Raw genomic sequence first — 288,358 nt, 5'->3', positions numbered from 1 at the left:
AAACTAAGGTGTATCAACATCCAATGTTTACATTCACAACCACAACAGCTTCAAGTCGTCCACACGCCTAGTTTAATGTTTATTAGAGGTTCACACCTTGTCAGATGGCCAGTGACCAGCTAGCTGATGTGTAATAATGCTATATTTGTAAGCGTGACAGCTATGGTTAGCACAGCCCAACTAGCGTGATAATCATTACCTGTTTCGGAAGCTGACTGATTTCCCGAGGCAGGCGTTTCTACAACAAAACAGCAGGGACTATAGAGACAAACACCTACTTTTCTGCTAGTAGATTGATATTTACATCTATTAATTTGTGTAAAATATGAAAGACATAAATAATAGTAGTTGGGTGAATGTTAAAGAGAAAGTCCATTAGTAGTTGCATAACAATATGTATGTATATAATAGATTATAATAATTCATGCAGATTAAGGAAATGAATCGAAGAAAGCAAAATCTACAATTATGTAAAAAATGATGCATGACATTTCTTCACACAAATCGGTGATAATAGTCCACATGTTTTTTACTAGAGATTTCTAAAGCCTGGTTCCCATATACGCCGCTAGCACCGGCGACAGCACTGCAGGGCTATCAGCGGTAAAATTTGAACCTGCGCGCCGAATGCCACGGGTAGTTGCCGGCGGTCAACGCAAGAGTTCAGCGCTGTTCAACTCTCGCGAAGAGCCGCAGGTAAAGCCTTCCCAAAATGCACTGTACAGGTGAAGGTTTGCATTTTCGAGACGGCATGGCTAGCGGCCGTTGTTACGCCATCACCAGCGATGCAGCTTTATGTGAACATTAGCCCCCAACTAGCCAAGCTAAGTGTTTTGCTGCGCGAGATTACCATTGGGGTCTCGTATTCGATATAGGAACAAGGCTTTAGCTGTTTAAATTGTTTGTCACAAACTTTTCTTGCCTTTTGCTGAGTGTGCTGCCACTGAACTAAGTATGTTGATCAGAGTTATTACACTATCCGCCATATTGGATACTATGCACGCCGGCTACAATGCGTAGGTTCCATGGAAGTAATAACTAACAAGTACATTGAGAAAGGCTCAGAAAGCTGCTCTCAGCGTCATACAGGAAATACACTAATTATTCTAGAGTAAACTGTCTCACCTGACCGGGATGTATAAACAGAAAAGGCTCGTCCTCCAACTCCTTTGCTAGCTCCAAGAAGAAAACCAGGGCTATTTGGCTTGGGACTTTGAATACCGGCAGGGCTATGAATCCCTCTGACAAATGAGTCCTTTGGCTTGACTACTTTTACCGAGTCATCTAGAGCAAAAACAATTTGCATTCGCTCATCCACAGACCCCAGATCAAAGGATAAAGTTTGAAGAAGAATACAGGAGTGATAGCAGTGCATTCAGAAAGGAGGCAAAAGAATTAACAACAGAGAAATTCATTGCATTGTTGACATGCCAGAAGTAGCAACAATGAAAGTTCCAATCAGATCGATAGACGTAAGAATCACCAACCTTTGGAGCGTGGCGAAGGAAGGAGTGGCATAGACTGAGCGGCTGGAGCGGAGGCAGCTTGTTGAAGATACATCTGCTGATACGCGGGATGGTAGGATATGGCTGCCTGCCACTGAGCCGGCGGCCAAAACATCTGTTGCGGCCACTGCCCAAAATCTACAAAAAAAAATTAGACTTTAACAGTCTGACAAAATGAAGCGTTAAGAATTTACCCCAACAGCTAGTATAAAAGTACACGCAGCGATGGATTTACTGACAGCTTCTGCCGACATTAGTTAATTAATAGGCATCTTGTCTGCTCTTAGAATTTTCCCTCTGGCTCGCTGGATCATAGCGGGCCTAATTGGATTACATTTGAGAAAAACAAGATAGAGGATCTTGGGAAATCATTCTCAGACTTGTTTGCTACACTAATTGAAAGAATGATTTGTTTTCTTACTTTACACTCTCAGCATTGTGCATTGTTATCTTGAGCGATACATATCCTGACGTACGCTTACTGAAATGCCATATTTAGCAGTCTACGCAAACGAATTTATCTTATGTAATATGACGGTAAAACAGTACAATCCTGACAGTATGCTAATAGTAGTACACATCCATAGAGTAGTACACATCCATAGAGTAGTACACATCCATAGAGTAGTACACATCCATAGAGTCGTACACATCCATAGAGTAGTACACATCCATAGAGTAGTACACATCCATAGAGTAGTACACATCCATAGAGTAGCACACATCCATAGAGTAGTACACATCCATAGAAATAATCAAATACCAACAGAAGCCAAGTGAGGCTATTTCACACTCGTTTGGTGTTCAGCAATCGTTCATAGGCTGCGGAGCATATTTTTAAATTCCCATTTTAACTTAGCATGCCCATTTTTGAAATAAATTTAGTAATTTGAAACAAAAACCTGATTTCTCAAAAATAATAACATAACAATAACGAAAATAATAAAAATGTTAATAAAAGAATTATGCCAATTATTTTTTTAATTAAACACGGTTCAAGTAGCATTTTGTTTTCGTAATTTTATATATTACACACTTTCTAACGAATACTACAGGTACACAGATAGAGAACGTAACATTATTGTAGCTGCTATGACGAACAACGCAAACGCGACATTGTCATCGCAGCTACTTGATTCAAATGTTTGTTTCGCGACAAGAAGATTATCTCCTTCGTCATGGAAATCTTTTGCTTGTTCTGATGAAATTCTCCTAAAGAGCTTTAATCAAACACGCTCAGTTTTTGTAATCAACTCAAGCTTATCTAAATATATCATTACTAGTGTAACCGATAGGCCTACTAGTATAACTTGAACCACGAGATTTTATGGAAGACACAACTGAGTCATGTGAAGGCTGGTTCAAGCCATGCACTGTATATGACTTGACATAAGCAAATAGAAATGTATGTGGTTTGATGATAAGTGTATAGATTGTTATCTTTAACCAATAAAAAATAAAAATTCAGAATTTATCCTACATAAAAATTCAAAAACAGGATTTTACAGCTGCTAGGTTTACATTTTTGAAATCAAGGACAAAATGAGGGCTTATTTAATATATATAATTTATGGTTATTGACCAAATTCACAATGAGTAATAATGTGATAAATGATAATTTAAGTTTTATTTATTTCAGTTTATTTATTTTATTTCAGTTTATTTATTTATTTAAGTTTATTTCGCTCACTACTGTATAAGATGCATTGCTCAAAAATTTCATGAGCATGTGATGCAGAAATATATCGTGAGTATTGTGTAGGCTATTTCCTTCTACTTACTCTGACTACAAATACAAAATTTGAAGAATTTTATTGTGAATTTTAAATAAAAAGGAAAGCAATTGGCGGAATGATAATCCAACATCTTAGCTTCGTTATGGCACAATTTTGAAAAATGACATTTTTCAAAATTTTTCTAAAATGGTTAGCACAAGCCAAGTACCGTGATCTGTCTAATGGGCAACAATAGCTAAAAGCCTATTGTTCCGCATCAGTTCCCCTTCTTAAGCTGTGATATTCTATGTTCAGACTAGGCTGTACACATTTAAGCAATTCGATGATGAAATGTTTTTGTTAATTAAAATGGGCTCCTAAGTATTTCTTTCATTAGCTGCCAATGTAATAAAGCTAAAAGGCTTGGATAACGAGATCGTTCATCAAAATCCAACTTTAAAATTGAAAAAAAGTTTGTTAAATATGTAAAAAATTTAAACAAAAAATTAGTAAGTTAAAAAAAGGATCTTAACTACACTCTGATATGTGAGAGTCAACTGAGAGCCCTGCTGTCAACAAAGGGTATGTTGGGAGTGGAGCGTAAAACACCACTCACACAGTACACACCAACTGAGCTTACCTATCTATCGCTTTTTTTACATCATCAAGTCGATTGCACATGGGCTCGTTCACGAAAAAGCCGCCATATTTGTAGAAAACGATTGTTTTTCTTTTATTTAATAGTACTTTTTGGTACTATAATAAAAAAATTGCAAAGCATCGTTTTCAAAAATTCATTGCAAAAGCTTCGTGCTTTTAACGATAAAATTGTCTATAAAGATGGGCGACAACGATAAAATGACGTCACGAAAAAACGAAGGATATATTTAGCTAATGTTTCAAATTTGTATTCCTTGAACATTTGAGTGTTACAACCATGATTATGCCATTTTAAAACTTTCATTACATTTTTGCAAATACAATAAAATACTGCTGACAATAAAATACTACTGAAATACTACCAATCACATAACTATATGTATTATAATTAATATTAATTATAATACATATAATTAATATGTAATTATATGCATAAATTTAAGTCTGAAAAATTTATATCGATGCATTATTTAATATACTTGAACACAGAAAGGGATGAATATTTAATGGAAACATCCATTTTATTACAACCACTAAATGTAAGAATACAACAAAGACTCCGTTAAGTGACATAATAATAATAATAAGAGACAGCCCCACTTGGTAATAATAATTAATAACCATGGTCCATGCATAATAATATAGTTGCCATAAAAGTCAAGAAAAACCACCTCAAAATTGTACAACCCTAATACTTAGCATATTTCATGGCACTTTTATCATTTAGTAGTGCAGTATATTTCAACAGAGATGATGACAGATGAAGTGTCAAAAACGCATAAAAATTAAAAGAGTCATTACATAGGCAATATATAAAAACTGTCATAGGCAATATATAAAAACTGTCATAGGCAATATATAAAAACTGTCATAGGCAATATATAAAAACTGATTACAATGTTTACTTAAAATACCATCAAATAGCCTAATGCAATAAATCTATGTAAGCGCAAGGAGAAAACTGAAAATATTTGTACACAAACCTTAACTTACATATCTATATCATTACATGATCTGCTACGCGTGTTAAAGATGTTGGATGCCGTATCAAATATTCCCGCAAGAGTATACTACAATTAACCCAAGTCGTTCTACAACCTTAAAACCTGCTCCTTAAGAAATAATGCTGATAATTATACAGAACAATAAAACTAACACATAATATTATCAAATAACAAAGTAGTCAATGCCAAAGCTTTAATTGTTACTTTACCTAAGGGACGGATATGAGATAAAAATATAACTTACTCTGACCTAGTTAATATCTACATTAATTTAAGCTTATCGATTGAAATTTTACTCTTAACCTTTTTACTTTAATGGACCATTTCATCAGGTTTCACCAAAGTGTGTGCTCGCTCATCACAGATTGTTTCAAAACTAGTTCCAGCTTAAAGAGCATGTCAAGTTTGGTACAAATCGAAGTTTTTAGGTTCCTACGCCGAAACGGTTGCCGGCTACGGCCCTTCAAAGTTGCTAGACAGGGGAGACAACTGAGTTTCTCTTGTTTTTCAGGTGTTTGGGAGTTCAATTTGTAAATTAATTTACAAATTGTAGAATCACGTTATTCACGTATGTTCAAAATTACTTTGCGTCAAACATCTGCTCAAATGTTACTTTATAAAATTTGTATTTTATAAAATTTGGAAACTTTCTTTTTAAGAATTTTTGGTTTAAATAGTGTTTTACTAGTCCTTACTAACTAGGACACAGATCTTTGATTTGCATGACAAGCATTGAGTCTGCGAAAATTATTCTCCAAGGTTATAATCATTCTCACAGTAGTGGTTAGAATGTTGCTAAATTATTTATAATGATTTGAAATGTTATTTAAATTATTATTAAAAATCAGCATACATTTTTGTAAAATTCTTTTGAAACAAAAATAAAAAATTTTCAACCAGATCATTTGTGGCCTATTTGATTTCCATGACGGTAAATTTAAATTTTATAGGATCTAAGAATATGCATTACCAAAAGTTTAAACACATTACTGCAGTCAGAAAACAATTTGAAGAGTTTCCTTTATACAGAGCCAATGATGACTAGAGGTGCAGTTTAATAGAACAAACTGATGCTTCCGATGCTAGCCATAAGAACCAAGCTTTTGTTGGAAGTGTAGCCAAGGGTGTGACCGACCTCTGACAATGTGAAGGTTAAGCTATGCAGTGGTCAACAGAAAACTCTTAAGAAAAAGCTCAGATAAGCAGCAGTGCTGACACAACACAAACAAATAACTTACAGCAATAAAATTCTGAGTGAATTTTGGATGGTTCTTTATCATCGTGTTGTGGCAGATCATTAGTTATTTTGCACTGGAGCAGTCATAATGCTCATACCATGGCCAAACTGTTGCTACATTATGGCCAATGGCCATAACGTAGCAACAGATTAAAACACTTGAACATTTTCATAGAAGATATGTCAACACGAAACTGCGTCGCCGAGGTGATGCCGCTTTATTGAAAGACACTGAAAGACGTTTATCAAACGAGGCTCGTGATACAGCATGAGACAGGGAGATGATAATAATACGAGAAAGATTCTTGCAGCCATTAGTCACAGCTGAACAGATACAGCTTACTGTCAACAGGCCTAGTTGTGGTCTGGCAGTGACAAAGCTGAGCTACTTTGTTAACCGCAAGCTAACCAAATGGTAGTTCAATACTAAAAGAACTAAGCCGTGAAATATTCTTGCATTCAATGCCTATTCGAACACGCGCACACAAAAATACAATTGAAAAACAGTAGATTATATCACGGTGTAGCTTAGGCTGCTTAGCTTGTAAAAACATTGAGTCCACACACCTATGATCCAGACAATAATAATAATGACATTGATAACAATCATGGTGACAATCTATATATATATTTCTGAAAGTTGGTCGTATGTCGTCTGTGGGTGCGGTCTCGCTAACGCTATTGAAATAATGAATTCGTATCACTGAAGATTTGATCACGGACCCTCCTATTCGCCGAACCGACTTCTTGCTAAGTTACAGAGCTTGATCTATGTCGGCGATATCTTGATCTGAGCGGTGATATGTCGGTATATGGCTACAAAAAGGCTGGCGCTTTCGGTTATGATGCCAAGTCATGGCGCAGCTCTGTAAAATTAGAAGCTCTTAATAGTAAGCTTACTAAAATTTTCCATTGGCACTGTGCCAGACTAATCGCAAGTGGTAGGCAACTCTCATTACCTCTCATTGTTTATAAGCCGATTTTTAATACCCGAGCAACGCCGGTAGCGCAGCTAGTCTACAATAATAAAAGCCTGTCCATCCGCCTGCAACCATGCTTAGAGCGTTAGAAAAGAAGCATGAATCTAACTCAGGTATTCAGCTTTGCAGCCAGACACACTACCAACTGAGCCAGTACACCACCTTGCAGCGTAATGGAATAATTGTATGCATAGTTATTACAGGTGGTCTCTCACGGCGCACAGGACTGACAGCGTAGCAGTAATGATAACAATGAGAATGCATAGTATCTTTAGTTTTATTATCCATTTTAAATATTTAAGTTTTTATTGTTATTTCGTCATGGAGACTTACTTACTTAGCAGACAATTTGCAGTATTTTCCATGTTCGCCAAGTTATAAAAGTTCAGTTCTCATAACAATAATACTAGGCTCCGTGTTAACTTCTGTACTTTGAAATGCCAGAGAATTTCAAAGTACAAAAGTTAACAAATTTTACATACCATGTAAAATTTGAACATACATTAATCCCGACATGCAAAGTAATTTCCAACATCCACAATTTCTCAAAACTCTACAGTTTGGGGAGTAATTGTAAAAAAAAAAGCAGAAATGAAACGCAAAAATGATAGAAAATATGTAAAGCCGGTTAAACTATATCAAGTATAAGCAAAAGCAAATTAATTGCATTGAGTAGGAGCACGGGCTATCCTAATGATCATCAATTAGTCTTCAAATCAATGATCCTTGGATTTTTAAGAGTAGCCTGTGTAACTAGCAATTGGATTTAGTCTAACTTGCTTTTTAACATTGGTCGAAGCAACTCAATCTATTAGACTAGCTTCATTCATTTTGCATTGCAGTGAACTGCAGTCTAGTGTCACAGCATGTTCCGGGATGTTAGTTGATAGCTAGAGTTGATAGCTAGAGTGAGAAATCGAGGCAGAACAGAATACGTAATATGCAGACTCGGTGTAATGAGTTGGTGTACAATAGTTAGTGAGCTGAGACTAGAGGAGAATATAGATATATTAGTCGGCTATAGAGTAGTAGTTATTAGTAAAAATGATAGCCTAGTAACTTCGATATTTTTAAAGTTCTTAATTCAGTTTCTATTCTGCCAGCTGACCACAAGAGACTCCTTTTTATGGCAACTCTCTTAAAGAATGATTAACTTTCATAAAATCTTATCAACAAACAGTACTTGGACAACAATATCTAACTTTAAAAAGTTGTTTAAAGACATGTTTATTGAATCTAAAAACGCCGTATATAAAATAACATAAAATATAATATATATAATAAGAAATATAAATCATATTGGAAACTGTCGTTTCATTGGATTACCTTTAGCATATGATTCCTGAAAGCAGTCCTGTACACTCATGCACACTTCATACCTCATGTAAACATGTAACCACAGCAGCAAGTCCAATAGTTACTCAGTAATGCTACGGTATGTAAAACCTTGTGAGCCAAGGAAGGTGTTTAACAATGGATAGTAGAATGGAATTTGTAGTAAATATTGATAAGCAATAGACTATCAGAGTCCCAGCGATGAATAGCAAACATGAGCCGCCTTTAACAGTTCGCTTTAAATGACATAAAATCGCTTCCAATTGACAAAGTATATTACTAAAAGTGAAAAGACAGTCATTTAGAATTTAGTGATGACGCCAAGCAAGAGTTAACAGCCAAGCGAGGAGAGCTTGAAGCTTCATTTGTAGGCTAGTTGTTGAAAGGCTTAACATTCCACATTTTAAAGCATAGCTAAGAGTTAACGATTAACACAAATGATGATTTCAAATTCCCTAAGCAAAGGGTGTGAGTGATTGACTACACATGAAGCTTGTTCGAAACATGCCTGATTGCAAGCCTGTACCACTAACTACCCTACAGGATGAAATTATTTGCGGAGTTAAATTTCGCGAAAATTGTCTTTTCAAGCATATTCGCGGACCAAATTATTCGCGGATGGACACATTCGCGAATAAATTAATCCGTGAAAGCAGCTAGCAATAGAGTAAAACCTTCACATGCGTATACCACGTGTTTAGGTTTCTATTTAGCTGGGAAATTTATATCGATCATGCTAAGCTATAAATTTTTGGCTGCATCCAAAGGTTTTCATGAATGTTCATCGATTTGGAGGCCTTTGGTGAACCAACAACTTGTGGTAAGTTATGAGTTTTCCAACGTAAAGAACTGCAGATTTTTTTACGATGATGATGATGCCTTGCCGAATTCCGAATAACTTGTGACAACCTTGAACATTTTTGTAAAGAAGTGTGATGCATAGGCAATGGGCTCAACTTAAAGCACCGGCGAAGATTTTAAAAGAGTTTGGAACTCAGTTACGTTTACTAACTCTGCCTAGCGGCTAGTTTTTAATTTGGGGCAGTAGTCACTTTCCCTTGTGTTAAAAATAAAACTAATTGTTCGCGAACTTTAATAATTCACGGATTTGACTGTACGCGAACTCACGAATTTTTAAATCCATCGAATATTTTCATCCTGTGAAATGATATGATTAACGATAAGTAACTACAAAAAAACTTCAAGGTGCTTTTCTTTAACAGTGATATTTTAACAGTATTTTGTGAAAGCAAATAATTTCATAATTAAAAAAAAATTATCATATTCAATTGGCATGTAACGATTCAATACCGGTGTTCTTAATGAGATAGGCTAAAGGGGTGGTCACACGAGAGACGAAACGAACTAAACGACATAAAACGACGCCGCTGTCAGTTGTAAACTGTTCGGCCGAAGACATTTCTGGCCAAAACGAACCAGTTCGGTCCTGCTCGAAATTTCGTGACTAAACCCTTGCTCTTATTGGCTGGTTAAAATTCTAGCGAGCACGCGTCCCATTTCTCTTTACGTGCGTGTGAGCAAAGTTAAAAAAGAAATGGGACGATATTTTTATTTCGTTAAATAAACAACATGAAGCAATTTATGACAAGGCTCACCCGGACTTGTGATTTGTGTTGCATAAATGTAAGATGCAGCATTGAGTTTTGCATAAATGTAGGAGAATTTTTGTGGTTTTCTTTCGTGTAGAATAGAAGTAATGTGTCATACTCATCCTGATGAAGTATCGTTGACTGATTTTTTTATGTAAAACCACAGTACTATGATAAAGACTGTTTTGTTTGTTATGTACTCAGAATAGAAAAACATTCATATGTTAACAAAAAATATAATTTTGTTGATGGGAAGGGTTGGCAAAATCTTTGTATCGAGTGATTTATTTTGAGCAGCTGAACGATCTTCTGAAAAATCTGCTGCGTAATTATAATTAATAGTTGTTCCTCAAAGTTTTTTGTTTACAATAGAAATATTTAGCTCAAATACATAAAAACTACCAATGAAACAGTGTCCTGTCTCCATGCGTATGGTACCTAGGAAACGAAGTGACTTCGGATGCCGTGTGACATGTGGCTTAGCCGAACCGAAGTAAAACAACCTCCGAACCAAACCTAACTCGGTTTGGCCATCGTGTGACCACAGCTTAGGAATTCCATTCCAGAAACCCCTATATTACTACGTTTTTATTCGAAGTAGGGACTTCTATTGTTTTTAGTCTTTGAAGTGTTGAAAATTATTTCTAAATGTTAAAAGTTAAATGTTAAAGGTCTGTAAGCTAGTTTAACTAATAGTATTAGCTACTTTCAAAGCGAGAGCCAAAATACCCGAAACATTTTTACACGTTGTAACAAATCTCCAACAATAATTTGTCTAAAATCATCATACGATTATTTGCCATAATAATTGCATCACGCGATTGTCATGAAATTCTAGGACATTATGTGTTTTCCTTAGAACTCGGGCTTAACTTAATTAGATTGCCAAATATTGCATATATATATGACAATACTTGTTGTTAAAAGTAAAGTTAAAAATAGGCTGCTCACCAGACTTTGGAAATTATGAAACGCTTGGTAAGCTTGGGAGAGTCGTTTGGTTGCACGGTTAGTTGCTTGCAGAATTAATCCAGTTCTTAGAAGCAAAAAAACTGTTTGATTCACGGCGGATTGTGAGTCTCTGTGGTTGTATTGAGCTACTTTATTTAACAATGGCCATTGTTAAATAAAGTAGCTCTAATATTGTCCGTAGTTTTACAAACAAACAGTTTCTACACAATAGGCTATGTTTTCATTTTGACAGTTGGTTCTGGAACTACAACTTTGTTAAATCAAGTCAAATAATAAGGCAATTGCGTCTCAACTGCTTCTAAAGCATTTATAATGAATTAAAAATTTTTGTGGTATTTTTTATTTTTATTTCAGAAGCAACTTTAGCGAAATCCCGAAAAAAATTCAACAGACTCCGACGGACACTTTTTGTATCAATAAATATGAACTAATCTGATTCTCTGTAATTGGATCAGAACTAAAACTCAAGTTATATAAGGTTTTTGTTCATAGCATTTTATGCAACAAATTTTTTGCATAAAAAACCTACGCAGTTCAAGCTGTTCATTCATGTGGATCCTGTAGCTAATGTATTTATTTAACCTCTCATCTTTGGCAACATCGTCAACTTGTTACTATGAGGAAACTCATCAACGCAAAACAAATGAACTTTGCACCTTATTACTGACACGATGTACAACCCCAAGCGAGTCCTTTCAGTGGCAAGCTGTTTCACATATCACTAGCAATATTCATGCCAATGATATGCGTCACCTATCAACATTGTGTTAGACTAGCCAAGATGCAAGAAGTTATTTAAAGGTACGGCGTGCCTGCTGAATGTTTCGGCCAAATACACGAAAACATTCAGAAACACGAAAATATTCGGCCGAAACTCACAGGATTGTCAAAGCTGTGAATGCATGCCAAAATCATCAATGAAACGCTTTCAATTAGCTGAACAAATTATTAGCGATATAATTATTAAATAAACTGATATAACACGTAATTTTAAATCTTTTCGAGTTTGAAAACTATCATAACTCATATCTCTAATATTTATCTGATGTTAAACAAACTCTGAATATCGCATAAGATGAAGAAAAAGTTTGAACCTCATTTACTTTACCTTTCCTTGATGAGACACAACAATCTAACACAAATACCAGCTTGAGTATTTTTTCCACTTTTTATCAATTTCTTTCAAGACAAGAATTACCTGTGTTCTATTTCTGACAGTGAATCAATGCATACCTTTGATTGTATATAAAATTATGTGAGCATGTTTTAAATAGGTGGAATAAGTAGAATGCAAACCAGACAACCCGAGACAAGTGCTTTAGGTTTTATATAATCAATAAACTACATAAGTCACCCACCAGGTATTGGTCCAGGCAATGGCCAAGTAGCCTGAGGCTGAGCTGGTCGGGTTACTCCAGGATTTGGAGGTTTCTGCTTGTCACCCTCACTCATCGTAGTGCACTAGAATATACCATCGAAAGTATTTCATTTTGGAAAGTAATAAGCCATACAGTAATGAAAAGTGTGAAAGGAAATGCATACAAAGAATAAGAAACTGCTATAACAAGCCATTTCTAACTATGAACCTGCAAGACTGTATAAAAACGTGACACTTTCATATGTGCAAAGTTAAAAACAGCTCAGTTCCGTAAGGCAAGCTTATTAAATACAAGTGCAGACAGAGTTGAAAAGAGATTAATGGAGTTTGCGTTAACAAAACACTTTTTTGTAAATCTCTTCTGCCACTAACTTCAGCGATTCTTCTCAACAACAACCTACTTGAAGAGATTAGTCATTTCTCTTCTCTGCGCCCAGCCATTTAGTAAATTACCATATTTGTAAGTTGCACAGATCGTATGAAATCACATTATTTGTGACATTTAATTGGAAGTTTAAAGGTCAAAAATCGAAGATCGGCATGAAATATTCTGGTAAACAGGTCTGATGATAATCTTTACCAACAGTGCAAATACTTTCATACGGTTATGGACAGACTGTAGAGAACTATGATTGGTTTCCTGTAATCATGGTGGTGCCGATGACAGAGCTGATCTTTGCGTTCCCTACACTTTGTACTACACCAACAACATGCAATACCAACGCCTTGAGGAAAAATAAACCCCCTTTAGCAACTAAGGCAGGAAAAAGGTAAATGGCAAGCTTGCATAACATTTATTCTTTCACTTCTGGAGGCTCCACTGCCACAAGGAAGTCAAATGAATTGTGCATATACCCCAGTATTAATATATATCGGCATTAATATATATCAGTATTAATATGTATCAGTAATAATATATATTAATATATATATATATTAATACTTGCACATTAATGACAATAGCAATACAGCTAATGTTTATTTAAAACAATTCACAACTCGTCAAAGTCAGCTGCATATGATAACTTTTAAATCTTATCCCAAGTTAAAACGACTGCTTTGTCATTACAAATGTGTTTTTAGACCAAGGAAGATAACAGATAAAAAAGCTTATTTGAAAAAAAAAATCAATTTATTACTTATTTGAGCACGAATAAACAGATTACCTTCTTGGCAGAATTTGTTTTACAGAAGTCAACGATTTTGAATGGCTTAAAGTGCAAGTTGGGGTGATTTCGCAGTTTCATGTTTTATGTAATAAAATAACCTATGTGAACCTGGACAATCTGAGGCTGTAATAATTGGCTTATTTATCTGCGTTAGATTGGATCAACTGTTCGATGCCTAACTACACATAACTCATTTGTCAGCGATTACTAAATTAATAATGTTGCCATGTAACCATCACACTATATGAGAACTTTGGCTTTGAAATCATTAATTATTAAAAGGAAGTGAATAAGACAAGAATTAATAGGCTACTATCTTGAGGCGCTCGGCGATGAGCCCATTTAACATAGCTATATATGCCATAGTAAACTTTGGTGTAAATAAGCAAGTTGCGTGCATAGTTCGGTTTCATGCTAACCATTTCCTCATGTAAACATGTAAACCTTTAGATGTAAGGGACGAAACATTGAGTGTATTCATTTGTAGTAATACTAGGGCAGACATAGTTGTGGGCAACGTGAGTTTGGATGCATTCAGCAGTGTTAGATATCTCTGTTGCCAAGCAACCAGTATTGATTTAAAATAATGGCGCATTTTGTTACTTTACAAATAACAGCTTACAGCAAATACCTCAATTTAATTGTAATAAGTAGGAATGTTGACTAGACACCAACGAATAATGATGAACAACTCTATAGATAATAATCCTGCAAATGATAGGGTGTTTATTAGGAAGCCGTAGTTGCTTTTAGAGCTTCACAGATATGCCTTAAATCAATATTAATCATACGACTCGAATGTCGCCCGGCTTAAAAAGGTTCGCGCTGCGGTGCTTCCACTCCAGCACCCACTGGAAAATAAGCTAGAAAAAACAGAAGAGTGAGAGAGTTGCTTTTAGTTGGCTTAGTAAATGATTTACTAAAATTGAATTAAAGCAATTTGTATAAACAAATATCGACATACAAAGTTAATTTGTTTTCGATATCTGTTTAATATATTAAGGTCATTATATGCTGAAGCTACGCTCCTATTCACTGTAATTTATTCCATACAATAAAAACCAGTGATCACTCATCCTTAAAAACTGCAGATGATGATGAACAGCATGACAGCGTAATAGAAAACTGTAAATTCGTCAAAAAGCAAATCATATGACATAAATTAGTTAGATAACAATTCGTCTAAAAAGCCTTCTATCACGACTTTACCATAGAGACAAACAGAAGATTTGGAGGCACATGCATAGGTTCAGAGGTAGAGGTGGTCAAATAGAGGTAATAGAAGAGACAGGCAATATAACTTACTTTTGCATTAAAAGAAGAATAAACTGACAGCCCAGTTTTTTATCAACTTTTGTGTTTTAAATTATCTAATTTTTATGTCATTCTTTATATTCAACTATGAAACAATGTTACAGAAAGCTTTTTATGTCATAAAATGACTTTTGGGTGTAAAGGTAAAAAATTATAGTATTTGAATGTCAAAAATTTGAAATATTTGACATTGGAAAATTAAGCATTTTTCAATGTTCAATCTGAATATTGAAAAGTGCTCAAATTTTTAGTCATTTATTCAAAAACCTGTAAGTTGCGGCAATCCTCTGAAGATTTACTGTGTTTCATCTATTTACAGGGTTATATTTTTGTTCAAAGAAAAAATAAGTCAACAAAAAGGGATACTTCAGGTATATTAGATAACGTAAAACAGTAAAAACTTGCGATGATAAACTTTAACCAGAACTATTTTGAAACGTTTTGATCGCTGTTATTATGATTCACTTAAGGGGACTCATTATAAGAATATATTTATTCAAATGAAAAAAACAGCAGTTTATGTGAAGCCCTATCGTAGTCAGTCGAAACCAGATCATCAATACAATCAACCGTACAACTGAATAAGCTGTAACCAGGCATACGCTATTATGGTCGTTAGGATTAACTCTTTCTGAGAATCGCTAATGCGTCAGTTTCGACTCATAAACCAGCGTGTTCTTTTAGACGCGACTTATTGGCAACACGTTGGCCAAGCATGTGACATATTTTGTTGTAAAGCTACAACTTACGAGAGCCAATAACCTGATCGAGAGAACTTTGTTCAAGCAAATACCAGATCAATAGTGGCAACTAAAAGCTTTAATATAGTGTGATGGTCTCTCAGTTTCTTTATGACCAGTAAATAGAGGTAGTCTCTCAGTAAAATAACTATGAGTCAAAAATATGCTTTACTTTATTTAATGACATTGTCAAACCAATTTCAACATAAAATTAAGTCACATAAGAAATTGCCTTCAACAGCTGTTGAAGATGGTCAAAGGTTGAGCAGAACCGACAAAGCATTTGTGTATAATAATTGGCGTATTAAGTTTTGATGAAGAATTACTACTGTAGAGGTTTCAGCAAAGTATATAAGTTTTTAAATTAATGAGCCTAATTTACCATATTTTGATATTCTAAATTCAGAAAAGTAACCATGATGACTAGCTTATATAAATACGGTTAGTCGCCTATAACCAAGGGCTAAATTCATTAAGGTCATCCTCTAAGCTAAATCAATATTGTTTAGTTGTTTTAAAAAAGCTCTTTGAGCAGTTGTTTGTAAGTATAACAGGTTTTTAGCGAAACATTCGGACAAAATGCTAAATTCTAAAAGTATTGTTTATAATTTAGAGACTGGTAACTTTAGAATCTTGATAAATTTTAATCAATTTCAAGCGTCAGTAGCAACTCACGCATCACCAAGGGGCATTTCTAGTCGCAGATAGGTAACACAGCCTCACATTAAAATTGATCAAATTATAACGACACAACAGATATTTAACAAAAGCCAGCCACGAAACTTGCAACACATGAATTTACTAATGAACTTGAATTCTAGTGAAACGAGGAAGTAGTATCCGACAAAGCTTATTCATAAGTCAATGATGAAATGAGGCAGCTGTCTTGACTTTGGCATATCTTTACTCGACGACGGTACTAAAACGACTTCCCCTTTCTGTTTAAAATCCTCATATATATATAAATGTATATATACAAATGTATATATATATATATATAAATGTATATATATATATATATATAAATGTATATATACAAATGTACATATATATATTGGCAAAATTATTGCAAATAGAGTACTATATAGGCCTATATATATAGTACCCTATTGGCAATAATTTCATTTCACAAATAGAAATGTTTTTCAAATTAGGCCATACAACAATAGTAAAACAAAAAAGGAAAAATATGAATAGCCACTCTCTAGACGACTATTCCTGCCCAGCATCATATCAACTGCATAGGGGAAAAAGTGCTGCTTTTTACTTATGTATTTAGGCCTAATCTATGAATGGATTATCTTATACAATGTAGATTTTATACCGTTTTTGTGTGAATTATTTGATTGTCCATCACAAGAAAAAGAAAATCGTCTTCTTTTTATGACTCTAAAGATATATCAGCAGGAGTTTAAAGAGAACCATATTGGAATTTTTAGTCTTTGCATATATACGAGTTATTTATGTAAGTTATATTCAGTCTCTGTTTGAATATAATGTAAGCCATGAGGGGAAAGAAATTCATCATACTGATAATCCTTCATGTGCAAAGAAATGCTCAAAACCTCATGATTACAAGAAAAATGTTTTATTAAAGGCAACTTGATCGACGCACAATGACAGCACCACCTAAATAGCCTTATTCAAGATAATCCAAAGCTTTCCCAAAAAGTTTTTTTAGATAGTAACAAAAGCAAAACAATTCTATGGAGTCTATAATTATCATGATCATCAACTTATGGTCGCAAAGTGAGTATCTACTCTATCAGTAACAGTGTTAATACATAAACATCTCCGATGGTAGACGATAACCTTATACAGAACAGACGAATCCCAGAATTCGGCAGGCAATGGAATAAAATTGCCTAGCAACCTTCTTGGGTGCAAACTATGCCCTGTAAACTGTCAACTAAACTGTAAACTATGCCCGTAGCCTTTCACTGCGTAAATTAATCACCAGTCTATTAAATGTTGAATTTTGCAGTGTAATCCGCAAATAAACTGAGTGAACATCTAGCACAAATTTCAGCAAACTTTTAGAGGTTCAAATGGAGTACTCTGGTGTTATATTTAGATGAGACTTAACTTTTAAATGTACATACAAAGAAGAGTGTATAAGTAAGTATAAGAAGGTAAGTATATTCGCACAGTCAGTTCAAGAATAACACCTCTTTCTGAATGGCTAGTCTTGTTTAATACCCATTTTATGAAACCAAACATATCAACATACAGTGAATTATTTAGTTGCTTGCACAAAAACAAAAGATTAAGCATTCGTCATTCATTGAATCTAATACAGCCATGGTTATAACTTACAAAACTTTGGTTGAACATCTGTATGTTTCTAACGTATGTCTAACATATTATTACTCTGCGCTGCCTAAATAACCTAATCAAACTTTTCATGTGCGTATCAAATATTTGGAGAGACAAACCATTCAACAGTGTTGTAGAACCAAAATAGCAAAGCACAAGCAGCAATGTGCGATTACCACTGTAGCTAACGATTTTCTTTTGCATTTTTGGGCAGTAACAATGTAGTTGTACTAGCAATCAATCACTAAATTCTTGCATTCTGGTACGCATTTATTGTGCCTTTCATTACATAAACACAATTAGCCCCATTCCAAAGTTCAGTTTACTTCAGCAAAGCATGTTTGTGGTACTTACATTGTATTTAGAATAAAGTATAAATCCGATAGATAAGTAATTAAACTAAGATAATCCCATAATAGTTTTTCCAGACGCTCCCACAATAACAGCGAGGACACTTGCTGAACACGTCAAATTACCGAACAGTAACGAGCAAATCTGAAACAAGCGAAATAAGGCGCACCCTAAACGCCTAGATACAATTGGACAGTTTTGGATATACCCGTAAAAGGTTAATATTGTTAAAATTATTAAAATATGTTAAAAAAAATATTATTTTTTGTATGCAAATCACAAATATTAAAATATTAGCCGTTTTGTGTTAACTATTTTTTGGGAGTGTTAAAGTCCAAGTCACAAATCTCAGCGCGCTAGTATGTGCTAAAGCTGATAGCATGTTCCACAGATTATTTAGCGTGCTTATTGTATAGTGGCATCGGACTATCATTTGCGATAAAGATAGTACTATTTGCGTAACATTTCCATTTTGTAATAAAATTAGTCGACGACTGTTTTTCCTTTTCCGTAATAACTAGAGGGACAAAGATTATTAATTTTTAATAAGGAAAATATTTGCTACTAAAACTAGGTGATATTTTATAATGGGCAGGAAAAAGAAAAAGCAATCAAAACCCTGGTGTTGGTATCCTTGAACTCGCCCTTTGGCTACATTAAAAGTCTATCCCTTTTTCTATTTGTAATAAATTATATTCAATATTTTATATGTAGTACTAACGCTTTGGTAATACTGTTTTGCAATCCTTTATTCAGATGAAGTTTTACGTTAAGAAATACAGCTACCATTAAGTTAGACTATTTTAATATTAAATTAGCTTTTATGAATTGAAAACGATGAGTTAAGCTTTGGATTTATTGTTTTTATGGTTTAGAAAAACTAATTTTATCATCTGTACTCGGTGTAGAGAAGTCTGCCCACAGCAAATGTATGGTAGGTAGTTTTGCTCCTCAAAAGTCGTCACTTGGAATTTTTAGGTTTCCGATTGTCTTTCATTCATTTCATCATTGTTTTATCCCAACTTGTGTATTTTTGCAACTGCTGATACTTTTTAAATATGTTTGTACGGCCTACTTTAGATATTTTGTTTCCCTTGATCAAGCATTTATCAGGTACTGCAACAGAGAGTTTGAAGATGAAAAAATACTCATCCAACACCAGAAGGCGAAGCATTTTAAATGTCATATTTGCCACAAGAAGTTGTATACAGGCCCAGGACTACAGATTCATTGTGCTCAGGTATATATTGGACATTTTGGTATTCGTGTAACAGTTTGCATTCTGTACAGTAAAATATAGACATGTGATTTGCTACGTTTGTTCAAACTGTCAAAAGTTGAGGCAAATATTTTTATAAGAAATACTGCATTGAGTTTAATCTATTTTAAAAACTTGAAATGATTTAAAAAACTGAATGTGAGAAGTAAAATTATGTATGAGAAACTAATGAAGTATTAACCAATTTAAAAGGTTTTTTGTTATCCCCCAGCCTTTACATCAAAGACAGGCAAATGGAGGTACATCTTCGTGGCTATGCACATAGTCGATGGTGGATAAATAGAGGTGTCGATATGCAGTCGTGGCCAAAAGTATTAACACCCCTGCGTTTGTTGCCTAGTCCATTTAGCAAAATTATTCCAACTTTGAATAGACATTACTTACTCCATAAGTATTGCGCATCAAAGCTGAGAATCAAATCTTTGTAATAAAATTAAAACTTCTAACAAAACAATTTTTACCCAGGAATTGGCTTCAGTGATAGATTGACCCAAATTTTGCCAAAAAAATTCCAGTCTAACATGCCCTCACAGACTCCTGGGCTAGTTTTTGTTTTACATAAATGTTTTTAAAGGATAGAAAATCTTTTGAAGAATCCTTTGATATGTACAGTCAAACATGGATAACTCGGCCACGGATAGCTCGAAAACATGGTTAATTCGAACGGTTTCTTTGGTCCGTTCCCACGTAATGATAAATTGCTATAGATAACTCGAACTCAACACTGTTAATTCGAACTGTTTTTTTGCCCAACGGCTACTGAAACGGTTGTTATCGCTTTAGAAAATCACTTTATTCAAAGCCATAGAGGTAAACCTCATCTTTTCGTAATTCATAAGCGTTGTTATTACCACCATCGGCAAAATAATTTTGTCAACGACTTTTCTAAAGGTTTGGTCAAATTTGATTTATACTGCTATACGATTAATAGCATGGGCTTGCCGGGTCACGCATGCAAGGATTTTCGCCACGCACATACAAAACAAAAACAGCATGTTGTTTTGTATGTGCGTGGCGAAAATCCTTGAGTGCGTGACCCGGCTAGCCCGTGACGAATAGTTTTCCGACGTTGATTCCGTGTTGAATCAACGTCGGAGTGTTGAATGTTTAAAACGTCTTAAAATTGTTTTTATTAAACGTATACGTTGTCATAGCTAAAAAACTATTCATCGTTTGACCTAAACACAGAATACGTGTGTACATTCAATAACTATCCATTAAAAAAGCGTGAGTGATATAGAATGTACCGTTAAACCTCGTAAAACTTTTAATTGAACTGCCTCGGAGTGTTGCTCTTAACGAATCCCAGGTAAAGTAAGGGATTTTTCTTTGGTAACTTTTTCTTGAAGTTGCATAAACTTCAAGAAAACTCGGCAAAATTGATCGTGGGTAAAACGCTCAAAAGAAAAAGTTGTCTTTTCTTTTGAGCATTTCAACAACGATCAAGTTTTGCCAATGTCAATCTAAAAAAACGTCCTGGCAATAACATCACCTCAAACAACAAACCAATCTCAAGTGATAGAAAAATTTCTATACTTTTTGATAAAAACGTTTTAAACTTTACATTAGAAGCATTTAATTCGAAACAAGCCATTTGTGCTTTTGATTTATATTATAGTTTGCATATGTACATGTATCTACTAATAAATAAGTAAATACATGGACTTGTGACAGTGCTCTGATAACTTGAATGCTCTGATAATTCGAACACTTTTGCTCGGTCCCTTGAAGTTCGAGTTATCCATGTTTGACTGTATATCGTCTGGTAAAAGTGTGTGGTGTGGTGAGTCGTGGTAAGAAAGCAAAATTTTTATTGATCACAAAATGATAAGAAAGTTAAATACTTTTGGCCACGACTGTAGAAATAGCGGTAGTTTCTTCATTTACACACAGCCAATTTCAAATGAACATAAACTATTTACATTTAGTTTGCATATAGCTGACATATTTTACATTTTGCCTGTTACTACTATGATTAAAGGTTTGCTTGCAACAAAATTCACATTACAGTTATTTGGCATCAAAAGGTTCACTATGTCTTATTCTGCTGTGTTTTAGGTGCAAAATTTGTGGAAATGTAATTACAAGCTCTTGAAAGCTAAAAATGAACAGTTAATCGCAGCTATCACGAAAACGTCATAGTTTGAAAACTCTTTATTTCGATGACGTACTCAAACATTGTCGTTATTGTTTCGACACATGATGTTATCACTTGAAATAAAAGGCTCAATATAAAATGTCTCGTAGCACTAGTTTATGACAAACATTTGGGGTTCTACCGGAAAGCCTTTATCAAATGTAGATGCTCGCTACTTTACAGTTTCGCTTCAGTTTGATGTAATCATCTAATCGTAATCTGATCATGTGACCTATACTTCCTGCCAAATAGTGAGAACAATTTTTGCGGCATTTTTCGACTATCGCAGGTGACCGACAGGCTCGTCATGTTTATCAGAGGATGATATGCACTTCGAGCTAAGATTAAAAATTGAACCAATTTTTACAGTGGGTTTTGAAATATCAGTGCTCAAAGTGACAGTATTACAATGTTGATGAAATAGACGCGTAAGGACAATAGATATGGCTTTATTGAATACGTGAAGTATATTTGTGAAAATATTTCGATGAATGAGGTTGCGTGAAAGTGTAAACGGAAGCCATTGTGTTCAACTACGTCCCATTTGAGCTGTTTTGGAAAAAAGATTCCAATCTACGGCGTCTTTGTGATGGCTGCGATTAACTGTTAGTTTTTGAGCTTTTAAGAGCTTGTAATCTCATTTCCACCTATTTTGCACTTACAACACAGCCGAGTATGACATGGTGAATTTTTTGGTATCAAATAATTATGATGTGAATTTTGTTGCAAGTCAACCTTTAAGCAGGCCAGCAAGATAGGCTACACAATGAGGCTGGATTTCAACTAAAAACCTTTAAGCAACTGCAATTTTACTTGTTTCAAACTTCTTTTATCATTGCTTTTACCTTTTTCTTCATCATTGCCACAAAATAACTTCATCACTTTTTTATTAAAAAATGAGACCAAATACATTTTCTCATGTTTTCCTACAACTTTATTCTTTAATTCTAAGGAAAGCATTGCATGATTTCTTTTTTGTCACTCCTACCACTGGTTCTAGTCTTCATGAGCATTTCATTGAGCACAATAACATACAAAAGGGTGTATAAACCTTTTAAAAGAAATTGATTTTCCGGAAAATTAGTTCACCCAGGGGGTCTGATATAGTCCTGAAAATTCGTCCGCGAAAGGGTTAAAACTAAAAGAGGAAAGTATTAAGCGATGTATAATACTATAGAAAGGGAAACTGAGCATAATTGATGCTTTACTGTTCTGCACTGTTTCGGGATACTTTAGTCATCGCATGTTGCAAATTAATTCATGCTTAGTTAGATATTTTTTCAAATTAAGATGTGTTGAAAATTTTCTATGTTGTATGTTACTATAATCATAAATAAAATTGTAACTACCATAAAACCTCTAATTGAACGCCACCTCTATTTGACCAACACTATAAAAGAAGAGTGGAAAAATAGAACGCCACCCTCTATTTAACACCATTTCCATTTGAATGCCACTTTGACAATTTTTGATCTTAATGGACCCATAATATCAGGGAATCATTAGAAAAGTGTCCACAAAATGGTATTAATAATAATCGTTTACATCAATAACAATTTCTCTTGCTGTCACTCTCCAAATCTTTTAGCTTGTTTTTCGTTAAAACTTTGAAAGCAACACCTTAGAAACAATTAATAACTGCCTCAGGCTAATAGTAGTTTCTTGTTTAAGTGGTTCTTGATACTTCAAAGTACATGTATATAAAAATGGTTTACATTTGCGATGGTACAAAGGTTACGCTTAACGAGCAAAACTTTTACGCATTGCATTTAGCACAAATGCAACGCGTAAAAGTTTTGCTCTACCAAAAAATTATTTGGACGCTAATATCGACTAGTTATGCAGTGCAGAAGAAGAGTGGAGGTCCGAAGACATTGTGGAAGGTATTGGACAACCAGAAGATGTTTGTTCCATCGAAAGCAACAATTAACGCAGCTATCCGAGAACATGATGCAAATAGCTTGTTTTAAAAATGTTAATTTTTGTTTCTGCATGTAATATAAGTATGGTTCATTTATGTCACTTGTTCATGAATATATCTTTGTAGCATTTGCTTGATTATCCTTATATAACTTATACATTTGCAGATTTATAGCATATTATTTGATAGCATTATTGCGGTAATCTGATCTTACAATTGATAGACACTCGTAACTCCTCATTTATTGCACATAAACAGCTAGTTTTGGCTGCAAATTGTATCAAACATACCAACGAGTGTAATGGGCTTTTATGCAATATTGGTGAATATAGACAAAATCAATATATATCTTCAAATTTTGAATGACATTAAAATTGAAAGCTTGAACAAATTGCAAAGCAGGACACAGGCTATAATATCGTCGTAAGTTACTTGCAAGCAATAGATATCAACTGGTAGAGATATTTCTCAGTTTCTCAATGCATATTTATTAAGAGATCTTTGACAAGTGAAGGTGAGTTAGCTGAGTTATTGCATCCAAAAGATTTAATATTGCTCCATCGAAAAAAGAGGACAAAATATAGGCGACATTCGCTATGCCTGTAAAAGGGCTAAATTTATCTTCCCGAAATTCTGACGCGCCATTTGAAAAATACAACGCCAGCCTCTATTTGAACACCACCTCCAATTGACCGCCACTATAGAGGAAGGATTAAAAAAATAGAGCGCCATGGAGTTCAATCAGAAAATTTACGATATATTCTAAATATTTTTTCAAATTATCGAAATCATGTGCAACCAGCTTGCCTTTTCTAAAATGGCTACCAAAATGTCATTTTGTATTTGATTGTAGTGATAGCATTATTACACTGGTGGATTGCATTTCTATCCTTGTCACACTGGTGGGTTGCATTTCTATCCTTGTCACAGGTTCATAAGGAAAAGCTCGAAAAGGTGCACAATGCTCTCCCAGGTCGAGACAGCACAGAGGTAGAGATTTATGGCATGGAAGGCATTCCTGAAGAAGATGTAATTGCTCACGAGAAGAAGGGCGCAAGTCAGCAACCATCTTCAAGTTCTGGTTGGTTGGAAATTGTGGGGATATCAATATTGTGGTGCTATATGTTTCGATTATACAATTGTCTACTGTGAGTTCTTGTTGCGATGTGTTACATTATTTCATTAGCTGATATGAACATCTTCCAATCTATTCTTTAAAACTTTTTTGTAATCATTTTAATCAACAAAACTTTTTACGTAGTTTTATGTTGTGCCTTACCAAGCTTCATAAAACTAGCTTCGCTGGCAGTGTGTGAACTACATTAATGGCAGCATCTCTCACACTTTAAACAATGCTACTGGCATGTCAGCCATGTTGAGTCTCATTAATTATTACCTATTCTAGATAGGATGAAACAATTTTAAAGATGTGTGACAGATGTCAAATCCTACCCAGTGCTCTATATTGATCAGGAGTATTTTTTCTGTAATCATTCTTCATCATTTCTCCCAATTATTGTTATTATAATTAGCTGGCTATCTACTTGGGAAACTAAGGAATTTAATTTTATGGGCGCTGCATTGTGACCGCATTATTTTCGTTTTTCAAGGTTTTTTTGTAGGCCAATTGTTGACCTTGTCACTAGCGGGCAATCATGTTTACCGTGTTCTTTTGTTGAATATCAACCAAATTAGTGCTTAAAATTATTTGAAGGTTATGTTTTAACTTTCGAACGTCATAAATCCTGTAAACTTCCAGTGTGTCATCTGTGAAGTCCTATAACAAATCAACAATCTAATTAAAAACCTATTTCACATAATTTGTGAGAACAGCTGTGATGCAAACACGCTTCTTACTTTTAATTTTTTTATTTGTTATTAAAATTTGTTAGAAACAGTTTATCGACTGTTTAAACCCAACTACATTCTGATGGCAGTGGTTACTACTCTAAAATATATAGATGCACTATTGATTTCTATAGATCGCACTATAGATATCGCTATAGATATAGCTATTGCAATAGCTCCAAAATCAGCAATGTCTAATTTTACTTACATTAGTTTTTATGATCAAATATGTTTTGGTATTATAATATTAGTGCAAGAAATATAATTAATATCGTATTATAGTACTGTAATATAAAGTATCACTCATGCAGGATTACAATGTGTAGTTGACAGCATTTAAATGTGCTCATTCGTAAAGGGTAGAGCAAAGTCGATCACCGCTTGTTTTTAGCAATTACAATATAAAAAAGTTTTTGCTTTATAATCTTTGTAAAACTTCATGTCAGACCTTGTTTACTTTATAAGTGTTTGAGTACCCCGTGATTATTGTTTAAAGTTGTGCTTATAGTCAAGTTACGAATATGAAACAAATCCTCTTCATGTAGCTTCTGGAACTTCTAGCTTTAACCATTGTGTATTGAAGCTGTCAAATTCTCCAAACGCTCGGTTTGCTTCATGTAGTATTACAGACAATCTTCAAACATTTGGCATCGCATTTAACATTTGTCATCACATTTAGCATGTGATGACAAATAATGAATTTGAAATTGTGAAATCATTAGTCTATCCAACAGTTTTAAGGGAGCTAGTCAGCTCCTCAAAGGTGTGATGTAACGCAATTCTGGTGCTGTAATAAGGCATGTATCTCCTCAGTATTACAATAAGCCTGGTTTTCACCCCACCGTGAACAGCCGATGATGTGCCTACAGTCTTTGGTGATACCCGAAGTGGTTGTATGTTTCCCGCGCCCACGATACTAGCGGTGATCACGCTATTAAGAAATTGTCTGCTCCTCGACAACGCTATCTTTTATGCTTGGAGTTAAGATATAACACGTGTTTTCATGTCAGGGTGCTATTAATTCCTTTACCATAATTAAAAATATAGATTAATCGGAAAATCGACATTGCAGAAATCGTTCGCACAATGTATTCTGAGTGCGCAGGCTGCCTTTGCATAGTTCTCATCGAGGAAATCCTGCAATCTACTCTGAGGACCGTAGAAAAGTTCAACTTGTTAAGTTTTGTCGGTGGCAACTGCCGGCAAAAACAATTGGCGCAGACTCTCACCGATCTGCTGATTCTCAACAAAGACCGGTTGCATCACCGCCGCTGCTCGTTACGATAGGTGAGAACCAGGCTATATAGATCCCCGGATATGTGATTATGTGCGCCTTGTTTGTGAATCTTCCAGGTGAGACGAGTACTAGTAGCAGCAATAGTGGCAGCACTGCTCCACTGCAACCACCACCATTATATAATCAGCCAGGAATGAGGCCCCCAGGGTTTGGTCCTCCTAACATGGGTGGTCCTGGGTTTGGACCCCCTAATATGTTTGGTCCCCCAGGTTTCGGTGGTCCAGGTATGGCTGGTCCGAATATGGGAGGCCAAAACTTTGGACCAAATATGGGAGGGCCTAACATGGGTAAGTTTCGCTTCTTCTGTAAATTTATGAAAATGGTCAAGTTACTAACGTGTATGATATGCTTGTGTCAACAGCACATTCAGTGTGCTTCTTCCGAGGCATATGTGAACATTGAATAATAATTCTTTAAAGCTGAACATCAGTTATTGGTGTTTACATGAATATAATAATTCAGATTGTTTGTGTACATACATTGGGAAGAGTTCTATTGTTTTTATCTTGCAGTTTCTGTAAGTGATTTTGTGACCTGTAGCATGGTAATTATTATGATTTAAAGATAAGTTAAACTATAACAAAACTGATGATTTTTTATCACACCAAAACCTGTCATTGGCTAGAACATATCACATTCACTTTCATAAAATTGTTCGGTACAAAATAGAATCAAGATACTATTTGCATTACTAAACTCATTACTATACTCATTACTATACTCATTACTATACTCATTACTATACTCATTACTATACTCATTACTATACTCATTACTATACTCATTACTATACTCATTACTATACTCATTACTATACTCATTACTATACTCATTACTATACTCATTACTATACTCATTACTATACTCATTACTATACTCATTACTATACTCATTACTATACTCATTACTATACTCATTACTATACTCATTACTATACTCATTACTATACTCATTACTAAACTCATCACTATACTCATTACTATACTCATTACTAAACTCATCACTATACTCATCACTATACTCATTACTATACTCATTACTATACTCATTACTATACTCATTACTAAACTCATTACTAAACTCATTACTATACTCATTACTAAACTCATTACTAAACTCATTACTATACTCATTACTATACTCATTACTATACTCATTACTATACTCATTACTATACTCATCACTATACTCATCACTAAACTCATTACTATACTCATTACTATACTCATTACTATACTCATCACTATACTCATTACTATACTCATTACTATACTCATTACTATACTCATTACTATACTCATTACTATACTCATTACTATACTCATTACTATACTCATTACTATACTCATCACTATACTCATTACTATACTCATTACTAAACTCATCACTATACTCATCACTATACTCATTACTATACTCATTACTATACTCATTACTATACTCATTACTAAACTCATTACTAAACTCATTACTATACTCATTACTATACTCATTACTATACTCATCACTATACTCATCACTATACTCATCACTATACTCATCACTATACTCATCACTATCCTCATCACTATACTCATCACTATACTCATTACTATACTCATTACTATACTCATTACTATACTCATTACTATACTCATTACTATACTCATTACTATACTCATTACTATACTCATTACTATACTCATTACTATACTCATTACTATACTCATTACTATACTCATTACTATACTCATTACTATACTCATTACTATACTCATTACTATACTCATTACTATACTCATTACTATACTCATTACTATACTCATTACTATACTCATTACTAAACTCATTACTAAACTCATCACTATACTCATTACTATACTCATTACTAAACTCATCACTATACTCATCACTATACTCATTACTATACTCATTACTATACTCATTACTATACTCATTACTAAACTCATTACTAAACTCATTACTATACTCATTACTAAACTCATTACTAAACTCATTACTATACTCATTACTATACTCATTACTATACTCATTACTATACTCATTACTATACTCATCACTATACTCATCACTAAACTCATCACTATACTCATTACTATACTCATTACTATACTCATCACTATACTCATTACTATACTCATTACTATACTCATTACTATACTCATTACTATACTCATTACTATACTCATTACTATACTCATTACTATACTCATTACTATACTCATCACTATACTCATTACTATACTCATTACTAAACTCATCACTATACTCATCACTATACTCATTACTATACTCATTACTATACTCATTACTATACTCATTACTAAACTCATTACTAAACTCATTACTATACTCATTACTATACTCATTACTATACTCATTACTATACTCATCACTATACTCATCACTATACTCATCACTATACTCATTACTATACTCATCACTATCCTCATCACTATACTCATTACTATACTCATTACTATACTCATTACTATACTCATCACTATACTCATTACTATACTCATTACTATACTCATTACTATACTCATTACTATACTCATTACTATACTCATTACTATACTCATTACTATACTCATTACTATACTCATTACTAAACTCATTACTAAACTCATTACTATACTCATTACTATACTCATTACTATACTCATTACTATACTCATTACTATACTCATCACTATACTCATCACTATACTCATCACTATACTCATCACTATACTCATTACTATCCTCATCACTATACTCATTACTATACTCATTACTATACTCATCACTATACTCATTACTATACTCATTACTATACTCATTACTATACTCATTACTATACTCATTACTATACTCATTACTATACTCATTACTATACTCATTACTATACTCATCACTATACTCATTACTATACTCATTACTAAACTCATCACTATACTCATCACTATACTCATCACTATACTCATTACTATACTCATTACTAAACTCATTACTAAACTCATTACTATACTCATTACTATACTCATTACTAAACTCATTACTATACTCATTACTATACTCATCACTATACTTATCACTATACTCATCACTATACTCATCACTATACTCATTACTATACTCATTACTATACTCATTACTATACTCATTACTATACTCATTACTATACTCATTACTATACTCATCACTATACTCATTACTATACTCATTACTAAACTCATCACTATACTCATCACTATACTCATCACTATACTCATTACTATACTCATTACTATACTCATTACTAAACTCATTACTAAACTCATTACTATACTCATTACTATACTCATTACTATACTCATTACTATACTCATTACTATACTCATTACTATACTCATTACTATACTCATTACTATACTCATTACTATACTCATTACTATACTCATTACTAAACTCATTACTATACTCATTACTATACTCATTACTATACTCATCACTATACTCATTACTATACTCATTACTATACTCATTACTATACTCATTACTATACTCATTACTATACTCATTACTATACTCATTACTATACTCATTACTATACTCATTACTATACTCATTACTATACTCATTACTATACTCATTACTATACTCATCACTATACTCATCACTATACTCATCACTATACTCATCACTATACTCATCACTATACTCATCACTATACTCATTACTATACTCATTACTATACTCATTACTATACTCATCACTATACTCATTACTATACTCATTACTATACTCATTACTATACTCATTACTATACTCATTACTATACTCATTACTATACTCATTACTATACTCATTACTATACTCATTACTATACTCATTACTATACTCATCACTATACTCATCACTATACTCATTACTATACTCATTACTATACTCATCACTATACTCATTACTATACTCATTACTATACTCATTACTATACTCATTACTATACTCATTACTATACTCATTACTATACACACAAATGCCAAAATTTTTGTGCCATATCTTCTCTTACCACATATCACTTACCTACATCTGACACCATGCTATTCTCCCCCTTGAGACACCATGCCAGTCAGCTACGTGTGACACCATGCCACTAACTTACCTGTTGTGACATGCCAGTCACCTACTTGTGATGTCATGGCAATCAACTAGCTGTGACACGATGCTACTCAGTTACCTTTGGCACCATGCCATTCGGCTACCTGTTGCTCCCATGCCACTCAGCTATCTGCTGCTCCCATGCCACTCAGCTACCTTTTGCTTCCATGCCAGTCACTCACTATGTTTCCATGGTGCGCAGTACTTCGAAGCAGCCCCCTCCGAAGTCGAGGGGATTGTACGTTTCCATGCTGCGCAGTGGTTTTCAGCAAATACCGCAAATTAGCCAGAGAATGAGAAATTGTATAAATCGAATCGCCTGATGGAGAAATAGAATCGATCACAGATACCGAACGTCATAAACGGTCTTTTTATGATTCTGTCGTCATACTTTTATTTACAATAAACATTCACAAGGTTTTACAAACCTTAACACACTTTTTACATAGTAATATATTTTTAATTAGTATTTCAAGTATATTATTTAAACGTTAATTTAGGACTTGCCACCTATTTTTCGAAAAAGTGTTGGCATCGATAACAAAGTCCAGGAAAGTAATCACCTCATCATCCTCGTGAATGCAGACCATAATTAAATTTAGGTGAAAGAAGATCAGAAGAATAGTAAAAAACAAGATTAGCAGGACAACCTTTGTACTAGTTTATGGCCCTCGAAGAATCCGTCTCCACGGCATGAGAGCTATGCGCAGCCACTGCGCAGTCGCTGTTTCCTTGCTGCGAATTTGCACTGGCTTCGCACTGATCAGTGCGCAGTGATTTCAGTGCGAAGACGCCGTTTCCATGATTCGGAGATAGCGCAACTCCGAAGCACTGCGCATCATGGAAACATAGTGACTCACTTATGAAATTAAGGACCTTTCATGTTCTAAAAATACCAGCTCCCTGAAACATTGAATATGCCTGTTCATTTCAATTGTTTTCACTTACCATCTGTTGTTGCAGGTCCAATGGGACCAATGAGGCCAATGGGATTTGCCCCTCCTGGCATGGCTCCACCTGGTATGGGAGGACCACCTGGTGAGTTGGTAACTTTTAACAATCATCGTCTCTAAATTTGTGGTTGGCAGTAAATTGTTTAGAAAGACTCTTTGCTGATTTGCTATATGTTCAGGTATGGGTGGCCCTCCTCGAATGGGTGCCCCACCCCGTGTAGCAGCCCCTCCACCGCCAGGAGCTATGTGGACACCTCCGGGGACAAATGGTGAAGGATCGAATCAAATTGGTCCCCAGCCACCTCCGAGCATAGGGCCCATTAGGCCACCTCTTTTCCCTGCAGCCACGTCACAGGTAGATGATGGCCTTTCCATTCATGAGAAATTGCAACTTCGTATGAAGTATATATTAAAAATCATTTTTTTAAACTGGCTGCTAGCTGGAAATTTTAATCTAGCAGTTGTAGTAGTAGCCATTTTGCTTGTTAGTAAAGGATTTGCTGCAGAATTGTTTAATGCAACTAATGTGGCTTATAACAAGTTCTAAAATATGACCGAGACAAAACCATCCAGTGCAGCATGTTGCTCTATGTAATTCCTAACTATTGTTAACCTACAGAATGCCTACTTGTCATCATCTCTACCTACAGGTTTTTTAACATTTGATGTCCAATTTGAACAAGTATTCTGTTCTATACCCCAAATAATCTCCAACATACAGTGTTCAGACTTTTTGGTAAAAATTAAAAATGAATCACAGAAATATAGAAATAATAAAAGGGTAGAAACTCAGTTACTTTGAATGTTGTCTAATTTCAGTTGAAATAGTTTCTTATCCGTCATAACCTACACATCACTGAATCCCTACTTCCTACCCTTCAAAGCAAATAATAATAAAAATATCTTTCTAATGAGTATTATTGTAGTGTTTTACATAGTTTCATATAATGCCTTGATTAATTCTAATGCTATACAGTGTGTAGTAAGGAGCTAAGGTTATTTAGTGTTCTATTATAAGATTACTAACATACTTGGTATAGTCATACCGTGTAGAGGGCTGAATATATTTCATTTGACTCGCTATAAAGACACACAATGCTGTTATATAGCTGATATGAAGCTGAAAGTTGCTAGGTAAGTCAACATAATTAACTCATTTCCTGGTTGTCAGTCTTCCAGAACACGTTGGCAGGTGGCTAAAATCTCAATATTGATGGGACTGTCGATCCTCGCGTCGTGCTTGGTTGATTGGACATGCTTTCATTTTTTTACGCACTACTGAAATTTTACTTTACCTGTTAGAATATTTTTATACCAAGTTTGCAGTGATGTTTCTAAAGTATCGTATGGCAATCAACTACTGTGCTTTAAATGAGCAACTGTGCCACATTTGGCCAATACCCATTTTAACTAGAAGACATACTCTCTTGAACAACCCGTTGTAGGCCCCTCCACAACCTTCTCTCTCAGCATCAGCTGAAACTACAAAGGGTGAGCCGACTGGTTCATTCAATACTGTCGGGGGCCCTCCACCAGCCTCACAACCCGCTCCAGCAGGTGATGGAGATAGTCGCGAGCTTCCTCTCATCGGTATGAAGAAACTGGACGCATCTGGTTCAGGTCAGGTTATAGTTCATCCTGAGGAAGATATATCACTGGTAAGTTGTCCTTAACATTTTGTCATCTCCGTGCGTCCTCGGTTTCCTGCTTGTCTGGTTGCAGGTAGAGCGCGGATGCTGACTGAAATAAGAGTACTAGGGCTCTTGCGACCACCTGTCTGTGGCCATCGATGAGTAAAATTTAGTAATATCTGTCTAGTGTGAATAAAGTACTTACTCATGTGTTCCATTACGTCTTTTGTTTCTGTGAATATATTAAATATCACCGGAATGAGTACATTTGCATGCTGTAACAAGGTCGGTGCTAAGAAGGCTTTTTGACATTTTACAGGAAGAGATGAGAGCAAAACTACCGAAATACTCGGGAGCACCTCCTAATATCCACTACTCGTCCGGAATGGTGCGCTATTAGGTGTGATAGCTAGTAGGTAGGTGCTGTGGCATGCAGTAAGTACACTCGCATGCGTTATGTTGGCAGTATTGTGTGTACAAATGTAAATAGCCCACAAGGCGATGTATGCCGCAGGTAGGGAAATAGGACACTATCGCTATCCGTCATAGTTAATTGTGATCAGGTGCTGCAAGTATGATTTGACTGGAGCCTGGATGTAGGTGTTGTCTGTTGACACTGACATGGACTCCTATTGATGCAGGCAAGTACTGTGTTGCGGCTTATAAGCTCTAATAGGCTCCTGTTTGTGACTTTTATCCACATTTGACCTGTCACATGTTCTCTTGTATTCTTGTACATTATTCATGAAAATATACCATGGCTGCTGCATCCATTCACGCTGTTATTCTTATTTTTGAACAGTGGTGGCATTCCCTCCGTTGGTCAATATAAAGGTAGGCTCTTTTCTCATTGCTCGACTCAAAATCCAGGCAAGTCAGTTTCAGCATCCCATTATGTTATGATAACTGTAATGTGTTGTGCAATGCAGTGCCGGTCGCAGTGTGTGAGGTTGTGGCAATACATGTATTATGTAAAGTCACAGCCTAGGCTGTTGGGTCTGTATACAAGTGCGGCCATTTCTCTTTGCGCAAATAGTGGGGAAGTAAAGCAAATCTGGCGAGGATTGATGAAGTTTAGTCTGTAAATGAGGCTAAAGTCCATCACTTTTGGCAATGGGTAATAGTGGCATCTGGCGATGACATGAGGAATGGCAGCATCTGTAGCCAGTCCCCCACTCTTTAGTGGTGACAGATTTGTATCCCATCGCAGTTGTTGCAGGTTAAATAATAATAAAATGTCTCTCATCAGTGATTTCACCTGTTTATTCATCACACGCTGCTTCCATTGTGCATATTCTATTGATTTGTCCTATGCTTCATGATATATCTCATTCATACTGCACCATGCAAGCTATCTGCTAAAGCTTGTCACGTCCCTTTCACATATAACCACTCATACATTTGCTTGATTTCTACAATTATCTATATAGTTCTCCTGGCCTGTCGATCATCGATCTTCCTCTTCAGTTATCTTCTTCCTATGCTCTCTCATTGGAGTATTCCATATCTTTACGCACCGAACTCTATATTCTTCAATTATTCACCAATCTATTAGAAGAAGCCATTTTATTAGGTTTAATCACTCTGTTCCAACACACTTGATATGCTCAATGTCAAGCAATGTGTTGGATGACATTTTTATAAATTAGTTCTGGCTGCCTCTTGCAAACCATCTTCACTGTGGTTTTTAGACTGCCGTTTACTTTTTTGGTTGTTGTAACTTACTCCTTGTGTCCGAGTTAGAATGATGTGTTCATACTTGAGGTGATTGCGAAGGTTGTGCTCCTCTGAGCTGTCCCATCTTTTAAGAAGTCTTATTCTGGTTTTTTGGGTGTTTATAGCATGTTGGTGCTTTTTGACCTCTTCGCTACCTTCTGTCTTGATGTTGGAGACCAATTGAAATATAGTCTCAGTCAATTATTCATGTTTGCCAATTTCTTATTCGGTTTCTCTTTACTTTTCGGTTTCTGTGATCCGAAAAAGTATGTATATTTGTGCATGGTGCAGCTTGTATGGCTTGTTGCGAACAGGTCTGGTCTTTTTCTTTTTACAGCCAGGTTTTTCTAGTAACTATCAGAGGAGAACTGATAGATTTTGCGTAAGGGTTTCCCATATCACCAACTGCATCTAAAGCCTCATTCCTTAAAAAGAAACCAAGTCATAAGTTGATCATGTGTTTACCTCACCCTACTTGGGGTGGTCAAGCTGTTCTCTTGTGAGTGTTGGATATAACGAAGTAGCAATATAAGCAAACCTTAATTGTTACCATTTTGAACCATAGTAATATCAGTAATTCTTCATATATTAAATTCCATTTGTTTGGCGTAATGAAAGATATCTGGGGTGTTTAACTCGGAGTTGTCATTGTCTGAAGTCAATTGTTTAATCTCAAATACTCAAGTTATCAAGACTTGTGTCCTCCTTGCTAAAGAGGTGCATGAATGGAAGTGCAATTCCAAAGGTGATGATAATGCGCATTAAAGAAATGTGAAAATAACTCCAAATTTCAAACTGAACAGTTAAAACTTGCTGACCAATACCAGTTTTACAGAGTAACACAAACATCTATAACACAATATTTACATCGGCATATTGGTTGCTTGTCACCTGCAGTTCACAATAACTAACCAAATTTCATTGTGTCTAGCCCGTAATGCTTTGTGGTAAATCACCCCTTCACTTTAAAAGTTTTGAATCCTGGATGTAGATTTCAGCTGTTATTGCATCTCCTTTAGCTAAATGGGTAAACTCTCATATGCTTTCAAGTGCAAAACACAGTTATCAAGAACAAAAATTCCTGTATGTAACCATGTGTCTCGACATTATTGTCAAGTTAGTGTTTTACCTTTACAAATTATGTTGTACTTTGGTTGCTATGGTTGATAACAATTGCTGTTTGAACCATTATTAGTATGGCACAATCAATTTTATTTGGCTTGTGCGGGTCTGTGCCCACATTTACTGCATTATGGATGCTTCGGTAAATATTTGTTAAAGTATATCAAGTACTCTTATCTAATTGAGTCATTTGGAACCAGTGAGGTCCAAGCTTTGATTACTATCTAGCATAGGGCTCACTCCCAAGTCTTGGCTTTGTAATTAGGCCTACTCAGCGATCAATTATAGCTTATGATAAGTTATTCAATATTTTCTGTTTATTACAGTCAAGGGACACATTTATTGTTAATGGCCAAAGTATTAAACAGTACAAACAAATATTACTGATGATAAGAATTTTCTAAAATGGTACTATCTTGTATAGAACAGTGGAGTATCAAGTATTGGCTGAGGCACATTCAAGGACAAATCCACGCTTCCACCTTTGCGATTTGAAACCAGTGATTTGAACCCTTTCAGTTGGCTACTCTTTCTTTTGGAAATAGCTCTTCGAACCCTTTGGGTCAGGCTTGATGGTGTCATTCCCGGGTCGCCATCCTGCTGGGCATACTTCTCCATGTTTATCTGTAAACTGGAAAGCTTGTACTAATCGGAGTGTTTCATCGACTGATCTTCCAACCGGCAGATCATTTATTGTGATCTGTCGCAGGTTCCCGCTGCTGTCGATAATGAAAAGTCCTCGAAAAGCTACACCTGTAAAACAATAAATGAGGGGCTGCAGATTTTATGGTGGGATAGATCTTCCTGAGACTGAGTTGTTACGTAGCAACATTTATATTTAGCAACTGAACGATAGGTGTATTTTTTAAGTTTTAATTCCATAAGTAATACTTATGAATATTTTGTCTAGAAAAGGCAATTTGATACAACATGAATGACAGTTGTAAAGTTTTTGTCCACTATGTGATTGCTGAAGTCACAATTGAACAGCATTTGAACAATGTCACAATTGAACAGCAATACAGTATAACAAAGTTGTACTAAAGAAATAATCAGTTAATTATAATTTTAATGTACATATTGGCAATGACTGGTCCATAGCACAGCCTAAAGCAGTGCAATTGGCTTGTCCATTATGTTAACTAATTGTGCTATCAGTTTCTGACATCCAAGCCTAGTAGCCTTATCTTTTAATAAGTAAACTGTCATACGATTCACAAGCACTTAGTTTTATAATAGTTGTGACATATCAGAAAAGGGGAGTGCTCAACTTGTTGAACTGAAATCGATTCACAAGTTCAAAGTTATAAATGCATCAGACCGATTTGGAGCTTGCTTGATAGGAATAAATATTCCTCATAAGATACTTGGATAGTTAATCGATTACCTTCATCCTCCTTGTATACTCCATAGGTTTTAGCTATCTCACAAGTTTTATCTGCCAAAATTGGGATTTTCATGTTTCCCAGCCCGCCTTGTTTTCTTGGAGTGTTAGTCCATGCTAAGTGACTGAATTGAGAGTCTGTTGAACACGCTAGAACCTAAAACATTAACAGTAACAAAGAGTGTAAAGCAGTAATGATAGTGACTTGAGCTCAATGCGTTTGTTACTGTTATTATTTTCATGGTTAGTCTTACCCTTTGCATAAGGTGATCTTGATAAAGCTAGATAAGTTATATCTGCATACAGGTGTTCCTCTGACTACCACACAACACCTAATGTATTTACAGTGTGGGCATGAAAAAAATCAAATGAGTCAAGTCACAATTTTTTTCATGACTATCAAAAACCATTGTTTTTTTACACTTGTGTGTATAACAAATCTGTAAACACCCCCTATCATGAATTAGCATAGCAAGTTATATGGAGATAATTAACTAAATGTGTAGTACATGCTACAGAGGGATCTTTGAAGACAACTTAAAAGTTTATTTAGAGATACAGCATATAGTTGTAGTGTGGAAACAGTTAAAAGCAAGTCACAAGATGAACTTACTAGCGTGTAGTTGAGAAAATTAAATAGACGAGCAGATGCCAATCAAATGCCCAGATCAGTATCTAGCTTATGAGGTCGTACTAAAATATCATGAAAATATCATGGTCGTACTAAACTCAACTGAACTCAACAGGTGGTCAGTAAACCCAAAAATTTCTGCTGTTCTTGATAGCTTCTCTTAAGAGTTTTTACTTGAAACACAAAACTAATGAAACTGATGAAACTCATGTGCAAGCATTAAAAGCGTATTCTCCATTTTTTGTTTCATTCGAATGTAAGAAACAGGTTGAGCACTGAAAAAATCAGAACGCTTGTATTTATATTTCAAGATAAAATGTTTAAGATATTTAGATAAAATGTGCTCAATTATGTTGTGGAGCCTTTCTCATGTCGTATGCTCTTATTCTTACATTGTGTGAAGCTGTTTCTTGCTCTCCTCCAGCAACTTACATATAGTTTGCAGATAATTTTATATGACTGTTGAATGCAAGAAGTATAAGAATTTATCAAATTAATTAAGGTAGGTCACTAATAGTGAACAGTGGGTTCATCGGCATTCTGATGTGCAATGCAATACATAGACAATTTACATAAGCAAAATGAACGAAAAAATAAAAACCTATCGTCAACTCAAACAAAAAAATTGATCTAAACAAAAAAGCGAATTTTTTCCAAACTTGGCTTAATAGTCTTGCAGCGATGAGCATTGAAGGTATTATGTCATGTTCATAAATACATCAAATTCTGAAAGAATCTTTTCTGTTAGACTACCAAAAAAGAAAGTTGTCGGTGCGCAATTATGGGTTTTGAGTTTGATCAATAAACATCAGCTTTCTTGCTATATATCACCAAGGCTCACACCTTGGCCCAAGTATGTTCTTCAATAAAAGTAGATCATTTCAGTCTATTGTGATAATACGTTTATTTCGTGAGTTTCAATTGAAGTTAATCTACAGATCACTTCATTGAAAAATCATGTGGAGAATAGCCGTAATAAAAGCAGTGAGCAGTTTTTGACTTATCAGCTATTAGACAGCAATACCCTAACTCTCAGTTCTTTGCAATTGTTGAGCTTGAAAGCTATCAAACAGGTTGATGTGAAAAGTGAGACATAAAGAAGTTGTGGTAAATGGGAAACCATGTGACATTCATTTGTAACCAGCTAATGTCTATCATGGTGGCAATAGTGTACTGTTGCTTTTATATTTCATAGTAATTTTTTAACTGTCAAATGCTTGTGTTCTAATTAAAGATACTGATTCTGTGACCAAGTAGAAGCTACAAAAATTCAACTTTTTTAAAACCTCAGACATTTTATTGCTTGCAGTTTTAAATTACATTTATTTAATTGTTAGTTCATTAAATAGAAATGATTATATAAATGTATTTTTTGCTGCTTACAAATGATCTACTTTGCTACATTCCCATCTTGTGACTGTTATCAATTATATACATTGTGTAGGAACTGTGGTCACATTCCGACTAAAACAACAAAATTATTCGTTGATTGCACCTGCTATGCGCTCAAGTTTAAATGAAAGCGTATTGCTGGTATTGAATTTTTGTTGGGCCTTGACATCTATTTGATAAATGATTTTATTTGGTAATTTGGTAGACTGAGGTATGACTTATGATGAATAGCAAATTTGTAGAAAATATAAAGATCGGTTAGGCAGCATTAGCAAGACATTGCTTCAATTACAAAAAAATCATTTTTTCTACGTAATACAGTGTAACTGTCACATTTTTATTTTAAATTCAATCAGTCGAAAACTTATTTAAGTAAATAAAATTACCCGTGCGTAGCAAATAGTATCCAACTCAACTAATGTATTGTAATTCAATTAGTAGCTATTAATACTGTATCTTGATATTTTCAAAAACAAAATATAATACATGAAATGAAAATGCGTAAACTGTTGGCGGTCAAGAAAGGGAACCTGCTACTTCTGCACACAGTTTCATTGGTTGCTGACTGCCATGGTGCAATCGAGACCTGTTAGGCATGTGCCTTTTGCCTGGAAACACATTGTCAGAGCACAGAGTATGACGGGCTAAATTATTTTATGACCCACTCTACCCTCGGAGGTAATTTCACGATGCTAGGGTTATGCTGACTTGACTGTCGCTTTTGTTTTATGTCCAAGAAATTATCTATTAATACCGGTACATGGAGATAGGATTTTAAAATTAATTTCCTTGGTAGAATAACATTCTAAATCGCTTTATTTGCTTCCCAAATCTCTCAACCATTTCTCAACTTCAAATCTCTTTCAATAGGGTTTGTGTAAAATATTTGAGCAGTAAAACTTAAATCCCCGCTGACCTAACCATAGCTCTGATATTAGTCAAAAACAACATCAACTGCTTACGCAGTTTCATTCTATGCAGATTTGCTGTTCTGTCAAATTACGAACAGCAGTGTGAAATCGCCATAGCTGTTTTCATAAGACTGACCGATAGACCTGCCATCCCGATTCTGGAACAAAGTTTATTCATTTAAAGATTTTCCATTGCTAAGCATAATAATGTAGAAAAGTTACCACCAAATGTTGATACATTGAGTGCCCCAATCATCACGACTAATCTTAATGTACTGTATATCAAATATTTTATTTCAACCTATTTTTCTAAACTAGAACAGGTAAAACTAAAACTAGAACATGGTTGCCGGAATTACGTTAAATAATTTAGGTGCTTCAAAATATTAATCGTCTTAGTAACCGGTCTAATAATATACATTGCCAAAGAAATATCGAACTCCTCACAAATGCTGGAAAGCTGATTTACAGCTTTTTTACAGTAGTTGGCTTCAGGATATGTTTAGGTGTCACTTGGTGTTGGTTTGGTCTAAATTTACATTGATAGCTATAAGAAATGAAACGTCACAAATGTTGGTGAAATCCCAATGGTAAAACCAAAAAATACCACTAAAAGTTACAGTAAACTTAAAATGTAATATGCGCTATTCAAATACCATGTTACAAAGTTTTTCCAATTTGCATGTTTATTAACCCTGAGCATTTTACAATACTTAGTTTTAGGATAATTGCCGCTTTTAGTTGGCACATGTTTGGCATACCTCACAGTTGATAGAATGGAACTCCGACACTCGGTCACTAAAAGCGATGATTTCTGTTGGACACACGAATGTGCTGCAACATAGCAAGCATACTGTGAGTTATGGCTAAATAAACAGTTAAGTGCTGGTAACCTCATTCGCTAAGAAAATCAATAAATTTAAAAGAATTAATCAATAGCACCAAGCAGTAAATAGAGAGAACATGGTAGTTAAGTCCTTCAAGGCTTAATGCATAACTAACTTGCAGAGTATGATAGGTCATAGCTGGTAAAATGCTACTTGAAACAACTTCAGTTTGACACTAGATAAGTTATATGTGTTTAAACCCACAAGGTTTAGCATTATAGCTGTGGCAGAATGCTAAGGATGATATTGTAACATACATAATGCATATGCTGTCTGTAACTCCTTAGCAGATGTGAAGCTAATAGCAAGAGTTGTTCTCAACTTACAAGTCAAGAGGATAGAAAAACAAAACCACGTATTTCCCTTTATAATCGGACAGCTTGACGGTTTTGAAATTTCCATCAACCACGGCTGTGCTGGAGAAATAAGGTGCGGGTTTGGTAATTCGCAGCTGTCCTATCTCTGCCGTCATGATGCCTTCCCTAGCCAAGTATCTGCTAACAGTTTTGGTTATCAAGTTGTGATTACTAATATGAAATTAATAATCCAGTTATAATGTTATAATATAATGTTCACAGACCCAAAAAGAATACTGTTACGAATGAACACCAAACAGATCTAAAGCGAGTAGTGATGCGTATGAAAGTAAACTGGCAGAAACAAACCAAGCTTTTACTGACTTACTTTTCTTTTATGTAGCCTACCAGAAATGTTTAGCTTCCGTTCAAAGCCTAAAATGTGCATTTGCTATATCATATTTTTAATATATAGTCGCGGCTGACATGTTTTAGCACTTGTAAAAACCAAAGAGCTAGTTGTACTTTGTTGAGGCAGTTTATAGCAGCATAATACCAATGCCATAACATTGATGGTGTGGTTTTTCAGATTGAAACTTTTTTCACAGTTGATGGTTGGTAGCAAGACAATTTCATTGTTATGGCAACTTATTACACCTTCATAATGATGGGCGTCTGTATATCTGCGCATGAGAGATGTCTGTGTCCATGATAATTAGCATCTATGTCTCTAGAGAACTTAGCATGTGTCTAATATAATTAGCATCTGCATTGCTCGAGAAGTATGTATCCATAATATTGACATATTATCAGTGTTTAGCCACATATTGGTTTGGCTCAGAGTTATGTCACCTTGGGCCGCTGAAATCCTGCATAAACTGACTAGCATTGAAAGTCAACCTATCTTCTACTCCAATTTGCATCACAAGTAGAATTGCTCAAAACAAAAACACAATGTTTTATGGTTGCATACTTTACAATGACTTTGTGATTAAATATGTATGTGGTACAAGCACACTTGAGGCACTTGCATTCATGATGCTAAGTATGAGTAGAGAAAAAAGCTTAGCGACCACCAATATACTTTATAGGCTGAATCTGGATTGAAGGTCTACAGTAGTGAAATTGTCATAATGATATGACAGTAGGGTACATTGCAGCTAAGATAATTTTACCCTATTTAACATCAAGTATTTGTCCGTTTTCGTGAGCATCTGCACATACCTACCAACTCTCACACAATCACTCCCAAAAAAATTTAAATGCGGGAGATTTTTGCCCCAATTTCCACAATTTTATATATACTATCATTGATACATCAATTGCTCCAAAACCAAATCTCAAGCATTGTCCCACTCTTAGGTTAGCAGGTCTGCATCTCCAGAAAAGCCACGTTTTATTGACGAACAACAGAATTTTAACAATATATAAGTGATTAAATTAAAAATTCTATTGTGGCAATTATTAGCAAATATAAATTAAAATATATGCCAATAGAGCCGCCTAACAATCGACTTTGATAGCAATAGCCGATGTAATGCGAGCGAGAGACGGGCAGTCTCGCGGCTATATGCATGCACATATTTTTCTTCTGAGCGTTTTAGCAGCAATAATTTTTTGTCAATTTTAATAATGAAGCATCTTAGCAGTCAGGCCACCTCAAACATCAAAAAACAACAGCAAATGACAGAATAATACCTATACTTTTTGATAGAATCAACTAAAAGGTGTTGCAAATACGTCTTTAAACAATTGGACTCATACTAGCCATACATAGATTAGTGAAACGATTGCACAACGCTGAATTTGTGTTTTACAAGTATTAAAACAACGGTATTTCCAAAAAGATTAAAATAGAAAACCCCTACAGCTAGTAGTTCTTATGCACACTCACCGCACGATTTGTTGTTACCACAACTACATAAAATAAATATAATGGAACCACGTCTTATAGAAGCGGTTGCGAGTATAGGAAGTTTGAGACCCTATAATAGACCCGCCTTAACACAAATCACGACTAGCATTGAATGTGATTCGATAACTACTTAACCAATTAACTGACCGAGAACGACGTTCTAACCAATAGCTACTAGATTTTCTTGTTGAAAAGGTATGGTAATATTTAGCCGGTTCCGGTTGCTACAAATGCTGCCGTCTCGTTGGTTTATTGTTTGTGAAAGAAGCCTAAATTCGCTGTTGGTTGCTGATGTATGTCAAATACTAACATAATGAACTTTACAATGAAAAATTGTTAGCGTGTGTGCTAGCGACTCTTGTTTAATAGGAAATCTACCTTGTAGAAATTAAATCTATGACTGCTGTAATTGTGGAGATAGGATCATTACATTCGCATTCTATTGCAGTGTTCATCGAAGAATTGCACCACAACGAACTGTTTGCAGTATATTGACATGTTTTAAATGAAGGTCTACATATTTTATCCAAACCAGATTATAGGCAGTTCTCCAATTTGTCCGTTGAAATATTAAACAATTTTTATAAGTCTCATTTGGAAAACAACATTCACGACTTTAATCCAAGCCATTCGAAATATCGCTTGCTATTTTCCCATTGCAACTTCATTACGTGAGTTTCCAGTTTGTATGTGTGTAAGGAGTCATTCGAGATAATAGTCCTAATAATTGCAAGTACTTGGGTTTTTACTGTAAATGAAAAGAATAAACCAACAAGGCAGTACTAAGGATAAATTTTTACAAGGCACGTTACAGTAAGTTCTTTTTAAGACACTTTAAAAGAGCCTATATTTAAACATTTTTGAGAGAATGTCTTCGGCCTAGATTCCGTGTTTTCTGAATCAATGCTGCTTTGGAGATGGTACATAACAAGGCAGTATGGTTTAGATGTAATCTAATAAATTTGTCATGTGACCAACTGTTAAATTGCTTGTAGTATGTATCATATATGAGACAGGTGAGAGTTCAGGATGTGTATGTTTGGATGACTAAACAACAACTGAATATAAAATAGAATCAGCTATGCAGAATAATGACAGGATAATAGACCATAGCTATACAGAATAATACCGGATAATAGACTAGTTATACAGGATAATACATGAAAATCACTTTAGTGGTATTGGTCGCCCAAATATGTAAAATATAGTTCGCGCGGAATACAACATGTGATGACTTTATAACACCAACGTTCCTTATAGGTTTGTAGACTCTAGGTGATAGTAGATACATGTACAGGATTTATTCTTTTAAATGTATTAGCTAGGGCAAAATTTCATACATAATGAAACAAGGATAAAAAGAGTTTAGAATTTTCACAGTGGGAGTCAATAAAATGGAAAAGCAAACACACTGGCGCAGGTGCTTTGTAATCTGAGACATAAGAGAAATTAGATTACTATTCTCTATTCAAATTCTGTGTTCTACTTCATTCACTAACTAATAAGATGATGAATTAATAATAATTAATGAAAATAACTCATTTTATTAGGGTAGATTTTAATATTATTCCAAGTCAAACTAATTTTTTTTTTCTTCATTTGAGCATCTTTTTTGCTGACTCACATATTATGGTAACGGATGATAGCCCATGGTTTTGATTAACAGTTTAAAGTAGGAAGTACTACTAAATTATTACTAGTATGTCATTTTAATGTTATCTTACATTTATCTTATTAGTAGTGGGCTCAACATTATAACTGCGAGTTTTTTTAGATCTTTTACGGAGAAAGACCAATAAGCTGTTGTAAAAATTTAGAGCAAGTGGCCATTATTAAGTTCACGTGGTTGCAATTATTAAAAGCTCATGGTGGCAATTATTAAAAGCTCATGGTAGCAATTATTAAAAGCTCATGGTTGCAATTATTAAAAGCTCATGGTGGCAATTATTAAAAGCTATTGGTGGCAATTATTAAAAGCTCATGGTGGCAATTATTAAAAGCTCATGGTGACAACTCAAAATCTTAATCACCTAAGCAAAAATTAGTATTGATGCCATTTATGTTTTGTGTGAACATTTTAGAATGTTAAAAAGCGTTGAAGTTGTCACAAGCACGTATTGCAGTATTTTTTAAAATTTATGTAATGTATAACAGAAGCAAAAATACCTCAACTGTTCCAAGAATCTGGTGAAGTCTATTTGAGTCTGAACCTACAATTTAAAGCTGACTTGTAACATGATCCAAAGCTGATGGGTTTTTATGTTTGCTTGTCAGTAAACACTCAAAGTATTACATTAACCGATAGACCTGCTGGCTCATTCATGGAGCCGATTGAAATTTGAGTTCAATAGCTATTATTTTCATTAATTTAAATATTCTTTACATAGTGCAAAATAAAGCCATTAATTTCATTCTATTTGCTTTAATATTAGGTTGTCTTGCTGGCTTACCAGCGATTAGGCACTATGCTGATTTTTGCAGCCCGCTGTTTGGTACCAAGTGATCCTAGAAACTCCTAGATAGACTCGTTCGATAAATTGCATGCAAATTCATAAAATGTTGGTTTTATTTTGCTTAACATGTTCTTGGAGTAGCATCTAGTCTTGAGTGTATATTGAGAGATAAGTTTGCCCAAAAGTAGATGGCTTATCTGCCTTTTTTTGTAAGTTTTCAGGATTGGCTACCCAGTTCGATGTCTAAAAATCCACATCATTTCGATAGCCTAGTCTGTAAACAAGCTAATCTACTAGTGTGCACATAGACCGGTATTCTAGTTGGCTATACTATAAGACGATATATAATACAATATGCGTATCCATCGTTTTTCTGACGTCATCACCGTTTGCTCATGCTCTCGTCCACGACAAAGCCGCCATCTTTGTAGAAAATGATCGTTATTCCCTTGGTTAATTGTATTTTTCGGTGTTGTTTTGATACTAAAATAAAAAACTTGTAAACGCAAGCATTGTTTGCAATAATTAATTGCAAAAGCTTCGTGTTTTTAATGATAAAAGTTGTCCATAAAGATGGCAGACGACGATAGAATGACGTCACGAAAAAACGAAGGATATTGTCCATTCAGGCCAATATTTTAGTGTCTACACAGGTCAATATACTAGTAGCTACTCTGGCTAAATATGATTGTTTTTTTTCTCCATACATAATGACCATTTTTTATTCATTCTCATGCTGGTTGTATAATGACCTAACTCTATATATATAAATCTTAAAGTTTGTCTGTACATTCGTATGTCCAGCTATAGCGATAAGGTTTAAAGATTGAAATTCCGCCGTGACCTGAATTTGAACTCACAACCTCTGGTTCTGCGAACATCCGTTTATCCAATACACTACACTATCTGACTGGCTATAGCATGGAATAAATTTGGCGCATACTTGGAGCACATGTCAATCTTTCATGGCTTCACATTAAACGCTGCAGCTAGTTATGCGTAAAACCATAGCAGAAGAAAAAATCATGCTCTTGAAGAAAAATGTTTAAACTCATATAGCCAACAAGACTTGCAATCAGTATAGATATGTAGTAGGCACAGCAGCCGATACGGCATGAATTACACAGAAATAAACACAGTAACAGAAATAGCACAGTACACAAAAATAAACACCTTCATTCAAAAGTTTGATTAGTAAATCTTGTATAATGTACATTGATTTAAAGTAATTTTCTGTACAAAACATTTTTTATTACCCGTGCAATGCCAGGCATTCATCTAGTACATTAAGTATTGAAAGCTATTTTGCGTAACCTTCTTATTTGTCAGTCACAAAAATCATTATCAAAACGTTGAGCTCATTCGCTCCTGATAACATTGCAAAACAGCATTGCCGCTAAGAGATTTCATCAATGACTCGGAAGCGATGCAAAAGAGCTGTGAACAAACAGAAGCATGCTAGACCTTTCGGTGGCTAAGTTCTTTGGAGTGTGTGCGTTTGTGGGTGCCGGGAATTAGCCTATGAGGCTAATTCCCGGCACCCTAAAACTCTGTTAGATCACTTCTTAACATCACTACACCCTTTCTCACTCTAAGTTTAGTTTCTTACTCTAAGTTTAGTCAAATACATGATGTTTGGAGCGTTTCTGTCTTTATCTGTCGTCACATGCACGCATGGGCGGAAGAGGTGGCAAGTGTCCAATGAGTGTTATCACCTCTGTGGGGGATGTGTTATGCCATCAACAAATTACTCTACAGTAAACAAGTAACTAATCAGCCAGGACATTTTGTAACACATGTCATCGAGCAGGTCGAAATAAAACGCCAATTTAAATTTCAAGATGTGAATGTAGTTTTGGAAACTACCAACCGAAATGCTGCCGCAGTTTTTGCATTAATAAAAAGCAACCTAATGAATGGAATCCAGCGCTGGAGATGTCACATGGCAGGGACTAGTACTAATGATATCATTGTGTCAGTAGAAGTACTCGATATTTTTAGCGTCTTATTGTTGAATAAATTATTTTCACGGTCGATTCGAATTATATTAATAGTTATTATAAAACTCTTATTTAAATTTATTAATATTTTATATACAGTTAAAATTTTGTATGAACACCATGAAGCTCTATTTTCAACTCTTCCCCTACAGTGGTGCTTTATTAGAGGTGACGTTCATATAAAGGGGACGGTGTATTTTTCAAATAGCTTATCAGCATTTTTTGGAGGATAAATTTAACCTTGTTAAGGGCGAAGCGAATGTCGCTTACATTTTGCACTCTCTTTGGGGCTGAGCAACATTAACCCTTTCGATTGCAAGAAATCTACTGTAACTTACCTTCAACTTGTCGTAGATCTCTAAAGCAATATGCATTGAGAAGCTGAGAAATATCTCTACCAGTTGATCTCTATTGCTTGCATATTACTTTTGATGATCTTATTGCCTGCATTGCAATTTGGTGAAGCTTTTAATTTTATTTCATTCAAAATTTGAAAGCATTTTTTTATTTTATAATGATATTTAACATTTTTGCATAAATGCTCATTGCGCTCATCAATATGTTTGCTACAGTTTGCCAGTAGAACCTGGCTTTTTATGTTCAATAGAATAACATTTATGAACGTCGATCCATTGTAAGCCGAGTTTAGATATGATGCTATCAAATAGCATGCTATAAATTTGCAATTTTATAAGTTATATAATAATAATAATCTATCAAATGCTGCAAATATATATTTAGGAACAAGGGTCATAAACAAATCATATTTATAATACATGCAGGAACAAAAATGAACATTTTTGAAACAAAAATATTTATATCCTTTGCATGGCCAGTTGCGTTCTGATCGTTGCTTTTGTTTGGAACCATTACATTTTCTTGTGACTATTCAATATTTTCCAGTGTCTTCTGATCTCAGCTCTTCTTCTGCACTGCTGAACTAGTTGATATTAGCATCCAAACAATTTGTTTGCAGTTCGAAGCATTTACGCATTGCAATTTAGAATACTGTTCGCAACAATAATGATAATTTTTAACCGCATGTGCAAGCAAAGGTTTTAGCCTCAAATAGTAGAACAGACTCCGTCGTAGTTGCTAAACTGTTTTTTCACGTACGTCCAAGTATCAAGACCGAATTAAACAGGGAACTACTATTAGCTTAATACAGTTAGTAATTATTTTTATGGTGCTGCTTTCAAAGTTATAACAAAACAACTGGAATGCTTTGGAGTTAGAAAATGGACTTCGATACGAACAGAAACAACAAAAGAATTAATTGTGGACATGTTTCTACTGATCACCTGCTATTATGGGTTCATAATGATCAAAGAATGTCGAAGAGGCAGTCAAATTAAGGTGACGTTCAATTAAAGGGTGGCGCTCTATTTTTAACCCTTCTATAGTGGAAGTCAAATAAAGGTCGTGGTTAAATGAAGGTTTTATGGCAATTCTTTTATATAGTTATAAATACATGTATCTTTTTCTGATATGTAACATTAAGTTTCTCGCCAGACAGTTCTTTAATTAACCCCGAACGTAAAGAGGAGTTTACAGGTATAATCTGTAGATTGTGTGCATCAGCCCAAACCACAAAATTTTAAGCTCATAGGTGTGGCTTATACATGGGAATTTACTGTAATAGATACTATTGGCTGAGTAGATGCCATCATACTACATATCAATCCGCTAAAGCTACATGTAAGCAAGTCGTTTCAAGGCAGTCCAGAATGCAACGGCTGCCTAATTAATTCTCAGTATACCATGATTTATACCTGTATCATCAACGCAATTGTAAAGTTGTAAAATAATGATTTTGCTGCATTTAATAGATATTTGTGTAACTTATACATATTGCTAGTCAACTGGAGTAACAGCTCGCTGGTGATCGTGTGTGTGTTGACAATCAATTATCATGGGAGTTACCCTTTCACACCTGTGTCTCCTTTTATTATTTTAGCTATGTTGGCTAGAAACCAGACTGTTAATCAATGACGATTATAAGCTATGAAGATTTCTACTAGAGTTACTGATATTCACTCTCTTCGGAGGTTTGTCCTTTACGAGGTAACTGATTGCTTTGTTGTATCATACTAACAACTTTAGGTTACTCCACTTTTTGGTACCACTGTTGTAGTGTTCTTTGACGCTCTATCTTTGGAGGTTGTGTAGATATTGATGACATGAGATAGAGAAGTTTGGTTGGTTTTAAAAATAATTAGAATTGTTAAATTTGTAAAATACAGTAATTGCAGCATGATTTGACTTTAGCCTCATCAAGTAGAACATTTGTCTAGGTCTAGGACTCTAGGTAATAAGCAGCACACTTGCTAGGCACAGGTATTTGCTTAACTCTTTTACTATAGAATTTTTTGGCTCCTTCCGATGCAATTTATTAATGCCCAAACCTCTCTGCTGACTAGCTCTGGATATTTCTGCTGTCAAAGCTAGATTTTCTGTCATAGAGTTTTTATCTATTATTTGTTAGAATCAGCCAAAAATTCTGCACAAGAATCAATGCATTTGACAAACAAAAGCCGTGTTTAATTTTTTTTAGCTTAGTGAAACTGGATGCAAAAGGAAAACGTTTTTTGTTTTCAAAGTTTTCCCAAAGGGCTGACCCGCATTTTCTAATATAAAAGTATAGTTATCAGTAATATTTGAGCCCAAATGTTGAGGAATTTGCTAGCAGAAATATGCATAGGTCGCTGTTCACAATTTGTCTTTTTATTCATTCTAAATGAGAAAACAAAAAATTGGCAGATATCGATATTATGCTGTGACGTCTGAGTAAAAAGAAAACAGACTGGCACATTTTGGTGGTAAAATAATAACCCAATATCATAAATTTATTGTGCGAAATTTTTGGTTCATCTGTTAATTTTTAGTCTGTGATCAATGTTTTTGTATAGGTACTAAGGCAAGGTGTTGTAAAGGTCTGTGATCAATGTTTTGGTATAGGTACTAAGGCAAGGCCTTGTAAAGGTCTGTGATCAATGTTTTTGTATAGGTACTAAGGCAAGGCCTTGTAAAGGTCTGTGATCAATGTTTTGGTATAGGTACTAAGGCAAGGCCTTGTAAAGGTCTGTGATCAATGTTTTTGTATAGGTACTAAGGCAAGGCCTTGTAAAGGTCTGTGATCAATGTTTTGGTATAGGTACTAAGGCAAGGCCTTGTAAAGGTCTGTGATCAATGTTTTTGTATAGGTACTAAGGCAAGGCCTTGTAAAGGTCTGTGATCAATGTTTTTGTATAGGTACTAAGGCAAGGCCTTGTAAAGGTCTGTGATCAATGTTTTTGTATAGGTACTAAGGCAAGGCCTTGTAAAGCTCTGTGATCAATGTTTTTGTATAGGTACTAAGGCAAGGCCTTGTAAAGGTCTGTGATCAATGTTTTGGTATAGGTACTAAGGCAAGGCCTTGTAAAGGTCTGTGATCAATGTTTTTGTATAGGTACTAAGGCAAGGCCTTGTAAAGGTCTGTGATCAATGTTTTGGTATAGGTACTAAGGCAAGGCCTTGTAAAGGTCTGTGATCAATGTTTTTGTATAGGTACTAAGGCAAGGCCTTGTAAAGGTCTGTGATCAATGTTTTTGTATAGGTACTAAGGCAAGGCCTTGTAAAGCTCTGTGATCAATGTTTTAGTATAGGTACTAAGGCAAGGCCTTGTAAAGCTTTCTCATAGTATAAGAGTAAGATGACGGTAGGAATTTGACCTGAACAATCAACTTATATTCACATCTAACTGTGACTCATCCAACTCATGCTTTACATTTATGGAGTAATACATGGATAATCTCAACATGCTGGCCATGGCTGACATTAATTCTCCAACTAAAGGTTACAAATGATAAATGATTACGTAACTTTGTATTTATCAAGGCCACTGTTGATTAACCAATTTACATTTTGGCTCATCAATGTAACCAAGTAATTTAAAAAGTATGCCTTACTATAATTTGTCTAAGTGTAATATAGAAAGTAATAAGTGTAATATAAAAAGTAATAAGTGTGATATAAAAAGTAGTAAGTGTTATATAGAGAGTAATAAGTGTAATATAGAGAGTAATAAGTGTAATATAGAGAGTAATAAGTGTAATAGAGAGTAATAAGTGTGGTATAGAGAGTAATAAGTGTAATATAGAGAGTAATAAGTGTAATATAGAGAGTAAAAAGTGTGATATAAAAAGTAATGAGTGTGATATAGAGAGTAATTAGTGTAATATAAAGGGTAATAAGTGTAATATAGAGAGTAATACGTGTAATATAGAGAGTAATACGTGTAATATAGAGAATAATAAGTGTAATATAGAGAGTAATAAGTGTGATATAGAGAGTAATAAGTGTAATATAGAGAGTAATAAGTGTAATATAAAGAGTAATAAGTGTAATAGAGAGTAATAAGTGTAATAGAGAGTAATAAGTGTAATATAGAGAGTAATACGTGTAATATAGAGAGTAATACGTGTAATATAGAGAATAATAAGTGTAATATAGAGAGTAATAAGTGTAATATAGAGAGCAATATGTGTAATATAGAGAGTAATAAGTGTAATATAGAGAGTAATAAGTGTGATATAGAGAGTAATAAGTGTAATATAGAGAGTAATAAGTGTAATATAGAGAGTAATAAGTGTAATATAGAGAGTAATAAGTGTAATATAGAGAGTAATACGTGTAATGTAGTCTTGTGTTTATTGTAGGTTCTACAGGATCACTGCCTTGCTGAGAAATTTGCCCACTTGTGCACATTTCAACTTCCTCCAAAGAACAAAAGGTAGTCGGTAAAGGAAACTGCCGGTTTTCCTAACTGCTCCATAAGAATTAAGCCTCTGTGTGAAAGGCAATAAGATGGATATATATTTCACAAATATATATAAATGCATATGATCAATGTGTTCGCATTACAACAGAACAACATGCAGGAGACTGCCAGCGATCTCGGTCTTTAGCGTTTTTCTGGCCTCTTTTTATATGCATGGTCTTTAGCTTGGCTCCACCCATCGATCGTCTCGGTCTTTCGGTAGTCTCTGCTATTTTCTCACAGAATGCTGAGTTAGCTCATCTATGGCCAATTCTCCTGCTGTGCCGGGGCGTCGGCCCTAGGGTCGTCACCATAGTCGTTTAGACAATCGAGTCTGTTCTCGGCGCTCTGCCATTACAAGTCCATGTTTTTATAGGTTAACTCTTATATCTTCTATACGTACCGTAAAACCTCTATTTGAAAGCCATATTTTGGACGCTGTATTTTTCGCCCTTTTCCTTATATTGGCGTTTTATTAAAGGTGATGTTCAAATAGAGAGTGACTCTGCATTTTTCTACCCTTTTCCCTATAATTGCACTTTATTAAAAGTGACGTTAGAATAGAGGCTTTCCTTGTGCTATGCTATGTAATCCTTTCACCAGTTTTACATTTTTTGTTCACCTTCATACACCTGTAAACACCTCTATAAGTATGCCAGTGTATCTAGGCTTTCAAGCATCTGTATTCTTGTATAGTTTTATACAAATCTAAACATCCTTATATCCTCCTACACATTTGTAGGCAATTTACTGAATACTTAATCATTCGGTCTCATGCTTCATCCTATATATCACATAGTATGTTAGAGATCTTCATGTGTATCTTTATACATCTTTATATGCAGTCGCTCATTTTAAAAACAAGTGTACTTATTTCTATTTACTCTGATATACTCTGTAAATTCTTTGTCATCTCTTGATAGAGAGGTCTCTAAATTATCATACAAGACCATATGACCTGTAGTATGGTTATTCCAACAACTTTCTAATGTGTATGGTTGGCTCTTTTACATGTCATCTTTCGTGCTGTTGTAGTCAGGCTTCGGCAGCGTGTCTTACCCTTCAGCATCCTCAGCAGGAAACTGAGATAACTCCTTTATTGCATAGCCTCTGTACTCGGCCTAGCTCTACCTGGCCTCATAGTCATGCCCTCAAGTATGTCTCTACGGAAATGGTTCCCAAGCTAGGGACTACATCTAAGTTTCACTTGAATCTCGACCTCTATAAGTCAACTATACTCAACACAGTGCTGACTACCTTTGGAGGTCACGGTATTGCTAGCGATATCCATACATGGAACTTGGAAACAGATGGAAAAATCTATAAAAAGAAAAGCAAATCATTAGTCATTGATTTTAGGTATGTCATTGGTTAATTTGGTCTATTGTGAGTCTGTCTGTCTTTGCAGCTCTTTGGTTGTCTCACTGAGAAAATCATGACTTTTTGCAAAAAATCGCTATTTCTTAATTTAAATTAATTTTTTCAAAAAGATCAATTCTAAGAAAAAAAATTTCTTGTTTTGAAAATCAATTAAAATCAAAAAAATTGATTTGTTTTGAAAATCAATTTTTTTAATGCTTACAATTCTTTCAATAAATTTGGTTTCCATCATTATGTAGTTTAGCCCATTATTTCTAAGCATTGGAGTGACGAATTCTCTTTAATTTAAAACTATATATGGGAGTTTCATCCAATAACCAATGGTAACATGCTTTGCTTCATCAGATTCAAAGGAAATGTGCCATTACTTGATACAGTAAAACCTTTTTTAATTGGCTCTCAATCGTAAAAGTTAATGCTAGTTAGAAGCAGAGACTCACCTATACACTTGTCGTGAAACAAAGAGGAGTTGATGAACAGCCCATGCAGATAGAAAAATATCGTCTATCGTGAAAAACGCCATAAAATAAGCAGTTTTTTCCAATGTGGCATACTTAATGAATGAATACGTATAAAACTTTTCCAAACTTAGTAAGTAAATCTGTCAATTCATCCGACAACAGTCAGAAATGATCTATTACATGTATCTCCAAAACCTCTATAGTTTTTATCTATATTTAAATGCGTGTTAATGTTTTGAATAATGTGCATTGTTCTGCTGACTTAATGTGAAAATTTGTACTCGAAAATATAAAAAGCATATCAGTGATCTATAAATACAAAAAACTAAGTTGTCTTTATTGTAGTATTAAAGCGTGTGAGCATAACTCTTAATCAAGCACTAACTTCAAATTTTTGACGATTTTAAATTGTGATAAGCAGTTGTTAGAAATTTGAGACCATACTCTTCCATTCTATGACGATCTCTAACAATGACAAAATGCACATTTCAGAGACTGTCTATATATAGTTTCTAAAGGTAACAGAAATACGTAGGATTTGATAGAGGTATATAGGTGTTTGTATGGCAGTATATAAGAGTATGTATACCAGTTTATAAGGTTGTAAATCAGCATACGTATAAGGGTATGTCTAACAGCATGTAATATATAGCAGTATATAGCTGTATATAACAGTGTGTAGGTATATATCCCAGTATGTAGGTGTATATAACAGTATGTAGGTGTTTATAACAGTATGAAGGTGTGTATAACAGTATGTAGGTGTGTATAACAGTATGTAGGTATGTATAACAGTATGTTGGTATGTATAACAGTATGTAGGTGTGTATAACAGTATATAGAGTGTGTATAACAGTATGTAGGTGTGTAGAACAGCATGTAGGTGTGTATATGAGTGTGTATACCAGTATGTAGGTGTGTATAACAGTATACAGGTGTGTATAACAGTATGTAGGTGTGTATAACAGTATATAGAGTGTGTATAACAGTATGTAGGTATGTATAACAGTATGTAGGTATGTATAACAGTATGTAGGTGTGTATAACAGTATATAGAGTGTGTATAATGGTATGTAGCTGTGTAGAACAGTATGTAGGTGTATATAACAGTAGGTAGGTGTATATAACAGTATATATGTGTGTATAAGAGTGTGTATAACAGTATGTAGGTGTGCATAACAGTAAATAGGTGTGTATAACAGTATGTAGGTATGTATAACATTATATAGGTGTGTATAACAGTATGTAGGTATGTATAACAGTATGTAGGTATGTATAACAGTATGTAGGTATGTATAACAGTATGTAGGTGTGTATAACAGTATATAGAATGTGTATAACAGTATGTAGGTGTGTATAACAGTATGTAGGTGTATATAACAGTAGGTAGGTGTATATAAGAGTATATAGGTGTGTATACGAGTGTGTATAACAGTATGTAGGTGTGTATAACAGTATACAGATGTGTATAACAGTATGTAGGTGTGTATAACAGTATATAGAGTGTGTATAACAGTATGTAGGTGTGTAGAACGGTATGTAGGTGTATATAACAGTAGGTAGGTGTATATAAGAGTATATAGGTGTGTATACGAGTGTGTATAACAGTATGTAGGTGTGTATAACAGTATACAGGTGTGTATAACAGTATGTAGGTGTGTATAACAGTATGTAGGTATGTATAACAGTATATACAAGTAGCTACGAGCATAAACAACATTGTAACTGATTGTAAGTATCACCTTTATTAGTTCCCAGATGTCTCATTCGTTCATTCTCATCCTTGTTTCATAGTTGTCACGTATTTGTTCTCATGTGAATCAATTTCTCATTTTTATTTTTTACAAACTGATGATCTTAATTTTAACCCAATTTTAATCATGTAAACATTCACAAAGTTACAAAATACTTCAATTATAAAAAAATCACCAGTATTTCTATGAATTGTTGTTTACATGCTTAAACTTCTCAGATGCATGTAGACTGTATGCAAGTTTGTTAGTAAGTTTGTTATTTGTACATACTGAAACCGGTATTTTGCTCATGCCTGTTTTATTTATTGTAGGAAATTTTATGTGCCTAACTATCTTCTTAGAAGCAAACAGCTGTACATAAAGTGAAAGCAAAAATAACTATTATTACATCATGTAACAGTACAATGAGTGCATACTGGGTTAGCAGCATTCTTATTACATCATGTAATAGTACAATGAGTGCAGTACAATGAGTGCATACTGGGTTAGCAGCATTGTTTATTACATCATGTAACAGTACAATGAGTGCAGTACAATGAGTGCATACTGGGTTAGCAGCATTGTTTATTACATCATGTAACAGTACAATGAGTGCATACTGGGTTAGCAGCATTGTTTATTACATCATGTAACAGTACAATGAGTGCATACTGGGTTAGCAACATTGTTTATTACATCATGTAACAGTACAATGAGTGCATACTGGGTTAGCAGCATTGTTTATTACATCATGTAATAGTACAATGAGTGCATACTGGGTTAGCAGCATTGTTTATTACATCATGTAACAGTACAATGAGTGCATACTGGGTTAGCAGCATTGTTTATTACATCATGTAACAGTACAATGAGTGCATACTGGGTTAGCAGCATTGTTATTCGTTTATATTTTAAAATCAGGCAGACAAATTATTTTTGATAATCGTTGATAAGAGAGATGACTCCTAAAATTATTGTCTAGTGTTCGGTGAAACGTTTCAATTACTGTCACTCAAACAAGTTTATAATCATTGTATCTCTTCGTAGGAAGTTAAATAGGAAATTTCTTCTTTATTTATAAAGCCGTGTCCTATGTACTGTGGTCATCAACAGGTATGTTCATGATTTATGATGACTGTAGTTCTCCAAACATAGCGAAGCCATTTCACGCTGGTCATCTGCGCTCGACTATGATTGGCAGCTATATATCCAACATTCGCTCAGCTCTAGGGGACCGTGTTCTGAGGCTTAATTATCTTGGAGACTGGGGCACCCAGTTTGGTACGTATTGGACACATCTAATCGGGTAGTTTATGTACACTTACACCTTTTGCATTAAACTTTTTCACTCATTATTGTTTTGTATGTATTTGATGATGTCTCAGCTCTGGTTATAAACTGGCTGATAATTGGCGGGGAACAATATATTAGTGAATCCCGTGGTTGGACACTGGCTGGATTAGAATCTGACTGTAGATTCAATGCATGGAGTTTAATCCATAAATTTCAACATTATCAATAGACATGATTATCAGACTGCTTCTTTATACATATTTCAAAAATTGATAGGAGTTACTCAATTACATAGTTAAGTTTGTTAACTTGTCAGTGTCCCCATTCATTGATTTTTTATTATGAACTGGTTTGCACACTAGTGTAATGTTTCCACGGACTGAGGTTATGGTTTCAAATTAGTCATACAAAAAGATGCCGCAAAGCTACTTTACAATTAGCGTGATTTTATCTATGTTGTTTGGTTATTATGTTGTTTTAAGTGAAAAAGCATGCAGTGAATGCAAAAAAATGTACAAATGTTATGCTGGTGGCTCCTAAATACTCGAAGTTATCGAGTAGGTGTGTGTTTTAAATGCTGCGTGGTAGCCATATTTATAGCATTCAGATGGTCTGTGTTTCTAAAGTGACTTTGGGCAGTAATATGCTAATACTCTTCAGGTCTGGTGACAGCTGGCTACAGGCTATATGGGGACAGTGCGGAGTTAGAGACTAACGCAGTTCAACACTTGTACGAAATTTATGTTAAAATCAACAGACTGCTTGACAAGGATCCTAGTTTGGCTGAAGAGGCTGAGCGGGCGTGTTTAGACTTGGAAAGGGGTTAGTATGAATCGGATAATATCACTCTGGGGAAAATTTTACAAAAATAATGTTTGTTATCTTCTCTTGATTCTATTTACCTGATGAGTCAATCGCTGTCAGTTCTCTCTATTGCTTTCTATAGAATTGAAAGATGAGTTGATTGAAATGTGTTAGAGCTCATTATGTCTTCTCTCATGTCAGTACTGATAGATTGTTGCTTGCTTGGCAGGAGAGCCTCGTATAAGAGAGCTATGGCAGCGGGTGAGAGAAGCAAGTGTAGACAACTACAGGCAACTCTACCAGGTATTCTACCCACGCTCCTTTATTTTGGTCTTGGTAAGAGGAGGGGAGAGTATTGTATTTCCTCTGCCTTAGTAGAACTAGTCTTTAAAACAGCTTAGTATTATTAGCTTTAGTTCTTCGATGAACAGCAAAAGTCATGGACAACTAAAACTAGCCTAGGTATGTGATTTGATCACGTTGCTGCAGACCCCTGGCTAAAAATTGTTTGCTCAAATAATGTCAATATCATTATGGTGTTATTATGGTGATGGGTCAATCTAGAAATATTTATCCCATGATTTGTTTAGCAAAAGCTTTCATGAAGGGTGCATCTCTGTCTGTGTTAATAGTTACAATGATGTGAGACTTAAGGCATTTCTATCAAGGCTCTGCTTTTTTCGTTAGACCCATGAAGCTCATATTTAACCTGTATATTTCCTGTAGAGTTCTCGTGACTATTTTCTGAAGATATTCTCTCAAGTCTATGGCTATTATAGTTAGTACCAAGTCTATGGCTATTATAGTTAGTACCAAGTCTATGGCTATTATAGTTAGTACCAAGTTTATGGCTATTATAGTTAGTACCAAATCTATGGCTATTATAGTTAGTACCAAGTCTATGGCTATTATAGTTAGTACCAAGTTTATGGCTATTATAGTTAGTACCAAGTCTATGGCTATTATAGTTAGTACCAAGTCTATGGCTATTATAGTTAGTACCAAGTCTATGGCTATTATAGTTAGTACCAAGTCTATGGCTATTATAGTTAGTACCAAATCTATGGCTATTATAGTTAGTACCAAGTCTATGGCTATTATAGTTAGTACCAAGTTTATGGCTATTATAGTTAGTACCAAGTCTATGGCTATTATAGTTAGTACCAAGTCTATGGCTATTATAGTTAGTACCAAGTCTATGGCTATTATAGTTAGTACCAAGTTTATGGCTATTATAGTTAGTACCAAATCTATGGCTATTATAGTTAGTACTGAGTCTATGGCTATTATAGTTAGTACCAAGTCTATGGCTATTATAGTTAGTACCAAGTCTATGGCTATTATAGTTAGTACCAAGTCTATGGCTATTATAGTTAGTACCAAGTCTATGGCTATTATAGTTAGTACCAAGTCTATGGCTATTATAGTTAGTACCAAGTTTATGGCTATTATAGTTAGGACCAAGTCTATGGCTATTATAGTTAGTACCAAGTTTATGGCTATTATAGTTAGTACCAAATCTATGGCTATTATAGTTAGTACTGAGTCTATGGCTATTATAGTTAGTACCAAGTCTATGGCTATTATAGTTAGTACCAAGTCTATGGCTATTATAGTTAGTACCAAGTCTATGGCTATTATAGTTAGTACCAAGTCTATGGCTATTATAGTTAGTACCAAGTCTATGGCTATTATAGTTAGTACCAAGTTTATGGCTATTATAGTTAGGACCAAGTCTATGGCTATTATAGTTAGTACCAAGTCTCACCTACTGGTCTATCTTTTTATCAAATAAAAAAGATGTATTTCCTTTGTAAGCACTGTACACGTGCATCCATATTAGATCACATCCTGCATGTCTGTTGGCAGTGTCCGTATTACATCACATCCTGTCTGTTGGCAGTGTCTCGGCGTACAGTTCGATGTTTACGAGTGGGAATCTGAACAACATGTGACTGGCAAGAGACTGATGGAAAGGTTGAAAGAAGAGGGTGTGCTCATTGAACAGTGAGTCCGGCTTGTCTCCTCACCCTTGGTCCAGTGTGAATTCATGTTATACTCTGTTCCATGCACCGCATGTGCTACCTTGTAGAGATGGTGCTTACTGTGTAGATGTGACCGACAGAGGCAAGGAGCAGAAAGTTGTGCTTCTCAAGAGTAATGGATCAACTTTGTATATCAGCAGGTAAGACAACTCCCTGGATGGTCCTATTCTACGGTCAGACCTTGACGTAGGAATGTCCCAACATGTGAGAAAATTGAGATACAAGCAAAATATAGAGCTAATTTCTGCCTTGAAATGCGAGAAAACTTTGAGATTACAAGAGCATGCGAGCTCTCGATAGCTACTAGATGGCTGAGTATGCGAGAGACCACTTTACAAGATCAGCATCGCTTGCTCTTTTTCGGTAAATCAATTTTAAAAAGTTTTAAAAAGACTAGCTAAAAGTTAGTGAGGCAAAAAGCGTTAAGCCAAAAACGGATAATAAAAATTTTTGGGGAAAACAAAATTAAAATTAAGGTTAGTAAAAGGTTAAAACTTACCTTTTTTCAAGTGTAAGTGTTTAAGTGTATGTGTTTAGTAAACTAATTTCATTGTAGTTAAATTCAAAGTTCATGTTATCTTACCTAGCGTCACAAAATTCTAGTGTGCTGAATGCATTGCTGTCACGTCTCTTCCACTGTCGTTAGCCACTACGTCTGTCTCGAAGGTAAGAGCTCTACACAGTACTGTACATAGTCAAAAACTTTATACGGTACTGTACATGGTAATGTTGCATTTTATTGGAGATCATAACCACTAAATAGGTATTGGTTACTTTGTGAGTGTAGGTACTGAATTGCAACAATTAAAAACATGTTTTTTTCAACGTAACACCCTGTTTTAGGTGGTTTTTTCATAGTATAGGAATGTATCAATTTGTTTTTATTTATTTTATGTAAGACGTTTTGCATTGAGATGCAAGCACATTAGCATGCAAGCTCAGTTCCAAAACTCATTAAGCTCGTATGTCCAGGTATGACAGTATATTGCAATCATTCATTTATTGGTCACACCCAATAATTTTGACTTAGCACTTCAGCTATTGGATCAGAAGTTGTCTAATCTTTTGAAGCTATCGATAAACTCACAACTCTGAGTATACAGTTGCGCATTGCTAAATAAATATTGAGAGGCTGATACCAACGATATTGCTGTTTATAGAGTTATAGATAGTAGTTCACCTCTAGCGTGTCTCCTACCTCCCATCTTCATCATTTGAAGCTTTATTGATGTTGCAGAGATGTGGCAGCCTTCCTCTCTAGACATGATGCCTATAAGTTTGACAAGATGATTTATGTGGTAAGGTGTTGACTCTAACTCACTTATTTGGTTGCCTTATCATGTTTAAGTGTTAATGCTTGAGGCATGCGATTGGTTAGCTGGAAGTCTTCAACACAGAGTTTCTCTTTCTATTTCACTCTCATTCTGCGTTAGGCCGTACTATTATTTTATGAGACTCTGCCATGTCTGATATGAGACTCTGCCATGTCTGATATGAGACTCTGCCATGGCTGATATGAGACTGTCATGGCTGATATGAGACTCTGTCATGGCTTGTATGAGACTCTGCCATGGCTGCTATGAGACTCTGTCATGGCTGCTATGAGTGTCTGCCTGGCTGATATGAGACTTTGTCATGGCTGGTATGAGACTGCCATGGCTGATATGAGACTCTGCCATGGCTGCTATGAGACTCTGCCTGGCTGATATGAGACTCTGTCATGGCTGATATGAGACTTTGTCATGGCTGGTATGAGACTATGCCATGGCTGTTATGAGACTCTGTCATGGCTAATATGAGTGTCTGCCTGGCTGATATGAGACTCTGTCATGGCTGGTATGAGACTCTGCCATGGCTGATATGAGACTCTGCCATGGCTGCTATGAGACTCTGTCATGGCTGATATGAGACTGTCATGGCTGATATGAGACTCTGTCATGGCTGGTATGAGACTCTGCCATGGCTGCTATGAGACTCTGCCTGGCTGATATGAGACTGTCATGGCTGATATGAGACTCTGTCATGGCTGGTATGAGCTGGCTTCCTTTGTATATACTATCCACAGATGTTTAATGATTGCTGTGTTCTATTTTCTCTATTGCAGGTAGAGCACGGGCAACAGTCTCATATAACTAACATCGGGGCTATCGTTGATAAACTAAAACTACTTCCACACTCCTCACAATCAGCAACTGAGCTGTAAGTGTCAGTGGTGTGAGTTATAGTTGGAAGACTTCTAATCTAGTTGAAGCTGTTCTCAATACGGTGCTAGATACAGATATGGAAATTTTCGCTGCTAAGATATACAATTGATTATAAAAAATATATCATTGGACAGATAAAACCATTTCATACTGCCAGGTGTAACCCATGGTTCTTGTGTGTTGAGTTTACTGTTTATTATGTCTACAGAAACAACAAAAAAGCTGAACGATCTGTACAGTATACGAGAGTAGATAACTCCTTTACCAGTTGCTTATGATTTGAGTGTAACTACAACTCATGTACATTTGGTAGGATGACAAATTATAGTTCATGCGTGTGGTGTGCATATCTAATACTAAACCTCAATCGTGATTATTATATATTAAGTTCATTAAGAAGGAATATGCATGTTATGTTAGTACAACCACATATGCGTGTATATTAGCATAGGTAGTGTAGGTTTAAAATGGTATATATTTTGTGAGTTTATAAATATACACGAATGCACCTGGCGAACCATAGCAGTTTCTTCACTTCATCAAAATTATGTAAACTATATACAGTATACATAGTTCATATAATTTTGATGAAGGGAAGAAACTACTATGGTTTGTTAGGTTCATAAACATCTAATATATTTTCTCTCAGATGTTTATATTTGCTGTTCTTAATCTTACAAAGTTTAAGTTATTTTACATGTAAGCATTTTCTTTAGTTTTTTTTCACAGAGTTACTAAATACTCTATTGTAGCCGTAATGTATAGTTTGTGTACAATTCTTTTATTTTGAGACAAACCGTGTGCCGGTGCGAACCCGTTGTTAACTCTGTAACTCCTTAATGAGTACCTTAAAGCTAGCCTTACCTTTCTATCGTTTTTATTGAACTCAACACTAGCAACGGCTCCATGTTTTGTATTTAATCTAACACTCGCTCTGTAAACACTCTTTAAAAGGATTTCAATATTTTGATAGCAAATTCAAGTGAAAGCACAAATTGCAAACGCATGTTTTTGGAGGAATGTCTTAGTTATTGTGAGAAAAAACAAATTTTAGCTTACAGCACCGACAACTGTATTGCTGCTAACTTCACCTCATGTCATTGCAGGATTGAGCATGTCAAGTTTGGCAGAGTGAATGGTATGAGCACACGCAAGGGTACAACAGTCCTGCTCGCTGACATCTTGGAAGAGGCAAAGCATAAAATGCTGCTCAAGATGAAACATGCTCAAAGTTAGCTACTATCCATCTGTTAAACCCTGTCGCAACTAACAACCGATCAGCTTGTTTTACCTTTAAAGATAAGCTTGCACAGAGTCTTGATAGACTTTATCAGAAACTATCGGTATTTTTCTATCATTTGCTATTGTTTTTTATATTTGAGGTGATATGACTGCCAAGATATTTCAAGATTGAAATTGACCAAACTTGGTCGGGATTAAAACGCTCAGCTCAAATGAAGTGTGATTATGACGTCTATAATTGCAAAGAGACTGACAGAATAGAGACACTTAACGCTGCAACTTGAACACAATAGCTGATATCAACTATCGCGATGATAGCAACTAGTGACGTCATTTCACATGTATTTTTCTTCCGAGTGTATTAACCGCGATCAAGTTTTGTCGATTTTTATCTTAAAACATCTTGACAGTTAGACCACCTCAAACATCAAAAACAATCACAAATGATAAAAAAATTCCGATACATTCTGATTAAATCTACTCAAATTTTGTGGAAGTTCATCTTTAACACTCTGCACACTGCTGCCTTCTATTCCTATTCCGTCTCTTGGTTTCTCTCAAACCTCTGTCTTTTTCCTTTTCTTTCAGATCGTGTTTTACGTTAACTTTGCAACTCGGAGAAAATAAACAGTATCATTGAAGCCTCTTTGTATTTGAGCCAAGATTAATTACAGCTATCTTACAGTCTTCCATAATTTATGTAAATCTTTAAACCGATTCTTGTGGCTTGAATGTTGGTTCTTTAAAAATTTACAGCATTGTCGAAGCAGGAAAACAGGAAAATGTTACACCACGTATATTCTGTTATTCAAAGTGAGATTAGTTTTTGTGGAATTGATTTATGAGTCATACCTTATCAATTTATTTTAGTTGATTTTGGATAAATTGAATCAATTTGTCAACATTTGCATTAGCACTGTAGGAAGAGCTAGTATACGGTAGTAAATATGATAGACTAGTATACAGTAGTAAATATGATAGACTAGTACACAGTAGTAAATATGATAAGACTAGTACACAGTAGTAAATATGATATACTAGTATACAGTAGTAAATATGATAGACTAGTACACAGTAGTAAATATGATAGCCTAGTATACAGTAGTAAATATGATAGACTAGTACACAGTAGTAAATATGATAGACTAGTATACAGTAGTAAATATGATAGACTAGTACACAGTAGTAAATATGACAGACTAGTATACAGTAGTAAATATGATAGACTAGTATACAGTAGTAAATATGATAGACTAGTATACAGTAGTAAATATGATAGACTAGTACACAGTAGTAAATATGGTAGACTAGTATACAGTAGTAAGTTAAACTAGTACTAGACCAAGTTTCGCACTTGCCTATTTACCTTTCTAGCCACGAAAACTACGGGTGAGGAGTTGGAAAGAGTAGCAGAGATTCTTGGCATCAGTGCTGTCATTATATATGATCTCAGGCTAAGTAGAATGAAGGGCTACACCTTTAGCTGGGAAGAGATTCTAAGCTTCACAGGCATGTCTGGTCCTTACCTACAGATTACGCATGCAAGACTATGCAGGTAGCACCTATTATAGTCCTAGTGAACTGATGATTTCTCTCTGCAAATCTGGCATTAAAATCAGGCATATTACAGCCCTGTTATTACATGCATATTACATACATATTACAGTCCTGTTATTACATGCATATTACCTACATATTACAGCCCTGTTATTACATGCATATTACCTACATATTACAGCCCTGTTATCACATACATATTACTTACATATTACAGCCCTGTTATTACATACATATTACCTACATATTACAGTCCTGTTATCACTTACATATTACAGCCCGGTTATTACATACATATTAGCTACATATTACAGCCCTGGTATTACATGCATATTACTTACATATTACAGTCCTGTTATTACATGCATATTACTTACATATTACAGCCCTGTTATTACATACATATTACCTACATATTACAGCCCTGTTATTACATGCATATTACCTACATATTACAGCCCTGTTATCATATACATATTACTTACATATTACAGCCCTGTTATTACATACATATTACCTACATATTACAGTCCTGTTATCACTTACATATTACAGCCCGGTTATTACATACATATTAGCTACATATTACAGCCCTGTTATTACATGCATATTACTTACATATTACAGCCCTGTTATTACATGCATATTACCTACATATCACAGCCCTGTTGTTACATGCATATTACCTACATATTACAGTCCTGTTATTACATACATATTACTGACATATTACAGCCCTGTTATTACATGCATATTACCTACATATCACAGCCCTGTTGTTACATGCATATTACCTACATATTACAGTCCTGTTATTACATACATATTACTTACATATTACAGCCCGGTTATTACATACATTACTTACATATTACAGCCCTGTTATTACATGCATATTACCTACATATTACAGGCCTGTTATTACATGCATATTACTTACATATTACAGCCCTGTTATTACATGCATATTACATACATATTACAGCCCTGTTATTACATCCATATTACCTACATATTACAGTCCTGTTATCACTTACATATTACAGCCCTGTTATTACATACATATTACCTACATATTACAGTCCTGTTATCACTTACATATTACAGCCCGGTTATTACATACATATTAGCTACATATTACAGCCCTGGTATTACATGCATATTACTTACATATTACAGTCCTGTTATTACATGCATATTACTTACATACTACAGCCCTGTTATTACATGCATATTACATACATATTACAGCCCTGTTATTACATCCATATTACCTACATATTACAGTCCTGTTATCACTTACATATTACAGCCCTGTTATTACATACATATTACCTACATATTACAGTCCTGTTATCACTTACATATTACAGCCCGGTTATTACATACATATTAGCTACATATTACAGCCCTGGTATTACATGCATATTACTTACATATTACAGTCCTGTTATTACATGCATATTACTTACATATTACAGCCCGGTTATTACATACATATTACCTACATATTACAGCCCTGTTATCACATACATATTACTTACATATTACAGCCCTGTTATTACATGCATATTACCTACATATTACAGCCCTGTTATCACATACATATTACTTACATATTACAGCCCTGTTATTACATACATATTACCTACATATTACAGTCCTGTTATCACTTACATATTACAGCCCAGTTATTACATGCATATTACTTACATATTACAGCCCGGTTATTACATACATATTACCTACATATTACAGCCCTGTTATCACATACATATTACTTACATATTACAGCCCTGTTATTACATGCATATTACTTGCATATTACAGGCCTGTTATTACATAAAGCACTTGAACGTTTGACATTTCTGCAACTTGACTCCTGTGATAAAACAAACACGACTGTTTTTTGTCTGAATAATGTCATGTGAATCTATGGCTTTTTTGAATTTATCGTTTCATATGTTTTGGCTAGTCCAGATCAACCTATTTTCCTTGCCATTGCTTTGAGTATTTTACTCAGACGTCTCTTTACTGAAAAATTCTAAGGTTACGTGTCAATTCCTGATGATATTGATAATCTTATCAATGTATCTGATGATGCAATAGCTGTTAGGAAAGTCCAAAAATGGCAATTTATTAAGTTGTTTCCAAACATGATGAATGGTATTAAAGCAACTATCTATGAATGAGATTAATTCTAATACGGTGTGCTTTGATCACAACATTGTGATGGAGAATGCACAGAGAACTGATGTGATGTAAGGATACTTCATATTGATGGGACAGCTATTATGTCCAATGTTAGCTCATAGTTTGTTTGAATGGTCAAATTTTTTAAGAGTAACATGGAAAATAATGACTGTGAACTATGAGTTGATTGTGTAGCAAGTATAAATTTGAAAAGCCGGCATCTACAGTAACAAATAGATAAAGGATGTAAAATTATTTAGAAGAATCCATCTCTTTTTATCTGCTACTTGGTCTTCTATACAGTTAAACCTTTACATAGAAAACTAATCTGTTGCAAGCTGTACTCTGTATGTTAAACTTGTCATATACTACAGCCAAGGTGTACTTTGTACGTTAGACTTGTCATATACTAGAGCCAAGGTGTACTTTGTATGTCGGAGTTGTCATATACTAGAGTTAAGGTGTACTTTGTATGTTGGAGTTGTCATATACTAGAGCAAAGGTGTACTTTGTATGCTAGACTTGTCATATACTAGAGCAAAGGTGTACTTTGTATGTTAGACTTGTTATATACTAGAGCCAAGGTGTACTTTGTATGTTAGACTTGTTATATACTAGAGCCAAGGCGTACTTTGTATGTCGGAGTTGTCATATACTAGAGCAAAGGTGTACTTTGTTCGTTGGAGTTGTCCATAGATATATATACCTAGATTGGCCAATAGGGAAAAAGCCTGTCAGACCTAAATAGCACGACGCAACGTCACTGTATTGTACCTCACGCTTGACTGCACTGCTGTTTACAATGAATCTAATGGGAAGAAGGTAGCAAAATTACATTTATTTTCACATAAAAACCTTCTTGTATACATAATCCAGTAAACTAAAGCAATTCTGTGATAATATCTGATAACCACCATAGATTAAAACTATAAAAGCTATGAATTGTTGCACACAAATCATGAGCCATCATGGCTTTATTTGCAACCCTCTCTTATCCCCATTCTCTCTTTTCCCCTTCTCCAAAGAATAAGTTAGAAGGGGAAAAGAGAGAAGGGGAATGGAGAGGGGAGGGGAAATAGCCCACCCACTCAAAGAGCCAGACCTTGGCTAGGTAAATCGACTAATATGCTGTACTAAACATGACTAAATATGATGAGTATGCAAGTATGTCTGAAGTCAAAAATGAGACAGAATGATTATTTTACAGCTGGCTAGGTCACCAAAACTGAAGTGTAATGATTGTATCACTAGCATCGTGGATGTTACCAACGTTGATGTAAACCAAGCAACGAATTCCCTAATTACAGTTAAGAATCAGGGTGGCTTGACTTTGTCTTCGCCTGTGGTGATTGAGGTTTGCAACCACAGCGAGAAAGCGACTAGAGTGTTGCTTAGTTGTGCTGGATTGATGAAAAACTTTGCCAGGCTAGCACTAATTGCCACCACTAAGAAGCCAGTCACGAAAGGACAATACCAAGTTATTTGTACAATATGCATAAGCAAGTTAAAGTTTGACTTGCAACAAAATTCACATTGCAGTTATTTGGTGTCATAAGATTCACCATGCCTTACTCTGTTGTGTTGTAGGTGTGAAATATATTAGAAGGTGATTACAAGCTCTTAAAAGCTAAAAACTTATACAGTCAACTTCAACTTACGAGCTTAATGCGTTCCGAGACTGAGCTCGTATGTTAATATACTTGCATGTTGGTGCAATTTATTTATATATCGAACAATTAAATATATATTGCTTGGTTTCCATACTCTAAAAATGCAAATAAAACACTCAAAACAAGATATTGAAACAGAAAGAAGATGTTGGTTATTGTCATAATTTACCACATGCTTTCAAAAAGCAACAATCAAAAAATAATACAAGGAAATGTGATTATTTAAAATGTAAAATTAAATACATACAATAGCAGCTAATGCTAGCATTTGCGAGAGAGGGAGATATAAGTTATCCTTCATTACAACAGTTGTCTTTGATAAATTTGAATTTTATCAATGTCTTAAAAGACAAACTCTAATGTTGGTATGGTATTGGCCTTCAATCTAGCTTTTTTCCCAATACCAGGTGATACTTGGTAGCTGTCACTAGTGAAGTGGTCTGAACAAAGTACAGAAGATTTACTTGGGGTCCACTGTTCTCGTCTCACTGCTTTAATCCAGGCATCCTTGCGATCAGCAGCAGTAGGAAAACTTAACAAGTAATAAAAGATACATACAATTAGTGGTGTTTTTTGCTCATTGGATTATTGACTTTTTGCCTTTGAGAAGTGTAGCATTAACCTTGTCAAATAATGGAAACTTTTAAGCCTGATTATAGCCAAAGATAACCATGCTCCAAGCCATGCTCATGTAGTATGTTCATGAATTCTCCCAACGATTAGCAGGGTGAATGTTTGTTATATTGTCCTACCTGTGGAAGCTTTTCTCTGGGCATTTTCTTGGATAATTGGAACATCCAAAAGCAACGCAGCAATTCTTACTAGTCCTCTCAGATGACTGTGAGCTTGATGAATAATGGTGAGATCGCTGCCAAAATAGCAATGAATATGAATTCCATTCTGACTAGTGATTTATAGCAAGATGGTATCCAAATTAATGACTCAAGCATCACAAAGTAGCAGTATTACACAAGCAGCTCCTTGGGCAAAGTTAAGGAAACCTTCCAAGAGAGAGTCAATCAGTTAATGAATCAAACAAGTTGAAGTTGATAGTAACTTGACAAACAATGATGTCTGCTGATTTGATTGTCTTCAATAATTTTTTCAAAGTGTCAAATATGGGGAAAATATGTCCACTATTGGTATGAAAACTGTTCTAGTTTTTACTATAAAGCCTTACAGCTGATATTTAGGAGTTCCAAGCCTATCTTTGATATTAAAAGTAGTAAAAAACTCACCTTAGTAGCAGCTGACACACTCTTCTCAGCTTCAGCCATTGTAAACTAATGATGAATCTTGCGGTCAGTCAAGCGTAAGGTACAATACAGTGACGTTGCGTCATGGCATTTAAGTCTGACAAGGCCACCAATGGGACTAGCTATTATTGGCCAATCTAGGTATATATATCTATGGAGTTGTCATATACTAGAGCCAAGGTGTACTTTGTATGCTAGACTTGTCATATACTAGAACCAAGGTGTACTTTGTTTGTTGGAGTTGTCATATACTAGAGCGAGTACCATAATAAGAAGGCGCTGTAATTCCTTTAATTTGTACCACATCCCAAAAATCTACAATAACTTTAATAAACACTGAGGTTATAATACTTTGTATAAAAACAGATACATTATATAAAACTATTTAAAAATAAGTGTTACAAACTAATTCCTAGGTAAAAACAATAAATTATACGTACCCTAGACATTGCTGATCATCACCTCACATTTTCTGTAAATTACCTTTTTGAGGACAACAAAAACTAATGATTTGTTTATTGTCACCTACAAGGGAACCGTTGTACTCTAAGCGAGCTTTCAGATGAATTTGAACTGGTCAAGATACGACGCCTAACATCAATAACATAATAATCATTACTCTAACTAGTCACGAGTTGCTGCCATTTTTCTACGAGTTTATAGATTTTTCTTTTAGTTTGTTTGAGAATTGTGGAGTTGCACTAAACCCGACTGTCTCATTAGATAACCTTATAGAAGTTGAAGCTATGCGTCTCATCTCACATCTATCCAGGTATACTGCTGCTATTACGCTACTCAGGCTATGGCAACCTGCCTCAACAGGCAATGGTTTCACATGCTGATTTGAGTTGTGGACAACTCAGGAGTGGTCTCTATGTATTTGTTCTAATAATGAAATGTTTGTAGTGCAGTGTTAGCTCAGGCTGTTAAATTGATGTGAGTTGGTGCTGTCAAAGAGGGTTTCAGAGTAAGGGATGGAGAGGGTGTCAGATAGGGTGTAGGAGAGTGCATCAGAGAATGTGTTGGAGAGGGTATTGAAAAGATTGTTTCAGAGGGCATCGCAGAGGTGTTGGAGAGGGCATCAGAAAGGGTGTTGAAGGGAACTTGACACAGAGTGTCAGGTTACCTAGGTTGACACTCTGTGTCAGGTCACTTAGTGGAACCTGACACAAAGTGTCAGGTTACACCAAGTGACCAGTGTTGGAAGTCTGAGGTTGCAATAGACCGATAGAAAATAATTAAGTGGGGTAGCCTATATAGACACGACTGGACATGGTTTTTCTTATGCCTTATTTGCACCTTTGATTTTTAAAGACTAGGTTTTAGCCTCAGAATTAGAATGTATCTCTGTTTGAAGTCGGGACAACTCTAGCCATAACCTAGCCAAAGGTTATTGCCCCTAGGTTAGACCAGCCTATCTGTTTCTTGCAGATATGATGAAGTTATCAGGATCTCTGGCCTGCAGCTTGAGTCACACCTGCTTGTACGCTATCTCTATGAGCTCTGGTTAGTGTTAGTTTTCACTAGGGCAATCTAGCTTTCAGTGAGTCGCACGTACTTGTACGCTACCTCTATGAGCTCGGGTCAGTGTTAGTTACTACTAGGGCAGGTCAATTAGCTTTAATATTATTACATGCATTTTTATATTCAATATCAGTTCGCCTTTTCAGTCATTTCGCCATGTGCAAGTATTTCTGAAGATGGAGTCGTCTATACTGCTTTAGCATTTATATTTACCATGTTAACCCTCAGTACCTTAGCGTCACATCACTACTCCCTTCATTCTCTACTCTACTGAATTGTCAAATAAAGCTCGTGATTTATAAATATAGTTTTAGTTACTTTCGATTGAATTTTTGTTATGGTGAAATTCTCAAATAACGCCAGTTCCACAATGAAATTTTTTAAACAATTTTTAAAAAGTTTGTATCATTTGACATTATTCTTTGGTTAAGTGCAGTTGAATAAAAAATATTTTCAGAAAGCTTATATTCACAAAAATTTAAAGCTTATTAATATAAATTGTTTTTATGGGTAAAATTTTGCCCTCATCTTGTGCACCAACCAATGCGAGCTTGTGAGACAGGCTGATCACCTGCAACTGGAATAAAAAAATCTGGTGCTGTTACCAGGAGTAGCTATCAAGTATTTTAAGTTGTAATTATTAGGCTATTATTGCTATTTTCAAGTTATTATAAAAGTAATCTTTTAGTTTCAGGTTTTTAATTTTTTCTGTTAAAAAGTTTCATCTTTAATAGTAATTCTCTGGTAACTGCTACCCTTGCATTTCTACCTTGATGATGCTCAATATATATTGATAATACTAGGTGAATGCCCGTCGTAGTTGTGTAATAAAAAAGTCTTTGAACAGAAAATTTATTTTTATTTAACATATACTACATTTACCATTCTAACTTTCAGACTACATATCATTGGAAAAGTGTTTTTGGTGTAGTTCAAATGAATTAGGAGAAAATTAATTAAATTAAAGGAAAAAGGATTAAAATCTTATCCTGAGGGCGCACTGTATTATGTTGTACGTTATTATAAAAATAATCTTTTACTTGCAGGGTTTTATTTTTTCTGTTGAAACCTAATCCTTAATAGTACTCCTCTGGTAACTGCAACCCTTGCATTTCTACCTTGGTGATGCGCAATCCAGCATTTGTTTCCTTGTCACCTTGTAGTCAGTTATCTAACTCGGCCCTGAAGAAGCTTGCGGTAAAGGGATCAGAGGCAGTCACCGCGGAGTCACGACTCCTTCTCTTTCACTGCGCCCGTCTCACCCTGACCGATGGTCTCAAGTTGCTAGGCATTCAGCCACTCCACTCCATCTAATCATGCAAGTGAGCATAGGTGAGACAACTTCAGTGGCCGTCTACAGAGCAGTTATGTTGACCCAATCATCACTTGGGTTTGTAAAAACGAACTATAATAATGTTGGGCTCATAAAATTTCTCCAAGGTCGACTACATCAAACCAGAAATGCTCGGTCTTGATTTCAACGATGCAATTTGGCTGGTCAGTTCGTCATCTAACTTTTGCATGTATTAAACACTGCCTAAGAGGAAGGTCTGGACAGTGGAAAGGCTTTAAGAGACATTTCTAAAGACATGGATTTTAGAATATCGAGCAGTTTTCAAATGTTACGCAGATGTTTACGTGGTTACTGTTCCAAATGCGAAAATCATGCTAGGTCACGATCAAGATGATATGATACTATAAAATGGTGGTATAAACAGCATTGGTAACCACAACTCATAGAAAAAGAAGAAATTCCTGGTAAAACTATCAGCCACTCTTGACCATAGTAATATGACACTGTTGCCAAGGTTACACCTACTGCCGCCGTCTGGCATCGGGCAAAAAATGTTTTACTGCTTTTGTCACGTGTCGTCATCATTGTGTCACATGTCGTCATCATTGTGTCACGTGTCATCATCATTGTGTCACGTGTCATCATTATTGTGTCACGTTTTGTCATCATTGTGTCGCGTGTCGTCATTATTGTGTCATGTATCATCATCATTGTGTCACGTATTGTCATCATTGTGTCGCGTTTCATCATCATTGTGTCACGTGCCGTCATCGTTGGCAACTAGACTTCTCCGAAACATGAACGCCTCAGAAATTTGGCTCTCAAACCTGCGGTCGTTTTTACCTAACCTTTAATCAACATGTTTAGCATTACGTGTAATGGTACAAGGGCTGTGAGTCTACACCTCCTATAACCTTTAGTATGAGAGTCAGCACCTCCTATGACCTCAAGCTAGAGAGTCAGCACCTCCTATGACCCCAAGCTAGAGAGTCAGCACCTCCTATGACCCCAAGCTAGAGAGTCAGCACCTCCTATAACCTTTAGTATGAGAGCCAGCACCTCCTATGACCTTTAATATAAGAGTCAGCACCTCCTATGACTTTTAGTATGAGAGTCAGCACCTCCTATAACCTTTAGTATGAGAGTCAGCACCTCCTATGACCTTTAGTATGAGAGTCAGCACCTCCTATAACCTTTAGTATGAGAGTCAGCACCTCCTATGACCTTTAGTATGAGAGTCAGCACCTCCTATGACCTTTAGTATGAGAGTCAGCACCTCCTATGACCTTTAGTATGAGAGTCAGCACCTCCTATAACCTTTAGTATGAAAGTCAGCACTTCCTATGACCTTTGGTATGAGAGTCGGCAACTCCTATGACCTTTAGTATGAGAGTCAGCACTTCCTATAACCTTTAGTATGAGAGTCAGCACCTCCTATAACCCCAAGTAAGCAGACAAAGAATTGGCATACGATCCAGCCATGATGACAATAATTAATGTAAGGAAAGAATTCAGCAAGAAACAGATATTTAAGCTTTTGTGATGCCTGGTCATAGCCATTGATGACACAATGCTCTGCTAGTGAAACACTCCAGTTACACGGTAGTATGCTCCCCGTCTTGCTTTGCCAAGATCCCCAGTAGGACTCTTGGTGACAAAAGGAAAGAGTTCCAACTGAATGACCATCATCTGCTTTTTACTACTAAGTTTGAGGGGTCTGTTCTTGGGCTGCACCATTTTAGGATTGTTAGTATATACTTTTTTATATAATCGGTGACTGTAAAGAGATTTCTAGGTTGCTGCTATTCTAATAAATATTTTGTCAACTAACAGTAGTATGTAATTATTTGTTGCAAATGTTACTTTCTATATTGTTTATTAGACCAGTTAATTTCAAGTTTTAGATTACAGTGACAGTCAATCACAAAAGTTTTAATATCAGGTGAATGCAGACTCATTTCATCCCGCACAGCAAATAACAACCAGTTTGATTTTTCAAACGGCTAATTTAGCATTTTTTAATAGCCAAAATTTATTTGCAAGCAAACATTGTAGCAATCTTTTTAAAAAAATTTAGAAATATAGTTGCAGAGATATTTTGTTACCCATTTTGTATACTACTTTTGATATTAACTGCATGTTACCTGTTCGCTGTTAACCGTGACATACATGTGACAGTAAATAGATTACAATTGTAACATTTGCAAACTGATTAGAAAAAGCATTGAAACATTCAAAGTGACTAATTTTGTCAGAAGCGTGCATGTAGCTCTGCTGTCAGCACCAGAGGTTAAAGGTTCACAATGCTGCTAAATAACCTGGTTTACCATAGTTTACCAGTTTTTCTTTGTCCAGCTTCTTTTCTCAAAAGAAATCATAAGATATAAGAGTGGTTACTGGTTACCATGGTTACCGCTGTTTAAACCTAGCTCGTGTTTTACATGGTTCATAAAATACTAATACTTGATTTGGCACAATTTCTCTATTTCTTGGTATGGCTGACAGTGTGTGTTGAGTTGCTCCCAATTGTACAACATCAGAAGAGCACATCTAATGAAGTTGCATTGCTGTGAGAATATACATGTAGTAGAAATAACATAGCTATTTTAATAGTCAGTGAGCTTCTGAACTATTCCTGAATTATTCATTGGCCGCTGCTGGAACTTCACATCATGTCTACAGCAAGTATTCAACCCTTCATACAAGCAACTGCGTCTGTCAATCATTTAATGGAATTAATGACCGCCCTTCCCTGCCATCTCTCTCGGAAGAAAGCAGAATCTGTTTTAACACAGTAGCTGATTGGTCAAATTTCCTTTTATTTATGGTTTGTTTTATATTATACACAAATCAAAACTGAGACTCACAAGAAGTGTTACTGCTGATTCCATTCATTCTGTCTTATAACCTTACTAGCACCCCGGCAGTTCAGTCCGCCATTAGAGATCGCCAGGTGACAGAACTATCTGCACACTAAATTTAACCCTTTTACAAGCGATGCTAATGATACCTATATTTTGCAATCTTCTTCAGATCGAATGACATTTAGGCCATCAGTCTCAGTATTTTTGTTAAACCATTTTTTACTGAGTTAAACGAGGAACTACTTTGATTAGCTAAATATAATTGTTAATTATTTCCATGGTGTTGCTTTCAAAATTTTAAAGAAAAAACTGTAAAACATTGAAGTTAGGAAATGGACTCGGATGTGCAATACGTTCCTGATTAGTTTTCTCATTGCTTATCAAAACTCTTTAAAGTTTTAGGTCAGATTGTTAACCACGATAGAGACGAATCTCAAAACAATGGATTGGATTTAGACCTTATTGACTTGAAATCAAAGTGTAGTTCTGATGGTTGTGACGATCGATCTTTCCAGGTACACCATGGCTAAAACCATGACAACCACTGCAGCAGCAACGACAGAATTGTTATTTATGTAATCAGTAGATATTAGTACCATTTGTGGCCACTTTTCTACTAATTGCTTTCTATTATGGGTTCATAACGATCAAAAGATGTCAAAGTGGTGGGAAAATACAGGTGGCATTCAATTAAAGCGTGGTGCTGCATTTTTACAACTCTTTCACTATAATACCATTTTATTAGAGGTAGCGCTCAAATAGAGGTTTTACAGTATTTTACTTGACATTTTTAAGCATTTCTTTTCTTGCATAGCCCCTCATGTTCATGCTCAATCTATAAACTTTTCATCCACCTGTAAAAGACTGTCAATGTCACGTATCTGATATTTTTGTTTTGCACCAGCATCATTATTTAAGGAAAGACAACTGCTCACTTTTCCACCTTACTGACACACTAAACGGTTGACTTGCAACAAAATTCACATTACAGTTATTTGGTATCAAAAGATTCACCATGTTTTACTCTGTTGTGATGTAGGTGCCAAATGTGTGGAAAAGTGATTACAAGCTCTTAAAAGCTCAAATATGAAAAGCCGCCGTAGATTGGAATCTATTTATTTCTCTGACGTAGCCATGACAGTTTGGTTATTGTCTTGTCACGTGATGTTCTCACGTGAATTGAAAGGCCAATAAAAAGCTCAATATAAACTTATCGTAGCACTAGTTTATGACAAACACTTCGGGTTTCACCGAAGACCCCGTATCAAATATAGATGCTACTTTACAGTTTTGTTTCAGGTTGGTCTAATTGGCAAGTCGTAATCTGATCATGTGACCCAATACTTCGCAAATAATTTTTGCGGCACTTTTCGATTATCACAGATGACCAACAGGCTCGTCATGATTATTAGACAATGATATGTATTCCTTCGAGGTAAGGTTAAAACATTAAATTAATTTTTGCGGTAAGTTATAAGATCTCAGTGCTAAAAGTGACAGCATTACAATGACGATAAAACAGACGCGTAAGAACAATAGACATAGCTTTATTGAATGCGTGAAGTATATTTGTGAAAATATTTCGACGAATAAGGTTGCATGAAAGTGTAAACAAAAACCGTCTTGTACAACTCGTCACATTTGAGCCGTTTTGGAAAAAGAATCTAAACTACGGCGGTCTCGTGTGGCTTTTAAGAGCCTGTAATCACATTCCCACATATTTGGCACCTACAACACAACAGAGTAAGACATGGTGAATCTTTTGATATCAAATAACTGTAATGTGAATTTTGCTGCAAGTCAACCTTTAAGGTAATAATACCACTACAACTACTGTATATTTAACTCACTAGTGAAAATGATATTTTGATGCAAAAATCCAAAATGATATTTTTGTTGAACAAGGTTAGGTAAAATGAATAGCCTAAAGAACAAGCGGTAGGAAGTGGTGATGCACACCATCAGATGGCAGCACGCATGTATCTCCATACACTGTTCGGCTGTGGCTATGATATTCTGGGTCTATTGCAAATAGACCCTGAAGGCTGTTCATATCAACTCTGCACTCTCACATTCTCCCAGTGTAGACAGTGCTCGCTATAAAAGTTTGAAAAACCCCAATGTTGTCAATTTGAATGCATGTTAACTGGTTAGCATGAGAGTCAATTAGGACAGTCTAATTAGGACGGCTATACTTATGCTCCAAGGCTTGGTGTTGACCAGGCTTTTTGAAACTAAGGTTGTGTCTCACTCAGCAAATTCCAAGAACCATTCAACTCAAACCTCATCTTCAATCTGGATATTTCAATCGTGACCAGTGCCCAAACAGGTCCAGTTTCCTGTCATCATCGCTAATAGATGCCTGTGCTATACTATTATCTACTACTACGCTAGCAGTCTGGTGCGCTGTGAGTAATCGTCCTGTGTAATAAGTATGCACACAGTTATTGTTGCATGTGGCGAGATGGTTGGGCAGCTCAGTGGTATCGTGCTAGTCTTCAAACAGAATAACCGGGTTTGGCTCCATGTGGAGCAATTTTTCTTAACGCATTTAGCATGGATTCGGACGGACACAACTCTTATTATAGTAAAGACTAACGGAATGCCCGGTGTTACACGGGTATTAAAAAACAGCTTATAAGCAGTGGCGGGTAATGTAGTTGCCTGCTATTAGACTGGCACATTTCCAGTGACTAATTTGAGCAAGCTAGTATCCGTATTTGTAAACTTACTAATGAGAGACGTGCGAGCAAGCTTTAGTGACATTTCGCTGCGCCTAAGACAGAGTCGCTATGAGTATTTTAACCCAGATAGCGACTTATATTGCCCAATGATTTCATGCATCTTGTGTAGCTCAATGGGTTAGTTTATCACTGTGTGAACGAGAAGTTCCGATATCAAATATTCTGCGATAGCGGATTCTTCATTCCAAGATTTTAATAGCTATAACTGGACAGACCAAGTCACAGACAGACAGACACTAAGATGCCAGGCTAATAGCAAGTGGTAGACAACTTTCATTACTTTTCATTGTTTATAAGCTGATTTTTAATACCTGGACAACGCCAGGAGGCACAGCTAATACATTTATAATATATACATATATACTTGCTGTGCCTCTTGGCGTTGCCCGGGCATTAAAAATCCGCTTATAAACAATGAGAAGTAATGAGAGTGTATATATATACGTGTACATCTAGATTATTCATCTCCTAGGCCATGAACAGCCATGACTTGGTGGTCTAGCGAACCTGACCTGAAAACGACAGGTTGGGGTCCAATTTCCTGAAAAGGCCATCAGCGGTGACAGGAATGTCATCGAACCATAAATTGCTCTCCGCAACTGGGCATGTCTCTAGTCATTAAGGTTCCCTTGCTACTGGACTCAGACATGTTCATCCAAGATCACAGATCCAAATGTTTGTGTAACAGGGTTCTTAAAAAGCACTGCACAATAAGGTGGGCAGACAGCATACTTCATTTTCGAGGGATCGGATTTGGGTAATCCATAGATATAGTAAACCCTTTTACTATATACTATAAAGGGCTTACTAAATCTATTTGAGTAACCCAGAAAATTCAAACATAAAACATCTTCACTTTTATGTCATAACAATGTATTTTATTGATAAATGTACATGTATATGGATAACACCAAATTGCATGCTCCTTTATAGTCACAGTCACTGAGTAATAAGAACTTGATAACCCTCTTGAGTTCTATAGTTTTCCTACATACTTTCCAATACAGTTATATTGGATTAAGTGTCTTGCACGACATGAACAGTTGGTTTGATGATAGAGTTATTATACATCTTTAACCTTGACACAACGTATCGCGCTCCGATGGCCACAGCAGCTATGCATGCCAACGATGAGACACAATTGGTTACTAGAACGCATTGGATAAAGGTTCGTACCGCCTTGTCAGATCTGCAGAACCTAAATACATCGAGCCGCACATATCTGCCAGGCTGGCATTGATACGCAAGGATACCGAAAAGTGAAGTTGGAAGCAGAGTAGCAATGGTGGCCATAGTATTCAATATCATGCAGACTACCTGAAAAACGCTGCCGCAGTACTCCGATATTATTCCAAGAATAGCTGACAGGATCGGAACCATAGCCATCAGTATAGCGTAAATGATGATCACCTGGTGAGCGTAGTCGAAAACTAGCGTTAGTAACCTGCCGAGAAATCCGCAGGTTACGATTCCACTGATGAGCTCTACAATCGCTATTAATGGCAACTTTGTCTTCATCATTTTGAACGGCTTTTTGTACTGTTTGCTGGGAACTCGCTATTTCTATGGCCTTAAATTCCATTCATGACTTTAACTTGGCCAAACATTTTTCATGCATTCTTTGTAAGTTACTAGGTGAATGCTCGACGTTGCATGGGTTATAAACATTGAGATTTATATATTAAATTATAAGCATGTTTTAGTTGTCTAAATTATCTTTATGTTGAGTTGAATTTCAAATAATGCTATGCTTGGAAATTGACCTCTTGGTAAACGCCTTGAAGATATTTTTACACAAGTTTTTAAAATTTTGTTTCAAATTTATACTTTACGATGGAATTAATTTTAGTTTAATTACAATGGCATTTAAGAAAAAACTGCAGTTTTGTATAATTTATTCTCAGTTGAAATATCACAAAGAATAATTACCATTTGCCGCCATTTTAAATTTTTATGAATACATTTAGTAACGAACTTCAACGACTGATATTGCTATGTGGAGTTCACTACTAGCTTTAAAAATATACTAAATAATTGCAAATTTTAGTAAATTTTCCGACCCGATTAGTTCTTCTACTATAACCAGTACCCTGTGCATCATAAGAGATCATTATGTACAGTAAGTATGTGCACAATTATTCCATGATGCTAAGAGGTGGTCCAGTGGTGCAGATGTTGTAGTGCACTTGGCTGCAAAGTTAGATATGCGAGTTTAATTCCTGTGCAAGACAATCTTTTTTTTTAACGCTCATAGCATGGCGTCGGACAAGCATGAAAATGTACATGACTTTCGCTATAGTAACGATTGTCAGTTTTAAATTTTAGCAAAAAAATTAACATTTAATATTTTTGTGATTCACAGCATTTTCTAATTGTAGTATAAATTTATTCAAACATTTTAAATTAGTCAGCTGTAGTAGTTCTTTACCATTGATACTGTTTTCTTAGTTGCTCATATCTATAAAACTCCTTGAACATATACAGAACCTACACAGATCTGTTGTGAAGAATGTACATCTATTTATTCCTCTGTCACCACAACTTTTTACTACAGTTTGATTTGGTGTTTAGTGAAGGAAGGTTAATCGGCAATAATTTTTTCCTACCAATAACAGGCCTGCAAAGTTGTTGTATAATTCACATTTTTTCTCTTTGTACATTTGTGTTTATTGCTTTTTTTTTTGTAATATTTTTGCTCTGAACTTTCGTGAATTGTTTATTCTTTAGGTTAGTCTTTTGTGTCAAACTCTTGTGTAAACCTTGGCTTATTACAAAGATATTTGTTCTCTCACTCTAACCACAGTTTTTTATTTCTTCTGGTTTAAGTGGTTATGGGTATGCATCTGTCAATATACAAATTGATCTCATAATATATAACAATATGCTTACATGTACATGTGTATTAATAGATCCCATTCTGTTATTGCGAATGTGCAAAAGTACACCCATTGGTGAACACTTTCCATCATTTTTGCCCGAATTTATTTGAACTTCCCAAAGATCTGCTTCATGCCGCCTGATGGTTTGCTAAACTATTTGGTTTCAAAACTATGTCTAACTCCAGACAAAATGTCTCATAAACTTTTACTCGCTGTACACCTGATTGACAATAGATGAAATCCCGGGTATCGCTGAGGGTACTGCTAGTCCATCATATGAGATAGATTAGATGATAGAAACATAAAAAGGAAAAAGCAGAGATGAAAAAAGTTTATGACAAAACCTAGCAGAACAAGGACTGGTAGTTTGTCTAGTATACGATAATATTCCAGACACTTGCTAGACGCTGTCATATGTTAATTTTATTGACTAATTACTAATTAAACCTCATGAATCATTATATGACTAATTAAACTATGCTACACAAGTTTTGAGTTCCGTGTTCGCTATAAATTTTTAAAATGGAATTTTTTTTCAGATGTCTTAGAAATCAGTAAAATCAGTTTCCAACCATTTTATCAGTGTTTTATTTAAGAGACTACTTTCGGTTAAAACTTACAGGTTATGTTTCGGCAGCCATGTTTAATTTAATGCCATAAAAATCAAATAGTGGACTAAGAATTTTAATGAAAAGACATCATTATCTCCAAATTTTTGTTCAAAACAACAGTACTTTTTACCTCCAGTATACTATAATATAATATAATATTTTATAAATAATATAGAGAAAGATTGCACACAATTACATTTATGCTGCAAATGCTAAGCCATTTATTTGAGATGTTGATCTGTAGCACAATGTAAATTGTTTGAAATGGCAATAATATTTGCTAGGAAGCAAGTAAATAGACTCAATAAAATTTCATAGCACTAACGCTAGAAGAAAGTGACCTTTGAACTGTGCCTTATATAAAAATTCTTAGAATCAAACCAGAATGACTCTAAGATTATTGTTGAAGGCTAACAAGTACTCTGTTTTCAGGCCCAAATTTCTACAGAAAGCTAGAGCGGTGACGTTTTTAATTTTCTGATGCTCATCGGGCTTGGTTTTTGGCACTTCTATAAGTATATTTTGACAAATCTAATTGAAATGAACCACAAACTCTCCATATCATTTATAGAAACATTATTTTTATTGAAACTTTTACAGCGTGTCGTTTTATACTGACTTCTCGCACACAAATTAGTCATTCATCAAAAAAAAATTTCATACACATTTTATTTTTAGATGCACTAGTCAGCTGTGCAAAAATTTGAATCTTACTCTTTACAGTTGAAATTTTAACTTAATTTTAATTAAAATTTAGTTTAAATCAATTTGTATTAAAATTACAAGTTAAATTAGACTAAGAAATAGATCATTCATTAGTCTTTGAAAACTTGTGGGTTATTCTCAGATATGATTGGGCGGTATCAGTTGAGCTATTTTGTTTTTGAACTTGAATCAAAAAAATTTATTTATGATTCTGTATTGCTACACCTCATTTATTTAAATTGGTGGTAAAAATAGCTTTTGTCTCTATATTTTACTTTATATGCTGGCTATCTGGTTGAATTAGAAGTTGCCTGATCTTACTTTGTCTCATATAGGTATTAGTAGTTATCTAAGTCTTTTTCATGAGTTATTTTATTAAAAAAAACTTTGAATTATTGAATGAAGCTTTCATATGTTATAAGAAGAAGGAATTGAGATAAAAAAAGTGTAAGAAACAAGGTGGCATTGTAAAGGAACTTTAAAGAAGTATCTGTATATTTTATTAATTCACTGACATCATTAACTGTAAGTACCATAATACATCACCATCTGTAAGTACATGTAGATTTTTGTTAGTTGCTTGTTTTTCTTGTTTGTTAATACAGTTACATGTATAGTTCTTTTTGCTGTATAAATTCTCTGTAAAGAATCAGGACTCTGCAATGATTGATTAGTTTTCAAATCTTGTCTTTATAGGTACAGACTCCGTAACTAAATACAGCAAATCTACATATACTAAAACACTGGTCCATTGAAATATCTACTGAAATACAATACCAGAACTGAGCAGTTGTTAAAAAACACTAAAATTTCCAATGCTAGTGAACCTTGACTTTGCTCATGTTTATAGTTGCTGTTAATTTCAAAACTCAAGATCTGCAGTCAAACTCTATAGCAAGATCCACATAACCCTAACAGCTCAGCCCAAACAAGGCTGCAGCACTGTTAAAACCCTTGCAAGTGGCCATGACCTTAGAGCTATCACCACTTTGTCTATATCTTCTCTCCTATGTAGGTCGTTGTAACACTTAGTTAGAATTTGTAACTGATAGATCCACTTTTGGTTTCAATTCATGTATACTGTATAGTGACTCTTATCAATGCTGGTCAGTTTTGAGCGATGTACCTTGACTTATTGCATAGGATTAAAAGCTTTTGCTATTTAAATATATTTACATACTGTGAAAAATCCCAACAGAGCTCTATGGCTTCTATTACTCAATGGCCCTCTCACCACGTTTAATTCTGAGTCACCTGTCAAACACAATCACCTGTCAACCGCAACTGACAGTTGGCATTCGCTGCCATGTGAGCTAGCTTTATTATTACTTTTATAAGCCCAACAGTTGCCTAGCACAAAGTTGTCTTCTTTAGGAGCTGCAGCTCTGTGGTGTGGTCATTTACATCTAAATACTCAATTAGCTCTTTAGAAATGTTGGCTGAAACATTCTGGTAATCTTAATGGCAAAGTTTTTATTGGGAATTTGCACTTTCTTACAAAGCAATAGACTTATTCACAGCATTGTTTCACACTCATCAAGGTAAGTTATACATCTATGCAAGCCTTTTGTAAGCCTCAACTACAGAATGTGCAAATGACTGAAGTTGTGTGAATTCCATAGTTATGCATGGGTTCATTTTACTGGGTGTACTTGCAATGTGGCACTTGAAATATTTCTTTGGGCGACATTTCCTTATCACAGTTAATAATTTTGATATATTTATATTATTTAATGTAATTCCAACAGCCTACATGCATATGATTCCTGTTAGCTCTGTCCTTTACAATTCTGGAGTTCATCAAATTGTTTCAATATAGTATCCACTACTATTACAGCTTCCATCAAGCATCTTATCGTATACCCTCCATTGTATTCCTTGTATTACACTGCAGCAATACGAATATACGGTTTAATAGGACATCTATTAAACTGTATATTCATATTGTTGTACAGTGTAAGAGGTTTGATGAAACCTGAACAATTGATGTATTGTACTCAAGCTGCCAAGGCTTAGGTTTTAACTGCCAATGTTCTTCTTTTGATAACGAAATTTCCTCTTGCAATTATATTTAATTCAGTGACCAACATAATATAATCAAATATATGTATTTGTCACATATGTACAACGAGGTGAGCAAAAAATCTCTATCGCGTTCAAACATCAAAACACTTGTTCATACGATGAACAGGCAAGTTACTCATCAAACAGAAGTGTTTGCACATCCACCGACGTCTTAAGTTTTCCCATCTTTACGGCATACTGGACTAGCGCAAGATGACAAAACAGGTACTGATCAGGCATTTGAATGCTGAAAGCTCTCTGCTTTCGAATGTTTCTAACCACCTTCTCTATGTTCGTTTTGGCTGTAGCATCGAGCATGTAGACCGAGATGTCTATGGCTATGAAGGTGCCTACAGCATAAAAATAATAAAACAACAAAATTACAATCATAGTCTAGATTTATACCAAAGAACGATAGTTGATATAGAGTTAAACATAGAGATGCTCACCGGTTCTCCCAATTCCAGCACTGCAGTGAACCACGATGGGAGGACCTCTTGGATGTGCCTGCACAACGATATAAAATAGTTTTATTCATCAACTTGGCAAACTCCATAAAGATATTTTAACGTAATTCCATTAAAAACTAAGCGAAAGGTAGCTGAATTAATGCTATGTGATAAGCCTTTGTGTTCAGCACTTATCTACAGGCTCATATTTCTCTGGCACCAACACAACACATGACCTCTGGAGATATTTGATCGGCTTGAAGTAAAACAGCAGGTCAACTCACTGCTAAGCCTTTACCCATACTAATGTTACAGCCTATTTTGCTATTCGGCCACTGTGTCGAGGTACAATGATAACAAGATTTCATGTAGCCATTGACTACTACATGGAATAGAGTGAGATCCTGACTACTATAGTGGATATCCTGATATTCTGACTACTACATAGAATATACTAAGATCCTGACTACGACATGGAATAGACTTAGATCCTGACTACTAGATAGAATAGACTGCAATGCTGACTACAAAATGGAATAGATTGAGATCCAGACTACTAAGAGGAATAGACTGAGAGCCTGACTATTACATGGGTAGACTGAAAGTTGCACAACACATTGATAGTATTGATTACATGCTACCCAACCCTGAGCAGAATATTTCACCACGCATCGCTTAATAAAAACAGAGAATAGATTTGTGCGTACCTTCCATTCAATGTCTTTAGTAAACTCATGCTGTGCCTTTCTTACGTGAAAAAGAAACTTGAGAAATCCATTTGCATCTGGTGGCACACCGTAGTCAGGCCAGCTGAGAAACAGGAAGTGCTTCATGCGTCTCACTTCCTTAGTCTTAAACAAGGATTAACTAGGCATAACATTTATGTCAAAAAGAAGAGATAACAGACTGGTTTACCACATGTTACTTACAGTTCCTAATCAATTAATTGTAGATGTTTAGAAATTGAGACCACCTCTATTATCGTAAGTATAAGAGCTGACCTCTGTTTGGTCACATTTAGTTTTTATACACCTATCATATAGGACCTTAATAATTGCCTTCATTGTTATCAATAAATGATTCTAGTGAGTTGTTATTTCTTGATCTAACGCGATAACCTATGGATACAGGCCTATCCACATCACCAAGATTGCTTGTAGTGGTCAAGGTGAACAATGGAAATAGGCAGTTATTTTTTACATACATGTTCGATTACTGAAATCTTGCAATGCTGACCGATGATACACTGTGGTTTTGTTATTTTTGAAGGAGACTATGCTGTTGCCACTTGAGCAATAGGATTTTATAACGTAAAGAAACGCGACCATGACCACATTAGCGATACTCACTATTATCTTTTCTCTTCACTTTCCAAGTACTATTCTTATCCGTAGGTTAGTATAGTTTTACTAATTGAACATTAAAGCATTCAAACTAAAATGCCAGGTATATAAGTTTTTCCTGTTAAATTGTAAAAAAGTTCCAAAGGGTTTGATCTGGCTCATCACCCCGCTCTCTATCAACTTTATAACCTTCATATCTTCATTAGCATAAAACTTGGCCTTGACACTACGTGCCATAGCTAATTACTGTTAGGGTAATAAACCTTGCACAAGAGAGCCAAATATTTAGAGCATTGCCATAAAATGTCTACAGAGTATTGGAAACCAGAAAATATTGATGAGACGGTCAGCCGATGTAACTAGTTTTGTGAGCATTTCAAAGAGAAATCATTTTCAGCACATTAGTTAAACAGCCGAAGAGACGGGCAATTCCCTACCTCTTTATGTGTAGCCTCCAGTAGTGTTATCTGATAGTCGCCTTTGTTGGCTATGCCAAGGTTAACCACTTTTATTTTTCCGTAGTCACATGTTTCAAGAGGTTCGAGGGGCCAGTAAGCATCACATTTGATCTTGCCTCTCTCAGCTAACCTGTTACATGACAATCTCCTGCCTATCGTATGATACATAATGCGAAGTTGACAACACATTTTGACTTTATCCAATCACTGCAGGTTACCAGAGTGCACCGCTAATATACAGCTACACAAATGTAAATATATAATTATACAGTCAAACCTCTATATTTGAATGCTGTAGTACAGGGATTTTCCAACAAAGAACATATACACCCAAAGTAATCACCCAAGGTATACCTAGTGCATTTGTTATACCACCAAGTGTAACTACCTGAGATGTTTATTAAGGAGTTGTCATATCATTTTGGGCTGAGGAATCAGGCGAATTACAATGTATCCTTATAAAAAAATTAGCTCCTACATATGGCAGTTCTTGGCATTAGTGAGCTTTTAAAGGCTTGAGTGTACACAACTAGGACAGTAAACATTCTATCTAATTGAGGGAATGTACATCAAAGTGGAATATTCTTACTTAGCTGGCAGCTACTAACAGTTTCATGAGAATGTAAAGCGATTTGCCGCACGATTTACAATGTTCATCTGCTTCAGCCTTATACATAAACATACAACCATGATTATATTGAAGCAGATATAAATCTCAGCAGTATTGCGCCTCGGTAACATAGTCACCACGCAACATGTCACAACACAACATGTCACAATGCAACATGTCACAACACAACATGTCTGTGATAAACATATACAACTATACCAAACGCGAAGCTAGTTGTTTGCGAAATAGTTTCTTTGAACTGTCAGCAGAATGTATTAATACCGCCGATGATTATCTAACTGGAAATACTAAATTTATTCATTTCATCACAATAACACTCAAGGAGTTTTACCAGCGCCACAATATTGGTATTGTACACACACCTTTTAAACATACCTAGAAGGCATGATGCAAAAGTTTTACAATCTGCAAAGGATTAACTGGGTGTAAAACATCAATGAGAAAACATCTCGGACCCATTAATCACATGTTACCAACAGATTCCTAACCAATTAAAGTGGATCCCGCCGTACAACATTAATTTGTTCCGGTGTTGGCATCGTAAGGCGAAAATGCCGTATAGAGGGGTATAATAGAAGCCCATAGTAATTATCTAATGCATACTCCCTGGTAAAAAAAACATCAAAAGTTTATATCTGTGCTGTATATATAAAAATAAGTAACAAATTAGTATATTAACCATTGTAACTATAGTTATCAACAGTAACTTTAGTGTATTCAGTGGTTATGATCTGCTTATGATTCTTACTTCTTCCTTTAATGTCGTTATCAATCTTAGGAACCATGGATAATGAATTAACGTTATATATGTAGTTGTATAGTTATATATGTACAATGAATTAAGTTTATAGTAAATATTATATTAAACGCTAAAATGCACAATCAATTTCACTTTCGACTACTCTCCACTAATTTTCGTTTCACTCATGCAATACCAGGCACTTATGAAACATGAAGAATGATTGAACTGAAAGAGAGAGAGAGAGCATCATGATATCTCTTCCAGGCGTTGTGTGAGGAATTTCAGCAAATAGCATTCATCAAAACCGACCACCAAATTTGAATTTTGAGAGACATTTTTGTTGATGTTGTAAAGTGAAAAAAATGCATTATCACAGAAATGAAAAAACATTGTGTTCCACATCGTAAGGCGGCAAAACCGTAAAACAAGAACGTCGTAACACACTGTAATTGTAGCTGTTCCGAAATTGAAACCAACTTTATTATCTTAATTATAAGAGCTAGCCTCTGTTTGGTCACATTTGGTCTCCACAAACTTACCATGAAGGATTTTAGTAATTACCTTTATTGTTATCAATTAATGATTTCAATGAGTTGTCATCTCATGTTAGAGGTAAGCTAGCCAATGGATACAGTTCATGTAACAATTTTTATATTTCGATTTTCAAAATAACCAAGTTTAGATTTGTCCACTCAATCTGCACTTCAAGGGATGACAATGCTGCCAACAACACATATTTACTGTTGCCTATGCAATAATCTTCTTTAAATTTTCTGTACACTCAACACACAGGAAACAAGCCTAGTGTCATCAAGTCAAGTGAAATCTTACAAGAAAGTTTCGCAGTTTTGCAGCTGTAAGAACACAGAACTCATATAAACCTCCGATGACTCGAGGACTATGGCATCACTTTTATGTCTCGCACGCTCTGTTGCAATTCTTGAACTAAACTTAACCAATGAGAAATAAAGTGGGGGTAACGTTGTCATTTAGACGCGATGTTAACTGGCTGAGGCCTCTATGCCGCTACATAGAGAGTACGTCTTCCGTTTGTCCTTATTCCACTCTGACAAGCTAGAACAGGTAAGTGAGACTTACTTGGTCGTCATGACAATCACTCGCACATTCTCTTGCATCATCAGCTTCCACTGGTCTTTGATGGTGTTCTCTAGCGGACCTTGCGTCGAGATGTAGGCCTTTTTGTGGTCGAACCCATCTACATAGTTGGCATTTATGTAATCTGATTCATATGCCAGCCCCTTGAGCTTTACCCGCGTTGTCTCCAGGCAGAGAACGTCAGCGTAGCGGTTCTTTGTGAAGTTCTCAGCCATCCTTCAAGACAGCATTCTCAATTTACATGTTGGTAGGAAGGCTTATATCGAGCACAAACATCAGCTATTCAACAACTGGCCCCAGACTTCAATTCACCCCCTTTGTTATTTGAGCATGTTTATCGAAGAGCAAGTACAAAACGGAGATTAGTGAGTTTACAGAAAAAGGCTGAAAAAAACACAAAAGCGGAAAAGGAATCTTTTAGGCCGGATTGAACAAAGAGCACCTAACCTCCTGTAGTAGCCGGTTTTAGTAGAGGCTCCCAGCGCTGATAATTCAAACAAAGTAAAAGCTTTTGTGACAAAAAATTTACATGAAGCATGCATTTGTGCCAGCTGGCACTTCGTTATGATATCAAGAAGTAATAAATTATTATATTTTTAATGATATAAATACTTTACATTATACAATTTTTCTTATTTAAGCACATTTATTAGCTAATGTTAATACAAATACTTATACCTTTATAAAACTCGGCTAGTTTGGAAGACATCCAGTGCATTGACTCGGAAACAAGAATGCAAGTCAACCAATTAGTGGTGATTTGAAATTTTAGAACCCTAAGAGGGCAAAGGTGTAATTAAAAAAGCTTTTTCCTCCCCCCCCAACGACTCCCTCCTCCCCCCAATAACTCACAGCGGGTTGAGCTAAGTATAAGACTTACTTGGCTGTTTTGAAATCCATCTGTGGTTCTGATGCTTTAATGTCATAGTATTCATCAACGAGTCCATTTCGGCCCTGTTCCTGTATTTTAGTGAGAAGCTGCCCGATCTGCTGACCCGAATATAGCTGCGCTAACAAACCATAGGCTGGCTTTGCTGAAGACTGTGAAGCTTTCCCAGCAGCTATCAATTTTTCTTTCTCCTCCTGCAGAGAAAAACAAATGTTTTTATAAAAAACATACTGTGCAAGAAAAAAACTAATTTATGTCTAGCCGTAGTGGCCAGTGAGAAATAACATGATATTCATAAGATAAAGTTCGATAGCAGTCTACATACGATGTAACAGAGGACTCAGACTACTGATGCTTCAAGATGAACTGACACAAAATTTTTGGAGATTTCATCATAAAGACCGGTATTTTTCTATCGTTTGCGATGGTTTTTTGAGGCGAGGTCACAGTCAAGATGTTTTAAGGTTAAAATCGGCAAAACTTGTTCGTGGTTAAAATGCTCAAAAGGAAAAGATGTGCAAAATGATCACTAGTTGTTATCATAGCGATAGTTTACATCGGCTATTGTGTTCAAGTTGCAGCGTTACAAGTCTATATTCTGTCAGGGTCTTCGCAATTTTAGACGTCATAAATGCACTTTCATTTGATCTGAGCATTTCAATTCCAATCATGTTTTAACAATTTCAATCCTGAAAATTTCTGGCAATCAGATCACCTCAAACATCAAAAACAATTGCAAATGATAAAAAATACTGATACTTTCTGATAAAATCTACAAATTTTGTGTAAGTTTAGCTTTAAAAACACGGGCTAAGCACCCAAAAAATCTAGGACGACCTCTTTGCAATGTAGAAAAGTAAGGAGAGACACTGACCTTGAGTGACCTCTGGAAGGGAGCAGGAATGTCGCTGATAGCCTGGTATGATTCCATCCGCTTATGTTGGCCTGAAACAAAACTGAAGGAGTTAAACCTAACTCAACAACCACAGAAAATACCCTAAATACGGAAAAAGACAGCTGACCTGTCACTTACGTAATTGTCAAACAAAAATAGTTCAGTGGAACATAATGATGCCAACAAACTAGCAGCAAGCAGTGAAGTACTCAGCACACAATACAAGTGGACTGGCTTCTTTGCTTCACACACGTTGTGTGAAAACATTACAGATTGCTTGGTATTAACAAGAATGGGGAAAAATTATATATATACTTTAAATTGTCTGTCCATTCAAGGCACTAGAAACAAACCTAGTGTTATCAAGTCGAGAGAAAACATTATTTAAAAATTTTTAACCACCTTCGCTTACCATTCCATGCCAGTTTCATCATAATATACAGTTGTTCATGCGCAACGATGTCTCGCTTAGAAGTAACAGAATGCTCGGCGTTGCACGAGCATGCAAAAAAACAGCTAACAAACAGTGGCAGGTAACGCAGTTGCCTGCCACTTGCCATTAGCCTGGCATATTGCCAATGGCTAATTTGAGTGAGCTAGTAAGTCACTAATAAGAACCGTGAGAGCAAGCTTTAATGACTTGGGTATTGCATAGCGCTATGCGTACTTTCACCTAGACATCGACTCATATCGGCCAATGAATCCACCCATCTCGCATAGCTCAATTGTGTAGCACATTGCCTGGGGAACAGGAGGTTCCGCGATCAAATCTTCTGTGACACGGATTCTTCATTTTAATATTTTAATAGCTATAGCTGGACAAACAGAACATCTGTCTATCATCTTTGCAACTGCTTAGCATTGGTTTGCATAGTATTTCCTTTAAGAAGGAAGAAGGAGTTCACAGCCATGAGACAAGTAGACAAGAGATATACCACAAGCAAGGAGATACAACAAAAAACATGTACACCGTTCGTGAGTTACAACCATCTGATCTGTTGAAGAGATCCTTACAGCGATGTAAACACCTAACTATAGCATTACAACAGCTAGGACAAAGATGACGTCAAATAGAATTGACAAACAAAAGAGATTGTGATTAAAAATAGATGTAATACAATAACAGTAGAGTGTGAATCCCACAGTTACAACACCAATTGTTTATACAGAATGGTTTATAATAGAGTGATCATAATTGAGTGATGTTAGAGGGTAATGAAGGGAACGAACATGGGGGGATGAAATGCAAAGCTACATATAGTAATACCTAGTTTAGATGACTATGTAGTTCACTCTCAGCGAAATATAGGCCAATCACTGTAGTAGGCCTACTTTTACAGCTGTACCAAAACTATTTTATGATGCTCATTAAGGATATCTGATAGCCGCTATTTTAGCATTATTAAGGACATTGATATTTGATAAAAACTCATTTCTGGCTATTTGACATATATATATATATATATATATATATATATATATATATATGAATAAGCGCATCCAAGTATAACCTATAGTGTACTTGAAAACCATTAGCTATTGAGGTATTGGTACAAAATAGTTGAGTCTGATATACAACTGAGTGAACTAATCTATCACACCAGCCAAAAACCTTAGTTGTATTATATAGCTAAGAATCACGTAACGGTTCATAAACATTATTGATTGCAATTAAAAAATGATTAGTTTAAATGTCAAACCCACTTTACAAACGGCCTTGAAAACCTTTTTAAATGCTAAAACAAACAAAAACAACCATGATAGAAAAATTTCAATTCTACCAGGGAACATAATGACTGCGCAGAGGCCTTCACAGGCCGATATGCTTAATAAAGCATTATTAACTAACATCCCTTTCAAACTCTCCTATTTGATGCAATGTAGCAAAATACTTCCTCTAAGAATCTCTACCGCGTGGGATGGGATTGTACGTCAAAGTCTATAAATATTTTATAGGCTTGCGATAAATATTCTATAGGCTTGTGAAGAACAAGTTACGTGCCACAATACCTGATTCATGTTTGTTCCGATGGTGAGTTAATAATCGTTAGCAATAGACAGAATAGATGTTAAACAGAAAACAACCTTCATCTCATACCCCTTTAGTTACTACTTTGGTTAGTGATTTCAACACCAAGTAATTGTTGTTAGTGATTGTTGTTATCAATCAAAATATTTGCAAACACATTTCTACAGAAATTTTTCTTTCAAATCTCATCGAGAAAAAGGAAAAATAATTTTCTTATTTCACTGACCGATACACGGGAGATATAAGATATATAAGACAATGTATAGTTTAAAATCAGTGCAAAATATGCAAGAAGGGTATGAATATGGTATGATGACAACAGGGTTGCATGAGAAGGTCATTGCTACATAGCTAGTTGCTATGTAACCAAGATGGAGGACTGTCAGGCGTAAGTGACTAACAGTGAATCACTTACGAGGTGAATGACTGAGGAAGACTGGCGAATACAGAGCAGACATGTCTATAAGCTCAACCCGGTAGATATACTATTCTCTTAGAAAATTACTCTACGTCACTGGATTACCTGTGCGCTTCTCAAAACAACTCCGCTAGCGAGTCTTGGTAGCTAACTTTTATCAACCAACAGACCATTGCCAAGGAAAAGACAGAGAGGAAGACAAGAAAATATGGTAAAAGGTAAAAGCAAAGAAAAAATGGAAGCGAGGGAAAGGCAATGGAAGCGAGGGAAAGGCAATGGGTAGCTCAACTTAAACCAAATATCAGACGTTTGGAGAAGAGGAAACCTAAACTCACCACCATTGCTGTTCTTAGCACAATTCACACTACTAGAAGAAGCAGCACCAGTGATGCTAGAAGAACAAAATGCTTGAATGTTCATACAATGAGAGTGTGAAATCTTCCTGGTTTTTGGCATATCTAGAAAACCATCCCCTCCAGGTGAAACCGCAATGTGTTCTGCAGGGGGTGAGAGGGACCTTTTCCTTTTGGAGCCTGTAGAGACTACATTTTTCTACAAAAGCAGAGCTAAAACCAATTGCTAATCTTTTGCTACAATGAAGAAAATTCAAGTACTTGGAAACATTTTCATCTTTCCTGCATTAATGTTGGATCTTGTAAGCAACCATAGACTATTAGAGCAACTGCTTGGAAAACTCGCACTCTTAGACCTAAACAAGGACATGTACTGTACAGACTCGAGAGTAATGCAGAGCTGACGCATTGGCTAAGCACCAGAGGTAGAACTCAGAAGCATTGGTAGGCATGGAAATAATGTTTTGGCTGTTGACTTTTGAATTGATAAGAACATAACAAGAGGACAATTCCCATGTTCTCAGAGCTAGGTTAGAAGTAGCGTGAAACATGACTGAGGAAAACAGCTCCGGTCCACCATTACATATTTTCAGTATTTTGTCTTGAGTACTCCTCATAGAGAACATAAAAAATCTGAAAGCGCCGTAGTATGCATCATGGTTTCTAAATGATATTTAGTCCGACAAAACATACATTGTGAATGAAGGAACATATAACTTTTAATGATGAACAGCAACAATGAGTAAACATTTGGTAGACAAAATGGTAGATCAGCTCTACAAGTCTTTAATTTGCATGTTCTTAAAGTGCTGTACAGCAAAATGGTAACTGAAAAACACTTCAGTAAACTTTAAATGAGTGTTACTATAATAACATGGTGAGAATGAGCCCGTTGCTGTCTTTTCAAGAAAAAACTTTTTGAGAAACTCTGTCATAGTGATCGGTGTTTGCTCAAATCACTCACTCATCGTACACATAGGAGTAATGTCTTCAGCGTAACCGAAAATATCAAAATAGCATATATAGGAGAAATGTCAACAGTAGAACCAAAAATATCAAAATCAACTCGTAACAGCCATTAGCTAGCAATGAAACAGATTACAAAATTAGTGTGGCAATCAATGGAAATATAAATTGAAAGAATGAAGGAAGAAGTACAGCTACGGAACCTCCAAAAGGTCAATATTAACATTTAAAACTTGAGTATGAGAGTATGGAAATTAATCATTAAATAAATTGTTCTTAGTGGTGACCATCAAATACTCAAACTGTCCGACTTGAGGGAGTGCGGGCAAAATCATTAATCATCTGTCCAGTCACGTTTCATTTACCTCGACTAATACTTAGAACTTGACAAGATTTCGTTTTTGTTATTGGATGTTAACTCAGGATTTATAAAATATGTCATTGTTTACAGTAGAAACACGTTTACTTCAGGAGAGAAATGATAAAGTCGTTACATTAATAAGCTCATCGTTGTACAGACATAGGCACTTATCGTCATTGTTTTTGTAACCATGAGGGTTACGCACCAAATTTGTTTAATTGTGAGCATTATCGACCGGTTGGAAACCGTGAATAGACACTGGTTAATGCAGCCAACATCGAAACCGTTCAATAAAACGAATACACAAAAACTCTTCAGCTACTGGAACAAAAAAAGTTAAATATAGAGCCTTATGTGACAGAACAAATACTATAGTATAACTTACCTTAAAAAAGAAAAGATTAGACGTTAATAATCCGACGTAAAAACCATTAATGAACAAAATAGTAGAGTTTGTTGAAATTCTACGAAAAGCAACTAGCATTACTAAAGCTTTCACGTACTGATATATCACCTAACCTTTTTGTTCGTTTTCTGATCTGACTGAAAACAGCTTGATGTTTCCAAAGGCTCCGGTTTGTACGACATGTTAGATTCCTTTCCCAAGCAAATAAATTCATTGTACCAAGCACACGCAGGAAACTAATTCACCTTCAACGGAAATGTTGCTACAATGTTTTGTAGCGCATGCGTAAAGGTATGAATATGGCAGGCTAAAACGAAACTCGTACTCGTGGATTTCAACGAACGCGTTATATTTTTAGACAAAGTTGTCGCAAATCGGTATCCGTTATTGTGACTGGACATTTCTCACCTATTAAGATAAGAGGGAGTTTATCCCCCGATGTTGGGACAATTCTGCAGTCCCCATTAAGCCATTCAATTAGTTTGCAAACACAAATTTATGAACAGATCCTTGCCCATAATGACCCTATATGCTAAGTTCGATGTTTCAGTACATAAATTACTTTCGAGATGCACCAAAAAGTACTTCTTAGTAAAGAGTTCCTGATGTAGGCTCGAATTAGCCAATGAAACTAGAAACGTGTGTAAATTTAGTTTTTATCTAAAAAGCTTTCAATTTACAGGCCTCATTTTTGCTGCGGTAAACAATCTCTAAATTAACTTTGCAACTAACCAGATACGTAAACAGCGTATGAAGCATAAGATTATTTATAACTATTTATAGCTGAACAACACGCATTAACATACTCTACCTTTTTGTACTGTTCTCTTCTTTTTAATCTCTTCAAAATCATCCACACCCATTGAAGACCTCATTGCCTTCAGCTCTGTAGCCGTCGGTTGGCGCAAGTTCTCTTGATTCATGATTGCTTTCTATAGTTCCGTAAGCTAGCGTGGAGTGAAAATACAAGTTTAAATTATACCCCAATACATTGTAGAAAGGTAGTATAGGCTTAGTATCATTACAATTTATGCAAAAGTTCCAATACAACTGTTAGCATGACGAAAAGGTAAATTAAAAAGTAGGTAAAGAGATTGGTTTGGTCCCAGAAACTGGCAGAATGCGAGTCAGCTTTTGATAGTTTCATTTTAATATTCAACTTATTATTGAAATAAAAAAAGATTGGCTTCCTTCAAGTACTGCTTAGTAAAGCTTTGCGAGTAAAGAGCACTAAGTAAAACACATTTTGTTTAACCTACCTTTGGTATAACACTTTCGGGTCTGGAAAGACAATGTAGATGGTGTTTAACTTGCAAAGCTAAAATATTTGATAGTTTGATGACTGCAAGAGCGCTACATCACTTCCCATGTTATACAATGTATTCATGTTTTATCTAATAGTTTACATGCATTGTTGGGAAGAATGTCAAGAGCTGGCCATTTCCTGTTGGCTGACTATATCTTTTACCAAGCTGACAGTAAAGACAATCCGAGAAAGCCCAAATTATGTTTGGAATGAAAGTGAACCTTCTATACGAATCTTCTATAAAAGCTCAGCGAGAAGCATTCTGGTTGTACCAGAGACAATACATAAAACCAGAACTTGCAAGCAGAAAGGAGTTTATTTTTATGTAACGCAATAATGTACTTTCTAATAATATTTCTGCTCTGTAATGATGAAAATATTCATTTTAGTCATATTATTTGATGGCAAAGAATTAAGAGACTACGCGTTGTTTGTGTCTAAGGTGTCTATGATTGATTGAAAAACCAGAATCACTTTAAAAGGTTTATTCTTATTTATTCTTACTTATTTATTCCCTCTAGTAAGAGCTGAAGAGACTAGTAAATGAGGATTCTCTTTTCGGCTCATTACAAGAGACTAGGTAAATGTAACCGGACATACGACAGACCAACAAACCAACAAACAGACACTTAGACTTATATATATAGGATAGTAGAGCAGTCATAATAGCATTCTGAATTGGCAATCTTCTGCTTGATGCCAGAAACATGACATTCTAAATTGGCCCAGCCATAAAATTGTTGTTCAAGCACAACATTCCCTCAGTTGGCCACCATGGTAGCAACACAACATTCCCCCAGTTGGGCACTATGGTAGCAACACAACATTCCCTCAGTTGGGCATTATGGTAGCAACTCAACATTCCCCCAGTTGGGTACTATGGTAACAACACAACATTCCCCCAGTTGGGCACTATGGTAGCAACACAACATTCCCCAAGTTGGGCATTATGGTAGCAACACAACATTCCCTCAGTTGGGCATTATGGTAGCAACACAACATTCCCCTCAGTTGTGCACTGTGGTAGCAACACAACATTCCCCCAGTTGGGCACTATAGTCGCAACACAACATTCCCCCAGTTGGGCACTATAGTCGCAACACAACATTCCCCCAGTTGGGCACTATGGTAGCAACACAACATTTCCTCAGTTGGGCATTATGGTAGCAACACAACATTCCCCCAGTTGGGTACTATGGTAGCAACACAACATTCCCCCAGTTGGGCACTATGGTGTTAACACAACATTCCCCCAGTTGGGCATTATGGTAGCAACACAACATTCCCTCAGTTGGGCATTATGGTAGCAACACAACATTTTCCCAGTTGGGCACTATAGTCGCAACACAACATTACCCCAGTTGGGCACTATGGTAGCAACACAACATTCCCCCCCAGCTGGGCACTATGATAGCGACACATTCCCCCAGTTGGGAACTATGGTTCAATATACTAAATGTTTTACTACTAGACATGAAACATTCAATTAGGCCAAAGCTGAGTTGTAGATTCATGAAATTTGCTACTTGAGCACGATTAATGGAGACATCAAAAGAATAAAGTACATAAGTTTTTGTTTTCTTGCATGTTTTTACATGTATTTATACCTATTAGATGAGCAGTACTATCTAAAGATAGCTAGTACACCGTAATGATGGGTAGTGATAGGTAATGATAGGTAGTGCTAGGTAATGATAGGTAGTGATAGGTGGCGATAGGTATTACTAGGTAATGATAGGTAGTGATAGGTGATGATAGGTATTACTAAGTAATGATAGGTAGTGATAGGTGACGATAGGTATTACTAGGTAGTGATAGGTATTACTAGGTAATGATAGGTAGCACTAGGTAATAATAGGCAGTACTAGAAAATGAAAGGCAGTACTAGGTAATGACAGGTAGTACTAGGTAATAATAGACAGTACTAGGTGATGATAGACAGTCCTAGGTAATGATAGGTAGTACTAGGTAATGATAGGTAGTGCTAGGTAATAACAGGTGGGACTAGGTAATGATAGGTAGTACTAGGTAATAACAGGTGGGACTAGGTAATGATAGGCAGGACTAGGTAATGATAGGCAGTACTAGGTAATGGAAGGTAGCACTAGCACTAGGTAATAACAGGTGGGACTAGGTAATGACAGGCAGTACTAGGTAATGACAGGCAGTACTAGGTAATGATAGGTAGTACTAGGTAATGATAGGCAGTACTAGGTAATGATAGGTAGTACTAGGTAATGGAAGGTAGCACTAGGTAATAACAGGTGGGACTAGGTAATGATAGGCAGTACTACTAGACAAATGTAACTTTGTAAGCTCTGTGTTTATTGACTATTTTGATACATTAAGTTGTGCCTAAATATTACATAAAAACTGATACTTTGGTATTGATTTTAGATAAAGCTAATATTTGTCCCAATATGATGTTAGCATAAGAATACCGCAGTAGCTTCCAATGAAGTTCTTCATTTGCATTATAGTATTACGTTACCTTAGTATCATGCATTATAAATGACAGGCACGAGCAGGTATTTATAGACTAGAGGACCCGCAGCTATCTTACTTCCAACTCTCCATTTTCAATGAAGACTTGAATGGCCACCTCTGCCTAATTAATGGCAGCTATTCGTCAAAGGAGAAAGGACTCAGATCAATAACTGGCTAAATGAACATATTTTTCATTGATTAATGGTGATAGAATCATCACGCAGAAAATTATCTATTTTATGAGCTCATGGAAATTATGGGTGTCCTACATTCTGACTGAAATACCTTCAGAATTGCCAAATTTTAGCAGTTAGATTTTGATGAAAAACCGTAATAGTTTGGTTTGAATGAGGGGAATGCTTTGCCCACCAACTCAAGAACTAATCACCATGTAGATAGAATGAAGCGTGACAAGAGCTGCCAAACCACAATAGCCTCTTTGTTGTTCTTTGCCATCATACTTCAACTGATTACAGATTTTTCAGGTGACAGTAAGAAGTCGGATATTATATATGTAATTAAAATAGTTACACAAAATCATCTGCATTAATAGTCTTTCCTTCAGAAAAATCAGACGCGGGATTAGATTAAAAGCTCAGCTGTATCTCATTACAATGTGTGTATGTATAATGCATGTAAGCCTATTGTAGACAGGTGACAGCAGGTGACACTGTTGCACATGAGTTACTGAAGGAATGTAAGTTGAATAGACACCTCAGTAGAACAAATTACTTATATAACGTAGAATCTCTGGTTGTAAAACAAAAGACAATCATTTGCTTATGTCCATGTATAACATCAAATATATTTCTTTACTGCAATGTCTAATACAAGCGTCATCCATGCCAGCTGTATATTCACTGGCACACAATTAAGTCTCCAATCAGTGTGTCAAGATAACAGGCAAACACAATAGCTAATTAGCCTTCATATATAAAACATAGCTCAAAATTAATCATTGGCTCGATTGTTTGTCAACCAAACAGATGAATTGAAATTCAATAGATCAGCACGTAATACATACGACTATAGCTGCCGTGACATACTCAATGGTGAGCGAGGTCTTGACAAATATCCAGCTGTTCGAGGCTGCTCAACGAGGTAAGCAAAATTTTTCCTTCATCTCGTCTGATCACATACTCGTCACTTTTGACTGCAAATAAAATGCTCTAAACGCTGCTCGGATGCTGAAGGCCAAAATTTATTCAGAGGTAAGTACACATTACACATACATTATGATGTTGGTGAGTTTCCCAATCGAGCCGTGCTTCTCAAATAGTAGGGGGTACTCCCCATAGGAGAGGCTTGACCAACGCGGGTAGGGTTTGACCTCGGCTTACATGCTTTTTTATTATTTTTCACTGCTACTCTCCTAGAATAAAATACAGTTGTACCTCCACTGCACCTCAGATTGTGTGCAGGAAGTGTTTGCTCTGTGGTCTAGGAGTTTATTTTGCACTGAGCATATGCGCTGGGCACAGAGCAGGAGTAAAAGTGTTAAATCTTTCTTGTTAGAGTTAATAAAGTTACTTTTTATTGTAAGTTGCTCCATATTGCCTTCTTTCCTTTTCTCTTTAATGTTGATAAATATAAAGTGTTATACAGATGCATACTTATAACAATTTTATCGATAAATGGTTCTATTTATAGCCATGGAGGTGCGTGAAAAGCTTTTTTCATCCTAAGGGGGAATAATAGAAAATAATTGAGATGCATAGCCCTGGAGTAAAGCTGAGGCATCTGTGCAGTCTCAACAGTGTACGTGTTATGATGATACCTTATGAGCTTTCAGAGTTACTTCAGTAAAATAGTAATTACATAGGCAACATTAACTAGATATAGATAGACCTACTGCCTTTTCTTAATGATGAGAGCATATCATCTTCCCCTTTGGAACCAAACATATAAATGTGACTAATATTTACTAAGCTTGCTGCTTTAGCCATGCACACATCCTTGTTATTATAATAATGCAGAGGCAAATGCTACTTGGGCTTCAGAGAAAATATTGCCTATCATTGTGAACACTGCACTCGATTCTATTGCCACTGCAGAGGTCAGTAAACAGAAAATTGATTTGCAAAATTTCCCTTTGATGATACAAAGGCTAACAATTTATGTAGAGGACATTAACCATTTCATGCTAAGATGGAGTTTTTTATACTAATTACACCAAATCTAAATAATCATGTTCCTGCAAAATCAGACCATTAACTTTGTTCTCCCCCAAAAAGCTGTTTATAAGCTTTCCTTTTTTGTGTGAGAAAATCACAGAGATAGAGTGCGTTGAAAGACCAATGCAATTTTAAAGATCATATATTGTAGAGAGTTTAATGACAGCAACATGCCAGACCAGCGATTCCCTGCTAAGTTTCCACGAATCCAAATGTTAGAAGATGAAAGATTTCTATTGATTGTCAAGAATGGGTTTCCTAAAAAGCTTTCAATGAAAGTTTTACAGCATCAGTTGAATGTCCCTATTCGAGGTACTATAGAGGAAGAAGCGAATGTATCGCAAACAAAACCTCCTCCGCTGCCACCCATACCGACAAAACTCCGAGGTTCAGATTCAGAACCCATTCTGGAGACTAGCAATACGGCTCCTACTAATTTGTGGCGCACCAGCGAGTACATTTACAAAAACTGGAATCCAAGTGCAGCCTCAGAATACGAGAAGCCAATAATGCTACCACGTGAGAAAACATATTATCCACACGGTTGGCCAAGGACCAAGTCTCGAGTACACAAGCTAAAAGAGAGCAAAGAGAACTTTGTTCAAAGGCTAGACAATTTTCACCAACCAGTTGACAAACAAAAAAAGTCAAGTTCAAGGGGCGAGCAAACAAACGATCACAAAGTCTGCAATACAGCTCACCAACCTTCTGATTCACCAGAAAGGTTGGAAAGTTTAGAAGCACCTAACCTCCAACCACAAGCTGATACAGCTCGCCTCGAGGCAGACAGTACAAATGAGATTGCGGATAACCAAGGTCTAGAACCAAACATTGGAAGTCAACCAGCCAATCATATAGTTTATCCAACATCTATTTTAGCCGCACACCAACACCCAGCAGAATTTGCTAATTGTAGGTCCTCTTCATTAACTTCTTGCATAACATTTAATGGAGAGCAGGTTGTTGAGTACAAAAACAAAAAACCATCAAGGGTTGACGATTCTCTATTCACAACAAGTAACGCGGACAATGCCTCTTCAAAGACTGCTCTAGCTAAAGTAACACTCACTAATCAACAATCAAGCGTAACTAGACAAACAGGAAATCAATCGAAAGTCAACAAAAGGAACAGTCATTTCCTCTCGTTACATCAGAGCAAAGAAACAGCCAATAGCAAAACTGGACCTAATGGTAGGCTTCCGAGCTTAGCTATGCGGAAGCAAAAAGGCAGCAACTCTTCAAATAGAAAGCTAACGACGCGAAAGCCTGTCTTATCTCATCTTTGCCAGCTACAAGATCTTGTACAATTAAAACCTATAAAAAAGCTAAAGCCAGTTGACCCATATTCCGTATACTTAAAATATAACGGACAGCAACAAGTCATTGACTGTAGTACATACGTCAGTCACGCGAGGAAACCTTCAAACAGGAGGCTAACTGAATCCGACTAGCCATTCAAGCGACGTATCTGAATTTTAGATGACAAGCCGGTTTACACCTGTAGGGACTGGTGCAATAAAGAGGTGGCTTATACAATGACCGACTGTTATCTGTTAATGGCTCGTGTAAACTGTGAACATCTCTGATAGTGAACAGCAATCCTGCTGCGAGGAAAGTCAAGGAAGTAATATTTTATACACACTGTATTTGTAGTCATCAATCATGGACATCGCAGGAGGTTACACATTTATGTATACACTCTGTATGTGTACTTGTATATCTCTTCCCTGATATGTATTTAGCAATGCGAAATCAACCATACTATACATAATGAATGTCTGAAGGCAGCCTACTCAAACAGCTATAGAACCTTGGGAGGTTATGGCTATTTAAAATAATAAACTTGCCTTCACCTGCAATTGAATTGCGTATAAACAGGTATGAAAGACTTTTTCCATGACAATAGCTATTCAAACACAAATAAACATAATTACTTTTGTATTGGCATGTCAATCAGGCACTTGATTACACCTATTGTTTCACAAGCACTCTCCACACAAAAACATGAATAGAAGCAGGTGGTCGCACGAAGCTGCCAGTGATGTGCTACTGGCAGCGGACATACCTAACTTCTAGCAACTCGCAAAAATTCCTTTAGCAAACACAACCATAATAATATAAATATTATAACACGACTAACCAGAATAAAAACTATTTTATAAGCTACCATGTTGAAAGATATTGTCAAATAATAAAAAAATTGATTGTCCCGGAAGGGTCAAGGTCATTCGGCAAGGAAAGTTTCGAAACTATCACCTACAAATGAAGTAACGAAAGTGGGTCAGAGACAATGACATACCATAACAGCCATGACATCTACTAAAAACATAAAATTACAAATAAATTCCTTATATAAACAGCTCTATAAATCAATCTTGTCCCAGCCACAAAGCCATATTTTCTTGATTGAGTGCTTATGATATGATTCAGATTTATTGTGTACAGTTGTAATGAAAACAAGGAACCATCACTGGTAAGTACTCATCTAACGGTGACAGATAATTGTTGACGAAGCAACCAGATCGATGGGAGAGCCACAATAACCCACTTTAGCATGTTGCGAAATAGTTAGTGATCACTAATTGCTATAAGTCTACATGCACGATGCTGTTTTTACTGCACAAAGCTTACATGATGAAATACATTCATGGCTATGTATGAGTACATATACACTGTGTGAAAATAATTCTCTGCAACTAGCTTCAATGGTGCTACCTTGACATCAGCTATATACAGTGGAGGCGATGAAAGATGGAACAGAAAGGAAGGGGGGTGAGGGAGAAAAGGCTGCGAGGGGAGAGAGAGAGTGGCAATAGCTGAGGAGAGCAAGAGAGTTGAGATAGAGCTGACAACCAAAGTGTTTTAAGATTTACACAAGTGAAGCATTAAAATATCCAATTACCCTGATTTACTGACGGAGTTGTTCATCCCTGGCAATTTTCTAATCACTAATTTCTGATTCCATAAATTCGAAGGAGTCGTTAATACAACTGAGTTGTAAAATTTTCGATTTTAGAAGTTTAACAAAAAAGTACTGTCATAACAGAGAAGAAATAATGACTATTATATAGAAGTAATCCTTGGTTGCCATTCAACAGAACACTATCATAAGCTTCTTCCGACATCTATGACATTATAGTTTGTAATGCTATGGTTACTTTTAATAAAAAATAGTGATTCTGAAAATTGTTACCATAAATAAAGCCCCGAACACCACATGACAGATGTCATTCAAACAAGTGGCAGCTTGCACTACTAGAACTAGCATCTTTCACTTGTAGCGATAGAAGCTCTCACTCATAAAGATGACAGATGTCACCCAATGAGATGGTAGCTGTCACTCATAGACATGACAGCTGTCACTCATGGACATGGCAGTTGTTACTCATGAAAAAGATATCTGTCACTCATAGAGGTGACACTGTCACTCATAGAGATGGCATCAAACACTCATGGATATGACATCTATCAATTGTAGAGATAATAAATGTCACTCATACAGATGACAGCTGTCACTCATAAAGATGACAGCTTTCACTCACAGAGATGACAGCTGACACTCATAAAGATGGCAGTTGGCACTCATAGAGATGGCAGCTGACACTCATAGAGAATACTTAAAACACATAAAAGTGTATAACAGCTTACCGGAATTTATGATAGAAAACCATCATTCAACATGAACAGATAGTCTACCAAATCGCATCATCTCGCGATAAGGGTTTAGTAGTTTGTTTTGTTAATTTCTGATTGGTAGGTGTGACCATTTCTGCAAACTGATTGGCTGCAGTTGACAGGTGATATTGATTGGCAGTAGCTGCAGTTGTCATCTCTTTCAGCTTTCTGTACTGTTCTATCAGGTCCTCTGTGTCATCTTGGTGTGCCTGTAACATTCATTACATTACATTCATTCTTTCACATCATTACCACCAATCAGAGAAAAGACCAAACAGTTGTTACAAGCTCTCACAACCATGGATTGCCTTATCGTACATAAATCTATCCTCACAATCAACATCTAAAAATTTCATGAATGCAGGAGTAGGTGAAACTCTAGAGCCGGTCACGGAGGTGTGTGTTTGTCCGTAAAATTAAAATGGAATACAAGGGTGATAACTTCAATGTTTGACTTACTACAGAGGATGGCTTTTCTTCATTTCTGTTGACACCACTTGGTTTGCAATTTTGGGATAGATCGAATGGCGGCATCGATGATGGAACGAAACCACTTGACTCATGCAGACTGGCTTCATAGGGCAACAAGTCTAATAAATCTGCATCAACCTCTAAAATGATACATATTTGTTTAGATATAGTCGTACAAACTAGGGTAGGAACCAACGAGGTAGCAGAAGGTTCCCATGATCATCGGCAAAGAATCTGCAAAGAAAACTGATAGTCCAGTACAATGTAGTAGGACTATATGTTAGTCAGTAGTGGTAATCCAGCACATTATAGTAAGACTTTATGTTAGTCAGTAGTAATAGTCTAGCACATTGTAGTAGTACTTACTATATGTTAGTCAGTAGTAATAGTCCAGTACACTGTAGTAGTACTTACTATATGTTAGTCAGTAGTAATAGTCCAGTACACTGTAGTAGTACTTACTATATGTTAGTCAGTAGTAATAGTCCAGTACACTGTGGCAGTACTTATTATATGTTAGTCAGTAGTAATAATCCAGTACACTGTGGTAGTACTTACTATATGTTAGTCAGTAGTAATAATCCAGTACACTGAGGTAGCGCTTACTATATGCTAGTGAGTAGTAATAGTCCGGTACATTGTGGTAGTACGTACTATATGTTAGTCAGTAGTAATAGTCCAGTACACTGTGGTAGTACTTACTATATTTTAGGCAGCAGTAATAGTCCAGTACACTGTGGTAGTACTTACTATATGTTAGGCAGTAGGAATAGTCCAGTACACTGAGGTAGTATTTACTATATGTTAGTCAGTAGTAATAGTCCAATACACTGAGGCAGTACTTACTATATGCTAGTAGATAATGAAAGTCAAACACAATGTGGTAGTAGCGGCTGTTAGTCGGAGGTGAAAGTGAAATGCTCTATAGTAGTGCCAGCAGTAGGTAAGTAGTGATAATCTAAAAGACAGAGGTGGTAATAGTAAACGTGACTGGTAGACTGTACCTACCTGTTTGAAAAGATTCAGCCATAGGAGAATCTATGAATAAAGGTTGCTCATCAAGTACACTGTGCACAAGCTCTCTGCCCTTGCAGGCTGCTCTCTCAGGTGTCACCATATCTCTGCTCAAGCGCCTTGCACACTCCGGTGTCCGAAAAACTTGCCCTCGAAGTGACCTCTCCATATCAGACCAATCAGCTGGTTTAAAGGAACCAGTGGGAATAGTCGAGCTACGAGGTGACTCAAATTCAGAGTTTTCTGCTAACTCGCCTTCATGAGAACTGGTATGACTAGAAGAGCTGTTTGTCTTGGAACTGGCGTCACTGTAGCTTGATCTCTCTGTTGCTAAAGTGTCGACAGTTATTATGTTTTCCTCATCCGAGAAAGCATCTGTTGACAATAACATTTGGAAATGACAAAGACAACAAACAACAAGCAGAGCTGATATTGGAAATGGCTTAAAGTTCAACGCTGTGTGTAGTGTAGGTTTGGCTTAATTAAGAGTTAATATACAGACGACTGTTAGTGAAGACTCCGACAGATGACCCTGATAAATGACCCTGACAGATGACCCTGACAGATGACTCGGACAGATGACTCCGCCAGATGATTCCAATAGATGACTCTGACGGATGACTCTGACAGATGACTCCAATAAATGACTCTGATGGATGACTCTGACAGATGACTCCAATAAATGATTCTGATGGATGACTCTGACAGATGACTCTGACAGATGACCCTGACAGATGACCCCAACAAATGACTCCGCCAAATGACTGCAACAAACGACTCCGACAGATAATTCTGACAGATAACTCCTACAGATGACTCTGACAGATGACTCCGATATACGACTCTGACAGATGACCCTGACAGATGACTCAGACAGATGACTCTGCCAGATGATTCCAATAAATAACTCTGACAGATAACTCTGACAAATGACTCTGAATTATGACTGACAAATGACTCTGACAGATGACCCAGACAGATGAACCCGACAGATGACCCCAACAAATGACTGCGACCTATGACTCTAACAGATGACTCTGACAGATGACTCTGACAGATGACTCCAATAGATGACTCTGACAGATGATTGGGCCAATTAAGAGTTAAAAGAATTCATTTTTAACTAAATGCAAAACTGCCAATGATGAGAAGCAAGAGACAGCCTCCCTTTACTTGATCCTACCTGGTTTACTAGTGGCGCATGATGTCCACGGACAAACACAGAGTGAGAACATGCACTCGTGCAGCTTTGGTCATAAATTTGTGCTAAGCCGCTGCCATACTATCAAATATTAGGCTAACCTAATCCTATCTCAGACAGATCAGCCCTCACCTTGTGCACTTCCAACATGGGAGGCAAATATTACTTTCCCAGTCTTGTTCTTGTCTTCTCCCATACCTAGAATACTTCTTCCCCTCGTGCCAGACATACTTGTATCAGGTGTTCGACCTATTTTATCTCTCTTAACGAACCCTGAAACACCTGCAAGGAACAAAACCGTCAATGAAATGCTGACAAGTTCAGAGAGAGACCTAGTTCAACTTTAGTGGTCTATATAACCTGTTCTTAACTTTAGAGGTACATATGACCTACCCTTAGCTATAGATGCCTGTATGACCTACCCCTAACCTTAGAGGTCTATATGACCTATCTCAACTTTAGAGCTTTATACGGTATGTGAAAATGCACCAGATAGCCCAGGATCCTTACCTAACTCGTCCAAAACATTCGGCAGACTATATTCACTGTCTTTTAAACTTTTGCTCAACTGCTCTTCAGTGGGAGACACCCTATCCACATCTCCAACCTCAATTATAGTCTGAGCAATCTGTAACAAGGCAAACATTGGTTAAAAGTCCGTCTAGCTCCATTGATGAAACATTATAATTATGATCAATAATATAATAATATATAATATACTTATAATTATGATTAATGTCTCAAAAAGCAGTCAAATAGGAGCAGAGAGGAGCGAGTAGGGTACCTACTCTGGCTGCCAAAACGTCGCTAGGTGACTCAGCATCTCCTGACTCTGGACACGATCTCCCATTTTGATATCTTCTTTGAGCACTGCAAATGCACCACAACAGTAGTAAATTGTATTATTAATAATCCTTCCACACACTCGAGGTATATACGTAGTACATGTTAAACAGTGATGAGTTGACTTCAGCATTCAGTTTGATATGATACCTTGTCCAAGAACCTTTAACAGATGTTGGGGTGGTGTCAGATAGCGCAGCTTGACTTCGCAGTAGTACTGGACTATCACCATCCCTACAATGTGTTTATGTAATGAGTTCAGAACTAAAATTATTACCTTACTAACATAGCAGAGATATGATTCTCTACAACTTCCTTACACAAGTGATTTTCAACCATTTTTGAGCGTGGCACAATTTTTATATTTATAAAATTCCAGGGCACTCCATCAAACCAACTGACACAAAATGAGACTTCAATGCAGTAATACATGCAGTTAATAAGTGTTTTAATGTATTTATACACTCGGTGTGAAACATAGGCCTGTTTTGATGAACAACACAACACAGATATCTTACAGTGAAAGTAAAAAGATATGCAAAGATTTTAGCTATTCTTCAAAACCTCCGAATAATTTCCAATGCGGAGAAAAATTACTTTGTGTAAAGGCCCATGCACACTATCGCTCAAATCAGCAATTAGCTGTGCGATTGACCGCAACGATAGGCAGCTATGATGTCATTTTGCGGTGAGCGGCCAACGTAATGGTTGCTAACGACGATGCGATGGACTTTCGACATGTTGAACTTTGACACCGATGATCGCAACTGTTAGCATCTTGATTGGCTATTTGTTGATCACTTCGGATCCAATTTCAACAGTTATGAAGATTGGTGTCAGTTCATATTAACAAGCATGGCAAAGAACTACGCTCGTGATGAATCCCATAATCAGATAATTAAAAGATAATAGACCGACTCGCGATATCACAAATGCAATTTTGTAATTTTTATTTGGTTGTTAGTTAGCGATCACCTACAGCTAATCGCTCATAGTGTGTACACCTTATCGTTGGTGATGATGTAAAAACAGCTAATCGTCGCAGTCCATCGCACAGCTAAACGTACTTCATATCAGAAAAAGCAAATAGACAAACGGAAAACCCCCCTGATAATAGGAACGAAATTAGATAAAATTCTTAATTGATAATTTCCCATGGCACACCTGACCGTCTGTCAAGGTACACTAGGGTGCTGTACACACCTGACCATCTCTCACAGTACATTAGTATGCTGTACACACATGACTGTCTCTCACAGTACACTAGTGTGTCATGGCACAGTGATTGAAAACCACTGTTTTACGGACTGAAGTAACTATTTATTTAAAGGTTGACTTGCAACAAAATTCACATTACAGTTATTTGGTATCAAAAGATTCACCATGTCTTACTCTGTTGTGTTGTAGGTGTCAAATACGTGGAAATGTGATTACCAGCTCTTAAAAGCTCAAAAACGAAAAGCCGCCATAGATTGGAATCTGTTTATTTATCTGACATAGTCATTCCAGTTTGGTTACCGTCTTGTCACGTATGTTCTCACGTGAATTGAAAGGCCAATAAAAAGCTTAATGTAAAACTTATCGTAGCACTAGTTTATGACAAACAATTCGGGTTTTACCAAAGACCCCGCATCAAATATAGATGCTCGCTACTTTACAGTTTTCTTTCGGCATTATTCAATCGTCAAGTCGTAATCTAATCAAGTGACCCAATACTTCACAAATAATTTTTGCAGCTCTTTTCGATTATCACAGGTAACCAACAGGCTCGTCATGATTATCAGACAATGATGTATACTCCTTCGAGGTAAGGTTAAAAAGTTTAACGATTTTTCATGGTAAGTTATAAGATATCAGTGCTAAAAGTGACAGCATTACAATGACGATAAAACAGACGCGTAAAAACAATAGACATGGTTTTATTGAATGCGTGAAGTATATTTGTGAGAATATTTCGACGAATGAGGTTGCATGAAAGTGTAAACAGAAACCATCCTCTAACAACTACGTCCCATTTGAGCCGTTTTGGAAAGAGAATCCAAACTACGGCTGTCTCGTGTGGCTGCGATTAACTGTTCGTTTTTTGAGCTTTTAAGAGCTTGTAATCACATTTCCATATATTTTGCACCTACAACACAACAGAGTAAGACATGGTGAATCTTATGATACCAAATAACTGTAATGTGAATTTTTTTGCAAGTCAACCTTTAAGTAAATATGAATGAATAGTGACTTGCATTGAGGTTGAAAAAGGAATGACATGAGTTGTCTCGGAGTGATGAGAATAATTAGTGGCTGAAGAGAGAACCCGCTGAAAGAAACACAACTGTTACAACTGAACAATGTTTGTAATATCTTCCAATACCAACATAAATACTCAAGTGGTTAGATAACCTCTAATAACTCCACAATAAACTGACTATATCCAGAACGGACGGAACAAAACTACCAGACAGCAACTATGGGGACTTGGCAGTCTGGTGCGCCATCAGAGATTGTCATGTGTATTAACTATGTGCATAATTATTCCCAAATGCAGCTGGGTGGTCGAGTGGCAAGGATGGTAGCGTGTGTGGGTGCTAAGTTAAATCTCTGGGTTCAAATCCCATGCAATACAACCTCTGTTTCTAACATCTAACCGAGGCTTCGGACAGACAGACAGACATGACTCTGATTTCTCAACCCTCCCTCTAATAATAGTGGCAGTCAATTGGAGGTGGCAATCAAATAGAGGTTTTACGGTATATGTTGGCCATATTACTCAAGCAACCTGCAACTTTATCGCTATTTTAACACTAGACTCGCAAGAGGTATGCAAATCAATAAAAAAAAAAGACACCAGGTGCTCACGGTGTATCATCGGGGGAGAAGACTCCTCCCTCACTGGGTGGTCTATCCTTGAGCAACCGTGTCATCTGCTTGCTGCCCACTCTGGACACCTGCACTCTGGCATTGTTAACTGCTGGAGAGTTGTGCCCATTCCGTGAACTCTCTCTGCAATAGATACAATATCAGCACCGTCTATGGTAAGGTTCCAATTTAAAACTGTAACACGAGTCATTAAGGCTGGTTCACATTGTATCGCCGTTTGCCAGCGTTTTCCTTTCGGCGTTGATCATCAATTATGTGAGCCCTGACGCAACGCGCACACGCCGGGAAAAATTGCAGCTGTCAAACTTTCCCAATATTTCGCCGAGCTTCGATGACCGCTTTTCAAATTTGAACCATTTCAGTGATGGTAATTCGCGGTCGCGGATAGCGTGATTTATTCATATCCATTTATGATGGTCGCTGCGAGACTAGTATTTAATTTCAGCACGCAAAAACAAGGAGGTTTCTTTGCGAAAATCTAAAAAGAGAAATGGGAACACTACGCTACGGAATATTTGTGTTTGCAATAGTGTGAACATCGTCGATGATCGCCGAAGTATTGTGGCATCAATGCCGAGATATGGCGATATAGTGCGAACCAGCCTTTAGGTAGGTGATTAACTACCCACCCAAAGGACAGATCTCCGAACTCTCCACCATTCCTCGGCAACAACCTCCCCTGAGCGAGGGGAGATAAGATTGGACCTGATGTTGAACTATTGTCTGGTGCCTGATTGGTCAAATCTTTGCATGCCAGTCTCTGTGGCTGCATAGACTTGTTCACAGACTTCAAAATCCTCGAGAGTGCCTCGGGGGTTGACTCTGCAATCAAAGCCGAGTTAAGAACCGAGGCAACAAGCTGCACAGAGTCCTGTGGTGGAGGGCTTACAGTGATTAATATTCATCCTATTGTAACAACATCACAACGTTGTCAAACAAACTGCTGATCATGATAAACCATTTCATAGATTCTAGATTTTCATGTGAACTAAAATCACCTGCAGCACATGCATTGATTAGCTATACAGCAGCCAATCCTACAACGTAAACAATCCGTTCTGAGAAAGTTTAAGTTATAAGGATTTCACCTCAAAAGAACCCTAAAATACATGTAATGTACCTGATCCATCCGACTCTTCCCATACTCACCTCATTGGCTCTTCACGAAAGAAAAAAAAACTTTCTGACTTAAAATTAAACTTTAAACTTACTGAAAACTTACTTAAATTAAACTTAAAATTTAATGACTGTAAAGTAAATGTGGTATTAAAGGTTTGTATCAACAACCTTTCTCTTTGTTCTCGTCACTTTCACTTGGTTCAGGGTTTATGATTACAATCATGAACCCTGTTGACCCATTGAATTACCATGTTAATGTTAATTTAAATTGACGTTTCACTGCTTTTTATAAAGCAAGATCTACGCAGCAAAAAACAAAAATAACTGCACTCACGACTCATGCCAGTGTTAATGTTTACTAACTCAACATCTTTTCGTTAATAGGAACCATTTTTCTTGGTCGTTAACTGATTGTACATAAACATAACTGACGTGTAAAATAAACTAATAAAATAACTTAAAAAGAAAAGAACTTACCTCGATGTGATGTAGTTGGAGTAAAACTGAGCTGGGTGGATTGCAGATCAGCCTCGGATACCTTGCTAGAGTCAAACACAAGAGGAGGAGTGAGAGGCTGTAGAGACATCCCTAGCTGCAATGTATGCATATCTAAACATCTCCATAGCAACTGCTGACTTTTACGCAATATGCTAAAGACTGCAGCTGGCAGCAATCAGTTACTTTCTAGTGTCTCACAGGGCCCTCATCAGACCTACCATACAGTAAGCCTGTTTACCCACAAAAGTACATAATTTCACTTGAAACATGTCAGACATGAAAAGACCGATAGTTTAATTAGTTTCTCTATTAGGAAATCTCACTTTGTGTGTGCGCGCGCGCGTGTGTCTGCATAAAGTCGTAAACGCTATGCATTTTGACATTTTTTGCCCAATTTTGTTTAAACTTCATCACACGAATACGCTCGGTGCCTTTTGCCAAGTAAAGCAAAATATTTGTTTCCAAAACTCCGACTGGTTCCTGAGCACCAGCCCCCTAAACACTCGTCGGATTAGAAACTGAAAAATGCACCTTCACATGCACTAAGGACAATTGCTAGTATCGGTATATATAGGCCCAAACACAGCTACTCGAGACATATGTCAGGTCAATGATATAGATAATAGAAACTACACTCTGACCAAATCGGCTGAATAAATGCAAGTAATATCTTGATACTGCCAATCAAACCAACCAAAACTAGTAAATGCTGTTCCATCTCTGCTACCTTGGCTGACTCTTGCCAATTAGCCAAGTTTCATAGCATTCCTAGGAGGAGGACAGAGACATACCTTACTACCATATGTACTCTGTTCCTGCTCCTTGCCGTAATGCTTGGATTTTAGATCTCGAACAGATTCTTTAAGCTCTGGTATCAGCCGATCGTGCAAATCCCTAGCCAGCTCCCTGCATCCTTGCAGCTGAGAGTGTTGCCCATGCACCTAAAATAGAGAGCCAGAATTATTGACTACACCTGTTGCCACTTCCTGTTAGAAGGCAAATAACTCCAAACATAGCATTAAGAATGGAAGCATGTCTATCTGTTAACTGTTCGTTCTGACAAAATAATATTGAGAAGATGCACATACTTTGGGTTGAAGATCTTTCAGTTGATTAGTTAAATCCAACCTGTCAGCCTCCTCAAATTTCTCCAAATAAAGATGCATACTGAGATTCCATAAGTGTAAAATGCTACAAAATATAATCATCATTAAACAAGAGGTAACAACTCTTAAACAGGCAGTACCAATCCTTACATAGAAAGGTAACAATCCCTAAAGGAAGGCAACAATCCCTAAGACGAGGTAACAATCCTTAAACAAGAGGCAAGAAATCTCATACAAAATGTAACAATCATTAAACAAGAGGTAGCAACTCTTAAGCAAGCAGTACCAATCCTTACATAGAAAGGTAACAATTCCTAAAGGGAGGTAACAATCCCTAAAGAGAGGTAACAATCCCTAAAGAGAGGTAACAATCCTTAAACAAGAGGCAACAAATCTCATACAAAATGTAACAATTCTTAAACAAGAGGTAACAACCCTTAAACAACCAGTACCAATCCTTACATAGAGGTAACAATTTCTAAAGGGAGGTAACAACCCCTAAACGAAGGTAAAAATCTCTAAGGAGAGGTAACAATTCTTAAAGAAGCAGTATCAATCCTTATATAGAAAGGTAACAATCCCTAAAAGGGAGGTAACAATCCCTAAAAGGTAACAATCCTTATAGAGGTAAAAACTCTTAAACAAGAGGCAACAATCCTTAAAAAATTGAGACTAATACTTACTTGAGGTAACAATCCCTAGCAAGCGTTGGCAATCCATAAACAAAAGAGACTAATTCTTTACAAGGAAAAAGGCCTCTATAGACATGTCATCAACCGACTTGTACGCTGCCAGCTCTCGCAAAATGGAGTTATAAATCGCACTGAAAAGTTAGAGCAGGTGTTCCCTCTGACCCTTATTCCTTCATGATAATATCACAGCTAATTTGAAATCTTTATATACCCATTCTATGCCAGGTTGACAGGTTTCATCAAGTTTATTAATGCTAGTATACTATAGACAACAAACATTTGACTAGTGATAGATAAGAAACTAACCTCAGTAGATCCAGCTTCCCTGCTTTATAGGTATTGCCTATGTCTCTCTGCAACAGAAAGTCTTATGGCTACAGCTATAAAAGATCTTTCCTTGTCCTATCTCTCACAAAGCAAGAAGCCAGGTGTAAAGTAAAGCTTTATGATTTACAAAAATCATCACAAGATTCAACTGAATATTGCAAATAGGCAATTCGCGATATACCGCGACGTTATTATGTAAAAAAAACTTGTAAAATTTTGTTAATATCTTTTTGCATATTTTAAATTAAAAAGAAACTGTTTTGTGTTTGTCATAATTAGAAAACTTTATTTCATGAATGTCCGTGTGCATGAAAAGCCTTGGAATGAGCTTATTATAGAACTAGAAGGTCAGGGCGATTTAGTTACAGTATCGCTCCCTTATATCGCTTATAGGATTGGCGATATATCTTCAAATGGTGGCGATTGTCAAATCGTCTACCTTAACCCTTTGGCTGGGTTAAAGCCCCCCAAAAACCACCAACACTGGTGTAATTTATTTTCGAAAATTCAATAAAATCGATATTTGATGAACATGCATAGCTCAAATCTTAAATTTATTTCTATGAACAAAATTTTTTGTATATAAACATTCATTCACATATCTACTACTAAAAAAAATGCAACCATGTGCAATTGTCCCTGTATGAAATGCTTGGAAGCATTTTTTTTCGGTAGAGTCAAACGCTATAACGTAGCCGTGCGAGCCACCATAACGATCGTTTTCTCTGTATATTCCAAGTATATTAAAAGTCCAAAAAGTTTACATCACTTCTATCATTTGAATTATTTTTATTCTGATCAGATAAAAAAAATCACTAACGATCACAGGATCAAATAATCTTTTATTTTACCGTTTTGAAAGTCGAGCCGATGTTGACTGGTTTTTCCAACTTTTATTCTTTTCCAAGGAGGCGCGATTTGTTTAGCTTTTAGCACAAAGCAACGCCTCTCAGATAATCATTTCATATTGTAAATCATCGACCGATATCTTGTTGATGATATTTAAAACTTACTAGTGTTCATATCATTTGTTTAACGTTACTAGGCGACAGCTTTATAAACATCTACCGAAATCGACATAAATGTCGTTTCCCCATGCAATCGGTAAACAACATTTTGGTCGTTTCCCATGCCAAAGGGTTAAAAATCGTCACCAAACAAATAACTTGTCATATCGTGAAGCTCTAGTATAAAGACATACCTAAAAATTTCAAAAAGACACACCTTGAGCAGCTCTCGCTCACACTCTCTCAGTAGCATTTCGGGTACTCGAAGGTCGAGGGCAGCTGCATCCAACACGTATTTGTTCACAACCCCTGAGAGAATTGAAGATACAACTTCCTGTTGAGTGACAGAAGATGCTAGAAACCCTTCAACTGTGTGCCATAACTCTCTTACCTAGAGAATGCAAAAACTTGTCGTTATGAAGATGTTAATGCAAGTATTCAGATAGCTCCGCTAGAAGAATTGAGTTATTCAAATAACCGCACTTGAAGAGTTGTGTTATTTGGAGAACTGTCTCTGTAGTACTGAACTATTAAGATTACTTTGCCGGTAATTCTATATCAATCATGCAGATAACTTTGGAATTAGTAACTTGCGAGAATTCTAGTAGTAGAGTTGTGTTATTCAGATATCTCGCCAAGTGGTGTCATTTTATTAAAACAACTTTCTCAGTAGAAATCTATTATTCAGATAACTCTAGCACTAGTGTCCTATTATTCAGGCAACTCTCTATGTAGTGTCATGTTATTAAGATACCGTTCATGGTAGAGCTCTATTATTCAAATAACTTAACCAGTAGTGTTAGGTTGTTACTATAACTCTCTCAGTAGTATCTTATTATTCAGATGACTACCACTAGTGTCCTATTATTCAGAGAACTCTACTAATAGTGTCCTATTATTCAGAGAACTCTACTAATAGTGTCCTATTATTCAGATAACTCTACTAATAGTGTCCTATTATTCAGATAATTCTAATAATAGTGTCCTATTATTCAGATAACTCTACAAATAGTGTCCTATTATTCAGATAACTCTACTAATAGTGTCCTATTATTCAAATAATTCTAATAATAGTGTCCTATTATTCAGATAACTCTACTAATAGTGTCCTATTATTCAGAGAACTCTACTAATAGTGTCCTATTATTCAGATAACTCTACTAATAGTGTTCTATTATTCAAAAAACTCTACTAATAGTGTCCTATTATTCAGATAATTCTAATAATAGTGTCCTATTATTCAGATAACTCTACTAATAGTGAACTATTATTCAAATAACTCTCCAAGAGAAAGATTGTAAAAAATCAGCGGTTGTTAGAACTAGAAGAGAGAAAAGAAATTAAATGCAAAGAAAAAAGGTATACAAGACAGTCAAAGCAAGGTCAAGGTAAGACCTGAAACAGACTTATCACCGACCTTTTTAACCTTATCTTTGCGATTGACACTCTCAATGTTTGTATCAAACACTCGACCGTGTCTGGTAGATAATGACAGGTTTTTGCGGGGCCCATCCCTCCGCACTGGAGAGCTGAAGCCCTTATCCGCATGCTTGGCAAGCAATTTCTCAATCTCTGCTTCACTCTGCCTCAAGTCTTTAGACAGCCTCCGATAATCCTGAACCATCACACTGCAGCAGAAACACAAGTTTTGTGAAACAGGATAATTCAACAGCTCTCAGATATATCTAGATATTCTACAAATCAGAGTAAGGCATGGATAAGTAAGATTTCAAAGACATGAACCGAAAGAAACTCGACGTGCAAAGAAACAGAGAAATGCAGGCTCTAACATGTAAGAGATGAGCTTTGGCCAGTTGTTGAGCTATCCACACAACGATCTGTCTTACCTTGCTGACTTCTGCCAACTTTTATGTAAAGACTCTCGTATCTGAATCCTTTCGAAAAACCTTTGGCGGTGCTCTATAACAGAGCAGTACAGGGCTTGTGTCATAGCTGAGGAGAGATCCATATTCTGAGGGGTAAGCAAAGGTCTCCTCAACATATCTTTTTCTTTTACTCCTTCAACACAGATGAAAAAGTTCCAGTCACCAAACACCAGTGCCGGGTAGTTTGTAACATTGCAACTGTCAAAAGTTTCATTCTATATTAAATATTCTGTAGCAAATCTAAAGGTCATATACAAAAATGGAGGACTAAGGCTACAGATAACACTTGCCATGCTTCTGTTTCATAATCTGAGTGAGAACATAAGTAGAAAAAGCAAATATGAGATGGCAGAATCTGTCCCCTCCGGGCGACTGGAAAACTGAAGGAACAATTTTGGGAAGGTGAGCATCTGGCTCATTCTAAAATAGAAACAGCTTATAAACAATGGATGCAGTACAGCCATCATAACTTAGTGTCAGATAGCTTTGACTCGCTGACTTATTCTAGTATTCCTAAGTACGTACTTGTATCTACCCAATTCATCATTGCCTACAATTCATCATTGGCACTTGCTACTGCATGCCAGATAACAACCATATGATGATCGTGACAGTTGAATAATCGGTTTAAAATTTTCGAAAACAAACATTCCCGATCAACGAACATCTTATTTGCTGATTTACAGCTGACAGAAAGCATTAGGTATAAGGCCTATTTGCAAAGGCAAAGAGAGAAAAGCAAGGAGGATGAAGGCAAGTGGACAAACTCCTGTCCTAAAGTATACCCATAATGTACATAGTATACCGATTTAGTTAAGTAAGCTGGTGAAAAATGAACAGACAACGATTTGATGGAATTCAACATTTATCATGAAAAAAGCTACCGACCTCACCTGTGCTATTTGAGAAAGCCAGCCATTGCAAACTCTCCTAAACATCTGCTCTCTCTTTTTGTCAAGAATTGGCCAGCAGTCCCTGCCAAAAAACCATGATATCCCCATTCACTCGTGTTACAACTAACATATGGTTCACCAGCATATCTTAGCCAAAACTAAGATGGTACCAGGGTAACAATAAAAGGACAAATGTACTACGCCACTTGAAATGAAAAAGTCTAACCAAACATCTGTTGATCTGCAAAGATGTGATTTGATAACTTCAACCTATCTATATAGATAACCCCCTAATACTTGCTGAAGCTCGCTAGCAATTAGTTAGTAGTTCTGAAAGCTATGGTTGCCCTCCAGCTAACACCATTAGAAAGAGACAATGCTAAATAATAATACTATCTAAATGTGCTCCATAAACACAAGTAAAATCATCAATATGTTGAGTGAAGTAAAACAGACGTATATAAAGATTGTTCTTAGAGTTTTTAGACCCAAAGAATAGCGTGTTACATTTAACCTATTGGAAAAAAGAAATATTACAAGTTAAAAACAGACTTCTAAAAGCATATTTGGTGCTAGATGATATAGCCACCATAGCATAAAAAACCTATATTGGGTTACCTGAATTCCTCCTTAGCTCTTGACGGGCTCAACTTTGTGAACAGAAAGTATATGACTACCTCAAAGGCACTCTTGTTAGGCACCTTGAACATATCCCTAGAGCATCAAACATAAATGCATTAGATGAGCAGAAACTCTCGATAATGCTTGCTTTATTGAAATCCTTAGATATTTATAAACTAGAATTCGTGAGTGTATGAAATTCAGTCGTTTTAATCCTTATAAAATCAAATGTATATACATAGTGAATGAGTTAAGACCTTTTACTTACACATTAAATGCAACCACTTTGTTAAAATGGTTAGGTGAGGGAGCTTTGCCATCGAATCCTAATAACAACATGTTTGTATAAAAGACTTGTCTCTTCTCTCCTGCTGACGACATGGTTATGCCTATATTCTATCTTGGGACACTGGCGAAGATTTGCTAACCCTCTTATTGTTTCATGAGTCTCTCAAACACGATCACTATCTAAAATTAACAAAAAATAGAATTCAATAATGCAAGCTAAAATATACATCTACCGTTATTTCTATTTTTCAGCCAACTCTTAGCAAATTCTACTAGTCTACCAGTATAATTTGTTTTGGTTCAGTTTGCTACAATTTAAAATGTATGATCGGCTAAAATTTGTTATAGATCAAATAGAAAGGTTTTTTTCGAGGCATCTGTACATGACTTTAAAATTTTTCGAGACAATGCTAGTTTCTGTTGTTAAACATTTTCTAATTTTTCTAATTGCTGGTTTTCCCTTGCAGACTTCCAGAAGGGGTAAAAGGATGAGGGAACTTACTTTATTAGAAAAAACCAATTGATCTTATATTTTCTTTTTTGCATAACAGACTAACTTTTTTGGAAGAGCTGTTATGAAATGGTTTAACATAATTCGCTTATAGTTCTAAAAAAATGAGTTGTAATACACTGAGCTTCTTATTGCAGGTAAATAGAGCCATTGACGTTGTCTTGCATTATAAGAGTGATCAGCTTCATCAATACTAGTTAAAATCAAGCGAGATTGCTGTACTCTTGTTAAAAATTACACCTAATTAATTTTTTCCTTTCCTGTGGTGAATCAATACCTGTATGTGATCTAAGTTTTGAGAATCCGACAATCATTTTGACGTTGAAGATGAACTTGAAAGCCTTAGCTTAGATGTTTTCTAATTTTTTATATTTTTTTTAAAAGTGGGGTCTTGTAAGCAACAAGCTTAGTTTTAGTATTTGCTATTCTAATTTTATTTTAGGACGAACCAAGCCTGAAAGCTGACTATCAATGGGTACAATCCTGCATGCAACAGTCTATAACAGCACCGATTGGCAACAATAGCTGACGATGTCTACTGTTGTTGCGTTCATTGCTATATTAATCACGACCCTCTTGAAGACGTTGAAATATTACTTGTAACAAATGTCAATGAATGATTACAAGTTACTACTTATAAGTCTATTCTGTAAGAATATTATAGAATTTTGTAACGTGGTGAATTAGTATTCTAATATTAGTTAATATTTGAATGGCTAAAAGAAAGCAGACAATAAACTGAGCAAATAAACAATCTCCTAAAAAAACTTCTTTTTATTTTCAAATTTGTTGCATAAACTACTTTAGCTAAAAAAATGTTCGGTTTGGGGATTCCTAATTGATGAACAGTTGATACATTTATGGTTTAAAGCAAGAAAAACGTTTTCTATGTCAAGGCAAAGCTTTTTTAAAACGGAAATTGCTGAATTGGTCGCCAATACAATAACGTAAACAATCGCTATAGACAAAACAAAATGTTATTTGAACCGATGTGAACAAGATACGACAACTCCAAATATTCTACATTTTGTCATTTATTGTATGATAAAAATACTCGATTAAAATTAGTATCAGATAGCTTAGGCTTGTTTGCAATTTTAACTTTCTTTTAAAAATTTTAGTTCAACTCATTTGTGCCTCCTCATAAAAAGTAGTTGTATCTAGTTAGATTTGTTGTTTAAACGGTTAATAGAGGAATGTCTCACTTTTTAATAGTAATATTTTTCATTTGTCTTTGTTATTTGTCATTTTCAAGTGTCTTTCATTTGAGCAAAATAAAAAGCATGAAAAAATACTTTTCTTGGCCGACAAGTTGTTATTAGCATAAACTAAGTTTGTTAATAAACATACTAATCACTAAAATTTATGTATATTTAACAAGTTTGAAGTGAATAACTATTTTTTTGAACTGTATGAAGTAAAACTAAGGAGCATATCCATTTAAGTATTATAATAATATTGTAGTGTAATATTGGTAGCTGGTAATATTGTAGCGTAATATTCTTATTGGTTGGTAATATTGTAGTGTAAGATTCTTAATGGTTGGTAATATTGTAGCGTAAGATCCTACCAATTGTTTCTAGCATATTTTATTATTGAAAAGTTTTGTCTCATTTGCCAGCACCTTGGATGCTCTGTCTTAAGTTGGGTTTGCTGAACTGAACTTCATACGTACTTTGATTGGACAGCTTTTGTGGCAATTTTGACTGAATTGGAGCAACTTTTATATCAGGTGCTAATTGTAATACATTATTAAAAATATGTGATAAAATCAAAGTTTACTGATGATTCAGCAATATTTTATCAAAATAGAAAAAGGTTTTTATATATCCAGAGCCTCTCTCAGATTCAAATATATTTGGAATCTAAAGATGCAGTGCAACATTGTTACATCTTTTCTAACCAAATCCGTGTTGACAAGAATGATATTTTTCATGGTAACTTAACTGTAGGCCTATATAGGTAACTGTATTTATCACGTTTGTTAGGGCAGGGATGGCCAAATGATTTTGGTCATGATTTGCTACAGCCAAATCTGACAAGTTAAAGATCCACAACGAGCCGAAGATGTACATTTTTTTTACCCTATATAAACAAGCAATTATTTGTGTACATCTTAAAACAAAGCGTCAAATACGATTTTGAAAACTTTATATACATAATTTGATTAAAAATTATTAAATGAATCAGCTGTAATAAATTTGTTTGATATCAGTGAGAAAAATGATGAATTTACAAAAATTCTAAAACGTCTTTTTAAACCAAAGTTTAAAAAGAAACTTTAAAAATACTGTTTGAAAGATTTGAAAAGTTGAAAGATCCACAAAAAACTACAGAGATCTGGATCTAGATTCGCTATTTGACCATAGCTGATACAGCGCATAGTAACAATGAATGGTGGGCACTGAACATACCAGTCAAACGGTCTTAGCTCTAGATTAGATGGAAAAGTGTGCATCATCAGATAGCATGACTCAAAGTTCGAAAGCTAAACCAGCACCTCTATCATGAAGCCTGAGACAAGATTTATCGCTACTCTCTCGCTCAGTTAAGCTTTTCATTTTCCGATATCAAAGAATTGCAAGTCTTCAGTTTGTAAAGGTTCTGCTGACACCTTCTCATAGAGCTCCAAACATTCATTAGAAATAATTTCTGTAGTATGCTTTTAGAGCATGATGTTATGCTGGCTATAAGCGGAATATTTTCTATAAGCTTCCTCAGTGTACTGAAATATTCTCAACATTTGTAGGTACACGGTTTACCAAAATCAAATGCAGTTCTTCTGGTGCTCTGTATGATACTCGCACAAATTCTCTTTTTGTACTCACATTTTCAGCTTATTTTGATGGTGTCAAAGATGACTGACATACAAAGCACCAGGTTCAACCACAGTTGTGAAGATTTTTCGACATGTTTATGCTAACATCCTGTATGAGCGCTAGGTTACAACATATTTCATTTCTTGAGCTCAGACTTCATAAGCATATCTATACATATAAATCTCAATGTGCGTTCATCCATACTTCCGTCTGTCCAGGTTGAACTCACAACCTCCAGTTGTGCGGATATCTATTTATCCAACACATTAGACTGTCCAACTTGCTATACCATGGATCAAATTTACATGTAGCACATACTTTTAAGACATGCCAATCTTTAATCTTTTACTGCAACTTGCTTCATGTGTAAAACCATGCCAGAAAAAAATCCATGAAGCCATACCAGAAGAAAAATGCATTCTCATAAGGAAAGAAAAATGCTTAAACTCATATAGCCAACAGGACTATTGCAATCAGTATAGATCTGTAGTAGGCACTGGAGCCAGAACAGTATAAATTACATAGAAATAAACACAGTCAACATAAATAGCACAGTTCACAGAAATAAACAAACAGCTTGATTTAAAAGTTAGATTGGTAAATGTTGTGTTGATTATTTGGATTTAAAGTAAATTTCCTGTACAAAAACTGTTTTTATTACTCGTGCAACCCCGGGCATTCACCTAGTTAAGCTCATCGGCATAAGAATTTATAGCTTGAAGTCCCTGGGCGTAAAGATTCACCTTAGAAGTAACTACTGTATTTAAGACTAGTTTCTGAGGCGACACTTATTTGTCCTCTATTAATAGTGAGTCTAGAAATGACAAACATAAATAATTACATCAGTCTTAGAATAATTAGCTCTTATTCCCCTTCTTTTATTCGAATTGAGATTTTAAAGTTTTCTGAACGATGGTTTTGAGTGTTGGATTATCCTTGACCCCTTGAGACAAGACAGGTTAGTACAATCATCAACACATAACAATGGCAGGCTTGAAGTATTACTAAATCATCCTTTTTATATATTATAAAAAACAATGATGACAAGATACTACCTGGCAGCAGTCTTACCTTTACTGGTTGTTTGTTCAACTTTCATTCATTTACCTTTAGAAAGATTAATGGATCACTCAGAAAGTTAGCAAGTAGCCTCAAAATCTTACTCTTGACTACAATATCAATAAGTTGATAAAACAGGCGATCCTGCCAGATAAGAGCAGAAGCCTTTTGTAAGTCAAAGAGAGACCAGCAATACTCTGTTTGAAGGCCTTTTCATGTTTATCTGTTGTAATAACTTTACACAAATAGGAGACTGTGCTGTTTTCTCTTTTTAAACTTTTTTCTTATCTTTATTTTGCAAAAAAGTTATATTTCTACTAATTAATGAAATAAAATACGCATGCACAAGCACGCACGCTCGCTCGCACTCACTCACACACACACGCACAAACACACGCACACACACACACGAGCTCACGCATGCACACACATAATTGGTTGTTTTGCATTTTCCTGATTGGCTGTTTTTTAAAATGACAGACAGAGAAGGTCATTTACATTACTAGAATGCCGGCACTGGTACTCATTTTCTTTTCTTTTAGTACAAGTAGATAATTCTGGTCTGTTTACGGGGTAATATTTTTCTAACAAGCATAGCGTACATCTTTCACACAAGTTAGTATATGGTTTAATATTTTAGTGAAAGTATGTTTCCACTTTTATTATTACTCGAGAAAAGGCTCAGAGTTTTGTTCTAATTGTCTTAAAAACTTGAGTATGGTTTGGGCTTTTACAGACCTTTTGGTGTTTCTTATGAGGCATGGCTATCTACCCAATTTCAATTTATTTTTTAAAAACTTTCAGACCTTTCGTCAGTTGTAAGTGTGCTAAATCACCTCTGTTTGGCTATATCTACGAAAAGTTTGTATATAAGCCATTGAATTGAATTTTTAGGCTATGACGCTTTGAAGACGCACAAATACGTTCATGCACACAGTAAAAAACTAGGTTTTCTCATTATTACCAGAATTACACCACAATTGATTATCTTTATACTTATTGGAGCATAAATGATGCAAAAGTTTACTACAGGCTTCATATAGGGATTCCACAATACCTTTTGTGTTCCTATTACAAACTTATTAATATACTTATAGTACCATAATAGAGTATTGTGTACTAATATTGTGGGTACGTGTATCTGAGTAGTGGCTTTGAACTAAGATCAAAAAATCATTCCTGATGTAAAAATCAAGAGATTTCACTGTTGAAATACTCTTTTCATTTATAAATTGATTGGTAGGCTGTCTGTTGGGTTTAAGCTAAGAACTGGCAATTTGGATAAAAAATTGGAAGGAGTGAACCACGAGGGCAGTCCACACAGAATGCTGACATACTTGTTCACAAGGGTAGTGACAATCCTCTGCATAACAAAGTCTAGTACAATATTCTGTAATAGCAGCGTCGCTGTGTTTTTGAGTGATATAAGTAATATCAACGCACTCAACAGGAAGTTGCAGATTTGCCGAGCATCCATTTCAATAACCACCTCACCTAAACCTCTAAAGGAGCCATAATGCATGAGCAACAGTTTGGTTTATTGCAGTGAAGTGAAAGATGGTTTTGCTGATGCATATTAATAATACAGAGACAGTATTTTATATTGTTCAATAATCAGCATAACAGATAATAATAGGTAATTTACATTGACTTCGTGCTTGGCTTCGTGCCAACTTCCATATGGAAAAGGTATAATCACATATGTGATTCTCATCAGCAAAAGGTCAACTGACAGGCGTATAAAAATAAAAATGCTTACGAACAATATATGGTAAGCATCAGCCAATTCTGGCAATGGGTAGGGATATGGGCAGCTTATCTTGGTTGACCTGTTAAACATATGGGTGTGTGGTCTAGCAGAAGTGCAGAACTTCAAATATTTTGAAGACATGGCTTGGGACTTGCTTATTGAAAGTGCCTATTTTATCTAAAATGAAAAAAATAGAGCAGCATAGACTGTCAGTCGGATTAGTCACGCATATACAGTAAAACCTCTAATTGAATGCCACCTCTATTTGAACGTTGGTTCAATTAGAGGTTTTATAGTAACCTATAAACTCTGGATGTGTCACTTACTGTCCTAATTTATATTAGCTTAACTGGGTTCAGCACAAAGTAACAGTTAATTCTTTGGTAATAACTTTTGGTATTGCTTGGCAACACCCAATCATTCTGATGCAGCTGTATTTTGCTTGACGCTTTCATAATACATATGAATTTATTACGAAACACTGATTAGTACCAGGAATTCATAGATGTATAATAATAACATGCTAAACGATACCACACAGAAAATCTTTGTTGTAACACGCTTTGACAAAAAAGTTTTTCATAGTTTGATGGTTTAAATTAATTTTTGTTTTTATTTTCACACAAAAATACAAAATAAAAACTCGATAAATAACTGTATTACTATTTTAATTCTATTGCGAAGACAACTCATGAACTCCAGAATTCAGGGTACAAAAACTATACTAACTAGTAGCCCGGCAGTCTCGAGGGTCATCAGAAATTGTCAGGTGTGCCAATAAAGCACGGAGAATAAGTAGGTGCACAATTATTCTGAAATGCTGAGAGTAACTATATGTGAGATAATTACTAAATTATGCTAGAGCCTAGTTAGTTAATCAGCAAAGTTGTTAGAATGCTGGACAACCTGGTGGGCAGTCACAAGTTTGAATCCTGAGCAATACCATCTTTTTCCCAACCTTCAGCCATGGTTGGTTCCAGACAGATGAATAGACGCAACTCTTTTTATAGGAAAAATTTATATTCAGAATGAGCTAATATAAATTATAAATTAATATTATGTATATTAATTTATATTATGTATACATAATATAAATTACTAATTTATGTTATGTATACATCTATATTTATTACAACTAGTATACTCGCTAGTCCTGTGCACTGTGAGAGATCGTCATGAGTGATCATTAAATGGAGAATTATCTCTAGATGAAGTTAGGCGACAGAGTGGTGTTATGGTTTTGAATTTGGTATTATGGGTTCAAGTCAAGTGTAGGGTAATATTTTTTCCTAACAATCTTAGTGTTGCAATCTTTTTTTGTTTAAATGCTCTACAAGTGGATGAACAGACACTGCTCTTATTATAGTACTAGCTGTACCACCCGGCGTTGCTCGGGTAATAAAAAGTCTTTGGACAGAAAATTGATTTGTATTTGATGGCAGTTGATTAACTTCCCATCACACTAATGTAATACAACCTCAGTATGACTATCTATCTTATATACGAGTAACTGATTGCATTAACTCACTTAACACTATCTATTCAGTGCCTTTGCAAGTCACGTAGGTATGGAATTGCTTTAAATAATAAGCATATATTAGAGTAGTAAACTATAATCATCATTTCTTTAATATGAGCATTAATTACTATCTTAACTGTGCAAATTCATGGTCCTTGTTTAACCCTTCTCATGGCTGATGTTATTGATCTAGTCAATCACTACGATTGGCTAGCACAAAAAAGGGGCGTGGCCTAAACGCTCCTTGTTGGCACCGGAAACGCTCATGTTGTGATCACTCTAGGGGGAGATAACTCTATGGTTATATCCAACACAAGCTGTAATCTTTTGTTAAGATAAAATTTCTATTTCCCAACTTGTAACGTAATGTCATGTCTAAGATTAACAAATCTAGCAAAATATGCTTGGTATTAAAATGGTGGTAACTGTCCGAAAAGCTATAAGGTTACATATATTACAGCTTAATATTATATTATGTTACAATATAATATATTATCAGTATTACAAATAGACAACTTGGTGACTTTTGATTAAAAAATTGTTTAAAAATATATTATGCTAATGCAACAAAATTATAGTCTGAGAGCTTTGTAACATTTATAGCATTTAGGATGGCTGTACTAAAAGCGCTGATACGTATCATGGTTAAAATTTTTACTCTAGGCAGCCCTTTCATTGTACTAATTGCTTTGTACAAATTTGTTTATTAAAGTGCATTTTTATAATTGACTGATAAGCTTTCCTTAGCGTATCAGTTGATAAAAAGGTTAGTTTAGGGAATTTTGTTAAATTCCATCTAGTGCAGTTTGAGAGCAGACAACCTCCGTTCAAGCCAAAGCTAAGCCAACCACTTCAGTAGTAGAGAGAGCTACTGTACTTACTAGCAAGAAGTAAAGTACTCGTAGGTAATGTTTTTGGTCCCTTGAAATTGTAAAGTGTCCCACGAGACAACGTTTCCTGTGCTGCTGCATGTATCAGTATTTAGTTGACTGAGTGCCATTGCATAGTCCCACATATTGAACTCTGCCATCTGACCAGGCACTGTCTGTTCTAAATCAAAGCCGCCACCTAAAATACATAATAATGATATCTCCGTAACTAGACCATAATAATGATATCTCTGTAACTAGACCATAATAATGATATCTCCGTAACTAGACCAATTTATGTCCATCTGACTATTTGTGATAGTCATTGAACTTAATGGACAAGCTAATGAAGGGCTGTTCTACCTAAAGAGCTTGGAACTCAGACTAATATTCTGCTGCTATAGCTATATCAGCCGTGGCAGCAGCCGTGACCTGCAAACAACAGGTTGGGGTTCGGTTCCAAAAAAAGCTACAGGTGATGAGAGGAATAACATCCAACATTAAATTGCTCTCTACAACTGGGCATGTTGCCAGTCGTTGATGTTCTCTTGCCACTGGACTCAGACATGTCCAGCTAGTATCACAGAGCCATTGTTTGGGCAATAATGCAAGTACAACCTTTGCTTACAGAAAGCTAAGCAGACAGCATACTCTATATTCAAGCGATTGCTCATGCACATTGTCTATTTGGGTAACCCATAAAATTCAAACGTAAAACATGTTCACCTCTTATGCCATTAAAATGTATTTTATTGATAGACTAGCGGAATACCCGGCTTTGCACGGGTATTAAAAACAGCTTATAAACAGTGGAAGGTACTGTAGTTGCCATTGACTAATTTGACTAAGCTACTATATGTATTGCTAAACTTACTAATAAAAACCATGAGAGCAAGCTTTAGAGACGTTGCGCGTAACTCAGAATCCCCATTTTAACCCAGATAATGAGTCATGTCACCTGATGAATTCATTGCATTCCGCTTAGCTTAATGCCTTGGTTTGTTGCCTTGTGAATGGGAGGCCTTTGAGATTAAATCTTCTCTGATATGGATTTTTTATTGCTAGGTTTTAATCGATATGGCTAGACAGACAGACAGACACCAAACAATGACAAGCTTTGAGGTTAATATAAATGTACCTGTATATGGATAACAACAATCTGCATGCTCCTTTATAATGACAGTCACTGAAACAGTTTATAGCGACAGGCACTGAGCAATAAAAACTTGATAACCCTCTTGGGTTTTTCAGCTTTCCTACACTCTTTCCAATACAGTTACATTCGATTAAGTGTCTTGCACGACATGGACAGCTGGTTTGATGATAGAGTTATTAAACATGTTCAGCCTCACATTGCAAACACGTGAGAAACTGTTTGCAGGTCTGAAAAATTTAGTACGTACTGGTAGTTTTCTCTTGAAAATTGATCGTACATTTTACAGTCATGGCGTTGATCACTAAAAACGTTCCATGGCACAAAGATGGCGCATCGCACAGGTGTTCTGCTTTCAAACAGCGACACTGAATCATGTCAAAATGAGAGTGACAACTGTTTCCATGATGACAGTGCAGAGCATGAGGGTGGTTCACTACGCTATCGCTCTATTGAAACTCAGTAGGTATTATTTGGCTAGCCCAAAAGTAATAAAGTGGAGCGGAATGCTATTTTTAGTGTGAGAAGAAAACTCTTTTATGTGATAAACTGCTTGTTTCTTAAAAAGAGACCTTTAGCTGCTACTGTTTGTGGACTCGGATGAGCAAACAAAACTTTTGTAACTTTCATCAGAAAGTATCGGTATTTTTCTATCATTTGCGATTTTTCTCGATGTTTGACTCAACTCGATAGCCATGATATTTCAACAATAACATTGACAAAGCTTGACTGCGGTCAAGACATTCAGATCAAGCAAAAATGCAATTATGACGTCAATAGTTGCAAATGGACTGACAGAATAGAGACCCGCAACTCCACAACTCGAATACAATAGCTGATAGAAATTATTGCGGTAATATCAATTAGTGACCTGATTTTGCACAAATTTTTTTTCGGAGAGTTTAACCGCGATCAAATTTGGTAGATTCTAACCATAAAACATCCTAGCAGTCAGATCACCTTAAACATAAAAAACAATCGCAAGTGACAAAAAGATATTGATACTTCCTGATAAAATTTACCAAAACTCTGTGTAAGTTCATTTTGTGGTTAAAACACTAGAACACTGAGCAATATTCACTCATCACCCATGTATAGGCCTGTACCTGGAGTTGAGAAAAATGTCATTACCCACAGAGTCCTGCTCTTGCAAGAGCGTAAGGTGTCCTCCAGAGCGTACCGTGCCTGATGAAAGTGAAGCGCTGGCAACCAGTTCTAGTTTTCCGCTAACATCAGTGTCAGTGTACCACTAAAACAATAAAATAAAACTTTAGGAGTCGCACAACAGAGTAATCATGAATAAAATAATAAACTGAATAAATTATACTTTAAATTATATTCAAGGTATAAGGAAACATGTAACTGTAATGATGCTCTAATATTTGATGAGAGATTTGTATATTATTATTTATAATAATATTATTTATAATAATATTATTATAAATAATATTATCATAATAGTAATTTATAATTTTATATTAGTATTTTAATAATTTTATAATATAGTATTTTAATAGTATTTATAATAGTATATTATTATTTATAATAATATTATTATAAATACTATTATCATAATAGTAATTTATAATTTTATATTAGTATTTTAATAATAATTTTATAATATAGTATTTTAATAGTATTTATAATAGTATATTATTATTTATAATTGCAATAGTATGCAAGTTTAAGGTTCACAAAATCCTTAGAGATTAAAATTAAATTAAAATCATAAATGGGATAAAGAACAAGAGTATGTGGGGCTCTATACACCGTCTTAAACAGCTTTTTTGTTGCATATTTTAATCGTCGAAAGAATCTCTTTGAAGATGGATGTGTGCTGTGAATCAGCGAGCACCTGATCAAACTTGTCAATAACCAACAAGAAAGTTAAACGCCCCTCAAACTGTCAGAAGACTCCTAATTAACACGAGAAATTCTATTAAACGGCCTCATCTAGTATCTACTGTTAACATTGAAAAGACTTACCATCACCCTGGTGCTAGCTACCCATGTTATGCAGTGCTTATGCCAGCCAACCCACAGAGCATCCATGTCATCATTTGGAGATACTAAAGGCATAGCCGTTGCCACGTTACGAATGTAGATGGAAAATTGGCCAGTATACTGCCATCCCAAAATTAGCTCATTCTGTTGTTCTAAAATGAACAAATCATAAATGGCTAAACGTTTTATGGGTTTGACAAGCTATAGAAAATTGGTAAGTTGATCCGCTACAGTAATTCACTACCCTGACCCACTTGATGGCCTTGTGAATTTTTATGTATTTTTAATTTTTAATTTAATGGTCGCCATGCTTTGGATATGGATCTAATCCATTTAATCCATCATACTGTGGAACGCATTTTGCATTTTATAAATTTTGGCCTAAACTGGTAATTGATGAAATATAATAAAGGATAAGTATCTTTTACCTATCACAACCAATTGATGGTATAAAAGTGGCTCTAAGGCTATGTACAGGTTTTTTAAATAAAATATCCAAATAACTAGTACCACTGGAGTCTAGGAGACCATGAGAGATCATCAGGTGTAATAACTAAGCGCACAATTATTCCACAGTATGAAAGGATATTTGACTGGTGCAAGTGATAAAGTGCTGGACTAGCAAAGTGAATGTTGTGAGTTCAAACCCTTATGAAAGCAGTCCTTTTTCCTAACTTCTAAAGACAGAAGGACGCAACTCCTACGTAAATCATGACTCACACATCATCTTAATTTACAATCATTATTAATCTTTTACTATAGGAACAACCAATAAATAAACAAAATCTTTGATAAGGCGAGTGATCGCTTGACAGAGTGATACAAATGGTATACGACTAACTTGCCTTGAAATACCTCAGCCTTGATAATTTATACTTTCTTATTTATAACAGACATCGTTACATTATTTTATGTAAAATCTTTACGACCTTCTTGAAAGAAAACTATAAAAGTTAGTATAGCTGGCAGTTCAGTGTGCTGTGAGAGATCATCAGGTGTAATAACAATACATACAATTATTCTAAGTACAGCTGCAGGTGAGCAGTTGAGTGGCGTAGTTGTTAGAAAGTTTGAATCCCTCATGACCCAATCTTTTTTCCTAATCATGAACCATTGCTCCAATTAGACGGATAGACAAACACGGCTCTGATTATAATAAAAAAACAGTACAGCTGGTTCAGTGTTCTGAAGTTAACTGAAACCTGTTCCAATGGATTTTTTTTCATTACCTGTCCTAGCAACACTTATTAGAAAATCTCCGTTTCTGTCATCTCCTGCTTGTCCATTGAACCAAAAGCAGACGGTCATCTCAGAGAGTGGGGGAAAGTTTGTCTGATACATGTAATTGCTGATTGTCCTGGCTTGGTGGTAGACCGGTAGTATTCTACCTACAAGGAAATTTTAGGTTTAGTTTTAAAATAGACAGTGAGCATCAATGCTTTGAATGGGTTTGGAGTTGCCTCTTCTTCAAATCATAGAAATGATAAATTGGAACTCATTCGATGCTATTTCACTTCGTTATATTTGTGCAAAGACATTTGCTGTGACGGTATTATTCGACATCATAGAAATGCTCACTGCTGATGGATTCAAATCAATACCCAGCTAAGCTCTCCTCAGGGGAGGTAAGAAATTTCAGCGCACAACCACGAGGGTCTCTGCTACAAAAACGTTCTTTTCTACTCTCTACTGTTTCTACTTAACGTTTTGCCTCTACATTAATATTTACATGTCAAGGATGGGTTGCTCGTATGAGGGTGACAGAATAATTACTTTTTAGATCTGGTAATGAACTAAACATGAGTTGAAAAGTCACGCGACGCAAAAGTGAGTCTACTTTAGCAAGTTTTTTTTAGAGATGCATCGAAAATCTTGGAAAGATCTATATATTACCACTCTGAATCGTTGAAATGGTCGGCTGCGAATTCTTTGACAGCGGGCAACTCCAAATCTATTTTAAGCATGTAAACTCATTGATAATTTGCTTGTAGGTTCTATTCTAGCTGTCTGCGGACACTGCTTCTAGTTTCATACAACATTTTATCCGATATATACAGTGGATCCCACAACATTTATCCGATATATACAGTGGACCCTCGCAACATTTATCCGATATACAGTGGACTCCCGCAACATTTATCCGATATATACAGTGGACCCCCGCAACATTAATTCCTTCTGGTGTTACCAGCTCAAGGCAAAAATGTTTTATAGAGGATAGAGGGCATAGGAACCTATTATAACAGTCATTATCTAATGCAAACCCTCCATCCCCACGGTAAACATATCACAATTTTATATACGTACTAATTTGTATATTTTACAAATTAGTAATAAAATAATATAGTAACTATAGTGACTATACTACTCTATAGTATAGTAACTAGTAACTATCTTACTAGTTAATAGGTAACTATAGTTACTAAAAATCTTAGTTATTATAGTTACTTATTTAGTAGCTAGGATCTGCAACAAAATGTAACATTACTATGTACAGTATTATATGGAGTTCTTACTTTTAAGACAGACCTAGTGGCTAACAGGGGTGTGAGAGACTGACAGCAATGTGTTTGATGTAGTAGACTTTTGTGATGCCGAGTAACATAAACTTTCAATTTAACGAGATGATTTAACTTACTAAATACACACTTAAAGCTTTAATACTTTACTAAATCTAATTTTAATTTTTGTTTATTTTTTACATTTTCTGTCTGCGTTCGGCTTGGCACTTTTTGCTACCCTTTCACTATAACATTTCGCCGACCTTTTTAAAACTTTTTCCAAACTAATTCGACAAATAAAATCGAGTGATGCTGTTAAAGTTTGAATTTTGAGGAGAATTTTGTTGACGCCATATGATGGAAAAAATGCTGTAATGAGGGCTCAAAAAAACTTCGTATTCTATTTTGTAGGGCGAAAAAACAGTAAGGCAGAGACTCCGTAACTCAGGGGTCCACTGTACGTGATATAATTAGTTGTCTAATTTAAGCTAAGATATAATTAACATCCGTTGTAAAATGAGTCAAATTTTTTATTAAATAAAGTTTTGTTCACCTCCAAAGAACATTTATCATTGTCATCAGACATTGTTTTAAGCATGAGTGGTTGCACTAACATGTACAACCACGTTGGCAGTTTTTTCTTCTGAGAAAACAACTCTCCCACCTTGACATTTTGGAAATTGCGCAGTAGTTTTTAGAGAAGTTCCTTGTTCCTTTAATCCGCTCCATTCCACAACGTTGCCCACCCCTCCACAAGACAACCTGTTGAGCTCCCATAATGACATTTGATAGTTCCACATATTGAACTCTGTCAGCTGTCCCGGAAGAGTTTGATCAAGATCTAGTCTTCCCCCTTGAATATAACACATCAGTTTAAGCAGCCTATCAAGGAATTGAAGCTGCAATGACAATATGAGAGTTACCTATTCATGACACTGAGAAGCCCTGTAATTGTTGCTATAAAACTATGGCGGAACGGTGACTCCATTACATTAATATTGTGATGCTAAGGAGGAGAGTTAAACATTATGTTCACACGATTAAGAAAAAGAACTTTCTTGACATTTCCGAAACTTAGCTGTAATTTAATATTTTGCCATACTATTTATTGTATCCAGATTTATTATAATCTAGCTCCAAGATATGTCACAAAGGATTTATTTTTGTTACAAAAAAGAGCATTTCAACTAATTGTAAATCTACATCATATTCCTGCATATATTATTCCAACGAATCTTTGCGCCTTCTTACTCTGCCTATGGTAAATGTTTATTTTTACTTCAATTAAAGGTTTCAAGATTTTTCATGGTTTGTGTTCTCATTTTTTACATGACAGTTGCAGGTTCTCAACTCACTTCAACTTACGTGATATAAACAAGTTGCATACAACATCTAGCAATTATTTTGAAATTATCATTGCCAGCTGCTTTAGCAATCTTCCATCTAATATTCGTTCTCTTATCAGAGAAATGTATTTTAAACACTATTTGTCAAACTATTTATTCAATTTTAGTGGCTAACTGTTGTCCTTCTTTTGTTGTTTTGCTATGGTTGTAAGGCCTAATTTGAAAAACACTTCTATTGCTGAAATGAAATTATTGCCAATAAGGTAGGCCTACTATATAGTATATATATATATATATATATAACATCACTTGGTATAACCCTCCGTTTAATAAAGAAGTCAGAACCAATATAGGGAGACAATTTCTCAAACTAATAGCAACATACTTTCCTCCAATGAGCAACTTACACAAAATCTTTAACAGAAACACTGTGAAGATTAGTTATAGTTGCATGAAAAGCGTTAAAGGTATCATTAACAACTGCAATAATAAGAAAATACCACCAACTAAGACCGGGAACAATATAAACCCAGGCTGTAATTGCAGACAACCTACCGAGTGTCCATTAAATGGTCAATGCCTTACTGAGCAAATTATATATCAAGCTACAGTAAGCACAAATAACAATAAAGAGACCTACATCGGATTAACCGAAAATACGTTTAAGAAGAGGTACGCCAACCACAAGTCTTCCTTCATCAATACCAGCAAAAGATCAGCAACCAGGCTAAGCGAACATGTATGGTCCCTCAAAGAGAAAAACATCATGCATACCATCAAATGGAATATTATCCACAGATCAGCAGCTTACAATAACCGTGCCAAGAAGTGCGAACTATGTATGTGGAAAAAATTCTACATTATGTACAAGCCACATATGGCGACACTGAATAAGAAATCTGAAATGGTATCTGGGTGTAGACACTCAAGTAAATTTTTGCTAATAAACAGTTAATAGATTAGCTTTTCTCATCCCATTTATTGTTTACAATTTTATTGCTTAGCCTTTGCACTTTTACTACTGCCATCAATTTGGGAATTTACAGTGCTTGCATGCCTCATTATAAGATCACTGCCTAGCTTGTATGTTCCTACGTATATATAAGCTTCTGCGCATAAATGAATGTCACCTGATGAGTGTTTTTAACACGAAACTATTAGTAGTGTAAATATAATAGTCAAAATTTTTATCTTCTTTTAAATTATTCTATATTTAACTTATATATAGTATATATATATTTAACTTATATATATATAGTATATATATATATATTTAACTTATATATATATAGTATATATATATATTTAACTTATATATGTATAGTATATATATATATATAGTATATATATAGTATATATATATATATATATATATATATATATATATATATATATATATATATATATATATATATATATATATATATATATATATATATATATATATATATATATCTACTATATAAACGGCAATCGTTGTCTGTCTATCTGTCTATCCGCTTTATAGAGTACCGTACTTTTCGGACTATTAGCCGCTACTTTTATATAAGGGCGTGTCTATTCTAGAGTTGCCCCGATTTCAATATCGGAATCGGTATCGGTGCCGATATGGGTGTTAAGTATCTGAATCGGTATCGGCCGATATTTTCTTAAAAATCGGAAACTTCAGATACTTTTTGCAGATCAACTATTTAGCGGAAAACCGTATTTTAGCCTGCTGCACTAATCAAAAATCATCAGCTGCAAGTTCCTTACTTTCACCTAATGAATTCCAAGCCTGTCACACAATCTATTTCATGTCTATAGCCTGATAAACGTCAATACAGCCGAGGAATCTTTTGGCTTTAGACAGGACGTAATCAACAAGTGCAGTATTTCCCAATTACAGCGATATGATTTATTGCAGCCAATCACGAACAAGAGACCTATGATGGAAACAAGAATGCGTGCGTGCGGTGTAACATTTCTATGTACTAGCATTACGAAAGGAATTTGAGCAGTCAATGCATAAAGTTATTTACATCGCAAGTTTGCATCGCATAAAATAACCTGAGTGGCTTATCGGTATTTAGCCTGTCCTCCATCATCTGTTGCAAGTGAATCCTTCTTCAGTACGACTGGCTACATCGCTAGTGATGGAAGATAAGGACGTCTCACTGAGATAATTGAATCACTAACGGTAATTTAGATATACGTTTATTTGCTCTAAACTTGTACCGGTGCATCAGTTCGTTCAGCAGTAGAAGACAGACTTCATTATCACAGAGAAAGATGTGCCGCTAACAGTAATTACCATTATTAATAGCAGATTACAAGAAACATGGACTGTTTTGTTACTAGATGCACGGTATGTCAGTATGTGAATTTAATATACATGTATATCTTTTTCCATAAATACAAACAAATAAATGCATCAATATTTATATTTTCTCTGCATTAAGTTTATATTTGCATAATAAAATTAATGATTATCTATGCAACACAAAAGATCTGAATCGGTATCTGAATCGGATTATTTTTTTATAAGAATCGGTATATCGGATCGGTATCTGAATCGGCTGGTGAAGTTAGAATCGGGGCATCTCTAGTCTATTCTGTGGTTTTGTTCACCGCTAGGGCGCATTAACGGGAATCTCCGGTTAGTACACGCCTCTATTATAATACGTAACCTGCTATTCATCGTAGGGATGGACGATAAATATTGATATGCTAATAGTATGAGTTGTCTTCTCGATATATTGAGTCACCGATAACTCCCAAATATGAGCAGTATAAATAAATTATATGGCCGTCTTTTTTTTCGATTCGATCGTACGAAGCAAACTTAATTAATATGTGTAGTAACGGTAAATAAATTATAAAGCGGTCTTTCTTTTTCTATTCGGTCGAACGAAGCTAACCGAACTAATATGAATACTAAATATCGTAATTTCGTAATATCGTAATTTCGTAATATGGACTATTCGCCGCTACTTTTCTCTGACGATTTGAGCCAAGCGGCTTATATAAAGGTGTGGCGATTCTGTTGTTTTTCTTTCACCGCTCGAGCGCATTAACCGAAATCCCCGGTTAGCACGCTTTTTAAACGGCAAATTTTCTGCCGTATTAAAAAGAACCTTTCCTGAGTTCTGCGGCCTATACAAAGGTGTCTATACAGCTATACAAATGTACTATTCATTAAATAAAATAAATTAACGAGTAGTTATTTACATGCAATTAATATTTACTGCCAACGTGTACCGAGAAGGTCACGTAAACGTTTGTTTCTTGGAGCCACTGGAAAAACGCATTTCTCACCTACTAAATTTCCACATCAAAAAGGTAAGTGTTTCTTATACGATGTTGTATTGTCTATGAATTGCCACATCTCCACTACTTAATAATGTTGGATTTGCCGCTGTTCGTGATAGTGGGTCATGTTCATTTCCTTCAGCAGCCGAGTTACTAATTTTTTTCCAGCTACGAGTAGGCCTACTGTAACTTACCATTACAGAACTTTCACGAGTACTCCGAGGGTTGCGATACGCTATTGTGAAAAGAAAGAGAGCAGCTGCTATCGACTTACTGTCACCCTGCATCAGCCATGACCAGCTATACGCCGCCTGCTCAAAAGTAGGCACACGCCGAAAACTGTTTCTTCATACGCCCGACCGAAAAACCAAAAATGTTGTCTATCCGCATGTGTTGCGTTGAACTAAGGGAGAGAGAGAGAGAAAGAGAGAGGGAGAGCGAGGAGGAGAGGAGGGAGAGAGGGAGAGGGGGGAGAGGGAGAGGGGGGAGAGGGAAAGGAGGAGAGAGAGAGAAGGGGAGAGAGAGGGAGAGCGAGGAAGAGGGGGGGAGAGAGAGAGGGAGAGAAAGAGGGAGGGAAAGAGGGGGGAGAGGGGGAAGAGGGAGGGAGAGAGGGGAGAGACCAAGAGAGGGGGAGAGGGGAAAGAGGGAGAGAAGGAGAGAGAGAGAGGGAGAGCGAGGAGGAGAGGGGGGGGGAGAGAGAGAGGGAGAGAAAGAGGGAGAAGAGGAAGGGAGAGAGGGAGAGACGGAGAGAGGGGAAAGAGGGGAAAGAGGGAGAGAGGGAGCGAAGGAGAGAGAGAGGGAGAGAAAGAGGGAGAAGAGGGAGGGAGAGAGGGAGAGACGGAGAGAGGGGAAAGAGAGAGAGAGGGAGCGAAGGAGAGAAAGAGGGAGAGGGAGAGCGAGGGGGGGAGGGGGGGAGAGGGGGGGGGAGAGAGAGAGAAAGAGGGAGGGAGAGAGAGGGGAGAGAGGGAGAGAGAGGGGAGAGACGGAGAGAGGGGAAAGAGGGAGAGCGAGGAGGAGAGGGGGGAGAGAGAGAAAGAGGGAGGGAGAGGGGAGAGAGGGAGAGAGAGGGGAGAGAGGGAGAGAGAGGGGAGAGACGGAGAGAGGGAGAAAGGGGAAAGAGGGAGAGAGGAGATGTGACTGCATATTTGGAGTTGTTTTACCGTGTGAAAGACAACTCTCAATAAACCTTATGCTGCCCATGAATCTGCTCCTGTAGACGGGTAATGCAGCTAGTATATATATATATATATACATGTATATATATATAAGTTAAAGCATAAATACAAAGCAACATCACGACTGTCAACCATAGACTGTCGTATAACAATGGTAACAATAAGAACCAGCAGAGACACTTCCTTACCAAAATCATCTTGCTCCTGTAAAAGGATGAGGTGGCCACCAGATCGAATCGTCGAAGAATAGGCATACGCAGATCCTGCCTGCTCAAGCTGTCCAGCAGTAGTAATGTCAGTGTACCACTAAATCAGAAAAAAATACAACTATCTATACAAATCTAAAAGTCTGTAGTATATCGGTGTATATCCAATCCAGACATAGCGATTAAAAAATTTGCATCTCACTGAATTAAAACTCAGAACTGCTAGTTCAGGAAACAGCAAGCTAACTCATTAAGCCACACAAGATACTTAGAATGCAGTGGATTAATCGTAAACATAGTCATTACCCTAGGACACTTATGTATTCGCCTCATCTAACTTTTGTGTTTTCAGGGAGTCATCCTCTCGCGAAAATTTCATGCTTGAAACTAAACCATCATAACGAACGAGCGAAAACGCGAAATTAAATAGCTATGTTCATTGATAGTCCAAGAAACAAATGGCAGCAAGCGATCAAATTGCATTATCGATCTCGCCCTCACCATTCTACCTACGGTTCACAATTACAAACTAGTCCCAAATTTAATTTTTTTATTATCGGTGAACTGAACCTGAGGAATCTAATTATGTTTGTTCCACTGCATTTATTTTCACATCACTATATTTTCGCACTCATCAAAGCTGCGAAACTAAGTTGCAACAAAATTTTACTCTGTATGCTACTCACGAAACTAAATACTAGCGAAATATAAGTGTCCTAGGGTACATCGGTTAAAATATGCATAACGACAATGTGTGACGTGTAACGGCTCTTCACGACTCACGGCTCTTATTATAGTAAATTTAAGTTACTAGCTTTAGGTTACTCAAATTAGCTGATGACAATTACATTACCTGCCACTGTTTACCAACTGTTTTTATTACTCCTGCGCCGCTTAGTCATTCATCTAGTATTCTGATTCACAAGAGGTAAACAAAGTTTTGCCACTAACTAACCACTTTAGTACCTTTAGTACCAAAGTACTTTAGTACCATTGTATGAAAAAGGTATTGAAAAGGTGTCAGCATATTCTAGACAGTATAAAACTTCAGATAATATTACAGAGATTACAAGCATCAGCACCATTTGTGGTTTGACTATCACTTATAGCCTTGCTTTTGCTTTTTAGCTGTATGTGAATAAGAAGGTGCGGAGGTGGAGTAACGCAGTGCTTCTAGGTGAAGATGAGAGTGCATCAGGATTCGGCTTTATGACCATCCTGTTTGCGATGCTGATAGACAGGCTGACTTGGAAGGAATTAGACAGGAGTCACCTCAGAACGTGATGTTTACGGAAGACATTGTCATATGAGAGAAAAGTAAAGAACAAGCCAAGGGAAGCCTAGAGAAGTGGAGAGTGGCATTGGAGTGTGAAGGAATGAAGATCAGCAGAGCAAAGACAGAGTATTTCTGTGTGAATGGAGCAGCGGATAGAGGTGAAATTGGAATGCAGAATGTCCGGTTGACAAAAAGAAAATGAAAGAGTTTGAGGGAAAAAGCTCAGGTACTTTGGAGCTACGGTGAAGGGAGATGGAGATTGGAATAGAGCGCTAAACAAGAAAGTGCAGGCAAGCTGGAATGGATGGAGGAAGAAATCAGCATTACCTGCGATAGGAAGATGTCAGCAAAGTTGAAGGGAAGGGTATACAACGAAGCAGTAAGTCCAGCTATTTTACATGCTATAGAAACAGTGGCCATGACAAAGAGACAGAAAGAGCTAAAGGTGGCAGAGTTGAGAACGCTAAGATTTATGATGGGAGTGACTAGAATGGATAAGGTCAGAAATGAGTACATCAGGGGAAGTGCAGGTGTTGAGAGGATGGGGAAGAAATTGAGAGAGTAGAGGCTAAGGTGGTAAGGTGCTAAGGAGGGATGGTGAGTATATAGGAAAACAGGTGCTGGGCATGGAACTGCCAGGTATAAGGAGATAGGGAAGACCTATGAGAAGGTTTATATATGTAGTAAAGGAGGATATGAGAAACCTGAGAGTCACAGACCAGGATGTAAACAATAGAAGTAAATGAAAAAAGATTATATGCAATGATGACCCTAGACTAGAATAATCTGAGACGAAATAAATATAACAGTGGCCTTGTCATCAAAGCTGGTGAATGCCGGAGAATAGGTTTATCTATGCACAGCGCAAGTAACTAAACACAAACAATTCTAGCCAGGTATTATACAGTTATTATTGTTATTATTATTATTGTTATTATTATGTTACCTGCATAACATCTCATGCTATACCTTCCTACTAGGTAACCTATACTGCACGCAGCTTTTACTGTAGACCCTCCTACAACGGAAATAATCCGTTCCAATATCGTTATAAGTATTTTACGTAATAAAAAATGTAAAATACATTCTAGTTGCCTAATCCATTCTAAGATCATTCTAAATTCACCCTTTTAGCCCTTCAAATAGGAAACAAACTAAACATAATTTAATTTAATGACTGTATTATAACTGTGGTATTATTGGTTTGTATCAACGTCTTTTCTCTCTTTTTTCGACTTTCACTAGTATATATGACTAGCCGAGGTACCCGGCGTTGCCCAAATAATAAAAATCAGCTTATAAACAATGAGAAGTAGTGAGAGTTGCCTGCCACTTGCTATTAGCCCAGCACATTGCCAATGGAAAATTTGAATACGCTTACTAATGAGAGCTATTCGTCTAAGTGGCATTATGCAATCACCCTGCAAAGCCATTGGGTATTTGCTCCCATATAGTGACATATATCGGCTAGCGAACAAATCAATTTTTGTGACTTAATTAGTACGGCGTTGGACTGGCGAACGGAAGGGTCTGAGACCAAATCTTCTTTGGTATGAATTATTTATGCCAAGATTTTAATACATGTAGCTATAGCCTGAATGTAGACAGACAGATCCACACACTTTGAGAAATATATATATATATATATATATAAATTGAGATGCCCCTATATGTCATTTTTCTCTCTACTTCGGCAAGTGAGAAAATAATATTTTAAAGGCTAACTATGAGATTCTTGTTATTCGAATTTGAAAACTTGCACCAACTCGATGCTTCATGTTATATGGAATTTCTTACGTAATACAAAGCAAAGACTTTACATAAATTATTTACGTGATATGGAATTTATGTAATAAGAGGTTTATGTTATGGGAGTGCCTACTGTAGTTAATATAACTGCTCATGGCTGTAGCCTTTTCCATTTTGTGAGATAGCATACTCTCTACAATACCAAAGACTTCACCCAGTAGCTATCTTTGTCTAACTTTCAAGTCTCCTAAGTTTACAATAATGGGGTACGAGTTATAAACTGTCGGAAAATATTTTTTGGAAATGGTGAACACAATAAACTGCTGCTTAGTACTACCATTACTCCATCACCTTAGAGTTATCTACTCTATATTTCTTTCAGTCACTAATACTTTATTAATAGTCAGTAAATACTTGATTAAAGACTCCATACGAATTCAAATAAACATTTTAGCATAGATCTGATGCATTTATTATAAGGTTAATTAATCATAGAATACAAAAATTAACATCTTTACTATAATAAGAAATTTGTCCCTCGATCTATCCAAAACCAAAGTACGTGTAGCAGCATGACAAGAAAAAAATTGCAGTGGGCTAGAGTCGAGCTTGGAATCACCGCAGGATACTCGGTTTTGAGGCACCCACACTACCACTACACTACTCGATCACCTATCCACTTCCGCGAATAATTGTGTACATACTTATTACCCACAACGATCTCTCACAGAGCACGGGACTACTAACACACTCATATGTAACGAAAATACAATGATTTGTGTCCATCGATCTGTCTAAAGCCACAGTCGAAGGTTAGGCAAAAAATCTCATCATACAGGTTTTGAGCTCATGACATTCAGCTTACCAGTCCAGCTTGCTACCATATGTGCCAATTTACCAACCACCAGCCTCCCGAATAATTCTACCTATAGTAATTGCACCGGATGATCTATCACACATGCTGGACTGCCAGGGTACTCGTGTTTATATTGATCTCATGCAACAGCTATTGCTGATGTATCATCAAAAATTTCCTTTTTTGCTGTCGACAGATCATGCCCGGGTCAGCATGATGTATCCTCATTTACCTTAAAGGTTGACTTGCAACAAAATTCACATTACAGTTATTTGATATCATAAATTCACCATGTCTATTGTTCTTACGCGTCTGTTTTATCGGCATCGTAATGCTGCCACTTTGAGCACTGATATTTCAAAACCTACCATAAAAATCTGTTTAATTTTTTAATCTTAGCTTGAACGATTGCATATCATCCTCTGATAAACATGATGAGCCTGTTGGTCACCTGTGATAAACGAAAAGTGCTGCAAAAAATATTTGCGAAGTATTGGGTCACATGAACAGATTACGACTTGCCGATTAGACCAGGCCGAAACAAAACTGTAAAGTAGCGAGCATCTATATTTGATACGGGGTCTTCGGTAAAACCCGAAGTGTTTGTCATAAACTAGTGCTACGATAAGTTTTATATTGAGCTTTTTATTGGCCTTTCAATTCACGTGAGAACATTACGTGACAAGACAATAACCAAATTTCATGGCTACGTCATCGATATAAAGAGATTCCAATCTACGGCGGCTTTTCGTTTTTGAGCTTTTAAGAGCTTGTAATCACATTTCCACATATTTGGCACCTACAACACAACAGAGTAAGACATAGTGAATCTTTTGATACCAAATAACTGTAATGTGAATTTTATTGCAAATCAACCTTTAACCAAGGCACAACTGCTTTATTTCTCCTACAATTAGCATGAGTATGGGAATGGAATTCAGATGACTTGTGTACCTGATTACATCCCCCTTACACGTAAGAAACTCAAAAGCATCATCAAATACTAACAAATTGTTGCTGCATACCCCTTGTGGGAGTGAGTAGGCAAATTAAATTTACAGTAAAAGTCAGGTCAGGTATTGAAAATTTAAAGGGACAAAGAAGTAAGTGTTTACATATATCCTCCCAGAAGCCTTCCACGTGAAACAGTGCTCATGCCACCCCCTCCATGCTGCATCAACATCCACTCCATTGGAAATAGTTATTTCTTTAACCTGGTTTCTGATATAAAAAGCGAGTCTTCCACCAGGAGTCCAGCCAATGATCAACTCATTATCTGAGCCTGGAAATAAAAATACAGCCTTTTAAATGCATGCTGATTGAACACAAAAAACTCTGACAAACCTTCTCACCACACTCCAGCTACGATTTGTGTGTAGACAAATCTCCCTTTTTGATTTAGCAGAAAGAGCAACAACTCAAGGTTGGATGTCATTTTTGTCCCCATCAGTAGCCTCTTTTGGGAATCGTGTTTTGACCAACTTGTAGGGTATGTTGACTAACTTATGTTGGTGTGTTGACTAACTTATGTTGGTGTGTTGACCAAATTGAGTTGGTGTGTTGACCAACTTATGTTGGTGTGTTGACCAACTTGTGATGTTAAGTTGACCAACTTGAGTTGGTGTGTTGACCAACTTGTGATGTTGTGTTGACCAACTTGAGTTGGTGTGTTGACCAACTTGTGATGTTGTGTTGACCAACTTATGTTGGTGTGTTGACCAACTTATGTTGGTGTGTTGACCGACTTATGTTGGTGTGTTGACCAACTTGAGTTGGTGTGTTGACCAACTTGTGATGTTGTGTTGACCAACTTGTGATGGCGTGTTGACAACTTGTAATGGTGTGTTGACCAACTTGCGTTGGTGTGTTGACCAGCTTGTGATGGTGTGTTGACTAATATTACTAACTTTTATTCACAACTGCTGGTTGTCAATTGATGACAATGACCAACACTTGATGGGGCAACAGTTTTAGTGTTAAAAACGAGTTAATGAACTAATTTTATTCTGTATTATTTATTATATTACTATATTATGTGCAGAAAAAAGTGATATGAAGTCATTGGTTGAGTTCCCAACAAGTGGTCAATTACCATGCTAGTCTCTATTTGCCCAGTAAAGTGGATGCATCTATGTTTGGGTTAAAAAACTGATCCTTACTCATCAAAATCCTGATTTCATTTCAGTCATTTTTAGCAGAAGATGTGTCTATTTTATATTCGATATTTTGCTGGCACAAATAATCATTTTTACATAAACAAAAAATATCTCAACTTGTTACACATACACGAAGGCCTTAGTTGTACATGAGAACTCCTCTTAAAACCTTCAGCATTAAATTTAAATAAATTACATTTAAATAAATTACATTTAAATAAATTACATTTAAATAAATTAAATCTATTGCAAATCGAACTTTCTTTGCATGTCCAGCTTGTTTCATGAAATCAAAATTTTGTTTGTTGATTGACTTTCATTATAATTAATGATTCTCCGTAGACTAAAGAAGAGAAATGTCAAATTTCATTCAATAGATGAGAAGCAGACGCAAGCTGTTCTAGGTAAAAATTATATTTTTATCGCTGAAACCAACCAACTCGTTATATCAATAGCTTGCGCTCCTATTCATGCTTTGAAGATGAGACTGGCAGTTTATTGCTATATGTATACAGATAAAGGTCATCAAAAACCTGCAATATAAAGAAGCTGCGACAGTGTTGAAGCAGGTAAGCAAAAGGGATTACTACTGGGTTTCCTTTAAATCATTCCACAGCTCAAAAACTTAAGAATAAATACTTCTCATTGCCATATACAACAATAAAGCATATGTATTATATAAAACTATATTATATATATATTACATATATATTATATAAAACTGTGCAAAAGACTGAATGTGAAAAGCCGAATGTTACATAAAAACTGAATTATTAAATCAATAATTAACCAAAGTTTGTATTACTATTTCCTGATTAGGTAGAGTGGCATTGATCTACTTAAACACAAACTAGCTAGGTCTAAACCCACTTGGCTAATATATTTCTGTAATCTACATGTATGTATATTTTCATGTTTAATTGTTCATTTATAATTGCCACCAGACTTCATTTTCACTTATAAAACTGCAAGGTTATGACAAACTTTAAGAGTCACATGTTGGAGATTACTTCAGGTGTTGATTGAAACATTTCTTTAAATTTTACGTCGAATGTCGCAAAAATCCATATGATAATGTGATCCTAGGAGGTCTGATCCAAAAGTTCCCGGAATGGGGTTGTATACACTTGCATATTTGCACGATGGACAAACCCATTGCAGCGTTTTCTGGGAAACACCTCCAAAGTGTTGTCACAAAATTTCAGGTTGCTATGACAACGCGTTCTCACGTGAGCCGACGATATGTCAAGGTCTGTCAGGCACTTTCAACAATTTTTCAACAAATTTATCGTCATGTCTAATCAATCGGAACAGCGTATTTGCATTAAATTTTGTGTGAAATTAAGGAAAACAAGTACTGAGACAGTTGAGATGTTAAATATTGCTTTTGGAGATGCTGCTCTAAAGAAATCACAAGTTTTTGAGTAGTATAAACGTTTTTGTGAAGGTAGAGACAGCACTGAAGATGATGCCAGGTCTGGCAGACCAGCGTCGGCAAGAACTTGCTCTTCAATTGACAGTGAGAGGTCACTAGTCATGGCAGATCGACGTTTAACCATTAGAGAAATATCTGGAGAGACTGGACTTGGTTTTAGAACTTTTCAAAGAGTTTTAACTGACGATTTAAACATGAGAAGAGTTTCAGCAAAGTTCGTGCCAGGCTTGCTAACTGATAACCAAAAGGAGCTCAGGATGCACGCTTGCAACGATTTTAAAGAAGCTTTCAGAAATGATCAAAACTTTATTTCAAAGGTCATAATATCCTTGTTTTCTCTAATTTCACACACAATTTAATGCAAATACGATGTTCAGGTTTATTAGACACGACGATAAACTTTTTTTAAATTGCCGGAAGCACCTGACAGACCTTGACATATCGTCGGCTCACACGAAAACGCGTCGTCATAGCAACCTGAAATTCTGTGACAACACTCCGGAGCTGTTTCCCGGCAAATGCTGCAATGGGTTTTTCCATCGTGCGAGTATGCATGTGTATACAACTCCATTCCGGGAATATTTGGATCAGACCTCGTAAGTACAGATTTGACTGGACTCAACCTCATACCTCTTGAATACTTAGTATATCGTCTAAAAGTCTATGCTAGTGATATTGTCTTAAAGTCTATGCTAGTGATATTGTCTTAAAGTCTATGCTAGTGATATTGGCTAAAGCTTGCTTATGTTATTGTGTACAAGCCCATTCTAGTCTTATCATCTAAAAGCATATTCTAGTGATATCGTCTAAAAGGTTATTGTACTTCACAAATGACCTATGCTAGGATATCAGCTAGTAAACTGTGTCAATTGTGTTAGGAAAATTAGGGTGACCACTGACTAGCTGTGATTGACCAGAGCTACAAAACCACAATATCTGAGCTAGTGCTTGAATCACTACTGAGTGATATCTAGGCACGCTGACACTAAGCGCGAAAGATATTTCTAATTAGAACAACATATTACAGGACAGAGTTCATACTAGTTGGAATGCTTCAGAATGCTACACACACTATGTTTCCATGAGGCGGTTAATCCTCAAGTTTGCATCATCCACGGGACAAAAATGGCAAAACTCGCAAATCAAGCGAGTTTGGTTACTCACAAATTTTAATCGAATGTTTTATGTTTGTAAAAGATGAAAAATACACTTGTGAATGATGCGCAAAAAAATGCCGCACAAGTTATTCTATTTCAAACGGTTTTCACACTTTAGTTGTTTGTATTTCGAAAGTGTGCTGCTAAGTGAGCCAGCCGTGTGCCGCTATGACTTTCGGCGTAGAATTGCTTATATTTTTTAACAAACTGCTGGTGATAATCTACAAAATGCGAATGTCAATCGAAACACTTATCAGTGTTAGTCAGCGTGCACACAACTCCAAACACTTATCAGTGTTAGTCAGCGTGCACACAACTCCAAATCCGCATCATCCACACTATGCAAATATAGTGAGAGCTGGTTGAACTTGGGAGAATTATAGAGTACCTGAAATAGAGAGACTCATCAGCATGGCAGCAGTCCTGTCATAATTTGGTTGCAATTTGAACCAGAAGCAAGTTGTCAATTCTGACATGGCCGGCAAGCCGTTATCATAGAGATAATTGGAGAGTGAGTATTCCTGGTTGTAGACCTCCAAGATTCTAACTGCAAGCAGAGCAGGTCAGCTGACAACAAGAGCACTCAACAATCGTATTGCTAGTTTTTTTAGCATTCTGTCAAAAGAGATAAGAGATATATGTAAAGGTAGTAGTTTCAAGTCTTCGAATAGATTTTAGTTTTTGTGTTTGTGACACCACTTAGCAATACCAAGTTATTTGCATCAGAAATTCTTTTTGTCAATGACTCTGTTAATACATCCTGCAATGAGCTCTATATCATAACAAGCTTTATATCATAACAAAAACACTATTTTAAATTACTTGTGCGCTGTAAGTTCCATGCAGTATAATAAGTATCCGCATAATTACTCCAAAATGTAGTAAGGCATTGCGCAATGCCTTACCTCGTGTTGCCTAGTTGCGTCGCGTAATTACGTCGCTTTACTTTGCAATGCTTTACACCACTAATTGCGTCGACTGGCTGCTAAGACAAATATGAGAGTTTGATTCTTTTGAGATGCGTTGCTTTTTTTGACGCTTCAGGGTGACGGTTCCCATTGTAGTAAAGATTGGAAATGAGTGATGATATTGGCAGGAACAAGCTTTTAATCTCATTTAATTATACTCTTGATTGCCAGAACTAAGGCTATTGTAGTCATTGCATCATTATGTCAGCTCCTTCATGTACAGTAGCCTCTCCTATAGTGTAAGTTCGACGTAACATAACAAATTTATGTAAAGTTTTTATTTATACTATGTAAAAAGTTCCATCTAACCTAAAGTAGCAAGTCAACGAAAGTTCTCAATTTCGATTTGAATAACCACAACCCCGTAGTTAGCCTTTAAAGTATCTCTTTTTCTCTTGACGCACTTGGAAGAGAAAGTGACCCGGATGGTAATCTGTATTATATATACTAGTAGCGTGACAGTCTAGCGTGCAGTGAGAGATCGCCAGGTGTGTGTCGATAAAGTACAGAAGATAAGTAACCGAGAAACTATTCAGAAATAGGTAAGGGCGATCGATTAGTGCAGATGCTAGATTGTCGATATACCAAGCTGAATGTTACGACTTTGAGTCTTGAAGAAAAGTATTTTTTATCCTAAACTCGAACCGTGGCGATAAATAGATGGATGGACACACACATATGATAGCAAAATATATTTTTGTTTTGCTTTATTTTAGACATGTATCTAAAATACCTTACTAATTTTTATTTAAAGAATAGACATTGCTATCTACCCTAGGACACTTATATTTCGCTAGTATTTAGTTTCGTGAGTAGCATACAGAGTAAAATTTCGCTGCAATTTAATTTCGCAGCTCTGATGATTGCGAAAATATAGTGATTTGAAAATAAATGCAGTAGAACAAACATAATTAGATTCCTCCGATCTAGTTTACCGGTAAAAAATTTTTTTTCAATTTGGGACTAGTTTGTAATTGTAAACCGCAGGTAGCATTATGTGCACAATATCGATGATGCAATTTGATTGCTTGCTGCCATTTGTTTCTGGGATTATCAATGAACAAAGCTATTTAATTTCGCGTTTTCGATCGTTCGTTATGATAGTTTTGTTTTGCTCATGAAATTTTTGCGAGAGGATGACTCCGCGGAAATGCGAAAGTTAGATGAGGCGAATACATAAGTGTGCTAGGGTAGTAAAAAAAGTGGAAAAAAATCGATGCAAAGTGACATGGATAGTGTGCGCTCCCCTGAACTTATTGTAATTATACCGTAATCATTGAGCAAAAACCGTGTGAAAGCGATAAGAAAAATAAGATAAGTTGCCGATACAAACCAGTAATACTACAGTTACTACAGTCATTAAATTAAAACATTAGGTATAGTTTTTTTTTAACGACCGAAGAGATGAGTTTGGGAGGATCTTGAAACGGATTAGGCAATCTACATGTAATTTACAGTTTGTATAATGTAAAATCCCTATAACATAAATGTTCCAAGAATGAATAATTAATGTTGTAGCAACTTCTACTGTATATACTATTCAAACCAGCTCTATGATGAGCTGGTTTGAAATACGGAAGACCGGACATTTACCGAGAGCAGCTATGCATGACAAAAAATATTCTACTTGAAAAAATGCTCAAAGAAGTGAATCAAAGACAATATTTACACAAGTCTTCTCATAGACAGACTGGTAGCACCTGAAAGTCAGAGGGATGCATGTCACGAGTGTAAACATTAGCCTAGAGCAATCTCTAAATGACTTGTTAAGGAATGCTGCCGCTGACACTGATCAGGATAGGCCACTCTACTTGTTCCCCATGCTTTTGCATTAGCCGTGGGTTATAGTTCTGTTTTTACAACAAAAATGTGCAAACAGATCAGTGACAGCTTGTCAAATGGGTCAGTTGATCAATTCAAGAATATTCTAGCAGAGATAAAATACCGATTTCTTCAGTGATAACACAATGACTTTGGCAGCAATAATATGAAACAACAGGCCATATTCCCAACTGAGAATACTTTGGTATTTCAGCAAAATGTTTTCAATGAGCTCATGGTGGTCAGCCAGGAGCGGATGAGTGATTAACTCTTTTGCTACTGTAAGCCGATGTATCGGCTTTCGCGGTAATATAAGTGCCGACCGTAAGCCGATGTATCGGCTTACCGATGTAGCCGATGTATCGGCTTACCAATAGGGCTTCACTATTATTTTTATTACGAAGACCCCACATTAGCTAAACTAATCAAATTTGGTCTCTAATGAAACAACCTTGTTGCCAATCAGGTTCAACCAATACAAAAATTTTTGGTTCAGCAGTTCCATTTCTAATTATTTTTCAAAACGGGAAAACCAGACCGTTATCATCATGGCAATAAGAAACACACCACGTTCAATCAGCGGAAAGGATGCGTCAGAAATCTTGTGAGAGGGATTCATTAAACGATTTTATACTTATCTTGTAGAGAATTTTGTTTTATTTTGCAGTAAAACGATATCTGGTTTGATCCTCGAGATATTGCTTAAATACTAGCAGTAAATCAATTTTTCGAAAATCCGTTTGAATTAATGCGGTCAGAATAATCATTCAGTCAGAATTAAATGCGATAGTGAAAGAGTTAATGCGATAGTGAAAGAGTTAATGCGATAGTGAAAGAGTTAATGCGGTAGTGAAAGAGTTAATGCGATAGTGAAAGAGTTAATGCGGTAGTGAAAGAGTTAATGCGATAGTGAAAGAGTTAATGCGATAGTGAAAGAGTTAATGCGATAGTGAAAGAGTTAATGCGATAGTGAAAGAGTTAATGCGATAGTGAAAGAGTTAATGCGGTAGTGAAAGAGTTAATGCGATAGTGAAAGAGTTAATGCGATAGTGAAAGAGTTAATGCGATAGTGAAAGAGTTAATGCGATAGTGAAAGAGTTAATGCGATAGTGAAAGAGTTAATGCGATAGTGAAAGAGTTAATGTGGTAGTGAAAGAGTTAATGCGATAGTGAAAGAGTTAATGCGGTAGTGAAAGAGTTAATGCGGTAGTGAAAGAGTTAATGCGATGTACTCCCATAATCTACACCTTGTGTATCATTCAAGTTACATTTGAAGTTGTTAACATTATGCAATAGAAAAGATAAATTAGTTATGAATGGCTGCCTTTAATGACTAGATTGAAATCTTTTGTAAGAGCCACACAGAGTTAACACGATCTTAAAAGATTAGATTGTGTTCTTCTTGTCTAGCCATTTGCTCTTCGTGTTGCGCAAGAAAGTGGGATAAAACCTGACATAAAGCAATTTTAACTTGTAATGCAGTGACACCAGCCAAGGGTGGCCAAGGGTGCAGCATTTAGTTCCGTTAACTTCGATTGCACTTATTTCCCAAGATGCTCCTAACTGTGAACTAAATGAACTAGCAGAATCACTGCATTCAATAGTTTACTAGTTCAGCAGATTTAGATTTCTGCTCTGTTTGCTTGAATAAGCGCAACCACTCATGTCTGATGCCTTTCCTTGTTTTTCCAATCATAGAATGTCAGTCATGGTAACACATACTGCAAAGCTTCACAATTTCCAAAAATCACCATATGATTCGATTTGATATTACAAATAGGCTAAACAATTCGCGATATAGGCCTATCCCGATAATATTTTTGTGCAAAAAAAACTTGCAAATTCTGGTTAATATCTTCTTGTATAATTTAACTGTAAAAGCAAGAGTTTTGATTTCGTGATATTTAGAAACATTTATTTTTATAAATGTTTTCAAAAAAATTTATTTTATGAATTTCTCTGTGTACGGGTGGGGAAGCCATAGGTTAAACTCATTATAAGACTACCCTAGGACACTTATATTTCGCTAGTATTTAGTTTCGTGAGTAGCACACAGAATAAAATTTCGCTGCAACTTAATTTCGCGGCTCTGATGAGTGCAAAAATATAGTGATGTGAAAATAAATGCAGTGGAAAAAACAGATTACATTCCTCAGGTCCAGTTTGCTAATAAGAAAAAAATTCAATTTGGGACTAGTTCGTATTTGTAAACGACAGGTTGAAATGTGTGGGTGAGATCGGCAATTCAATTTGATCACTTGCTGCCATTTGTTTTTTAGACTATCAATGACGTCTAGGTTCCTCCCGCTGTGACTTTCACACTCGAATCCCAAGAAAAAGAAAATAGATAGGTAGCAACCAACTTCACAACCAAAACTGTATAACCCTTACACGCTGCCATAAACGCACTTATGCGTTTTCTAGGGGCAACTGCCATAAACACATTTTTGGACTTTCTCAGCAATTGTCTGGTAACCTGATTTTATTATTTGTTGACCACATAACCCACGGTCTTTAAGTGTTTTATGAAATTGACTGTTGTCCAAAGATTTCTCTATAAAATCAGCGTAAAACAACGAAGCAATTTTAAACTTTTGTTTGAGAATTGCCGCGCGGGTCATAAAACAGGTAATTAGTTGTTGATGACATAATAGCCAATTTAGATTTTCGTGATTATACAGATAATTAAAGTAGAACTTGAAAAAATACTGCACACATATCATGAAGCAATATCGACAATTTCGGTAAAATGGCTGGCACTAGGCCGGTAGCTAATTTGTACATGGTCGGCAGTTGAAGAGATAATGTGGTTAGACCTGATGAGGGTTGATATTGTTTTTGGTTGGTAATAAAATTCATCACTACAATAATTATTCTGCAATTTTATGACTTCACCTACCAGACTTTCATCCTCATCAGTTACAAATTCGGTGACTAAACTGATATAATCTTAATTTGCTTTGCCATGCTGCTCAGTCGGTGTATTAGCTATAATGAGTTTACCAGAAATTTCCCATTGATCCCAACCACAGACGAAAATTGCCTGCATTTCTAATATGACGATTTTATTGTGGATATCAATGAACAAAGCTATTTAACTTCGCGTTTTCGCTCGTTCGTTATGATAGTTTAGTTTCGCTCATTAAATTTTCGCGAGAGGATGACACCGCGAAAACGCGAAAGTTAGATGCCGCGAATACATAAGTGTCCTAGGGTAGAAGGCCCATACATGTTAGTTCCAGTATCACTCACTTTGAAAATCATCAGGTATGAGATAAATTGGCATTACACGATTATATCGTTTATACGATTGGCGATATCCCTTTAAATGGTGGCGATTTTCTAATCATCTTCCTTAAAAACCACCATTAAACTCATAAAAAATCATGAAACTATTTACATATTCAACTCAAGTTTTTCAAGCTAAAGACTACCACTTAGGCCTTGCTAATCAGAACGAAAACCAAGTAGAATCGGTAAATGTTAAATGTGTCTCTTATTAAAAAAAACTATACTACATCCAATGAAAATTTCTGTTTCTACTTTCTGCGCACTTGATGTTATGCATTTGGGAAGTAAAGTTGGCTATATGTATTTGACGACAATATCCATAGTCTATTTAATTAAGGGTTGTGTTCCCGCTCTAGTAACATTATTACTAAGTTTCCATTAAGCGATAATATAGCTACACATGGCTATATAGCTATACAATATAGCTAAACCTGGGTACGCAAATACTGAAATAATACCGCAAATACCGAAGCATATCAAGCAGATCTGATCAGGGCCAACAAACATATAGCGTTTCCATAGGGCCCTATAGTAGGGTAATGGTTGTGGAGGCCTTATGTCAAGGCATATGTCTGCATATGAAGCAACAGGAAACTAAGACTTAACCGCTGAACGGAGGTGTAGTAAATCATTAAACACTCTTCTGGCAGTTATTCTTTCCCACAATTCCCTTTCCTGTTACATGGTAATATCATATCCTGCGAGCTATATGGGAAGGTTTAGAGAATGTACAATAATGCTTTTCAAGCCGGAGGTGTCTGGCCAAATATATTTGAGAAAGTGTTGTTTGAATCTTAATTATGTACGCGGTTTAGCCAAAATTTAGCAAGAAGTTTTGCTGACAACCTGAGAGCTGTTGCTTGATGATTATTCAGTGTTTTGAAACCTGTGTTGTCATATTGATTTGAACTGAATAATGTGTTTGTATGACCTTCAGGTTCATACCAGATCAACTATATTTTGCTGCATTTCCATACAAGAATAGCTAGTGACCCATCCCCATGTGGCATTGCAATGTCATCAAGGAGACAGCTGTCCGGGTCACTCTCATTCTGTCATGATTCAGTGTCGCTGTTTTGAAGCGAAACACCCTTGTAATGCACCATTTTTGTGCCACGGCGTCGCACTTCTGTGTGGGCATAGGTCTTACTTTCCTGTCAAAGCATATGCAGACATATACTTTGACGTAAGGCATCACACTACCATCACTTTCATACAGGGCCCTATACTATGGAAACATGGTCTGCTTGTCGGCCCAGTGAAGTGCTTAGGCACTGAAGCGCCAAGCAGTAGCTACACTATTGGTGTACGGAAATTAAGTATTGTATACATTCCCACACATGTCAAATATTTCCTATTTTTGTCTTGTTCACTTTAGTTGTCCATAACATTTGTGTTGTTCTTTAGTATGCTTTTAAACATCAACAACCTTCCGCTGCATCATTGTATGCCTATATCACTCTATCAACCATGTACAATCTTTGTTTTATGAGGATACAGTTACTCTCTCCTCTCTAGCAGCACAAGTATTCCAGTTGCATAAGTTGACAAGTAGCATGAGGTAAAAAATATTCTAAGGCTGTTACTTTTGATATCGTCAAATGCATTTCACTGCGGCCGTACAAATAGAAAAAAACGGTTTCATTTAAAAAACAATTTTCGTAACTCGGAAAAGTTAGACAAGTGTGAACATAAATACTTACATTGCGTGTCCGTGTCTATCTGATCAGTGATTCTACTGAGATAGCCCAGTGTTTCATTTACCGCGTCAAACATCTCCATTCTAATAGTGTCCAGTTTTTCATGTACTTCCGCTCTTAGAACTGTTGAAATATTCTCTTGCTGATTGGTGAGACTGTTAAAGTTGTCGGCAGCGACAGACAGGTGGCTGTCCAACTGCTGTTGCAAAGCTGTTTGGTTGGAGTTTACTACCCGCTGCAGTTGCACCAGCTGACTGTTGAAGCTCTGCTGCGACGAGTTCGATGAGCGCGTCTGAGTCCGGAACTCTTGCCAAAGAGCTTGTAGCGAGTCGTTGAGGGACCGTTGTTGTTGTTCTAGCTGGACCTGGATTTTTTCAAGGTTTTTCTTCTCTTCTTCCTGCTGGTTTTTCATCGCTGACAGCATTTCATTTAACTTATTCACAGCGTCTTCCAATTGGTTACGAGACACATTTAAGGACATGTCAAACGCCTCTCTTTGCAAGTCCATCATTTCTTCGACTATCCTGTAAGTGGCTGGTTGGTCCCCGTCATCCACTAGTTTAGAGGTTGAAGCCGATGCTTGCACATCCTGAGTAATGCGAGGAAGCTTAAGTATGGTAACAACCACTGCTATTGTTGTGACAAGCCACAGCAGGTGTAGTACGAAGGATAAAACATGAAGGTTACTGTGTCTTTGCAGTCGCTTCTGGTCTTTAATAGACAGATTGCTAGTCATGAGCTCTTCTGAAGTCTTCGCGTATAACTGTACAGAATCGTCATTGTTCGAAAACAGAGCCATCTTACAGGCTGACAAAAGACGTTTGAACTAGATCCCTCGCCTAAGTTAAACAGCCTAGTCTCTTTGATTATACTCTCAGCAGCATGATATATACACAACTCTCATGTCAAGAGGTAAAAGGTCATGTGAATTGAAATTTATTTGTGTCAACGACTGGGAGTTGAAACAGTGCGTACCATGCTAAATGTGTTTGAGCAATTGAATAGGAAGACCATTTAGTGTGATCACCACTACAATTCTATAGATTTATTGAACCGTGTCAAAAGCTCTCCAACAGCATCAGCAACACAATCGTGTTTAACAGACCGACGAGATGGGCTCCGTTGCCTTATGTCAGCGGATATCAGTGACTGTTCAGCTGTCATTAGTGAGAGATAGGCTAAATAAGACTAAGTAGGTACTCAAGCTAGGCCTGTGAAACATGAAAACAGCTGTCAGCAATTAGATCTCGATTTCACTCCAAAAGAAAATTAAATGATTTGGTACAACCAAGTTACTGGCTGCCTGGGAAGTGCATATACATTGTAAGTGAAGCACTCACTTCGGCTAGATGAATTAGAACTACCTTTGAGGTCGTATAAGCAATTGCTACGTCTGTTGAAGCTATTTACTGCCACCTTTTCATCTCACCAGTCGACTCAAATAGGCTATGACAATGATCAAGCTTAGTAGGAAACTAATAGCAGAATAAATTGGGCTGTTAAAGGTCAACTTACACAAAATTTAAGTCGATTTTATCGGAAAGTATTTGTGTTTTTTGATTATTTGTGATTGTTTTTTATGCTTGAAGTGGTCTACTGCCAGGGTGTTTCAAGAATGGAATCGATAAAACTTGATTGTGGTTAATACACTCAGAAGGAAAATGCATGGGAAATGATGTCACTAGTTGCTATCGTTGCAATAGTTGATATTGGCTATTGCTTTCAAGTTGCAGCGTTACGTGTCTCTATTCTGTCAATCTCTTTACAACTATAGACTTTTAATCCCGACCAAGTTTGGTCAATTTCAATCTTGAAACATCTTGGCAGTCAGATCAACTCAAATATAAAAAATAATAGCAAATGAAGGAAAAATACCGATACTCTTTGATAAAATTTACTAAAGTTCTGTGAAAGTTGGCTTCAAGTGTACTGTCAAGCTTACAGCTGAAACGTTATGTCTTTAATGTTTGCAGAGTGACTGAAGTTTATTAGCCTTCCTTCATGTTTGAGCAGGACATGCTGATCTCCTTGTTGACACATGACCATGTGGGATAACAATAGTGTTTATACATGTAGTATGATCAGCAAAACATGACTTATCCATGCTTTTTTTGTAAAAAGCTTCCCAATATGCTATGCTTCCTAGCCACTCTAAGCAATGAGTGTTTCTGAACAGAAACTAACTGAATTTTAAACTATTAATAAATAAATATTTATATTATCATTAATTTTGATTAACTTGAACATTAGGACTCAATAAGCCCAATGTATTTACCGTAACTTAAATATAACAAAGTTATATATAATTTTAATCTTAATAATGTACTCTTCGGTATGATGTCATTGTATTGTTTGCGAGAGGAAATTTTAATCTTCCTAATCACAAAACAGACTCACTGAGATCTGTTCTGCATTAAAAAAACATTAGAAAAAGTTAATTAGTAGTAATTGTTTTGATAAAGCCATTGTGTTAAATTCTTTGAAGTTTTCTCAAATTTTAACTGCCATAGACATCAATTTTATGATTTCTTTTCAGGCAGCAGCTGAGTGACGCTGTAAAAGAATGCATAGTTATGCTGACAAATTTACCAAGAATTCTTGGCAGTGGCCGTATTTCCTCACACAATCAAGCAAGAATTCTGGAGCGGTTTCCTTATTTCCTCACGCTTCTGAAATGTATAGAACTCTGTCTATCCCCTATGACCATGATTGCTAGTAACTCTTAGGATATCCATAGAGTTACTTGGAGAGCAGCTGTTTTCAATCAGCTCAAATAGGATTAAATAGTTTTCAATTACCTGACTAATTGTATTATTGGGCGATAGAACACGCAGGCGTGCCTTGATGATATTTGGGGCCTTGGGCTATGACCAGAACAAATTGCATTAGAAAGAACATCTACTGGTAAAGCACTGCACTTTCGCATAGTTAGAAAATGTACAAAACCTTTTTACATTCATGTCTCCATTTATGTCTCTCTATGCATCCGTTACTCTATGTTTTCATGTGGGACAGATTTTTAGATAATACTGTCACACAGATGCACAAATATACATATATATTTATATATATATATATATATATATTTATATATACATATATATGTACATGTATATACATACATATATATATATAAAAAAATTGTTTCCTCACCCCGGATACCCCGTATGGGTGGTAGTTTCTGCTCTAACTCGGGTCTCCTACCAGAGACCTGGGAGTTTCAGCACTCCCTCAAGATCTTAGCTGTTCCCAGTAGGCACTTTCCTGCAACTCACCTGAGTTGATTGCTGTTGGTATTTGGGCAAGCCACATTTTATGCGCCGGTGTTATTGCACCCAGTGCCCCAATGACTGCTGGGATTACAGTTGTTTTTACATACCAGCATTTTTCAATCTCTTCTTTAAGAGGGAGATATTTCTCTACCTTTTCTTTTTCTTTGCTTTCTATATTGTAGTCATTGGGTACTGCGATATCTATTATAGTAGCTCTCTTGTTCTCCTTGTCCACCACCACTATATCTGGTTGGTTTGCTAGGACATGCTTGTCAGTTCGGATGTAGAAGTCCCAGAGGATCTTAGCGCGATCATTTTCATTGACCTTACCAGGAGTTTCCACCAGTGTTGTGGTTTATTAAGGCAATACTCATCACATAGACTTCTATACACAACACCTGCAACGTGATTATGCCGCTCAGTGTATGCATTTCCTGCTAGCTGCTTGCATCCACTGATGATGTGTTGGATGGTCTCAGATGCATCTCTGCACAGCCTGCATCTAGGATTGTCTCTAGTGTGATAGATTTTTGTTTGGAGTTGCCTTGTTGGGAGCACTTGCTCCTGGGCTGCCATGATTAGTGACTCTGTATTGGCCGTTAGGTTTCCTTTGTTCAGTCACATATATGTCTGGTGAAGATCGCCAACCTTAGATATTTGTCGGTGGTAAGCACCATGAAGAGGTTTCGTGTGCCAGTCAATTTCCTCATCATCAGGGCGAAGGTCTATTGTAAGAGCAGCCGATTGAAATTCAGCTAGCAACTTATCTGAAGTGGCCATAGAGGCTGCATAGGCTTTGATGCTTTGCTCTTCCTCCTTCACTGTCTGCTGTACACTTTTGAGTCCCCTACCGCCATCTTTCCTATCAAGATATAATCTAGTAGTATCAGATTTTGGGTGGAGTGCTCCATGCATGGTCAGCAGTTTACGAGTTGCTATATCTGTTTCCTTGATGGCTTCCTCAGTCCACTTTATTATGCCTGCTGGATATCTTATTACTGGCACTGCATAGGTATTTATTGCCATGACTTGGTTCTTGGCATTGGACTGGCATATATATATATATATATATATATATATATATATATATATATATATATATATATATATATATATATATATATATATATATATATATATATATATGTATGTAGCATCAAAGCATATGCAGCCTCTATGGCCACTTCAGATAAGTTGCTAGCTGAATTTCAATCGGCTGCTTTTACAATAGACCTTTGCCCTGATGATGAGGAAATTGAGTGGCACACGAAACCTCTTCATGGTGCTTACCACCGACAAATATCTAAGGTTGGCGATCTTCACCAGACATATATGTGGCTGAACAAAGGAAACCTAACGGCCTATACAGAGTCACTAATCATGGCAGCCCAGGAGCAAGTGCTCCCAACAAGGCAACTCCAAACAAAAATCTATCACACTAGAGACAATCCTAGATGCAGGCTGTGCAAAGATGCACCTGAGACCATCCAACACGTCATCAGTGGATGCAAGCAGCTAGCAGAAAATGCATACACTGAGCGGCATAATCACGTCGCAGGTGTTGTGTATAGAAGTCTATGTGACGAGTATTGCCTTAATAAACCACAACACTGGTGGGAAACTCCTGGTAAGGTCAATGAAAATGATCGCCGTTAAGATCCTCTGGGACTTCTACATCCGGACTGACAAGCATGTCCTTGCAAACCAACCAGATATAGTGGTGGTGGACAAGGAGAACAAGAGAGCCACTATAATAGATGCCGCAGTACCCAATGACTACAACATAGACAGCAAAGAAAAAGAAAAGGTAGAGAAATATCTCCCTCTTGGAGAAGAAATTGAAAAATGCTGGGATGTAAGAACAACTGTAATCCTATTAGTCATTGGGGCACTGGGTGCAACAACACCGGCACATAAAATGTGGCTTGCCCAAATACCAACAGCAATCAACTCAGGTGAGTTGCAGAAAAGTGCGCTATTGGGAACAGCTAAGATCTTGAGGCGAGTGCTGAAACTCCCAGGTCTCTGGTATGAGACCCGAGTTAGAGCAAAAACTACCACCCATACGGGTGGGTTAACCGGGGTGAGGAAACAATTTGTTTTTTATATATACTCATGCTACAGACAGTACTGTTTTGGCTATTGAAGCCTCATCAGTACAGCTCAGAGCAGGCAAGGGAGAAAAATCCCATCGCCGTATATATACATTTATATACAAATGTATATAATGCATATATATGTAGATATATTATAGATACATATATATATTATATATCAGATATGTTTTCTGAAATGAACAAATCTTCACATTTCAGATTAAGTTGTTAGTCATTCATAGGTTACTTCTACAGTTATCAATTACTGCTGAGTTAAGTTATTAATTGACACCATACAGACCTTAACCTTTTCAAAACGACCTGTAATTGACATAAGTGCATGCCTGTTAATCTTGCTTGTTCCACATTAGTGAAATGAATAATAGTCATAGTAGGGAAGGGAGGGGCATATTGGAACACGGGTGCGTTGGGACAGGGCTGAAATTCAAACTTCAACAGTTTGTGTAGTCGTCTTTCCACTCACCAGAAAGAGCAAATGACATAACTGCTCAACTATAAAATATATTTGTCCACATTGCATGAAGGAGGAAATTTTGGGGAGTAGCCTACTTATTCACTTTTCTCTAATAAAAAAAACTTTTAAGCTGAATTTAATTTGCTGAATGAATTGAATTGAATTAGCATGAAAGAAATACAGCAGAGTGAGAATTGCTAGTTCATGAAATCATACCATTCTGAGTTTCAGATGGGCACATTCATATCAAATTAGGCTTGTGAATTGTTTACAAAACAATAGTTTAAGGAGGGGGCATTATGGGACAGGGCGCTTTGGAACATGTCCCAAGGCACCCAATGAACTATTTCGCATTTTTGCACAGTTAGTTTACATTTACCAGAGTGCCAAAAAAGTTAAATGCTGCTCTATGCACTTCATCAAGGCCATGTTAGCCTTGGCATTAAGTCACAAGGGTCAGAAATTGCTTTCGTTTGTGATTGCTTTAAAAATGCTTAAAATATATAAATTTTTATTACAAAGAACCATTGTACGTGATCGAAAACCCACCATACGCATTAGTCATACAGATGAGCATATTACAGCTGCTGTACAACTGGTTGGGAAAAATCTACGCTGTGAGGAGCAGCTACCAACTTTAATATCAAGAAGTCGACACTTTCGCGTTATGTTGCCAAAGCAAAGAATGCAATTGAACAGGGCCAATCTCTAGGCTGTTTAACCTACCAGCCAAGGTTTAGCAATGGCAGAGTGTTAGATGATGACCAGGAAAAAGCTATGACCGCCCACCTTTTGCTGGCATCTAAGCTGCATGTTGGACTCACAAGAAAGATGCTGAGAGAACTTGCTTTTGAATATCAACAAATGCCCTTATCCAACTAGCTGGGATACCAACAAACAGGTCTGTGTTAGTTTTACTTGTATATATATACTAGCTGTGCTTTTCGGCATTGCCCTGGTATTAAAAATCAGCTTATAAACAATAAGAAGTAATGAGAGTTGCCTGCCATTTGCTATTAGCCTGGCATAATGTCAATGGAAAAATTTAGTAAGCTAATGAGTGCTATTCGTCCTATGTTATGCAATCACCCTGTGTAGTACGCAAAGCCATTGAGTATTTGCTTATATATAACGACATATATCAGCTAGTGAACAAATCAATCTCTTTGGCCTAATGGGTACCGCGTCGAATTGGTGAACGGGAATGCCTTGGATCAAATCTTCTTTGGTATGCATTCTTTATTCCAAGACATTAATAGCTATGGCCGGAATGACAGACAGATCCACAGACATACTTTGAGAATTATATATATATATTATATATATACATATATATACATATATATATATGTATATATATATATATATATATATACATATATACATGTATATATGCATGTATATATGTATGTGTATATATATACACATATGCATATATGCATGTATACATGTGCATACACGTATACCCGTATACCCGTATACCCGTATTCCCGTATATATATATACGTATATATGTATATATGTATATATATATAGTATATATGTATATATATATATATATATGTATATATATAGTATATATATGTACATATATATACAGGACAGATAGTGCAGTTGGTAAGGTATTGGGACCGTGATCATTAGGTCCTCGGTTCAAACCCCAACAACTGCACTTTTCTGGTGGTCCTTAGACAAGACCCTTGCTTGTATAATGTCTACAACCTCTATGATGAGTGCAATAACCAAAGCCATGCCGGCTCGGACATCGCCCGGTCAAACAAGGTCCGCGCTGCCTGTAGCTGAACCAGGACAAGGCAGTGAAAAATGGGCTACTGGTTCAAAATGGTTGAAATGGACTCGGACTGAAAACACGGACCTCAAAGGTCCGCGCTGCCTGTAGCTGAACCAGGACAAAATCAGTGAAATCAGTGAAAACACGGACCTCAAAGGTCCGCGCTGCCTGTAGCTGAACCAGGACAAAATCAGTGAAATCAGTGAAAAATGGGCTACTGGTTCAAAATGGATGAAATGGACTCGAACTGAAAACACGGACCTCATGCAGTGCTACTTTATGAGTGAACCTCAAAAGTGGGGCTACATGGGAAGGATGCGTCAACTGTAGATAAACATGCGCCCTGAATTGCCACTAACCGCTAAACAACTTGTAGCTCAGAGGAGTAACATAATCAAGCGGAACCTCATATCGGAACTTGAGGTAGATGAAATTAGGGAACAGTTCACCCAAGTAACCTCAACCAACGAGGAGTGCATACCAACACACACTGTCACACATACACAATCATGTGTTGACTCACGGGTTGAAGAAGACATGCACTTGGACCTTGACCCAAGGGTGAGAGAGCTTGCGGAAAATATCAACAACAAGATGTCAGCTGCTAATGATTATGGAAGCAGGGTACCACTACGAAGAGTTAGCAAGGCCATACCTAAGAAGCTGTTAGAAGACATTAACTTGGCACTGGAATCGATCTCAACTGGATCAATCAGTGAGACTAATGCCTTAATCTACAGTACAGCAACAGTCATCTTGGAGGAGATGGATATTAAGCCACTGCCAACAAGGCTTCAAGCCATTCCATCCTGGTAGCTGAGGCTACAAAATAAGATCAAGGACTTGCGCAAGAAAGTTAGTAGGCTCAGTGAGAGATCTAACCACAGTTTGGCGCGTCCAAAAAGGGAAGCCACAATAGAAGCTTTAGAATCTGCCAGACAGCAGCTAGTAGCACTCTCGGCACGACTGAAGCGGTACACCAAAAAGCGGGATAACAAGAGAATGAACAAACTGTTCATCAATAATCCATCTGGAGTGTATTCCCAGTTCAAAGGTGAACTGCAGAGGCCATTGTCTGAACCTCCCCAATGTAGCACTTCAAAGTTCTGGAAGGACATCTGGGAGAAAGAGACTACTCATAACACCACTGCAAATTGGCTGAAGAAACTTAAAGAGAGCCATCAACACACTGTGGCTCAGCAAGGACTCACCATCAGCAAAGAGGACATCAAGTGCAGAGTGCAGCGTATGAAGAACTGGGCAGCGCCTGGCCATGACATGATTCAAGCCTTCTGGTTAAAAAAATTGACATCACTTCACACTAGAATGGCTAAGCAGATGGAATGCCTAATAGAACAAGGTGACCATCCAGAATGGCTGACCAAAGGACGAACTGTACTTCTGATAAAAGATCCAAAGCAGGGGCCGATTCTTAAAAACTATCGACCAATAACGTGCTTGCCCACCATTTGGAAACTGCTCTCAGGAATAGTTGCAGACAAACTGGAAGAGCACATGAGTCACTATATGGCCAGTACTCAGAAAGGAATTGGGCGTAACACCCGAGGAGCCAAACATCAGTTACTGGTGGATCCGGCAGTCTGTCAAGACAGCAAGAGAAGGCAAACCAATCTTGCCATGGCTTGGATTGGCTACAAAAAGGCTTATGACTCAATTCCCCATAGTTGGATACTTGAGTGCCTCAGTATGTACAATGTTCACCCTGATCTTGTGGCATTCATCAAGATGTCAATGACCAAATGGAAGACGGAACTGGAGGCTAATGACAAAACGCTGGCGAGTGTAAAAATTAAGCGAGGCATCTATCAAGGTGACTCCTTATCACCGCTGCTCTTCTGCATATGCCTAAACCCTCTAAGCAATATGCTGGAGGAGACTCAATATGGGTACCAGTTTAAGAGTGGCACCAAGATAAACCACCTCTTCTACATGGATGACATCAAGCTGTACGCTAACAAAGAAAGGGACATTGATTCGCTAATACACCTCACTCAGGTATACAGCAAGGACATCGGAATGACCTTCGGTATTGAAAAATGTGGAAGGCTAATTCTTAAGAAAGGCCATTCTATGCTCACAGATGGCCTAAGAATGCCAAATGGTACCATCAAAGATATAGAATAAGGGTACAAGTACTTAGGGATTATGCAAAGCAACATCAACCACGAAGCCGAGGTACGTCACAAAGCCATTACCGAATACAAGAAATGCCTTCGGCAGGTCTTACGGAGCCAGCTCAGTGCCAAGAACCAAGTCATGGCAATAAATACCTACGCATTGCCAGTAATAAGATATCCAGCAGGCATAATAAAGTGGATTGAGGAAGCCATCAAAGAAACAGATATAGCAACTCGTAAACTGCTGACCATGCATGGAGCACTTCACCCAAAATCTGATACTACTAGATTGTATCTTGATAGGAAAGATGGCGGTAGGGGACTCAAAAGTGTACAGCAGACAGTGAAAGAGGAGGAGCAAAGCATCAAAGCATATGCAGCCTCCATGGCCATTTCAGATAAGTTGCTAGCTGAATTTCAATCGGCTGCTCTTACAACGGACCTACGCCCTGATGATGAGGAAATTGACTGGCACACGAAACCTCGTCATGGTGCTTACCACCAACAAATATCTAAAGTTGGCGATCTTCACCAGACATATATGTGGCTGAACAAAGGAAACCTAACGGCCAATACAGAGTCGCTAATCAGGGCAGCCCAGGAGCAAGTGCTCTCAACAAGGCAACTCCAAACGAAAATCTATCACACTAGAGACGATCCTAGATGCAGGCTGTGCAAAGATGCACCTGAGACCATCCAACACATCATCAGTGGATGCAAGCAGCTAGCAGGAAACGCATACATTGAGCGGCATAATCATGTTGCAGGTGTTGTGTATAGAAGTCTATGTGATGAGTATTGCCTTAATAAACCACAACACTGGTGGGAAGCTCCTGGTAAGGTCAATGAAAATGACCGCCCTAAGATCCTCTGGGACTTCTACATCCGAACTGACAAGCATGTCCTAGCAAACCAACCAGATATAGTGGTGGTGGACAAGGAGAACAAGAGGGCTACTATAATAGATATAGCAGTACCCAATGACTACAATATAGCCAGCAAAGAAAAAGAAAAGGTAGAGAAATATCTCCCTCTTGGAGAAGAAATTGAAAAATGCTGGAATGTAAGAACAACTGTAATCCCAGTAGTCATTGGGGCACTGGGCGCAATAACACCGGTGCATAAAATGTGGCTTGCCCAAATACCAACAACAATCAACTCAGGTGAGTTGCAGAAAAGTGCGCTATTGGGAACAGCTAAGATCTTGAGGCGAGTGCTCAAACTCTCAGATCTCTGGTAGGAGACCCGAGTTAGAGCAGAATTTACCACCCATACGAGGTATCCGGGGTGAGGAAACAATATATATATATAGATATATATATATATATATATATATAGTATATATGTATATATATAATATATATAATATATATACATATACATATACATATATATATATACATATATATATATTTGTATATATATAATATATATACATGTATATATATATATGTATATATATATGTATATATATTATATATAATATATATATTATATATAATATATATATATTATATATAACATATATATTATATATAATATAATATATATATTATATATAATATGATATATAATATATATATATACGCTGTACTTATAAATATTCAGATTTGCAACTGCTATCTACATGTTATATAGCTATAATCTTTAGCTCTTTTACAATCATATATGGCAAGATTTGCTACATATTTCTATATATAACAAATTGAAAGTTGCTAAAGTCAATGTTTCGAAGTGGGTGATCTTAATTTAAAAACTAATACGTTGTTAAATTTTTAAACTGCTCTTACGAACTGTCTGGTAATGGCAGTACATTGAAATGATAACACTAACATATTCACATTCAACCTTTAGATGAGGATTGGCTTTATGGCATCAACATCTTTATCGCGCTCAACATAACAGCAACCAATGAATCAGTCATCCTACTTACTAGTCCAGCTAAAGAATCCGAAGGAGTAAACATCAACAAAAGAGAAAGATAGAGATCCCAAACTTCTGATACAAGAGATGAAGAATCGAACATTTCATTGGCACAATTGGTTGACGATGATGGCGAGTCTGAGACGAAGATGTACAATGAAGAAATGAACCCAAAAAATATTGTAGTAGGGGATTTTGTGTTGATACGTTACGCTTCAAAAAAGAGATTGGTTCACTATGTTGGATCGTAGAAGAGAGAAATCTACCTGAGAATATCTCAAACTCCCATCTACAAACTGTGATGCTATACTTCATGGTTGGTGATGAAAGATGCGATGCTGATGATGACCAAGTCACCATGATCCTTCACCCGCCTATTAAGTGCGGTGGGACTCAGAGACTGGCAGAACAGTTTTCATTTAGTGTTGATTTAAGTCAATACATTCAGATGTGATGCAAATACATAGGCCTATTTTTACCCATGCAACTTACAGTTTAAATAAAATAAATAATCTAAAATGGACTTGTATCTATTGTTTCATCTACTGCAGTTTAATAATAATAATTATTATTATTATTTACGGTTTAAATAAAATACCCAAAATAGACTTGTGTTTATTATTTAGGGCTACTACAGTTGTTTAATATGTAGTCCCAATGCACCCCGCTACTGTCCCAGTGCACCCCGGCATTGAGGTGCATTTGGACATTGGAAAGGCATTAGAAAACTGATGATAAATTCTGAAATATTCATCCCATGCTATTATGATTATAACAAAGTATGCTTAACATAATACTTCATAACTACCTTGAGTTATATCAAAATTGCTACGAAATAGCCATAAAATTTGCTATGACCAATTTGAATCAATAATGTCGGAATTTTGTCCCAATGCGCCCCCACCTCCCCTAAATCTTGAAAGGTACATTTGAGTTTAGCAAACCTGTTGTAGTCATTTGAAAGGACTTTCACTGATATATTCTGTGTATTATAGTGTACTTCAGTACTTACACGCAAGTACTTTCTAAAAGCTCCTTTTCGAAAGTACTCCTCTAAAACTTTCTATGCTCCCCCCAAAAGATTCGATCGCTTGATTTACTGTGATAATCTTACCATCAGGAAGGATGCCCTGGAAATGCTGTATAATTACTAAATATTTTCTCTTTCTTGATGTTTTATCAAACAAAAGCTGGTGAACAGCTATTGAACTAAGGTCAGCTAGGAATACTGATATCTGTATGTATGTCAAGCACTTGTGAACTTATGGTAGGAGGTGACATGCCTCCGGTAAACGTTCTCTAACTGCCTCCAAGTTTGAGAAGCCCCATAGAAAAATCTTTTCTTTTACAGGTGCTAAAGGCCTTCATGCAAAATTTCCTTTACCTTATCTCATCACCTTTCCCAAAATCAGCATCTCAACTCTTTCCCGACCTACCGCTGCTCTACCCAACACCTCAAATTTGTGTGGTAGTTTAAGTTTTCAGCTAACAGGTATAAATGGAATTGGTGAACCTGTATCAGGACCTGTTAACCTTCAAATGTCTTACATAAATAAATACTCAGTGAGAATTTGGAGTGCATTAGGTGCAGGATAAGCAATCCAAATGCCTTTTTGATTGCTAAAGGTAAATAAACATCCTGTTATCTACAGTAAATTACTAAAGAGTTAAAACAGTTGAAGTGCACGTGAGGGTATAACATATTTGTTGCTCTAGTGCTGACAAAAGTTCTGAGGGTGAATGGCAAATGGTAAATAGCATGGCAAGTTCTGTCATAATTGAATTTTTCCCTTCCTGTTTCTTCAAATGAACTGCCAGAGTTAATTACACTTCCTCGGGTGGTCATAGCCTTGACCAAAAACTTATTCGGAACATTAAAACCGCTTTATTCAAATGAAAGGTACAGCCAATACATTTGAGAAACCTGCAATAAAGAAGAAACCTGCTGGAAAAACCTGCAATACGAGATTGCAACGGTTTGATTTGGCTCCAACTCCATTTTATGTTATTTATTCAGTAACTGATCATAAATGTACCTTTTGGTGTAGAAGCTGGCCATAGGTGCACACTATGGTATCATAATGACTGGATGTACGGTAGATATTATGTTGAGCATAGGCGCAATTTAATACCGGGTGGGGTTCTCAGATCTCGCAGCGGTGCTTGAACCACTGACCCGCCATTCAGTAGCCCGTAGTGCTAACCATTACACCACAGGTGCTCCCAACCGTCTGTGCCTGCATTTATATGATTAGAACAAAGGCTACAAAGATATTGGCCTTTAGCTGGTTGAGATTTCCATTAATATTTTGCTAGCCTACGCGTAATACTGGGCAGCAGAAGTTATCCTTAGGGCGAGAACATAAATATTATATGTCATGCTTATCGTTTTATATAGAAAAAACATGTATGTTTAGTTGTTTTATGCTTATTTTGCTTGTCAAACAGCATCTATAATACATGTAACTAGTTGGCTTGCGAATTACTGTAGTAGCTACAGATCGTTTTAAAAGTTCCGTATTTATCAATGATAATAGCATCCATATTGTTAAGCTTGTGCTATGAGTTACTGGTATTAGTCCATTTTCTATTCTATGACCGTGAAGTAAGTAGACATTACTGCTAGAGAAGACATAGAAGATATCACCTGACAGCCACTATTAACGACTCCTGACTTGTGTTCGTCTCCTGTTTCACCCACTTTTTCAAAACAAACTCTCCACTCGCTTTACTGTTAATGTCGAGCGCTTGTTAGTATCTAATTAGTACCGTCACAATCATTATCAGAGATTTAGTACTCTCCTAACAAATTTATGAGAACTTCTTTGAGCAACAATGTATTTTATAGTCAGAGATGAAGAGAGATTAGGATACTTACTGAAATCTCTGATTTTAGCATATTTACACTTAACATATTTACACACAGTGGTTGCTCTGTACAAACTCAATGACAAGCACACAACAGAAAATGAAACCCAAAAGAGCTTAAAGTGTGTTAGTGAAACAGTATGGTCGGCTGAGTGGGCAGCATTGTGACACAATGTTACAATGCGTTTTGTGTCATCCCTAATAGTAAACAGAAATGTGGGGAACAGATTACGATCCATGAAATTTTTTAAGATTTTTACATAACGGATTTTGCTACAGTGACTGTTTGTAGATGTACTTTTCGGTGTAGTATCTGGCCATAGATGTTCGCTTCGGTATAGGATCTGGCCATAGGTGTCTGCTTCGATATAGGATCTGGCCGTAGATGTTCGCTTCGGTATAGGATCTGGCCATAGATGTAAGTTTTGGTATGGTATCTGACCATACATGTATACTTTGGTACCGTAAGAAACTGACCATAGATGTATGCTGTGGCATCATAAGAAACTGACCATAGATGTATACTTTGAATAAAAACTGGGCATCGATGAATAATTTGGTGTATTATCTGGTCATAGATTTACCCTTTGATCGAATAGTTGGTCATAGACGTATCCTTTAGCATAGTAATTGATCATAGACGTACTCTTTGGCATAGTAGCTGGCCTTAAATGTGCTTTGAGTAGAATAGTTAACAATACATTTATTCTTTGTAATAGCTTTTAAAAATTTAAGTAGCTTGCAATATGTCATTATGGTAGACCATCCTTGGTACTTACTACTGAGCAACTCTACTCTTGAATGAGAAGACAACTCTGCAATCAGTCATAGATGTATTTTTCACCTCGCTTAGCAGTAGCTACAGGATCTTAAGGCTTCAAAGTACCTCTGCCTATTAATAGTCACTTTATCTCTAAATGCCTCTAGATGTCCTCAAGGATATAAGCCCAAGTTGGGAGCAGCGACAAAATAACTACTCTTAGTGTTGCTATAGACTACACGGCAATGTGTAAAGGAGGGAGGGGGAAGGGTCTGAGCTATCCTTCAAATATCAAGCATCCAGTGGATTTCTCACACAGCAAAGACACGAAACTTAGCTTAAGTGGCTTGTTTATGATTATTAGCTATACATGATGCAAATTCCCTATTTATTGTACTGAATTGCCGGAGCCACACCAACCGAAGACTGACAAACAGCTGGAGTAGTTCCAATAAACCTAAAGCGGTCACGAGCTAGTAAAAATGGCCACATCACAAAAGTGTTTTATCATCACAGTGGTCACATTTATTTACTCTTTGGGGATCTTAGCCAAGGACAGTAATTTACATTATGTCAGCTAAATGATTTTTCGAGCGCTCATTCAAACCATTTTTTGCTCGAGGTCACATGTTCAGGAACTGTTTACTGAAACTCCAAAGTTGTCAATAGTTACATAACTTTGCTGCTAGACACTAATCTGATAGAAAGGAGATGTTGCTATAACACTCTACACCAATAAAGAGAGAGATGTTGCTGCACCAATAGGTAGAGGAGATATGTTGCTGTAACACACTACAACAATTCCTTTACATTTGTCCTTGGACAAAGTCATGTACAGCGGGTCAGCTCAACGCTGATGATGCTAGTAATAATACCCATAGATTAGCACTCCTCAAATGTGTACCGGTATGCAGACATTTTGTGCTGAGTTGCTCCATTTGGTTAGCTTAATAATGTGCTCAGTGGTAAGTGGCTGACATGGTAGATCTACCATGTCAGCCACTGATATGTTCAGAGTTTTTCAGATAGCGAAATCTCTGCAAAAAATGAGAATATAAAACCCTTACTGGTGACTGCTGACATCTGTAATACATTTCTGTCAAATTGTCCTGCTAGCTCTCTGTCCTATTGTCTTGCTATCTCTCTGTCATATTGTCCTGCTACCTCTCTGTCATATTGTCCTGCTACCTCTCTGTCATATTGTCCTGCTAGCTCTCTGTCATATTGTCCTGCTAGCTCTCTGTCATATTGCCCTGCTAGCTCTCTGTCATATTGTCCTGCTAGCTCTCTGTCATATTGTCCTGCTAGCTCTCTATCATATTGTCCTGCTAGCTCTCTGTCATATTGTCCTGCTACCTCTCTGTCATATTGTCCTGCTACCTCTCTGTCATATTGTCCTGCTACCTCTCTGTCATATTGTCCTGCTACCTCTCTGTCATATTGTCCTGCTACCTCTCTGTCATATTGTCCTGCTACCTCTCTGTCATATTGTCCTGCTACCTCTCTGTCATATTGTCCTGCTACCTCTCTGTCATATTGTCCTGCTACCTTTCTCCTATACTACATTGCTACCTTTCGGTCATATTGCCTTGCTTTTTCTTCACAATATTGCTTTGCTAGCTCTCTTTCATATTATCTTTCTAGTTCGCTGCTATACTGTCTTGCGAGTTCTCTGCTATACTGTCTTGCTAGTTCATTGCCATATTGTCTTGCTATCTCCCTGCTATATTGTCTTGCTACACCACTGCCATATTGCCCGCTATCTTGCTGCCAGATTGCCTCACTACCCAAATTTAGCTGATTTCATAAAATAGCACCACAATTTTGTAGAAACAATGGAAAAACATGTGCTTATCATATGTTGAAATATCTGAGGCTGATTAGAGAATCACTATTTGCTTCTGTTAGTTAGCCATAAGGAAACTGCTGTCAGAAATATTTTTTGGAATTGATGCCAACACGAGTTGATGCAAGAGATTATGAAATTTCTTGTTGTGTCAGCCAGCTTGTCAGCATTACTTACTAGGATCAATTTCAGTGATAGACACTTTATTAAAATAGCAGATGAGTATCTATGGCTGACAATTAAATTAAATAGAGAGCCTGAAGGATAACTTGCTTGTTACTCAATTCTCTCTATGCGCTAAATCTGCCAAGCCTTTTGCCTTTTGCCTTTTGCCAGTTCTGTAACAGCCTGTTGCTTTGCAGCTAAACTATCTAAACTTTCTTCTTGCTTACGGCCATCTATGCTGTTCTCATTTGGCAGAACAGTGACCCAATCGTTTGTCATAAAAACCATTTCGCTAGACGGCTTTTCAAGATGCATAAGAAAAAAACATTTAGGGTCCTCATCTACATAATATTTTAGAATTTCTATCTGTGTAATATCCTAGAATCCTGGTCTATGTAATATATCACAAATCCGGTCTATTTTTGGTCTATGTAATATGTTAAGATTATTGACTATAAAATATATTAGAATTTAGTCTATACAATTATTTTATGGTTCTTATCAATATGATATACTTACTATATAATGTTAGAATTCCTGTCAATATAGTCTAAAAACATATTTCTCAAAGTTTGTGTTTCTGTCATTGTGTATCTATATATATATTTCTCAAACTTTGTGTATATGTGTCTGTTTTGTCCGGCTATAGATATGAATATCTTGGAATAAAGAATCTGTATCGTGGAAGATTTGATCTCGGAGCCTCTCATTCACTAGTCCAACTGCATTACCAATTCAGCCACACGAGCTTGATAGATGAATTAGGCAATATATGTCACATTATGGGAGCAAATACGCTATCACTCTCTGTTAAAACACAGTGTGATGTTGTAACGTTATGAGAAGCGGGAGCTCTTATTAGTAAGCTTACTGAAATTATCTATTGGCAATGTGCCAGGCTAATAGCAAGTGGTGGGCAACTACATTACCTCTTATTGTTTATAAGCTGATTTTTAATACTCGGGCAATGCCGAGTAGCACAGCTAGTGTCCATCTATTATTAGCTGCTAAAATCTTGGAGTTTAACATTCCACAGTATGATGGATTTGAATACACGGAGATTGCCACTGCAAGTTTCAAATCCATGTGCTCTACCACTGAGCTATAAATGCATACGAATCAATGGTACAATCATAACCCATATATCATATGCACACGGCTAGATGACATATTATTTTAAACTCTATGATTTTATTAACTCTATGAAACATGATGCTTTTTGTGTTTTCTTGAACTTCTATTTTTAGTTTTTCGTAAGGTTCAATTGCTATATCCGCGGTTAAGGACAATTTTTTTTACGTGGGCGATTGTATTATCGCTGTAGGAAGAGCCTCGACATTCTCGTTCTGTTTGGTCAGACAAAAACAGTACGATATCTTATTTTAACATTTCTACCAGTATCGAGAGGTACCAGTATCGTTGTATTAAAAGTTTTGATGGATAGCTTCTGCTGGAACAGTAACTTTTTTATGAACACAGTTCTATGCAAGAATTGCTATTATTAATTCAACATAGTCAAGGTTTTTATTTTGTTTTCTCAGTTCGTATTAATTGTATCATTACCAAATCATATTTTATTGTAATCCTAGCAAAATAGACTTAATTCAGCTACTGCTTGCTAATTAATTCACATTTACATTTTAACCCTTTAATAATTGTTTTATTTTTTTCTAATTTTATTTGACCTGCAAAAAAACATTTTCCTCATGATATGAAGTTTGAAAGTTAGAATGGCAAATGTTGTTATAGGTTTAATACAAATGAGTTTTCTGTCCAAAGACTTTTTTATTACCCGAGCAATGCCGAGTAGTACAGCTAGTATATCTACATGTATATATGCAAGTTGTACCAAAAGATAAGGCAAGACAACTTCTAATCAAGTATGAGTAGATAGAGTTTTAGTCACTACCGCACGGCTTGGAACAATTGTTTGGCTCATTGAAGTTATGATCACTTATCATGCACACACTAGTATTCTTAGGTTTAGATAACTCCAAAAATATGTAGGCCTAATACTATATAAAATGTACCCTAGCTATAGTTCTAGCTCTAGCTATAGTCATGGTAACTATGGTAAATGGTAACTAAACATTCATATAGTGTCATGTATTAATTATTTGATTAGATTGCAAACATGCAATCAAATGCAGACGTGCAAAATTTGATCTCTAGATATAAACAAACAATTTCAACAAACTTTTGTATGTTTTCATTTGACGAGCCATCTTGTTTGTAAAGGAATGAAAAACGCAATAACGAGGGAAACATGGACATTTCTACATCGTAATTAATTGGTCAGCCTATCGCATGATTTTAATGTCTCAGTGACTTTACACACCTGGGTTGATCGAGTTGTCTCCTTTTTTCAAAATTCAATGTTCGGTTGTTAGATTCACTAATCATTGACCAAAAAAAAGTTTTTTCTTTCAAATGACCAAATTTAGTTGTGTTATGAAAACTGCTAGATGAGTTGATTTAAGAAGTTATTATGTTTCTGTACATTGTTTTAGATTTTGATTCCTAGGTTGCTCAGTTCAACTTCCAATGATGCTCGAACTCACTTTTTTAATGTTCCAATAAATCAGTTATAAACTAACTTAACTAGAGTCAAATAATCTCTGCGCATCAAAACGTATTTAGTAAATTGAATCTCATGACTTGCCTGAAATGTACAAATCAAATCTTGAGTTACTAAATAATGCAAACAACAACTAACAAAACATAGAAACGAACAAGACTAACATTACAAGAGGTGTAATGGTTGGCACTCTGGACTGTCAAACAGTAAGTCAGTGGTTCAATCCTTGCTATGGGATGTAAAGAAGAGCACATGGTCCTAAGACACTTGTACGCAATTCATCGTGTTGCCAGCCTGGTTGGGGTCAACTCCACGACCACGCAAAAAAGTCCTACTAGCCAGGTTTCTCTGACGCTCTCAGGCCCTTATTTGCCTGAGAGAAACATAGAAGATACAGTAAAAATACATGCAATCTGTGATAAACAGATATTAAACAAGCCGGGCCAAGTCATCAGTGCTATCAACTGATCAATGATGTAATATGGTTATTATTATTTGATGATTATAATATTCTTATAATATATATTTTTAAACTACCTTTAATATCATCATTAGATTATTTAGCTACAAATTGAAACTAATAAAAAGATCCTTGGCTAGCGCATAATTAAGATGCAAAAGTTAGGGCAAAGTAAGAGCATAAAACTTCTAAACTTTAAAACTTAACTTTCCTACTGTTACTGTTCTGCTATTTTGTGATTGCACATGTTTGGTGCCAAATGATATCATATGAAAAACACAGGAATTTTAGGCCTCGTAATTGTATAACTACTTTTACTGTCTCCAGTAAAAGTTTTTCAATAATGTCAGATGAGCTGACCTTTAATTAAATTGTATAATAAAAATATGCTCGTAGTGACATGTTCTTTTATAATTCAATTCATTTTTCAATTCTATGTAGAAAAACCTTTTTGTTTGTTTGTCAAATCCAATTTCAAGTTGCTCTTGTATTTGCCCAATTTAAAACAGACCAAATCCAATGAAAATGAACTCAAATTATTACAAAGAAAATTTGTTTCAAATACTTGAGTATTCAAACATTGGAATCATTATTGCCTCAAATACAGATCTATTAGTTGCTTCAAGTTTTAAAGATGTTTCAACTATAAGCATTCCTTTTTCTCTGTCTCATAAAAAAACAAGATTAAATGTGACTGTGAATATTTTTGATTCAGATTTGAGCTTGGAAACTACACCAAGGGTGATAAAGCAAATTTCATAGGAAAATCAACACTGAGAGAAGCCAACTCCATCTCCTTAGAACAACAATTTAAACGTTAGTAGCTATAGAAGTTGACTTCGCTGCACCCAATTATTCTATCACTATTACTATTCATTAAAATATCTATCTAATGCTATCTCACCGACTTGGTTTTCGCAACTTGCAAAGTCGTTAGTTTAGAATCTAGATAGACAGCATACATGTATAACCAATGATATACAGCCTCCACATGGGGGCTGTATATCATTGGTATAACATGACCACATAAACCAACCATTTATCTGCCATAGGATGCACCAATCGCCAAAGACAATAACCTCGGTAGTTGTGATACCTTGTAATTGAACACGCAACTCGATAAAGTGGTGGACTTTGATCAGATGCATAGCCTTCGAGTGTAAAGCTTTTTATTTTTTAAACGGAAGGTATCAGCAAACAACCAATAAAAATTGCAACTATGTCAAGACCAAAATAACCAAATTTCATTTCTAATGTTTTTTATCGGTTTGCCTAATTGATGCACCTCAAAAAGCACACAGCTAATCCGAGATCACGAACTACACTTAAACCTGCAGTTACATTTGCATATCTCCGTCAAGCCGGATCATCAATTTGTCTCTCAATTTTTGTGAATGCAAACAGTCAAAAAAGATTTTACGGCAAAAGTATGACTGTTCTGCAGCGATTATTTTATTGCAAGCCAGCTAAGGTACGCTTATATAATTTTTTTCAGATTGTCATATCGTTGCGTTAACATGGCATTGCGATGAATCAATTAGAAACTTTTGGCTGATTATATTAGACCCGGTTTTACCAGCTAAATTGCTTCGATATCATTACATTTTGCAAAAATTTAATAATAAGCAATAGCAATGGTTACCTATAATGATAATAATCGGGTAATCCCTTTCATCTGTTTTGATTAATCCTAATGTTTTATTCAATACCTGCAGGTAATTGCTGGTTGGTGGTTAAATAACTTACAAGCTACTGCTGGTCAAGTTATTTACAATTATTCGAAATCTAAAGTAATTTACATATTTTATTGTGCCATCAGCTGTAATTTTGGGCTCAATGCAATGCATGTTACCTAATATAATTGACAACATTATTAGAAAAGCTGTGATTGTAGTTTATCAATCTCGTGGAAAACATTTTTTATAGCATTCTGAAATATGTTTTCATCATAAAGATTTTATAAAATGCTTATTGAAAGATTGGTCGATAATTGAAATACTGTAACAATACTTATCATTACAAAATTTAAAACCAAGATACAAGTTTTACTTATAGGCAATATTAGTTTTAGCATTAGTCCAAATTTCTCTTTAATATGACATTGGCCTCTAAATATATTGCATCATTGCTTTATAAAAGTACAGTATGTGATGCGACGAAACTAAAGAAAAAGTTGAAGATCACATACAGTAGGTAGTAACCTGTTTTTATCCCAAAATTAGTTTAATAACAGAATCTTGTCAGATGATGGATCAGTAGATGTATATTTAAAATGACCTAAAGGTGTTTTGTCAATGTGACAAACCAATGCTTGGCTACCTATTAGATGTGCATTTATTGTCGGTTTACCTGGTGATGCGGCGATGCAGTTGAAGTCAACTGCAAGCATTCAGGAAATGGCGCTGGAAGATCCCGTCAGCAAAGCTTTAGCAATGCTAGCCTTTCGTGGCGATGGCTCGAGTTATGTTTGTCAACTAGCTGTATCTGCATGGGAGCAGGGCATATGGTTTGTAGTTGCCCTTTGAAAAGTTATTCATAATCAAAGCAAATAAGAATGAGGACGTGCAACATATGTGATGTTGCTGATCATTTGTCTCATAGCTGCTCTAAAGGTTTGTTGGGAAATGTGAGTCGGAAGCGGCTGCGTCGGATAATCGTCCTGTGAAACCATAAATATATTTATTGTTTTACCGGTGTGTCATATATGACACATTGAAGTGTAATAAATATGAGAGTTATGTGTTTGTTGAAGGTCTCTGGTTAAAATTTTTTGTTGACACTGGTTGTCAACAAACTGTTATTTTTATGAAAGCTTTAGATTCACTTAATATTCGTTACATTGGTAAGCATATGACCGCTCTCATGTCGGATGGAAACACCGCTGAATACCTGGGCAAGGTTACCACTGTTGCAGGAATGACAGTGAGATTCTGTTGCCTGTTTTCAAATGGGCTGGTGTGTGGTTGTTCTGTCATCTTTGGCATGGATGCTATAACAAGTTTGGGTGAATTGGCTTGGAATGCTATGAGAATTCTGAAGTTTCTTAAAAATAATTACAGTAAACTTGCTGTGGCTGCAGTAGTAAATACAGAACATGAATGAGGTGAATGATATGAATTTTCTAGCGTCATTTGACGTTACAAAGTGGGCAATCAAGGGGGAAATAGAGTCAGTGTTGGCTAATTAGTAAGGTCTGTATAACATCTATGTTGAGCCCAAGCAGTCTATGCCAATAGATTGAGTTGGATTCCGAAAGGATGACTTGAATTGTATTTTGAGCTACAGAACGGTTCGATAAATGGAGTGATACCCTGATGGTTGGTATTTAGCAGAACAACCAAGGAATGATCAGACCTATGCTGAATTATACCAAATAATTGAATTTGAAAATGGAAAAGAATTTAAAATGTATGGATGAGGTTTTCCCTTGCTCTAATGGATCTTTGCTGTCATGTTTTTTGTATACTGAATGGGATTGAGCTTAGTTCTGCCTTCTTCTTCAGGGCTTGACTGGCTGTCTTCTGCCGGCTAGTCAGCCTTTTTGGTGCCGGCTCAGTGGCCGGCTAGTTGTCTCAGTAACTAGCTGATTATTTTTCTACTGTCTGGCGGCTGATTGGTTGCCCTCTCAGTCAACTCGGCTTTTCCTCGGCTCAGTCTGGTGAGGCCAGGCCAAGTCACTCTTGGCTGTACCCTCTCAGTCAGCCAGCTAGTGGGATAGTCGGCTGATTGACTGAGGCAGGCATCTGATCACACAATGAGTTTGTCACATAATGACAGTCACAGACCATGGACTTGCTGAGATAGCTGATACTGTTCAAACACCATGACCAGTTAGACACAGGGTTGCTAAATCATAATTTTTTTTGAAAAAAACAAAAAAAATTGGATTTTGTCGAATTGATTTGATTTTTTTATGGATTGTTTCGTTCATGTTTGCTTATGCAAATTGTCTGTGTATTGCAATGCGCAACAGAATTCTGGTGAATCCATTTTTCGGTATTAGTGACTTCCATGGTTTAGTTTGACAATTTCTTGTATTCAACAGCCTTATAAACTCATAATGTGCAAACTACATGTAAGTTAGTATCTGGAGTCTGATGTGAAATTAAACACTGAAACATGAAACTGAGTGGCCTGTGAAACTGACTTTAGAGTCAGTTTCGAACGTAAAGCCACTATGATAGTTTAAGCAGATTATTTTTATGGCTAGTTCACACTATATCGCCGAATCTCGGCTTTGGCGCCACAATACTTTGGGGATTGTCGATGGTAACAATGTTCATACTATCACAAACCCATCCACGTTTGCATCAACAAATACTTTGTGACTTAGTGTTCTCAATTTCTTTCTAACTTTTCGCGAAGAAGCCCCTTTATTTTTTGTGCTTGTTTATTGTGTTTCGTTTGGTTCCAGTTTATATATATATATAAATAAGCATCTACAAATCTATATATATATTTCTCAAAGTATGTATGTCCCTTCAGCTATAGCTATTAAAATTTTGGAATGAAGAATCCGTACCGAAGTTCACCAGTCCGACGCCATACCCATTACACCAGCGTGATTGAGTTGCTAGTAGGCCAATGTTAGTCATTATATTAGAGCAAATACCCAGCGGCTTTGCGTACTATGCAGGATGATTGCGTAAGTGATTGTCATTAGTTAGCTTACTAAAATTTTCCATTGGCAATCTGCCAGGCAACTCTCATTACTTCTCATTGTTTATAAGCTGATTTTTATTACCCGGGCAACACCTGGTAGCACAGCTAGTATTTATATAAGTCTCAAAGTTTGTGTGTCTGTCTGTATGTCCTTCGGTATGTCCAGCTATAGCTATTAAAATCTTGGAATTGAAAGCTTGCATTCTGCTAGATTTGAACTCTCGAAGATCGCAACCGCAGGTTTGTAATTCGATTGTCTAACCACGAGTCTACGAAGGCTCTTACGATTCATCGCTCTCACTCTGTACTGTAAACACTGTTTTCCTGATTCCACACACTAAATGATGTATCAATTAAAACTCTATGAAACACGATGCTTTTTTGTGTTTTCATGAACTACTACTTTCGCCTTTCCATAAGGTTCAATAGCTAAATCGGTAAAGGCTAATACTTTTCATGCGGACAATTGTAATATCTCGAGTAGGAATAGCCTCTATTTTCTCTTCCTGTTTGGTCAGACAAAGGCAGTCCGATATCTCATATTTTCATTTGTGCCAGTATCGAGAGTTACCAGGAGCCTATTTTCATATTCAAAGTTTTGATGGATAGCTTCTGCTGGAACAGTAACCTTTTTTAAACACACACACACACTCTGTGCAGGAGTGGCTATTACTAATTGAACATATTTAGGATTTTGATTTTGTTTTCTCAGTTCATATTAATTGTATCATTACCAAATCATCTTTTATTGTAATCGTGGCAAAACATACTTAATTTAGCTATTACTTGCTAATTATTTAACATTTACATTTAAACACTTTCGTAGTTGTTTTATTTTGTTTGTTAATTTATTTGACCTGTGCAAAACATTTTCCTCATGATATGAAGTTTGAAAGTCACAGATGTTTGACAAAGTTTAAAAACCTTTACAGTTCTTTTATTCTTTCTCTTAATTCATTTTAACTGCACAAAACACTTTTCCCTTGATATGAAGTTTGAAAGGTAGAATGGTAACTATTGTTATGTCAAATTAAAATAAGTTTTTTGCGCAAAGACTTATTATCTGGGCAGCGTCGGGCATTCAACTAGGATATAAATATATGCCAGTATATATATACTGGCATATATTTATATATATATAAATATAAATATTAAGTTGTTTCTTTGTCCCTGTTAAAACTAATGCGATGCTGGTTAGGACGCCGACCGGTCAAGGTCACCAGTCCTACGACCTGGGATTTTGAGCACTTGCCTCAAGTCTTAGTCATTCCCATTACCACGCTTTTTTACAACTTGTTTTGATTGTTATTACTATTTGACCAGACCACATTTGATATGTTGGTATTATTGTACCCAATACTTCAATGGCGACTGTTGATATGTTGGTGTTATTGTATCCAATACTTCAATGGCTACTGTTGATATGTTGGTGTTATTCTACCCAATACTTCAATGGCTACTGTTGATATGTTGGTGTTATTGTACCCAAAACTTTGATAGCGACTGTTGATATGTTGGTGTTATTCTACCCAATACTTCAATGGCTACTGAGATTACAGTTGCTTGTACATGCCAGCATCTTTAAATCTTCTCTCCAAGGGTGACATATTTCTCCACTTTTCTTTTTTTGCTTGCTATATTTGCAGTAATTGAGTAATTGCTACATCGATTGTATTAAACCTCTTCCTTTTCTTGTCCACCATTCTGTTATCTGGCTGGTTTGCCAAGATAGGTATGCTTGTTTGTCTGGATGTAAACAACTTGTACAGCATGTCTGGATGTACAGCAAAAATAATTAAAAGAATTAACCAAATTAACTCAATCGTACACTTTTCAAGTCAGAGTAAGTTAGGCTCCGTGTCTCCATTTGTTTCAAATACATGTCAAATTAAGAAATAGAATTCGGAATAATAAGGTATACCAACTTGTAAGACTACTGGTATTGTACTGGTACTGTAAAACTCTAATTGAATGTTATGGCACTCAATTTATCAACCCTTCTCTCATAGTGGCGGTCAAATAAAGGTGGCATTCAAATAGAGGGGACGTTCAACTAGAGGTTTCACTGTAACTTGGTAAGTAGAGGTTTGATTGGATTGTGATAAATAGCATCAGAAATGCATCAGAAATAGTGGAGGGGTTGTATCAACTCAACAACTTCATGAGTGAAATAGTACATTGATGTGAAGTCCTAGTTGTTCTGATTTACTGAAAGCAATGATTGCTGACAGCTATTCTACAATTCATGCTATTTTCATTTAAAATGATCATAAGATCTGGAATACTTGTGTTCTGGTTGAAGCTTTGTGTAAAATATTGCACAGAAGAAATTTTAGGCGAGGACCTAAAATGTTCTCAGAATTTATGTCACCAATTCTGTATTTTGGTATGGTTGGGTAAACGTCTAACTTGTTTATTTCTGCTCGCTATAATTATAACCTTGAATTTTGTTATTTTTTGGCAAATCTCTGTTTCTCAGGGGTTCTCCATAATTGTAATATAGTCCAAAATGATTCTAACGATTTGTACAACGCTGACAGAGCATTCAATCTGGAAGCAATTAACTTTTGTTGACCCATCAGTGTTGTGATGACTCACTCTTGAGTTATGAATGTTTTTAATTCCCAACACTTGATTAATGACTACATAGTGAAGATTATAGTGGTACTCTGTAAGTTATGGATATAGTGGTACTTTGTATGTTATAGCAATAGTGGTACTCTGTATGTTATGGCTATAGTTCTACTCCGTATGTTATGGTTATAGTGGTACTTTGTAAGTTATGGCTATAGTGCTACTCTGTATGTTATAGCTATAGTGGTACTTTGTATGTTATGACTATAGTGGTACTCTGTATGTTATAGCAATAGTGGTACTCTGTATGTTATGGCTATAGTGGTACTCTGTATGTTATAGCTATAGTGGTACTCTGTATTTTATAGCTATAGTGGTACTTTGTATGTTATGACTATAGTGGTTCCTCTGTATGTTATGGTTATGGTGGTACTCTGCAAGTTATGGTTATAGTGATTCTGTATGTTATGGCTATAGTGGTACTCTGTAAGTTAGGGCAATGGTGGTACTCTGTAAGTTATGGTTATAGTGGTACTCTGTAAGTTATGGTTATAGTGGTACTCTGTAAGTTATTGCTATAGTGGTACTCTGTATGTTATGGTTATAGTGGTACTCTGTAAGTTATGGCTATAGTGGTACTCTGTAAGTTATTGCTATAGTGGTACTCTGTAAGTTAGGGCAATGGTGGTACTCTGTAAGTTATGGTTATAGTGGTACTCTGTAAGTTATGGTTATAGTGGTACTCTGTAAGTTATTGCTATAGTGGTACTCTGTATGTTATGGTTATAGTGGTACTCTGTAAGTTATGGCTATAGTGGTACTCTGTAAGTTATGGCTATAGTGGTCCTGTGGAAAAACTAGATCTCGGACTTGTAGTAATTACAGGTGTGCTTCTCTTTCATATCTCGACTGCCTTTGTTTTTGCAAAAGACACGGCGAGTAGCATTATTTTAATAGGAAAATATTTGTTACCAGTAATAAATAGACCATCCTTAGCAACTTAGGTCATGCGTCTAAGGATGTCTTTTGAGCTTGTTTCTTGCTCATAGCTCTGTCTAATCCATTCACTCAGTTTATGCTTTGGTGACACCCTATGGAACCTGAGCAATGTTACGCGTAGCCTTAGCAATGTTATGCGTAGCCTCAACTATAATAATTCAATGATCACCTTGGCTGAACTTTGATCCTTGAGAATAAATGAACTTTGGACTCAGGGCAGAGTTGTTATGGTCGAGTGCAATAACCCCAGTTAATCATGAATTGCTACAGCTTCTGATAAGGTCTCTATACTATAAGGGATTACTCTATCGCATGTGGCTGGGCTCACTCACTGTTTGTCGGTAAGGCACTCGCTTTAGGTTATGTAATGGAGAGTAATATACTGTCACGTACTCTAATGGTGTATAATGGAATTGGTACTTTATTGTTATGAAATACGCTTATTGGTGTCTCACCTCATACATGACGGAGTTGTTTTCTCCTTTAGCATAAGACTGGTTCTTAGGCTTTTTGTAAACTCATCCATTGTAAATTTGGTAGTAAACGAACCAATCTGAATATCTGCACAGGTTTTTTAACAGATGGTAGGGAAGAGTAGGGCATGTGCCCCATCGTTCCTTACTATTCATATGAACACTTTTAAAGCCTTCAACTCTGTTGGGGATCTGTTTTACAATATTTGTCCTTCCACACATATGGCAAACATCGTTTTCTATTCTGTGATACCAGCATACTACATCCACCATCGTATGTTTTAGTTTTTGAACATTCTGTTACTACAACTGCCTCTGTTACTACAACTACACTATCTCGACTCCTCCGCAATACTATTAGATTACCTACATTTAAAAAACCTCTGTTCAATTCACTTAATAATTCCTGATTTCTGTTTTTGCATTTTTTCTTTTTTGCATGTAATAAAATACATCGCTTTGTTGATGATTACAATGCCTATAAATAGTTATACATACAGTGTATATACAATATTAGTTTATCTGTGTCAGCTACATGGATTAGTTGAAAGTTCATTTAGTTTAAACTCTGTTATATTGAAATGGTTCACGGGTTTCAGTTACCAAGAATGCCGGCTCTGCAGCGTGCCAGCAAGGGTCGCATGTTCTCTATTCAAGCAGATTTGCCCCGACTACCAGTTCCTCCTCTTCAACAGACGCTAGACAAATACCTCAAGACAATCAGTCCGATAACTACACCTGAGCAATACCAGAAAACAGCTGAGGTAAGTTGTAACACGCGTTGTAGTAAATAGATAGGACTGGAAAAGCATCTTGACTTTGTCAAAAAATCAAGATTTTTTTCCAAAATTTATCTTGATTTATCGAATTCAAGATCCTGTGAAAAAAAACTTATTTACATCGCAAAAAAATCGCATTTTTTGCAATTTAAATTGATTTTCGATTTAAATTGATTTTCGATACTCATGAATTTTTTTGATTTTAACTCAAGCAAGGTATATATTTAACATACACCTCGCATGAGTTTGCAACTGAAACCAAACATATATACACTCTTTGATCACCAGATGAGAGCTCTCATTTACACGTGCGTGTGAGATTGTCTTGTCGAAACATTACCAATCCATGTGCTGCAGATCGTGGGCAGGTTTGCTGAGAATGAAGGGCCAGAGCTGCATGAACTTCTAGAGAAGCATGCGGAAGGGAAGGACAGCTGGTTAGCCGACTGGTGGCTGAACACTGCTTATTTGGACTATAGGTAATTCTTCCTATTATGAACTTTACACTGGGAATCGCTCTGCTGCCGATCTCACTTTTAGACATACTTAGATGGATATTTTTTATTCAACTATGGAAGATTGCAGTGGGAAATCTGATGATGCTGTATTGGCAGCAGTCACTGCTAGGGATTTACTATCAACAACTTTTGCAGAGCCCCGAATGTCATCAACAGTAACCCGGGTATGGTCATGCCTACTCAGCGCTTCAACTCGGATGAGGAATGGCTTGCCTATGCTGCCAGGCTGATCAGAGCAGGGATAGACTATAAACAGCAAATAGACAAGTATGCCATATATATTTCTGTTCCTCTCTCGACGCTTGTAAATAATAAAGAGTTATCTGCTCCTATCACTCTATCTTTAGCACTTCCATTTAAACTGAATATCATGTTGGAGCTTCAAGCTTGTAGACCTCTATGGCAAAAAACAAATTATTTTTTGTTCACACTCTTTCAAAGATGTGATGTTTTAGACTTTAGAGGTAACTGAAAAAAAACGTTATGATTGGCAGTGCAATGAGCCTGATAGAGTGTGAATATTTGTTATGAATAGAAAGACAGATAGTTTTAGTGTAAAACTCTGGTTAATGATGAGAAGGATCTTTCTAGCTTTGTCCATTTTTTGATCCTTTGCTACCAAAAATTTCAATTAGTGTTTTTCAATTTTTCAAAAATTTCAATCATGAGAAATTGATGTTCTGTCAGCAGCCATTTTTCATTTCAGTTTTCAGATATTTTGACGATATCGCCAGCAGTAATAAACCAATCGAGTCGAAACTTTAGAGTTAGACTGGAAACGTTTTTTTTTATTAAACGACCCAAATTTTATAATCCTTCATAAACAGGTACATTGTAACACGAAAGAACAAAGCAAAACCACGCAGCCAAATTTACTCGGGTATAGGATCAAGTGAGGAAACAACTCCCCGGATTATCTCAGGTCCAGTCTTCTAAGTGTTGAGTGGTCAGTGAAGTGATAAACAGTGATCTTTTAACAAACATTAAGGACTGTTTAACTTGAAGATTATAATGCTAGAAAAAAATTCTGATTTGTCAACAGCTTATCAAATCGTCAGCAAAGTAATATTTAGTACATTTGTCTAAAATGATACATTGCATAGTTTCATAGTTGCATCTGAAGGAACTGCATAGACATGGGCTCTATAGATATGTAATGCATAGATGTGGACTGTAGAGATAGCCTAGATAGATGTGCATTACATATTGCATGCATACCTCATTATTGGACAGATGCTGAAAACACTGACACATGGCATGAATAACATCAACGATGATGTCTGCCCTCTTTAAATGACTCGTTCCCAGTTTAACTTGTTCATGATTTTGTGAGTCTCCATTTTGGTTGTTACAGTGAAAACCTCGAAGTGGAGGTACTGGCTGGACAGCCACTCTGCATGATCCAGTATTACAAGATCTTCTCAACCTGCAGGATTCCTGATCTGAAAAGGGATAGACTCGTCTGCTACCCTCCCAACAAGCCAAATGCCCCGCGACATATTGTCATTATTCATAATAACCAGGTAGGCCAGAATCTAAGGCTATCAGCTACACACTGGTAGGGGGTGTAGACAGCAGCTACACACAGGTAGGGGGTGTAGACATCAGCTACACACTGGTAGTGGGTGTAGACATCAGCTACACACTGGTAGGGGGTGTAAACACCAGCTACACACTGGTAGGGGGTGTAGACATCAGCTACACCCTGGTAGTGGGTGTAGACATCAGCTACACACTGGTAGGGGGTGTAGACATCAGCTACACACTGGTAGTGGGTGTAGACATCAGCTACACACTGGTAGGGGGTGTAGACATGCAGCTACACACTGGTAGGGGGTGTAGACACGCAGCAATACAGTTCAGCAATGCATAGTGAAGACTAATAGGTTGAATATTCAAAAGAAACTAATTTATGAGGCTGAAAGCTATGCTATAAATAGTCATACCTTGACATATAATACTAATGTTCTCTGATATTTTCTTTGTATATTAAAACCATTGCATGTAGGAGCAAATATTCCCATATGATTGCATTGTAATTTGCTTAATTAATTCCCCAGTCCATAAGGATTTCAAGAAGATACATACAGTTATACCCCAACATGTGAGCTTAATATGTTTTGAGACTGAGACATCTCAAAGCACTATTTCCTATATAAAATAGCCAAATACAAAATAATCCGTTACCATCCTATAAATAAACTACATAAAATAGGATATTACGGTAGAAAAGTTTGTTTTTATTTGTTGTAATTCAATACCTATGCTAGCAAAGTAACAAATACCTTTTTAGTTGTTAAAATCTGCAGTAAGAAGTAAAATTGTTATGTACACTACTATAAGCTTAAACCCTTGAGACAGACGTTGTGGTTAACGGCGGTCTGAGAAAGATTTGACAGCAGCGCATTCGGTACATTAAACTTTTGTGACGCCGAATCACATGAATTTAACTTACATGAATTTAACTTACATGAATTTAACTTACATGAATTTAACTTACATGAATTTAACTTACATGAATTTAACTTACATGAATTTAACTTACATGAATTTAACTTACATGAATTTAACGTACATGAATTTAACTTACATGAATTTAACTTACATGAGTTTAACTTACATGAATTTAACTTACATGAATTTAACTTACATGAATTTAACTTACATGAATTTAACTTACATGAATTTAACTTACATGAATTTAACTTACATGAATTTAACTTACATGAATTTAACTTACATGAATTTAACTTACATGAATTTAACTTACATGAATTTAACTTACATGAATTTAACTTACATGAATTTAACTTACATGAATTTAACTTACATGAATTTAACTTACATGAATTTAACTTACATGAATTTAACTTACATGAATTTAACTTACATGAATTTAACTTACATGAATTTAACTTACATGAATTTAACTTACATGAATTTAACTTACATGAATTTAACTTACATGAATTTAACTTACATGAATTTAACGTACATGAATTTAACGTACATGAATTTAACGTACATGAATTTAACTTACATGAATTTAACTTACATGAATTTAACGTACATGAATTTAACTTACATGAATTTAACCTACATGAATTTAACTTACATGAATTTAACGTACATGAATTTAACTTACATGAATTTAACTTACATGAATTTAACTTACATGAATTTAACTTACATGAATTTAACTTACATGAATTTAACTTACATGAATTTAACGTACTAAACTCACATTTAAGGCTAAGTTTTAACCTTCTACTAAACTTACTTTGATTTTGTTGTCGTTTTTTTTTTAGTATAATGTTTCTTATAATGTTTTTTAGTATAATTTTTTATTATTCATTTCCGGTTTGGCGCTTTTCGCCCTGTGTTCACTATAACTTTCAGCTAACCCTTTAAAAACTTTTTTCAAACTGATTTGAGGAGAAAGACCGAGTGATGCTGTTCTCAAAAATGGCCTCTTGTATATTTGGCCATATAGTGGTCATCGAGAACCGACTCGTATCTCAAAGACTCGTATCTTAAGGAAGAAACTTGCTGAAAATTCTGCTAGTATCTCAATTTTCTTGTATATTGGGACACACATATGTAGAGGTATGACTGTATAGCATTACAACAAGTGTATTATATATAACTATTTAAAAGGCTAAATTACATGTAAAACCTAAATTAATGTAGTAATAATCAGTAGAAAGAGGTTTTCATCACTTCACCTTTAAGCCACTCAAATAAAAGAAATGATTAGGTTCAGTGAGACTGATAGAGATATATGAGGCCTTTCACTCTGTTAACTTACACTATTATTACATAGTTTAAATTAAATTAATTTATATCTATTGTTTGTTATTTTTATTTTCAATTTCTATCAGCTTTTTACTTATACTTATAAAATTGTAATTTTACAAAAAATTTATTTCATTCCGCAGCCCACAAGTTAAGGATGAATAGTTTTAATAATTACATTCAGTATAAAGCCTTGTAAAACATTAAATCTACCCTACAGGATGAATTTATTCGCGGAGTTATATTTCGCGAAAATTGTTTTTCCATGCATATTCGCGGATGAATTTATTCGCGGCTGAAAACTGCCACTCTCTAGGAAAAGTTAATTCTATTGCGGCGAATGATAGAGTTATTCCTACGCATGCGCAAATCTGTAACTTTGAAATTTAAAGAATGAAAGTCATTAAACTTGAGAACTTAACTCTTTCAGGCCAGTTCACAAATTATTCGGGAAGAAGTTGTTATCCCCTGGGCCGAATACCGAATTTTTCTGGAGCTATTGTCTTCCTGCAATTTGCAATATTGCTGCAATATTCCGAAAGTGCAAATTCTAAGCTTTCGAATGAGTACCAGTTTGCTATAGGTTAGAGCTCATAAAACGGGCCAATAAAGGTTTTTCTCTTCAGTAGATGTAAAAAAAATCCACCACCTCAGCAAAGTTTGAGGATCATTTTTTTCAGCAGTATCCTTATAATTTCAATATTATATTCTAACTCTACAGCTTTATCACTTTACCACTAGCTTAAGATAGGTCTTGAGAGCAGATGTGATTATAAGTTTTACTTTCAGGTAAGTATTAGACATCGAATAAAGGCTGAGCAAGACATCAAATGATAACAATAGTTTCTACTATCTGACTGAGTCTGAGAGCTATGATAATAGTTTTTTGCAAGTTGAGTAAACTTTGTTGTAAGTATGATTTTATTTTTCAGCAGCTTTACTACTCGCTGCTAAAATTGGGCGTATTTACAATAATAATTACTCAATAGCAACTAAATACAGTCATAAGTTGACCAACCATGTTTTACATAATCACAATTAACTCAGTGTGTAGTGCATGAATCTTCATAATTTTCTTCACTGCTCCTGCTAACAAATGTACCTTCAACCTAAACTTCTAGTTTGTCATATCGGGTCGGTTTTTTCATGCTTTTGATAAGTAGTATTTTTTTAATCGTTTAGCGATTAACTCAATTTTTTTATTTTGCTCATCAAAAGTTTCTTTACTTGTACATACTTACATTATTTTAATATAGAAATGTAGCTTGAGCTGTCTTCTTCATGAATAAAAAAAACAGAATTAAGATAAAATAAATAGAAAAGGAGATACGGACAATTTACGAACACTGAGTCTGTTACTTGTGAGCTGACAATTGGCTTATTGGGCCTGGATGTCCGCAATAGAGTTATTTAATTGGTCCTGAAAGGGTTAAGGGCATCATCACAAGACAATGTTTGACGAAAGTCACCCATTGCTTTCTGTATCATTTGCCTCTGCCGTTAGCAATGACCTTAGTAAAGACCTTGGCATCAGCACAAATGCTTTAAGAAATGATTTTTGTCTAGAATTGCTCTGATCTGAAAACGAATAGGCTAGAATTAGAATTCCGTCTAATACTGCACGTCCACTGCTTGAGCCAATCGCAGATGCGGTAGTTACTAATTTTTACCGGGATTTTCCCAGTGGTAATTACTACCTTGGGAAATATTGATCAACCATGCTTATATTGCTGCAGTTCTTTTCTCTGGATGTTTATGGCACTGATGGCAGACCTCTCAATGAAAAACAGATACATAAGCTTTTGAGCAAACTAGTCTCCAAGTCACAGACTGTGGGACCTCCTGTAGGAGTCCTCACCACCGGCAACAGAAATTCTTGGGCTACTTCTCACAAGCGCCTAGCAAAATGTAAGCAAATTTCATAGAAACATTTCGTGTGAACTGGCCAGTCTGCTGTGATGAGCTAATCTAGGTTCCCTTTTCATGTGCACTGACATTCTCTAGTACATCTACTATGGCTCCCTGGGCAGAGGATAGTCAGCCCATATTTACAGTTATACTACGTCATCATTTATTTTCTTTGTTAGCAGGTTGAGTTTTAGGCAACATCAAAGTATATAGTACACTGAAATGAAATTATTTTTTTAGAAAGACCATGATATACCTGGTGTTAAAAGTTGGCATGTAATTTTTTAATTTCATTCTCACATAGGGAAATGCTTATACAGTGCACCCTCAGAATACGATTTGATTCGTTTCAAGGTTGGCATCGTATTGTGAGAAAATCATATGTAGGGGTATAGAAACCATATTAATTATATAATACACACATCTCCTGGCAAAAGACGGCAAAATTTTATATAAGTGTTATATAATTATTTTTGGTGAACAGCATTTCGGTATCTTTGCTGTTTTGATGTACGTAATAAGCGTGTACACCGAATGCCAAATTTGAACTAGGTTGAACTTTGTTGAATTCATATGGTGAAATAAGATTCATATGGTGAGGTGAAAAAGTCATCATGTTCCACTTCGTAAGGTTAAAAAATCGTATATCAGAGTAATCATATCCTGAGGGTGCACTGTATATAAAGTTGATGCGTAATGTGAGCATAACAGAATTGTTTTCTTTACACATTCAATAGAAGTATTTCAGTTGTCTAGTTCATGTTAATTAATTAGTATATGTATGTCTCATGTACTTAGCATGCTCTCTACAAATATGAGATTCTATTAGTCAGTGAGTATATGACTATCACCTGTAAACTTCTATTAGTCAGTGAGTATATGAGTATCACCTGTAAACTTCTATTAGTCAGTGAGTATATGAGTATCACCTGTAAACTTCTATTAGTCAGTGAGTATATGAGTATCACCTGTAAACTTCTATTATTCAGTGAGTATATGAGTATCACCTGTAAACTTCTATTAGTCAGGGAGTATATGAGTATCACATGTAAACTTCTATTAGTCAGTGAGTATATGAGTATCACCTGTAAACTTCTATTAGTCAGTGAGTATATGAGTATCACATGTAAACTTCTATTAGTCAGTGAGTATATGAGTATCACCTGTAAACTTCTATTAGTCAGTGAGTATATGAGTATCACATGTAAACTTCTATTAGTCAGTGAGTATATGAGTATCACCTGTAAACTTCTATTAGTCAGTGAGTATATGAGTATCACCTGTAAACTTCTATTAGTCAGGGAGTATATGAGTATCACCTGTAAACTTCTATTAGTCAGGGAGTATATGAGTATCATCTGTAAACTTCTGTTAGTCAGGGAGTATATGAGTATCATCTGTAAACTTCTATTAGTCAGTGAGTATATGAGTATCACCTGTAAACTTCCTGCTATTGAGATTCAACTGCCGATTAAAGTAGGAAGTTAGCTCATGGCTTAAGCCAGTCCTTTCAAACAACTGGCAGCATTTATAAATTATGATTTTAGTGCAATTATATTATATTATTATTATATTATATTGCACAACAGCTGATTTTGGTTTATACATGGAAAATTTATGAGTCTTTTGTAAATTTTTTAAACTTTTTTAAATTTTAAATTTTTTGTAAACTTTTTTTTTGTAAACATGTTAAGTCATAGAATTTAATTCAAGTTACACCAAAATCGCTCTATACCCCAATTTGCGATGTTATCTGCTGCTGACAGTTCTTGCAGTTTGCATGCTGTCAGCTAACCTTTTAAGAGGAGTGTGTTCACTTTTCACCTGTACTGATGTTGTAGTGGGCAACAATGCTTCTCATTTTGACAAGATAGAAAAGTCAATATTTGTCGTTTGCCTTGACAAACCATACAGTGGAACACAAGACCCTGGTGCTGATGAATTCACTCTCTCTGCTAGACAAATGCTTTATGGGGATGGCAGCCATGCGTGCTCTACGAACAGATGGTTTGACAAGACTCTGCAGGTGCGTTTTCTAATGAATTTCCTGTCTTCCTTGGGGGATAGATTCACTTTGATGACATGTGTATTAGTATTTTAGTATCGATCAAACAGTCTTATGCAATGAAATTTGACTGTTCTCAAATCAGTTTAAAGTTATTTTTTCAGCAACGTACAGTTTCTCTGGTAGATAAGTTTCAGCCAGTCGAATACAGTTATTACTCTCTACTTTGCGGCTCACCTTTCGCAGTTTCGGTACTTTGCAGTTAAAAAATGTTTGTTAAAAATAACCAAAAAATTTAATTGAAAATAAAATTAACTAGAAGACATTAAAAAAATTATAAGTTCATAAATATACATATAAAAAGACATTTATAAACATGTGAGTTCCTTCTTGCAACAAACCCAGTTAAACTCAAATACGAATCTTCGGGCTGGGTGACGTCTGAACTATGTAAGTGCATTATTGGACTTGAAATACTGGGATTGAAGTAGAAATACAAACTGAAAGTTATTCAAGATTACTTCAATTTACTTATTTGTATAGCAAATAAATACAATATGTTTAGAAAGCAGTTTAAGTGGTCTGGTGATCAATTTTAGCTCATAGATGTGCTTTAGCAAATTAGTTTCAATTTCTCAGATTTTCACTTATCATGGAGGACGGGTCTCCATTAACCGCAAAATGTGAAAATCTGTAAAAGATTACTGCATTTTTATTTTGAAAGGATATTTAAAGTATCCTAGTCTATGATGACAGTTAACCAACTTGGTTTATTATTGCGCAGCAAAAGTAATAGTTACACATTTATGACATAATTTTTCAACGCTGAGTTCATTTAAAAACTGGACCAATCACAGAGAGCTAATCACTTGAAGTTGAAGCAAATAATTTTGTAATTTATTTTGTAACTTGCAGCTTGACAGTGACTGTAGGCCGAGTAACATCTGATGTGAGGAACCATTTAACCATTTCATTTTTTTAATAGCAATAAGGGAGTCGCTCTCAAATGTCTGCTCTAAATGGAGGGCAAAGGTTAACTTAAATGATTTAAAACTCGTAAATTCCAATTATCACAGGCATGAAAGTTTGTGTAAGCTACCATCCTTTTTCCAACAGTTTATTGGCGATTTTGCAGATTCCTATGGAATAGTTTTCACTTTCTTCACCTGATAAACAGTTATGAGGTTATTGGATGACCTTCTGCAGCACTGTTTTGACATGCAAGAACTTTCATTAAAGGACCCGTGTACTGATTTTATTGTTGAATGAGTGAAGGTCGTGAATGTACTTCAAGTTTTTGTGTAAAATATATATTCATAGTCGTAGGCAAGTGACAGGATTGCAATATCAACTACTGTTGGTGTCATAACTCACTAAACTCAGAGAATGTAATTAAATGAAGTATAGTAGACGCTCCCATAACATATAGGTATACCTCTTATAACCTAAATTCCATAAAAATTTAAAGAATTATGTAGTCTTTTCTTAGTAGTACATAAAAAATTCCATATAAAATAAAGTGATAAGTCGGGTGAGCTCTCAAATTTGGTTTCAATAATAATCTGTTTTGCTGCACTTGTGTGAGTAGAAATGATGTGCGTTTACCGTTATATCTATTATATATACAACTTCTGTGACATTCTAGTTTGTCGTGATAGATTGTCAGATGTGTCGACAAACCTGAGATTAGGGTAGCCATGCATTTGTTCATAAATACTTAAAGGCGATCGATCGATTGGTGCAGGTGCTGCAGCGTCGGTCTACCAATGTGAATCCCAGGAATTGGAGTACCTTCGATAGTTATCTTTTATCATAACCTTGACCCTTAAATACTGATAGACGATGAACAGGTAGACACCCCCTTTTGTAGTAAAAATAAAAAAGTAAAAATAATTTTGTTTTGCTTTATTGTAGATCTATAAAATATTTGTTTTTAGTTCTACCTTGCAGAATAGACTTTGCTGTCTAGGAAAAATAGAAAAATTGTTTTAAATGGACATTGATTGGTTTGAGAAACTATGAATGCGCACTACCCTTGACTTTTTGTAAATTTACCGGAATCATGGTCTATAAAACCAGTGAAGTTGACCAGGAAAAGAAGAAAAGTTGTCGATGCAAACCAATAATACTGCAGTTATGGTGCAGCCCACAAATTAAAAAGCTAAGTCTAGTTTTTTATTTTTTGGTTTGGACAAGTGAGTGAGTTTGGAAAGATATTGGAATGTATTAGGCAATTTACATGAATTTTACTTTTTCTATAACGTAAAATTCGCATAGCGCAAACGTTTCTTGAATGGATTAATTACGTTGTGAGAGCATCTACTGTATAATATCTTTTAAGAGTTCTTTAATGGAAAGATTCATCATCACCTTGTTGAACTTTTTCATGACTGATCTTACTTCCATCAAATCTGTAGATGACACGACTACAGCACCTTTGTTTGTAGTTTATCGTTGGAAGAAATGGAAATATTGGCATCAACTATGAACATTCCCCAGCAGAAGGTCCTCCAGTAGCATCTTTGTTGGATCACATGTGCAACTATCTGTAAGTACATTTCCTCGCAAAGGTTTGGTAGTTGATTGTAAGCTCGTTATCGAGACATTGTTTTTTAGCTCATGTGATATCAAGAGATATGATGGTCAACCTTTGAACGGAGTCATGGCTGGAAGGCTGCCTAGCAATAATTGCTGCTGTAGTAATAAATGACTACAGCTGCACACATGACTGACCAGACATCTTAATCCTTTGAGTGCTTGCTGTAGCCTTGGTGGCCAGTTCATGTGATGTAAATGAAACAATAAGATAATGCGAAACTCTGTGATTGCTAAAGATCCAAGGCTATAATTTGGTTCTCCAATGTTATGTTTTTCAACAGCTTGAAGTTTTTAATGTGGTTATTTCAAAGGTTTGAAATACTGAGTCCTTCCAGTGTTTGAATAACAGTAGCAGTTTACTCGTAACTTGAGATTAGACTGATGAGTACAGAATATAATGTCATTTATATAGCAATTTGTTAGCTTTATAGCTAAAAAAATCATAAATATTAAAAAGCTTTAATATATGATAAAAATATATCTTTTAGCTTTTCAATAATAGAATAATTGATGTTTTGCTTTCAAGTATCTCAACAACCACCATCCGTAAGCTATACTGAACCTTTTAATTCAGGCTGCTGGCTGCTTTTCTCCACATTTCTGTAGGCTTTGAAAGAATTGCTGGTCAGTTCTTCAAGGCACAAGGCTAGTTCTGCCATTGGCCCATTCTAGCCACAGTACGTGAAAAGAAATCAAATTCACTTTCCTACTTTAGATTTTAATCGACTTACCTTAAAAGTTCGTACAAACCCGTAATAGATATTCATAAGTGTCCATAAGTCCATTTCAGAAAATATGCACTCTGATGGGATCTGATGGGACATCAGTAATTGCTTTAATTGAAAATGAAGACTTTTTCATCAAGGTTTTTCTCTTTTTGCCCTATTACGAACGAAGCGAATGTCGTCTATATTTTGCTACCATTTTCCGATGAAACGATATTAAACCTTTTGGATGCAATAAATCTGCTAACCTACCTCAGACTTGTCAAAGATCACTTAATAAATATGCATCGAGAAACCGAGAAATATCTCTACCAGTTCATATCTATTGCTTGCAATCGACTTGCGATTATATTATAGCCTTCTTTACAATATTTAGTCCTTCTTTGCAATTTGTTGGCAATTTCAATTTTTAGTTCATTCTAAAATTGAAAAAAACATTTTTATTTTATATCTATATTTACCAATGTTGTATAAAAGCTAATTGCACTCATTGCTAAGTTTGCTGCAGTTTTCAGCCAAAACTAGCTTTTTATGTGCAATAGAAGAGGAGTTACGAGCGTCGATCAATTGTATGATCAAATTGCTGCAATAATGCTATCAAATAATATGCTATAAATTAAAAAAATTATAAGTTATATAATGATAATCCACCAAATGCTCCAAATATATATTCATGAACAAGTGACATAAACAAACCATACTTAGATTACATGCAGAAACAAAAATTAACGTTTTTAAACAACAATATTTCCATCGTTTGATCGGATAGCTTTCGATGAAACGAACATCTTCTAGTTGTCCAATACTTTCCACAATGTCTTCTGGCCTCAACTCTTTGTCTGCACTGCTGAACTTGTTGATATTAGCGTCCAAACACTTTTTTGGCACAGCAAAACTTTTACGCGCTGCACTTAGCATAAAGGCTAAATGTAACCTTTAGCCCAAAACTTGCAAACCGTTTTTATATGCATGTTCTTTTAACTATTAAGGACCGCGTTAAACAAGGAACTACTATTAGCTTGAGACAGTTATTAATTATTTCTATGTTGTTGCTTTTAATGTTTTAACGAAAAAAACGAAAAGCTCTGGAGTTGGACAACTAGAGAATTGATGGTTGTTAATGTAAACGATTCATTCAAACGATTTTGTGGACACTTTTTTACTGATCACTTGATATTATGGGTTCATAAAGATCAAAGATAGTCAAAGTAGCGGTCAAATGGAGGCAGCGTTCAAATAGAGGGTGGCGTTCAATTAGAGATTTACGGTTTACGCATAGACTCCGCACAGCCCAAACCATACTTCTATGCATTCAGGTGGTAATGGATCTGAAATGTGATGCATATTTACTGTATGTATAATTTTAATGTGACTTTAGGACCTTGCTGTTCACGCTCTAGCGAACACAAATTGTCCATGATTAGATTCAAATGATGTTCACTGGTAATTGTTACACAAAATAGTATGAACGATACAATCACGCTTTCGTGCAACTGGCATGTGGTTTTCACTAATTATTGGTGAAGGAGAATTTTTGTCATGGAATATAATTAGAAGGAGAAATAGCTGGATTGGTGTCAGAAGCGGGATGTGATGCATCGACTTTAAATGTTTGTAGTGCAAGCGAAAAAGAGAATGAGGCAGCGAGAGGCACTACTGACATCGAGCAGCTTGAGTTTAAAATAGACAAGACTATAGAAGCAGCCATGGAAACTGCCAAAACTGAGATTGACCTGTAAGACGTTTGTATTAAGGGAACATCAGTTTGTATTGAGTGAAGCCGTTAGGAGTACACAAGTTCATTGTGAAATGGCTCACACTGAAGCATTGCTTGCTCTTCTCATAGAGGAAATTAAAGCTGGTTCACACTATATTGTCATATCTCGGCGTTGATGCCACAGCTTCGGTGATCTTCGATGATAAAAATGTTCACACTATAACAAACCCATCCGCGTGTGCATCAGCAAATACTCCGTGACGCAGTGTTCTCATTTAAAAAAAAATTTTAGTAAAGAAACCTCCTTGTTTTCACATGCTTGAATCAAATACTAGTCTTGCAGCAACTATCGTAAATGGAAATAAATAAATTACGCTATCTGTGACTGCGAATTGCTATCGCCTAAATGGTTCACATTAAAAAGGCGGTCGTCGATGCTCGGCGTAATATTGGGAAAGTTTGACAGCTGCAAACTTTCCCGACGTATCCACGTTACTTCATCGATGCCATCGGTTTACGGTTCACATAATCGTCAATGAACGCCGAAAGGAAAACGTTGTCTCTGGGTGATATAGTGTGAACCAGCCTTGAGGGAATAGTACTTGGTTTTTGAAAAAGGCTAGACATGTAGCTAGTACACATTGCTCCAGTAACCTTACTAAGTTTCCATACATAAATAGTGTAGTGAAGTGCGTCAGTGCCGAACTTCAATGCTAGAAAACTGGGCCAACAAGCAGATCATGTTTCCATATAGTAGAGTGATGGTTGTGTGAGGCTTTTTGTCAAGGTCAAGCAAAACCTGTGTGCAAAGACAAGTGTGATGCTAAGGCCATTTCCATGGCACAAAGATGTTACAGCATACGGGTGTTTCGCTTCTAACCAGCGACACTGAATCATGACAGAATAAGAGTGATGCGGCTGTTTTCATGTTGGCATTGTAGCACCACATGGTGGAGCGTCGCTATGCTATCACTCTATGGAAACTTAGCAATATTGAGATGTAGAAAACTAATCAATTTGATTCCCGTAATAACGTGACCCTCTCTTTGTCATCATGAAGCATTGTTGCTGCTACATAACGAGCTTTTATAACTGCTCAAACTCTCAATTTACCTACTTGTAGGTTTGGGGCAGACGTTCAGCTCACAGGTCATATATTTGATGGCTTCGGCAAAAACTTTGCTAAGTCTATTAAACAGAGTCCTGATGCGCTAATCCAAGTAAGTGACTTCCATCATTTGCTGTTTGTTACTTACGTATAGTGACAAGTATCATAAACATCACCTGTCCCAAGCCTGAAACACACTATAAATATCAAGGAAATCTGCTAACGTTGAGATTGTGGCTGATGCTAGGACTCTCGCATCTATTAGGAGTGCTGCCACCTTGTCGTGTTTGTATGTAAACAATTTGGATGTCTGCTTAGCCTATTGTAAGTAGAGGCTGTGCATGGTTTTTTAAAGAACATTGTAGCACAAACAACGATTCTGTGATCTTGCCTGGACATGTCTAAGTCCAGTATCAAGGGAACCTTGACAACTGGAGACATGCCCAGTTGCAAAGAGCGATTTAAGTTTGGGTGTCATTCCTCTCACCACTAAGTGGCCTTTTTGGGAAGTGAATTCAAACCTGTTGTGTACAGATCAGGCGTTGTAGACCACAAGGCACCTTTTTCTGATTGGCTAGCTAATCGTCAGCGAATATTTTTTACAATAAAACCCGTAATGTCCTGAAGGAAAGTAGTACAATGTATAATAGAAACTGGGTCACTCAAAAATACTGTAGCACTATTCTGAATAAAAATTGTTTTAGAAATGAAATTATTAAAAATAAATACTAAAGGAATATAAATTTACATTGCAAAAGTCATAATAGTTAATTTATACAAATATATCAAGGATGAAAGATTAAACTCGTGTCTGACAACTTTAGCGTGTATTTGTTGCAAGGCTGATACTATCACTAGAGTTTTGCACCAACTGTTCTCTGTCTCCCGTATGCTTCAGCTTAAACAGCAGATTGTGTGATTGAATTTCAAGAATATTTATAACCACACTGCAGATGAGTGAAAGATGTGAACTGTTTTGTTACATGACAAAAGTCAATGTTATTTCTTTGTTTACAGGTTGCTATGCAGTTGGCCTATTACAGAGACCAAGGTCATCCGTGTGCCACATATGAGAGCGCGTCGACTAGGATGTTCCAGTTAGGAAGGACGGATACCATTCGTTCCTGTACTCCTGCTTCATTGGCCTTCTGCCAGACCATGCACGACTCTTCAGACAGGTATCTCAGACATTTGCCTTCTCTCTGATGTCTCTCTTCTGTTCTTGTACCTCTACCTCATTGGAAATAAACCTAAAATTCTTTGTAATACGTAATATAAGAAATGGCTTGATATCAAGGAGCCTGTAATTATGTTACTAACAAGTTTTGTTGTTGTAATGAGTATTCAGCAGAATTCTTCATAAGTTTTTTATATATAGAAAACTAATTATAATCATTACTATAATAAGTAGTGTCCATGCATCTGTCTGAAACCACTCCAGGAGCATTAGGGTAAACATTCCCTTGACTTGGAATCGAACCCGAGACATCAGATTCGTAGACAATATCGCTCCCACAACACCACTTAGTCACCTTACAATTTTATGCATTAAACCATAATTGTCACGTACAACCTTATCGCATTTTCTAGGTGAATCAGACATGCTGATTCCGATTTTGTACTCAAAATAAAGATTGGTCCACTAACCTTCAAACGCATAAAGGCTTTTTTAAAGCGTTTCAATATCCGTCTCAAAAACAATACAATCGGCATAACAAGCTCCGCCCATAAATATGTGACGAAACCTAGCTTTTTCAGGAACGGAAGTTAGGGATGTTTAGTCCGATTTAAAATTATAGAAATGGGTGTCTTAAAACCCATTATTATCTAAATCCAGCCTGTAGAATAATCTCAGTCTTTTTGAAAGGTATATAAACTATTTAAAATTGCTCGTAGCTTGTTACATGATGTTTAAATAGGCTGAACGCCGAAGAAAATGAGCTCAAAAAGCACGGTTTTATCACAAGCTGGCGTTGTTATCGCGCTTTCTTGAGCTAAATTTTAAATATGCAATTTTAAATAGTTTATATACCTTTCAAAAAGACTGAGATTATTCTACAGGCTGGATTTAGATAATAATGGGTTTTAAGACACCCATCTCTATTATTCTAAATCGGTCTAAACAACCCTAAATTCCGTTCCCAAAAAGCTAGGTTACGTCACATATTTATGGGCGGAGCTTGTTGTGTCGATCGTGTTGTTTTCAAGACCGATATTAAAATGCTGTAAAAAACCTTCATTACTCTGAAATTTAGTGGACCAATCTTTATTTTAAGTACAAAATCGGAATCAATGTGCCTGATTTACCTAGAAAATACGATAAAGGTTGTATGTGACAGTTATGGTTTAACTCTTTAGTTTTATGAGGCGCGTAGTATGGCCTGACAAAGCGTTTCCGTATAGCCAAGAGCCTCATGATGTGGCTTCAGCAGGCTTCATACAAATCGTTTCCGATTAGTTAATAATTTAGTATTAACTAGTCAACCCTTATGCCGTAGCTTCACTTTGCAAAACTTATTTTTTATCGCAATTGTCAGCAATGACTCGTCCTGCTAGAAACATTACAGCTATGAATTGATAATTTTAGATCTATGGACACTGAGCGACTGTTCTTGAGCAATAGTACTACTGAGAGTTATTATTCATATTTCATCAATAATAATACTGCCGTAAACTGTAATATTATTGATAAATCGTTCTACTCAGACATGCTCACAGTCCTTTAAAAATGGCCGAAAGTGTTCATTCTTGTTTTGCAATGCGTTTGTTGTAATTTTCATGGCATCAGCTGATGTAACATTTTATGATGACTAATTTGGGAATTTGACTAATTTAATAATAAAATATTTCTATAGACCGTATGGTTCATGAGTTATCATGATTTATACGCTCCCCTGTCAAATATTAGTATTTACCAAATATGTAATTATGTCCTGGCAAAGAAATTATTTGGTAGCGAAAGAGTTAATTACGCACATACTGATTACTCATGATGATCTCTCACGGTGCACGGGACTGCCGAGCATACTAGTGGCCATAGTACTGAAGGGATTGTCAGCTAGTGTATACTGACTATAGTGGACATGTTTCAAGCATGCCTCAAAATAATAAAGTATTAACCAAGAAAAATATTTTCCTTTAATATTTAATGTGAGTCCAAAAATTCACTCTTTTAGCTCTGGTATTATTATTCTCAAGGTGGGACTAGCCTTATTGTTGAACTGTTTTTGTAGGGCTGTGCAGGCCAAGGCATTCGTTGATGCTGTCCATGCTCACAGGGAATATACAGCGGCAGCTGTCGCGGGCCAGGGTATAGATCGACACTTGCTAGGTACGTCTATCACCATGTTATGCCATACTGTGTGCAGGGTAGAGGATTACTGTAAAGTACTGTACCCTCACGAAACCCTCACGCTTAAACCTTTGATCGGCAAAGCGACCATTATGTCGTCTATATTTTTCACTTTTCCATGGCAGAGTGACATTAATGTCACCGATGTTAACATTTTTTACATCAGGTTTTCATATACATATGTATGTCGGAGCATCAGATCGAGTTAAACATTGGACTTTAAGTAAAATTTATTAGGATGTTAGAATTACTGCTTATTTCGATCAGGTTACTCGGAAAGTAATAAGAAAAAAACCGAAATACTTTAGAATTTGAAGATGACATGCAGTAACAATGGTGTCTCCAGACGCTAGCGGCTAGTACATTGTACGCTGCTTGTAAAAAGCATTCTAATTGTTTATATAAATGTTTTAAATCCTTCAGATATGGTTGTAAACCATTTCATGGACAAATCTGAAGACAGTGAATCACATTTAAACTTTAGTTGCTTCAAATCAGAGCTCTAATAATTCTACCAATCTATCTTCTCAGGCGCACTCGTCACTAAAACTGTGTCAACAACAACAGCAACAAAAACTCATGTATATTGATGTTATTCGGTTGTTATTAGTATCATTCTGTGAGAATTTTTTTAATGATTGATTTTTATTAGAGTTCATAAGGATTAGAGAAAGCATTTTCGAGTTATGGCCAAAATAGTGCACATTCAACGCATCAACAATTTTTTCGAAGTTTATTTGCCCTTGACTCTAAAATAAAACAATTGCCCAAACAAGGGTTAACTATGTTGTCTAAAGGGAAAACTCTGTCTGTGAATAGAGCAAATGATTCGCAGAGGTTTGTGTTCATGAGATAAAATCGAAAGAAGATAAAATGGAAGGTAGTTGAGAAATCAATAACAAACAAGTCTCAAGTATCAGGCGTCTTTTTCTGTCTAATAATTGTTCGGCCCGTTTATTCGAAAATCAAGTGTTATGATGCAAAAAGATTTTTCAGTTTACCATTTAATGTAAACCCGTGTATTTAAATCTAGACATTTTTATTGTTTGTTACTCAATGTTTATGGACTGCAATTTTAACTGTCAACCTGCGTAGAATGTCTCAATAATATCTGCATTATATACAAATAGATGGATTACACGTGTAACCTACGTTATGGCTGCTAATTTACACAACTTTCTCTAACACTTTGGGTGTTGTTATATTAAGCAGAAAGCTGTTGTTAGTTTTCTATGACGCTCAGGCTGAATTATAACCCAGGGACACACAACTTCTTTGAAGAGGCTTTAGTTGATCAATTGAAGTCTCTTCGAATTAACCACCCCAATAAACGCTTTGCATGCGTTTGTTGTTCATAGATATACACATCTGAGATTTTATTTAGAATGATAGCGTATTAAAGTATTCAATTTAAAGCATTCCATGTTATCTATGATTATAATAATAATAGTGATCAAATTACAAGAGTTTGCCGATTAACTTCATTACAGTGTTTGGTAACCTCCGTGGTGATACACTTGAGTTTAAAACTATGCTTTCAGTTTTCTTAAACACCCTGCTATTTGTAAATAGTGGAACAGCTTTTTTGAATTTGTCTTTAAAATAGTTGGGAGTTGTGTTTGAGCAGACTTTCTTGGTAGATTAGTTGTAGGATATAATATTGGGTTAATGTCAGATTTATATAAATGGAAACACAAATATTTACGGTAAATGGTTGGGTTGTGTACTTGCACTTGCATAAATGTAAATAAGTGGCCCACAAAACCTTACAATATCTATGAAGTAACCCATTACTGTTGTGTGGCTCATAATTATTTTTAAATACACATAGGAACAAAGTCAAATCCGAAATTATCAATGTTGAGCTATAATTTACACCGACAACAGCCGTGAGATTGACATTACTGTTGTGTTCCCAAAGCAACAAGATGCCAGTACACAGCAGGTGCATATACCTTTTATTTGCATTAGTAAGTGTTTAGCTGGTGATCGCTCACTTTTACAGGTCTGAAACTGATAGCAATTGAGAATGGAATGAATGTACCAGACCTTCACATGGATCCAACATACTCGAAAGCCTTCCATTTCAATCTGTCCACCAGCCAGGTAAGTCTTCAAATTGACACTATTCAATATGCATCCATGCTTGCCAGACATAATTTCTGCCATTGCCATACAGTAGCAATATCGCAGGTAGTATAAATTTATAAATTCTGGTGAATTGTTGTACTGAAACCAAATTACGTTCACAGACTAGCAAACCAATCGCATATTAAATCTACTATTTCCCCTGTTTATCGCTATCGATATATAGTTGATGACTCGAGTTATTGGAAAACATACATGTATATATATTTTAAAGTTCGATAAATTAAGGTTTTGGTTTTAAATTAAAATATGATCGCAACAGAAATTTTAACGTGTAATTCTCTGATATAAACTAGATATCAGTTCAAACCTTACAAGAAGTCTATTTCTATTCTTTGAGGACTCGCCCATGAGTTTTTCAAATGGAATAGTTAGCACAGAAAAGTTACCCTCCAAAGGATTTAATCTTTAGTATGCGTGTTGCCATACAGCCAAGGCTGCTAAAGAGGCCGATTTATGGAGAATGAAAGTGCCGTTATTGTTGTACACCCTTTGAACTGTAATGTACTGTCAAGCAATATTATAGATGATAGTGCTTGATAATTTCCTTACTGTTTGTTTGCAGGTGCCTTGCAAGAACCCTATTGTACTCTGCTTCGGCCCGGTTGTGCCTGACGGCTATGGTTTCTGCTACAATCCCAGATCTAATGAAATCATTTTTGTTGTCTCAGCTTTTAAAAATTGTGATAAGACGGACTCCCAAAATTTGACCAACAGATTGTGTGAGAGTTTGATGGACATCAAAGCTCTGTTTCCAACGTCTGCAAAGCTTTAAGCAGTGAGAAGTAGAACCTGCTACCAATTCTTTTAGTAGAACCTACTAATTCTTTTCTAGTCGCAACATGCTAAGTCTTACGTGACTATATGACTTTGACAGCATGAGTAGTTTTGACTGTCATTGCTTAGCTGATCGGTTCAGCACATGATGCTGAATATGGTATTATCGATGCTCATGTTCAGCACATTTTAATTTTTTACACTTTTCTTTATAAACTTTATAATTACTAATAGGACAATGATCATTTTTTATATATGATTGAAGTTTAAATTATTCAGGCACTAATCCAATACAGTGTACTGCGTGATATACCAAGTCTAATACAGTGTACTGCGTGATGTACCAAGTCTGATAGAGTGTACTGTGTGATGTACTGAATCTGTCTGATACAGTGTACTGCACAATGCGTCTATTCAAACATGTCTTATTTTTCACATTTTTCTGTAACAGATGACAATGATTATGTCAGTATAACATAGGATAGCGGAGAACCTTGCTGAGGTCTGGTACTCAAAATACTGGGAATATATGGTAGAGCAACACCAAACAATTGCTGTAATGAGGTCCAGTCTTCAACATAAATGTGCCTGTTAGCAGTTGACATAGAAATGACATCTGAAAATTACTCTCAATTTTTATAGCGCGTAAATAGAAATGTAAAAAAACTGTTGCCTCTTTCAAGAAGATGCCATTGCAGATCGAATATCTTTGATAAGCATTGAACCAATGACCATTTTCTCACAATTGACTGTCATGGTTGACTTGCCGTTTTCACCTGCTTGCGCCTTCAGCAAAACATCACACTTGTTAGAAAGTGTCTTTGCTGTGAGGAGAAGCACGTTATCTTGGCTGGAGGGCACCTGCCCCATGTTGGCAGCTCGGCTTATAATGGAATGAAGTTGGGCCAGCTCATCACGTGAAACATCGATTGTAGCTGAAGTTTCATTCATTCCTCCTAACTTTTCTGTAACAAGAGAAAATGCATCAGAAAGAACAGCTTCTTTAAGCTGCATAACTTGAATGTATTTATTGATAGTTTACAGTGCATAATACAACAGGTAAAAAGCAACAACTCCTGTAGTCATTATATCCTGGATAAATTATTGAACAACGTTGTAGCGGGCATGATAAAATTTATGTCTAGAACATCTTTAATGGTGGAAAGTTCATCAGGAAATAGATTACAGCGATATAAGAGCAGCTAAGAGATGAAAGGGTATCCTCACTTTGTTTGCTGCCAAATTCATTTTCAGACATTGTTACTGCACTCATGAGCTCTCCGACAGGTGCCTCGACCTTGACACGGTAAGTCTTTTCAGAAGTGACCAGGTCAAAATCAGCCGGCTGCAGTGTGTCATTGAAATCTATACCCATAGTGACACACACACTGGCACCAACCTCCAACTCATTGATTGTGTGAAAGTCGTGAAGATGCATTCCAGACTGGAGTCTCTGCATAGAAGATGAGACTAAATGTAATTGTGAGACCTGAGATGAATAGAGACTGGATTTGCACTTAGACATCATCACATACTCAGCAAACAGAAATGGAATGGCAGTGGAACTAATAAGCTTCCACAAGACCTAGAAAAAAAAGCTAATTAGAGGTGCAAGAGCTTTAATACAAAAGAAATATTAGTCAGCGTGCAGTGGTACACAGATACCTTGTCACCTATCTTTATACTTTTCAGAGTTTGCTCTGTCTTGTTGGTGAAGGACAACTCCACTGCCACCATCTTGTCTGAATATAAATAGCTTGAGCGAGTGAACCTGAAATGATAAGTAATCCGGGTGGTAAACATTTCCATGGTTATGTTACTTTTAATATATCCTAATAGCAAGGGCATGCTGTAAACAGTGGTTGCTTTCTCCCAATCCCTACGCAGCAATTGACGTCTCAAGTCATAACTACTGGTTGCCCTCTCCGAGGCCGTACCTAGTGGTTAACACTCTCCAGCAAGACCAATTATCAGGGAGAAAAAGGGAAAAGGGTGAAGGAGGACAAGGAGTAAGGAAGGGAAGAGGAAGGTGAGTAGGGAGGAGAGAGAGAGAGATGGAGAAGCGTGAGGGAAGAAATGGGTGAGGGAGGCAAAAAGGGACGAAATGGAGAAACGGGTGGGAAAGGAAGAGGGTGTGGGAAAGGAAGAGGAGGGTGTGGGAAAGGAAGAGGAGGAAGTGGAAGAGGAAAAGGAAAAGGAGGGAGTGGGAGAGGAAGAAGAGGGGGTGGGAGAGGAGGGGGTGGGAGAGGAGAGCAGATAGAGAAAAGGAGGGCAGAAAAAGGTTAATGATAACAGCAATTTTACATTAAGTTAAGGCTTGACTTTATACGAAATTCTTTTACATAGTAGGAAGCAGAAACTATACATAAATTCTTTAGTGGGATTTACGTAAAAGGAGGTTTATGATAGAGGAGCCTCGACTGTGTTAATGCTTAGATGATGAAAGCTTAGCTCAAGGGATGAGCTGGAAGGAAACATACCTGTATGTGACTGCCAGACCCCCACTTGACATGCGGTTGATCAACTCGTGTTGCTCTGATGGTACATGACTAGCGGGTAGATTCTGCAATATGAGAGTGTAATTGTGGCATCAATAGAAGTATCATTTTAATAGAAAATCCTGTACTCAAGTCTACAGCCATGGCGCTTAAACAAGGGTAGAATAAACAAACCGATTCAAACCTGAGAGCAGAAATGCTAATTATCTTTCAGTCAAAGACAACTTATTTTAATACTTATATAAGCTGGGGTTGCACAGATTGTCCAAAATGAATCACCAAACCATGAATGTCTTAAAAGTGATGAAAATACACGCAAAAGAATATGGCTATTATTGTTAAATTCAGATTTTCACTCAAGTTATATACAACAAGGGTACCTTGAGCTACTCTGAGGCAGTTTTTTGTACTGTGAGCTTGTATGTTTTGAAATTCAATGAGCAGACTCTGGTGGCCTGTTTTCACTCAGCAAGGAAGTTTAAGATGCGAGGATAAATGAACCAACTAGACCAATCCTAACTATCTTACCCATAATTCTTATTATTCAAATAGTTGGCAACAATTTATGGCAGAAAATAGCGATGAATACAAAAATACAAAATAGCAGAGACATACATAGCAATGACATACAAAATACAAAAAAGCAAAATACTTAGTGTGAAGTTTGAAAATGCAAAAAATTAAAAACAAAATAAAACTGTTTTGCTAGTTGGCGGGATTGATTTTAATAAAAACTGGACAGTAATTGTAGCGACTAGTAAGAACATGACTTTGTAGAAAGTTTAAAACTTTCCATGCACCCATAATAACAATCATAGATCTACTGCCACCCGGACACAAACTAAATCAGCCGAGTGAAAACGGACAATAACATAATTTTTAGCCATTACAAAATTCTATACATGGTTCACTGAAAATTTTTTTTTTTTAAAGTACAGTTAATAAATGTTACAGACAACAAGAATATCACACAAGTTTTCTATGTATGTGACAATACTTAAGAGCCGAATAATGAATTTGCGACTGAACCATGTCTGTACTGTACCTGCACTGTACTTGCAGTGGATCCTGAAGGTGAGAGGGTCATCCCAGCAACTAGAGGCTGTAGAGTGCTAGATATAGGACTAGTGACACCATTGAAACCTTGAGTAGAACTTGCTGGTGGCTCAGCAACTGAAAAATAATTCCTTACATCAGACAAAACCTAGACCCCTGTTAATATCGTGGTAAGTTTGTAGCAAGAAAAAAACACCCTCCTCTCATGCTAGCAAAAGCTCAAACAGGGCTGCTTCGTAACAGAGTAGAAGCAAGAGAAACAGAGTATGAATAACAATGTTAGTCTCAAATGGTGGGTTTGAACAGGATTTCAGGCAAGAGTTCCACGAGCGATGTAAACACACAGCTACAAAGTAGCGTCACTTCAACTTACACAAACAGCGAGTAGACATGCGCTCGAAAACAAACATAATCACATGTATGTGAAGATCTCACAGGAAGTATTTATGTTAGCAGCTGAGATCTGCAAAGAACTGTAAGTGTTGCCACACGTAGTACATGCAATGTAAGTAAATGGTCTGCATTGTATAGACGGAGGGCATTATGTGAACAAAAATGGCATCTGATTTTATGTATAATTGAAAACTGCTAATTAAGTCTATAAAGAGATGTACATCTACTGACTGGGTGTGTGAAAAGATGTACATCTAGTAACTGGGTGTATGATGTGTACAACTACTAACTGGGTGTATGAGAAGATGAACAGCTACTAACTGAGTGTGTGAGGAGATGTACATCTACCAACAGGGAGTAGAAGATGTACATCTAGTAATTATGTGTATGAAGATGGGTGCTCATGCTAATAAGGGTGTGAGAGGAACTGTTTGACTGTATGCTCACTGGGTTAAAGTTATTGAGGCTCATAAAATTATGCCAGTTTGACTGTTTTGCCTTCTCCATGCATTAGCTAATACAGTGGCTTTGCCAGGAACATATAGCTATTACAATTGTATAGCTAACAACATTAAGCTATTGTAGTTGCCTGGCTAACAACATAGCTATTACAGTTGTATAGCTGACAAGATATAGCTATCACAAGTGTATAGCTAACAACATTAAGCTATTGTAGTTGTATAGCTAACAACATATAGCTATTGCAAGTGTATAGCTAACAACATTAAGCTATTGTAGTTGCCTAGCTAACAATATAGCTATTACAGTTGTATAGCTGACAACATATAGCTATCACAAGTGTATAGCTAACAACATAGCTATTACAGTTGTATAGCTGACAACATAGCTATTACAGTTGTATAGCTGACAACATATACCCTAGCTATTACAGTTGTATAGCTAACAACATATAGCTATTACAGTTGTATAGCTAACAATATATAGCTATTACAGTTGTATAGCTGACAACATATACCCTAGCTATTACAGTTGTATAGCTGACAACATATAGCTATTACAGTTGTATAGCTGACAACATATAGCTATTACAGTTGTATAGCTGACAACATATAGCTATTACAGTTGTATAGCTGACAATATATAGCTATTACAGTTGTATAGCTGACAACATATACCCTAGCTATTACAGTTGTATAGCTGACAACATATACCCTAGCTATTACAGTTGTATAGTTGACAACATATAGCTATTACAGTTGTATAGCTGACAACATATAGCTATTACAGTTGTATAGATGACAACATATAGCTATTACAGTTGTATAGCTGACAACATATAGCTATTACAGTTGTATAGCTAACAATATATAGCTAGTGCAGCTGACTAACTAACTAGCTGAGAAGAAAAACATGGCAAGATTTTCAAGATGAAAATGAATGAGTATATTTGATAATTTTGATTTGGCATATTGTGCACTTTAATAGACATGTTAGAAGATCCATAATTATGTTGTTTTTAGGTTTGTGGTATACAACCTGATAATTTACTTGTAGCGCCTAAAACTATTTTGTGACCTTGAAAGGTCAGTTAATTATGCAGCGACAACTGGACAAGCCGGTAGTTGCACGACAAACGTAACAAATTCATAGCACAAAGGGAAGCACTGAATCGATCACACAGGTAACGCCTCAGAAAGAAAACATCCTTACCACCCCCTTTGGCTGCAATAGAGCATAGAAAATAGCTTGTGAACATTTGTTGGGCTAACAGTTGATCTCACCAGGCACGGGAAAAGCATGGCCCCTAACCTTAGTTAGAGTACACTCTACCACTCATCCCGCCGTTCCACTCTACTTGAAGATGAACTTCGACAAAGTTTTAAGATTTTATTAGAAAGTATCGGAATTTTTGTATCATTTGTGGTTTTTTTATGTTTGAGGTGATCTGACTGCCAGAATGTTTCAGGATTAAAATTGATAAAACTTGGTGGTGGTTAAAACGCTCAGATCAACTGAAAGTGCGATTATGACATCTATAGTTGCAACAAAACCAGCAAGAAATGAGAAGCCTAACACCGCAACTTGAATGAAATTACTAATATCAACTATAGCAGAAATTGATATCGCAATTGACTATTAGTGACATCACTAGTAGAATTTTTGCATAACAACTAGTGATGCCATTTTGCATGTATTTTTCTTCTGAGCATTTTAACGGCGATCAAGTTTGTCAATTTTTAATCTTGAAAGATCCTGGCAGTCAAATCAACTCAATAAAAAACAATTGCAAATGATAGAAAAATAGTAATAAATACTGATACTTTTTGATAAAATCTACTAAAATTTTATGCAAGTTCATCTTCAAAATAGAAAAAAGCATGAACTAGCCATAAAAAGCCTTAGGACTTGATGACTTAGCCTAAGGACTTGATGACAGCCTAAGGACTTGATGACAGCCTAAGGACTTGATGACAGCCTAAGGACTTGATGACTTAGCCTAAGGACTTGATGACCAATATACATACAATCAAACAGATCAAGCAAATTCTCTGTCTCTTTTTTTGGAACTGGCTTGACTTTCTTGGGTGCTGCCTTTGCCACCACAGGGACTTCCTCTTCAGAGCTACTCTCTAAAAAGGCATGTCATTGGTGCACATAAATAAGAATATACATGTAATGATGATGATATGAGATGCTGTCAATGGATGGCTAGATGCGCACACAAGTTCACAAAGGTTAATATAGGATTATGAGTCATAGCTGACGATGGATTATAAAGCTAATGACAAGCTTCGGAGGTACAAACCTTCACTGCTGTCAGCCTCAGATGATGATTCCTCCTCGCTGTCTTCCTCTTCAGATGACTCCTCTTCATCCTCCTCACTAGTCTCTTCACCACCCTCCTCTGAATCTGCTAATCATCACATACATTAAGAGCGGGCAAATACATCACATACTTCAAGAGCGGGCAAATACATCACATACTTCAAGTGCGGGCAAATACATCACATACTTCAAGAGCGGGCAAATACATCACATACTTCAAGAGCGGGCAAATACATCACATACTTCAAGAGCGGGCAAATACATCACGTACTTCAAGAGCGGGCAAATACATCACATACTTCAAGAGCAGGCAAATACATCACATACTTCAAGAGCGGGAAAATACATCACATACTTCAAGAGCGGGCAAATACACTTGGTGTGTATCCAATATGATTAGTTCTGTAGCTTCATTACCGACACTAGCAACACGCAACCTGCATCATGAACAACTAAAGCTACACCGCCATTTGCCTGTCCTAATCTGAACGCAAAATGACTATAGAAAAAATATTCTTATCAATTACTAGTTACTAATTACTAATATTTATTGCTAATTATTAATTTCATTAAAACAAAAACTTTTACAGAAATCGTAACTTTGGCTGGAATTTAAAGGTAGACACTCATGTTGAGAAGTATAGCAGAGGCTCCATATAACCACAAAATATGTTCAACCATAATTTAATAAAATGCCTTTACAACCCCGTGCGATGCAATCCTTTATTCCGAACATCCAACCTTATTCATCCAGTCTTACTATAGTAAAGATTACTCATTTAGTCTCATACATATAATTCAGGTTTTTGCATTTACTGTATGCTTCTGCAAAATCTTATGATACATTTATTTTAATGCTATACGTAAGAATGTGAAAGATTTGAGCAGGAAAAGTAATTCAATGAAATACAATACAATCTTATCAGGATATCCGCTCCGAGATACGATGGTTTAGACATAGATAACAAATATTGGAAGTGATAAGCCGTGCATGTTGAGGTCTGACTATATGATAGAATGCGCGTGTTAGACATAGAAGTAACAATCTGCAACCTACCTTCTTCTGATCCAGATTCTTCGTCAGTCTCTTCAGAGCCACTTTCCTCGCTTGAGTCTTCCTCAGATGTCTCTTCCTCAGAATCCGAGTAGAAAGCTTTTTCTTTTTCAGAGCCCTACACATTGAAACATATATACAGACGTTCTGATACACTGCTCCCTGCAGCACACAATGCTTTTTGCGGCAAACCTTGCTACACCCACCTCTTGCTATCCACTACGCCTTTGCTACACACACACTACCACTTGCAGCATATACGACACCAAAACCACTAAATTACACCTTGTCACACAATTGAAATCAAAGGTTTACAATAACAAGTCACAGCAAGTCATCTTAGTTAGTCTTGGAGGTACCTTGCCCGACTTGGTCGTAGAGATTGATGTGGAGGGTTTGGCCACCTCCACATTCCTGACATCACTTGGTGGGGGATCAGTAGGCCATGTTGGAAGCTCGTTGTAGCCAATAGCCTTATTGTTTATTGTGTGGGAAAGTGAACTGAGCTGGTACTGGTCTCTTTCTGCAATGCATTCCATCCGCCAGATAACACCGATAAAACACCATCTTAACAAGTAAAACTCAATCAGGCCTATCACAAAACAAAAAGCCAAAACTTAACACAATTGTGATATGGATAGGCATGAAATACAAATTCATACAACATCAAGTACTTCTGAGCTCTATTATCTGCCTCATCTGTAGTGAGACGCCATGTGTCAGAGTATCTGGCAGTTCATCAATTCACATACCTTTATGCTTGCTCTCCACAACTGGAGCTGGTTTATCTGCCAAGAAAATCTTCTTAGCATGCTTAGCTAAAGCTCCAGCATTATCTCCTGGCAAAATCAGAGCTTTAAGGAAGCGTGCTCGATCCCTGATGTCATAACTCTGATCGTACTTGGCCAAGTTGAACACATACTGACAGAGAAGTTGCGTTTGCTTGGGATTAGTGATGCAGAGCTTTGCCGCTAGGTTGAGTGTTTGCAGCTTCACAATATCCTCCTAAACACAACATGAATAATGCATAATTAACGGAGAGACTTGAGGACTTACTACAAGTGACATATAGTTCATTCTTACTAGTCTGTTTGAGATACTTGAAGACTTACTACAAGTGTCCATATAGTATATTAGTAGTCTGTTTAAGATACTTGAAGACTTACCTCCTGCATAAAAACTTTAGCAGCTTTTCTCAGCACATCAGGCGCTATTTTAGGAACCTTGTCTGAATACTCTCCAATGAGCCAGAGGATGCTACCTTTAGCTTTAGGAATAGCTATCTTGTCAACCATTTGAGCAAGATGGATGATGATATCCTTGTGGCCACTTGACTACAATGCAAATGGTCACGTATAAAAACTGCTTCTAGTATCAACTCTCTTTAACGATTGCGCTGCTCTGAAAAACGTGCAAGATGAAGTATGACTGATTCCTGAAAGGTGATAAAAACCATTTTGTTTTCAGAAAAATTATTCTCAGACGAAATTAATTTTTTGACAGAGCGGTTGCTAGACAGAACCTGGGTTCAGAAGAGAGTGGTAAAAACTAAAGTGTTTAAATAAGACAACCAGAGTAGCTGGCACCAAATGGAGTGAGACAGAACAGTGACCTGCAGGAATAGCAGACAATCATTGACATGCCTGCTCTCCACCTTGACTCAAGCTTTTACAAATGAAGAGAATTTTCTAACACTGTGACTGTGGAAAACTACAGTTAATATCACATATGTACATTTCCACTACAGTTTGCTGTAAAGCGGACATTGCTTAGCAGGTACCACGACATCTAGTTAATCAACTCATATTACGAATGGTGAAAGCTTGTAAGTTATGTAATAATAATTTAGGTGGCAATTTTTATCTTGCATCCAATTAACCTAGTTCAGCTCGGTTGAAAAAAACAAAGAGCTAAGTTGGTGAAAAGCTACTTGGCTCACGCAGATGCATGTATTATTCAAACTGCTGAAGATCAACAGTGATTCTGGTCTGTCATAATTTTACACACCCTAAAAGGTTGACTTGCAACAAATTCACATTACAGTTATTTGATATTAACAGATTCACCATGTCTTACTCTGCTGTGTTGAAGGTGCGAAATATGTGGAAATGTGATTACAAGCTCTTAAAAGCTCAAAAACGAACAGTTAATCGCAGCCATCATGAAAATGCCAAAGGTTGGAATCTCTTTCCAAAACAGCTCAAATGGGACATAGTTGAACACGATGGTTTCTGTTTATACTTTCATGCAACCTCATTCGTCAAAATATTTTCACAAATATACTTCACGTATTCAATAAAACCATGTATATTGTCCTTACGTGTCTATTTCATCATCATTGTAATGCTGTCACTTTGAGCACTGATATCTCAAAACGTACCATAAAAATTTGTTTAATTTTTTAACCTTGGCTCGAAGAAGTGCATATCATCCTCTGATGAACATGAGGAGCCTGTTGGTCACCTGCGATTGTCGAAAAATGCTGCAGAAACTGTTTGCGCGATTTGGCAGAAAGTATGGGTCACATGATCAGATTACGACTAGATGATTAGACCAGGCTGAAACGATACTGTGAAGTAGCGAGCATTTATATTTGATACAGGCTTTCCAGTAGAACCCCGAAGTGTTTGTCTTAAACTAGTGCTACGAGATGTTTTATATTTAGCTTTTTATTGGCCTTTAATTTCACGTGATAACATCACATGGCAAAACAATAACCAAACTGTTGGAGTACGTCAGCCAAATAAAGAGATTTCAAACTACGGCGTTTTTGTGATGGCTGTGATTAACTGTTCGTTTTCGAGCTTTTAAGGGCTTGTTATCACATTTACACATATTTTTCACCTACAACACAGCAGAGTAAGACATGGTGAATCTTTTGATACCAAATACCTGTAATGTGAATTTTGTTGCAAGTAAACCCTTAAGTTATCTAAAATACAAACTACAACATTAAATGTAATTCAAGCTGTAATGATGTTAAGACAAATGTCTCAATTTTCTAGCTTCCTCTGCCATGACTATTATTTTATTATTTTATATTTTATTTATAATGCTTTTAAAATGTGTTCTTGAAAGATAAACAAATGTTTAACATTTTTTCAAAACAGATGAGAAACTTGTAATAAGATCCCAATCTTAATTGTAATAAAGGTAAGAAAGACGCTATCATTACCCTGAGACTTGTGTAAGTTACGTTCAAGTTGGAAAAAATCATTCACTTAAACAACAGCCACAATTGTGGGAAATTTGCTGCAATACTACTCATAAAACTGCTCCTTGTCTTCTCTTACATCTCCAAGTCATCAAATAACAGCAACCTATCATTTGTTGCTCATAGCAACAAATGATAGCAACCAATCATAGCAAATATTAAAGGTTGGGGTGAACTTACCTTCATCTGAAGAAGTTTCTTTATGACAACGACACTCTCACCAACAACGGACTCTGTAAAGAAACCTTGCAACATGAAATTTGACAAAAAAGAACATTATTGAAAAACAGTAGATGCAATCATCACACGAGAAGCGGACTACTGAAAAACTACCGGTAGATATGACCGAAAACTAACCACTTTTATTGGAGAGGAGGGAAATGAGGCCACCCATGCAAGCATCGGTAATGTCAGATATACCCGTGGCTATTTTACCAATAGCTTGTATGGCAGCGGTTGAGAAAGATGTCTCCGGACTTAGCACGTATTGCTGCAAAAAGCAAATAGTTAAGTCGATTAGTCAAATGCCTAAAGATTCCATTCACAGGCTATCCATCACACTTCCAAAGCTTTCACAAGAGTATAGAAAATTTAAATCTATGCATGAATTAGACTGACAACTTGGCTAGATGCATCTATGAACCACCTCGAATAGCTTGTAACAAAACTGAACAATAAAACCAATGTCAAACATAAATAGGTCTTTTGTCAGCGCATTCAAATTGTTGGCGTCTTCAAGATCTGGAAACATATTTGACCAAACCAGTCACCAAATCTCACCTGAAACTCACGTATCATGACGGAAACATTGTTTTCTGTAGCAAGGCTGGTCAATATCTCAAGTTTCAGAAGTTTAATGTGAATAGCATCATTGGCATTGATGTAGAAGCTCTTAATATATGGCTCAAACATTCCACGTCTATTGAGAGCGAGTGTAGCGATATTGGACAATACGATGAACTGTATTTCTTTGTGCGATCGTAACAGTCGTATCATAGCTCTCGCAACCAGCCCAACTTCACTCTGTAATATGATGACAAGACTGAACATGTATATCTGTACCTTACGAGTACAGTGATAATACACATATATATCTGTGCCTTTAGAACACAGTGAGAGTACACATATGTATCTGTACCTTAAAGGTTGACTTGCAGCAAAATTCACATTACAATGATTTGGTATCAAAAGATTCACCATGTCTTACTCTGCTGCGTTGTATGTGCAAAATATGTGGAAATGTAATTACAAGCTCTTAAAAGTTAAAAAAACGAACAGATAATTGCCGCCATCACGAGACTGCCGTAGATTAGAATCTCTTTCCAAAACGGCTCAAATGGGACGTAGTGGTACAAGATGGTTTCTGTTTACACTTTCATGCAACCTCATTCGTCGAAATATTTTCGCAAATATACTTCACGCATTCAATAAAACCATGTCTATTGTTCTTATGTGTCTATTTTATCATCATTGTAATGCTGTCACTTTCAGCACTGATATCTTATAACCTACCGTGAAAATTCGTTTAATACTTTAACCTCAGCTCGAAGGAGTACATATCATTGTCTGATCAACATGACGAGCCTGTTGGTTACCTGTGATAATCGAGAAAGGCTGCAAAAAGTATTCGCGAAGTATGAGTCACATGATCAGATTATGACTAGACGATTAGACCAAGCCAAAACAAAACTGTAAAGTAGCGAGCATCTATATTTGATACCGGGGTCTACGGTAAAACCTGAAGTGTTTGTCACAAACTAGTGCTACGAGAAGTTTTATATTGAGCCTTTTATTGACCTTTCAATTCAGGTGAGAACATCACATGACAAAACAATTACCAAATGTCGTGACAATGTCAGAGAAATAAACTGATTCCAATCTACGGCGGCTTTTTGTTTTTGAGCTTTTAAGAGCTTGTAATCACATTTCCACATATTTTGCACCTACAACACAGCAGAGTAAGACATGGTGAATCTTTTGATACCAAATAACTGTAATGTGAATTTGTTGCAAGTCAACCTTTAAGAGTACAATGAAAGCACACATACATATCTGTACCTTAGAAGCAGAGTGATTGCAAACATTTATATTTTTACCTTAGGAGCACAGTGATAGTAAAGCTGTACGACTGCCATGACCGTAGCGGAGTTCCTACTGTTGAGGAGTGGCTTACTGCTCTTGAGTAACAGCCTGTGATCAGCGTCCATTATGTAAATAGCTTTAGCTGGTGAGTTTGAGGCGTCCGAATCACTGTCCTCATTCGAAGAATAGAAGTCTTTGTCTGTAGCTATGGTTTCCTCCAACCCCTCAATCTATGGAAAAATGTTATATTGATAAAACAGTTCTAAGACTTATATGTGTTTTGTTTTGCTCTACCAATTTTCTTGTTATATTTAACACGTTTGGTTGCAAGCCAAAGCTCATAGTTCATGGAATGACTGCAGACTTTGCCCTTCTTGTTATATAGACACTACAGAAAATGACCTGTGAGGCTGCTACTGTTTCTCATTAGGCCTGCATTGTCCACATAGATTGCAGAATCGGTCGAAATATAAATATTTGGATCTAACTTACGGCATTAATGAGATTGAAGAATCGTCTCTAGCATTAATTCATGTGAACATAAAACCAAAAGGCGTTTGCAAAAATAGATGATTATGATACCAACCTCTTGATGAGGGCTAATAAACTGGGTCCTGGCATAGCGTGTCAACATATTGAGGATTATGACTTGTCCCCACTCTTCCACATCAGCAAGAAGAGAGCACAACTTCCTGTAATTCTTGTGAATGAGGTCAATTCTCTCTGGGCACAGCTCCTCAAAGGCTTGAATTGCGCTTCCTATGACTAGCTGTAAAGGATATCAAATATGAGACATTATTTTAGTCAGGCACAAAACACAATAGCATGAACAGATTGTACGTTAGCTCAACGTGAAAAGGCATGTAGAGCCAATTAAATTGGAGCCTAATCGAGATGGTACTAAACACATACAGTTGTCTTATCAGCTAGGAGTTTCTCCAGAAATTCAACAAGTTCGTCTTTCTGCTCTGGATCAACACTAAAACAGAGTATAATTATTTTTTTGAAAATAATTCACATTGCAATATAAGCTAGAATAACAGGCCATTGACCACTTGTTTTATAACTGTGAGTTAAGTGCTAGTCCTGCAGAGTCCTGAGTCCAATCTCCTCGTCCTGATGACCTTAGTAAAAGCTCTAACAACAACTGAGATCACTGAAGTTTTAAGAAAACAAAAATGCAAGAAATACAAACAACAGCTTGGGGTTCCATTCCCAAAAATGCCACTAAGGGTGACAGGAATGGCAGCCAGCATTATATCGTTCTCTACAACTGGGTATGTTTTCAGTCGTCGAGGTTATCTGTCACTGGACTCAGACATGTCCAGCCAAGATCACAGAGCCGATGTTTGTGCGCTAATGCTCTTAAAAACACGGACACAGCCTCTACTTTCAGTAAGCTAAGCAGACATTATACTCAAGCTTTGAGGGATTGTTAAAATGTAATACGAAGAACTCATGCGAATAATGCAACTTGAAATATAGAGCAAGTATGTGTCTCTCCTGACTGCATAGGGCTATTGCTGTATGACAACATAATGCCCGGTCATTTAATACATTCCATGCTAAACATGACCTTCCTCAGAACTTACATTTGTTTTTCCATACCCAGCGGCTGTAGTTGACTAGATGAACACATTTAAATCAATGAAGTCAAGAACTACAACCATGTAACAGAGATTTATCCTTGTTGAACTGTAATCTAGAGACTCTAATAATTCACATTTGTTTTAAATTGACAATGCATTCAACTCCTATCGACTGACGATTCTTTTTAGATGTTTCATGACGCGTAGTCGATGTTAAACTTAAGACGCTAACATCCCTTTTGAAGCAACCCCAAAAACCTTACCCAACGAGTTTCACTATGTTTCAAATGTATGTTTCTCTTACATGAAATACAATTCCAAGCTAGATAATCTACTTGCCGGTCTCTAATCACTTTGACAGATGACTCTATGACTAGAGCTTCAAGATATGGCGACTTAATTGTTTGGTTAAAGTAGACGATTTGAAAATCGCCACCACTTAGAAAAATATCGACAATCGCATAAACGAAATGATCATGTTATGGTGATTTAGTTCACACTTGCCGATTTTCAGAGTGAGCGATACTGGAACTAAAGCACACAGTCCTTGTAGTCTTGTAATAAGCTCACTCTATGGCCTTCCACGCACACAGAAATTCATGAAATAAACTTTTTTAATTATCATGAACACAAAAAAGGTCTTTTCAAAATTAAAATGTACAACAAATATTAACAAAAGTTCACAAGTGTTTACATAATAATAATTATAATAATAATAATACCTTGATACATTATGAATAGTCTACATGTATTTGCAATATAGAATTGTCTGGTGATTTTTGGAAATCGGGAAGCTCTAACTATGACTACTATGATAAATGTTTATTTTTTGGCTAAAATCTTTCTGAGAAAAAGCTAAAGCATTATACTTTCAGAGGAAAATTGTCTCAAGAAACAGTTAAATGTTAGATAGATTAAATGTATAACATTTTCAAGTCACTTTTTTACAATTCTATCAGCTAATGGTAGACAAAACTATCTACCATTCACGAGAGGCCACGTAAATGCTGCTATGGTTTTTTTCGATTGTGAAATTCGGTGATAACGGCTGCCATCAGAATATAGTTATGCTTAAACAGCTGATATATTGTTTATCGGGAACTTGAATTGTAATTTAGATTATTGTGATGATATTGTGAGCATTTCTGTATTGCAGCTGTTTTTATAAATTACATGCCCAGGTGAAATTTGGTGAGATTTTTGGCGGACTGATCGACAACGTGTGATGACTTCCAAAATGGCGTTATAGAGTCTTATAGGATTTATAAATATGTTAAAAAGTTACAACAAAACTAACTAGTTTGAAACAGTAAATTATTTGCTATTAACGAAAATGAAATGAAACTTCTGTAAGCAGTAAAAGCTGAATTTAATTTGACAGTAGTAGAAAATTTGACCACATATTTAGGCAGCAAAAGTGTTAAAATGAATGAAGAAATAAAAAACAAACTTAAAAAGCCTCGGTAAACAGACCCAGAGACTGACCTGTAAAGTTTTGGGATGGCATGAGCTGCGGCTTTCCTAACATATGGGGACATGTCTGCCACGCCATCTTTAATGACCAACATCATGATTGGAACTATGACAGGAATCCTGATGCTTGAGAGCACTCTTAGGGCACTGGCCCTGATTAGCTGGTTTGGATCCTGAAATAAGGCCAAAACATCTTGGGTAGAACACTACCTCTCAAAAGGACGAACGCACTTTTATACACAGTGCGTATATATATAGTGCGTATATATACCTATGCATATATATATATATACCATGTACAGTGCATATATATACCTTCATAGACCTCTGGAATGTTGCGATGGACAGCAGAGCAAGGTCTTGTTGCTCTTCAGCATATCGCGTGAGGTAGACATACACCAGCTTCTTAACCTAAAATGTGAGATGTGACATTACTAAATTATCATAGGAAAAACTCAAGAGTGTGAGACAACCGACATTCACATGACCATCTTTATCGGAAAGATAAAGCATGATATAACTTGTTCACTTACCTCCAAGTTCTTGCAGACAACATTTTTGACAACAGCTGGAAACAAGGGAGAGGCATCTTTTCCTTTGGCTACAAGCTACAACACAAAAAGGCAAGGTACTTTTTTTGAATCCAATGTTACATAAGTATCAAGCTTATGTGCATTTACAAAAACTGATATGGTAAAGCAGGCACGGCATAACCCTCTTAACATAAATAATAAGTTGCTGAATATGCCGTTTGTCTTGATCACTGAATTGCTTTTGTCAACTTAACTCCCAAAATTACACAGCATAGAGTTGGTGTTGGCAGTGTTGTCAGATAAAGCTTATATGCTCAGTATCTTTAAACTATGTTTTAGCTGTATGCATTTAAGAAGATGTTCCTAGGAATAAAAAAAACTTATTCTTACTCCAATAATTCTTTTCATAGCTTCCAGTTTCTTTTTGTCATCTGTTGAGTCCAGCATTTCTTTTAGATCATCATGCCTAAATTTAGCAAAATATTAAACAATTTTTACGAAATATTTTGAAGCTGTAAAACCAAAGCCATTAATTCAACTTACGGACTAAAGTAAACAGGCAGAATGTGAATAAAAAATGTCACTGCTACATATCTCACAGATATGAGTGATGAGTACATCTCGGTATAGTATAGTTTTAGTTCCATCATGTAGCTAAAAAAATTAATAAAGGACGAACAAGAACGGCCTATAAAAGGTATACGAGAACCAGTTTAACGCACCTTTTAACGTCGGTGCTGAAAAAACCACTTGAAGCAGGATCGAGGGATTTTTCGCCCTCAATATCGTTAGAATCTCCTCCAGAAAAACCACTAGAATTTTGAAAACCTGCTGCACCAGGGCCTGTTCCTGCCATGTTTATAAACTTCTGTTGGTTCAGACGGTGTATGATTAATTATATGAACATAGTTCGTAGACCAATATTTTTCATTATACGTTGTACCGAATGTCTTTTCCGGTTTGATCCCATTTACAATACTATCTAACCAATAGCATGGTTAGTTTGATACTCGACGAGAGCAATGACGATCATTTTAAGATTTTGGGCTTTTATGGCGACCTTCGAAAGTAGTTTGTTTTCGAAAAACCTCAATCCAGAAACTTGGGCTAAATAGCAGCCAGGCGTGTACAACAAAACTCTTTTGTCATTCAGACTTGCCTGCTCGCGCAAGCTCATATTGAGCAGACAATTTCGTATTTGTTTTTAAGTTCACTTTCCATTTCCTCGATTATGAAATTGACAAATTGTTACCAGTACTGCCCAATTTTTTGTGCCTCTAATGATTTCCAATGAGAGCTGATTGATGAGAGCCTCTGATGATTTCAAAGATCTAATTTAGATGTTGATAGAAGAGTCAAGTAATATAGGCAGCTAAATTGGCAACGACACTTACCAAGAAGCAAACTAGAAAGGCAATGCACTACTTTTTGATTTTACAAAAGCAGTTAAACTAAGCCATTTGAGCTAAAAAAAAAGCTTAGATGCTTGAAACTCTAAAAAATGCTAAAACAGCATTACTCCGTAAAATGTGAAGTCGTTAGTATTAGTTGCTGAAATTGTGCGTAGATTTTCAAGATCAAATCTAATAGGCTATGGTGACCTTGAAGTAAATAAATGTAGCACTAGTCAAGATGACTAGCTGATAATAGCAACTAAAGTAGTTTGTTTATAATATTTGAATAATGGTGTTGTCACGATGATGCTGTAGAAGATGTTAAATGCTGCCTAGTAACTATAAATTGATGTGCGCCCCAACCATTTGCAGTAGTTGAATCTGTTGATGAGAGGCGAAAAGCAACACCTGCTCTTCTCATATATACTATCTTGCTGAGTCATACAAAAATGATGAACTAAAAGTCGAGTTGCTTTGTTACTAGCAACTATTTCTTATCGTAAGAATTTCATCTCATTACAATGCTTAAACTCCAGTAGATACATTGAGTGTGAATTTTTTTTAATGACAAGAGCTGTTTTATTTGAAATTCTATTCTATTCTATTTTGTAATACCATAAGAACAATGGCCATGCATTACAAATCGGTTGAGCAAACTGGTAAGTCATGCATCAACAGATAAGTCATATATAAACAGGCAAGTCATATATCGACATGTAAGTCGTATATCGACATGTAAGTCGTATATCGACAGGTAAGTCATATATCAACAAGTAAGTCGTATATCAGCAAGTAAGTCATATATCAACAGGTAAGTCGTGTATCAACAGATAAGTAATATAGCAACAGGCAAGTCGTATATCAACAGGTAAGTCATAATTATATCTACATTTTAGTCATATATCAACAGGTAAGTCACGGATCAACAGGTAAAACAGGTAAGTCATATATCAACATGTTAGTCATTTATCAACAAGTAAATCATATATCAGCAAGTAAGTCATATATCAACAGGCAAGTCATATATCAACAGATAAGTCACACATCAACAGGTTGGTCATATATCAACATGTTAGTCATATATCAACAGGTAAATCATATATCAGCAAGTAAATCATATATCAACAGGTAAGTCACATATCAACAGGTTAGTCATATATCAACCTTCAGTACAATTTGCTTTTAATTTCCTTCTACAATATCAAGCGTAATTTTTTGTATCTAAAAGTTACAAGTAAATTTGTATTTGTGTAATTTAAACTTGCTCAATAGACATGGTTGTGTAGCTTATCATAACTATACTATATACGTAATACAAACAAGAGTAAACATGTCTATGTTGTTCAGTGAGGTGTCCACTCACTCCTGTGCTATCATGTAGGTTGATAGGCGAGAGCACGAGGAGTGAGTAAGAAGAGCTGTGAATATTTAACTCTTAAATTTGTCTGAGTAGTTACTAAAGGAGTATCATGGCTTTATCGAATATAATTATATAAACCACTAGAAAGGCCTAAGTTCTTTTGCTTATAAAATGAAAAACACAAAAGCAACACTTTTTCAAAGATGCTCATAGACCCTCTACTAAAAATTTTTAAGCCCTAATTTTAAGACCAAGGCTTTAAGCCATGGGCCTTAAAACCTTCATTTGCGCAGCACGGCGGAATCCACCAGTTTGCTATGGGTCGCTTTAGGTGACATGTCGGTTCATTGACCTCTAGAAATTTATGACACGGCCCAATAGATAAGAAAGACTCGGAATGGAATGGAGTTGATAACGGTGCATGTTTGATATTGGGGCGGAAGTTGCGAGTAGAGCTTTTAACCTAAAAAAGTGGAGGCCAACATGCTTGGACATTGAGATGTTTGCTTTTAGATCGGCATTCCTTTTCCAAATTTAGATTACATACCATTTGACTGAATAAACGGATCCGGGAGGAAAAATGATAAATTGAGTTTTGACACTATCCATTCGGGATATGAGAGAGTTCGTGAACTACCAACTAGAGAAAAGTTCACATATGATTCAAGGAATTGTTACAACACATCAAGAGATCTTTATTAATTTTGCTGCTTTATTTAAAAAGTAAGTTTTAAAATAATGAAACTAAAACACTTCTAATTATTTTTATTATTTGATTACAACAATCTCTCATATAAAACCTGCTCAAGTTAGAATAATCTACCACCTTTTCAAAGGATTCTTTATTGGAAAGTTTCTTCTAGTAGCCATTCTATGGAATGCTTTGCGACCATCAAGCGGGAGGGCGACGGGCCAGATGGTAATGCTGTAAAACGTGGCATAATTTCAAAAAAGGAAAAATGAGACAAATCTCTGAGTTCTTCAACTGGATATTATTAACAGTTTTATATTTCAAACAGCTGCTACAAAGGATAAAGATATTAATAGGTAAGTAAACCTAGATCTCTTATATGTCTCTTTATTTTTTTTGGTATTTTTGGTGTTTAAATGCTTAAAAATACTACTTAATGTTTAGTGTTAATATGAAAACAAATTAAAAAGTAGAATTATATGTATATATGTTAGTATGACATTCAATAAATGCTTCGGCGACTGGATGACGAAGCATCCAGTCGCCGAAAGGATCCAGTGCCTGGATCCTCATAGCTATGAATAAGATTTCATAGTATCAGGTCGGTTAAACTGTATATTTTAAAATTGACATTCAGAAAGGTATATATGAGTTATAGCTATAAATATGAGTTATAACTGATCGCTAATCACTTTTCAGGCTTGACAACGAGTGAATATGGCATGTCTAGTCCGCTGGAGTACGAAGGAGTTCTTGTTCCTTCGAGAACTCATGACATCAGACGAATAAAAGCTGCAAGCCTTTATGACCGATTTCGACATGATGATGTTGTCATAGCCAACTATCCTAAATCAGGTGAGACTGGTGCTACACACATTGTTAACTGGAGACTTCTCATGAGCCCCAGCTAATTTTATCATATTGACTATATAAGCATTATCATTTTTAATCAGGTCTACTGTATCAGTAGAGGTCACGACCTCAAAAATAAAAGATAAGCATTGATGTTTTTACCTTAATTTCTGTTTAATTAAATGCTAATATTTTTTCACACAAATCTGTGTTTGATTGTAAAATAAATGTAGTGACTGGCTATAATAGATAATCGGAGCTTGTTGACTTATTCTGTGAGTAACTCTTACCTTAGTAACTTTATCTGACCGCGTCTTGTGCCAGCATTTTGCAAACTTTACTCAACAAAGTCTTTTCATATTTTATGTTGAAACAAATTTTGAGTTTGCCTCCCCTTGTTCTCTTACTTGATTGCCGGTGTGTTCAAATGCTGTTGACTAAGCATTTTTACTGCTGCCTGCATCAGACTTCATATAGGAATAATTGACTGAAAGTAAAAAATTAGTATTTTGATATTTTAGAGCAATTAAAAGTATAGATTTTGTTTATGCTGTTTTTGTAATTTTCTAACAAAGTAGCTAAAACAAATCAACAGTTTATGTAGTAATTTATTATCATTGTATTTGAGTTATTGCGATAATAATATAATAACATAATAATATAGTTTTGCTAATATTGATGAATTGCAGAATTAGTCTTAGATTCTTAGACGATGAATTTCTAAAATAGCAATGTTGCTATAAAATATTGTAGTAGTATTTGTTTATATGATGAGCATCCGCTCATTGTAAACAAAGTTTCACTATATGCTAAAGCAAAAGAGAACAAGCTAGTAATAACGGATTCTTTCTAGCGTTAAAACTTCAGAGCCTAAACTTGTATATACTTGTACAAGCAGCACCTCTGATCCTAAACAGTAGCAACGACCTTCCATCGGCTGTACAAGTACTTAGAATTATCACAATTCATTTCTAAATGAACAATGTTTTGGAGCTGTAAGCTTGTAAAAAGCAGTAAAAAACACAAACCAAATCAAAAGAATAGTTCTTATTTCACACTCTCAAAAAAGTGATATTTCAGAGGTAAATGTAGGAACATGATTGCAGTACACTCAAACTGATAGTTGGTATATATTTGTTATGAATAGAAAATAACTAGCTAGTCTAAGTATGAAGCTCTTGCTGATGAGAAAATTCCAAACTGTCTATTTCTGAGTTTTCGTTACCAAGACTATCAGTCAGTGGGTCATTAGAGACTAAGATCCTACAGTCCTAAAATAAGGCCTTATAAGTTCTGTCATGCGCGCTTCCTGCTAAAGACAATCTATAAAACATCCTTGATACCGGTAAGTTAGATTTGGGTTTCCTTGTGAGTCGTCCTCAGATAGGTGAATTCCATTGGGATGTGCAATTCTGGGAGGTATATCAACTAGCAGATTTATAACTGAATCACTGTTAGATCTCTAACACGGTTCTAACCGAACTTACAATTCAAGAAAACCTTGTGTATGACAATTGACTGTAACATTAGGCACTGCTAACCTTGTTGTTATGGCAGGCATGAATATACACAGAGAATAGCAGAAGCCTGGTGATAATGCTTCTTATGGCTTACAGACTAAATATGTGTATCCTTTCTTTTTGTGGGCTAGTGAGTCACTTACTGTTAATCCTTTCTGGTGTGAACCAGATGTCTGGTGGTTGCTAACAAAAAAACTTAATGATTGTTTAAAGCTTGATTTCCTGTGAGAAAGTCAACTTTCATGTTTTTTGAGCATGGTGTTTGAACTTTTGACTGACGCAGTACATGAGCAATCTTGGTTAGAGGCTTTTCCTAACACCACCGATGGTTTTTGTGTGATTTGAACAGCTGAACAACAGTTCAGGAGATTTTCTGCTATGAAGATTTTTCTGGCAAACATCTATACAACAACAACAAATGTCTTAATGTGTTGTTCACATAAATATCCTTAGAATAAGAAAAAGTTGAGCAGCTATGTCTGTTTGCCTTCTCAGTCAAAACCTTCAAAATAGTATTTATTTGTTATTCTTTACTTCAGGAAATCACTTTACAGCAGATGTAATCCTATCTTTATATAAAGAGACTGGTCTGGTGCCGCAGAATCGCCATGCAACTCAAGTGATCGGAGCATTTGAATTTATTTTTCCGGAACTTTCTCTAAAAGTGCCCAAGGGTGAGACAAGTATTGTATAACTCTGAATAACTACGAGTCTATAGTGTTGTTTGCCCTACTATTGCACCCTGACTGATTATGAGTATAATTTTTGAGATAACAGTTACAGATAAGGATGCCTTACAGAACATTATTTAGTGCATATGACCATGGAATGTGGCCTATATGACACTAGGTACTATATCATAGCTCATCACCACTCAATATGACAAGGGTTGCTATATGAATTGTATTACATTTCAATACGGTTACTCATTTTATGACTCATGGGGCAAGGTATACCAGTTCTACAGTATAATCATGCTTATATATTAAAGTATATTATAAACACTTACACTTAATTCTCCGGCTTTACATTGTAAATGTATTATCATTCAAAACAGCCCAGTTCCGCATATTACAACTCATTCTGGGACATAAAAATATCATTGTGTATTTCAGCATTGATGTGCGCCATAAGGTATTGCGATGCTTTGTAGTGTATTCAGATGTAGTCCATTATACATCATACATCGCGCATCGCATATTGTACATCATACATCCCACATCAGGATGCTTTGTAGTCTATTCTAAAGCAGTATAGCTCATATAAAGTGAGTAACAGTACATTGCGCTACAACAAAGTAGGTCCTCTCCACTCTATGCGGGTTAATACCTCATTGTGACATCATATGAAGACTGCAGTCCATATGCACAAAATACCTTATAATATCTTATGGTGTATTTCAGAATAATCTGTTATATTATGGTAGGTTTGAGCCTATACACGCTCCGGTACATTCTAAGAACAGGCAACTAAAGTAGCATGTGTTGGCAAAGGGAGGCAAGCCTAAACAAATAAGTGAAAGTGTTATTTCATATGTCCATATGCTGAATTGTAACTATTGTTTTACAGGTGATATATACTTTGCTATACCATTAGTAAATTCAAAGCCAATTTTAACCATTAGTATATTCCTCAGTTAGTCCTAGTTGAATAATAAAACCCTCACACTCAAAGACCTTTGACCTTTAACCTGAACTACGGATATATACTTTCAGGTGATTCTAATGATCTGTTCCATCGTTTTGAGCAGTTCTCAAGCCCCAGACTGGTGGTAACTCACTTACCATGGAGTCTTCTTCCTCCAAAAATTCAAAGAGGAGAAGTAAAGGTATAACATGTAAAATATTACATTTTTATATAAATAAACCTTAATGTTTGTTCATCTGTCCGTACTCCCATTTGTCCAGCTCTAGCAATAGAGATTTAAAAATGAGAAATCCGCTGCGAACTGGATTTGAACTCACAATCTCCAGTTCTTCGGATATCTATTTATTCAATACATTACACTGTTCAACTGGCTATACCAAGGAATTAATTTGGCACATACTTGGAATACATGCCAATCTTTAATGGCTTCACATTAAACACTGCAGCTAGCGTTACGTTACGCGTAAAGCCACATCGAAAAAAATCTGTGAAGCTATGTATACCAGAAGAAAAATGCATGCCCATAAGTGAAGATAAGTGTTGGCAATATGAGTTTAGATAAACTCATATTGCCAACACGATATGTTGGAGTTTAGATAAACTCATATAGCCAACAAGACTATTGCAATTAGTATAAATCTGTACTAGGCACTGCAACCGATACAGTATGAATTATACAGAAATAAACACAGTACACAGAAATAGCACAGTAGACAGAAATAAACAAAAACCTTGATTTAAAAGTTAGAATGATAAATGTTGATGTTGAATACGGTGATTAAAAGTAAATTTTCTGTACCAAACCTTTTTTATTAGACCTGCACCAGGCATCCATCTAGTAATGGTTAAATATCAGTTGTCCCCTCATGTCACACAGCTGCTGAATATGCTTACAAAACTTTATAATTTATAAGTTATAACTGGTTATAACTTATCTGAAAGCTGCTCCAACTTAAGTGCTGATTAATACTGTAACAGAGTTCATCTCTATTGTGAGGTGATATTAAACATATTTAGTAATGACTGATATGCTGTCAAATCTTTGATTATTTTACCTGAAAAGCTAGTCAAACCTGATTTTTCTCTCAATTTATTATCTGCTGTACCTCCTTACTACCATCACCAAAATAGAATTTGAGCACATCAGAATGTACAGTACAGTGGGTTGACAATCAGAATGTACAGTACAGTGAGTTGACAATCAGAATGTACAGTACAGTGAGTTGACAATCAGAAAGAGTTTATTTTTAAGCTTACTGTGTGTGTCTCAAGTAGATTTGAGTAGAGCACTGTGCCTTACAAACTCATGTTTAAAAAGACAGCTGAGCGAAAATCTGGAACAACTTAAGCTTGTGTCTAATATGTATAATCATTAGTCTCCAAATACATGTACATATACTCATCTGCACATGCAAGTATCATATACATGCATATACATACGTATACCAGTATCTACATGCTAAATATCTATGTAAAATACAAGAAAAATTGCTTGTCAAGCTTGGTTAACTCAAACAGGTGTTAATGTTAACTCAAACTCGAGTCTTCTACTAGAGACTTGAGAGCTTAAGTACTCGTCTCTAGGTCTTAGCTGTTCCCAATAGCGCACTTTTTTCCAACTTGTTTGTGTTGATTCTCGACAGAATTTTGGCAAAGTACATTTGATGTGTAAGTGTTATTACACCCAATGCTCTAGTGACTACTAGAATTAAAATACCAGCACAAAGACACACGTAAAAATATTTTTGTATTACCTACTTACGTTTAGCAGAAGTGCCTACATTCCACTAAACAGGTGTTTTAGCATTATACTCTGCTTATAAAATATGAATAAACATGGTTGCAAATCCTTTGCTATAGAATTCTCTATTTTCTTTTTGAGAAATAGAAATCAAATCAACCTTTGATCCTAGCTGATAGAACTTTAAATTTAGAGAAGCTCACAAGTCGTTTGCTGATGGCTAACAGTGTTGAGTTCTGCTCCTTCGCCCAGCCTCCAAACCACCTGTTCCCTGTTTACAAAACAATTATTGCTATGAGATGTTCAACTGAAAATACTGCTATATGTACATATGCATATATATATATTACTTTATTGGCAATAATTTCATTTCAAACAGAATTGTTTTCTAAATTATGTCCTACAAAAACCATAAAACAAAAAAAAAGAACAAAGGTCAACAGTTAGCTACTAAAATCGAATAAATAGTTTCACAGACCTTAAAAGACCTCTCTCTGCTAAGAGAACAATTACTAGGTGAAAGATTGTTAAGGCAGCTAGAAATGATATTTTCAAAATAATTGGTAGATGTTGTATGCAACTTGTTCATATCACCTAAGCTGAAATGAGCTGAAAACCTGTAATTGTCAACTAAACAACAAGGACACAAACCATGAAAAGGTGTTGAATCTTTTAAGTGACAAAAAATAAACACTTAGCATGATTAGAGTAAGAAGACACAAAGATTTGGAGAAATCATTCATTGGAATAAGATATGCTGGAACAGGATGTAGATTAGTCGAAATGTTCTTTTGCTACAAAAATAAATCATGAGTGACATATCTTAGAGCTAGATTATAATGAATGGGTTATAAACTGCTATACACTAAAGCTTTATATACTTTGATCAATAAATCATTACAACCTTGATTCCCTTTGTTACCTTTTTAGGTAATAAACACTTACAGGAACCCAAAGGATGTCATGTGCAGTATGCTTGCTTTCTTCAAAAAAATGTACATAGTCTTTGACACGGTGCAGATGAAAGACTACATCTACTGGTTCATGGAAGGAAAAGGTGAGCCAAAAAGCCCTATTTAAACACTAAACAGTTGCTGTAGTTTGGCAAAAGCCAGTACCATGTAGTATGCTGACTTCACGGCAAGGTCGATTTTTGAACTGTGGCACATTTAAATAAAGATGGACCTGGCCTATATAACTCTAGAGCAGGGGTTCCCAACCTGAGGTACAAGTACCCCTGGGGGTACATTTTAGAAATTTAGATGGTACAATACATGTTATAAGCTTAATAAATATTTGGTTTGTTTGGCTTTGATTATTAATAACTTTGCTGAAACCACTGCTATAGAGCTATTCTTGGTATCATTTTAAAGTCAATTAGTTTTGCCATTCAGACAAACTTAGGCATGAATGATGTAATGCTTATGATTGTAAGTAAACAAAGCTGGCTCTGCGGGTAGAGCTTTGTGTCATGGCATAACATCCAGCTGGTAGAGCTTTGTGTTGTGACATAACGGCTAGCTGGTGACATAATGGCTAGCTGGTAGAGCTTTGTGTCATGACATAACGTTCAGTTGGTAGAGCTTTGTGTCATGACATACCGTCCAGCTGCTATCAAATTACACCCCACAAGTGGTAGGCTGACAGTTTACCTCCTGGTGATCGGTGACTTTACTAACAGCTCTGGCCTTTCACTAGTGGTAATGTTGTTACATTCTATTGAACCCAATCCACAATATTTACCCACAGTTTTTGTTTTTGTATTAAAATTGAAGATTAGTAAATAAATTCTTAGATTCATTTTCAATTTTTAGATTTGACTATACAACACAATGCCAGCAAATAATTGCTCGTATCACATCGAATACATTAAATATGGTTTCACAGTGATTGAAAGACAAGCAATTGCCACAGTGCATTTTGAGTCTGAAGGTCCTTTCTGAATTTAATATGAAGCCAAGTTTTCTTGAATGCCACCTAAAGCAAGACACACTGACAAGGCCAAAAAGGACATTGCATAGGTAATTACAGAGACACGAACAAAGCGCTTAACAGGCCCGCTTGGATGAGTCAGGCCACTTCGCTCAGGAACACAAGACAGCGGGACATACTTCCTATCTGGTGGCGCTCAGGGTAGCAAAAGAAAAGAAGCCACATACAATTGAGGAGAGATTAATATTACCCTGTTGTAAGGATATAGTTCTTTGTATTATTGGAGATAGTGCTGAAGCCAAACTAAATACATTGTCACTATCAAACAACACTGCTCACTTGAGAATCAGCTGACAATACAAAAAAAGCGGTTCTGGCACAGGTAAAGGCTACGCCATATGGACAGTTTGCTATTCAGTTTGATGAATCTACTGATGTGTCAAGCTGTTCATAGCTCCTGGTATTTGCAAGATCTGTTCATGGTGAAAACTTTAAAGATGAGTTCCTAATAAATCACTCGCTACAGCGGAGAACAAGAGAAGAGAATGTCGTCAAAGCTGTGTCCCTTTTTCTTCAGTATGCAGGGCTTTCCTGGGAAAATCTATGTGCTTGTACTACAGATGGAGCATCAGCAATGATGGGTTGCAGGTCTGTGTTCCATGCAAAAGTATTGCAAGCCAATGGCTCAACAAAAGACCTCCATTGTATAATCCACAGGTATGCATTGGCAGCAAAGACGCTTCATTCAAATTTGATTTCTGCGCTCTCAAATGTAGTATTACTGGTAAATTATATAAAAGCATCAGCCCTAAACACAAGGTTGTTTCGTCAATTATGTCAAGATTGCGATGCAGACCATGAAAACCTTCTTTCTGAAAACTACACAGAAGTAAGATGGCTTTCTAAAGGCAATGTCCTGAATCGATTTGTGGGACTGATTGATGAGATTGCAGCTTTATTTCCATGCTACACAGACTTCTAAGAAAGCTGCAAGATTCAGTGAGAAGTCAAGGACTCTAAAATAGAAATGAAAAGCTGCATATCTGAGAGATATCTTCTTAAAGGTTGACTTGCAACAAAATTCACATTACAATTATTTGATACGAAAAGATTCACCATGTCTTACTTTGTTGTGTTATAGGTGCAAATTATGTGGGAATGTGATTACAAGCTCGTAAAAGCTCAAAAACGAACAGTTACTCGCAGCCACACAAGACCGCCGTAGTTTGGATTCTCTTTCCAAAACGGCTCAAAAATGTGACGTAGCTGTGTTAGATGGTTTCTGTTTACACCTTCATGCAACCTTATTCGTCGAAATATTTCACAAATTTGCTTCACGCATTCAATAAAACCATGTTTATTGTTCTTACGTGTCTGTTTCATCATAATTTTAATGCTGTCACTTTTAGCTGTAATATCTTATAACTTACCATAAAAATTCGTTTAATGTTTTAGCCTTAGCTTGAAGTAGTACATATCATTGTCTGATAATAATGACGAGCCTGTTGGTCATTTGTGATAATCGGAAAGTGCTGCAGAAATTATTTGCCAAGTATTGAGTCACATGATCAGATTACGACTTGCCGATTAGACCAAACCGAAACAAAACTGTAAAGTGGTGAGCATCTATATTTGATATGGGGTATTCGGTAAAACCCGAAGTGTTTGTCATGAACTAGTACTACGATAAGTTTTATATTGAGCTTTTTATTGCCCTTTCAATTCACGGGAGAACATCGCGTGACAAGACGATAACCAAATTTCATGACTACATCAGAGAAATAAAGAGATTCCAATCTACGGCCGCTTTTCGTTTTGAGCTTTTAAGAGCTTGTAATCACATTCCCACATATTTTGCACCTACAACACAACAGAGTAAAACATGGTAAATTTTTTGATACCAAATAACTAATGTGAATTTTGTTGCAAGTCAACCATTAAGATTAAACACTGTCAGCACATCACTTCAAGGGAACTCTACCACTTATAATTGATTTTCCAGACAAGCTTAGAGCATTTATCAAAAAGCTAGAGATGTGGAGAGAGAAAGTCAATGCTGGCTTATTTGATATGTTTGATAGTTTGTCAGAAGTAATGCCTTCACATGATTCAATTTCATTCATGAAAGATCTGGTTGCAGAACACCTTTCTCGGCTGGCTTGAGAGTTTGGACAATATTTTCCTGACTTAGATGATACAGATTTGAAGTTGGCTAGAAACCTATTTAAGTTAACTGTAGCTGATATTGATAGTAACATGCAAGAAGAGTTGATTGATCTTCTCAATGACTTTGATGCACATAATAGATTTGAAGATTGCGTTCTTACCAAGTTCTGGTCCTCATTGATAACATCCTATCCAAAGCTTTCAGAGGTATATTTAGAAGTGTTGCTCATATTTTCTAGTAGTTATAACTGTGAGAAAGGGTTTTCCTCACTTTTGTACAAGAAAAGCAAAGAACGCTCACGACTAAATGTAGATGACGACCTCAGAGTTTCATCATCCGTTACTGAACCGAAAATCAAACAGCTCACTGATGCAAAGCAGGCACAGCCTTCCCATTAGACTGGCCAAAGTAAAGCGGGAAAGTAACAAACACTGCGAAGTATAAAAGTTGTACTGCATAGTTATCATTATTTTAATAAATAGCAATTTCATACCATACCATACCATAGTTCATTACCTGTTTAAGTGACACATTTTAATAATGCACACATGTCATATTAATGAAGTTAAACCAATAATACCCTTGAATGAACTGTGTTTTCCAAAGGGGTACATTTTTTGCCATATGACTCCCAAGGGGTACATAAGCCAAAAAAGGTTGGTAACCCCTGCTCTAGAGCAATATACTCATAGCAACCAAATGAATTTCCTCTCATTAAATTACCATAATAAAATATAGCAGCCCTGGTCACATATTTAACATTTTGATATTCTCTACATGTGATGCTATCCTTGTTTCAAAAATAGTTTTAACTTTTTGCTGCTCATGATGCACATATATGAACTAGTACCCTGGCAGTCTGCTTATGATGCACGTATATGAACTAGTACCCTGACAGTCTGCTTATGATGCACGTATATGAACTAGTACCCTGACAGTCTGCTCATGATGCACATATATGAACTAGTACCCTGACAGTCTGCTTATGATGCATGTATATGAACTAGTACCCTGTCAGTCTGCTTATGATGCACGTATATGAACTAGTACCCTGGCAGTCTGCTTATGATGCACGTATATGAACTAGTACCCTGACAGTCTGCTTATGATGCACGTATATGAACTAGTACCCTGACAGTCTGCTCATGATGCACGTGTATGAACTATTACCCTGTCAGTCTGCTTATGATGCACGTATATGAACTAGTACCCTGTCAGTCTGCTTATGATGCACGTATATGAACTAGTACCCTGTCAGTCTGCTTATGATGCACGTATATGAACTAGTACCCTGACAGTCTGCTTATTATGCACATATATGAACTAGTACCCTGTCAGTCTGCTTATGATGCACATATATGAACTAGTACCCTGTCAGTCTGCTTATGATGCACGTGTACGAACTAGTACCCTGGCAGTCTGCTTATGATGCACGTATATGAACTAGTACCCTGACAGTCTGCTCATGATGCACATATATGAACTAGTACCCTGACAGTCTGCTCATGATGCACGTATATGAACTAGTACCCTGGCAGTCTGCTTATGATGCACGTATATGAACTAGTACCCTGACAGTCTGCTTATGATGCACGTATATGAACTAGTACCCTGACAGTCTGCTCATGATGCACGTATATGAACTAGTACCCTGACAGTCTGCTTATGATGCATGTATATGAACTAGTACCCTGTCAGTCTGCTTATGATGCACGTATATGAACTAGTACCCTGGCAGTCTGCTTATGATGCACATATATGAACTAGTACCCTGACGGTCTGCTTATGATGCACGTGTATGAACTATTACCCTGACAGTCTGCTTATGATGCACTTATATGAACTAGTACCCTGACAGTCTGCTTATGATGCACTTATATGAACTAGTACCCTGACGGTCTGCTTATGATGCACGTGTATGAACTATTACCCTGACAGTCTGCTTATGATGCACTTATATGAACTAGTACCCTGACAGTCTGCTTATGATGCACTTATATGAACTAGTACCCTGACAGTCTGCTTATGATGCACTTATATGAACTAGTACCCTGACAGTCTGCTTATGATGCACTTATATGAACTAGTACCCTGACAGTCTGCTTATGATGCACTTATATGAACTAGTACCCTGACAGTCTGCTTATGATGCACGTATATGAACTAGTACCCTGGCAGTATGGTGTGGCATGAGAGATGGTCAGATGTAACAGCTACATGATTGTATATGTAAAATTATTCTGGAATGCCAAAAGGGATTAATTGGCACAATTGTTAGAGTGTACGTCTACCACGCTGAAGGTTGAGAGTCGGCATCCCACGTGATGCAATCTTTTTTCCAACCTCCATGACAGCCGGACAGACGGACAGACATGGCTCTTATCATAGTAAAGATCTGTGGCAGTGTTACTTGGCACAATTATGAGTCTTTTGGCCAACTTTAATGTTATCTGAGACAGATCACCCACGATATTTTGTGTTACTTTTTAATGCAGGGCAGCCGTTGATGCATGATCTCTAAGCTTTTATCCATTTTAATATCACGTATGAAGAAATTTGGCTGAGTTTCAATATAGTTACTACAACCTTGCTGAAACACATCAAAAGAACTTTGCTAAGTTTGTAAAGATTGAGGGTCGAGATCGAATAATAGAACTAGTATGTCGATGAGTATCAGACACGCTCTCAATTTCAATAACCATAACAGATAATAAATACTTGTATACCATACAGTAGCGAATAGACCAATATTTTTTAGTATTTTAAATAGTAATTTTATGGTGATTTTATCATGCGAGCATGTTCAAATGTGTCTCGCATTCAGCCCAGGATGACGTTCGAATTGGCAAAAAGCGCTTTATACACTCAAGCTTTGCACAAAATCTTAGAATATACAATTATAGTGGAAGGATACTGATACTTGTTTATATCTTTATTGAAGACAGAACTGCTTGACTTCTTCTACTCAACTGTGTACTTGCAAGAGTGAATATATATATTAGAAACAGATTTAATATGTCAGATCGTTATCTCTGGCCATTCTTAGTACTGAACCTGTCTTGCTTTAAAGTTGGGGGTTCCTTATTTACATATATATAAATCTCCAATTTTGTCTATCATTCAGTATATCCGGCTGTAGCTATTTAAATCTCGGAAAGAATAATTCTTATCGCAAAGTATTTAATCTCAGAACCTCTCGTTTACCAGTCAATTCCCTTACAGATTAAGCCACACACGACCTTAATGAAATCATTGGCCGATATATGTTGCTATGCGGGTGAAAATACGCTACATTCTTCTATTTATGAATGTGGCATTGCTATCACTGCTTATAAGCTAATTTTTAATACCAATTCAACCTCTGCCATTCCGCTAGTGTGTGATAAAGTTAGCAGATGCTAGTCGATATTGTCAGAGGGCGGCCGATACAGCTGATACGATTAATTCGGCTGATACGGCTGATTCGGCAGATATTAAAGGACTTCACAATTACTCACTAAACATTAATTAACAAAAAGGATGCCTAATGAAAACACTAAAGCTGACTAACTAAAATCGGAAACAGTAGTTATAAGAAATTGCCAAAAAAAAGAGTGTTAAATACATCAATATATGATATAAATAGTGGGGCACTATAATACCAGACTGTAAAATTAACATTTGAAGCCAAGGCTGACAATATACTTAGAGCTCTGGTTATAAAATTCACAAATTGATGTTAATGCATACCTTTTGCGTTTTTAAGTAGGTCTTAATAAAGAGCTCTTCCCAACTGAGAAACCTAAATTGGTAACTATACTCGAAATATTTTTATTTATTGAAAGTGCCAACTGTATTTGTACAATTACAGTGATTCACGGCAGCTATATGAGGCACCTCAGAGAGTTGTATCCAAACAGAAACCAACCATATTTACTCAGTTTACAATATGAAGACATGACAAAGGTAAGGTGGCATTTACTCCTTTACTCAAGCATTTCCTCTTGCGCTTTGAGTGTACGTTATGTTAGTCTTGTATATTTGAAAGCTAAACAGCAACTGACTTACTACATAAGTGAGACAAGAGAGTAAAAGGAATATTACATAACAATTACATAACAGGTGAGTAAGTCAATATGAACAAAGAGTATGACAACAGCTATATATAAATACAAGATAATGACGGTAGTCAAAGTCAAAAACTAGTACATATTCAGCACTCCCACATAGTTTTGTCATGCACACTTATTAATCTGTTAGCCCCATGTTCTGCCGATGTACTAAAAAGCGGTCTCTGCATAGGGGTTTAGTTAAGATATCGGCAGTCATATCAGCGGATGGACAGTATTTAATAAGAATGTGTCCATTTGCAACAGCTTCTCTCAGAAAGTGATATTTGATGTCAATATGTTTTGTTCGGGATTTTGTTGCGGTGTTCTTAGCTATAGCGATTGCTGCTTGATTGTCAACCATGCATGTTGTAGGCATATGAGCATCCTTGCCATCAATGTCATTGAGTAACTTATGTAACCACATTGCTTCTTGTGTTGCATGAAATAACGAGACGTATTCAGCTTCTGCCGTTGAGACGGCTACAGTATTTTGACGTTTGCTTTGCCAGCTTACAGCTCCACCTGACATTAGAAACACATTACCTGAAGTAGAAGATTGATTATCTAAGTCTCCAGCCCAGTTTGCATCGGAATAACCGATGACTTTAGCTTCATCTGACTTGTTGTAGCAAAGTTTAGTTGTCAGTGTTCCTTTGATATAGCGTATGATTCGCTTTACAGCAGTAAGATGAGCTTCTGTTGGACATGAGTTGTACTTTGACACTTTACTTACTGCTTGTGCTATATCTGGACGTGTTGCAACTGAAGCATATAAAAGTGAACCAACCATTGCTTGATACTTTTTTGAATCTACAGGCTTACTGATTCCATCATTTTTTATGAGTTTAACATTTATGTCTGCAGGTGTGGATACCGGGTTTGAGTCTTGCATACCAAAGCGATTGATGACTTGCTGGAGATAGTACTGTTGATCTAGAGATATTGAAGATTCGTGTTGATCAATATTAACTCCCAAGCAATAGTGCAGTGGTCCTAAGTCTTTCATTTTAAACTGATTTGAGAGAGCATGCTTCACTTGCATTAATGATGCATCATCATCACTCATTATAATGAGATCGTCAACGTATACAGCCATTATAGTTTTGATGCCTGAATTGCTATCCCTAACATATACACATGGGTCAGTAGTGGACTGACAAAAATCTATAGACTTCAGAAAACTATCTAGAGCAAGATTCCAGCATCTAGGGGATTGCTTCAGTCCATAAATAGACTTGTTGAGTTTACACACAAGATGTTCAGATCCAGGTTTAATAAAACCTTCTGGTTGAGACATGTAGACTTCTTCATCAAGTCTGCCATTCAAAAAAGCAGTTACAACGTCCATTTGATGAATGTACATGTTGCGACTAAGACCATATGCCAGTAGCGTACGAATTGTTGCAAAACCAACAACAGGTGAGAATGTCTCATGATAGTCTATTCCATGCTGCTGTGAATAACCCTTAGCCACTAGACGACCTTTGAATCGCTCTACAGTTCCGTCACCTCGATGCATCCAACAGCACTACGTCCTTGAGGTAACTCTGTAAGATTCCAGGTATTATTATCTATCAGTGACTGATACTCACACCTAGCAGCTTCTATCCATTCCTTATGTTGAGAGCTTTGTTTTGCCTCTGAGAATGTCTCTGGTTCAATTATGTGACCAGCTTGATGAGCGACGTGTTGAGCCTGGCTTACATACTCATCAATTCCATAGCGAACCGGAGGTCTACGTTCGCGAGCAGATATGCGTCGCTGTTGCCCTTCACCAGTGCATTGTCCAGATAGGTTTGGAGTTGTTTGTTCATTTACTGAATGTTCAACAAGAATAGATTTCTGCTTTGTATATTGGTCACATGATGGTTTAACGGTATTTGTAAAGTTTGTTTCATCAAATACCACGTCTCGCCTAGTAGTGACTTTACCAGTCGATTCATCAAGCAGGCGGTATGCCTTTGACTGTTTGCTGTATCCTATAAACCTTAGCTTCTGGCACTTCTTGTCAAGTTTCTGTCGCAGTTGATCTGGAACATGAGCATAAGCAATACATTCAAACACCCTTAGATTGTCTATGTTGGGTTTGCGTTCATACCACTTCTCATACGGTGTGAGATCATTCTTGTGTGAGGAAGTAGGAAGCCGATTTCTAACGTAGGCAGCAGTAGAAATGGCCTCAGCCCAGTATTGCTTTGACAATTTAGCATGGCACAACATTGAACGTGCTGCTTCACACAGAGTTCTATTCATTCGCTCAGCAACACCATTTTGTTCCGGTGAGTAAGCTGATGTGAGTTCATGATGAATACCTTTAGATTTCAAGTAGTCGGTAAATTCTTGAGACAAGTATTCACCACCTCTATCTGATCTCAGTGTTTTAATGGTTTTTCCAGATTGGTTGATTGTATGTGCTTCAAACACTTTGAACTTCTCAGGTACCTCAGATTTGTTTTTAAGAAAATACACAGCACAGCATCTAGAAAAATCGTCTATAAAGGTAACAAAGTATTTGCTACCTCCAATTGATTCTGTTTCCATTGTACAAACGTCAGAATGCACTAGTTCCAGCTTCTGGGTAGCCTTGATATCTCCCACAGGTTTGAAGGGTTTACGAGTCATCTTTCCTTCAGCACAGCCTTCACAAAAAGAAATATCTATTGCAGGTAAGCTTGTAGCACAGACTATATTTCCTTTACTCAGTTTTCTCAGAGTAGTGCTATTCACATGTACTAGACGTTGATGCCAAATCTCTGCGCTAGCAGTGTTTGCATATTGAGTTTCAGTTTGTACACAGTCTAGACTGAACAGCTTATTAGCTAGTGATCCCATGGCCCTAACTCGACCACTAGCATCCTTAATCCAACATCGAGTATGGCCGAACTGAACAATGTAGCCTTTCTGAGTGGCAGCTCGAACTGAAAATAAACTGCTTGTTAGCTGAGGGACATGAAGCACATTGTAAAATGCAGATGCACATTGAACTCTACGATTGAGCTTTAGCATCACTTTCACAACACCAACTCCCACAGCTTCAACTGTTCGACCATCACCTAGGCTGACCATTGCTATTTGTTCTAGCTTCTTGTAGCTATTAAAACTTTCCCTGTTAGGTGTCATATGACACGATGCTCCCGAGTCAATTAGCCAGGATGAGCTACAGTGCAATGAAGATGTATTGCTATGATGAGTGATAAATGTAAATTCATTGCCTACACAGCCATTGTCATTTTTACGTTCAAAATGGTTTTGCAGCCGCTTCCATGCTACATCAGGTGCTTCTGTATCTGTTATTAAGTAGAAAAGTTCAGTACTAACAGATAGAGCAATTATTGAGAAAGCCTTACGATACCTGGATTTAAAAGCAGTTTTCAGCGCTTGATCAGCTGAACCTTCTGGTGCTTTCTCAGTACCATCCACGATATCGTATAGATCCTTTAGCAGCAAAATGTGTTTCATCTGGAACTTCCATGTCTGATAGTTCTGACTGTCCAACTTATCTATTGTCCATTTATCACTATCCATTGTAGAATGAGAGGTAGAATCTATGTTCTGGTTCAGTAGTGCTTGTTTCACTGTTCATGGTATCAATTGTTAAACTCCTGGTTCACCAGTCGTTGGTCAGTCAGTATAATAGCCGATCACCCTTTTTCTGGTATCAAACTCATGTACAGCTTCTTTGTTCGCCTGCCTGGGCCCATAACCTGTTAGTCTTGTATATTTGAAAGCTAAACAGCAACTGACTTACTACATAAGTGAGACAAGAGAGTAAAAGGAATATTACATAACAATTACATAACAGGTGAGTAAGTCAATATGAACAAAGAGTATGACAACAGCTATATATAAATACAAGATAATGATGGTAGTCAAAGTCAAAAACTAGTACATATTCAGCACGTTAGTCATATCAAGTGACCTCACAATATTGTAAACCAATCAGATTGTAAGTAGAAAAGCGAAGTGAACGGTTGATTTTTCCTTTATGGTGGCACAAAACAGTATGCAGGTTGTGACTCTTTATATTAAGGGGTGACTTGGAGGGATTTGACTTGTGTAGCATGAGATGTAAAATTTTTTTTCCAACTATTTGTTTTAGCTATGCCTTGAGCGTTTGAATATTCCATTTACGCATTGGCAGGACACACACAGAAATAAACAAACACCTTCATTCAAAAGTTAGAATGGTAAATGTTGTATGCTGAATAAAAATAAATTTTCTGTGCAACAACTTTTTTATTACTTCTGCAATACCAGGTATTCAGCTAACATATATATTTTAAAAAACAAAGCATCTTTAGTTCATATATATTTGTAAAAGGCTTCCTGACACCACCTAAGTAGATGTAGATACATATTTTGACTAAAAATTTTCCGACGATCTCTTTACTAAAAACATTTGCTTATTTTTAAAAATTATATTAAATTTGTCAGTTCCCATAGAGAAAGAGTTGAAATGACTCATTGAAACAGTAAGACAAATATTAGGCAGCAGGGATTTCTTAAACAGCTTTCTACAGTAGATAAAGCTAATTGGTGTTGAATATATGAGCGGTTTATTTTGTCCCTAAGTAGGCCTACATGTATTTTGTATAGAAATCAGCTCTGCAGTTGTATGTTAAACTGAGATGGTTAGTTTACCAATTAGCTTCTCTCCCAAAGTTATTCTTGTGTAGCTGGTGTGAAACAGCAATACTACTTCTACATTATCTTCTCTCCTAAAGTTATTCTTGTGTAGCTGGTGTGAAACAGCAATACTACTGCTACATTATCTCCTCTCCCAAAGTTATTCTTGTGTAGAAGATGTGAAACAGCAATGCTACTTCTACATTGTCTTCTCTCCTAAAGTTATTCTTGTGTAGCTGGTGTGAAACAGCAATACTACTGCTACATTATCTCCTCTCCCAAAGTTATTCTTGTGTAGAAGATGTGAAACAGCAATACTACTTCTACATAGCCCTCTTTAACCACGGAAAATTATCTCATGAGCTTCTGTTGTTTGATAGGTTAGTATAGCTATTGACCAATTGTAGCCTCATATTGATTTCATAAGTCATACAGCTTAGCATTCAGCTAAGCATAGCAGAGCATAGCATAGAATAGAATAAAGGGCATATTCATGTAGCTTTATGCTAGTTTAACAAAATATATTGACGCACCTGTAATTAGACTCTTACAGAAGAGATCTGTAAGTCACACAATATAATTCTTTTTCGAGAACTCTTGCTTTACCTCTCACCTCCTTTACATGAAATTTGGAATGATGCATGTTTATCAGTCTAGAAAAACATAAGGATTCAGTGGTAGCATGTTGCTACAAAGACATCTGGTTTGCACCCAGAAATAGCCCAAAGTATCTGTTTCATGCCTCTTTGGTTTTCAACCTCAGTGTGTTGGTCATTAATGGAGTTTTGTTGGTTAGAATATAATGGTTAGCTTACAGTTTCGGAGTCGTCTTTTTAATGCTGTAGTATCAGATAAGGAAAAGGCGCTACCTGTCCTATATACTGTAGCATCATGTGTGATAATGTATTGTATGTGATAGCTGAGTTATTTGGTTATCTGTCTCTAAAAATATTGAGTTTCAGCTTACTTTTGGTTGCAACTTTGATTACGACTTGCGTAGCGATAATATTCATGATCTTATGAAGGACAGCCCTAAAATGTAAAATATTTAAAAAAAACTTTTTTAAGAACTGAGATAACCATGATTAAAGTGAACCTGCTGCTAAAGACTGGAACCAGGCTAAAATTATCCTTGAAGAAAAGAGCAGATAACTTCAAATATCCAGCTTATACATGTATAACCTTGAAGCTTGTATAACTTGGCCACCTATTTACATGTAGCTTAATACTTACGTAATCATTTCAGTGAAAATTTTCAAACATAATCCATTGGAAGCTCAAAGCAGGTGATTCCAACACATAGTTTACTAAGACTACGTCCACAGTATGTCTGTGTTTTGTCTCCTTAGATATTCTGTAACCTCCATTTACTCTGTATTACATTCATGCGTGAGATGAATGTTAGACAAGGCTCTGCTTAGTTTAATTTGATGTATAGCTGAGTGTCTATTTTTACAGAACTTGAAAGAAAATGTAAGGAGAATAGCTGAATTCCTTAATATTAAAATAACACCACGACAACTGGACGCTGTCGTAGCTGCCAGCACTTTTGAGAACAAGAAACAAGAGAGAGGAAAGAATCATCCTGTATACAGGAAAGGTTAGTGAATGTCTGGCTTAGCAATTGATGACCTAGTTGCGTTCTTTTTATCCCTAAGATGTATTACCAACTTACTAGTATAGACCTTAATGCTAGTTATGATGTGTGAGGAATCCTGAAAAGGCTGACTGCGCTGTCTGCTGAGCGTAATGCAAGCAAAGGCTGTGGGTGTTTTAGGAGCATTCCTGCACCAACAATGGTTTTGTGACTTTGGCTAGACATGTCTAAGTCTAGTGACAAGAGAGCCTCAACAGCTGGAGACATACCCAGTTGCTAAAGGCAATTGGATGTCATTTTTTTCACTGCTTGTGACCCAGTTTGGAAATTAAACCCCAATCTGTTGTTTGCTGGTTAGTCTGCTAAGTGGACATTTTATTTTCATTATAGGATGTATGCAAGTGTTTAATAACTAACTTATTTGTAACAAAAAGTGATGACTTGTTTAGAGATGTTTCGAATTATCTCTCCATGTACACAAATTCCTACATACTCCCTGGTATTATCACTTGTTAAAGTATATTTCATGATGAGTTATGCTATTTTATTATCGCATCTTTTCTTTAAGCTAAAAATTCATCATTACATGACTGTCTCTATATCGTATCATATATAATATGTATGGCATGATATATATCATATAGTTTGCACACTTGTTGCCTAATTATTTCGGTGAGTCTAGGTCAGACAGCGATCTTACCATACATTAACCTATATGCTATCGACCATTTCATTGGTGACAATCGAATAAATACTGTCAGAAATTTAGGTGTGAAGGTCAAGGTGTTATATAAATGTCCTTGAGGTCTCTGGCTAACTTTACTCTTGTAAAAGGCAATTAGTTTTCTTGTTCTTCATATTTGCCCAGCTTAGAACCATTGTTTACCACCAGATGTCTCAAATGCTGTCAACATATACACATGTTAAGAAATAAATGAAATACTCTTATAATAAAATTCATCAGTGTACAAAATTCTGGCTTCTCACTTGAAAAGCAAATGTACTATTTAAAAATCCACGGTAGCGCAAACAGAGCTCTCAATAAGGCATGGTTTAAATTCATCGGTTGTCCAACATAACAGACTTAATGGTTTCTGCAAGCTCTGTTGTTGATTGAATTGATTGATTTGTTATTGATTGAGTGGAATGAACAGACGTTAGAGAGATTACGGATACTTTCTGAAACCATTTTATCCTGTGAATAGCGCTGAAATACTGTTTATAATTTGTGACTTTAACATGTCTCATTGCTGATACATGGTATAGCTATGAGTAGTTTGGGGTAAACTGATCATTTCAAAGTTGTAATTATTGTCTCACGGATAGCTAGTCTTGTTAAAAACAATGTAGCCAAACTCAAATCTTTGTCATTCAGGTAAAGTTGGTTCATGGAAATCAGAGTTGACTGTAGAACAGAATGAGATGATGGATGAATGGATCCAGCGAGAGATGGAAGGATTGGAGGATCTACCGATGTGCTATGAATAGATGAGAATATGCCAACTAAAAAGCTCTTGCTTTTCTTACGCATTTATAGATGCCAGTTTATATTAGTTTGAATTTACTTAATTTCATGTTATTAGCCAAGCCTGTGGCCAAAAAACAGCAAACGCTATGAATGATTAACTCTTTCACTATAAAATCTTTTGCTTGTTTGAATGGATTTAATTTTCACTGAAAAGATTTTGCTGACGTACACTTGGTAGTTTTACTGTAAAACCTAAAGTTTCTTTCATAGACTTTTGATCTTATGATTTTAAGTTTTTTGAAATCAGCAAAGAATCCTGCACAAGAATAAATGCATTTGACAAATAAAAGCCATGTTTAATATTTTTTTAATTCAGCTAAACTGGCTCTAAAAGGAAAAGCCATCATTTTTGCAGCTTAACTGAAACACAGACCCTCATTCTCTGACATAAAAGTACAGTTATCAGAATTATGTTGCCCAATTTTGAAAACTGAAAGTAAAACTTGGGAAACTTCTCAATATTATTCAAAAAAAGAAGAAAACTAACTGGTTCATTTTTTTGGCAAAATGATAACCCAATATCATAAATGTATTGTTGTAAGTTTATGGGCGAATTTGCTAACTCTGTGATCTGTGACCAATGTTGTCGTATCAGTAATAAGATGAGCCGTAATAAAGACTTTCCGGCAAAATAAATGCTATATAAGAGTCGTTATAAAGGCTTTGCATAGCGAAAGAGTTAAAAGCTGTCCTTCGTATCTGTTGTTAAATATAGCTTTCATTATCAACAAAATACACCTTATTCATCTGAGCATAAGATAACACAACTCTAACTCTACCTGAAAGTGATAACTAATTTTAGAGCTCAAAATTAGGTCATTTATGTGATGGGAGATTCAAAACCTAAACTGTACTGTTATGAGCTGACAAGGAAGCAATGTTGGAGTTGTGCTCTTAATGCTAGTTTAGAAACAGATCACTTGTTGAGCAGGCACGTGTACTCTGACTTGTACTTGATTATTTAACCTGTCCACATTCTTCCTTCTGAGTACAATAATTTTGTGTTAACACTACACTATAGTGTACTGTCAAATGAGGTAACACACTAATCATATCTTGATAGCTACAAGAATTGTTTGGCTGTGACTTCTACAATGTTACAAAGAAGTGGGATTTCTATATGCCCTTGATGAAATGAGAGCAAATGTACAAAGTGACATGTTGAAATGGATCAGCTGAAACATTATATATATTCTTCCAAGATGATGCTGGTTCTTTAGCAAACCTGATATTAGTTGCTGAGTGCGTAACAACAACTCTGTAATGTATGGCAGCAATCAGAATGTATGGCACTAAGTCTAGCATCTAGCAAACATTGTAGTGACTAGTGTTCATAGACACCAATATTTAGCATGTCATCATTTAATGGGAAGTTGTCTTCTTAGCATGGAGGCTGCCCCAATCTAATATACCTATACCAGACTTGGTATAAGATTAGGTTTGATTAAATCTGATAGTTTTATTGTCGTTATATCTGTAACTCCTACAAGTTTTAATCGCTGACATAGCTTGAGGTTAAGATTTCCAGTAAGTGAGCAACACGACTTGTACAACTGAGCACCTGTATTAGAATCCCATCACTGATCTGGCACAGTACAAATATATAAGAGAAAGGAAAAGAAGGTTATGCAATCACAGAAAAAGAACACAGAGGTATTACATCCCAATTACTCAAAGTATCTAACTAGACAAAAAAGTAATTACAATACACTGAAACCACAAAGACCTACATAACACACTTACAGCTAATCTCAAGCACAAATGATAATAACCTAATGATTCTAAACAAGAGTAAGACAACAACAATAGAATGATACATACATTCATCTATGGATACACATAACAACATGTTATTGCTACGACTTCTTATCGCAAGCACTTGCAAAGTTGGCGACATAAAAAAAGGCTAAACTTTTAACCTGGCCGAGTCCTAGACTGGCCGAAATAAAGGCCTCTTTACAATACATCACTATAGCAACAGTACAGCATAAAGGTCATGATCTTGCCCCACTACAGACTTTTGCATAAACAGATGACAGTTTTTATTTTATCTGTAGACATACAGAGAATTACTCAGCGTACAAACGGAGATAGACGACGTACACAGACTTTTCTGAGCTTCTGTACATAAAAAGTTTTTTTTTTAGCAAAAAGTGTGAGTTCATCTCAAGTGTAACAACCTCATTGAAGGTCAAACACTCTAAACAATTAGGCATTGTCTAGACAGTGCAATGGTTTAGAATATGAGTCTAATGAATGACATGCAGTAGTGCACGAAAATTTGAACACAATGCATTCATCAAAGACCGTTCATCAAAGACCGTTAATCGTGTTGCCAAACAATAACAGTAGTAGAACAAACAAAGATCCTACTTCATACCTGTTTTAGTGAAGGTCACTATTATGACATCATCAGGTCTGAACCTTTCATAACTCTCACATGCCTTAACCCTTGACAGAGTAACGGTGTTAACAATGAACTATTAGTTATGTGGATGACCAGTAGTCCCTGAAGTTGAGATTTAGATTAAAAATAAATATACCAGCTCATTAAGCAGCGAAGTTGTCAAACCAAGGGAGCTCAGACATAGAGATGCTGTGAGTGACACACAATGTATACGTGTATTACATTACAGCTACATGCAGGTGCATAATGCTAGGGAAGTAGATTATCTGTAGCAGTGCAGGAATGGACACTCGACTACTGGCTAGTCACTCATAAAGTGCCTAGTAATCTTACAAACAACTCTCATTTGTTCAGACTAATACAGACTAGACCATTTTTTGGGGATTGAAAATGTCCAAAAATTGAAAAGTGGCTACTGTACATTAAACAGCCTGTTGTCTCATACACATACTTCTAGCCTAAAATATAGTATTAATATTCATATACAACATTAAATGAGAGATTAAAATATGATTATATCTGCAAAAGGGTACAGTATAATATTAATCGCAGTAATAATGCTCTTGTGGAAAATCCATGCGCAGGCATAGCTTGCGTCGTCTATCAAGACAGCCACTTATCAGGCAATGTTGTCATTCTTCGGACAAATTTGGACTGCATTGGACACTTGTACAGACCATGGATGTTTTCGAACAATTGAAAGTTCGGGGAGGTGAAGTCCAAAACAGTGGGGTCAGCTGCATAAGCGTTTATGAGTTTTACTTGGAAACAATTGTATAGTTAGAAAACAACCTAGTGTGTTTAAACAGGTTCACGAAAGAGGAATTGATGGTCTATTGCTTTTAGTGGATTGCTTGTTTTTTTCCTTGAATAATGTGAGCAAGTCCTGTCCTTGGTATAAGTTATACAACTAGCTAAGTTCATGAAGTCACCCATAGAGACAAACCTTCAAAATTCATCTGATATGACTGCCAGACGAATATTGAAGATCATAGATCATCATAGATCATCTTTTATGAGTAAAAGGTATCATATCATAAAAGGTATGATACCTCCTTTTCTCTGAGCTACACACATATCAATGTATTTTTTTTATTTGGCTAAGAGAAGTCCAATAAATGGGAAACAATTGTGGCTGCAAATCTGTCACAAGCTTTAGGATTAACAGCCGGTTACACTCATTATAACATCTGCTGGAGTCTCAAGCGACCAAACTCTTTTTATATCCACTAACAGACATAGAAACTTCATATTTATATTTGCTGTATATAAATTATTCATAGTAGAAATAGTAAATATTAGGTTTATATTATGACATGAATACGTTTCCTTGCTCAATTCTGCATTTATCTTACACGTTTCCAAATTCTGGGTAAACTATGACCAGAATATTTGTATTTATCCTGCCACATTTGAGGTTTTACCATATATATTTCTCCTGCCATGCATCTGACAAACATCATTCTCTATTCTATGACACCAACATACTACATCCACTATCATGTGTTTCAGTTTATAAACTTTGTTACTACAACCTTCAATTCACTATTTCTACTCCTTCGCAATACTATTAGATTACCAACTTTTAAAACACATCTGTTCAACTTGCTCAATAATTCCTGATCTCTGTCTGTTCGTTTTTTCTATTTTGGTACGTTACAAAAACCATCATTTTGTTGATGATAATCAATGAAAGGTTACTCATACATGCACAGCTTTACGTATTTTGGTTTGATCTGTCTATGATTTGATGTGTAACGATAGCCTTTGCACCTTTGTGCCAATTTTTCTACAACAAAATTTGATTGAGAAAAAGTGGTACCATTTGTATATAAAATTATGTCGATGGTGTAAATACAATTGAATTAACCAATCAATAAGGCTTTAGTAACTAAAATTTTAATAGCGTTGATGTCTGTAGCTTATTTCTCAAACTCGAATCTATTGATATTGCTGTACAAAATAGTACCCTGGCAATCTAGTGTGCAATTATTCAGCAATACCAGTGAGCAGTGAAACGGAGCAGTTGTTAGAGTATTGGCCTAGTATGTTGAATGTCTTGAGATCAAATCCTGTTTGATACAACTTATAGTAAAGATTGCTTCTACCAATATCTTTCTATTTGGTGAACAAATATACCAGACTCCCTTCTTAACTTTCCTAACATTCGATATTATGAAAGTAAATATTCTTTCAATACGTATAATACTATGGAAATTTGGTCATGAATACCATATGTTTACCATTTCAGCGACAATATTGTTTTCTTAAAAACCCAAAAGACAATACATGTAGTTGCTGACAAGAGCTGATGATTTAAGCTAAATTGCAACATGCTAACATATAAATTAATGAAGTGCCTCGTTACAGCTGGCTGGTCTGTGAGTGGGTAGAACTGTCAGTACACAATACAGAAAATTTGACACTTACCTAATCAAATCTTACAACGTCAAAAAACTTGTAAGAACGACAAAAGTTTCAGCGTCACATACATCTTCAACTCGACTAATAAACCCATATCTGCTACAGTTATACAACAGGTCTCAACTGCTACCCATGATGAAAGTTCCACTGTAACAGCTCCCCGTATTTGAACCACACTTTTACACCGGTGTTGCCAACACATACTAACTTTGGTAGCTGTTTTACCAAGGCGTCGTATCATTGGGTAAACATGCACAATCTACTGAACGAAAGTTTGATAAATGTATCGATATTTTATCAGTGGTGGAAAATGTCAACTTTCATTTAGAAATCAGTTTGGTTTCACTTATTTAACTTTGAACAGAGATGAATTGATTTTAGAATTAGAGTTGGTAAAAAAGATTATATATTGAGTTGAAATGAGTTGCAAAGCTGCAGTTGAAGATTGTAAGTTAAGATTGAATCTAAAGAGTGCATAAATGGATTGACAGGAAGTCAATTCAATGAACAAAATAGCTTTCGAAACAAGTGCTTTAATTCAATGGTTTATTGACAAACACACTAATTTTCAAAGTTCTCAGCCATTAATTTTATCATCCAGAACATATTTTTTGTATTTTTTTATTTTCTTTTTTATGGAATAATGGACATTCCACTGAAGTCAACAAACTCTTCTTAATCAACTAGAATTTGCAGACTTTAATAAGTAAAGTGTTAATAGGTAGTAACAAGTAATTGTTACTAGTTGTTAATTGTTAGTAGTAAATACTAACAACTGCTTTGTTTACCATATCCAGTGCTCTTATAAACCTTTGTTTGTGCTAATTAAATACAGTACTAGCTAAGTATTCAAAGTTAGACATTGAACAGAATATACAGGTGTTCTGTTAGATTTGAATAGAATATACAGGTGCTCTGTTAACTTTGAATCAATTATACAGGGGCTCGGTTAATATTAAATAGAATATACAGGTGCTCTGTTAAAATAGAATATACAGGTGATCTGTTAACTTTGAATAGATTATACAGGTACTCAGTTAATTTTGAATAGAATATACAGGTGCTTCGTTAGTATTGAATACAATACACAGGTACTCCGTCAATTTTGAATAGAATATACAAGTGATCTGTTAACTTTGAATCAATTATATAGGGGCTCGGTTAATATTAAATAGAATATACAGGTGCTCTGTTAAAATAGAATATACAGGTGATCCGTTAATTTTGAATAGAATATACAGGTGCTTCGTTAGTATTGAATACAATACACAGGTACTCCGTCAATTTTGAATAGAATATACAAGTGATCTGTTAACTTTGAATCAATTATATAGGGGCTCGGTTAATATTAAATAGAATATACAGGTGCTCTGTTAAAATAGAATATACAGGTGATCTGTTAACTTTGAATAGATTATACAGGTACTCCGTTAATTTTGAATAGAATATACAGGTGCTTCGTTAGTATTGAATACAATACACAGGTACTCCGTCAATTTTGAATAGAATATACGTACAGGTGATCTGTTAACTTTGAATAGATTATACAGGTGCTTCGTTCATATTGAATAAAATATACGAGTGCTCTGTTAAAATTAAATGGAGTATGCAGGTGCTCTGTTAAAATTAAATGAAGTATGCAGGTGCTCTGTTAATATTGAGTACAATACACAGGTGCTCTGCTAACTTTGAATTGAATTGGCAGGTGCTCTGTTAACTTTGAAATGAATATACAGGAGCTCCGTTAATACTGAATAGAATACATATACAGGTGCTCTGTTAAAATTGAGTAGAATATACAGGTGCTCTGTCAATACTGAAAAGATCTGGTGGGTCTACTGAGATTGACTAGAATATGCAAGTGCTTGTGCTCAGCGTGCTTCTAAAGGTTTTTGTTTACTGTTCTTGCCCACCAATGTAAGTCACATTATTTTGCAAATGCAAAAATACAATTAAAAAAACTAAAAAGTGAATATAATACTTTTAATTTTGTATCAAATGTGCTCATTTAGCACGTTAACTTTTCTTAGCTTATCACCATAACAACAACCAAAATATTTAGGTATGTGGAAGTAAGTTATTAAAAAGTCAGTTAAAAGAGTTATTTATACTGAAGTTCAAATTGAGTTTATGCTGTTACATATTGTAGAAACTTGGAGTATACTAGTGATTAAATGCCTATAACACTATTTTTGATGTGTTCACAAAGAACAGTATTTGTTTCACAACTTCAGTAGTAAGTTATAGTTATAACAAATATGATTGTTAATACTGAGTATTGTATGTGTTCTAGGGAAACTGAAGTTATTTACCCGCGTTAAGGTATGTTTCACTTGTAGTTATACAACTGCGGCGTGGTTTGGTTTAGGTCACTTGATCTCTTGGCAAGCAAGTCATGCGGGAGAGATGGAAGATCTGAGCTATCTTGCGATACCCACGCTGAAAATGTGGCGTGCGGATTTAATTTACTTTGATATGGTATACAGAACCATATATATATATAAATTGTTTCCTCACCCCGAATACCCCGTATGGGTGGTAAATTCTGCTCTAACTCGGGTCTTCTACCAGAGACCTGGGAGTTTGAGCACTCGCCTCAAGCTGTTCCCAATAGCGCACTTTTCTGCAACTCACCTGAGTTGATTGTTGTTGGTATTTGGGCAAGCCACATTTTATGCGCCGGTGTTATTGCGCCCAGTGCCCCAATGACTAATGGGATTACAGTTGTTCTTACATTCCAGCATTTTTCAATCTCTTCTCCAAGAGGGAGATATTTCTCTACCTTTTCTTTTTCTTTGCTGGCTATATTGTAGTCATTGGGTACTGCTATATCTATTATAGTAGCCCTCTTGTTCTCCTTGTCCACCACCACTATATCTGGTTGGTTTGCTAGGACATGCTTGTCAGTTCGGATGTAGAAGCCCCAAAGGATCTTAGCGCGGTCATTTTCATTGACCTTACCAGGAGCTTCCCACCAGTGTTGTGGTTTATTAAGGCCATACTCATCACATAGACTTCTATACACAACGCCTGCGACATGATTATGCCGCTCAGTGTATGCGTTTCCTGCTAGCTGCTTGCATCTACTGATAATGTGTTGGATGGTCTCAGGTGCATCTTTGCACAGTCTGCATCTAGGATTGTCTCTAGTGTGATAGATTTTCGTTTGGAGTTGCCTTGTTGGGAGCACTTGCTCCTGGGCTGCCATGATTAGCGACTCTGTATTGGTCGTTAGGTTTCCTTTGTTCAGCCACATATATGTCTGGTGAAGAACGCCAACTTTAGATATTTGTTAGTGGTAAGCACCATGAAGAGGTTTCGTGTGCCAGTCAATTTCCTCATCATCAGGGCGTAGGTCCGTTGTAAGAGCAGCCGATTGAAATTCAGCTAGCAACTTATCTGAAATGGCCATGGAGGCTGCATATGCTTTGATGCTTTGCTCCTCCTCTTTCACTGTCTGTTGTACACTTTTGAGTCCCCTACCGCCATCTTTCCTATCAAGATACAATCTAGTAGTATCAGATTTTGGGTGGAGTGCTCCATGCATGGTCAGCAGTTTACGAGTTGCTATATCTGTTTCCTTGATGGCTTCCTCAGTCTACTTTATTATGCCTGATGGATATCTTATTACTGGCACTGCGTAGGTATTTATTGCCATGACTTGGTTCTTGGCATTGAGCTGGCTCCGCAAGACCTGCCGAAGGCATTTCTTGTATTCGGTAATGGCTTTGTGATGTACCTCGGCTTCGTGGTTGATGTTGCTTTGCATAATCCTCAACCCTTCTTCTATATCTTTGATGGTACCATTTGGCATTCTTAGCCCATCTGTGAGCATAGAATGGCCTTTCTTAAGAATTAGCCTTCCACATTTCTCAATACCGAAGGTCATTCCGATGTCCTTGCTGTATACCTGAGTGAGGCGTATAAGCGAATCAATGTCCCTTTCTTTGTTAGCGTACAGCTTGATGTCATCCATGTAGAAGAGGTGGTTTATCTTGGTGCCAATCTTAAACTGGTACCCATATTGAGTCTCCTCCAGCATATTGCTTAGAGGGTTTAGGCATATGCAAAAGAGCAGCGGTGATAAGGAGTCACCTTGATAGATGCCTCGCTTAATTTTTACACTCGCCAGCTTTTTGCCATTAGCCTCCAGTTCCGTCTTCCATTTGGTCATTGACATCTTGATGAATGCCACAAGAGCAGGGTGAACATTGTACATACTGAGGCACTCAAGTATCCAACTATGGGGAATTGAGTCATAGGCCTTTTTGTAGTCAATCCAAGCCATAGCAAGGTTGGTTTGCCTTCTCCTGCTGTCTTGACATACCGTCCGATCCACCAGTAACTGATGTTTGGCTCCTCGGGTGTTGCGCCCAATTCCTTTCTGAGCACTGGTCATATAGTGACTCATGTGCTCTTCCAGTTTGTCCGCAACTATTCCTGGAAGCAGTTTCCAAGTGGTGGGCAAGCACGTTATTGGTCGATAGTTTTTGGGAATCGGCCCCTGCTTTGGATCTTTTATCAGAAGTACAGTTCGTCCTTTGGTCAGCCATTCTGGATGGTCACCTTGTTTTGTTAGGCATTCCATCTGCTTAGCCATTCTAGTGTGAAGTGATGTCAATTTCTTTAACCAGAAGGCTTGAATCATGTCATGGCCAGGCGCTGCCCAGTTCTTCATACGCTGCACTCTGCACTTGATGTCCTCTTTGCTGATGGTGAGTCCTTGCTGAGCCACAGTGTGTTGATGGCTCTTTTAAGCCTCTTCAGCCAACTTGCAGTGGTGTTATGAATAGTCTCTTTCTCCCAGATGTCCTTCCAGAACTTTGAAGTGCTAGATCGGGGAGGCTCATACATTGGCCTATGCAGTTCACCTTTGAACTGGGAATACACTTTAGATGGATTATTGATGAACAGTTTGTTCATTCTCTTGTTATCCCGCTCTTTGGTGTACCGCTTCAGTCGTGCCGAGAGTGCTACTAGCTGCTGTTTGGCAGATTCTAGAGCTTCTATTGTGGCTTCCCTTTTTGGATGCTCCAAACTGTGGTTAGATCTCTCACTGAGCCTACTAACTTTCTTACGCAAGTCCTTGATCTTATTTTGTAGCCTCAGCTGCCAGGATGGAATGGCTTGAAGCCTTGTTGGCAGTGGCTTAATATTCATCTCCTCCAAGATGACGGTTGCTGTACTGTAGATTAAGGCATTAGTCTCACTGATCGATCCAGTTGAGATCGACTCCAGTGCCAAGTTAATGTCTTCTAACAGCTTCTTAGGTATGGCCTTGCTAACTCTTCGTAGTGGTACCCTGCTTCCATAATCATTAGCAGCTGACATCTTGTTGATGATATTTTCCGCAAGCTCTCTCACCCTTGGGTCAAGGTCCAAGTGCATGTCTTCTTCAACCCGTGAGTCAACACATGATCGTGTATGCGTGACAGTGTGTGTTGATATGCACTCCTCGTTGGTTGAGGTTACTTGGGTGAACTGTCCCCTAATTTCATCTACCTCAAGTTCCGATATGAGGTGCCGTTTGATTATGTTACTCCTCTGAGCTACAAGTTGCTTAGCGGTTAGTGGCAATTCAGGGCGCATGTTTATCCACAGTTGACGCATCCTTCCCATGTAGCCCCACTTTTGAGGTTCACTCATAAAGTAGCACTGCATTAGGTCCGTGTTATCAGTCCGAGTCCATTTCATCCGTTTTGAACCAGTAGCCCATTTTTCACTGCCTTGTCCTGGTGTATATATATATATATATATATATATATATATATATATTGCTATTGCTCCAAATGTTCCAGCTGACATTTGGAGCAATAGCTCCCATTTTCTTCAAAAACGGAGCTATTGCTATTATTATTGCTATTGCTATTATTATATATAATAATAGATATATACATGTATATGTAATATATATGTATGTAATATATATGTATGTAATATATATGTATGTAATATATATGTATGTAATATATATGTATGTAATATATATACATATTGAAGACTTCTTCTTAGTTTGGTCAGCTAGTTGATAAGGATATATTATTACGTAAATTACGAATTACTTTAAAAAACTAAAAGCATTATATTGATATACTGAATTGAAAGACATGGTAATTCACTTGTACTGTTTGCTGAGGAGGAAGATTATTGATTGCATTATCTGGAAGATGTTGTTGAACTTTTCATGTATGATTGTTAGCCATGTGTATACCTAATATTGATGAGTTTATGACTTGGATGTGGGGAGAGTTCGTAAAGATGTTATTGATACGCTCCTTTATTTAGCTTCTCTTTTATGATCCCTGATTTACTTTGTGCACCAATTTTGTAGTAGTTAGCAAATATATTTTTAGTATATTATATGGCAATTTGCACAAATATCTTACATATGTTGATATGTAGTTAATGCATGGGCATAATCATATGTATGTTTTGTATACAAGTATTGTGATGATTAGTTGGTGGCGGTGCTGATTTGTAATATTAAGATATCAAATTCAGCTTTCACTGATTGTCTGTTTTTCACGGAACCTTTAGACAAGGTCGTAGATATTTATATGTTTTATATATTTTATATGTTTTATATTTAAATTTATTAAAAAATTGTATTATAAATTATATTATAAAATTATTTTATGTTTTATATTTATTTATTTTTATACTTGTTTTTTTACGTTGTAAAAAAACTTTAAATGCCAAGTAGAAGGTTTCCAATAAAACAGGCTGATATTGTGGTAATTATTAACGAAAATCAATAGCAGTTTTCAATCAAATCATCAATGACAGTTTTATGTGATTGCGATGCGGCTTGCTAAAAGAAAGATAAGGGAAAGAAACCAACAACCAAAGGGAAGAGATTTCAGATGCTGGACTATGAGAACACTAAATCTACCATACAAAGTATTGGGTGCAGTAAGACTTACTTAGTGACTTACTTATCTCAGACATATCTATATCTAATTGTTGTACTAAGTAGAAGACTGAAGCATCAGTAGCCACTCCACTTATATAGGAGTTGCCGTTACGCTGAGCAGACAACTCACAGCAAATATTAGTTTTCGCACAACAGACACTACTTCATTCATTTGGTGCTAGCCTTGGTTATTTGAAACCAGGCTGATTGTTGTCTTACACACTGCCTCTAATAATGACTTTTAAAGAACCTGTACTATCTTACGATAATGAAGGCTATGTCTCTAACATACTAAGGACTTGAGATTTGCTGCAACAGCAGCATATAATATTATAGTTACCATTTAGCTGAAAAGTCTAGTTTAGTGAAAATGACGTGTTTTGACTCAAATACATGTACTGAATAAGTTAAGAATCTGATAATTTGTTAAAATCTTAACCCAATGATGTTTGTGGACTTCAATAGAGTTATATACTATAGTGAGCATGACATGGCTATCACAAACAAAATATACTACGGTATAAAATCTAGCATCAAAGGTAGAGTTTTGAAATAATCGATAGTCAAGTAGGTTGATTTCTAAGAATACAGTTACCTATTAACAATAAAGCTACTTATTAATGATAGAGCTACTTATTACCAATAAAGCTATCTATTAACAATAGAGCTCTCGATTAACAGTATTAACCATGAAGCTGTATATTCAAAATCGAGCTACCTATTAACATTAGAGCTGTTTATTAACATTAGATCTGTCTATTAACAATAGAGCTAGCTTTCAACAATAGAGCTACCTACTAATAATAGAGCTACCTATTAACAATAGAGCTACCTATTAACAATAGAGCTACCTATTAACAATAGAGCTACCTATTAACATTTGGGCTGTCTATTTACAATAGAAAAAACTCAATAGATTTAGGATTTGGGAAAACGATTTGGGAAAGATCACAAATGAAAGCATACCATTATATCCGGAACATTTAATTATAAATATTCTACAAAAATGCATATAGGTTGAGCAGTGCTAAATTTGGCATAGCGGATGGCATTAGAGACACCTCATTTCCTTTTTGTTCTAAATTCCGTACATTCTGAGCAATACTTTGGCTGCACGTTGTTAAATTGAACCTAACACTTTTATTTGTATGAAATATATAAATATGAAAAAATATTTATAATATTAAATCAGATAATCATATTATAAGTAAGTCTTACAATGCAGCTAACTGAGTCCAAGAGCTTTTATCTAAATGTTCTTGTTAATTTGGAAAAATCCATATTTCTAACCACTGCTACTAAAAAGTTGTATAACCTTGGTTTCGAAAGAACTTTTTGCTTTTCATGCCTGATGTGATCACAGATACAAAATTATTGTACAAAACAATTTGTGCATGAATAAAGAGCTAATGAAAACACGAGTCCACAGATTCCCATTGTCAGACACTAATAATCTAGCAGGGGTGGAGCAACTTTTACAGTTAATAACAATCTTAAATATAGAGACACAGACACTTAGAGAAATTTAAGGTCTTTACATAGAGACCTTATTTATAGAGTGTTGGTAGGAACTCTTTCACGGACAGTGTGTCCTATAGCCTGAGGATATGGTCTAACAGAAAGTTAACATGGGTGCCCTTCCTAATACTTCAAATGTGTAGATCTATCTAGTGTTGTAGCTAATAGTTACTCGTAGTGCATCGGCAGCTCCTCCAACCCCTCCATCTCTCGCTGGATCCACTCATCCAGCATCTCATTCTGCTCTACAGTGAGGTCTGATTTCCATCCACCAGTTTTGCCTACAGATAAGGTTTGTTAGTGTAACCTTGACAATAGAAGATAGAATATGAATTCCACTTATGCCATCACCTTTACTGTCCAACCATGGACTATAGTAAAATCAAATTTTAAAACCCAATCTCAAGAAAATTAACATTCAAGTTTTACTAGATTGCTTTTTACCTTTTCTATAGACTGGATGGTTACTTCCTAATTCCTTCTTTTTATTTTCAAAGGTGTTGCCAGTTACAATAGTTTCCAATTGTTGAGGAGACAACTTTACATCAAGGAGCTCGGCTATTCTTTCAACATTTGATTTTAGATCCTGTAATAAATGAATAACTTTGTTAAGATAACACAACTCCTAAAACGCAAACCTTTCCAAAAGCTAAACCAACATGATTGTCAGAAGAAACTACTTGTACTATTGCTAGTATATCGACTGTGCCATAGTATAGACATGCTTGCAAACTGAAAAAAATACATAGACAAATATATTTCTTCAAGTATTAAAACAATACAACTTCTATAATACAAAAAAGAAAATACAAAATACACAGTAGCAAGTTTAGAGATGACATGATATATACAGTACATGATTAGTAGTAAGTTTATAGATAACATGATATATACAGTACATGATTAGTAGTAAGTTTATAGATAACATGGTATATACAGTACATGATTAGTAGTAAGTTTATAGATAACATGATATATACAGTACATGATTAGTAGTAAGTTTAGAGATGACATGGTATATACAGTACATGATTAGTAGTAAGTTTATAGATAACATGGTATATACAGTACATGATTAGTAGTAAGTTTATAGATAACATGATATATACAGTACATGATTAGTAGTAAGTTTATAGATAACATGGTATATACAGTACATGATTAGTAGTAAGTTTAGAGATGACATGATATATACAGTACATGATTAGTAGTAAGTTTATAGATAACATGATATATACAGTACATGATTAGTAGTAAGTTTAGAGATGACATGGTATATACAGTACATGATTAGTAGTAAGTTTAGAGATGACATGATATATACAGTACATGATTAGTAGTAAGTTTATAGATGACATGGTATATACAGTACATGATTAGTAGTAAGTTTAGAGATGACATGGTATATACAGTACATGATTAGTAGTAAGTTTAGAGATGACATGATATATACAGTACATGATTAGTAGTAAGTTTATAGATAACATGGTATATACAGTACATGATTAGTAGTAAGTTTAAAGATGACATGATATATACAGTACATGATTAGTAGTAAGTTTAGAGATGACATGGTATATACAGTACATGATTAGTAGTAAGTTTAGAGATGACATGATATATACAGTACATGATTAGTAGTAAGTTTAGAGATGACATGGTATATACAGTACATGATTAGTAGTAAGTTTAGAGATGACATGATATATACAGTACATGATTAGTAGTAAGTTTAGAGATGACATGGTATATACAGTACATGATTAGTAGTAAGTTTAGAGATGACATGGTATATACAGTACATGATTAGTAGTAAGTTTATAGATAACATGATATATACAGTACATGATTAGTAGTAAGTTTAGAGATGACATGGTATATACAGTACATGATTAGTAGTAAGTTTATAGATAACATGGTATATACAGTACATGATTAGTAGTAAGTTTAGAGATGACATGGTATATACAGTACATGATTAGTAGTAAGTTTAGAGATGACATGATATATACAGTACATGATTAGTAGTAAGTTTATAGATAACATGGTATATACAGTACATGATTAGTAGTAAGTTTAGAGATGACATGATATATACAGTACATGATTAGTAGTAAGTTTATAGATAACATGATATATACAGTACATGATTAGTAGTAAGTTTAGAGATGACATGGTATATACAGTACATGATTAGTAGTAAGTTTAGAGATGACATGATATATACAGTACATGATTAGTAGTAAGTTTATAGATGACATGGTATATACAGTACATGATTAGTAGTAAGTTTAGAGATGACATGGTATATACAGTACATGATTAGTAGTAAGTTTAGAGATGACATGATATATACAGTACATGATTAGTAGTAAGTTTAGAGATGACATGGTATATACAGTACATGATTAGTAGTAAGTTTAGAGATGACATGGTATATACAGTACATGATTAGTAGTAAGTTTATAGATAACATGATATATACAGTACATGATTAGTAGTAAGTTTAGAGATGACATGGTATATACAGTACATGATTAGTAGTAAGTTTAGAGATGACATGATATATACAGTACATGATTAGTAGTAAGTTTAGAGATGACATGGTATATACAGTACATGATTAGTAGTAAGTTTAGAGATGACATGATATATACAGTACATGATTAGTAGTAAGTTTATAGATAACATGATATATACAGTACATGATTAGTAGTAAGTTTAGAGATGACATGATATATACAGTACATGATTAGTAGTAAGTTTATAGATGACATGATATATACAGTACATGATTAGTAGTAATTTATAGATGACATGATATATACAGTACATGATTAGTAGTAAGTTTATAGATAACATGATATATACAGTACATGATTAGTAGTAAGTTTAGAGATGACATGGTATATACAGTACATGATTAGTAGTAATTTATAGATAACATGATATATACAGTACATGATTAGTAGTAAGTTTATAGATAGCATGATATATACAGTACATGATTAGTAGTAAGTTTATAGATAACATGATATATACAGTACATGATTAGTAGTAAGTTTAGAGATGACATGGTATATACAGTACATGATTAGTAGTAAGTTTAGAGATGACATGATATATACAGTACATGATTAGTAGTAAGTTTATAGATGACATGGTATATACAGTACATGATTAGTAGTAAGTTTAGAGATGACATGGTATATACAGTACATGATTAGTAGTAAGTTTAGAGATGACATGATATATACAGTACATGATTAGTAGTAAGTTTAGAGATGACATGGTATATACAGTACATGATTAGTAGTAAGTTTAGAGATGACATGGTATATACAGTACATGATTAGTAGTAAGTTTATAGATAACATGATATATACAGTACATGATTAGTAGTAAGTTTAGAGATGACATGGTATATACAGTACATGATTAGTAGTAAGTTTAGAGATGACATGATATATACAGTACATGATTAGTAGTAAGTTTAGAGATGACATGGTATATACAGTACATGATTAGTAGTAAGTTTAGAGATGACATGATATATACAGTACATGATTAGTAGTAAGTTTATAGATAACATGATATATACAGTACATGATTAGTAGTAAGTTTAGAGATGACATGATATATACAGTACATGATTAGTAGTAAGTTTATAGATGACATGATATATACAGTACATGATTAGTAGTAATTTATAGATGACATGATATATACAGTACATGATTAGTAGTAAGTTTATAGATAACATGATATATACAGTACATGATTAGTAGTAAGTTTAGAGATGACATGGTATATACAGTACATGATTAGTAGTAATTTATAGATAACATGATATATACAGTACATGATTAGTAGTAAGTTTATAGATAGCATGATATATACAGTACATGATTAGTAGTAAGTTTATAGATAACATGATATATACAGTACATGATTAGTAGTAAGTTTAGAGATGACATGGTATATACAGTACATGATTAGTAGTAAGTTTAGAGATGACATGATATATACAGTACATGATTAGTAGTAATTTATAGATGACATGATATATACAGTACATGATTAGTAGTAAGTTTATAGATAACATGATATATACAGTACATGATTAGTAGTAAGTTTAGAGATGACATGGTATATACAGTACATGATTAGTAGTAATTTATAGATAACATGATATATACAGTACATGATTAGTAGTAAGTTTATAGATAGCATGATATATACAGTACATGATTAGTAGTAAGTTTATAGATAACATGATATATACAGTACATGATTAGTAGTAAGTTTAGAGATGACATGGTATATACAGTACATGATTAGTAGTAAGTTTAGAGATGACATGATATATACAGTACATGATTAGTAGTAAGTTTATAGATAACATGATATATACAGTACATGATTAGTAGTAAGTTTATAGATAACATGATATATACAGTACATGATTAGTAGTAAGTTTATAGATAACATGATATATACAGTACATGATTAGTAGTAATTTAGAGATGACATGATATATACAGTACATGATTAGTAGTAAGTTTATAGATGACATGGTATATACAGTACATGATTATTAGTAAGTTTATAGATGACATGATATATACAGTACATGATTAGTAGTAAGTTTAGAGATGACATGATATATACAGTACATGATTAGTAGTAATTTATAGATGACATGATATATACAGTACATGATTAGTAGTAATTTATAGATGACATGATATATACAGTACATGATTAGTAGTAAGTTTATAGATGACATGGTATATACAGTACATGATTATTAGTAAGTTTATAGATAACATGATATATACAGTACATGATTAGTAGTAAGTTTAGAGATGACATGATATATACAGTACATGATTAGTAGTAAGTTTATAGATAACATGGTATATACAGTACATGATTAGTAGTAAGTTTATAGATGACATGATATATACAGTACATGATTAGTAGTAAGTTTATAGATAACATGATATATACAGTACATGATTAGTAGTAAGTTTATAGATAACATGATATATACAGTACATGATTAGTAGTAAGTTTAGAGATGACATGGTATATACAGTACATGATTAGTAGTAAGTTTAGAGATGACATGATATATACAGTACATGATTAGTAGTAAGTTTATAGATAACATGGTATATACAGTACATGATTAGTAGTAAGTTTAGAGATGACATGATATATACAGTACATGATTAGTAGTAAGTTTATAGATAACATGATATATACAGTACATGATTAGTAGTAAGTTTAGAGATGACATGATATATACAGTACATGATTAGTAGTAAGTTTATAGATGACATGATATATACAGTACATGATTAGTAGTAATTTATAGATGACATGATATATACAGTACATGATTAGTAGTAATTTATAGATGACATGATATATACAGTACATGATTAGTAGTAAGTTTATAGATGACATGATATATACAGTACATGATTAGTAGTAAGTTTAGAAATGACATGATATATACAGTACATGATTATTAGTAATTTATAGATGACATGATATATACAGTACATGATTAGTAGTAATTTATAGATGACATGATATATACAGTACATGATTAGTAGTAATTTATAGATGACATGATATATACAGTACATGATTAGTAGTAATTTATAGATGACATGATATATACAGTACATGATTAGTAGTAATTTATAGATGACATGATATATACAGTACATGATTAGTAGTAAGTTTAGAAATGACATGGTATATCATACAGTAAGTGATTTTACTAATCTGCTACTTTCTGAGGTTGCTCCCATATGATTACCTTTTTCATATCCTCAAACTGTAGGGTCAGCATGTTGGGGTTGTTTCTGTATGGGTACCACTCTTTAAGGAACTTGAAGTAGCTTCCAGGAATAACTATAACAAAAAGTTTGCAGTTAAAACTACATTTTTCCTTATAATTATTTAAAGAATTGAAAATGATCTCAAATTGATTTATTTCCTATAAGAATGATTGCCATTAATAACAAAAAGAATGAAATTATCTGTTATTGCACACTAACATCACAAAAAGTAATAACTTATTGTTAGATTAAGACTTGTAACACTAAATAAACATATTTTAGTATACTGTCTGGAAATAGAACAGTGATGCCTTTCTACAAACATTTCATTGTGCAATCTATGAGCAGCTTTTAAAAACAAGCCAACAGATACCTGCAGATTTGTAAAACCTAAGGTCATACTTTCTATATATCCCGACAATACTCTTACCCAAGTACCATACAACCACTTTCAACACACGATACCAAGTGCCATACAATCACTTTCAACAGACGATCCCAAGTACCATACAATCACTTTCAACAGACGATCCCAAGTACCACACAATCACTTTCAACACACGATAACAAGTACCATACAATCACTTTCAACACACGATACCAAGTAACATACAATCACTTTCAACAGATGATACCAAGTACCATACAATCACTTTCAACTGACCACTATTGAGCTATCACCATTCTAAGCAGTATCCTTACCATTTCCCTCCATGAACCAATAGAAGAATTCATTCCAGCTGACATTTGGAGCAATAGCTCCCATTTTTTTCAAAAACGGAAACATGCTGCATACAACATCTTTAGGATTTCTATAGCAATGTATCACCTACAAATTAAACCGACACATATTGCATGAAGATTGCCTTCTCAATCATCTTTGCTCAGTTACATGAGCTGCGAACACACTGCAAAGGAGCCATTGTTTCGGAGTTGCTGTGTTCACCTGTGTAGAAGACATCTTTATAGCTGTATCATGAAAGGAGAATCAACTAGCATATCCTTAGATGTACCTTTAGTTATGAAAACCTTTCATTGTACAGCCAACTTTCAACTTTTATGTCATCATGAACTACTTAAATATTCATATTGGTACAAGGGTCTACATTGCAGGTATATCTGTTTTCTGTCACAAAAAAACATCACATTCATAAGTTTTTTTTAATATTTCGGTTACCTGAGGGTAGATCTTTCAATTGTGATTAGGAATGAAACCGCGCAGGCAGTAATAAAACATTGTCGTACAGGCTAAAAACCAGTGGTTTACATGTATTTTTTTATCCTGTAAAATGACAGCCATCCAGTTGTTTTATGTATTGTGAGGCTTCAAGAGCATCCCAGAAAGAACTCTCACTTTATGTCCTGTTCAGTACGTTAGTGTTAATCTTACAATATCGTTTGTTGATAATGGTTGATATCGTTTGTTGATAATGGTTGATATCGTTTGTTGATAATGGTTGATATCGTTTGTTGATAATGGTTGATATCGTTTGTTGATAATGGTTGATATCGTTTGTTGATAATGGTTGATATCGTTTGTTGATAATGGTTGATATCATTTGTTGATAATGGTTGATATCGTTTGTTGATAATGGTTGATATCGTTTGTTGATAATAGTTGATATCGTTTGTTGATAATGGTTGATATCGTTTGTTGATAATGGTTGATATCGTTTGTTGATAATGGTTGATATCGTTTGTTGATAATGGTTGATATCGTTTGTTGATAATAGTTGATATCGTTTGTTGATAATAGTTGATATCGTTTGTTGATAATGGTTGATATCGTTTGTTGATAATGGTTGATATCGTTTGTTGATAATGGTTGATATCGTTTGTTGATAATGGTTGATATCGTTTGTTGATAATAGTTGATATCGTTTGTTGATAATGGTTGATATCGTTTGTTGATAATGGTTGATATCGTTTATTGATAATGGTTGATATCGTTTGTTGATAATGGTTGATATCGTTTATTGATATGGTGATCGTTTGTGATAACATTGTTTACACTATCATAAACCCATCCGCGTTCACATTGGCAAATGGTCGGTGACATAGTCTTCTCATTATACAATGCGGTCGCTGAAATTATTAAATACTAACAATAACCATCGTTGAAGAGTTACAAATTACACAGACATTCGTCGATGTTTGGCGAAATATCAGGAAAGTTTGACAGCTTCAATATTTCCTGACATATCTGCATTGCCTCGGCCATGTCATTGGTTTATGGCACGCGTAGCTGAGAAATAATCGCCGAGAAGACAATACAAACACACAATAATACAGTGTATACAAGTCTTTAATGGGCTATGTAATACCAGTATTGATATGAGTCATTACTTCTTTTAAAGAAAACATTGAATGCGACAGATAAAAGACTGTATGTAACCCAATTTCAAAAATTATGTTGGATAATAATAAAGCAACCGGAGTAGTTTCACAGACTAAGGTCGTATGACTAAAATAGTGAAGGGTTTCTTTTTGAAGTTTCAAAAATTTGAAAGTTTAGTAATGATCAGGTACTTGAAGTTTACTTTCCTATATAAAACTAAAATTCTATTAAATTTGAATATATCCAATTATTGTGAGAGGATGTGATAGCATTTAAAAAATAAAGTATTAGTGCAATTCAGTTGCTACTACATAGCTGCAGCTGAAATTTGCTGTACTAGTTCTGTTCGAGTGTCTTCTATACTAACTGTTATATGAAGATTAATTGTTTTTTAAAAGAAAAGCTTTGTTCAAAGAGTAAAGTATTTGTAGTTTACATGTTTTCATGCATGAAAATACTGTAAAACTTCTATTTGACTGCCACCTCTATTTAAGTGCCACTATGGGAGAGGGGTTGAAAAATAGAGCGTCATACTTTTATTGAATGGCACTTTTATTTGACCACCACTACAGTATAAGACATTCTTAATCTTCACGAACCCATAATAGCAAGTGATCAATAGAAAAATGTCCACAACTTGTGCTAATAATGACTCGACTACATCGATAATAATTAATTAATTCATTGTTTCTGTTCGTGCCAAAGCCCGTTTTCTAACTCTTAATCTTTAGGTTTTTTCATAAAAAAACTTTGATTGCAACGCCATAGAAATAATTAGTAAGTGTATCAGGCTAATAGTAGTTCCTTGTTTTTAATATGGTCTTGATACTTCGACGCATGTAAAAATGTGTTAGCTATTACGATGCTCTGGACGACTTGTGATAGGTGTACATCCGGCTGAAAGTTTAATTTTATTTTCGCGAAAAGTTTTTCAAATAGAAATTCGCAAGTTTTGGCCTGCTAGAAAAGTTGTTTGGATGCTGATGACAACTGGTACTGCAGTGCAGGTCAGCAGTCACTGTGAAAGGTATTGGACAGCTATTAGACGGTGAAATGGTTCCATATAAAAGCAACTATCAGAATGCAACCTGCGAAGCAAATGATGCAAATATTACCATACGCAAATATTTCTGCATGCATTATAATTATGGCTTATGTCACTTGTTCTTGAATATATATATTTGTAGCATTTGACAGATGATTATTATAAAACATAAATTTGCATATTTATAGCATATTATTTATATTTATTTATTATAGCACATTATTATTTAGCAGCTTACAATGGATCGGCACTCATAACTCTGGTTCTATTGCACACAAAAAGCCGGCTTTGGCCGCAAACTGCAGCAAACAAATTGATGAGTGCAATGTTTTTATTCAACCTTATTAAATATAGCTATGAAAGGAAAATATGCCTTCAAATTTGAAATGAAATGACTTTCAAGCTCCAACAAATTGCAACGCAGGCTATAAAATCATTGTAGGTTAATTGGAAGCAATAGATATCAACTTGTAGAGACATGTATCAGCTTCCTCATGCATATTTATTTAGAGCGTTATAGTACGACAAATTGGAGATAAGTTAGCAAATTTCTTACAACTAAGAGGGTTAATGTCGCACCACCCAAAAAAGAGTGGAAAATATGGGCTACATTCGATTCACCCGTAAATGGATTAAATTTATCTTCTCAACATTCTAACAAGGTACTTGAATACAATTTCACCCTTTATTTGAACGTCACCTCTAATAGAGCGAAGGAAAGGATTGAAAAATAGAGCGTCATGGCGTTCAAATAAAGGTTATGGTTGGTTACCAAGGAACTGTCTTCAAAGCATGAAAACACAGAGTGGGTGAACCATCATAGATAATTTATTTTAAAAGAAGGACATACCTTGACCTTCCCCTCTCTCACCATAGGAGAGAACAAATCCAACGGCAAGTGAGATACAAAAATCCTTGGGCTCGGCCGTTCAAAGCCTGAATTACCTGTGAACAAAAAGTCGAGATGATATGATAAGAGCTTCATGAAATGGCGATTTAATTGTTTGATGACAATTTCTAAAGTGGACGATTTGAAAATCATCACCATTTATGGAGAAATAGAGAATCGTGTTAATGATATAATCACGTAATGGCAATTATATCTCACACCTGACAAATTTCAGAGTGAGGGATACTGCATCTAAAACGCGCTGACCTTCTAGTCTTTAAAATAGGCTCATTCCAAGGCCTTCCATGCACAAGAGCATTCATGAAGTAAATGATTCTATTTGCCATGAACACATAACAGTTTTTTTTAAGTTGTAATATACAAAAATATTAACAAAGGTTTTACAAGTTTTTACATAATTATAAAACCGCGAACCATCTATTTACAATATCAAAATGTCTGGTGATTTTTACAAAATGTGAAGCTTTAGATATGATTGATAAACTGGAAACAGAGTTTGAACGTTGAAGTGAAGTCATGATACGTTTCATTAGGGAATACAGAAGACTTACAACATTACTAGATATAAAGCAACTAACCTGTGAAGCCTTTTACTCCTACCATTTCAAATGGAATCACTGCCTTCATCGACGCAAGATTTCTTGGAATCAAACCTAGTTCCTTGTAAATAGATACGACAATCTCAAAGGTAAAGTTGGTGCCTAAAATCAGGTAAAACACAAATGAAAGTAGGTCTGCTCTATGGACTGTAATCTTGGACTGGATATTTCTATTGTTTATTTTTACCAATATTCTTATGCAATTCTCTGATACATTGTTGTGTTTTACTTCTCACAAGACAGGCACATAGGAGTCACTTAGACAGCCACCAGAAACACTTAGCTACAGATATATTTATGGTATTTTAGGTCCAACTGGTGACATCTGGTGATGAGGAACCAGATGCTGACTACAGAGTGTTCTCTAGGAACAGCGCTAGTATAGCAAAAGTAAGTAGGTTAAATGTAGGTGAGACTCGGGGACAAATAATAATAAAAAACAGTTGTGCAACCTCAGAGTTCCTTAAAGGTTGATTTGCAACAAAATTCACATTACAGTTATTTGGTATCAAAAGATTCCCCATGTCTTACTCTGCTGTGTTGTAGGAGCAAAATATGTGGAAATGTGATTACAAACTATTAAAAGTTCAAAAACGAACAGTTAATCGCAGCCATCACGAAAACGCCGTAGACTTGAAAACAGTTGTTTAATTGTATATACATCACCATAGCAACAGTGCAGTATAAAGGCCAGGACTTGCCCCATTAAATACTCACATGTAACAACGTCGTGTAACTTACGCAACATTGTGAACAACTGAGCTTACAAGCAGAGATAAACCACTTAGAATGATATTTTTGAGTTTCTGCAAAATGAAGTTAGTGCGGGAAGTCTGGGGTTCGTTAAGAGCAGCACTCCGGGGCAGCTCAATTAGAGATTTTACAGTACATTGTATATCACTCACCACGGAATAGTTGTTGTCTTAAAATGCGTTAAATGTTTAAAACATCTTAAAAATTGTTGCAATTAAACGTATACGTTGTCTTAGCTAAAGCACTATTGTGTCACGCAGAGAAACTATTAATCGTTTGACCTAAACACAGAATACATTCAATAAGTACATTCAATACACTGCTTTTTAGTTAGTTTACTTGTTGTGGCACCTTGTGGAAAACATATTGTAAAATATGACTATTGATTACCACAATAAAGATTGCTCATATATATAAGTATCCATTCAAAAAGCGTTAGTGATATAGTGATATACAATGTACCGTAAAACCTCTAATTGAACTGCCTCGGAGTGCTGCTCTTAACAAATCCAGGGAAGTCTACGAATTTAGCTCAAGTGCAACAACCTTACGGCCAGCCGTCATACAAGCGTATCAATAAACCATCGTCTACGCAATGCAATAGCTTAGAATGTGTCCTTGTTCCCGGACAACATGCAAATTCAACCACATTTTGCTTCATGAAAGCCTATTAATCGTGCTACATAAGAGTGAAAGTAGTAAAACAAACAAAGATCCTACTTCATACCTGTTTTAGGGTAGGTCACTATTATGACATCATCAGGTCTGAAATTTTCATAACTTTCGCATTCCTTAATCTTTGCCATATTGTGCATGAAGGAGGTGAACCAGTATCCTTTGTACTGAAAGGGGTTGAGCAGTCCATACTTCTCATGACCAAATCCTAAATAAGATATTATCAGACTCATTGTAAAAGGAGGATAACTATTAAATTAGCTGTAAGCAATCGAAAGAGAAGATTTGAAGCAGTTATGAACAAATATAATATGATCACAATTTCCAATTTCAATTTGAAGCACATCTAGATATTGGAGAGAAGGAAATTGAGTAGAATTAATTTTTTAAGCCTGGTAGATTTAGCTGTAATTCAAACTATAACAAATGTAATTGCGCTGTCATAAGAACAGAAAGTTCTAGAACTATGGTAACTTCCTGAGTTTGTCTCCGACTTGTGAGCATACCTGCCAACTCTCACGCATTGGACGTGAGACTCACGCAATCACCCCAAAGAAAAAATGAGAATGCGTGAGAAAGGCGTGAGATTTTTGCCCCAATTTCCACAATTTTATATATACTATCATTGATACATCAATTGCCCCAAAACCAAATCTCAAGCATTGCCCCACTCTTGGGTTGGCAGGCCTGCTTGTAAGTCCACTTCTTACCAAACTCAGTTCAGATATGAGCAGTTGGAAAACTTGAGTTTAGTTGATTTGATTACTTCCTAAAAATCATCATCATAGATGACATGTTCTAATAGTTTTTTGTCTAGGTTTAGAATTTTGACCCTCGTGATGACAGCTATTTTTCAGACCTTCAGATGACAGCAGCTTTCATGATGACAGCTGTCATGTTGACACACAACACCCTTATTCGTTTGCCATTATCTGTGAGGTAATTGAGCTCAGCTTACTTAGGATATACACATCAAGTCTCTTTCACCCACTGCTTATATAGTGCTGCAGTAAGCCGTTTCAACTATTACACTACCCAAATTCCAGTAGAGAACATTTTAAACTTACCTAATCGGATCTTGAAGCGCCGAAAAACTTGTAAGAAAGACAAAAACTTCAGTAACACGTACATCTTCAACTCGACTAGTAAACCCATATCTGCTACAGCTGTATAGCAGGTATTAACTGCTACCAATGGTGAAAGTTCTACAGTAACGCCTCCGTGTGTTGGGTCCACACTTTTATACCGGTCTTGTCAACACGTACTAACTTTGATGGCCGTATGCCGTATCGAGGCACGATTAACTATCATTGGGTAAATATGATCGACCTATTGAAAGAAAATATAATTTAAAGCATGCATTTAACCAACACCATGTTATCAGCTGTGTACAATTTAACTTCTAATAATTTAGGAATCCTTTTTTTTAATTTTGAGCTGAAATGAATTGATTTTAGAATCAAAATTGGTAAAAGCTATTATATATTGAGTTGAAATGAGTTGCAAAGCTGCAGTTGAAGACTGTGAGTTGAGTTAAAATTGAATCTAAAAAGTACGTAAATGGACTTCCCTGGGAGACAGTTCTATGAATAAAAAATTGAGAAATAATTTTCTAAAAACAATTTGATACATGACACTTTAACACCTATAAACAATAATTTATCAATAAACTCACTAATTTTCAAATTTATGCGCCATTAAAGTTATAATTAAGAAATTATTCCATTTTCTTATCAAATGATGAACATCTAGCTGAAGTAAGTAAACTTCTATTAACCAACTAGTAGTTGCTTACTGTAATAAGTCAAGTGTGAATGGGCAGTAGTACTATTTATTGAAATTTATAAACAAGTTCCTTACTCTTAAGGGATTCAGACAAAAAGCTTCTAGTAGGCTATAATGCCGTCTGTAAGTTTGTAACATGTTAGAGAGTCAGCCAGAATTAGTAGAAAAAATTTTAATCGATAACAAATTTAAAATCGGCTTTGATCTAAAAAACAAGAAATATGTATATCACTAAAGCTAGGTCTAATGTATAACTGGTAAATAGAGACCGATGTCCCTCTGTGTTCTACATGCTTGTTCAATGAAGCCCCCTTATCACACTATTAATATCTGTGTTCCATTTACCAGACCAGCCAGAGCAGAACTCGGTTATTCTATTCAAACTACTTAACTCTCCGCCGTCCATTCCAGATGTCCTCCGTCTTGGTCAGTTAGCAATAAATAAACTTACTTAGCATGCGCTAGCCATGTACCAATTTCTAAGTTTAACGATGTTCAATAAAATACCACACTAGAACTACCTAAGGCAGCTTAATTAGGCTTGGCGGTTGGTTACAAGGACTTGGAATGATCCAAATTTGTAATTATGAAAGAAGCATTTCATAAGTACACAACAAAACCGTTTTCATTATTTGATGTCAGATCATTGTTTCTTTCTGTAGTACCTTATCGCTTACCGGAGAAAGCCACTGCCCTCTTGGTTGTTTGCTCATGTTGCGAGTAGACCTTCAGTAGTTGTTAGTAGTTAAATTAGCTCTACTAAGCCGCGCCAAGTTTTCCAAATTCAAGAAGCCATGTTTTGGACTGAGATGAGAATATTTATAATGTATCTGCTACTATACAGCAGACAACTAGTTGATCGCATCAAACTTTACTTTGGTAAGCCAGGAACACCCTCCAAATTACTGAACTGCTCACACGTTTATTTATATATGTTCACGCTTCTGCTGAGAATGCATATACCAAGTCACTTTCCATTCATTTCTGTGATTAACTAGTGACCAGATGCATCAAATAATTTAAACGTTAAACTAATCTCTTGGTTCCAGCAATGGGTTACTTAGTCACATACATTTAACCGTGTGAAAGGTTGTCAATGCGGGCTAAAGGTGTAAACAAGTTTCATCTCTTCACCGTAAAACTTGCTTGATGAAAATAGGATATTATGTGCCATCAGCTTTGTAAGCACCATATAGTTAATAAAAGGCTTAAATAGCAGGTCAGCCTAGAGATGAATCTGCAAGAGAGTCAGATAGTAGTAGAAAATCTCAAGAACGACTGACACGAAGGCCTAAAAACAATCTACCACCTTAAACTTTCATGATGCTGCATTTATTGGTACAATCCTGAGGTCTATGGGTCTGTAGGTCTACGAAGCAGCTGTCGTTCAATGCGTAGGGTGCTGACTTAAGATTAGTAGATCAGTGGTATGAGTCCCACAATGACCATTGGTGGCTTTAGAAATGTATGTAATGGTATCCAACCACAGTTGCTCCTGTCGCTACATCAGTTTAAAGTCTGTAGACCACCTCAACAGAGCCCCAGCTGACCTTCTCACAGGGTATTATAGGAAATTACAGTAGACCAACACTCTGGAAGCGAGGCCAGTGATGAAATTGGGTTTATAGTCCGAACCTCAACTGGTTTGAAACTCGACGAGTTTGTATATCGACAATGGTTGGTCCAATCTCGACAGCAGTTTTACTATTTTACCATCTACTATTTTCATGGTAAATGAGCGATTTATATTTAAAAGATTTATTTGCGCAAAAATATCTTGTGATTCATTTGATGCAGCGCTCTCCAGCTTATGTAGGCCTAACAATATTTTGCCCAACCTAAATATAGAACGAATGCTAAAACAAGTAACAATCATAAATATGGTTGGCTGTTATGCTAGCAGTATGTTTTATTTGAAATCTAAATTTCAGTGAGTAGCTTTGATTTTTATTTTTTGAAGTGAGAATAGAACTGCAAAAAGACATTTATTATTTGTTGAAGATTAAATTATTGTAAAACTGCATCAGCCTTTGTCGATGTTCGGACCAACCTTTGTCTAGATTCGGACCAACCTCTGTCGATATTGGGACTTGTCTAGGTTCGGACTTGTCGATGTTGGGACTGTTTCCCTGAAATTGTCCTATGATTAGTGAGTTAGTCCAGCTGCTCTGGTTTACTAGGAGCTGCATGTTTTTTAATCTAGTGTTTAATTGTTTGTAGGGTTGGCCAAAAATGTTTATGGAGGGTGTGATAAGTTTTACTACAAAGGCTACCGGTTCTCTGGGCTCGCACATAATCTTGAGAGGTTAAAGGCGTGTGAGAGGTATGACAACTTTCGACCAGATGATTTGATGATTCTTGCTTATCCTAAGACAGGTAATGCACTTGAAAAAGGAAAGTGCTGTCTGAGGTTTATTGCCAACAGTGACAGAAAAGTATGGTTGATTAAAACTCTCTCAATCTTGCATTCAGCAACCTATTCGATTATTATCATATCTGGTTTTCTGAAGAATAACCAGTTAAAGTTGAAGTTCAGTAAAATATTTAAAATACATACTAAAAAAAATTTAGCCTCAAGCAATTGTTTAGCAAGCTAAATTCATTTATGTTAAATTCAACATTCATGTTATAGGTAAGATATTAAATTTACATGTATGTTGAAGGTGAGAACTACCTACGGTATGTACTGCACATAGTACATTGTAACATTACATTTTATTGTAGATCATAACTACTAAATACACCGAGTATACAAAAGTTACTCTACGTAACTATAGTTACTAAGGTTAACGTATTATTTTGTTGTTACTAACTTTTAATATGTAAGGTACATCTATAAAATTTTGTCATGTTCACCAGGGGGTGTTTGCATTAGATATTCACGATGGGTTTCTATACCCCTCAGTATGAAATTTTCACTTTATGATGCCAACACTAGAATAAATTAAAATCATATGGTGAGAGCCCACTATATAGTTAACACTAATGTTAAGACAGGGGTTAGTAATAGTTTGTCTTTAGCTCAGTTATATTCCCTAATCGTATGTTGAATGTACTTACTGATTCAGTTTGTAATTGAGAGATATTTCATAAACTTTACTATAATAAGAGCCTGTCTGTCTGTTTGTCTGTCTGAACCCACGCTAAGAGCGTTAGGAAAAAAGATTGCCTCGCATGGGTAGCGAACCCAGGACATCGCATTTCAAGGCAAGCGGGCTACCATTACACCACTAGCGAGCCTTTCCAATTCATATGATCATTCTCCATATACCGAATACTCATCTAGATCTCTCACACTGCATGGACTGGCAGGCATACTAGTGCTTAATAGTTAACACAAAGCCTTAGAATACACATCAAACCATTCAGACCATTACACTTGGTAGCATATCAAGGTATGTTTTACACCCTTTTGGAAAATAACCACGTCCTGACTAAATCATTTATGGTTCCAAATTGATTTCTGGTAGGAAATAATAAACTTCTGTAGTTGCAAAACACAGGGTTCAACATCACGGATGGATTGGAGTGTGGGGAGAGTTAATATTCGAAACACCTGCTGATACTAGCCATCACCTAAAAGATAAGCCCTCACAGTGCCTAGCTGAAATTTCTCCTAGTTTTTGACCCCAGCTACAACTATCGTCTGAAACTTGTCATACGTTTGAACAGTGATTGATTAAATGGATGGAAGTTGATGATCAATGATGATGCAACAATTACAATGTGCTATTGGCTAAAATAAACAATAGAAAGCCTTTTTTAAAGCTCGTAAAAAAGCATGAAACTACAGCAACAGGCTGCTCTTGATACAAGTATAGAATGTCAAAAAATATATTGGAAAAATATCTGCATATGTGGCCATTTGGTATCATGGATTGATGCATAAAACTGCTAAACTGTTCTTCTAGGCACGCACTTTGTGAAGGAGACCATAATGTCTATATATAAAGAGAAAGGATTGTTACCGCATGACACACCTACAGCAAAGGTAGTATCATCTTTTGAGATCAAACCACCACCAGGTTTCCAGAGCGTGAAACGTGAGTGTAATTTATCAGAAATAGTTAACAAATATATTTGTATTGATTATCAACAACACTGCTATTCAGCTCAGAATAAAAGGGAATCAAAGATGCCAGAGACTCTTTGGCCATAGGGGCATCACATTTTCATAGAGGCATCACATTTTCATAGAGGCATCCCATTTTATTTCCAGGTGAAACATTTGGAGTATAAGCGTGCGCGTGTTCATGCAGATCTTGTAGATTGAAACTTTATCAAAATATTAGAGATAACAATAAATTTTTCAAATTGGACTACTTGCTATGGCTATAAGGAAATATGACCGGATTATTTTAACAAATTTAGACTCATGCTTAGATGTATGCTAAAACAAGTTATAGATTTGCTTTCCTTGTTTACCCTTTGTGTGATGTGATGTTGACATGCTGCCATTTACGTATTTTAATTGCTGAGTATGCGATATTTCATACAGGCATATACGGTGAAACAGGAAAATGGGGCTGTTTTAACATTTTTAGAGCAGTTGAAACTGGAAAATTGGGCTATTGCTGGTTTGTTATGATTTTTGTTAATAATTTTTAGCATGAGTGTGAATTAACATACATCTAAGTAGTTTTAAACTAGCTATATATTCTACACTATTTAAACTTTTTAAAGATATTTACCTTTGCTAGGTTTGACTCAAAGCTAACTGGTTGAATCTCCTAAAACATTGGGCTTCTCAGCAAAATTTAACAGTTCATTATTTTTAAACACCACTGTATATAAAATATATAAATATAAATAAACAACACAACAACTAAACTAGAATTGAACTTTGCTGACTTTTGATAATGGCAATATAACTGTGTTTCTGTTGATGACAGCAGCATATAATAGACCTAGATTCCATGGCTATGTGTATCTGAAGAATGAGATGAGATGGCTATACATCCATAATTATATTAGTGATAATATTGTTATTGTGCGGAATATTGAGCTATTTTAAACCAGGTTTTTCAGAAGCTTCGAGCAACGCAAAACGAGGCGATAATAAAGCATCCCTTAGAACTCTCAATTTTTTAGTTAGTTGAGTAGATAGTAGGCTACATAGCTATAACAACAATAGGCTACATAGCTATAACAACAAGACTTTGTGTGTATCATTGACCTGCTTGACCTGATTTGTTTTTGAGCTTGTCTTGTTTTTCAAGTCACGATTTACTGCTGGATAACAATATATTTATTTAAAATCTTCATAAACGTTTTTGTATGTACAACATTGGTCAGAGTAGATGAGTCTAAGTTCAACTGGCACACATATACACCCCAAAGTTTTACCAAAGTGATCATCAAGTATTCTAGAGCTGGTGTCCGCAATAAAAACATTAAAATGAATTATCATTTTCATCGTCCCAAGTAGACGTGGAGGCTCAGCAGTATTTAAAAAGATTTTTATCAGTTTTGGTTATCTGCTGATCAGATATTTACGATGAACCTACACAAAACTTTAGTAGATTCTATCAGAAAGTATCGATATTTTATTATCATTTGCTATTGGCTTCTATCTGACAGATAGAATGTTTCAAGATTAAAAGCGATAAAACTTGATCGCCATTGAAACACTCAGATCAAGCAAAAGTGCGATTATGACATCTATAGTTACACTTAGTCAAAGAGATCGACAGAATAAAGACGCGGAACATTGCAACTTTAGCACAATAGCCTATAGCAATAACAAGGGAGACCGACAGCCGTGATTCTAGTGATGTCATTTCGACATGTATTTACTTCTGAGCTTTTTAATCGAGAGTGAATTTTGTCGCTCTTACTCTTAAAACATCCTGGCTGTCAGTTATAGTAGTAAGCTGTAATAGTAAGTTATAATAGTAAGTTATAATGGTAAGTTATAGTAGTAAGTTATAATAGTAAGCTATAATAGTATGTTATAATAGTAAGTTATAATGGTAAGTTATAATAGTAAGTTATAAAACAAGTAATAATAGTAAGTTATTATAGTAAGTTATCATAGTAAGTTACAATAGTAAGTTACAATAATAAATTATAATAGTAAGTTATAAAAGCAAGTAATAATAGTAAGCTATTATAGTAAGTTATAATAGTAAGTTATAATAGTAAGTTATAATAGTAAGTTATAGTAGTAAGTTATAATAATAAGTTATATTAGTAAGTTATAATAATAAGTTATAATAGTAAGCTATAATAGTAAGTTATAATAGTAAGTTATAATTGTAAGTTATAATAGTAAGCTATAATAGGAAGTTATAATAGTAAGTTATAGTAGTAAGTTATAATAATAAGTTATAATAGTACGCTATAATAATAATTTGAATGTTGGTTATGTGTTGCTTACTAACAAAGATGTTTTAGAATGGTCTTCAGATAGACAACTCATCATTCTGCACATTAAAAGCAAAACTCTTTCAATATGAACAACCCCCAAATGTTAGACTTTAGTCTTCAATGTTTAATGTTTATTCTGGTAGCTGAAAGTATAGAATTCCACTGAATGTCTTGGTATTAATCTGCCAACTATTTGTATTAAATGTGTTTAAATGCTATTTAGTATTTTGCAGAGTTTGTTCAAGCTCGAATATAACCAATATAATTTTAGAACCGGCTGAAAATTACAAATGAATACTTTTTTTTCTCGTGCAGCAACTTTTCATGCTGTGCTAAATTTTTCCACATGTCTATATAGACAAGAAATGCTTTTATGGAGATGTTGCTGTTGATATACTCAAACATTTACTCCCGGAGTCTCATGTAGATACTCGTATAGTTTTGATGTTGACACGAACTATGGGTTTTAGAAAATGGAGAAGATTTTGAGAGCTATTTGAGTCCAAGAATGATAGCCACACACTTGCCTTGGAGTTTACTACCTCCTAAAGTTAAAAAGGGAAAAGTAAAGGTAATCAGTAGCAGATGAAAAGCATGGATTTTCCAGAACCTTCTTTCTAGTTTTCAATAGAACCTTAACAGAGCTATTGTGCAGTACAGCAACAAGTTACTACAGTATGTGGCATATCAGAAATCTTGTGGTGTAACATAGCAGAAGACAAGTAGTGTAAAAGAGTTGATATTCAGCCACCTTAACCTTATCTTTATTGCTATAAAACTAAGTTTTGCTTCTACATAAACTCAAATGTATTTTATAATTACAAATGTACATGTAGAGTTTTTTATTGCCATGAGTTATCATCAACAAAATAATGTTTTTCTTTACATGCCAAAACAGGAATGAGAAGACAGAAATCAGGAGTTATTGAGTTAAGCAAAAGTGTTATATAAGTTGGTAATCTAACAGCATTGTGGAGTTGTAATAGTGAATTGAGGGTTGTAGTAACAGAAAGTTCATATAAACTGAAACATACAATCGTGGATGTAGTATGTTGGAGTCGCAGAATGAAAAACATTGTTTGTCATTTGTGTGGCAGGATAAATACTAATATTTTGGGCATAGTAGTTTATGCAGGATTTTGAGACCTATTGCAGAAATGAGTAAGTTTGGTATAAGGCATTTGTTTAAAGATTTTGTTATGTGATTGGTGGAAGTGTGGTGACCTTGAATTATCAAATTCTTTCTATATTTACTAGTATTAATTGCCATCATTAATATGCATTGTCTCAATATGTTGCCCTGAGATGTCTCTTCTGTCATATGCCACTTCAAAGTAATTTCTTTAGTTCTTATCCATCCCTTGAAAGGATGCTTTCTAAAATTAGTTTACTAAAAATATCAGTCACTTTTTTATGCAAATCAGATACAAATCTAAAACAGCTTTCAAGTCCGAACAATTTTTATTTGTGACTAGTTTTTAGCAAAAGTCATAACGCAAAACTAAAATGCTTCTTTAGTTACTGAAACCATTGAAAAAATCACCTTTTCAGTTTCCGTGATGCTGTTTTTTTAAATATTCATGCAGGGCAGATAAAACACTCATTGAAAGTCGAGATTTTAAAACAGCCCAAGCTACCTACCGAAACTTGTTATTAGTTGAGAAAAGCTTGTTATTAGACAAATCTGTTATTAGCACCTACCAACGAGATATCTAACAAATCTATTGATAAAGTCTTCACATCTCCATGTGATCATTTAGATATAAATCTGGAAAAAGCATTTAGTCAAACTTTTACATACAAAGTAAATCTGCTTCAAGGTCTACTTCATATACTGTACTTCTGCAAACATGCTCTGTAATTCATTTAATTTGCTTTACAACTCGGAAAACAAAGGCAACTCCTTAATAGGGACTACCAAAAAGTACACAATGTGTTAAAACAAGTGCACTAAATAAAACTGTTAAAATTAAATTACATCTAATAAGTAATTTAATATAGTGAGAATTTTACAAAAAGAGATTTTTATTGTTAGTGCCCCTTAGACACACGAAAAGAAATGTTGGTTTGGTAATGGATAAGTAGAAGGTAGAGGTGGAGCTAGGTTTGAAGGGAGAGGTGATGGGTAGGTCTAAAGGTAGAGGTGATGGGTAGGTCTGATGGTAGCAGTGATGGGTAGGTCTGAAGGTAGAGGTGATGGGTAGGTCTAAAGGTAGAGGTGATGGGTAGGTCTGAAGGTAGCGGTGATGGGTAGGTCTGAAGGTAGAGGTGATGGGTAGGTCTAATGGTAGCGGTGATGGGTAGGTCTGAAGGTAGAGGTGATGGGTAGGTCTAATGGTAGCGGCTATGGATAAGTTTTAGGATAGATCATGGGTAGATCTGAAAATAGGGGTGATGGGTAGGTCTGAAGGTAGGGGTGATGGGTAGGTCTGAAGGTAGAGGTGATGGGTAGGTCTGAAGGTAGAGGTGATGGGTAGGTCTAAAGGTAGAGGTGATGGGTAGGTCTGAAGGTAGCGGTGATGGGTAGGTCTGAAGGTAGAGGTGATGGGTAGGTCTAAAGGTAGAGGTGATGGGTAGGTCTAATGGTAGCGGCTATGGGTAGGTTTTAGGATAGATGATGGGTAGGTCTGAAGGTAGAGGTGATGGTTAGGTCTGAAGGTAGAGGTGATGGGTAGGTCTGAAGGTAGAGGTGATGGTTAGGTCTAAAGATAGATACTAGTCGAAGTTTAAACTACCATAGCTTATGTATTTTTATTAGTTTTAACTGGTTTATGTTTTTTACTTTTCACTATCTTTATCACTTTCACTTGCAGAGATTCACAAAGCTACCAATTTTGTGTGTTTTGGAAATTAATTTTGGTGTAGAGACTAATATTTATTAAAATGTTATGCTACGTGTTACTATGGAAACTTGCATGTTATAGTGTATGCATTATAGGAATGTGGTATGCTTGTTATTGCTGATACCATTTGGTGATAGGTTGATTTATTCATTGACTCTAGTGGCAATGACTCAATTTCTCTGTTAATTTAAAAAAAGCACTTACACGATTACTCAAAATGCGCTAGTCTTTTTCTTCCATTACAAAATGGCCACTCATGTCCATGTGTTGTAGTCAATTTTGAAGCTGCTTGTTATTCAAGGCAAGATAATGTACAGGGTTCTTCTTCTTTAGATAGTGCTAGTCTACAGAAATCCCAAAGATACCGTCTGCAGCGCATTTCCCTTTCTCATGAAGCTGAGGTTACTTTTTCCCGATACCAAATTTGCTGACTTCATCCAGTGGTTTGTCGACGGCAAAGGTATTGCATATTTACTAGGTGTTAGTAAGTCTGACAAAGGTACTGCATACTTACTAGATATTAGCAGATCTGACAAAGGTACTGTATGCTTACTAGTTATTAGTAGGTCTGACAAAGGTACTGTATACTTACTAGATATTAGCAGGTCTGACAAGGGTACTGTATACTTACTAGATATTAGTAGGTCTGACAAAGGTACTGCATACTTACTAGATATTAGCAGATCTGACAAAGGTACTGTATGCTTACTAGTTATTAGTAGGTCTGACAAAGGTACTGTATACTTACTAGATATTAGTAAGTCTGACAAAGGTACTGCATGCTTACTAGTTATTAGTAGGTCTGACAAAGGTACTGTATGCTTACTAGTTATTAGTAGGTCTGACAAAGGTACTGTATACTTACTAGTTATTAGTAGGTCTGACAAAGGTACTGCATACTTACTAGTTATTAGTAGGTCTGACAAAGGTACTGTATACTACTAGGTATCAGTGGATCCCAGTTACCAAATTCATCTGTTCATATCGATGGATGACTGCATAAGATCGATATTTATCAGAATTAAAGAACATAATAAAAGTTATCTGATGATTGACAGATGCAGCATAAACAGACACCAATAAGTCTGTTAGTAACATACTTCACTTCCAAATCGACAGCGTTGATGCACTTAGTAGTCTAGACATCTCTGTGTTATTGCATTATGGTATCAGCTAGTCCGAGCTGGTTCACCGTATGTAAGAGTAATAGTAAGGTGTTTTATTAGGAAGCAAGATAAAAGTGAGAAAGATTACAAAGTCCCTATAAAAAGGGACAATAGCAATGAATCTACCGCTGGCTTGCAGCTTGCAGGTGTAAATACAGGCTTTTTGGAAACTTCTGGCAACCAATGACAAGTCTTCGTGCTTCAACACTATGTTTTTCTCTTCTGCTGATACGTTGGCTCACGTGTTCAACTACAGGGGTCCTTGACTTAGTTGATCGGCTCTTAAAAGTCAATATAACCTGAATAACAGTGTAAGTTGGAATATCCTGATTAGACTACTCTGTACTTTTATTAATATCTGGCTTCACTTACAGTCTTACATGGTGATGGAATTCTTTTCTTTGACGCATTACAATCTGGATGCATTACAATCTGGATGCATTACAATTAAAAAAATCTGCCTTGCGCTTTGGAGCACTAAAAAAGGAAAAAAAATATTTAAAATCAACCAAAAGAAGGAGCAAGAACCGGCAAGAACAACCTAAATGGCATACCATTAGCACCGAGAGATGCCCTAATGCTGTCTTGCCCCCACGAGTACAACAAAGCATATTCATCTCTTGTGTGCTGGATACTAGTGCACAATTGCTTCCATCGCTTACATCAAACATGACTTTAGGCTAGAACTACATGAAATATTACTTTAGATATTTTCTTGGGGGTCGTTTGTGACCTTGAAACAGCGAGTCAAGATGAAGTGTAGAAAC

General features: G+C 35.9%; 15 protein-coding genes across 19 annotated transcripts in view; 6 read left to right on the top strand and 9 right to left on the bottom strand.

Annotated features, from left to right (window-relative positions):
* The window catches only part of LOC137386899 (protein winged eye-like), a 50,314-nt gene extending 31,898 nt beyond the window's left edge, over positions 1–18,416 (bottom strand). The window contains exons 1-5 of the mRNA XM_068073103.1: positions 18,290–18,416; positions 12,377–12,479; positions 1,488–1,643; positions 1,126–1,284; positions 200–238 (exon numbers count right to left, since the gene is read on the bottom strand). Coding sequence (XP_067929204.1) covers positions 200–238; positions 1,126–1,284; positions 1,488–1,643; positions 12,377–12,470 — 448 coding nt within the window. The 5' untranslated portion in view covers positions 12,471–12,479; positions 18,290–18,416. The remainder of the gene's footprint in view (positions 1–199; positions 239–1,125; positions 1,285–1,487; positions 1,644–12,376; positions 12,480–18,289) is intronic.
* A 298-nt stretch (positions 18,417–18,714) lies between these two features.
* LOC137387381 (BUB3-interacting and GLEBS motif-containing protein ZNF207-like) lies at positions 18,715–34,248 on the top strand. The gene is made up of 8 exons (XM_068073792.1): positions 18,715–18,914; positions 19,400–19,526; positions 24,554–24,704; positions 26,825–27,055; positions 31,857–31,931; positions 32,026–32,201; positions 33,292–33,504; positions 33,797–34,248. Exons 1-8 carry the CDS (start codon positions 18,874–18,876, stop codon positions 33,875–33,877), a joined length of 1,095 nt encoding a protein of 364 aa, XP_067929893.1. The 5' UTR covers positions 18,715–18,873; the 3' UTR covers positions 33,878–34,248.
* Positions 27,390–31,143, bottom strand: LOC137387022 (putative uncharacterized protein DDB_G0282133). The gene is made up of 4 exons (XM_068073306.1): positions 31,076–31,143; positions 28,966–29,223; positions 28,270–28,659; positions 27,390–27,783 (listed from the first exon to the last, which is right to left on the bottom strand). The coding sequence occupies exons 1-4, from the start codon at positions 31,141–31,143 to the stop codon at positions 27,390–27,392; spliced, it is 1,110 nt and encodes a 369-aa protein (XP_067929407.1).
* Positions 34,249–35,731: 1,483 nt separating the features above from the next.
* On the bottom strand, positions 35,732–43,747 carry LOC137388797 (peroxiredoxin-like). Its single transcript, XM_068075246.1, has 5 exons — positions 43,711–43,747; positions 41,847–42,014; positions 41,395–41,467; positions 37,703–37,856; positions 35,732–37,068 (listed from the first exon to the last, which is right to left on the bottom strand). Exons 2-5 carry the CDS (start codon positions 41,990–41,992, stop codon positions 36,839–36,841), a joined length of 603 nt encoding a protein of 200 aa, XP_067931347.1. The 5' UTR covers positions 41,993–42,014; positions 43,711–43,747; the 3' UTR covers positions 35,732–36,838.
* Positions 43,748–50,164: 6,417 nt separating this feature from the next.
* On the top strand, positions 50,165–73,692 carry LOC137388028 (probable arginine--tRNA ligase, mitochondrial). Its single transcript, XM_068074547.1, has 15 exons — positions 50,165–50,248; positions 52,882–52,955; positions 54,018–54,341; positions 57,698–57,837; positions 58,510–58,671; positions 58,883–58,956; positions 60,557–60,660; positions 60,746–60,838; positions 61,936–61,996; positions 62,803–62,897; positions 64,009–64,133; positions 65,519–65,699; positions 71,497–71,592; positions 72,252–72,326; positions 73,508–73,692. The coding sequence occupies exons 1-15, from the start codon at positions 50,189–50,191 to the stop codon at positions 73,656–73,658; spliced, it is 1,815 nt and encodes a 604-aa protein (XP_067930648.1). The 5' UTR covers positions 50,165–50,188; the 3' UTR covers positions 73,659–73,692.
* An 11,838-nt stretch (positions 73,693–85,530) lies between these two features.
* LOC137387226 (tyrosine-protein phosphatase non-receptor type 9-like) lies at positions 85,531–96,813 on the bottom strand. 4 transcript variants are annotated; one of them, XM_068073566.1, is made up of 9 exons: positions 96,675–96,802; positions 94,811–95,027; positions 92,008–92,078; positions 91,125–91,327; positions 90,227–90,460; positions 87,735–87,885; positions 86,662–86,805; positions 85,955–86,012; positions 85,531–85,855 (listed from the first exon to the last, which is right to left on the bottom strand). In XM_068073566.1, exons 1-9 carry the CDS (start codon positions 96,741–96,743, stop codon positions 85,638–85,640), a joined length of 1,365 nt encoding a protein of 454 aa, XP_067929667.1. In that variant the 5' UTR covers positions 96,744–96,802; the 3' UTR covers positions 85,531–85,637. The 4 variants fall into 4 exon arrangements, with proteins under 4 accessions (XP_067929667.1, XP_067929668.1, XP_067929669.1 ...); XM_068073567.1 differs by having other exon boundaries at positions 94,898–95,027; XM_068073568.1 differs by lacking the exon at positions 94,811–95,027 and having other exon boundaries at positions 91,125–91,321; positions 92,004–92,078; positions 96,675–96,813.
* Positions 96,814–104,449: 7,636 nt separating this feature from the next.
* LOC137387462 (HAUS augmin-like complex subunit 6) lies at positions 104,450–121,184 on the bottom strand. Its single transcript, XM_068073891.1, has 21 exons — positions 121,021–121,184; positions 120,750–120,845; positions 120,132–120,213; positions 119,529–119,658; positions 119,200–119,371; positions 118,770–118,980; positions 117,570–117,743; positions 116,325–116,371; positions 115,309–115,411; positions 115,012–115,161; positions 114,200–114,314; positions 113,233–113,425; positions 112,583–112,726; positions 109,883–109,966; positions 109,678–109,759; positions 109,400–109,517; positions 109,022–109,171; positions 107,683–108,063; positions 106,663–106,814; positions 106,177–106,412; positions 104,450–104,784 (listed from the first exon to the last, which is right to left on the bottom strand). Exons 1-20 carry the CDS (start codon positions 121,131–121,133, stop codon positions 106,221–106,223), a joined length of 2,889 nt encoding a protein of 962 aa, XP_067929992.1. The 5' UTR covers positions 121,134–121,184; the 3' UTR covers positions 104,450–104,784; positions 106,177–106,220.
* Positions 121,185–126,948: 5,764 nt separating this feature from the next.
* Positions 126,949–158,548, bottom strand: LOC137387345 (uncharacterized). The gene is made up of 10 exons (XM_068073736.1): positions 157,656–158,548; positions 150,261–150,419; positions 146,240–146,406; positions 141,226–141,343; positions 135,890–136,078; positions 133,954–134,112; positions 132,707–132,876; positions 131,852–131,969; positions 129,580–129,766; positions 126,949–127,356 (listed from the first exon to the last, which is right to left on the bottom strand). Coding segments are annotated over exons 1-10 (2,064 nt in total). The 5' UTR covers positions 158,452–158,548; the 3' UTR covers positions 126,949–127,355.
* Positions 158,549–166,814: 8,266 nt separating this feature from the next.
* Positions 166,815–173,199, top strand: LOC137388027 (uncharacterized). Its single transcript, XM_068074545.1, has 2 exons — positions 166,815–167,118; positions 173,144–173,199. The coding sequence occupies exons 1-2, from the start codon at positions 166,815–166,817 to the stop codon at positions 173,197–173,199; spliced, it is 360 nt and encodes a 119-aa protein (XP_067930646.1).
* Positions 173,200–174,101: 902 nt separating this feature from the next.
* Positions 174,102–175,275, bottom strand: LOC137388026 (antho-RFamide neuropeptides type 1-like). Its single transcript, XM_068074544.1, has 2 exons — positions 175,142–175,275; positions 174,102–174,504 (listed from the first exon to the last, which is right to left on the bottom strand). Exons 1-2 carry the CDS (start codon positions 175,273–175,275, stop codon positions 174,102–174,104), a joined length of 537 nt encoding a protein of 178 aa, XP_067930645.1.
* A 4,098-nt stretch (positions 175,276–179,373) lies between these two features.
* On the top strand, positions 179,374–208,485 carry LOC137388792 (carnitine O-acetyltransferase-like). Of its 2 annotated transcripts, none has more exons than XM_068075241.1 (14): positions 179,374–179,496; positions 187,333–187,497; positions 187,870–187,991; positions 188,166–188,297; positions 189,385–189,553; positions 193,562–193,733; positions 195,575–195,759; positions 198,186–198,286; positions 200,680–200,796; positions 201,902–201,998; positions 202,904–203,064; positions 205,120–205,217; positions 207,244–207,344; positions 207,952–208,485. In XM_068075241.1, exons 1-14 carry the CDS (start codon positions 179,455–179,457, stop codon positions 208,159–208,161), a joined length of 1,872 nt encoding a protein of 623 aa, XP_067931342.1. In that variant the 5' UTR covers positions 179,374–179,454; the 3' UTR covers positions 208,162–208,485. The 2 variants fall into 2 exon arrangements, with proteins under 2 accessions (XP_067931342.1, XP_067931343.1); XM_068075242.1 differs by lacking the exon at positions 179,374–179,496 and adding an exon at positions 186,528–186,601.
* A 148-nt stretch (positions 208,486–208,633) lies between these two features.
* LOC137388791 (AP-3 complex subunit beta-2-like) lies at positions 208,634–225,789 on the bottom strand. The gene is made up of 22 exons (XM_068075240.1): positions 225,565–225,789; positions 225,233–225,308; positions 224,843–224,917; positions 224,625–224,720; positions 224,322–224,482; positions 222,160–222,226; positions 221,834–222,016; positions 221,262–221,462; positions 219,946–220,188; positions 219,523–219,655; positions 219,346–219,398; positions 217,118–217,285; positions 216,704–216,956; positions 216,311–216,474; positions 215,955–216,069; positions 214,878–214,982; positions 214,597–214,701; positions 211,707–211,834; positions 210,644–210,726; positions 209,829–209,934; positions 209,391–209,616; positions 208,634–209,128 (listed from the first exon to the last, which is right to left on the bottom strand). Exons 1-22 carry the CDS (start codon positions 225,696–225,698, stop codon positions 208,842–208,844), a joined length of 3,162 nt encoding a protein of 1,053 aa, XP_067931341.1. The 5' UTR covers positions 225,699–225,789; the 3' UTR covers positions 208,634–208,841.
* A 2,759-nt stretch (positions 225,790–228,548) lies between these two features.
* Positions 228,549–250,025, top strand: LOC137388793 (amine sulfotransferase-like). Its single transcript, XM_068075243.1, has 8 exons — positions 228,549–228,643; positions 228,987–229,142; positions 231,199–231,333; positions 232,375–232,487; positions 234,978–235,104; positions 241,997–242,091; positions 248,322–248,463; positions 249,836–250,025. Exons 1-8 carry the CDS (start codon positions 228,556–228,558, stop codon positions 249,946–249,948), a joined length of 969 nt encoding a protein of 322 aa, XP_067931344.1. The 5' UTR covers positions 228,549–228,555; the 3' UTR covers positions 249,949–250,025.
* A 12,832-nt stretch (positions 250,026–262,857) lies between these two features.
* On the bottom strand, positions 262,858–276,672 carry LOC137387430 (amine sulfotransferase-like). Its single transcript, XM_068073854.1, has 8 exons — positions 276,496–276,672; positions 275,481–275,636; positions 273,980–274,102; positions 273,342–273,436; positions 269,811–269,937; positions 269,087–269,181; positions 263,695–263,836; positions 262,858–263,531 (listed from the first exon to the last, which is right to left on the bottom strand). The coding sequence occupies exons 1-8, from the start codon at positions 276,581–276,583 to the stop codon at positions 263,419–263,421; spliced, it is 939 nt and encodes a 312-aa protein (XP_067929955.1). The 5' UTR covers positions 276,584–276,672; the 3' UTR covers positions 262,858–263,418.
* A 1,311-nt stretch (positions 276,673–277,983) lies between these two features.
* The window catches only part of LOC137388693 (amine sulfotransferase-like), an 18,139-nt gene continuing 7,764 nt past the window's right edge, over positions 277,984–288,358 (top strand). The window contains exons 1-5 of the mRNA XM_068075150.1: positions 277,984–278,092; positions 279,434–279,589; positions 281,125–281,256; positions 284,053–284,153; positions 286,759–286,885. Coding sequence (XP_067931251.1) covers positions 278,008–278,092; positions 279,434–279,589; positions 281,125–281,256; positions 284,053–284,153; positions 286,759–286,885 — 601 coding nt within the window. The 5' untranslated portion in view covers positions 277,984–278,007. The remainder of the gene's footprint in view (positions 278,093–279,433; positions 279,590–281,124; positions 281,257–284,052; positions 284,154–286,758; positions 286,886–288,358) is intronic.

This window comes from Watersipora subatra, chromosome 2 (genome assembly GCF_963576615.1).
Source record: "Watersipora subatra chromosome 2, tzWatSuba1.1, whole genome shotgun sequence".
NCBI classification, from domain to species: Eukaryota; Metazoa; Bryozoa; class Gymnolaemata; order Cheilostomatida; family Watersiporidae; genus Watersipora; species Watersipora subatra.
Note: the sequence above shows the minus strand (reverse complement) of the source record. Positions and strands in the feature narration are given on the sequence as shown.

Bases quoted from the DNA above. Each gene is read 5' to 3' on its own strand.
- LOC137388792 (XM_068075241.1), top strand. From the start codon at position 179,455: ATGACTGTTCTGCAGCGATTATTTTATTGCAAGCCAGCTAAG. The intron at 179,497-187,332 runs GTACGCTTATAT...CACGGGTTTCAG, and splicing joins TTTATTGCAAGCCAGCTAAG to TTACCAAGAATGCCGGCTCT. The intron at 189,554-193,561 runs GTAGGCCAGAAT...ATATTGCTGCAG, and splicing joins TCATTATTCATAATAACCAG to TTCTTTTCTCTGGATGTTTA.
- LOC137388027 (XM_068074545.1), top strand. From the start codon at position 166,815: ATGGCCAGTACTCAGAAAGGAATTGGGCGTAACACCCGAGGAGCCAAA. The intron at 167,119-173,143 runs GTGACTCCTTAT...AAATGCCTCTAG, and splicing joins TAAGCGAGGCATCTATCAAG to ATGTCCTCAAGGATATAAGC.
- LOC137387226 (XM_068073566.1), bottom strand. From the start codon at position 96,743: ATGTCGTACAAACCGGAGCCTTTGGAAACATCAAGCTGTTTTCAGTCA. The intron at 91,328-92,007 runs GTCAGTGTCTCT...TTTTCTCTGCAG, and splicing joins CCTTCCAGAGGTCACTCAAG to GAGGAGAAAGAAAAATTGAT. The intron at 85,856-85,954 runs GTGAGCATCTCT...TTTATGCTGTAG, and splicing joins TGCTGGAATTGGGAGAACCG to GCACCTTCATAGCCATAGAC.
- LOC137388797 (XM_068075246.1), bottom strand. From the start codon at position 41,992: ATGACGGCAGAGATAGGACAGCTGCGAATTACCAAACCCGCACCTTAT. The intron at 37,857-41,394 runs GTATGCCAAACA...TTAATGTTTTAG, and splicing joins TCCATTCTATCAACTGTGAG to GTTCTAGCGTGTTCAACAGA. The intron at 37,069-37,702 runs GTAATCGATTAA...ATTGTTTTACAG, and splicing joins AGTATACAAGGAGGATGAAG to GTGTAGCTTTTCGAGGACTT.
- LOC137387022 (XM_068073306.1), bottom strand. From the start codon at position 31,143: ATGGAAACGTACAATCCCCTCGACTTCGGAGGGGGCTGCTTCGAAGTA. The intron at 28,660-28,965 runs GTATAGTAATGA...TAATGAGTATAG, and splicing joins AGTAATGAGTATAGTAATGA to TGATGAGTATAGTGATGAGT. The intron at 27,784-28,269 runs GTATAGTAATGA...TAATGAGTATAG, and splicing joins AGTGATGAGTATAGTGATGA to TGATGAGTATAGTGATGAGT.
- LOC137387345 (XM_068073736.1), bottom strand. From the start codon at position 158,451: ATGGCTCTGTTTTCGAACAATGACGATTCTGTACAGTTATACGCGAAG. The intron at 146,407-150,260 runs GTACTCTATAAT...TTTTATTTCCAG, and splicing joins GATGAGTCTCTCTATTTCAG to GCTCAGATAATGAGTTGATC. The intron at 141,344-146,239 runs GTAAACACTTAC...TTTCTGATTTAG, and splicing joins AGGCTTCTGGGAGGATATAT to TGGTACACTGACATTACTAC.
- LOC137387462 (XM_068073891.1), bottom strand. From the start codon at position 121,133: ATGTCGTCAGCAGGAGAGAAGAGACAAGTCTTTTATACAAACATGTTG. The intron at 119,372-119,528 runs GCAAGTGTTATC...TCTGTGTTGAAG, and splicing joins GATTATGAAACAGAAGCATG to GAGTAAAAGAAAAAGATATG. The intron at 118,981-119,199 runs GTAAGACAGATC...TTTCTGCTGCAG, and splicing joins AGTTGGCAGAAGTCAGCAAG to TGTGATGGTTCAGGATTATC.
- LOC137388028 (XM_068074547.1), top strand. From the start codon at position 50,189: ATGAAGATTTCTACTAGAGTTACTGATATTCACTCTCTTCGGAGGTTT. The intron at 58,672-58,882 runs GTTAGTATGAAT...CTTGCTTGGCAG, and splicing joins GTGTTTAGACTTGGAAAGGG to GAGAGCCTCGTATAAGAGAG. The intron at 64,134-65,518 runs GTTAGCTACTAT...TTACCTTTCTAG, and splicing joins CAAGATGAAACATGCTCAAA to CCACGAAAACTACGGGTGAG.
- LOC137387381 (XM_068073792.1), top strand. From the start codon at position 18,874: ATGGGCAGGAAAAAGAAAAAGCAATCAAAACCCTGGTGTTG. The intron at 27,056-31,856 runs GTAAGTTTCGCT...CTGTTGTTGCAG, and splicing joins TATGGGAGGGCCTAACATGG to GTCCAATGGGACCAATGAGG. The intron at 32,202-33,291 runs GTAGATGATGGC...AACCCGTTGTAG, and splicing joins TCCCTGCAGCCACGTCACAG to GCCCCTCCACAACCTTCTCT.
- LOC137387430 (XM_068073854.1), bottom strand. From the start codon at position 276,583: ATGGGTTTACTAGTCGAGTTGAAGATGTACGTGTTACTGAAGTTTTTG. The intron at 273,437-273,979 runs GTTAGTTGCTTT...TTTTGTTCACAG, and splicing joins AGGAGTAAAAGGCTTCACAG to GTAATTCAGGCTTTGAACGG. The intron at 269,182-269,810 runs GTAAGGATACTG...TTTTTGTTATAG, and splicing joins TTGGTTCATGGAGGGAAATG to TTATTCCTGGAAGCTACTTC.
- LOC137388791 (XM_068075240.1), bottom strand. From the start codon at position 225,698: ATGGCAGGAACAGGCCCTGGTGCAGCAGGTTTTCAAAATTCTAGTGGT. The intron at 219,399-219,522 runs GTTAGTTTTCGG...GTTTCTTTACAG, and splicing joins CCTCCTCTCCAATAAAAGTG to AGTCCGTTGTTGGTGAGAGT. The intron at 209,129-209,390 runs GTGAGGATACCC...CTCTTGTTACAG, and splicing joins TGAATTTGGCAGCAAACAAA to AAAAGTTAGGAGGAATGAAT.
- LOC137388793 (XM_068075243.1), top strand. From the start codon at position 228,556: ATGAGACAAATCTCTGAGTTCTTCAACTGGATATTATTAACAGTTTTA. The intron at 232,488-234,977 runs GTATAACATGTA...TTACCTTTTTAG, and splicing joins TTCAAAGAGGAGAAGTAAAG to GTAATAAACACTTACAGGAA. The intron at 248,464-249,835 runs GTTAGTGAATGT...TTTGTCATTCAG, and splicing joins TCATCCTGTATACAGGAAAG to GTAAAGTTGGTTCATGGAAA.
- LOC137388026 (XM_068074544.1), bottom strand. From the start codon at position 175,275: ATGGTTTTTATGACAAACGATTGGGTCACTGTTCTGCCAAATGAGAAC. The intron at 174,505-175,141 runs GCAAAAGGCTTG...ACAATATGACAG, and splicing joins GAACTGGCAAAAGGCAAAAG to AGAGGTAGCAGGACAATATG.